This window comes from Aotus nancymaae, unplaced genomic scaffold (genome assembly GCF_030222135.1).
Source record: "Aotus nancymaae isolate 86718 unplaced genomic scaffold, 86718_ANA_hifiasm-v0.15.2.pri h1tg000022l_1, whole genome shotgun sequence".
Classification (NCBI taxonomy): Eukaryota; Metazoa; Chordata; class Mammalia; order Primates; family Aotidae; genus Aotus; species Aotus nancymaae.
In genome coordinates, this window is record NW_026988435.1 from 42,053,563 (window position 1) to 42,301,898 (window position 248,336).

The window sequence follows — 248,336 nt, forward strand, 5'->3', positions numbered from 1 at the left end:
TTTTTAGTAGAGACGGGGTTTCTCCATGTTAATCAGGCTGGTCTCAAACCCCCAATCTCAGATGATCCACCCACCTTGGCCTCCCAAAGTGCTGGGATTACAGGCATGAGCCACCATGCCCATCCAAGCCATATTATTTATGATCTGTGCTCTTTTCTGTGGGACTTGGGAAGGGTGGGACACTCTGGAGATTCCCACCTCAAGCCACATTCTTCTCTGCAAGATGGCTAAAAGATTTTGTGCTTTGTGAAAGAGCAGAATCTGTTTTGTACCTAAGGCCTCCGGTCTCTAAATCCTAAACTCTCTCCGCTAGGGTCCCTGGAAGTGCCTGGTACTTACTGCTCTTCTGGCTATGCCTAATTAAGATGATCTATCTCATAAAAGCACCAGAAATTGAAAATAGACTTTTCTAGTAAAGTTAGAATTAAAATCTGATTTTTTAAAGTCTTTTTAAAAAGATATACAGTAAAAGTTCTAGCAAGAATGTATACACTGACTGAAATGCAGAATGACTTCGCATGTAATCTGCACATCAGGCCACTGCACGACCTACTTCTATTCCCACTTTATGAGCAGGAAACCTGAGGTTTAAAAAAAAAAAAGAAAAAAAAAACAGGATTTGAATGCTACTTGCAAGTCACTGGCATCAAAGCCTCCCATGCATACCCACAATCAGATGTCACCACAGCGTGTGGCCACCAGCTGCAGAACCCCGTATCATTTGTGAGCCCAAGTCACACAGCAGGTGGCCCCAGGTAGAGGGGCACAGCCCTTCATCTAGAGGACCTGCAATACCACGGGGCTGGGTGAGCTGGTTTACAGTTTTCTGCTTGCAACGTGGCTGTATGCTATGATGCTATAGGTGACTTTGTCTTTCTACCTGCCTGGAGATACAGAAAAATGCTCATGCTTCACATCCAGAACCTTCAGGAAAGCAGCATGCACGCCTCAGAGCCTCCAGGTTTCCAAGCAGGTAGGGGGAGATTCAAGCATCTTTTGGGAATGTGCGTGCCCGAGGGAGGGGAGTGAAGCCTGGAGAGGGCAATCATCTTCCTCATCCTCGGTTTTCTGCCGGAACCTGGGGACACAGGAAGCTGGGAAAACTCGGGACTATCTAAATCCAAGTTCAAATCCTGACTCAGTTACTCGATAGCTGGTAATGGGTAAATTACTTCCCCGATCTGCAGTTTTCTCCAACATGAAAAGGAGGTAATACCTAGCTCGGAGAATTGCTATGAGTATTAAATGTATCTGAAATGCCTAGAGCTTGGCCCAAGGTAGAGATTCAATTAAAGCAGAGCTTTTCCCGACTTGCTGATGACAAAGTGAGCAGACACCCAACCAGCATTGGGTGAGAGTGAGAACATCTCTTACAGACTCTTTCCAAGCCCACGTCACTTCCCTCCCAACACGTTCTATATGCCTGAAGTGGTTTCTGCCAGCCCTGCCTGCTGTCTGTCTGACAATGAATAGAACTTTCTGAAATCCTGGAAATGTTCTATACCTGCACTGTCCAATAGCCACGTGGGGCTACTAAGCACTTGTACCATTAATATGGCGAGAGCCTGGAGGAACTAACTTTTTCATTTAATTCTAAGTAATTTGAGTATAACTGCCACATAAAACCAGTGGCTACTACACTGCACAGCTCAGTCTTATAGACCACAAGATTCATCCCAAGCAAAGACGGCCCAGCGCTAACGAAATTAAGCAGATCAAGAGCTGCTGGCCAGATCACACGGGTAGTATCCAGAGTGATCTCCATATGAGATGCCAACACCTTGCCGGGATTATGGAGTTAAGACAAATACTTGTTTTTACACCTTTATAAAGCAAACAGCCCTGATTGGACATCAACCCACCTTACAGCTGAGCCCTTTTCTATTTATTAGGTAATTGTGTCTAAATTATGTGTTTGTTTCACTCTTCATTGTTCCATATGTCACATGCCCACCCCACACACACACACAAACACACTCCCATGAGTCGAACCCTACAAGCTCAGTGCTTTGATGTTCCAGCCTCTGCCGTCTGCTCCGCAGCTGGCTATCACAAGGGCTGCAGTTTGGAGTTGCTGGAAGATAGAAACTTGCTTATGGATGAAGAGTTTGGGAACAGTCTGGCTGCATGGCATCCTTCCTCAGAGCCATCACCTGTGTGATCTTCCTAGGCTGGCCCAGGGCAGGATCTGCTTCTCAGGGACTAGAGTAATGGCAAGACTTTACTTTCTTTAAAAACAACTGGTTATCAGCTATGAAGCAGAAGGGTCTTCTCTTTGCATTTAGTAAAGAGTTGTCGATGCAGTCAGCATGTCTTGTGTGCTGAGCATGCGCAGGCGCTGTTCCAGGCAGTGGCATAGTCACTCTTCCAGGTAGGACAAGCAGCACAGACTGGGTGTCCACTTTTGTGAACCTTTGTCCTGGGGTAAGGGGAGGGACTGACAACAAGCAAGCAAACAAGGAATGAACTCAAGGCAGTGATTACAATGAGAGAGAAAGTGGGGCAGTGTGATCGAGAATAACTTGGTCAGGTGGGAAGATCAAGGTGCTGGAAAGACTGGTGTCCTCTGAGGCTTCTGTCCTTATGATAGGGTTGGAATTCATGTCCCTGCACAAATCTCATGTTGGATTGGAGGAGGGGCCTGGTGGGAGGTGACTGGATTAAGGGACAGATTTCCCCCTTGCTGGTCTCATGACAGTGAGTTCTCACAATATGCGAGTGGCACCTCCCCATTCTCTCTCTCTCCCCCTCCGACCCCCCACACACTTCACCATGGTAAGACGTGCTTGCTTCCCCGTCACTCTCCACCATGATTGTAAGTTTCCTGAGGCCTCCCAGTCATGCTTCCTGTACAGCCTGTGGAACTGTGAGTCAATTAAACCTCTTTTCTTCATAAATTACCTAGTTTTGGCTAATTTTTTTTTTTTTTTTCGAGATGGAGTCTTGCTCTGTCATCAGGGCTGGAGTGCAGTGACACGATCTCGGCTCACTGCAACCTCTGCCCTCTGGGTTCAAGCAATTCTCCTGCCTCAGCCTCCTGAGTAGCTGGGATTATAGGCACCTGCCCCTAGGCCTGGCTAATTTTTTATATCTTTAGTAGAGACGGGGTTTCACCATGTTGGCCAGGCTGGTCTTGAACTCCTGACCTCATGATTCTCCCACCTGAGCCTCCCAAAGTGCTGGGATTATAGGTGTGAGCCACTGCACCAGGCTAGCTAATTCTTTGCAGAAGTGTGAGAATGGACTCATACACCTTGGCTGACAGATGACCACACCCTTGCTGGCTCTTTCCATGATCATCCCTCTGTGTCTCTTCCTCTTCTTACAAGGACCCCAGTCATGTTGGGTGAGGGCCCACCCCAACAGGCTCATTTGAACTTAATCACTCTTTTATAGACGTATCTGCAAATATTGTTACAGTTTCAGCTACTAGGGGTCAAGATTTCAACATAGGAATTTTTTGTGGGGGGAGGGGCACAACTCAGCCCATAGCAAGTTTTTAGATAGCACATGTTTTTGGATAGTAGGGAGGAGGAGAAGAAGATCAGCTTGCTGTGGACCTAGGAATAGAAGAGGTCAAGCTGGCTTCTGATCCTAGCCTCCTGGAGGTAACTTAAGAAGAGATATGTAAAAGCACTAAGCCTTGCTTGTGGTCTGTCAGCCCAGCCCCGCTGAAGGCAATTTGCTTCCTCCTCCCTGTGCCCAGGGACAGAGCACTAAGTCATGCAGAAGCAACAGGGTTCTTCCTCACCATCAGGGAAAGCACACGAAGGGCCTAAAGAAACAGGAGTAGCCCTGAGCAGTGCTTCCCTTTGGTTAGATTTCTTTACAAAATGCTTGCATTTTAGTGGTCAGCGCCAAAAGCTTAAGAAATGGAACTTCCAGATGCACCAGAGAAAGACCAGGAATGTGGCTGTAGGGTTCAGAGAAGCAAGCGAGGTAGCACTGAGAGCTGTTCTTCGTGAATGCAGGGTCATCAAGACGCTGGGAACCAGGTGCTGTCAGCAGACACCACACGTAGTGCCCAAAGGGTCTCCTCAAGCACCAAGAACAGCAGTCCAGAAGAAATGCACTGGTGAAGATTCCCCCAATCAGGAGAAAGGAGAGAGTCAGACGCACTGTTTCCATCATTTGGGGAAGAAGTCTTATATTCAGTTTGCTGGATGGAGAGGATAATAAGCAATCAGATAGAGCTGGGGACTCTAAAATCCTAGGTAGAGCCTAAAATTTCCACTGTGGGATGTGGCAGGAAACAAACAAAAAAACTGTTTAGAATTACCAGTGGGGTAGAAACTGTCAAGTTCATCAGCTCCCACTGCCTTTTCCTCCTGGGCATAGAACAAGCCTGTGTTTCCCATCCTCCTTTGCACTGGGGGAACACGTGTCTATGTTTGGCCAATGGAATGAGGGAGGAAGTGAGATACAATGTTGCCCAGCCTGGGCCACTGGTAGATTGTTTGCAAAAGGGCTTCCATGATTCCTCCTCCCGTTTCCTCCCACACACTTTCTGGTTTAACCGTGTGATTTGTTTTAGCCAATGGGAAAATAGTAACTGTGTTAGAAGCAGAAATTGAAAAAAATTTTCCAGTTTTTTCCTTTGGGCTTGCCCTCTCTTGTGGCTGGAATTCTTCTCCTCCATGTGGGCAAGTGGAGGCTGGCATTCTGGAGGAAGAAGCACAGGGACAGAAGCCCAGCCATCCCTGCTGAAGCCCTGGATAAGTGAGCAGATTCATCCTAGACCAGCCAGCCTCAGTTCAGCCAGCCCGACCAGGGTAATCACCCACGAAGTCCACAGAATTGTGAGAAACATTAAGTATTTATTGTTTTAAGCCACCAAGTTTGGGGTGATTTAATGAACAGCAAAATAGCCATAAAGATTCTTGCACAATCTTCTATGTTTGCTCTCTCCCCATCTGCAGAGAAAAAACTCTGAAGACCTGGGAGAGGCCAGAGCTAAAACATGGAAGAAGCCGAGACCCTGAGTGACTGTGGAACAGAAGTGTTCCTTTTTCTCCCCCAACTCACACAGAAATATACATGAGCAAGGAATAACTTGGATCATGTCAAGGCCCTGAAATTTGAGGATTGTTATAGCAGTCAGTCTAGCTTGGTTAATGTACTACCCACTTCCTAGAAACTGAAATCTGCCAACACACTTATGGAATGGGCCATATTCCCAGACTACGGCCACTGGTAGCTAAGAAGAAGATTCCTTATCCTCTAGACTCCGACTGTGCAGCCTCTGTATAATTCTCATTCACTTTTGCATCCATTCATTCAATAAATGCTAGTTACCAAGAAATGCCAACCATCTGGTGCCAGCAGCCAAGACGAGTGGCCCCTGTCCTTAAGGCACTTGTGGTCTAGCAGCAGGCTAAGGAAGGGAGGGCAGTCACTAAACAAATAATCCCACTGCAGGTTCGGAGGAGCAGGAGGCCATATCCATTTTGCACACAATTGCATCTCTGGCCCTCTGATCAGTGTAAGGCACAAAATAAGGGTTCAATAAGTTGTTCCCGAATTCATAAGCACAAGACAATATTAATGACAAATGGTGATATGAACTGTGAAGGAAAGTTTAAGGAGCCAGGAAAGACTATAAAAAGGGGAACAGAAAAGTTATCTCTGAGGAAGTAACATTTAAGCTGAGAGCTGAAGGAGGGAGAAGAAAAGGAGGGCAGCAGGGAGCTAGTGAAGAGTAAGAGAGGCTTTGAGGCAAGGGAAATAGCTTAGGCGAAGGCCCCGAAGTGTAAAGAGACTGCTGCTGAGTTAGAGCGACCGAAAGACCAGCATGGCCAGATCATGGCAAGTGAAAGAAGTGGGGTAAGATGGCAAGAGCAGTAGACAGGATCTGTGTAATAGATCCTTGTAAGCCAGGTTAGATTTATACTTTACGACTTTGTTGAGGTGTAGTCTACATGCTAAAAACATTTACCCACTCTAAGTGTACAGTTCCACGAGTTTTGATAAATGTATACTCTACTATCATGCAACCACCAACACAATCAAGTTTTAGAACATTTCAATTATCCTCAAAATTTCCTTCCTGCTCCTTTGCATTCAGTCCAGATCCCTACCCAACCCCAGGCAAACGATGGTCTGCTTTCTGCCTCTCTATTCCTCTAGTGCAGGCTTTTCCAGAATTTGATAAAATAGATTCATACAGCTTGTAGTTTTTATGCCTGACTTCTTTTACTCAGCAAAATAACTGTTGGGATTCATCCACGTGGTTATGTGTATCAGCATTTTCCCCCTTCCGTTGCTGAGTAGTGTTCCGTCGTAAGGACATGCGACATTTTGTTTGTTCATCCACCAGTTAATGGACATTTGGGTTGTCTCTGCTTTTTGAAACGCTACTATATGCATTTATGTACAAGTCTGTTTATGAATGTTTTTACTTCTCTTGGATAGATGTCTAGAAGTGGAACTGCTGGGTCATATGGTAAGTTTCTTAACTATGTAAGAAACGACCAAACTGTTTTTCTGACAATTTTGCATCCTGGAAGTAATGTTTAAGGGTTCCAGCTGTCCCATGTTCTTGCCACAACTTGATATTTTAATTCATTTTAATTGTTGCTACCCTACGAGGAGGTCTGTAGCAGTTTCTCATTTGTGGTTGTAATTTGCATTTTCTAAAGACCAATGATGGTGAGCATCTTTTTTCATGTGTTTACTGGACATTCCCATATCTTGTTTTGTGAAGTGCCTCTTCAAATCATTTCTCCATTTCTACTGGGTTATTCTTCTTACTGAGTTATAAAAAGCTTATCTTTTCATTGTTTGCTTTTGAAGTCTAATGTATCCATTGTTTTCCTTTAGAATTCATGTTTTAATTATTATTGCCAATTTTTGAAGAACCATGCAAGGCAATTACGGTGGTTTTTTTCTTCTTGTTGTTGCTTTATTTTACACTATTTTTTTATTTTTATTTTTGATCCAGGAAGTACTACATGTGCAGGTTTGTTACACAGATATATTGCATGCTGCTGAGGCTTGGTCTTCTAATGATACCAATGCCCAGTGAACATAGTATCCAATAGGTAGTTTTTCAAACTTCACCCACTTCCCTCCCTCTCCTCTTCTGGAATCCCCAGTGTTTATTTTTCCCATTTTTGTGTCTGTGTGTACCCAATATTTAGCTCCCACTAATAAGTGAGAACGTACTGTCTCTGTTTTTCTGTTTCTGCATGAACTCACTTAGCATAGCAGCCTCCAGCTGCATCCATGTTGCTGCAAAGACATTATTTTGTTCTTTTTTATGGCTGCATAGTACTTCAGGATTCATACTTTTTATAGCTTATCCAAAAAAAATCTCATCCCCAAAGTCATAGATTTTATCCTGTTTCTTAAAGGCTTATAATTTATCTCTTATGTATAATGTGCTTAGTTGTTTTTATTTTTTTTCTTTTTTTTTTTGGAGATGGGCTCTCTCACTCTGTTGCCCAGGCTGGAGTGCAGTGGTGTGGTCTCAGCTCACTGCAGCCTCTGCCTCCTGGGTTCAAGTGATTCTCCTGCATCAGCCTCCCGAATAGCTGGGACTACAGGCGAGGACCACCACGTACAACTAATTTTTGTATTTTTAGTTGAGACAGGGTTTTACCATGTTGGCCAGGCTGGATTGAAACTCCTGACCTCAGGTGATCCACCTGCCTCAGCTTCCCAAAGTGATGGGATTACAGGCATAAGCCACCACACCTGGCAATTTGTTTAGTTTCATAATCCATTTTGAATTTATTCTTGTGCATGGTGTGAGATATGAGTAAAGGCTTATTCTTCCCATGTGAATATTTCATTATTCCAGAACACTTTATTTAGGTTATCCTTTTCCCATTGAATTACCTCAGCACCTTTGTCAAAAATCAACTGACCATATATGGATCTAGCTTGGACTTTCTATCCTGTTCCTTTCCCCTATACGTTTACCCTTATGCCAATCCCATGCTTTCTTATTTACAGTAAGTTTAGAGTAAATCTTAAAATCAGATAATTTAAGCCCTCCAACTTTGTTTTTCTCTTTCACAATTGTTTTGGCTATTCTTTGCTTCTCCATATAAATCTTAGAATCAGCTTATAATTTCTAAAGAAATTCTTGCTGGGATTTTTGTTGAGATTGTGTTGAATCTATAGACAAGTTTGAGGATGACTGCCATCTTAGTAATACTGAGTATTCCAGTTCATAAATATGATATCTCCCTCATTTTATTTAGCTTTTAAAATTTCTTTCTTCAATGTGTTTTAGATTTCAGAACATAGATCTTGAACTTCCTTTGTTAAATTTATTCCTCAATTTTTTTTTGTTTGGATGTAAATAGAATTGTTTTATTGTATCTTAGGAGTGTTTATTATCAATATATAGAAATACGGTTAATTTGTGTATGTTGAGCTTGTATCCTACAACCTGGCTAAATTCATTCATTTGTCCTGGCAGCTGTTTGGTAGATACATTAGGAATTTCTACGCAGATCATCATGTCATCGACTAATAAGACAATTTTACTTCTTTCTTTCCAATCTGTGTGTCTTTTATTTCTCTTTCTTTATTGCACTGGCTAGGATATCCAGTACAATATTGCGCAGACATGGCAACAGTGGACATCTTTATCTTGTTATCCATCTTAGGGGGAAAGCATTCAAACTCTCACCTTGAAGTTTTGTGTTAGCCACAGCTTTTTTTCAATGCTTTTTATCATCTACAAATCCTCTACTATGAGGGACTTACCTTCTATTGGTTGTTTGCTGAGAGTTTTTGTCATAAATAGATGTTGATTTTATCAAATACATTCTCTGCACCTATTAAGATGATTACATGTTTTTTCTCCTTTATTTTATTAATATGGTGTATTCCATTAATTTTATTTCTGGGATATACTCCACTTGGTGATTGGGCATTATTTTTATATGTTTCTAGATTCAAGTTGCTAATATTTTGTTTAAAAATCTTACATCGTATTTGTCTTAGTCTGTTCAGCTGCTATAACAAAATACCTTAGACTGGGGAATTTATAAACAACAGAATGTATCGCTCACAGTTCTGGAGGCTGGCAAGTTCAAGATTAAGGCACCAGCAGATTCAATGTTTGGAGAGAAGCCATTCCTCATAGATGGCACCTTTTTTATGTTCTCATATGGCAGAAGGGCAAAAGACTCCCTTGAGCCTGTTTTATAAAGACATTAATCTCATGACCTAGTCACCTCCCAAAAGCCCCATCTCTTAATACCAACGCATTGGGGATTAGATGTCAACACAAACTTTGGAGTGATAAAAACATTCAGACTATAGCAATGTTCAAGAGGGACGATGAGTTTTAGTTTTCTTTTATTGTGATGCCTTTGTTTGACTTTGTTGTCAAGATAATACTAACAAAAAATAAGTTGGGAATTTTTCCTTTCTGTTTTTTGAGAGACTCTGGGTGCGATTAGTGTTAGTTGTTCCTTACATGTTTGATATGCTTTATAAGACTCACCAATAAACCCATCTGAATCTGAGCTTTTCTTTGTGGGAAGGTTTTTAAATACAAATTCAATTATTTTAATGTATAGGACTATTCATATTTCTATTTCTTCATGAATTCTATTTTCTCCTTGTTGTTTGCCTTGTTAGGTTTTGGACTTACTTAGGACTTGTTACCCCTTTCTTCTCTCTTTTGGAATGAGAATGTCTGCCCTATGCCGGCCCCGCGATTGTATTTGGGAGCACATAACCTGCTTATTTTCATAGGCTCAGATGTGCTTCAAGATGAATCCTACTGAGTCTCACCCACATCTGATTTAGATGATATGTAGATGAGACTTTGGACTTAGACTTTTGAGTTAAGGCTGGAATTATTTAAGACTTTTGGGGTTACTGGGATGGAATGAATGCATTTTGCCTATGAGAAACACATGAATTTTGGGAGGCCTGGATTTAGTATAGATCCCTTAAGGGCTCTGTCCCACAAGACTGTCCCCATTTCAGGTATCAGTCACAAGTCGGAGCCTCCCAAACTTCTGACCAACCAGCTATCAGTCGTGGGTGACCACAACCCCTTCCTTGGCTCAGACAATTTGCTAAAAACAGTTCACAAAACTCACAAAAAGGAAACATTTGCCTATGTTTACCAGTTTATTATAAAAGATACAAGTCAGGAACAGCCAGATGGGAGAGGTGCAGAAGGCAAGGTGTTGGGGAGCAGTGCAGAGCTCCCGCGCCCTTTATGGGTGCACCACCAACCCAGCGCCTCCATGTGTTCACCAACTGAGATCTCCAAATCCCATCTTTCAGGTATTCTTATGGAAGCTTCACCACACAGGCATGAACAACTATTAACTCAATCTCCAGTCTCTCCCTTCTCCCCAAAGGACGGGGATTGAAGATAAAAGTTCGAATCTTCTCATCATAGCTCGGTCTTTCTGGTGACCACCCCAATCCTAAAGCTATCCAGGAGCCCACCAAGAGTCACCTCATTAGATCAAAAGAGGCTCCTATCACCCAGGCAAATCAAAGGGACTTAGAAGCTCTGTGTCAGGAGCTGGCATCAGAGGCCAAATGCTAGGACAGGAGAGGCTCCTAGCACCCTTACTATTCAGGAAATCATAGAGGTCTTAGTAGGTCTGTGTCAGGAGCCGGGGATGAAGACCACATGTATATTTCTTATGATGTCCAAAATCACAAAATACCTCCAGGCAGGAAACCCACAGATCACCGTTCTTAGCAAATGCTGTAGCAGTTTCACGAGTAAACTCTTCACAAATTTTGCCTTGTCTTTGCAATGCCCTGAAATGACTGTCTTTAATCATTTTGTCCATTTTTTACTTACTTTCTGCCAGGGGCAATCCCTTGATTTCCTCATACTACCAATACCAGAAGTAGACACCCCAGGTTTTCCTCCATCTAGACCAGGAAGCCACTCAAAGGAGTCAAGCTGCAAAGTACCAGGAATCAGCTTTCTATTCCTACAGGCTCACCGTGCCTGCTGTGGGAGCATCCGTTGGTAGCACAGAGTTCCAGTTAGGAGGCTTTCAGCAGCAGGTCCCAGGAAGCAATGAAAGAGATACGTTGTCAAGTAAGTGAAAATTCCTGTGCAGTTTGGGCCAGATATTCATGGCATTCTTCAGAACAGCAGTTCTGGGGGTTGCCACTGGATCTATCTCACTGTGCTGTCTTGGTCCTCAAGCCCTCGTGGTAGTGAGAGGTCTGTCAGTAGCTTCCAGACTCCAGGCTTCCTCACTTACATCCAAAGAGAAGGAACCTCTCTTTTTCAGCCATTAAACAAAAGCCTTGGGCTTCCCTCTGCTTGGACTGATAGGCTCACTCCTGAATTCATCACTGCGGCCCAAGGAATTCAATGTGCACACTGGCTTTTGCTGCTCAGGATTGAGCCCACTCAAACCCCGTAACTAGGAACATCTGAGTCCTGTTGGGAGGTGGGAACGGCTGCATGGAGGCTGAGGAGATGGCCTGGGAGGCCTGCTCCAGGGCACAAGAGTGAAGGAGCCCTGATCTCACTCCTAACTGCAGCAGATGGCTCGGGCTAACCTAACGAAATTCCAAGCACTGGGTGGCTGAAACAACAGATAATTATTTTTTCATAATTCTGGAGGCTGGAATTCTAGAATCAAAGGGCTGGTTTATGGTGAGGCCTCTCTTCTCACTGTGACCTCACGTAGCGTTTTCTCTGGGTGCCTGCAGAGAAAGAGCTCCAGTGTCTCTTCTTCTTCTTCTAAGGATATCAGTCCTGTTGGATTAGGGCCCCACCCACCCTTATGACCTCATGTAACCTCAGTTACCTCTTTACAGGCCTTTCTTTCAAATACAGTCACAGTGGGTGTGGTGGGGGACATAATTCAGCCCACAACACCAGAAAAGGGGCAAAGCTTTGCACCACCGCCTGCCCTCCTCAGTTCTATCCAGCAGAGCTGCAGAAAGATCTGTGACAAGACTGAACTCCAACCCAAAGGTTCTGCATTGGCCCTGGCAGGAAAGCAGAGAAGGGAGAGTCACAGACCCCAGCAGTTCTATTTCATATCCCACCCAGCTGAGATGGAAGACTTGCAAAAATAAATGTCTCACTGGTAATGAAAGGATCAGGAGAGTGGTTGTGTGCTATGACGCAAATGCAGTGGCCACATCCCAAGAACTGTGCTTTTAAGCTCCAAAGCAACCAGAGTCAAGGAAAAATGGTCGTTGAAAATGAAAAATAAAACCATGTCTAAAAAAGTAACCAGACTCAGTGCACTGCCTTACTCCTGTAATCCCAGTGCAGAGGCAGGAGGGTCACATAAGGCCGGGGTTTCCAGACCATCCCGAGTAACATAGTAAGACCCTCTCTCTACAAAACATATTTAAATATTAACCACGTGTGGTGATGTGTGCCTGTAGTTCCAGCTACTTGGGAAGCTGAGGCAGGAGGATTGCTTGAGCTCGGGAGGTTGAGGCTACAGTGAGCCATGATTGTGCCACTGTACTCCAGCCTGGGTGACAGAGGGAGACCCTGTCTATAAAATACAAAAAGTAAAGAATAAAGAATGACCCAATACTGAACCCAGGGAAGAGGAAGTCATAAATATGATTAGATTTTCCCTCCTACAATGCGGTGATGTGTTAGCCCCAAGGACTGCTCTCCACACCATGGAAGCATGGATCCCGAATAGTCCCCACCCCCTCTGTTGGCATCTTCCTCCCCATTCTCCCCAAGTGCCGAATGAAGGATTCATCCTTCCCTGGCTGCAGAAATCTCTCCACACCTCCTTTTCCAGGCCTGCCCTTCAGGACAATAGTTCTTCCTCCTCGACACGTCACCATCCTGCTGTCCACACAGCTCCCGGCCTCCCAGAGGCCGCAGGGAACAGAACTGTCACCCTGACAGATGTCCATCAACAGGAGCCACTGTGGCTGGAGACCTCCAAGCCAAGTAGTGTAGATTCTCACTATTCCTAGTAGTGACCGTGTAGAAGTCGCCATGAACACTGAATTAGGAAACCCTGAACCTCTGCTCCACAGGGGAATATGTGCATTTATTCAGCAACACATATCTCACAGAGTCAATATTAAATCCTAAAGACAACTCACTCAAGTAGATTCTATTTTCTTTATTTTACAAGAGGAAAAAAAATGAGGTTCAGAAGAGTTAAGTGACTTGGCAGAAGCTGCCCCACTAACAGGTGCCAGAGTTAGGATTCAACCCTGTCCAACCCCGTCCACCCACAGGCCTTCTATGTATGAGGCTGAAACAAAGGGGCAGAGTACGGCCTGCTTCAACCACAGGCGGGAACATGCATATTGGGCGTCTCAGAATTTTCACTGTTCTGTGTGTGTCTACTCAAATGACCACAAATTGTCTCACAGTATTGATTTGGAGGTTACAAATAAATTTTAGCAAATAGGCAAATTTGCAAATATGGAACGTGCAACTGTACTTCTCCGCCACCATGTCACAGCCTGGACAAAAATCAGCCTTGTCAGGACGGACAATCTGTAAGGGCGGCTGCCCCAACTTTGCTCATTCAAAGCTAGGACCTGGGTATCAGACCCAGGCATCTATCAGGTTGGTTCCTCACTGCTATAGCTTGAATGTCTGTCCCCTTTAAAACTCTTGTTGAAACTTAACCCCAGTATAACGGTATTAGGAGGTGGGGGCCTTAAGAGGTGACTGTCCTCATCAGTGGATTCATCCATTTATGGATTGATGGATTAATGGGTTATCAGGGAGTGGAGAGGTGGCTGTATAAAAAGAGGAACGGACCTGACCAAGCACTCTCAGCCCCCTTTTCATGGGATAACCTGAGCTGCCTTGGGATCTACAGAGTCCCCACCAGCAAGAAGGCTCTCACAGATGCAGCCCCTCAACCTTGGACTCCCCAGTCTCCAGAACTGTAAAAAATCAATTGTTTTCATAAATTACCCAATCTCAGATATTCTGTTATAGCAACAGAAGATAGACTAAGACACTCACTGACCACAAAATGTAAGGACAGAAACTGTCTCTCTCGCCCATCGCTGCCTCCTGAGCAACTGGAAGTAAGTACATGCCAAAGAGTGGACAGAGGAAAATGAAGTATCCAAGTCTCTAACTCGGAACTTTAATCTTTGTTATAAAGATTAACAGATTTGATGAGCATACCTGACTGCTCATTTTGAACTGAGATCCAAGAATGAAACAAAGTGGGTCTCCTTTTTGTAATTCATTCTTCTGGAGTTTGTATGAGTCTGTTCTCACACTGCTATAAAGAACTACCTAAGACAGGTTAATTTGTGAAGAAGAGAGATTTAATTGACTCATAGTTCCACAGGCTATACAGGAAGGATGGCTGGGAGGCCTCAAGAAACTTACAATCATGGCGGAAGGAGAAGGGGAAGCAAGCACGTCTGACCACAGTGGAGCAGGGGGCAGAAGTGCTGCATACTTTCAACCAACCAGATCTCACGAGAATTCATTTACTATCATCAGAGCAGCAAGAGGAAGTCTGCCCCGTGATCCAATCACCTCCCACCAGGTCCCTCCTTTAACACCTAGAGATTACAATTCCATATGACGTTTGGGTGTGGACAGAGCCAAAGCGTATCAGTCTTTTCCCCCGAACTATGTAAGTAATCCACTCTCAATATTGAAAACTTTTTTTAAAAGTAAGAGCAAAAATCTACCAGAGCTTTTTTAAACTTCTGACTTTTTATAAGATAACCTTTTCCTCCTGTTTAATGAGTTCCCTACCACCTAAAACAATGACTAAAATTTAAGCAAACATTCTTTTTTTTTTTGCCCACAGCATTTGCAGTGGTGACTGAGGCCTGTTTTCCTCATAAACCCCTGAATCCCCATGCCACCCTCTGGCATTCCCTGACCCATGCCACAGAAACAGATGACACCCCAAAGTCTGGAGAACAGGAGTTAAACTCTGGGCACTTAGAGTCCCAATATGTGAGGTCTTGGTCTACACAGAAAGATAAGAAATACATGATCAGTCTGAATCAGTTCTTCCTGTCCCCAGAGATGGGATTAAAGGGTATCTGGACAAAGAATGGGGAGGCAAAGAGCATAGATGTGTTGTTGGGGTCCCTGAGAGCACCCCACTTTGGAAGCCAAGACTAGGCAGAGGGTGAGATCATAGAATCCCATGATCAGAGGAGAGAGCCCTGCAAAGTGTCTGACCCCAGAATTTGCACCAGACATGCTTATAAGTGAACTATACAAGAAATAGCATGGGCTCCCTGCAGTGGGAGCAGAAGAAATACTTTCTTGTGGTGTCAGGAAGCTGAGCCTGAAATGGTCCTCACGGTCCCTGGAGACAGCAAGCCAAGCACCCTGAAGGCATCCCTACGTGGTGGAAACAGCCTCCAGAGGCCCCTGAGGTCAGCACTTGGAGAACATGGATCGGTCACCACACGAGTGGCACGGTCACAAGGCTGTGGCCAGACGCCAGCATGAAAGGTTGAAAACGAGCCCTCCCACTGTGGCTTCCTCAAGGCTATGGCCCTAGGTCAGTCCCTGCCATGGGAACACACCCAGAGAAAGGGGCTATTTCTCAACTGGCAGAATCTATTCCTGTCATGGTGCAACATGAGCCCAATAGAGAAGCTAAAATTCAGTTACAGAAAAAGAAAGCACATGTATAAGCCCTCGGATCTAGGGGCTGGGATCTGTACCCACTACTCACACATCCAGATACATGACCTTTCTTTTCAGAGATGGTGCCCTCCTTAGACACAGTGTGTTCTGATAGTTCTGATTCCTACTTGCTGATAAATTCCTGAAAATCCCCAAGTGCTGGGGCTAAAATTCTGCTTCTAAACTGTGGGAATCCCTGGCCTTGTTTTCTTTTCTCATGTTCTCCCATGAGTCAGCGTTTTGTTTAAGGCCCTTACTCCCAACTGTAGAGAGCCCTTACCTTTGCTTGGGGGCACATGCAAGGCAAAGTCTTCTAAGGCTGAGGGCTTTTTTTGTCTTTGTTTTTAGAGTTGAGGTCTTGTTCTGTCTGCCAGGCTGGAGTACAGTAGCGTGGTCATAGCTCACTGCTTCAAATTCCTGGACTCAAGCCATTCTCCTGCCTCAGTCTCCCGAGTAGCTAGGACTACAGGCACACACCACTACACCCAGCTAATTTTTTTATTTTAAAAGAAAATTTTAGGTGGCTCACACCTGTAATCCCAGCACTTTGGGAGGCCGATGTGGGTGGACCACTTGAGGTCATGAGTTTGAGACCAGCCTGGCCAACATGCCGAAACCCCATCTCTACTAAAAATACAAAAATCAGCTGGGTGTGGTGGCACGAGCCTGTAGTCCCAGCTACTCAGGAGGCTGAGGCAGAAGAATTGCTTGAACCCAGGAGGTAGAGGTTGCAGTGAGCCGAGATTGCACCACTGCACTCCAGCCTGGGTGACAGAGCGAGACTCTGTCTCAAAAAATAAAATAAATAAAATTCTCTATGATGGGGCTGAAAAAAGGTGATTGGCTATTTAGGAGGATCTGGCAGAAGGACAAGAGACAGGACAGCAGCTTCAAGGACTAGCAAGGTAGAAAGAAGGTTGGGGGTTTCTAGAACAGGAAAGAAGAAAGAGCATGTTGGCTGATGAAGGACAGAGTCCCATGGAGAGAAACAGAATGAAGATTCAGTCAAAAATCTAAACAGATCATGAATTAAAAAGCAGAAATGCTTTTGGGGTTATAAACAACATCTACAATTGCTGAAGTAATAAGGATTTCATATCTCAAAAGTCCAACTATTTCTGCGAAGTTGCAATAATAATTGCACGTTTTAATCCTTTAAAGCTCACTGTGGCTATGAGCATTCAGATGTAAATGACTGCATTTCCTTTGGAATAAGTACCCTTTGAGCTATTTTGGTATCAGTCATGTTTCATATGGGTTTCACAATGTATGGACATAAATATATGAACAATCTCCCAGTTCCTATTAAGAGATTGAACAGATGGCCAAGTTATTAATATGTGGCTTAAACCCAGCGCTCAGACGTCTGAGAACACGCATTGGATTCCAGAGACGTCACAGCAATGCTCAGCAGGCTGGCAGCCACATGGCGGCCCAAGAAGCAGGTTGCTTGTTATAAACATCAAAGGCCCACATCTGACCCAATGGAGACACCTCCATTCAGAGTACTTGCAAGGCAAGATCAATGTGTGAGAGCTCAGAGTCCAGCAGTGGCCTCTGGCCGGTCAGAAGGCCCTGGAGGTGCCCAAGCCCAGCCTGGCCTATGGACCCCACCACAGGCCAGCTCTGGCTCAGTCCCCAGAGCTTAAGCCTAACAGACAGGGTGGGCCGTGGTGTCTGCGCCTCCTAGGGCCCCTGCCAGGCCCAGCATCTCCTGAAGTTGGAGGCATTCTGGAGCCAAAGAGAGAAGCCCAACCTCTTCTGGGGTGAGGTAAGAAACCAACCTGGACTGCCAGAACTGCCAGGCCTGCCTGAAGGCAGGGGCTTTTCTTGGCTGGATGGGCTGGCGCTAAGTGTCAGCCAGGCTTAGCAGGTGGAGCTGTCTGGAGTGTAAGGTGAGGCAGCGGGTGGACACTGCATGCCTCAGTCAGAGAAACTGACACTCCCAGAAGACGGGCTTCCAAGTACCGTTTTGCTGTCTAAAGCACAGTTCTGCGGCCAGTTCTCCAACTTTTGGTGTATCTTACTCTTAGCAAAACAACTGCCAAACTCCTTAGTCTGATGTGCTCTGAGCCACAGCCCAAACGACCTTAATTTCCTTTCCAGTACTACGTGAGCATAGAACTTAAAGCCTTGCTCTACCAAGCCTCCCGCCCACAGTTTTGAAATCAACACAGCAGGAAACAAGTTCTGGACAAAGTCTTTTGAATTCAGGTAAGGAGTGTCCAGAGAGCCAGGTACGAAGTCCACAGACCCTGTAATCAGAACACAACCACAGGGCTTGGAAAGATCACAACTCAACAACCTCATCTAACGCCAGGCTGGTTGGCCGGGTGCAAACTGGGCTGGCCGACGTCTGGCCCTCTGTGCTGAACCCATCCACAGTGACTTCAGATGCAGCAATTCGTGATGCCGGTATCTGCTGAGGCAGGGAATCAGGTTCTTTTGGGCCATTTCCCTCCCTGCAAGGTTGATTCCTCCAAGAGCCCTAATGTTTCTGTTCTTTCTGGGTGATTCTAGCTGTGAGGGTCCCAGAACCCTGGCATCCCCTGTGCCATCAGGGCCAGTGGGGACTCCATGTGCCCACAGGTGGTTTTCCAAGCCAACATCTGCTGCCATGATTCCTAGAGGGTCCGACTGGCCTCAGGCAAGGTCAAATCAACCAGCTGGCCCTGCAAACTCTAAACACAGCGCTGAGTCTGAATCCACTTCTTTCTTAACGTCCATGAGACTTGGTGTCCTCGTTTGAACAGGCCTCGCCTCTGGGCCTGTCTCAAGATGACACTGAATGACAGTGGAATGCACCATCACAACATGCCACTTTGGCACAAGGAGTATTCTGACCCAAAGGAACTTAGAAAAACCACAGGTCTCAGAAGGGCACTCTGACCTCAACCCCTCCCACTTACCACTTTTTTTTCCCCTAGAGGAAATAAAACTCCCATGTGAAAGGTACCCTCCAGTTAACAAGAGGAAAGGATCAGTCTTATCACCAGAGATGGGGAGTCAAAGCCCCAGAGAATTCTGTACAAACAGACTTTGTGAAATAACTCTGACCTTTAGTTTCCCCACATATCTTAGTTATTTCTCACAACTGCCTCTCTCTGTTCAACCCAGTAGCTAAGCACTTGGGTCTTGCCACGTCTTTGGGTCTTCATTTTCCTCTGGGGACTCCCATGTATGTGTAAAAATCTGTGTGCTTTCCTCATGTTAATCCTTGTGCCAATCTGATTTCAAGGCCCAGCCAGGGACCCTAAGAGGATAAAAGTAAAGTTTCGCCTCCCCAACAATAAGAAACGGCAAATCTAAAACTGTCTAGACACAGCGTCTAGTGCACTGCAGGGAATTAAAGAGCATCAGTTTCCTTCTCTTCCGGTTCATCACAGCAGCCCCTTTTTAGGATGGTGGCCTCCACCATGGCAATGAAGAGGAAGGAGAGAGAGGTTTTGTTTCTATTGTTTATCCTTTTTCCAAATAAGTAAAACTGACATTTCTGGCTTTTAAAATTATCATTTCCTACAAGTAACTACACTGAATTGGCTCATTGAAAACCTTTCATGTGCCCTTATAGATTTATTATAATGAAACCAAAGACAACACAAATAAATCTGCCGATAACCCTGGATTACTTTTACTGTGTTAACAGTAATCAAAATGATTGCACTTTCATCTCCCCTCGTTTCCTTTTCTAAGGTGTTAATGAGGGGTGACATTGCTCTAGAATTCCACTAAAGATAAAATACAGTTTACAGATTATGCCGAGACAGGCCTTCTATTTGGGGTTAATGGAGTTTATTTGGCAGCACCAGATTGTTCTTGAGTTAAAGAGGTCACCAAATAGGGGCTGGTGATATTTTTATGTTCAAAATTTTTGTGGTAATTGTATTTAATGTGATAGGAGCGGACCACAAATTGCATAACCAGTACTGAGGTATTCTAAAGTCAGATTATTAAATCAAGAAGCTATCCAGAATTAGATGACATGGCATGCAAATTGAGTTCCTTCTGCCACCAAAGGCTCTCAACCCAGTGTCATCTAGCTAAGCTTTTCTTGAAGCTTGATATATCAAGAGTGTTCCAATGCTGGACTCATTTCTCTACCCCAAACCTGGAATTCCAGGCAGTCATCAGTGCTCTCCTTTTCTTTCTCCTTTCATTTTTCTCTACATCCTCCTTCTCTCTGACCCTCTCCCATCCCAAATTAAGACTGCAAGACTTGGCCAAGCCTGGTGGCTCATACCTTGTAATCACAGCACTTTGGGAGGCCGAAGTGAGAAGATCACTTGACGCCAGGAGTTTGAGACCAGCCTGGGCAGCATAGTGAGACCCCATCAGCATGGTGGCATACCTGAAGTCCTAGCTACTCAGGAGGCGAAGGCAGGAGGATCACTGGAGTCCAAGAGTTCAAGGCTGCAATGAGCTACAATGGTGCCATGGCACTCCAGCCTTGGCAACAGAAACTCTGTCTTTAATAATAATAAAATAAAAATTAAAAGACTGCAAGACAAACACAATTCAGATAAGTCTCTATTGGCAAAACAAGAGAGAAATCGGAACATTTGTCTCGGTTCATTTTGTGCTTCTGTAACAGAATACTTGAGACTGGGTAATTTATCATGAATGGAATTCTGCATACATGTCCTGGCTCATATTACAGAACGAAGTTGAAATGTATTAAAATCCCACCGTTACATTTTCATAATAAACAGAAAAATTCACAAGCCAAAAAACAAAAACAGGGAGGGACAGGTGCAGTGATCCCAGCACTTTGGATGGCTGAGGTAGGCGGATCACTTAAGACCAGCCTGGGCAACATAGTGAAACCCTGTGTCTACGAAAAATACAAAAATTAGCTGGGTGTGGCAGCCTGCACCTGTGGTCCCAGCTACTTGGGGGTCTGAGGTGGCCTCTCAGATCGCTTGAGCCTGAGCGATCAAGGCTGCAGTGAGCCATGTTTGCCCACCTGTACTCCAGCCTGGGTAAAAGACCAAGACCCTGTCTCAAAATACAAACAAAAACAACAACAAAAAAAAAACAGGGAGAAGCTTATATTGCTAAATATAATCTCAGCATCAATAGTGGAACAGAAAAGGAATTAAACACCTTAGGATGGACAGGTTGGCGTGGTGGCACACGCCTGTAATCCCAGCACTTGGGAAAGTCGACGTGGGAGGATCGCTTGAGCTCAGGAATTCAAGACTAGCCTGGGCAACAGAGTGAGATTCCACCTCATTTTTTAAAAAATAAAAAATAAAGGAGTGGATGATAGTGTGTAAAAAACAAAAATTTACAAACTATTTAAAACCTGGCTTCACTGCCTGTTCAGAAATTACACAGATGGATGGTGGGTGGTGAACGACAGAAAGGGGTTACCACAGGTGAATCTGCGTTGTTCCAGCTGTTCCCCATGCCACTCATCTCTAAGGAGAACCTGACACTGATTAGCCAATGAGCCAGACAAATACTGGCAGATCCAGTGATGGTAACCTATCAGGAGATCCTTCCACTGGGTTCACAATTTTGATCTATGCTCCAGACATCTGATAGATCTCATTGATTCCGGCGCCTTGATGCCCAATTATGCAGCCGATGATATCATTTGGAATGGTGAATTTATGAGAAGTGGTCTGAGCAGTGCTTCCAAACCTGCACCCATGCATTGTGGGAAAACCAGATTGTTGCACTGTCAACTGATGCAGCCTGGTCAACTCTAGAAGTGGTCCCTCCAGGTCACAGTTAAGGTACATGAACAAAGTGGTATGGTGAAAGCTCACAACGTTGCCGCCTGTGCTATACCTGTCCTGATCACCTGCAAAGATGACAGAATTGGACAGCTTGGGCCAATATGGGATGGCCATACACTTGGGGGAGACTCCAACATGACCACACGGACCTGTCTGACACACTCAATGATGGACTGCAGAATGCCTGCGATAGTGTGATGGCTCACTTAGCAGCACTGGGGAGCAAATCCCCTGCCTTTGGACCTGAGCCGTGTACTTTCTCATATTGGAGCCACTTTTTCCAATGAGCCACACTAACTAGCAGGGACCACCAGCCTCAGGGTGACTGGGGGTGGGGGCCTACTGGCAGCTGTGCTATTGGTCACAGAGCTACTGCTATCCTCTTCCAATCTGGCTTTGAAGACGGCACTAGTGGGTCCAGGAAAGGTGATAATTCTCTCAGGACAACTCCCTTCATGAATCAGTGGTGCTGATACATGCACCCTCTCCTCATGCATCTTAACTGATGCTCCTTTCTGATGATACTGCCAACTTCCTTTCCATCATAAGTAGCCACGTGGTGAAAGTGACATTTAATCCAACTTCAATCACACTGGTGTCCATATCAAGCAGTGCTATGGGGAGCTGGACTTGGGAGTCATTAAGTCTTTCTAATAACTTAGCTAAAACACAAATACATACACTGTACAGCTGTACAGAAATATTTTTTCTTTATATTCTATAAGCTTTTTTCTATTCAAAAGTTTTGTTTTTCGCTTTTTATTTTTGTTAAAAACTAAGATACAGCACACACATTAGCCTAGGCCTATACAGGGTCAGAATCATCAATATCACTGTCTTCCACCTCCACATCTTGCCCCACTGGAGGGTCTTCAGGGACCGTAACATGCAAGGAGCTGTCACCTCCTGCGATGACAATGCCTGCTTCTGGATACCTCCAGGAGGGCCTGCCTGAGGCTGTTTTACAGTTTGTTTTTTATTATAAGGAATACACTCTAAAATAGCAATAGATAGGATGTACATAAACCAGTAGCATAGTCATTATTATAAGTATTATGTACTGTTCATAATTGTATGTGCTGGACCTTTATCTAAGTGGCAGCGCAGTAGGCGTGTTTTCACCAGCAACACCAAACACGAGTAACACGTGAGCTCCGAGCTGAGGATGGCTACCATAGCTAGCCTAGGCGACTGGAATTTTTCAGTTCCATATGATCTGAGACCCCTGTCTACATGTGGTGCATGACTGTACATATCCTACCGGTTCTCTCTGGACAGCTCTAGTACACTGGACACGTACTGCATTATCTATGTCATCTGTTACTTCTCCACTTCTGTCCTGCATCTTAGGACACCATCTCAAGTTAGTCCTCCGCATAATGGCTTTGTATTATATACATACAACTTAGATCACATACTATTTGTTCTGTTATTTTATATAACATTGATTTTAATTTTAAAGTTCAAGTTTTGCTCCTGTTAAAAGCTTTCCTATGAAATTTTTAAATTTTCCTTTCCTGGCTTCGTCATCTTATACATCTCATTATTTAATTTTGGAAAAAGCAGGGGTTCCTGACTTTTAAAAAATGGCTGTTTCCTACAATCATGTTTTTCAACAGAATGCTCTTCTGCATTTTAATGCTGTTTCTATCCTTCGTATTGCTAGTCTTCTTCAGGTACTCTCCTTTGAATGGGAAACCTACCCAGGCCTGATGTCTGCACAGGCTAGACTCGAACTCCCGGGCTCAAGCAATCCTCCTGCCCCCCGCACCCCAGGTAGCTGGGACTCCGGGCATGCACCACTGTGCCTGGCTTGCTATTTGGCCCTAACATGGCTCTGCTGCACTCACGGCCAACCTCCTGCACCTACTGCCTGCTTCTTATCACAAGAAGAGGTTTACTTCCAGTCTGAAGCAATTGTGATTCTTTTGTTATCAAAATTATGGAAAACTACAATGCCCAGAGTTATCTGCTTCCAGGGCTCTCCCAGGATTACTGCTGATGAAAAACCTATCCCTCAACTACTTCCACTCCTAGCCATTTGACACTGCTGAGCTCCATGGTTTGCAAGTTAGCAAGAGGAGGTACAAGAAGGAATGAAGATGAGAGCTCCGGCTACCCCCAAAGCAGCTCCCACTCCTTCCTTACCATCACAGTCAGCGTCTTTGAGGTGGGGCATACAAAGGTGCGTCAACATGGAAATACCACCTTACAGTTCTTCAAAAGCATTCTTTTTTTTTTTTTTGAGACGGAGTTTCGCTCTTGTTACCCAGGCTGGAGTGCAATGGCGCGATCTCGGCTCACCACAACCTCCGCCTCCTGGGTTCAGGCAATTCTCCTGCCTCAGCCTCCTGAGTAGCTGCGATTACAGGCACGCGCCACCATGCCCAGCTAATTTTTTTGTATTAGTAGAGACGGGGTTTCACCATGTTGACGAGGATGGTCTCGATCTCTTGACCTCGTGATCCACCCGCCTTGGCCTCCCAAAGTGCTGGGATTACAGGCTTGAGCCACCGCGCCCGGCCTCGAAAGCATTCTTATATCATTCTTCTCTCAATTCAACAAAGCAAGCAAAGAAAATCTCCTGGACCCCACAATTCAACAAAGCAAGCAGATGAAAACCTGGACCCCAAGGGAAGTACAGGGAAGTTTAATGCATTAAATTTAATGTATTAAAATTTCATAATCACCCAGGGAGTATTGTCACTAGTATTATCTGTAATTTACGGCTGAGAAAACTGGTACTCAGGAAGCTTCAAGACATCTGCCCAAAGTCACCTGGCCTGGAAGGGCTGGCCTAGGATTGAACAGAGTCCACTTTTCCAAGATCACTCTTCCTTACTTACCACACTGACCCTCAGCACAAGAAGAGGCTCTAGCTCCAGCTGGGACCAGATTCCAGGTCATATGATGTCACCTCAGGGCTCTGCAAACACATTTCTGAATGAATGCAAATTTTGCAACAAGGGAAATGCTCAGATTTCTGCCTTCAGGATATATTCGTCAACACACCATGCACAAGACTTCCAAAACTTGATTATGTAAAGGAAACCTACACTACTTCAAATCATTACCAAAAACAGTAAATAAACTGGACCTGGAAAATATAAATGGGCAAGTACTCTAAATCTATAAATGATTCAATAACTTAAAAGGCGAAAAAGAAAGCAGAAGAGATAAAAAGCATTTCTTAACTCCACCATTTTAAAATTTATGTCACCAATGCTGTTCAGTTTGTGGTCCTGTGAAGTTGTATGGCTATTTCGGGTTCAGGATTCCATTCACACTCCTACTGATATCAGTATCGTAAGAGAACTGCTGATACTCAGTAGTACTAACCTTGAAAGAGAGCCCTGGGAAAGTCTGGGTGAAGAGGCTGTCAGATATTACTAAAAAGTGAGGACATACACATTTCTGTTTCATTTTTAGTAAATATATAATTTTGTTACCTTGTCATCAATTTTTATCCACAAGACAAAAAAACGGCAGAAATCCTAAAATATCCAGAAACTTTCCACATATTAAGAATCACCAATAGGTCAATAAATAGTTAGACCTACTTAACTAACTATACCTTGCCATGTGAATACAATCTGTTAATATCTGTAGCTTCGAAAAATTTAACTAAAGTTGTGTACATTGGCTCACACCTGTAATCCCAGCACTTTAAGAGGCCAAGGTGAGGGGATCGCTTGTGCCCGGGAGGTCAAGGATGCAGTGAACCATGATAGCACCACTGCACTTCAGCCTGGGCATCAGAGCAAGACCCAGCCTGAAAAAATAAATACATACATACATAAATAAATATATAAAATAAAAATTTAACTACATTACCTTAACATATTCAAATAAAACAACACTCCCACCTAGTGGATAAAAGAAAAATGTCTGGCTTATTTCGGCTGTGAATACCACCACCATAAAGAAAGAATTAAAACTACAATTAATTTTTTACAATTTTATTCTGTTTCATCATTCTTAAAATATATCCCCCAAAAGTAATCTACAAAAGAGTGCCCGCTGCTCCCCTTAAAGGAATGGACATGTAATCTACATTACAAAACAATGTTTAAGATCATGTATAAATGTTACTCTGAATCTCATTTGTTGTCATCAATTTCTTTAGTATCTCAGTGCTCTGGGGAATATTCTGGAAGTAGAGAAAAAAGTGAATACAGTGAGACCAGGAATTCAGGCAGAGGCAATACACTCCCCTCGACCACCCCCCGCCAATCTCCACACTCTTGAGACTTAAAGTGACAGCAGCCATGGGACAGGTGTGGCCTTTACTCTCCCCTTCTAAACAAAAAGGCCAGTGGGGAGTCAGCTCAGCAGGCCCTTCCTGCCACAGTCACCAATGATCTGGCCTCCAATGGTCTCCTGGCCTCCAGAGGAAGTCCACACTCTGACCCGACCAACCTTCCCCACAAGATGTCTCTCCATCCCCAATACCATTGGGTATTGGGGATGGAGAGACATCTCCATCCATTAACATCCATTGCCTCGGCCTCTCCATCCCCAATACCACATTCCTCACGGCTCTCCTCACACTTCCCCACTCTGCTCACACGGCTTCCCTCTGCACACTTCTACCCTCTAAGATTCATCCATCTTTCAAATCCAACTAAACTGCCACACTGGAAGAACTCAAAATAATTTCACCTTATTGAAAATATCACTTTTAAATGGTTAGAAACAATGAACTGACTGTCTGATGCATTTGGTCATTAAGAAAACAGCCCCTGCAGAATCACCATCTTACCCTCCTGCTAATCATTATCTCCAAAGCAAAAATGAAAATGCTGAAAAAGTTACTTAAATTTCCCTTTGAAAGTATATTCATAAAAGCTGAGCTTCCTTAAGCCCTATAGGACAGATGATTTCCAAGTCTTAGAACAAGTCCAAATGTTTGTGATGCATCTGTGTGCTAAGCACAGTCCCACAGCAGTAAACACAATGGCCCAGCCCCTGTCCAAGGGAACATCTCTAAGTTAAGTGGAATGAGCCAATTGGCTAACTAAGCAAAGGAGACAATTAGCGTATTACTCTGAAAGAGATGCTAGACATAAAATAACTCCATGTGTCAGAAAGATTGCCCCTGATTCTAGCTAATTTGAAAGACAAGCTTGCAGTATACGAAATAGAGAGTTTTACAGCTGTACTCTTCAACAAATGGTTATTGATGGCTTTATTCAACATGCCAGGTATGTGGTAAACTTGGGATACCAAAATTTAAAAACGTGATTTGTTACCACAAGGAGCTGACAATCTAGTAAGAAAATAATTTATGAGACCTGGGAAATGAGCTACTTCCAACAAGTTACCACAAAAGTCTTAACACTAATGGCCATTCCAGAATAAAACCGGGCTGAGGGACAATGTTGTTACAACCTCTCTCCTTTAAAGAAACCCTCCTTAAACTAGGGGCTATGGACTTCCAAAACAATCTCTCAAAGCAATGAAATCCCTAAACTATCTGAAAACAGGCAAACATTTTTATGTACACATTCAAATTTTCTTAGAAAATGGGCCCAGAGATATAAACTAATGGTTAAAAAAAAAAAAAAGGTTTATTATGTAATCCTCTCATCTTCACATATCCAGTTCTCTGTAAAATTGGGTAAATATTATAATTTGATCCATACTATACTTAAAAATAACCTTCTGCAAAATTAAATAAAATTGTTTTTTAAAAACTTCCAAATTAGTTATAGAAACTTCTTGAACAGTAAAACCATCTGTCCACATAGACATTTGCGATTTAATTGCACTGCATTAATCTATCATACAACACAGCATTCATCAAGTTACAGACCTATACAGAAGAGACGATGACAATCAAATTCAAACTGCCAGACTAGGAAGCTTCACTTTAAGAAGAATGGGTCTCCATGCATTGCTTAGGGTTTAAGATGACACCATACAGTTATGTTTGTTACTAAGCTCATTATAACAACTCAGCTATTAATTTAAACAAGTTAAAACCTTACCTTAACCAAACCTTTCAAGCTTCTGGTAGAAAGTATCGGCTTAAAAGCTTCCACAGTAATTAGATCTAATTTCATCACATCAGTATAACACAAGTACAGAATTGCTGGGATTTTCCATACTTGACAGTAACTAAGAACTATGAATATATAAGAAAAAAACACATAAGTTTTCTACTATATTATTTTTAAATTAAACATCTTTAAATAATAAAGGCTGTTTTTAAAAGTAATCTCAGCTGCCTCTTCCAGTCAAGGTATTCACTGCAATTTTGAACCAATGATAATGTAGATTTTCTTTCAAAGTCAACTTATTTTCCTAATAATCTCTTCTTTTGCAAATATTAACTTTATATTTCCTGAAAATGCCGCTGAGATGATTTTAAGTAGCTGAAAGATTAAAATTCTACTGACTATAATAAAGTATATGTAAATAACAAATACAAAATGCATAAGGTAAAATATTTAGCCACTTCTCTTTCTAGTAAACATTGAAAGCAAAATAAAACCCAACCAAACCCAGTTTAATACAGCGCATATAATAAATAACAATTATGTAATATATTATCCACTGAAAAGTAGATGGTAGTCTGTCATATGATGGCAGATGTGAGTGACAGCAATGAACAAAGCAACTAGCAAGATTCAATATTCAAAACTTCTATCTTGATAATTGAAACATACTTTATCAACTTTTCATGCACCAATAATTTATATTTAATGCAGGTTTGCATTCTGAATAATCAAAGACCAAAAAGAAACACAGCAATTCTGAAGCCTAACAGTTAAGAAACCTGAGCTCCTCAAATAAGTGGGTCTGGAAAATTTGAAAACTCAAGCCAGATATGCCGACTACACTTGTAACTACAGACACTGAGGATTAACAGCAATATACTGTATCAATCATTGTTAATAAACTACCTCAAAAAGATCTCTAATAGTGAAAGCAGTATCAATAAAGCAGTAACAAAATATAATATAAATATTACAAATTTTAATACCACCTGCTGCAGGAAGGTCGTGTACTATATTCGGTTGTTCCAGCAATGGACAACACACAGGGTCTTTGAAATTCTGTGTTTTTAGGGCTTTCAGGAAAGGAGAAGGAAGGCTGCCAGTGGATTCTGAGGTTTTATAATCGGTAACATGTCGACATGTTAGAATAGTTATCTGCATGTTCTTCCTTGGACAAGAGCCAAAAACCTAACATAAAATTGATTTCAAATTAAAAAAACATATAATCTTGTTACAGAATGGAAACATTCCTCTAGGTATTCATCTAATACCACAGACAATAAAAGCATGCCTAGCGGGGGTGGGAATGTGCATTGGAGAAACAGAACACACCTGCTGTCTCAACCTGGGTTTGATCTTGGTTCTGTTTACTAGGTGGGCAACTTTTCCAAGTCACTTTCCTCATTGGTGAACTAAGGTGACATAGTTTGGATGTCTGTCCCCACCAGATCTCATGTTAAAATGTGATTCCCAATGTTGGAGGCAGAGCCTGGTGGGAAGTGACTGGATATGGAGGCGGATCCCTCATATATGGCCTAGCACCATCCTGTTGGTGATACACGACTTCTCATTTCTCATTCAGTTCATGCTAGAGCTGGCTGTTCAAAGGAAGCTGGTTCCTCCTTCCTCTCTTGCTCCCTTTCTCGCCATGTGATGTGCCTGCTTCCCCTTCACCTTCCACCATGACTGGAGGCTTCCTGAGGACTCAGCAGAAGCCAAGCAGATGCCAGCACCATGCTTCCTGTATAGCCTGCAGAACTGTGAACCAATTAAACCTCTTTTCTTTTTTTTTTTTTTTTTTTGAGACGGAGTCTTGCTCTGTCGCCAGACTGGAGGTACAGCAGCACTATCTCAGTTCACTGCAATTCACTGCAACCTCCACCTCCCAGATTCATGTGATTCTCCTGCCTCCACCTCCCGAGTAGCTGGAACTACGGGCGCACGCCACCATGCCCAGCTAATTTTTTATATTTCAGTAGAGACGGGGTTTCACCATATTGGCCAGGATGGTTCTGATCTCTAGATCTCATGATCCACCTGCCTCAGCCTCCCAAAGTGCTGGAATTACAGACATGAGCCACCATACCTGGCCTAAACCTCTTTTCTTTATAAATTACCCAGCCTCAGGTATTCCTTTATAGAACACAAGAACAGACAAACCCATAAGGCCAGCACTACCTACTTAACGGGCCTACAATGTGGAGTAAATGAAGTCACAGAATGCCAGAGTAGTGACTACAGGCCTGCTGTCCAGAGGAAAAAAGTCACAAATACACACCTGGCATTCCTTCCCTCACCCACCTACCACTGACACCTGAAAAATAACTCTTACGAAATTCATTTTTGGAATTACTATACTTATAGGTAAGTTTTAATCATTGTGGTTCTCAATGTCCTTTTCTATAACTAGAAGTAGTCTAGATTTGATAGACTTCCAAGAATTCTTTTACCTTTTAATAAGATCTAAAGTGATGTAAACAAAGAAAGATGGGCGGGAGGAATCCAACTGTGTTTTATACTCCTCAATGCTGAGGACAGGTGGTCACAGAAGTATAAAACACGGTTGGTTGGTCATGTTAAATAAGCAAGTTCTTTTATTCTTTGTATTCAAAAACAAATTCCTGTAATATTCTTAAGAAATAAATTCCTTTCCCATATCAGTATCTGACTGCATAAGTTTAAGTGAAAAGACACTGAACCCTTAAAAAAATGAAAACTCCTATAGACTAACCATTCACAGGTTTTCATTTCTCTTACCTTTTCCAGCCACTGATACTGTTGATCTTCTGCAACATAGCAACTGCACTGACAGAGGAAAACCTGAAAAGTCAAGTTCCACGTTTTTTGTCAAGTAAGTTTTATATACACGCCAAACCATCACCATATATGTAACATGTGAGTAACAACACATAGGTAATACTTATTTTCCTGGCTCCACTATCGACCTTATTTCTCTTGAAAATTTAAGAGTCAAACCACTACTAATGATTAGTGTCAGAAAAAGTACACACTGACAGAGCAACTGAAAGACTTGGCATACTAAAGCATACTACCAGTAACCACCATGTAAGTGATACTTAAATAGCTACTTTTCAAACATGCAAGTCCCACCTACCGAGGGATTGGATTTTAGATGATAAAACACACAAAAAGCCTCTGTGGAGGACAGATGTATAGTGTCTGTTGTTCTACACCATTCATTCCAGAGTTTAGCACAACCAACTTCTTCCCAGACTCCTGAATTCATAACAAATGATGATAGAAATGCTGTAAAAAACAATTCAGGTAAGTTAGGGTTTGGCTCTGCAAGCGGTATTTTCTTTTTTTTTTTCTAATCATACTTTAATTTCTGGGGTACATGTGCAGATCCTGCGGCACTATTACACAGGTATACACACGCCATGGTGGTTTGCTGCCTCCATCCCCCTATCACCTACATTAGGTATTTCTCCCAATGTTACCCCTCCCCAATCTCCCCAACCCCACTATTCATCCCCTAACCCCCACCCTGCCAACAGACCCCAGTGTGTGATGTTCCCCTCCCTGTGTCCATGTGTTCTTACTGTTCAACACCCGCCTATGAGTGAGAACATGTGGTGTCTGGTTTTCTGTTCTTGTGTCAGTTTGCTGAGAATGATGGTTTCCAGATTCATTCATGTCCCTGAAAAGCACATGAACTCATCCTTTTTTATGGCTGTATAGTATTCCATGGCATACCTATGCCATATTTTCTTTATCCAGTCTATGATTGATGGGCATTTAGGTTGGTTCCAGGTGTTTGCTATTGTAAACTGTACTGCAATGAACATACGTGTGCATGTGTCTTTATAACAGAACGATTTATAATCCTTTGAGTATATACCTAGTAATGGGATTGCTCAAATAGCATTTCTATTTCTATATCCTTGAGGAATTGCCACACTGTCTTCCACAATGGTTGAACTAATTTACACTCCCACCAACAGTGTAAAAGCGTTCCTATTTCTCCACATCCTCTCCAGCATCCGTTGTCTCCAGATTTTTTAAAGATCATCATTCTAACTGGCGTGAGATATTGACAGTGGAGTGTGAAAGTCTCCCACTATTATTGTGTGGGAGTCTAAGTCTCTTTGTAGGTCGTTAAGAACTTGCTTCATGTATCTGGATGCTCCTGTATTGGGTGCATACAGGTCTGGGATAGTTAGCTCTTCTTGTTTATGTAATGCCCTTCTTTGACTCTTTTGATCTTTGTTGGTTTAAAGTCTGTTTTATCAGAGACTAGGATTGCAACCCTTGCTTTTTTTGCTCTCCATTTGCTTGGTAAATCTTCTCCCATCCCTTTATTTTGAATCTATGTGTGTCGTTGCACATGAGATGGGTCTCCTGAATACAGCACAGTGATAGGTCTTGACTTTTTATCCAATTTGCCAGTCTATGTCTTTTGATTGGGGCATTTGGCAAGTTTACATTTAAGGTTAATACTGTTATGTGTGAATTTGATCCTGCCATTTTGATATTAGCTGGTTGTTTTGCCCGTTAGTTGATACAGTTTCTTCACTGTGTCGATGGTCTTTACCATTTGGTATGGTTTTGCAGTGGCTGGTACTGGTTGTTCCTTTCCATGTTTAGTGCTTCCTTCAGGAGCTCTTGTAAGGCAGGCCTGGTGATGAAATCTCTCAGCAATTGCTTTTCCATAAAGGATTTTATTTCTCCTTCACTTATGAAGCTTAGTTTGGCTGGATATGAAATTCTGAGTTGAAAGTTACCTTCTTTAAGGATGTTGAATATTGGCCCCCACTCTCTTCTGGCTTGTAGGGTTTCTGCTGAGATATCCACTGTGAGTCTGATGGGCTTCCCTTTGTGGGTGACCTGACCTTTCTGGCTGCCCTCAGCATTTTCTCCTTCATTTCAACCCTGGTGAATCTGACAATTATGTGCCTTGGGGTTGCTCTTCTCAAGGAGTATCTTTGTGGTGTTCTCTGTATTTCCTGGATTTGAATGTTGGCCTGCCTTGCTAGATTGGCTCTGTCACCCAAGCTGGCCCACTATCAGTGGGAGGATCACAGCAGCCTCAAAATCCTGGGCTCAAGAAAACCTCCCATCTCAGACTCCTGAGTAGCCAGGGCTACAGGCAAGCACCACCATGCCTGGCTACATTTTTTAATTTTTTGTAGAGATAGAGTCTCACTATTTTGCCTAGGCTGGTCTCAAACTCCTGTCCTCAAGTGATCCTCATGCCTTGGCCTCCCAAACAGCTGGGATTACATATGTGAGCCACTGTGACTGGCCTAAATCTGGCATTTTTCAGTTCATTAAAAAGATGGTGCAGGCCAGGTGCTGTGGCTCACACCTATAATCCCAGCTCTTTGAGAGGCTGAGGCAGGAGGATCACTTGAGGACACAAGTGCAAGACCAGCCTGGGCAACACAGCAAGAACCCATCTCTACCAAAAAAAAAAAAAAAAAAAAGATGATGCAACATGAGCAGGACAGAGATTTTACTCAGAAACACAATCATTCTACTGTGGCTTTTTTTTAAGTACCAGACATTTTAAATCTTTTATGATGGAAGGAAATATGTAACTTTATATTTAAATATTTCAACAAAATGACTAGTCTGCATTTCACTTACCTACTGCATTATTTCCTATGGCGATTATAAACTTGGAGCACGGATATTTTTCTAGCAAAGAAACTTCCAAAGATGTTTTTGTTTGTCTTCGCAGGAGCCGCACCTCCCTAACACAAGAAACAAGATGAAACTAAAGCAACTTCAACATAAACAGTATCATATTACTAAGACAAAAGGGTACTATATGTACGATTTGCAATAAATAAAACACACGTTTGTTTTATAAAGAATTAATATCCTCAGGAAACAATGGACTCAGGTAATGATAACCAACAGATAAAACTATTGCATACAAGTTTACGGAGAACTCTAAAATAGTGATCAGGCTGCCCACCTGACCCAAGGATCAATCTTAGCATCCCTAAAAGTGAGACAACTGGTCAGAGCCTGCAACAAGAAACAGCACCACTTAGTAGAAGCACTCTTGCCGACAAAAACATTGAATCTGACCAAGCCTCCAAATGAACATTCATTTACAGGACATGCAGGTGATACACACGTTAAGTGACATCACAAGGAAGCGATCAGACATATTCAGAGTGTGGGGCACTGAAAGGGGTAAAAGAGGAGGCCGCTCTAAATCAAGCGAGACGTCTAACGGTAACCTGTGGACCTTGTTAGGATTCTCATTCACACAAACCACTGTAAAATGTCCTGTTTGAGAAAACTAGGTAAACGTGAGTGAGCATGGACTGGCTCTGAAATGATACCGACAAATTATTATTAGTGTTGTTAGGGCTGATAAGAGCATATATAAGAAAATCGCTAAAATGTTTGAGATGCATTCTGAAAAATGTAGAGGTGAAAGGCCATAATGACTGGAATACACTTAAGGGTGGTGGGAGGGGAAATAAACATGGCAAAATCTTCCTGTTACATTTACCTGGTTGTGTAGGCATCAGGGCTCACTTGACTATTTTCTCTCACTTTTGTGTGTTTGGAAACAACTCTTTTAAAGAGTGTTCATCTGCTACTGACACATTATGCTAACTGAAGTGTGGGACGGAGGTCTCAAAAGTTTCGAGAGAATCGGTGTGTCCGTGAACAATCCACGACAAACGCGGTGGGGCCGACGGGAGCGCTGCGGCCCAAGACAATGTGACAGGCTGGAAGATCACGAGTCCATAAGACACCAGGCCTCCAGAAATGCTCCAGGAAGCCTTTAAAGAATGGATCTGAAACCAGCCCTCCCACAGCGGCTTCACCCTGGACTCGACGAAACGCCAGCGGATCCATACGAGCACAGCACACACCTGGGGCTGGCACGCCGGGTGCCGCCTTCACGGAGACCCAGAGCCCGGGCAGAGCCACGGAGCCGCGGCAACCGCGGGGGCCACTTGGGCCTCAGGGGAAGACCGCGGAGCCCCGGCCTCAGGCGCCATAGCGGCTTCGGGACCCGCGCACCTTCCCGCGGCGGGGAGCGCGCCGCCCTTATCCAGGTACCTCACCTCTTCCGCGCCAGCTGCTGCCGCACCTCCCTGTCCTCCGACGTCTCCCTCCGCCCCTCGTCCTCCTCCTCCTCGTCCTCTGACCCAGCTCGGCACGGTGCCTTCACCACCTCTCCGAAGAACGTGGCCGCCATGGCCGCCCCAGGACCGGCGGGACACAACTGCGGCGCCGCGGAACTGCGCACGCCAGCTTGCGCCAGACCACGCCCCCTCACCAAGCGGGCGACACATCCCACCCCGCAGAGGCCACGCCCTCCGCGCAGAGCCCGAACTTGCGGCCACACCCCCACCGCGCGGGCAATACGCCCCGCCCCGCGAAGGCCACGCCCCCAGGCACAGCCGAGCTCGCTACCACGCCCTCTGCACCGCCCGCCCGCGCTGCCACGCCCTGGGCTGGGGAGTACCAGCAGCTTTTTGTTTTTCTTGTTTTTCTGAATTACAGATGGTGGTCTCGCTATGTTGTCCAGTCTGGTCTCGAACTCTTGGGCTCAAGTGATCCTCCTGCTTAGGCCTCCCGAAGTGCTTGGAGTGAGCCACTGCGCCCGCCCCCGGCCGCTTTCATTAGCAGCTTGAGCCCCGCGGGCGCCGAGTAGGACTGCGGGCTAGAGGGGCGGGGGGATTGGGGCGGGCGGAGGGCGGGTCCTCCGCTCGCGGAGGTAGCGGAACCAGGGGTGCAGGGGCAGTGCCAGCGCCACCGGCCGTAGCGTTAGGGAATTCTGCCCTCGCAGGTCCTTCCCTCCTCGTCGGTTTCCCTTTTCCTGCTGCGTTAGGAGAGACTGCGGGAGCCTTGGTGTACTGAGCACCCGCTCCAAACTTCGACTACCCAGGTAGGTGGCGGCGCGGTGGCACTGGGGACCCCTGGAGCCAGGCGCGCCGTCAGACAGCGGGCACGGGCGGACCCGAAGGGCAGCAAGAAATACAGCGCTTCGTGGTGGTATAAAAATGAGACCTTTACTCTGGCAATAGGAATTCACATTTCAAAAGCTGATGATTGTCAAGCCGGTTTAAAAAACATTTTTATGAGAATGTAAAAAATAGTGTATTTTTTAAACTTGGCCACTTTCTAATGCAAAATTTTTCTTTTTAAATAGCCATTGATAAGCAAAATGTGTTTAATTGGTTCTCTTTAAAATGTGCTGGAAGGCAAAGTTCGAGGAGCACTGTTCCAAGCCAGAGAAAAAAGGGACGTCATAATTTTAAATGAAAATATGCGGTAATGCAATGAAAAATAACCGTTTCCTATTTAGATTTAGTTCTACTGAACTACATGGCATCGCCTGCATTTTGTGACTTTGTCAGTAGTCACAAAGTAAGTACTACTTTGGGGTCAGAGAGATCATCTTGAGATAAAATCTCAAAGCTGCTAGAAACATTTTAAGATGTGGAAAAATAATGATCAACAAAATCATTTACATAAAATTATTATTTAGCAGATTTACACATCTACTGCAGAAAAAATGTGTGAGTTTTCAAGCAAAATCTGAACATTTCGCAATAAAAATAAGACCAAATTGCTAGCCAGTAAGAGCTTAGGAAACTTTGGGTATCCTTAGTGAGATAGATTAAAGATCACCAAAATGAGGTTTTAAAACATTAGGACTCCTGGGTTAACTGGTCTATTATAATGGTAGAACTGCAGAATAAAAAGGTTTGGGCACTACATTGTCTTAGTCCTTTTGTTAATTTGTCATTTTTACCAGTAAGATCTTCAATTTGATTTCACAATTTCATTAATATTTTCTGCAAAGCAAATTAATGTAAATAGGGTTATGGTAATACATTTGGCCATGATTTAAATTCTGCACACATTTCAGAGAGAACAATTTTACAATACTAAGTTTTAAGCAAATGCTTATTTCATGCAGTTACAATAAATTTAGGCCAAGCACTTTTTAAAAAGGCAATTATGTTCGAATTACTTAGCCAAAAATTATGCAAGACTGATAATACAATCTCAAATATTGACAGAAATTAACCCCACCACAGCAAATTATAAATTCAAAGGTTAAATTATTTCATTACACCGAAATTGCCAAAAAAAAACTTTGCATAAAATAGTCTTCAGTTAAGTACTTCATTTTATAGTTACTTGTTGAGGACATAATCTACTCAAAAAAATATTATAAATTAAGTGTAAGTTTTGAACTGGAAAGAAGTTTAAGCAGTTCATTAGAGCTCGAAAATCAAACCCCATGCATCTAAAGTAATAGCAGTTTATTAGGAATTATCTTCCCTTTCTCACCTGTGCATCAACATACTGGGGATAGTTTAGATGAAAGTATACTACAAAGGGAACAAAGAACAGAGACTTAGTAGGTTAGAATAGTCTGGCTTATGCTAAAAAACAAAAAGCCTTTTTTTAAAAAAACAGACATGCAACCACAAATTTCTGAAGTATTTTAGACACTTGGTACATCTGTATAACAAAAAAAATGCATTTGCCTTAAAAAATAGAAACCTCTAGGTTTCTGTAGTTTACTTTTTCAAATTTACACATGCAAATCATATATTAATATTCAGGTATTTTTAAATGAGAAACAACTTACTTTCAACAACTTAATTTTTCCAATAACACGTTACTATGTTAAAAAGATGTGATGGTACATTTATTTAATCTGGTAATTTTAATTTCAACCAATACATATAAACAACAAATTAAGTCCTATTGCAAATACATTATTTGTTGTACCACGACCAGATTTTCTAATCCTAGCGGAGGCCACAATGAAATAGGCCAAACGTGCAACCATTAAAGTTTGTTGGGATGAGATTGTAATAAATTTACTCAAAGTATTCAAGTTCTAATTTTTAAGGTGCTGTAGAGAAACATAAAAGATTCACCGTATCATCCAAAAATATGACTGTTTTGATCTTGAGCAATACCTTTTATTTTTTTTCTAACTGATTAAAACTTAAGACCTGCCTCTTAATGAGGCACATTTTTGGCATTTCTGTAAATGCTGCTACATAAAAGGAAAAATAAGGAATAGCTGTGATAGTAACATTCATAGCTTTCATAGAAAAATATATATTCCCTGAATTAGTCATATCAAGTGGTCATTCAGTACGAACTCCAATATTATAAACAAAATGACATGAATGGACTTTCTCTAATTGCCTATTTCCAACATTCTACTTCAGAACTCAGTAATCGGCATCTCAAGCTGAAATTCTCACGTCCTCCTAGTTTGTTTTTGACCTTTGGGGATGTGAATTGTAGGGAGTGAATCTGGGTAGAGTTTTTGCTTCACTCAAAAGTCAAATAGGCCCATTAGCACTTCCTTTGGAAAAGTGCCTAATATTTTTTCCTCATGACACCATAGTTGTCATGGTCTGAATCTTTACTCTCTCCTTAAAATTAGCATCAGGTTGAGATTTTGAGATTTGTTCACTCCAAGGTGTTCCTAGCCTGTACACTTCCCATTATATTTTTCCTCTATGGAATCAAGTCTTCAAGGCCTTGCTTTCTGGAAAGAGGAATAGTAGTCTTATAGCAAGCCATTTGTCTTTTCTTTCAACCTCTCCACCTACAGACTCTGCAATCTATTTCCTCTTCAGAAATCCCTAGAGCACATGTCTGTTCAAGAGCTGACTGGGAGGAACTCACTGGATTATGGCCTTTAGAAAATTCCTCCGAAGATGCCAATCAGGGATTAATTTTAGAGCTGGGGGCAGAACGTAACTGCCAGTTTACTTGTGGCCCAATTGTTTTCAGATACCACTTCTACATTCTCATAGTCACTATTGTGCATTTTCTTTCCAGGATCTGAACCCCCTTAAAAAAAGCATTTTGCTATTAGTATCTTCTAGCTCTTTTTCACTTTCAGAATCTATGGTTGTATCATCCTCTTTATAAACATTCAGTAATTTTTTCTTAGCCGCAGCAGAAGCATTTCGATGGGGCAGTTTTCTGCTACTCTTCCTAATCCAGACATTTTCTGGTCCTGAGATCGTTTCTTTTAGATTACTCATTATCTTTATTTTATTTGCAGCAACAGTAGCACATCTGCGGGGAACTTTCTCAGGTACCATTTTTGCTTTCAGAGTTTCACTAGGCATCTGCACTGCATCCTTCTCATTATGCATACATGTTCTCACTTTTGTATTGGGTTCTCTGTCTCTAGGAACAAATTCTGAAAAATGAAAGTTCATGTAAATGCAAAAATCTTGTAACACAAGATTTTACTACTGCTAACATTCCTCAACAACACTCATTCGGAAACAAATTTTAAAAGTCATACTGCTAAACGATAATTTTTAAATGTGATACTAAGGGCTTTTGACATTGATATAACCTTACATTTGCTTATCTATAACTATAAGGATGTCACTTAAAACAGCAGCAGACTTTAAGAATGGGGTTAAAGTTCCTTCAGCATCGGCATCATAAAGCTGCTAATCTAAAAACGTATGTATGAGCATTTTACATAACTTCAATTATTAAATCTTAATTTCATTGTTCCAGTATTTTCTGACCTAGGTATGTGACATACATGAGATTCAGATTGAAATTCAAAAAAAAACACATGTGGAGTTGCTTTAAGGAACTAAAAAGTGCAGAGTGCTATGAGAACACAGACTAGAAACCTAACCTAGCCTAAGGGATCAAGGAAGGATTCCTTCAAGGAAGCATTTAGAAGAGAGCTGAAAATTGTGAAAGGATTTGCCATACAAAAAGCACTTTGCAGAGTTAAGTCCTTCATGCAGACTAAGGCAGTTTTTAGAGGGGGCTTGAAATGACTCTGGAGCTGTGCAGAGCCACATGATGCCAGACCTACTACTCCACGCTGACCAAATTTAGCAGGGCTCAGGTATTTTTATTGTTACTAGTGTCTCAAAGCCAAATTTTCAGATTTCACAAACAAGTCTAATTAGTACTCTTGTAGAATAGAAGTGGCATTTCTTTTACCATACGTATCTGAAGTTCACTGGCCCTTGAATTTTAGGTCTTTCTTGCAGCCATGAACAGTCAGACTATCTAAAATTGCCTTCATGGTACACATCAGTCTTGATGGCAGTTTGTTTTGTAGGACCCTGCCTTAAGTTTCCAGATACTTAGCATTTGAAAAAGTCAGGCTGTAGATCACTGAAATAACCACAATTGATATCCTACACCCACACTAGACTTCTGGAGGACTCCACCATATTCTTTTTACTACTAAGTACTAGAAAATGAGGGCTTTTGGTCAGATACTATCAAGTAACACTATTATTCTGTAGCAATGAAACTACTACTGCCAACCTTCTGAATTTTTTCTTCTATGAAGATGTTTGTCCTTCTGTCACTAAGCTCACTAAAGGACAGATGAGTACAGTTAAAAACTGCTTCTGTGGACTGACATGTTCATACAGCCAGATTAATGAAGCAGGCCTCTGCCCTCACAATGCAAGCACTTCAGATTTTCCCAAGTCTATGAAACTGATTTCACACTTCTCTAATATCAGGTAAGTATTCTCCCCAAAATAGGTTAGGAAATAACTTTATTCAAAGCAACCCTACCACATACACATCAGTTCCTTTTGCCAACTAACTTATGTGATTCACATGCTTTTCCAGTAAAATTCTATTTCTAAGGGTTCTATGTTTTGTTCAGTGTTAAATCTCTAGGCATTGTAAATGGCATCTTGCCAGAGTAAGATGCTCATCACGGCATTACTCCCATGCAGCCTGCCCTTACCTCCTTCAGTTGGGCTCTGTGGGAAGAGAAGTGGCTTCAAGTGCAGTGTGTTTACCACTTCAAAGACACTTTTCTTGGAAATTTTTAAATTATGAACTATTATCTCCAACAAGTCAACCCTATATCCAAAATGAATCTTTAAGACATTAAATCAATGTTAGGTAAATGCTAAAATATAAATATGCTACAAAGGGTAAACAAAAAGTTTAAATTAAGGTGAAATTTGCAATTTATAGTAGGATGATAATATACTATTATCAGCTAACTGCACCATTTGCATTTTGAAAAAAAAATTAGACAACTGGTTAATTCCCAACAACCTACTCCTCAAGTCGAATAGCCTATTTCAACTACAAATTTATTTGTAACAAAATGCTTTAAGTTGCAGAAATGAATTCCATTTTGATGTGTGATCAAAGTAACTATACTGACAATTTTGGAACCCAGTAAACACTAAGACATTTTAATAAATGTTTGTCATCCGGAATAATGGAAAAGTTAAGATTCTGCAGGAAAAAAAAAAAACTCAGGTTTTAAAAAAAAATTTTAAGAAAATTTGAACTTCAATAACTATGCCCAAAGGAGGGAGAATTTGTGGATTATATTGTACACAGCAACTCTAACTTGATAAAGCTGTATCTCCTAAGTCTTAGACAATAAAACAGGAATTTCATAGACTAAGAATAAAAATCAGAGAGAGAAAACTGTGGACAGTTTTTTTAAATACATACTTTTAAGTGTTTATCACTGAAAACTTAGTAAATTGTAAAGTGCTTTATTCTGGAGAAAACTACAAACCATTTTAGAAATATACCTATTTTCAGGGGGAAGTCAAATTGGTGTGTTAGGGTACAAACTTAAGAACTCTGGATGCTGCTGCTCTAATAATACATTTGTGATGATGCCATGTAATACTAAGAAGCAGTAGAACTCCACCAGTCCTACTGTCTCAGATGGTCTTGTGTCAATCACATGTTCACAAAGTCAGTGAGTGCTTGAGGACTATTGTTTTCCTGGAAGTGATTCCCTATTTGGATATGGCAAGAACACAACATCAGTAGTATAAAAATGTACATCTGTAGTAGCACTCCATGATCATTTAACTGGATGACCACTTTAAATTATAACTCACAGATATGTGTGTATTCTAAGATGGTGTCTGTGGTGAATGGAAACCTGGATACAAACATGAACAGTTCTGACACAACACAATCTCTAGTTTCTACATTTTAAGGATAAGTCATATTCCAATTAGACTTTTTTATAATTTTTAAGCTACCCTATTTACAGATTCCACACGAGTATTACTTCAACATACAAAACTTTTCCTGAATTCAAAGTAAACTGCACATTACTACAGAAGCATTAAAAATTTTTAATCAACATTTTTTAAATTGGAGCATTTGAAACAGATTTCATGAGAAAATGTCTGACTCAAAATGAAAACATACTAGCCTCTTTCATGAACTCCTAGGATCTTGACATTATTGGTTGCTGTGGTTGGTGGATAATCAAATCCACATAGTGGGTAAACCCTCTAGGTGCAAGTTATAAGCTCCCTCCAGCAAGCCTTTTATCAGAAAAAGTTTGAGATGTTCTCTCCTCTGTCTGCCCTTCATTGATAAGTAATGAAATCACCCCAAAACTCAGAAAGCAAGTAACATTTATCAATGATCTTCATCACTCCCAAAGCACAGTTTCCAAAAACATTCTTTAAGCCGAAGTACCCCTTTTGGGAATGGCTGTAGAATAAATGGTTGCTGTAACTTGCTGTTCAACAGTTCCACTTTCTAGGGGGAGCTGGTAACACTGCAGTATGGCAGCATCAGGTCAAGAGACTGTCAGAAATAATTCCATAAACTAGTTCACTAGCTTATTCATCTTTAGGGTTCAATTTACTCAATGATGGGCACCATACAACCCTGAATTTTTGTTTTTATTCTGGAACTACAACTAATCTAGCTCATGACAATAGTTTTCTCTCACCCCTAGAAAAATTCTGCAAAAGATTTGTGATGGCTATTGCAATATTTTATAAAAATCTCATAAAAGCATTTTTTTTTTTTTTTTTTGAGACAGAGTTTTGCTGTTCTTACCCAGGCTGGAGTGCAATGGCGCGATCTCGGCTCACCGCAACCTCCGCCCCCTGGGTTCAGGCAATTCTCCTGACTCAGCCTCCTGAATAGCTGGGATTACAGGCACGCGCCACTATGCCCAGCTAATTTTTTGTATTTTTAGTAGAGACGGGGTTTCACCATGTTGACCAGGATAGTCTCGATCTCTTGACCTCGTGATCCACCTGCCTTGGCCTCCAAAGTGCTGGGATTATAGGCTTGAGCCACCGTGCCCGGCCCAAAGCCTTATTTTTAAATATGAACTTAACTGCTTAATTTGCTTTTTAGAAACGGTATCTCAGGGCATCTCACACTAAATGTAGGCAGAATCAGAAGTAAATACTTGTTTTCAATCTACCCTATTACTGTACTACTAATGAAAAGACGCCGGGCCACGATCCAGTGGCAAAACCTTTTCAATCAGGACTACTGACTCGCTTCAGTTCCCCCATCCAGGCTCATCCATAAAATTCGCAGCCCTCGCAGCCCTATGTTCTGCCTGCATGAAAAGAAATTACCAGTGGAAAAGAGGTTGGGGAACCACCTGGGACAAGTCTGGAATTAACCAAATAAATTTATTTTGTTTTTTAATTCTTCTGCTTGTTAAGATGAAAATGCTAAACTTATTATACTGTTTTATTTAGGAATTGACAAAAACTCATCTAAATGAATAGATTAATTTCGAACATTAACGATCTTAGTGGAGTGGAAAACTGAAGATCTGCTTTCTTGACAGGCTCCTGTAATTTTATGATTGGAATTTTGTAGGTGAATATATAGTTGCAGTCCAAGGACTGATTCTCACTTAGAAAATTAACTTGAATATATTAAAATTTAAAGATCTTGAACTTTTAACCACTCATCAAAAAAGGTAATTTTTTTAAATGATTTACCTTGTAAAACAACGGGGGAGAGCTGCTATAGTCCATCCAGGCCCTATATACTGGTCATCTCATTTCAATTAGGTCAACTGGCCTGCCTCTTCTCTTTGGCAGTCCAAACTCATTTAAGGGCTTTAATAAATGAAAACACTTACCTTAAAACTGACATAACTAAAATGTGACCAGAAAATATACCATAGCATTGATAATTAAATTCGAACTACTGGTCTTGCCATACTTGAGAAATAGATGTATAGTCTAGTTATTTACATGCTGCCAAAGATAAAGCCTGCAGATTTGTAGGATCCAAATGATGTGACTCTCCCACTCCCTCCATCAGATCCAGAAAAGCAATCCTTGAGCAGACACCAATTTAAAATCTTGATATTTTTCTACCAATTTAACAATATATTATATTAGGAACCAGCTTTACAGATTATGAAAAAGGTAAAAAATCTCTTACTTTGGAGAATCTCCATGTATCCTTAGGCACCATCTCTGTAATTTAACAGCCTTTGAAACTTTTCTTAAAATCGTTAAGACAACACAGCCCTTAGCATTAAATAGTTTACTTTTCAATCCTTATTATTCACAGTTTGAGCTAGGAATTAACATTTGCTAATCTAGGTGGACTCAATTTTTCCCACAATGCTCTATACTCTCACCTAGTTTTGACAAATTTATTCCTTCTCTTCCCAAATACTAGGATAAGAGACAGTCTCAAACTGTTAAGTTGCAAATTTCTTAGGGTTTCTGCTTTATTATTTCCTTGATATCCATAGCAGAAGTTCAGAGGTATAACTTCAACATTAACAGGTGAAAAGTTCTACAATGACTTGTGGCACTCCATCATATTAGAATAATTGAACTATAATTTCCATACAACATAATAAAACTACAGTATTTGGTGACAACTGCAAGATACCTGATAAATACATCAACTTATTCATGAAAAAGATGGAGCTGGTTATTTCAGCTATAAAAGGGCAAAGCAAAAAGATCATTTTCTAGCCATTTAAAAGTTACTCAAAAAATTGATACAATGGAGTGGAAAGGAAAACAAAAGATTGTAAGCACCTTTAACAATGTTCTTATGTTCCACTGATATACAAACCTCTAAGGTTTCAGTTGGCACAATCAAGTTCAACTTGTACTGACAGAAAATATTAAAATTTTTCCTATTTAGTTTTTAGTATCAAACAAGGAGGTTAATAAATTGTTTTCTGATTCTTCCACAGAAAAAAAGTCTAGAAGAGAGATAGGGAATGTAGTGTACACCCCATATTAAGTAATAATTTTTACTTATGAGGTCATAATGAGTACAAAGAGCTTAGTGATGCATCTTATTCTTACTGCTGGGACAGTAACACCCTCAGATGGTATTTTTATTGGTTTGTTTTATATCCCCCTTTTCCATTTGCCCTTTTGAAGTGCTTTCTTAAAACTTAAGTTATTTGCCTTCATTTTCTTATAAACCCAATTCCTCTTTAGGTGCAACTCTAGAAAGGAACCTTTCTGTTGTAATTTACAAGCTATGAATAACTGCTATATCATTATTTCCAAGAATAAACTGTGAAATGATTTAATCAGATATTTTCCACTTAAAAAAAGGGAGGCTGACCCTAGGAAGTATTTGAATATGGGATAAACTTATCCTTTTATTAAATTACTTGACATTTTAAGTATACCTTTTTAAATGAGGACATGAAAAAAAAATGCTTGTTAACACTCATCTATCTTGTGAATGTCTGAAATCTTTTTTCCTTTATATGCTTGGTAAAGTGAGTATTTCCGAGAAAGCAAAGATCAAATCTGAATACTTCAAAGCCTTTAAAACCATACATGAATAAAACCACAGGACTTTGGACACAACCAGAGTAGTTTTTTGCTTTTTTTTTTTTTCAAATACACCATTAAGTTAAACTTCAAGTGCAGTGGAAAGCTACAGCACTTATTTCTGGATCAGTTCACATTCAAACTGTAACCCTTTATCTTTTTCTCGAGAATAATACAAACTGACCCTAAACATTAAAGTACACCTGTGCATTAAATCCCTGGACATTTCCTATAATGTAGAAAAAAAGCCAAACAAGTTCTAGTGCTCGATGTAAACATTTTTAACTATTAATGATTTACTAATTTTCCTTAAAGGTACTTAGGAGTGTGTGTGTCATGCATTCAAAGTTAACCTTAGGAATAGCACCATAACCAAAAAAACCCATAAAAATTATTTTCTCCATTATCTCTTAGTTTTATTTTGTAACTGAGAAGCTACCATTGTCAGCTATGCTTTTAAAGATGTCAGGCCCATTCTTGCTGCTTCTGATGAAACCAAATCTGATTAAAAACCAAAATACCACTTCTATATACAAGGGTCTAACTATTTTGGACTGAAAGAAAACACAGTAATTGGATGACCATGCAATGACCAATTAATATGGTCCAAAGAATGAGAACAGTTCTATTAATGAAGCCTAAACTGTCAAAATATCGTTTTACCAAAAGAATGTATGTACTTATGAATGTATTCCGTATTTATTTATGGATTTTTTTGGTACCTTTTTGCAGATGATGGTAAACATGGAGTTATAAACCTGAGAACAGATTATAAAACAGAGAAGGTTAAGAAGAGTTTAAATAAATTAATGGATTTGACATCTATCGCCAATTCTTAAAATTAGGGAAGTAAAAGGCGTCCCATTAGTCTTTTCATGTCAATAGTCAAGGACAATTATCATGAATCAATCTGTTTACTATATACTTAACACAAGCTCTGAGAAGAAAAGCATCATAGTTCTGAAATGGTGATAGCTCTCTAAGCCACAAATGAGAGGTAGGTTTCCCACCTATCGCAGTTGATAATGTCCAAAAACATCCTTCCCCATGCATCAGAGTAGAAAGAAAAGGTATCTCCTACTATGTCAAATGGAATCGGTAACTACAAAATAGGAACACGTAAGAACATTGTCTAACATTGATACCAGTCTGATGCTTCCCCTTATCTGCCACTTCAAAGATAACACAGGAGAAAAGGGTTAATTTTGTCTAAAACCAAACACAATTAGGGCTAATAAATAACTTAAAGGTGGGGTACTGTAACGTATCCCTTACCTACTAAATATGTAAACCATTTGAATCAAGTCCATCTTCAGGCACAAACAAGTTAGGAATGGCCACCTACACTGGAGTAGCATAACCTATCAAGTATTTGGTTAGAAAATAAGTGTACTATTTGTGTGATAAAGTTTCACTTTAAATGGATTATAAAATTATTTTCCCATGAAACATGACAGTTTCTTATATTTGGACTAGAGGTCACTAATAAAGATACATTTAGTTGCCCCAGCAAAGAATGCTTAGGATTGCACATGGAAGCAGTAAACTAAAAGAAAGAGATGGAGAATGACATTTAGTTCTTTTCCTGTATAGATAAGATTTGCAATTGCACTCTCAACAAAACTCAACTCTACAATTTCAATACAGATGGGGGAAACCTACATATTAACTTAAATATTCTTTTAGCCCTGTACACTCCATTAAAGAACATACTTCTAAATCTAAGGCACACAAATTCCTCTATTTCACAGGGTAAGATTATGGAAGAACAAGATTTTGGTTAAATCCCTTACAATGGAAACCAGGAGATCTTGGACAGAAGACAAATTATATAGCATTCTGTTAGTGCACAATTTAAAAGAAAAATGCTATGACTATGCTCTGGTCTTAAGAGGCTTAAAACATGCACTCAAATCATTAAAAATAGTTTACCAGCACTTTATAAATTCAAGTGTATAACATAAAAGTGATCACGTTTTCCTCAAAAAGAAAAGGAGAAAAACCCAACAGCACTTGGAAAGAAAATTAGAAACCATTTCAATGAAAATGACCAGATCTGGTATAATGCATTCTACTCAAGTAGCCAGGGAAAGAAAACAAAAGTGGTAGGTACCTTGCCTACAAATCATGGTTACACCTCCCATGATTATAGTGTCAGTATGCATGTATTTATGAAGAATCTGTAAACATGGGTTGTGAAATTGTTATACTACTATACAACGGGTTACAAACTACTGCCTCTTTGACAAATTCAGAAAATAACTGCATGACACTTGCTACCATGAAAGTAATGCTCATTGGTTTTGGTAACCAGGATGTCTAGTGTTTAACCTATTTTAAACTCTTGCTATATGTAGTCAAATACTGTCAAAATAGATCTGCCCCCAAAATGAAGCATATTTTGGCACCTGTGCTGAATGCTGCTACAAAGACCAGCAAGTGCAAATAAAAATAACAGTCATGATTTAGTCACATTCATAACTTTTCATAGAAAAATATAAATATATTCCCTGAATTGTAAGACAAAAAAATAATTTTAACAGCCAGTTTTCACCATAAATTCCAGTCCATTTCCTCTTAAATGAACTGGCTTTCCCTCAAGGTCATAAGGTGCAATCATTGAAATCTAACACATTTTCTAAGCTTCTATCATCATCCCCATCATGGTATCTCACAGTTCTTCTACCCTGATTTCTCGTTTTTATTTTTGAACGTCGAAGAACTCTTTTAGATTTTGCATAGTCCACATCCTCCCAGTCATTATCATCCACACTTAACCTAGGGCGTTTGCTTTGTCTTTGACGTCTCACAGTTTTAGATATGTTAGCTGTAAAAGTTTTACCTTTTCTAACTACTTTTGCTTTTCCTTTCGTTTTCCTCCTTTTGGTTTTTGTATTATCAGTACAGTCAATATCTGATTCGGTTACGGACCCCAAATCTGATGATTTGGAACTAGTATCAGGTCTCAACTTTGAATTCCCAGTTGTTTCAGAGATTTTCAAATTTTCCAAATCAGGATGCAATCTCTTCCTTTTTACTTCCTTCTCTGCTGCTTCCTGTGAATCATGAATCACTTTTGTCTTACTGAAAGGAGCCTTTCCATAGGTCCTGAGTCTTCTGCCATTCCACCTGCGTAGCCCATAATTCAGTTCCACTTCAAAATTATTCTCTGCAGTAGCTTTTTGTGCCAAAGTTGACTCAGAAGAAAATGTCCTATCAATCTCACTCCCTGGAATATGACTTTTTGAATCTTCTTCTGAAGATGCAACAGAGGAACTTTTCCTTTTAGAAGGTGCATCTATTTTGTGAATATTGGTATCCCTGTGCTTGTGTTTGGAATTCAACATACCTTCAGAGTCTGAGTCTCCATTTACAGCCTGACTAAGCACTTTTGTACTACCCTCGGAGACAGGATCAGGTGGCTTGTCGTCAGAGGCACACTGTTCACTCGGCATTTCGCAATGTACACTTCCCTCACAATCACCCAATTTCTTCTTAGCTGTAGTACAAGCAAGATGGAGAGGCTTTTTCCTTCCATTTTTGCTTCTAGTGCGTACATTTTCTAAACTGACATCTTCAACATCACTCATGAGCTTGATCTTATTGGCAGCCGTGGCTGCACATCTTCGAGTAATCCTTAGGAGACCTGTTCTGGCTTTTGATGATTTCTTAACCACCTGTAAACTGCTGTCTGAGTCACTGGAACAGACCCTTTTCTTGGAAATTTTTCTGCTTTGTCCATTGTCTTGTGATGTAGAATCTAAAAGTTAAAGAGTGGTTTTCTATTAATCTTTAATAAGTAACTAAGTCTAAAGGAATTATATGTTCAACATTAAAAACAAGTCCAGAATTCATATTAATTTGAAGGGGTTACGGCAATGAATGGAATGGTCCACACCTCTTAGTACAGTCATATGTTGCCCAATAATAAGGACATGTTCTGAGAAATGCATTGTTAGGCAATTTCGTCTTAAGCAAACATCATAGAGTGTGCTTACACACACCTCACGGTGTGTGCCTATTTACACACCTAGGTTATATGTATAGCCTATTACTCCTAGGCTGCAAACCTGTAGGACATGCTACTGTTCCGAATGCTGCAGGCAGTTGTTACACAATGGTCAGTATGTGTCTGTGTATCCAAACAGAAAAGGTAATGCAATGCACTAGGACTTTACGACAGCTATGACTTCACTAAGCAATAGAAATTTCTCACCTTCATTATAATCTTATGAGACCACCACTGTTCTGCAGCACATAACTGTACTTTAAAGGAATGACTTTTACATGCTCAACACCCTTCACAAATTCAACACATTCTCCTCAATAACATCCCATATCTTGACACTGTCATATTAACATGAATACAAGTAAACTGTTTACCATAGCACTAGCATATGCAAATGAATCACAACTCAGCCTCTCTGAAACACCCCATAATTCCCCAAGCTCCTATTACACAATTACTTTTCATCTTAGTTTTAGCTGCCTTTTGCTCCATAGTATTTTATCAATCCTCACATACCAAGAGTACAATCTTAATTCAGTAAGTTATTTCACCACTCTGTGCTCCAGTTATTATCTGTAAAATGAACAATAATACCAGTACCTACTTCATAAAAGAAATGAAGACTCAACTGGTTATTAATAGAAAGCATTTAGAAAAAATTCCTAATAGAAACAGCTCAGTAACTGTTTTGTTTGCTGCTAGTAACATCCTTTTAAAATAGTCCTACTCTTTTTGTCTGCTACTTAAGCTATCAACAACACAGCTTATAAATGTACCCCTCTCTGCTTTATTCAAGCCCATCTCTTAATATAATATACCCCCATCATCAATACAAGAAGTGAAATCTTCAATAGACATAGTTCTTAAGGCCAAGATTGCCTGTTAGGTGAATAAAACTAAAGTATACTCAATAAAAAGTTATGTATACACATAAAAATATAAAGGATGAACACAAAAGGCTAACACAGAATGCATGGGAGGGAGAGAAACAATAAAGAGAAAAAAGTTTCAAGGGAAAAAATAGTTTTCAGGGGGGAAAAAAAAAGTTACATTGAGGAGTAAAAGGATGGTGAGATTAAATCAGTGAACAAAGATAAATGTTCTGAATTACCTTTCATAAAATTGTTTAGTTTTTCTTTTTTGTCATCATCTGAATCTAAATCGGTTTCAGATACATGATCTGAGAAACACTGGGACATAGCAATGGAGTCACAGTTCAGATTTCCTGAAATTGGGTTCATTTCCATTTTATGACACTTCCCATCTTCTCTATCCTGCTCCTGCTCTTCAGATTCCGAGTCTTCTGAATCACTCAAAATCTTTGCTTTTTTAAAGAAACTCACATTCTTGTGAAATGTATTGTATTTCCTACCACCAGATTTTCCTGGTTCGGAATCTGCTTCCTCTGAGATGCTCTCTGCCTTAATTTTCTGCACAGATGTCGATGGGCCAGCAGTTCTGTTACATTCATCATCTGAATCATGACTTTTAGAGTCTTCTTCAGAAGACTCTATTTTAAGAAATTTTGTTTTAGAAGGTGCTGGTGTATGACACTTGTAACCATTAGCATGCCAATTTTTCCGGGCTACCCGCAAATCACTTTCTGACTCTGAATCTCTGTTTTGAGATTCATCAACATTACTCTGGGCAGCATCAGAATTAGACACTGGTAATAGATGATTTTGATCTTTTAGCTCCTCTTCTTCTATTTCTGACTTTAAGCTCTGATCATCTTCAGAATTATGTAATAACTTTTTTCTAGCTACAGCAGAAGCATTGCGGTGAGGCAGCTTCCGACCAGAGCAGACACTTTCAGAGCTAGAATTCTCTTCTACATCACTCATTAGCTTTATCTTATTGGCAGCCACAGCAGCACACTTCCGTAAGACTTTTCGGTTATTTCCAGCTCTGGCTTTTAGAATTTCACCAGTCTCCAATGAATTGTTATCAGAATCACTTAAATAGACTCTCTTTCGAGTAGCTTTTCTGCCACATCCATTTTCTAATGAAACAGGACCTAGAAATAAAGTTAACAATAAGATTAAAAAGTGTTTCCTTATTTCAACATTCTTAAATGACTATTATTCTAATGATTTTCTTCACCTTTTTGGGGGCAGGGGAGAAGGAGTTTTGCTCCTGCTGCATAGGCTGGAGTGCAATGGCACAATCTCGGCTCACTACAACCTCCACCTCCTGGCTGCAAGCTATTCTCCTGCCTCAGCCTCCTGAGTGGCTGAGATTACAGGCACCCGTCACCATGCCTAGATAATTTTTGTATTTTTAGTAGAGTCGGGGTTTCGCCACGTTGGCCAGGCTGGTCTCAAACCCCTGACCTCAGGTGATCCACCCACCTCGGCCTCCCAAAGTGCTGGGATTACAGGCGTGAGCCACTGCACCCAGCCTTTTCTTCACTTGTTAATGCCAAAATTCATTTCCTTCCTAAATCTAAAGAACCTACAAGACATTAACTTAATCTTGTGTAGCTACATTAAATCAAGTTCAATTCTTTTGATATGCTTTCCACAAAAGTACCACTGAGTCTCTTACCAGTTTTTCTTTGAGCAGCTCTAGTTCTGGTTACCCTGAGATTGCTGCTTCTGGACAGCCCACTACGTAAGGAGAATTCACGAGCTCTTGAATTCTCTTTGCTTTCCTCGGAACTACTGGAAGCTGACGATGATAAAGAGGTAGCTAAAGAATCTTCCATTTCACTTTCTGGGAAAAATAAAGTGTAAATAGTTACATATATTCTTTTGTCTTTACACATATAAGCAAGCAGTTAGTTCATAACATTACTCTGAACATTACATAACATTACTACAAAAGCAGATTCTTGAAATGCTTAGAATATATTTTCAAAAAACCATTCCCCAAAAAAAGGCTGATGAAATTTGGAGTATTAGAAGGTACATAATTAGCATTCCAAATAAAGATTTTGCTTCTATTTCTAAAAATAACAGATTAATCCTAGCACAGATTTATGAAATATTTATAAACAGACTTCCAATTAAAAATTAGCTCCAGGCCAGGTGCGACTGCTCACTCCTTATAATCCTAGCACTTTCGGAGGCCGAGATGGGTGGATCACTTGAAGCCCAGAATTCAAGACTAGCCTGGCCAAATGGTGAAATCCCATCTCTACAAAAATACAAAATTAGCTAAGTATGGTGGCGGAAGCCTGAAATCCCAGCTACTAGGGAAGGTGAGGCGGGAAAATCGCTTGAACCCTGGAGGCAGAGGTTGCAGTGAGCCGAGATCGTGCCACTGCACTCCAGCATGGGCAACAGAGAGAGAGACTGTCTCAAAAACAAATTAATTAATTAGCTCCATATCTACTTCCTTCTGTGATATCAGTGAGGCATTTCATATAAAAAAGACACCATCATTTCAAGTCCAGCATTTCAGAAAACATAGTTTTCATGTCTCAACATCCTTTTACCACTTCCTAATAGCATAGTAAGCTCATTTCTTACCGGTGAGGGGGGACAGACAAAGTGGCTGTTAGAGAAAAATATCAGACACCTAATTGTATTTCATCCTTTGAACTTGTTCTGTTTGCCCACCTCAGCTACTCCTGTCAGTCAACTCCACTATCTACCACCTTGACTCTCTGTTTCCAGGCTCTTCCCCTTCCCACTGCCAAACTGATTATACTTCCTGAAACATAATTCATTATGTGACTCTCTCACTCAACAAGGAACCCAATCCATTAATCCAAACTCTTCTGAAAGGCTTTAACGTCGCTAAACTGTAGCGGCAGTTACACACTTGGGTGCTCAGTAACGAAATAACATAATATTCCACTTCTCACCAGATAATGTAGAACCATTTGTTATTGGTCTGTTTCTTCTCCTTCTTTCTGATGATTCTACTGAATCTGAAGAGTCACCAGAAGTAACACCTGAAGAGATACCAGTACTTGTCTTGTGGGTTCCAGGATAAGCTGTCCTACTCGAGGTAGACTGGGTAGGAGAACCTACCAACTCAGGAATTATTTTTGTCTGAGATTTTAACCTCTTCTGCTTGAGATTTCTGGCCAAATACATGAACAAAGGAAATAGTATTTAACAAAACAAAGATAACTAGTTCACAGACAATGACTAAATAAAAGTATATCATATTTCTTAAACTAGCAGTAGTTTTATGATCAAAACATTAAAATATTCACCATTAACATTTTATTCTGGCATTGATTACTAGTAGCATGTGCTAACTCTAAATCTGACATACTGTTATTCAAATTTGGAGTAATGAACAAATGTTCCAAGTAAGAGTTACAGAAAATCATGTGAATACCTTACATTCCTTATGTAATATAGGTATTTGTTCATACTACAAATTTAAGCCTCAGTAGGACCCAACTTTCTCCTCTCTTATTTTTACATCCCTGAAGACAGTATAAGGTTAAGAGGAGAAATCAACAAAACCTAAACAGAGAGGAAAAGTTTAAAAAAAAAAAGGCATCACAAAAAATTGAATTTTGTCCCCCAAGACCAGACTATTTACATCTAACTTCACCCATTTACCATGGTTGGCCCCTAGGTCAGGAATTATGGGAAAACTGAATGGAAGCTTAAGGCATGTGAGAAATCTGGGTAATACTCATACTGAGATAATCCTATTTTCCTTTAAAACAGTAAGAAATGGCTGAGCACACCCATAATCCCAGCACTTTAGGATGCCAAACCAGATTGATCAATTGAAGCCAGAAGTTCAAACACTAGCCTGGGCAACATAGCATGACCCCATACCTACAAAAAATTTAAAAATCAGCTGGGCGTAGTGGTGTACACCTATGATCCTAGCTACTCAGGAGATTTGTTTGAACCTAGGAGCTTGACATTATGATGAACTATGACCACACCATGCACTCCAGCCTGGGTAACAAGAGCGAGACTCCGTCTCAAAAAAAAAAAAAAAAAAAAAAAAAGATAACTAGTTCACAGAGAATGACTAAATAAAAGTATATCATATTTCTTAAACTGGGAGTAGTTTTATGATCAAAACATTAAAATATTCACTATTAACATTTTATTCTGGCATTGATTACTAGTAGTATGTGCTAACTCTAAATCTGATATACTGTTACTCAAATTTGGAGTAATGAACAAATGTTCCAAGTAAAAGTTACAGAAAATCATTTGATACCACCACCACCTGGGGGAAGATGGAAGGAAGCTACACTAGAGCCAAGTTCCTATATGTACTCAAATAAAAATAGTATTAATATGAAGTTGATTGTTTGCAATAGATTGAGATGCATAGTGTAGTCCCTACAGCAACCATAAAGAAACCCCGCAAGGTGTATACTGCATGTTGAAAATACAAATGGAAACAAACTAAACACTGCACGATTCAATTTTTATACTGTAACAATGTAAACTACCTATAAATGTGACATTAAACTACATAGTCAAAGATTATAGAATGTAAATTAATATACAATTACTGAGAAAGTGAATAAATCCTTCCTTTTATATTTCTTTACAAATAATCCTCAGTAATACTGAGGTGTATTAATATCAGGGGTACATTTTCCCTTAAACAATCAAACACTCTAAAGACTGTACATAAAAATCACATTGTTCTCTACATCAGCAGCCCCCAACCTTTTTGGCACCAGGGACCGGTTTTGTAGAAGACAAATTTTCCATGGACTGGGACTGGGGCCAGGGGGTGGAAGGAGTTTGAGATGAAAGTGTTCCACCTCAGATAATCAGGCATTAGATTCTTATAAGGAGCACACAACGTGGATCCTCCGCATGCAGTTACAACAGGGTTCATGCTCCAATGAAAATTTAATGCCCCCACGGATCTGACAGCAGGCAGAGCTCAGGTGGTAATGCTTTGCAGGCCAATCACCTCCTACTGTGTGGCCCAATCTATGCAGGGAGCTGTTGTTGGGCACCCCTGCTCGACATTAAAAAGCCAATTCTTATGCAAAATACAAATGATACTTTATATAATCCTTAAGATTAGAAAAAAAAAACTATAATTTTACATATTTATAGAATTACAACCCAATAAACTCCTGCCTAAGCTCAGGAGTTTAAGACCAGCTTGGGCAACACAGTGAAACCCCGTCTCTAGTAAAATATGAAAAATCAGCCAGGCATGGTGGCATGCACCTGTAGTCCCAGCTACTCGGGAGGCTGAGGCAGGAGAACTGCTAGAACCTGGGAGGTGGAGGATGCAGTGAGCCAAGATTGCGCCACTGTACTCCAGGCCAGGTGACAGAGCGAGACTCCGTCTCCTAAATAAATCAATAAATAATAAGCCAGGCGTGGTAACTCATGCCTGTAATCCCAGCACTTTGGGAGGCCCGAGGTGGGTAGATCATAATGAGGTCAGCAGTTCGAGACTAGCCTGGCCAACATGGTGAAACCCTATCTCTATTAAAAATACAAAAATTAGCCAGGAGTGGTACTCCCAGATACTTGGGAGGCTGAGGCAGGAAAATCACTTGAACTCAGAAGACAGAGGTTGTGGTAAGCCAATATCATGCATCTGCACTCCAGCCTAGGCAACAGAGTGATTCTCTGTCTCCAAAATTAAATAAATAAATACATTAAGCAAGCAAGCAAGTTAGCAAGCTTGCCATAACCAATTTACCTGATACTTTTGTTAGGCTGACTGTCACCTTTACAATTTTGCCGTTGCTTGAATCTCTGGCTTCTTCGAAGTTTTTCATTGAATTTTTGACCAATTTTAAAATCAGAAGAGATTTTCTTCATTTTTTCTTCAAATAAGGCAGATAATCTCAAGGTCATACTATAAATCTGTGAGAATATAAAAACGAAGTAGAATTACAAAATAGCCTTAAAAGTATTTAAGAAATAATTGTAATCATTGAGATCACTTGCAATGTATTGTATCACTGTTTATAGACAGTGGTTGCCACCTATTTTTTCTATGTCCAACCCTCTTCCCTCAATGATATCTGGAAAAAAACAACAAGTATCACATACGTACCTCTCTGATGTTAAGAAAGTAGTCTGAAGTCAAACATCCAGATTTAGAACTTGTGTCTATATGTCAGTGAATCTTAACTGTTTTTGCCCATTCTGACATCTGTATGTACAAACCAAAACTATACCCTTCTCCTAAAGTTAGATGGGAAGTTGACTGGTTTTAAAGCTGCTACTTGGGCTAAAGAAGTGCTGTGTCTCTTTGGGGCAAGGGAACAAAAGCACTTTTATATACCAATCTCTATCTGCCATCTGTTTTCAATGCCACCTAACTCTAAAAAGGAAACAGAAGAATACCTTGCATCCAGTAGTAGAAAAGTATAACCTGGAACTTTAATGCATATGAAAGATTTCTGTTTTAACAATGTTTATAATTAAATAACATCAAATCTTAAATAATTTTGGATACAGCTATGTATGTACAGAAATACTCTATACTCCTCCATGACCATTCAGAAAATAAGTGTAAAAGCCTATTGCTCAAAAGATAAATATAAGCCTTGGGCATGGCAGTGGATGGCCAAGACACTCCAATACTAGAAAACTTTTTTTAAAAGTATGTGAGATAGGGAATTTCTTACATGTGTCTCATATATACATAAATACATATATACACACACACACACACACACACACACACACACACACACGAATGAATGTGAAATTTGTTATACTTAATGTGAAATAATCTTTGACAATTATTTTCAGTATTTCATATACATAAATTTTATTCTGCCAGATGCAGTGGCTCATGCCTATAATCCCAGGACTTTGAGAGGCTGAGCAGGCAGATTACTTGAGGTGAGGGGTTCAAGACTAGCCTGGCCAACATGTGAAACCCTGTCTCTACTAAAAATACAGTAATTAGCCGGACACAGGGGAGCATGCCTGTAGTCCCAGCTACTTGGGAGGCGGAAGCAGGAGAATTGCTTGAACCTGGGAGGCAGAGGTTGCAGTGAGCCAAGATCTCACCATTGCTCTCTAGGCTGGGCAACAATGAGACAGTCTCAAAAAAAAAAAAAAAAAAAAAAACACTTTAAAAATGCCAGTGGAAATGTAAAATGGTACAGCCAACATGGAAAACAGTGTAGTGGTTCCTAGAAAAGGTAAACATAAATTATCCTATGACCCAGCAATTCTACTCTTAGGATATACCCAAGGGAATTGAGCAAGGTTTCTGACAGGTATGTGTATTCCAAAATTTACTACAGCATTATTTGCAATGGTCAAGAAACAGAAACAGCCCAGCTGGCCATCGACAGATGAATGAATATGATTTAGTATAACCACACCCTTTAATACTATTCTGCCATAAAAAGGAATAAATTTCTGATACATGCTACAACATGCATAAGCCTTTAAGGCATTACACTAAGTGAAATAAATAAGCTGGACACAAAAGGACAAATATGGTAAGATCTCGACTTTTATATGAAATTATCTAGAACAGACAAATTCAGACACAGAAGTTAGAGGTTTCCAAGGACTGGGGGTAAGGGGAAATTATTGCTCGATGGTTACAGAGCTTCTGTCGGGAATGATGAAAAAGTTTTAGAAAATTATAAATATAAATGATGCCACTGAATTATATTCATAAAAATGGCTAAAATGGCAAATGTTATGTTATATATAGTTAACAATAGTTTTGAACAATTGATAATGTACTATACCAAAAACCACTGATCTGTAAGCTTTCAATGGTGAATTGTATGGTATGTGTCCTCAAACACGTATTTGGTGCAAGGAAGACCTGAATGAAATTTATTTTGTCTCTGAAAAGAAACAGTCTTACAAATGGTGACTTGGACAAAAACCAAAGCTTGGAAAAATGGTAGCCTTGAATGTTAAACTAATCCAGTAAGCAGTGTGGATCCTGAATCCAACGAAGAGTTCTCAAATTAAGACTAGAGGCAGTAATGCAGGAGGAGTCTAATATTAGGTAATGATAGGGAAATGCAGTTAAAGCCAAACAGTTAACGTCACTGATGTAGACACCAAAAAATGTTGTAAGATTAAACAAGTGTTTTACTTTAAATATGAATTTTAAAAATTACTCAACACACTGGCTACATGGAGTCTCACTCTGTTGCCCAGGTTGAGTGCAGTGGTGTGATCTCAGCTCACTGCAACCTCTGCATCCCAGGTTCAAGCAGCTCTCATACCTCAGTTCAAACAGTTCTCATGCCTCACACCTGTAGTTGAGATTATAGGCAAGCATCAGCACACCCAGCCTATTTTTGTATCTTTAGGGGAGGAGGAGTTTCACCATGTTGGCTAGGCTGGTCTCGAATTCCTGGCCTCAAGTAGTCTGCCTGCCTTGGCCTCCCAAAGTGCTGGGATTACAGGACTCATTAAGTTTTGAAAAGTTACCCAATGTAGAACATGTTAACAACAATGTAGTCATGTTCTACTGGAAACTGTATGTCCCTATATAGTTAAAGAAACCAGTAACTAAAAAAATTCTTACGTTTACAAGATGGCAGAAAAGAAAAGAAACCCAACCTACTAAAATACTGAAACTCCCTCTGCTTATGAGATAAAAGAGCTGGCTAAAATTGGTTAAAACCAGTATGGCCAAGTGAAGTCTGCACAGAATGAGCCTGCTGACATCACAGCGTGAATTTCCAGCCTGTTTCACACTAACTTCCCCCAAATACGCACACACAACCCATGAGGTAACATAAAGAAATAAATACACATGCCCAAAGACTTTCCAGATGACCTCTCCTTTCCTTCCACTAATCACCTACTAATCTCAGAATCCACACCCTGAACCTTTTCTTTAAAAAAAAAAAAAAAAAAATACTACTTTAAAGCCAGCACAGGGAGTTACTGTCTCCTTGGGAGTCAACTTTCAGTATATATTCTCAAAAACCTAGTGTCACACTTCACTTGAGTAAGCTAGAAGAAAAAAAGAAAAATCCAATGTCATAATATTAGCTTCTAACATATCAAGCAAAGAGCCTCCAATGTCTCTGTACCATTTTTTGTGGTCTTAATCAGATAGTTCACGTGTTGCTTCTTCAAATCCAAATGTTATTATGAGGTCAAGTCTCACAACACTTCAGAGTTTCCTTTCCACTTTTAATATTCTTACATCTCTATCTCTGTTTCCAATCCACTTAAGATCCTTATACATACAAAACACAGAGGCTCTTACTCCGTGTATCAAATTTGTTCACTTTCTATTGATGCCTACTCCCATTAATCCCCACTTGCTTATAAAACTTAAGGAGATTATGATAAACATCAACTGATGTAAGGCAAAAACTGAAATATTTGGGCAGTAGCAGAAGCTCTTTTCTTTATAAGAGTCTTGCCTTATATTATCTTTAATGTTCTAACCTCTACTATACAGTGGAAAATTATCTACACAGATCAGGCACACTTTTTTTCAATAAACCACTTAAAAAATTACCTTTGATCTTTTGTTTGGTGTATATGCTTTTGCATTGCTAAATATCAACCGGATGTCTTTGCAAAACTCCAAAGGGCTGTCATAATTTCCCGCATCTAGAGTTTCCCTTACTGTTCCAAAATCCATTGGGGTATCTATAATATCTCTGTAGTCCTAGGTTTTAAAAACAGTAATTAATACATATATTCATTTCTTGATTTTAGAAAAGTAAATGCATCAGATCTCTAAAAAATTTGAAGTGATAGAAGGAAGAGAGGAAAAGGTTAGAGGACTCTTAAAATTCATTAATAATGTCTAAAAACAGGTATAAAACAAAGACAAGACAGAAAGAAATATACCAAAATGTTAATGATTTATTGCTAGTGACACATGGAATAGTTTTTATTTATTTCTTGCTGTACACTCCAAGCATCCTACAGTAACTCTGTGCTGTTATAATCTAACTTTATTTAAAAAAGTTATCTTCCAATTTCCCTTTTTAAAAACTGAAAACACACTTTTATCCAATTTATAGTTTTCCTAGTGCTGGGCCTACTTAGAGATCTAAGTAGATCCATCCCATTGTTATATAATACTGATTACCTAAATCTAAATTCTTAAATGAGTTACAAGGGTGTCTATAAATTGAAGAAAACTGTAAAACAACACTTCTACCACTAACTTAGTGATAAGAGCAGAAAAGTTAACATAAAGCCTAGGTATGTTTCTCTTTAAAGTTTAATACCTCTACCCCAATTTCCTCACTGCAAAACAAGAAAAGCCCCAAACATTTAAACAATGGAAACTTACTGGATATTCAACCAAATCAACAGGTTGTCTAAATGGTTCAGAATCTTCACACTGAAAAATTAAGTTCACTAGTTCCTTACACTGTTTCTTCCAGTTGCTTTCAACACAGTTGGTAGCTCTGATACATTTTTTCCCATCATGCACCTAAAAATACATTCATGGTCTTAAGAAAAATCACACTATTGGTGTAAGACTTTGGTAAAAATGTAATTGATCTACTCTGTTCTATAAAAACACAATAATGTCATATACGTTGCTGTCAACATATTAAACTAGGCATAACACATTTGTTATAACTTAACCAATTTCAGAAATATTACAAAGTTAGCTATGAAAAGCATACTCTAACAAGAGCACATTATCTAGTGAAAGGTTATTCCATGACCTCTCACCTCCCAGGTTTATAATATTTGTTTTCCCAGAATATGAAGCATATCTGATAATGTGATAGGCAGAATAATGGTCCCACCAAAAATGTCCACATCATAATCTTCACATCCTATGACTACGTTACCTTACATGAGTAAAAGTATTTTGCAATAAGGGTATAGACCGTGAAATGAAAGATTATCTTGAATTAATTGCTTGGACCCAATATAATCACAAAAGTTATTGTAAGAGGGAGGCAGAAAGGTCAGAGTCAGAGACAGACTGAAAAATGCTATGTTGCTGGCTTGAAGATGAAAGAAGGGGCCCTGGAGCCAAGGTGAGGACACCCACTAGAAGATGGAAAATGCAAATAGCTCTTCCCTAGAGCTTGTAGCCATACGAAGACCATGATTCTGACCTAGTGAGACCCATGAAAACTTCTTTTATTATTTAAGCAACTAAACTTGTCAATTGCTGAAACAGCAAACAAATACAAATACTAAACACTTGGGAGTCTATTTAAAAATAAAATTATATGAAAATGACTACTCGGACTATTTCAGGTCTAACTTCTCAGTGTTTGGGGGGCAAGAATATGGTATAAATTAATATTTCATAAAAAGCTTAAATTTAAGGAGCATTTGGAGGAAATTTAAAATGATCTGGGCTAAAATGTCTTAAGCATTTTCATATTAATAACCTTTAATTTTAATTATATTTGAATTTCAAAGCCTCATGATACCCCATTATGATTACCCAATTTCATAAACTTATTTCCATATACCCTTCTCTTTACCCCTCAACCTCATCTTCCCTACATATCTCCATTTTTTTAAAAAATTCAATCACCAGATCCTAGTTAGTTTTCCCTAAAAAGGTCTCATAATTTTCCCTTCCTCTCCATTACAAGCAAATATCCTTGACTAGGTACCCATTCTTCACCCTGTATTCTTGCAATGAATTCCTAATTCATCTCCTTTAATACACATCTTCTTATCCTTCAATTTGTATTATCTATTTTGGCTGTTCAATTGATTCTCTACTTCAAATGAAATCCTTGGATTTCAATATCACCATAATCTACCCCAAACATAACAGCTAGACACAGCCAGACACAGCCACTCTGGTCACTCCAACATCCAACCTCTACACCAGGTCAGGTGTAGTGCCCTTAATCATCTATGGACATGCCTTTTCAGCTTTTTTTATCTTTCCTGTGGTATCCTCTATTTTTTCCAATGGCCTCTTCTTACTCTATCTCGCTCTGAGAATATAGTACAAATCCCAACTCTTCTATTAAACCTTTCTGGGTTCTGCATCAACATAACTTTTCAAAGACAAAGACTAAATCCTGAATTGATTTTAAAACAAAGAAAAAGCAAACTACAAAAGTCAACCATGCAGAGTAACTTACTCTCCTTCTTCTAGAAGATGTTTTAGGAAGATCGCTATCATCCTAGGAATAAAATCAGAGCATCTTTTAGAGTCTCATTAGAAAATAATAACATAATCTTAATATATAACATATCAAAGACATTTGGTCTTACTAGAGTTGTAACATGTTATTAACAAAATCTCCAAAGAAAGACTACCAGATGATCTTTGTGGCACCCAGGCTTGAAAAAAAACCAATCATTCTTAATAATCCTTTTTCATTCCCTAAGAACATGAACTAACTCTAAAATTCAAAAGTATAGCTATAAAAAGACGCTTTATGCATTTCCTAAATAGAAAACTTGCATCTTACCTCTATCCACAAATCCCGAGAAACTTGCAGATTCCTACAGTTTCTGAATTTTGTGTTCTATAGTACAGGCATGCACTACCACGCGCAGCTAACTTTTTTATTTTTGGTAGAGACAGGGTCTCAAACTCCTGGCTCATTCAATCTTCTCATCTCAGCCTGCTAAAACACTGGAATTACAGGTGTGAGCTACTACACCTAACCTCCAAGGTACTTTATATACCTTTCACTAGCTAAGATATAGAAAGAGGTTCATTGAATGGTCTGGCATTATGTTCTATATATCTGACTTCCCAAACTAACGCAGACAGCCTCCTTCAAAATAATCTCAAGTTATTCACTCATATTTTAATTGATAGTAGCTGAAACAAACTACCTCATAAATCATCTAGAAAATTCAAAATATATTTTTATCAAATGCCCTATTGGTTCACTGGACTACTGCAAGAGCTGGTATTAGAAAGCCAACATTTTTTTCTTTACTTTTTAAAAACATCACTTGAAATTAACAAAAAACATTATAAAATCAACAACTTCATACCAAATCCTCAGCATTTTGCTCATCATTTTCAGATGTGTTAGAAACTTCTGAGATATTTGTAAGCTGTTGATTCCTAAAAAAACAAATTTTCACTTTAATAATATGCAGATGTAGTGACTTCTTGGCAAAGATTCAAACTATACATTAAAATGTAAACACTTCCCCAACCTATACATGCCTATTTTCAAACAGAGGAATATCAGGCTTTGACCCAACCCTCTAGCCATCTTAAATGCTAATTTAGAATCTTGAAGGTTTTTCTTGTTCTCCATTAAGTATGTATCAAAATTAAAGCAGGTAATCCAGAAATAATGTATGTATGGCCTCAACTGGATGAATAAATGGATGAGTTTTTCTAAGTATCATCACTAGCAGTATTCAAACAATAAGTACAAGGAAAACAGATGATTTAAGGTAAAAAAAAAAAAAAAAAAAAAAAAACAGAAGGGAAAAGGAATTGAAATTAAAGCAAATAGCATCTTACAGGAGAACAAAGAATGCTAAAATTCAGATATCTAGGCATAAAGGAGACAAAAATGGGTATACAATTTTCCTGAAGTAGAACAGAAGGTGATTCTGGGGAGGAGGTAACTTAAGTATGAGTCCCCAAGACTTAGGACAGAATCAACCCAAGAAAGCTGACAGCAATCAGTTACTCCCCAGTTTGCAACTAGATGCTGAAAATGACAGCACTGTTTTAAATTAAGAATGCTCACTAGAAAAGAGCAGAATAGAACCTGGGTCTCAATTTCCAAGTCGATTTACATTTTTTGATTCCAAATTGACTTTTGAATATAAGAAATTCTATATAATATTCATACATACACAAACATTTTCATAGGACATAATCTGAAACAGATTAAAATTCAATCATGAGAAAATACCAAACTCTAATTAAGTATACTCTATAAAATAAGTAATCAACATTCATAAAAATGATGAGGTGATAAAGACAGAGGAAAAAATTGAAGGAGACTAAGAAAACAAAATGGTAAATTTGATGAGGATTCTAGATTAGATTCTCAAATATAAAAGGGTATAAAAACTAGTGAAATCTAAATAAATTCTACACTTTTGTCAATTGCATAATACCAAGATTTTTTTTTAACGTAAGTATGCCGTAGTTATGTAAAATGTTAACCTAAGGGGAGACTAGATGAAGTGCATATGGCAACTTCCTGGAGTATAAAATTATTTCAAAATTTTAAAGAGTTGAAAAATTGAATTATTCAGTTTCTCAGTCTTTTACTGAAATTATATATGTAAAGAAATGTTATCTAAGGTAAAGCATTAAGAGTATAGTTCTGAGTAAAAAAATAAAACTAGATGATTTCTTTTTTTTTTTTGAGACAGAGTTTCGCTCTTGTCACTCAGGCTCCCGGGTTCAAGAGATTCTCCTGCCTCAGCCTCTAGAGTAGCTGGGATTATAGGTACCCACCACCAGGCCCAGCTAATTTTTGTATTTTTTTCTTAGTAGAAACAGGGTTTTACCATATTGGCTAGGCTGGTCTCAAACACCTGACCTCAAGTGATCTGTCCGCCTTGGCCTCCCAAAGTGCTGGGATTACAGGCGTGAGCCACCACGTCCAGCAAAACGAGATGATTGTTAATAGCACAATATGTAGTCACTTTTATGCAACATCTCTGAGATTACTTACTTGATAAATTTTAAAAGTTGGTCAGTTATCTTTTTAGCTGATCTTGCAATTACACTCTCAGGTTCGTTAAATGTTCTGGCATTATGTTCTATATATCTGACTTCCCAAACTAACGCAGACAGCCTCCTTCAAAATAAAGTAGATAATTTAGGCTTAGAAAATATGAAGATAGGAACCAAGTGAAAAAAATGCAGCATGTGAATTAAACAACTGTGAAATATTTATTAAACCGTAAGTGCAAAGTTATAATGAATAACATTCCAATGCTCTCAACTTAAGCATAGTCATAAGTAATTATGTTGGACACCAAAGCAATTATACTGAACTGAAGAAGGTAATCTGGGGACAAAAATGTTAACAAATTACTTAATCACATACAGAAAACCAACAGAACTATCTTCCCTTCTCACATTGCATATAGGTACCTTTTAAAACTGTTCAATCTCAATAAAGACAATATGCTAAATATCATCAACACTAAAAGCTGGCCCAGCAAGGTAGCTCACACCTGTAATCCCAACACTTTGGTGGGCCAAAGCAGTAGGACAGCATGAGCCCAGGGGTTCAAGACCAGCCTGGACAACACGGCAAAACCCCATCTTTACCAAAAATAAAAATAAATTAGCTAGGTACACTGGTGTGCACCTGTAGTCCCAGCTACTCAAGAGGCTGAAGTGGGAGGACTGCTTGAGCCTGGCAGATCGAGGCTACAATGAGCTATCATCACACCACTATACTCCAGCCTGGGTGATACAGCAAGACCCTATCTCAAAAACAAACAAAAGCTTCAGTCTCACTGTAAACTGATCAAGTGGTTTCTGATTTCAATGCACATTCCGGTATTAGATTAGAGATAAATTATATCAATAATGTGGACTCAAGATGACTTTTCATAATCTCTTAAAGTAGCTGAATTATAAAAAAATAAAATACCATCAACTGCTATAAAAATCATTAAGAATAGGAAATTTACTTACCAGTGCTCTAGAAGCCAAAGATAAAAAGTCAGTGCCTCTTGGAAATTAATCTTCCAAAGGCCAAAGAGACCAAGTATAAACTATGTAAATATTATTTTTAAATGTAGTTAAATAGAAATTTAAACATACAAAGAAAAAACAACACAGTATCTAACAACTTAACAAAATTTCTAAGAAAAACAGATTACTAAAGATTGAGGGTTGAGGCCCTGATTCTGACCCTCCCTTCTCCAGGACTCACCAGTCCCACAACCCTCAGCCTCCTACTGATGTCGAATGTGACAGCCTGTGCTTAAATAAGAAATCAGACCTTACTTGAGACACTCAAGCAAAGGCTGAACTAGTACGTTCCAGAGCAGAAAGGAAACTCATGCATCAGCAAGGCCAGAAGTATATGGCTGTATAAGTAACAGAATCTAGACAAAACAGTTTAAGGAATTTCTTGGGCCTACAGAAACCTGCTTTTTGGACCGTGTTAAAGACTTCACAACTAAAGCCTGGAGAGACCACTTGTTCAGAACTTTGCTTATAGAAATATATTTTTTTGAACTTTTAGGTTCAGGGGTACAGGTACAGGTTTGTTACACAGGTAAACTTGTGTCACAGGGTTGGTTGTAGATTATTTCATCACTGAAGTATTAAGCCTAGTACCCATTAGTTGTTTTTCTTGATCTTCTCCTTTCTCTCATCCTCCAAAAGGTCCCAGTATGTGTTGTTCCCCTCTGTGTGTCCATGTATTATCATTTAGCGCCCACAAAAATATTTATTTATTTTATTGCTTAGACAGCGTCTTACTCCACCACCCAGGCTGGAGTGTAGTGGCGTGATCTTAACTTACTGCAACCTCCACCTCCCAGGTTCAAGTGATTCTCCTGCCTTAGCCTCCCAAGTATCTAGGGGTACAGGCGTGTGCCACCACCCCTGGCTAATTTTTGTATTTTTAGTAGAGACAGGGTTTCACCCACATGTAGGCAAGGCTGGTCTCAAACTCCTGGCTTCAGGTGATCCACCTGCCTGGGCCTCACAATGTGCTGGGATTACAGGCATAAGCCATGAGCCTGGCCTCCCACAAAAAAGTTTTAAAATGACACAAAAAATATCCAGGAGATTTCAGGAATATCATATTCAGCAGAATGAAGCCCTGGCAGCCAAAGCAAAACTCCTTGGCCAATCACAATAGCTAACTCCTGATGGACAGACTTTTGATGAAAAGACTGCCAACAGCTGCTACACTGGAAATGAGGATTCATCTGACAGAGTTCCCTGGGAGCAGCAGTCACCCTGTTAAACCATCTGTCATTAGTTTGGCAAATGAAAACCGCTAGAGAAAACCACTATTTACCAAATATAATCAAAATAGAAGGTCTTACTGTTCAATGAAACAAGACACAACATTTATTAAGGCCTTAAGTTTCTGCAGCTTGTTTACTTGATTAGAAAAACAAACAACTGTTTCTTCAATTGTGGCTGTTAATTTTAAAACAAATTATGTATTCAATCATGTATGAGGATAGAAAAATTCTTATTACTAAAGTATCAGTGAAATTTTATGGAAATAAGTAAAATTTCAGTGATATGGAAATATCGAGGGTGAAATATGGCAGTCAATCTTCTGCCTGGCCCTAGTCACACCTACCCAAAGGCATCTAACACTATCTGACAATGAAAGAGGATAATGAAACAGAAAATGTTAGCCCCCAATTCCACCACTGTCTCTTCCTTTGTTTACTCTAGTTGATATGGCCAAATACAGCTTTTTAAACCATTCTGAAAGGTTTCTACTAACCTGTAAAATCGATTAACAAGTCTCATTCGAATTGTGTAAAGATCAGTTGGATAAGCTACTACAGTACAGTACTTCGGATATGTACACAGATCAACAGGGCCTGCAAAAGCTGCTGCTATATCTGTTAGGAAAGACAGGAGAGTTTTTAGTCAATAAATCCATTGCCTCTAAGTGGTACTTCTCTACAAACCATTCATAAGATATGGCTGCATTTAACATTACAGGCTAAAAAGATGAATAGAAAGTGTAGAAAAAAACAAAATCTTAATTATGCTACTATTTTTAAATACCTCTATGAAAAAAATTGAAACAAAAATTTTCATCCTAAAAAAAAAAAAAACTTACCGAGATTCAAAAGTTGATCTATACCACTGATAATTCTATCACATTCTTCATCTCGTGATTTCTGACCCCATTCACCAGCTTGTGGTTTATAGAGCAATTTTTCTAGCTCATCTGATGTGACAGAAATACTAGCCCCCAATTCTTCAGGTGGGTCAACTATGAACACCATAAAAAACAAAGTGAGGAGGGAAAAAACAACACAAAAAACAAACATATACTGTATGAAAATTCAATTTTCAAAGCTTATAAACTAGGTTATCTCCACAGTCAAAAATAGAGTTCAAATGTGCAACTCTTTTATAATTACTCATTGAGATTAACAAATTACTTAAATTCAGGTACAAACACAATCTACCTACCCTAATAAATTAAAACTAAGAGGGCTGGTATTGCAGTTTTCAGTCTGTTTCTTCAAGGAGGCAAACTTAACCCCAAAGCCTCTGAAAACAGAAATTAAACCTGACAATATTCAAAATTTTAAGCTTATATACAGTTAAAATTAATTTTTTAAAAATCAAGTCAAAATGGATTAGCACACAACAAATGGCTAATTTTCTTAAATTTTAAGGGAGCTCAAATGAAAGAAAATTGTATTTTTTTAAAAAATAAGGAGAAGCCAGACATGGTGGCTCACACCTGTAATCCCAGCATTTTGGGAGGCCGAGGTGGGTGGATCACCTGAGGTCAGGAGTTTGAGACCAGCCTGACCAACATGGCAAAACCCTGTCTCTACTAAAAATACAAAAATTAGCCAGGCATGGTGGTGCACCCCTGTAATCCCAGCTACTCAAGAGACTGAGGCAGGAGAATCACTTGAACCCAGGAAGTGGAGGTTGCAGTGAGCTGAGATTGTACCACTGCACTCCAGCCTGGGTGACAGAGTAAGACGCCATCTCCCTCCCCCACCCCCCCAAAAAAAAAGAAAGAAAGGAAGGAAGAAGGAGAAAATCTGTGAAAGCTCAATATATGATAGCTTATTGAAATTGAATACTGGTTCTAACATACAGATAAGAAATGTCATCTACTGTGTACTGGCTATTAAGTTAACTCAAAGCACATCCACAATGAGGGAACAAGGGCATTGGGAAGGTCATCATTTTAACAGCTGCTAAAATAGTAGAGAGAATGTTCATGGGAGCACTTCCTCTAGAAACATCAGTTAAGATTCCTGCAAACATACACACAAGTTTTATATAGCGCATTCTTTGTGAATGCTCTTAACTTTGAGTTGATCTATTAGAATTAAGTCATATGATATAGTCTTCTAGCTGAGAGATGCAAATTTCTTAAACATGGATGATAAATAATTCCTATAAGCTTATAATTCATGTTCTTGGAAAAAGAAAAAGGATTTCCATTTTATTTTCTGCATTAACATGAAAGAAATGGGGGCAGGGGAGACATCCCACTGCCCAATAAGCCAAAATGTATATTTTTATACTCCAATTCAGAGTTATGCTTTCAATATTTTATCTTATCAAAAGGAAGAGGAAAGATGCTGTGTAAGCAGGCAACATAAAGTGCTTTAAAAAAAACACTGGTTTATCAAAGCCAGGATATGAGTTCAAATCACATCAATATCACCTAAAAACTATGATTTTGGACAAGAAGGCTGGGGTGGAGGGGGTGTTTTAATGGGGAGAAAGGGGGTCTCACTATGTTGCCTGGGCTGGTCTCAAATTCCTGCCCTCAAGCTTTGCACCCCGCCTTGGCCTCCCAAAATGCTGGGATTAAAAACATGAGCCACCATGGACACTGAGCAAGTTTTTAACCTATATCTCAACTTACCTACCAGCAAAGCAGTGATAGTGATAAGTTTCTATCTCACAGGGTTGTTGAAAGAATTTCATTACAGGTAGAGCACTCAGAAGAGTGCCTAGTACAGAGCAAGTCACCAACAGTTAACTAGAATTTTTTTGTTTCTGTACCAGAAGATAATAGGGACTATATATATCATCCAGGCTGAAATAACAACAACAAACTAGATAGAGAAAACAATGGCTTTTCAGACATTGATCATTTGGCAAAGAACAAGAATCCCAGGGAGACTGAAACCAAATGAGGTGAGCCCTATGATTACAGCACCTTACATTGAAAGAGCAGGCAGGCCATAACATACAGGGGAGAAACTCAGGTGGGGCTGGACAAATTAACTGAGGTCAAGAGACAAAACTTAAGAGTCCAGGGAGAACAAGAAAGCTAGAGTTCCCAGAACAGAACACAATAGACAAGAGAGCTACAAAGGGGTCTCCTCAAATATTCTGGTGAACACCAATCAACCCACATGTGTGAAGAAATGACAGGAAGGCAGGAAAAGAACCAAACAAAAGATTTGTAATAACAAAGGCCTGGTGCACAAAAGGGCCAACGACCATGCCTGTTCCCCTGAGCCAGATCGGAAAGCTTCATGATTCATAGAACAGTGGGCAGACTACATAAAAGGGTCTTGCCTCAGAAGTCAGAAGAAAATCAGCTCTAGACTGAGCACTGCTCCAAACTCATCTACCATATCTTAAAAAGATAAAATTGTTTCCGACTAACTTAACTGTGTGACAGAACAAAGTGTAATACTTACAGGAATACAAAAATATATAGCACCCAACAAGGTAAAATTCACAATGTATGACATAAAATTTAAAATTGTAAGGGAAGGAAATACCCATAATGAACAGATTAATCAACCAACCAGAACTGGCACATATGTTAGAATTAGCAAAGACATGAATGTAATTATATTCCACATGTTCACTGAAAACATATATAAATGGAAGACATGAAACACACACCCAAATCCAAGTTTTAGAGATGAAAACAACAAGCAATACGGTGAAAAGTATAATACGCTGGCTGGTGCTAAAAGTAAACAAGACATTCCAAAAGAAAATATAAATATATGATATAAAAAGATTTAAGGCCAAGCATGGTGGCTTACACCTGTAATCCCAGCACTTTAGAAGACTGATACAGGTGGATCACTTGAGGTCAGGAGTTCAAGACCAGCCTGGCCAGCATGGCGAAATCCTGTCTCTACTAAAGATACAAAAATTACCCAGGTGTGGTAGCGGACACCTGTAGTCCCAGCTACTAGAGAAGCTGAGGAAGGAGAATTGCTTGAACCTGGGAGGCAGAAGTGCAGTGAGCAAAGATTGTGCCACTGCACTCCATCCTGAGTAACACTATGTCTAACACTATGACTTAAAAAAAAAAAAAAAGCAAAAATGAACATATGTATTATATAAATTTCTGAATTTATATAATCACTGAGGGAAAAAACCAAATCTCTTTTTCTCATAATATCTATTTAGCCTAACCTGATGCCCCCCAAACAATGGGCATTCAGGAAATGTGCATGAAATCAATATGTGATGTGATGTTTTATTATTTATTCTACAAGAGTAGCTAATATTTCACAAAATGAAGCAATACTATTTTCCAAACATAAAACTAAAAAGATGCCTATGGAACAAATTCTACACTATGACATAGTGTAGACACAGCAATAAAAACTGAAGATACAGCAATAAAAACTATCCTAATGAAACAGTAGAAGACAATAAAGCAAAAAAACAAAAACAAAACAGAAAAGCCCATAAATAGAGAGACTGCTAAGGGAACAGAAGAAAGTTATGATATCCAGAACTAATGGATAACACAATTAAAAATGAGGAAAGAATCTGAATGTTTCTCAGCCAGGTGCAGTGGCTCGTACCTATAATTTCACACCACTCTGGGAGGCCAATGCAGGCAAATCACTTGAGGCCAGGAGTTCAGGACTAGTCTGGCCAACATAGCAAAATGCCGTCTCTACTAAAAAAATACAAAAACTAGCTGGCTGTGGTGGTACATGCTTATAGTCCCAGATACTCAGCAGGCTGAGTCATGAGAACCAGTTGAACCTGGGAGGTGGAGGCTGCAGTGAGCCAAGATTGCACCACTGCACTGCACTCCAACCTGGGCAACAGAGCAAGACTCTGTCTCAAAAAAAAAAAAAAAAAAAAAAAAAAAAAAAAAAGGCAGGAGGCGGGGGGTGAGGGGAGGGGAGACTGAACATTTCTCCAAAGACATTTTTTTTTTTTTTTTTTTTTTTTGAGACGGAGTTTCGCTCTTGTTACCCAGGCTGGAGTGCAATGGCATGATCTCGGCTCACCGCAACCTCCGCCTCCTGGGTTCAGGCAATTCTCCTGCCTCAGCCTCCTGAGTAGCTGCGATTACAGGCATGCGCCACCATGCCCAGCTAATTTTTTGTATTTTTAGTAGAGACGGGGTTTCACCATGTTGACCGGGATGGTCTCGATCTCTTGACCTCGTGATCCACCCGCCTCGGCCTCCCAAAGTGCTGGGATTACAGGCTTGAGCCACCGCGCCCGGCCCTCCAAAGACATTTTAAATGACCGATAAGCAAAGGAAAAAATGCTGAGTATCATTAGGCATTAGAGAAAGGCAAATCACAACAATAATACTTCCTATTACACTAGGAAGGTATAAGTTAAAAAAACAAAAGTGTCCAGGATGTGAAAAAATTGGAACCCACATATAATGCTGCTGGAAATGTATACCTGCTCTGAAAATCATTTGTCAGCCCTCAAAAGGTTGAACAGAGTTACCATGTAACCCAGCAATGCCACTCCTAAATACCTACCCAAAAGAAATAAAAACTTCCACATGATATTCACAGGAGCACTATTCATAGCCAAATAATGAAAGCAACCCAAATGTCCATCAGCTGATGAATGGATAAATAAAATGTGCTATATCCATACAATGGAATATTATTCATCAATAACAAGAAATATCTTGGTTTCTAAATACCATTCTCCAATGAAACAGGTCATGGCCACTGAAAAACTGCCTGATTCCACAGCTGAGGTAGGGAAAGTACAAGGTGAGCCTTGAACACTGCACAGTGCCAGAAACTATGAAAAAGCTCAAAGGTGGTTAAAAGAAAATGTCAAATGGACACAGGAGCCAACTTGAAGGGGTTCTCAGTGGCCAAAACTATAATAAGGTAGCAACAAAATGATAACAATTAAGCATTGATTTTATTTTACAAAAATCTGAGTACATACTAATATAAATAGATGGGAAAGGAAAAGATGTATCTTATAGTAGAATTCTAACTAATACATGTCAGACAATGAAAACAAAAAATCGTTATTTGAGACAAGAATCATCAACGGATGCTACGATTAGTGAGTAGGAGCAGGATAAGAAACAGGATTATTTGCAACATATAAATGTATCCTTATGAGACACCAATTACAAAGGAAAAAGTACTTACTTTACACTGGAGAAACCTGACACATACCCCCCTAAATCAAAGTATTAAAGTTAACACCCAATAAAAAGACAAATTGATCTTGTGTGTCTCCTAAAATGATGCACTGAGAAAGACACGTTTACTTTTCTGACATTCTTGCCAAAAATGCAAAACCTGGATTTAATCAAGAAAAACATCAGACAAACCCAAACTAATGGAAATTCTATAAAATAACTGCCCAGTAATCTTCAAAAGCCTTAAAGTCATGAAAGACAGTGAAAAACTGAGGGATCCCAGATTAAAGGAGACTAAAACAACATGATAATTAAATCCAAAATGTGAAAGAACATTAGTCAAACAGACAAAATCTGAAACAACTCTATAGACAATATCACATTAGTAATAATTTCCTGATTTTGATCGTTGCACTGTGCTAACTGTATAAGAAGGGAAATGTAGGTATTCAGAAAATCCTTATACTATTTTTGTAACATTTTTAAGTCAGAAATTGTCTCAAAATGAAGTTTTTAAAAGTACTATAAAAATAATAATGGAGAGTACAACTGAAGAAAAATGTCAAAATGCAGATATTCAGAGATTTTCTTGAAAATTATAAATAAAAAGAAAAACATCAAAGGATGTTACAAATCAGTAAAAACACTAACATAAAGAAAGCTTGGTGGTGAAAAAAAATGGAAGCAAGAGATATAGAGTACCCTTTCAAAAAGTTTTGCAGCTGGGCGTGGTGGCTCATACCTGTAATCTCAGCACTTTGGGAGGCTGAGTTGGACAGATCATTTGAGGTCAGGAGGTGAGACCAGCTTGACGTACACAGTGAGATCCCGTCTCTACTAAAATACAAAAATTAGCCAGGCATGGTGGTAGCCACCTGTAATCCCAGCTACTTGGGAGGCTGAGGCAGGAGAATTGCTTGAACCCAGGAGGTGGAGGTTGCAGTGAGCCGAGATTGCACACTGCACTACAGCCTGGGCAACAGAGCAAGACTCTCTCAAAAAAAAAAAAAAAGTATCACAAAAGGGAAATAATTCAGTAACAAAAATGCTCAATGAAGTCAAATGTAAAGTATAAGAGACATATTCAAACCCAACTAGAGAAAGGTAGGTGGAAAATAAAACCATTGGAGGGAATGAGCTAAGTGTAGGTACCAGGCCCTTGGAAGGTAACAGCAGTGGGGCAGTAGCACTGAAGGACAGGCTGGCTTTAAATAGTTGTCTATTTCTCACAGGAAAAGAACTGAAAATCCGTAATAAGAAACCTTGAGGTAAAGCAGAAGACAAACATAAGTCAAGCTCGATCTCCTCCTTGAAGGAAAGCCAAGGATAAAAGATTAAGAATGAGGTGGGAAAAGTAGAGGCTACATGAAGGATCTAAGTTTTTTGTGTTTTGTTTTTGTTTTTGTTTTTCTGAGACAGAGTCTCGCTCTGTTGCCCATGCTGGAGTGCTGTGGCCCCGATCTTGGCTCACTGCAACCTCCACCTCCTGGGTTCAAGCAATTCTCCTGCCTCAGGCTCCCAAGTAGCTGGGATTATAGGCACATGCCACCATGCCCAGTTAACTTTTTGTATTTTTAATAGTTTCATCATGTTGGTCAGGCTGGTCTCGAACTCCTGATCTCAGGTGATCAGTCTGCCTCAGCCTCCCAAAGTGCTGGGATTAGAAGTATGAGCCACAATGCCCAGTCAGGAGTTAAAAGTTTAAAGCAGGGTTACATTAGACAGCAGGCTACTTAAAGTACAGCCAAAATCAAGCTGGAATCTAAGGTCAAGAATTAACAAAGCAGATAAACACAATGCTGTTGTCTTTTCAGTGAAGTTCAGTTGCTGTAATAATTTGAATACACTGATCACAGAATACAGATGCGTTTGTTCTGTGTACACTGGCAAATGCACATATTATAAAAATAAAATGGTTTCATTCTTTAACAAATATATATATATATATATATATATACCATTATCAGGAATTGGTTCCATGTCCCATGGGCTAAGTTTTTCAATTTCAGTATTATCCCACCTGTTTAAAAAAAACAAATCTCTGGTTAGCCTTTCATGAAAACAAAATGTGATTAACAGGTATCCATTATAAAAGTAAACAAAAGATATAAAATGTGAAAATTAACCTCACTGCAGCAGTACAATTTTAAATATTAACAGTAAATTTTTTAAAAAAGGATTATTAAAATAACAGGTTTAGGAACAAAACCAGAAATCCTACTATGTGGCCTGCACCCAAAGTGAACAATAACTCAAAGACAAAGCATGAAGCCTTGAATTCCATCACAGCCACAGTAAATGGTTTTTATTCCATTGCCAATGAAAAGGCATCAAAGGTTTCTTTGAAGAAGATTAATGATATAATATCTGCTTCTGAACTATGACAGTGACAATATGAGGTAAAGGAAATACGAGGTGGCTACAGAAATAGTTCCAGGGCGGCAAACAGAACCTGAACCAATGGGAATACTAGCAAATAGGAAACAAAGAGCAGGTGCATGTCTGAGAGACATTTCAGGTCAGACTGACATGACTGAATGACAGATAAAAACCGTGTTTTTTAAAAAAATCATTCATACAACAACCTGCCACACTGAATTATTTGTAGATGATTAGCTTTCATCTGTATACAAACCTAACAACATAACATTGGAAATGACTATCAGGATACTGTGGTTGATATGGCTCTTGACTTAACACTGTTCCAAACCACCAAGCATCATCAATAATAGAGCGGAATCTGTCACCTATGAGAGAAATAATCAAGTCTGAGGCATTTCTTTGCTAACATTATTAACATTTTTTTAATCTGCAAAATATCATATAACACAGATAAAAAAAGCCAAAAGCACAATACAAAAACAGGCAAGCAGACCTTAGATGGGATTCTTAATAAACCAAGAAAAAATATGGATTGAAAAATTTAACTTTTAGATTAAACGAATTTCCAGATGTATTCTACAGCTCTAACACTTCAACCAGTGAAATAAACTGCACTACATCTATGTTTAACATTCATTACAATAGAAACATGAACTGCTGTAGTAACCTATCTCTTCCTTCGTACCCTTCCTACCATTTACAAAACTAAACCAATTAAAACAAACAATAAAAGTCACCTATCCAGCATTGATGATTCATTGGTATATAGATCAACAGTTCTATATAAGTTTTACAGAAACAAATCAAAATTAAAGCTACAATTTATCCCCAAGAAAGAATATTTGTAACAATATACCTGGCAAATGGTCTTGAATAATTAAAGTATGCTTACAGTGAATTCTTCAAAAGTTTGAAAAAAATGATGCACAACTACTACAACTACATGTTTTACGGTCTTTAGCATATTTTGAAATTTATGTAAACATGAGTTTTACATATATTTTACTTCAAAATCACTTGAAACCATACCCCCGAGAGAAATTTTTTAAAGAGACTATTACAGCTTTAAACTTACAATTTGAGATAAACCACACCATGATTTTGTCCCAATCTCTAATACCCTTATTTAACATAAATATGAATTACAACTGAACATAATAATAAATTATTGTAATAAAATCAACTGCCTCAATTTTGAGAGCCCTAATGTAAAAACATGTTAGAAAAGAGCGAGTCTGATACAAAAACTTAACTGTATATTTTTCCTCCTATTTACCTAATACTAGACGATAATTTCAGTTTAGATGAAAATATTTCTTCATATAAAACCAACCCTTTAAATAAAAAGGAGCCTTTAAAAATTAAGTTTTTTCATAATAAGAGTGTCTCTTCTACGTTTTTGCTAGCTTATGTTAAGATTTTTCAAATAAACCTACTTTAGCCTTTCAAGAGTAGGATAAAAATCCACCGTAAAAATGAAAACAACTTCCTCTTGCCATTCTACTCAAATCCACGCAAAAAGCTACAATTTTATGGGGGAGCAAAAATGAATTATAGTATAATAGATCTGGCTCAATAATTTCTCAACCACAAAAATAAAACAAAAACCACTAAATTACAGGAGGCATCTGGGACTCCATCTCTAGAGTTTAACTCTAGATAATTCAGTTGAAAAAAAAATTAATGGACGTGTTAACAAAATGAGAGCCACTTACACCTCATGGAGTTTGGAAAATCATAATAGCTGGGAAACGTTAAAGTTCTTTGGGACACAACTATACAACCTGTTAATGTTGCTTCATGTTACTTTTGTGGCTGTATGTTTTTCTTCAAGAAAAATTTTCTCTGCATCTACTCCCAAAATAATCCTGATTACTTGTGTAGACGTTACCAGGAGAATAGTCTATAAAGAGGAGCCACACACCCTGATGATCTTTCACGTCAAATGAGGATGATTAGGGAAGATATCTAAAATTTAACTTCTTGTAGTACCCACAGAAAAAGGCAGCAGTGACCAGATATGGTGGCTCATGCCTGTAATTCATACACTTTAGGGAGGCTGAGGCAAGAGGATCGCTTGAGCCCAGGAGATCAAAACCAGCCTGGGCAATACGGCAAGACCACCATGTCCACAAAAAAAAACTTAAAAATCAGCTGCATATGGTGGTGCACACCTGCGGTCCCAGCTACTCAGGAGGCTGAGGTGGGAGGATTGCTTGAGCCCAGGAAGTTGAGGCTACAGTGAGCTCTGATTGTGCCACTGCCCTTCAGCCTGGGCAACAGAGAAAGACCCTGTGTCCAAAAAAAGAAGGAAACAAAGAAACTGCAGTAACCAGGAAGATCAATAAGGTCTTAACATCATTTATGAATGTGTACACTAGATGACACAGCCTGGATAAAAGAATATTTCTAACAAAAATCCAATAACTGATAAAAGAATGAACCATCCTACTTCTAACTCAATACATAAGCTCCCAGGATAGCATTACACACTGAACATATATAGGTACACCTGTGAAACAGGTACTATAGTTATTACTACCCAGCCTAATTATATTCAAATCCTGAGATTAATGACCTATACAACTCTGAATAAGTGAACCCTCCTTAAATGATCATCACAAAAATCACATTGGAGTAATTTAGAACCTACTACCTACATTAAATTACCTACATTGAGGTAATTTAAATTTTTCTGTCCACCTATACATTACATAGTTATAAAGCATAAGTGTATATGAAATTTTTTTTTTTTTTTTTTTTGAGATGGAGTTTCACTCTTGTTACCCAGGCTGGAGTGCAATGGCGCGATCTCGGCTCACCGCAACCTCCGCCTCCTGGGTTCAGGCAATTCTCCTGCCTCAGCCTCCTGAGTAGCTGGGATTACAGGCATGCGCCACCATGCCCAGCTAATTTTTTGTATTTTTAGTAGAGACGGGGTTTCATCATTTTGACCAGGATGGTCTCGATCTCTTGACCTCGTGATCCACCCGCCTCAGCCTCCCAAAGTGCTGGGATTACAGGCTTGAGCCACCGCGCCCAGCCTGAAATTTTTATTTCTTAATGAAATAGTGTCAAGTCTTCCCATTTAACTCTACGTTATTATAATACCAAAGGTAAAATATTTGGGTATATCAGAACATTTTCGGTGTGAAATCTGAAATTACTTTTCAACCTTCTGATCATTTCAGATTCTGGTAAAATTGTGTAAATTATACCAATGTTACATCAAAGATAATTATATACAATATAGTACAGGGAAGTCTGAAAGGAAATAAATCTACTCTAGCCTATAATCAAGGAGTGAAAATAATCTTTTCCAAATGTCATGAACCAGAAGAATAGGAGAAAGTCTACATAACTGGGCCGGGCATGGTGGCTCACGCCTATAATCCCAGCACTTTGAGAGGCAGAAGTGGGTGGATCATGAGGTCAGGAGTTCGACACCAGCCTGGCCAACATGGTGAAACCCTGTCTCTACTAAAAATACAAAAATCAGCTGGGTGTGGTGGCGTGCACCTGTAATTTCAGCTACTCAACAGGCTGAGGTAGGAGAATCACTTGAACCCAGGAGGCGGGGGCTGCAGTGAGCTGAGATCATGCCATTGTACTCCAGCCTGGGCTACATAGCAAGACTCTGTCCCCTTCCCCACCCTCCCCTCAAAAAAATCTGCATAATCAGTAAGTACCAAGCCGTAAGCAAAATACGCTTATAGGTCACTAGATCTCTTCTGGGATTTACATGTTTGTATACACTATAATTAAGAGTCCCACAGCCAAAAAGATCAATAAAACATGAGATTTTTAAGGGTAAATAAAACTTAGTAAGGATAGACTTACAAGACTGCCAATTCCTCTGTCTTGCTTCATCATAAAATTGACGCAATACAAGAAAGTCAATAACATCTGGCATATCATGGTATCTAAACAAAAATTTTAAAAATTATTAAACTCTACATAGCAGGTTATATAGTCTAAAAGCAATAATGTCCAAAAGAAACATAATGAGATCTACAAATATAGTTTTTAATTTTCAACCAGCTATATTTTAAAAAGTAAAAAAACCAGTAAATGTTATGGTATATTTTAAATATATCCTCAATATTTCAACATATAATCAAAACAAAATGAGATGTCTTACATATTTTTTTCATAGCCATTCTTCAAAATGCAGTGCATACATTCACAACACATTCAGTTCATTTTTTTCTTCTTTAAAAAATGTTTATGCCTCATACTCTGCCAAGTCTCAAATAACACATTCAATTCAAATCATCCACATTTCAAGTGAGCAATAGCCACATGTGACTAGTGGTAACCATATTAGACAGCACAGGTACAGGAAATTATTTATTCTGAACTTTTTCAAAAACAAAGGCAGAAACAATTTTGCCTGTATGTCAAAATTCTCCACCCATGTAAGTGGCATGAAAACCATCTAAAACAGACTGCCCACACTTAACTATTGCTGTGACATGCCTACTGTGACTTCAGGGTTGGGGGTGGGTTTCCTAGCCATTAGAAGCTTGAACCACATCCCAGGCTGTCCAGTGCTACCCTGGACCTATATAGGAAGGGCATACTAATCATTAAATCAGCAAAATGGCAAATTTAAATTTACGTAATTCCATTTTTTAAAATAATACATACCTAATAGAGAAAGACTTGTCCATCAGTTTTCCAGTTGCTGGATCTATAAATGCTAGTTTGAGGCAACAGAGTGTAGGGGGCCCAACTTCATATCGTATTCCTACTATTTTAACCAATTCTTGATCCTTTAACAGATTTTTTTAAATGATTAAAATAAAAGCAATTCCTTAATACTGTAATTCTCCACATATTGTTATATTAAAGTAAACACATATTTTAGGCTTCAAACCAGCAGACAAGTTTAATACCATTAATTACATTCAATTTTGCTAAAGTTAATCTCCGCATCTTTAATAGTTTCAAGAACATCATTTAGAAATCATACCATAAAAGAAAAGAATGAAAACACAAATCCCTGATTAGTGCAATATATAAAGACAACCACTGTTAAGAATCTAACACATTTCCTTTTTGGCTTTGTTTTGGAAACAGGGTCTCGCTCTGTTACCTAGGCTGAAGGGCAGTGGTACAATCATAGCTCACTGCAATCCTGAACTCCTGAGACCAATCAATCCTCCCACCTCAGCTTCCCAAGTAGCTGGAACTACAGGTACAACAAGCCACTACACCAAGCTAATTTTTTATTATTTGTACATACAGGATCTCCCTATTTTCCTCAGACTATTCTCAAACTCCTGGGCTCAAGTGATCCTCCCACAACGGCCTCCCAAAGTGCTGAGATTATAGGTGTGACCTGTCACACCAAGCCAATATACATTTTTATTTATATAGTTTTATATTATGCAGTGAAAATGTGTAAACATTTTGCTTATTCATAAGTATACTTCAAAATACTGATATTAAGTTTCTGTCTAACATATTCAGTAAGTAATATTTGTTGAGAATCTACCATATGCTATGACCTCTTCTAGGCAGTAGGGACAGGACGGTAAACAGGTGAAAGTCCCTACCTGGATGGAGTATCCATCAAATGGATTTGCCATAGTCAACCTTCCCCCCATTGTCTGCTTCTCTGATACTAGGAATACAACAGATCATTCGTCCACTTATTCACTGAACAAATATTATTATAATGTACCAAACAAAGTGCTAGGCATAGTTCTCATTATTCACAGGAGTTATGTTCTATAAAGTCACCTAGAACACTGAAATAAAATACTAAATCATTGCTAGAGAGGAAATATAGGAATAGGTTCCTGCAAGATTCTGGTCACAACACTGTAGTAAACCAATGCATGCATAACCTATTAAATGTGTTTCTGTTTAAAGGTACCTTATTTAATATATTGTCGATCTGCAAACATTTACCTGAATGAAGCTTGTCTAACATACTTTCTCATTAAGGCACATCACAGCCTTCTAGCACTTAAGAACACTAGACAGCACATCAGCACTATGCTCAGGGGCCATTTTAAACAGCAAAGTCACCAACAAAAATGGAAAACGTGGCACTGAACAGACTATGAAAAGGACACTTGTTTGCAGTGCAAGAGCTAAAAAAAGAAGGCAGAGCAACACCTTGTTCAACCTCAACTAGAAACATGTTCATCAGGCAAGTCAAACTCTTTGCCACCCTGAGCATGTCCAGAAATGACCGGAAGGCTCTGAGAGTACTGTTTTGGGGATTAAAAATAACTTACAGCAAATATGCAGTCACAAATCAGAATCCAAGAATAATGAGGATTGACTGTACTTAGGTACACAGTCATAAGTTAAACAGACATAAATAAAACTGCAAATGTATATAAAGCCTAACTCATAGAAGCAAAGCCATTAAGTTGAATATAAGTGTTAAAAACAGCTATCTTTGTTAAAATAACTAGTATTTTTTTTCATTTTCTAAGTTTTAAAAACTATCAAAAATGTGTAGAAAAAATATAAAAAATAAAATTAAAGTCATGTGTAATACTACTCCACAGATCACCACCACTGACATTTTGATATTGTTCTTTTGATTGGTTGCAAATGTTTTTAAAATTTTGCTAACATAACCAGAAATAGCATTTCACATCCCTTTTTCCTATTAGTAATACACCTGTGAAAATGTAGCCTTCATTCATTCAATAAACATTTTTCAATCTTCAAGAACAAGATGTGTTGTACATAGTAGCTGATTGTGTGAATGTACCATGATTTGATTCATTCACTGTGGAATAACTGAATTTTTTTTTCCAATTTTGTTTCTACAAACAGTGAGTGAACTACTGTACTCATATATTTACAAGCATTTCTGCTTGTTTTCCAAATTACCATAGAAGTAAAATCACAGACTTAGAAGTTCCAAATATTTTTCAGGTTCAACTCTCATTGCCAAAATAGCCCCTAGAAAGCCTGGACCACTTCACACACCCCACCAGCAATCTGAATAACTGTTAATCAACATCTTTGCCACTTGCTAAAATGTGGTATTTTCTTTCTTGAGCTAAAACAAACAAAATCATAAAATTGGCTAAGAACTGATAAAGCAAAATTATTATTTCCTTATTTTATTATCCATGAGGTTATATCCTTCTTCCAACTTTTATTTCTTCTTTTGGAAACTTGTATTTCTTCCTTTGAAAATCTCTCTTGGGTATATAAATATTTTTAAGATTGATAATATATACTGCTAAGCTGCCTTCCTGAGACTCTGGGTTGTTGCATTTAACATTTCACATACCAATCAGCAACATACAAATTTTGCCCACTGACTGACAAGCCATCCCCACAGGATCTTAAGGTTTGGTTATAGCAGAAACGTTATCAAGTAGGAAAGAATGTAATAAAATATGTTTCCAACAGGTTTTTATATAGATTTGTAAATAACTTAACTATATATGTGCTAAAATGTTTAATGATTTAATAATGTCATCATCCTACCCTAAGATCCATTTTTCTCCATGGCTCCTTATTAGGGTTCAGTTCATAAATGTTATTTCTTCTCACAGCCTCAATATAAGCTTCGTGACCCTGTCGAAAATATATTACCTACAAAAGGGAAATACTCATTTAAAAATTAAGAGCAATATAAATTTTATGTTCCATATTCATGTTCTTAAATTTTTATTACTCTCACCTCATCACCCATTTGAGGAACAAAAGGAGATTTTCTAAGTGTGGTGTCAGTTATCCAAACTGGAGGATGAAATTCATATAAATGTTGCATATTGGCAAGCTCTGCTGGAGTCATCCTCCGCAAATTCTACCAAGGGGAAGAAAACAAAGTTTCTTAGATTAGAAAGGGGCAGCAGGCACTGTTGGAATGAAAAAAAAAAGAAACATCACCATTCAGAATGACTATTTTTGCCATGTCCATCTAATGATAACTTTCCACACAGCATGTATATTTAGTTCCTTGACATACACAGGAATATATCACTTATTAAAAGCATTGTAAATCTACCTAACATTTTCCTAGCATCATCTCCTAAATTTCTGATAGATTCTTCATGCTATTTTGCATCCAATTGTAGAGGGCTAACACCCAACCTAAATCCTCTTTTACGCATAGCCTGTTCTGCCAAGACTGCACTCGAGTTTGGCCACAGGTTAATCATCACAAACAGTCTCCTCTTGATTTTAGGTTGTAAGACTGGTGATTTCAAAATATGCCCACAAATTCCCCAATAGTTCTCCCCTCTTCAAGAAGTGGAAGTCTTCTCCTCTTAAGTGTGGACTACACTTAATGACTCACTTCTGCCAAATATAATAAAGCAGATGAGACTATGTACAACTTCTAAGACTAGGTCATAAATGGCACTGGGGCTTATCCCTTGCTATTGCTAAGATCATCCATTGAGGAAAATCATAATGACACTCAAGCAGCCAGCTAAGGAGAGGCCTGTGTGGCAAAGAACTGAGGCCAACAACCATAGGATAAGCTCGGAAGAATATCAGCCAACCTCCATCAAGTCCTCAGATGACTGCAACCCCAGTCAACATATTGTAACCTCATGAGCCAAAATCACCCAACTCGTCGCCCTTCCAATTCCTGATCCACTAATACATGAAATATTCAATGTCTGCCATGTAAACACCTAAATTTTAGGGTGATTTGTTATACACAGCAATAGATAAATACAAAGACTTAACATCTTTAAACAATGAACACCTGCTTGAGACCAGCACAGTATATACAAATCAACAGGAATGATATTACAAGGAAGAGACAAGCGTGCAGACAGACATGTAAAATGAAAATGGTAAATGTAGCAATAACACACACACACAGAAAAGCAACGTAAAATTCCTTTTTTTAAAAAAAAAAAGTTTACGTGTGACTTCATTCATAAAGTGTATCAAAGGCAATCATAAAACAATATAACAATCATTTAAACCAACAATCAAAAGCCTCTAACTGGAATGTATCTTTTTCATTATTTGGTTATACATATTAATACTAGATCCTGGGGAAACAACAATGAAAGATGCAGAAGCATTACTGGTCCTCATGAAGCTTATGCAAGGACAACACAGAAGGAGCTTATTTTTGGGAAGCTAACCTCTTAATGGAGGGATGAAACTTGTTATCCTATGTATTATTAAGGAGGCATAGAAAGCTTAGGAAACAAATACATTAAAGCAACATTTGACACAGGGTAAAGCTGAAGGGGAGAACCACAGCTTTTGATTGATAAAGATAACATAACCTATATTCTACTCCAAGACTTTAGGTACTCTCAAAAAGTAAGTAAAACTTTATTTTTACTTATCCCTTTGTTGAGACACTTAAACCTGAAATTGAGCCAAAAAGCATGAGACTCCAGAAAACTCACACCCACTCAATCAACCAAGAGTATCTACAATCTAAATGGGGCAAAAGATTTCAATAGCACATTCTTGATCTAAAAGTCTTAGAGACAAGAAAGAAGAAAAAAAAAGATTTCAATAGCACTAACAGCTCAGGGAACAAGTTAAACCTCTTCTTTTACATTCAGAAAAACAGAAAATTGGGCTAAACACAATATATTCCAGAAGGTGTCTAAAATTATTTGTGTAATTTAAGCTTGCCAGTTTAAAGATGCCTTTACACCAACACTTCATATCATCAGCGAAAACTGTTTATCAAGAGGGAGCAGTATGGGCTATAGAAACAACAAACCAAAATCTCACACTTAATCTTTTAACATTACTGGAATTTCAGAGTGAGTAAATACGACTAAAAATTACAGCAACGGCCAGGCACAGTGGGTCTACACCTGTAATCCAAGCACTTTGGGATGCTAAGGCAGGCAGATCCTCTGAGGTCAGGAGTTCGAGACCACCCTGGCCAACATGACAAAACCATATCTCTACTAAAAATACAAAACTTGCCGGGCACGGTGGCTCATGCCTGTAATCGCAGCACTTTGGGAGGCCGAGGTGGGCGGATCGCAAAGTCAAGAGATCGAGACCACCCTGGCCAACATGGTGAAACCCTGTCTCTACTAAAAATACAAAAAAATTAGCTGGGCGTGGTGGTGCATGCCTGTAGTCCCAGCTACTTGGGAGGCTGAGGCAGGAGAATTGCTTGAACTCGGGAGGTGGAGGTTGCAGTGAGCCGAGGTCACGCCACTGAATTCCAGCCTGGTGCCTGGTTACAGAGTGAGACTCTGTCTCAAAAAAATAAAAATAAAAAACTTAGCCAGGGTTGGTTGTGTGAGCCTGTAGTCCCAGCTACTTGGGTGGCTGAGGCAGGAGAATCACTTGAACCCAGAAGGCAGAAGCTGCAGTGAGCAGAGATTGTACCACTGCACTCCAGTCTGGGCGACAGAGACTTCTCTCAAAAAAATAAATAAATCACAATGATGGATCAAAGTACTGCTTTGTTTTAAAACTGCAATGTGTTTTGTCTCCAAGACCTTAATCCACATCCTCAATGACAGCATTCTTATAAATGATAGCTAACTGTAGGTCCTTGCTGTGGTTTCTCTTGTGTAAGTATGTGCATCTTTCTCAGTATCATAGTGAACCTTACTCACAGTAAACTGCCTCTCCAGCATTGCTAAAAAGTTGTTATTCCATCCATAGGGAATTCAGCAAGCTAAAAGAATCATGGAGTGATTGCTACAGAGATGGCTCAGTGTTTGAAGAAGATCTTTGAATCTTATATTTAGCTGATATCATATCTTCTTATATGATATCAGCTCCAAGTATCAGGTCAAATTCTCTAGGAGAAAAACTCCCCAAATTCTTTCCCCAAGTCAACTCCTTAACAAAACCTTTGTGTTGGATATAAGGAGGTAAATTGCCTTGAACATTTGACTTAGGAAATTCTAATGCTACTTTTTGATCTGTGATAGTCACATGAGTACCAAGCACAGCAGCCACTATATCCATCAGCCCTGTGTCGGCACCCAGCTTCACTGCAGGGCAGCCGAAGAGCCCACAGCTCCCATCTCCAATGTGGAGAGAACCATGGCCACATCACAAACCACTGCTGCAATTCCCAGTTGTCTCCAGTCCTGCTGAATCTATGTCATGTGGTTCACAAAGGTGGCAAGAGGCTTGTGGAATTTCTGCAATCCCAAACCCTCAGTCTCCTCATAGGGCACCAGGGCCATTCTGCCCGACCCAGGCCTCTAATCAGACCTCCACTTAGACTAGATAAGTTTGAGATTATCCTGCCTTTTGACACAGCTAGAAACATACAGTCATGGCAGTTCCATCTCCTCAAGACTAGAAGTGAACAATACTGGTGGACTCCAAGTCTCTCACAGGGAGACCAGGGCCCTGGTCCTGCAAAGGATCAAAGGCCTCCCCTATAAGTCTCACTATACCTGCCCTTACCCATCCCTCCAAAGGGGCTGACAGATGCTCCCTTCCCTCCCACAGGCCCCAGAGCTCCTGCTATCCATGAGGGTTGAGAGTAGGAGACAGGGGAGTCCACAGTGCCCTTCAAGATCCCCAGGACACACAGGGCACCTGCTGTACCCTGGGAGTGCAGTGAGCTTCCCAATGGAGGGCTGACGGCTTACCCAGCCCAGCCCCAAAGTGGGGCATAAGGTACCACCATGGCAGTATCAGGATAAATGTTAAAGCAACATTTGAAAAAGAATAAAGCTGAAGCATCACAATACATGCTATTTTTAAAGATACATTTTTCTTACCTCTTTCGTAGGCTTATTTTCTTTCTTTCTCTTTCGTCTTCTTTTTGGAGGAGATATATTTTCAGTAGATACTTCATCTTCTGAACTACTACAAAATCGGGTAATTCGTCGACGACATGATGTTCTTAAAGGAGGCTGCAAATTGATGCCTGCATCAGCTGTCCAATCGGAATATCTAGATGAAGAATCACTAGGAAAGGGGAGTGCTTTAAGTTGAACGAAACCAGAATATAAGCACTGATAGCAAGTCAATCATGTAAAATTGAGGGAACGAAGAAATGAGAAATTAAGGGAAGGGAAGATATTAGAAAGATTTAACTCGAGCATTCTCTTCTCACTACCAACAACTACTGAAGTGACTGAAGATCATGACAAAGACAGAGAAAAAGAGAAATCTCCACTAACACTAGAAATTAGGAAAGAATATAAGCCTGAAAAAAAAAATTTAGGTATACTGTGGATAAAATATGATGGAAGACAACTGACAATTACCCCTTCAGGAAACAAAACACAGACTTATAAAAACAGTAAGAATCATACAAAACCCCAAAACTAAGACCCACCACTGCCCCCATGTTGGAGGAAGCCAAGGTACAGACCAGGAATTTCAACTGGAATCATAAGCCATCAGTGAATACACTGAGAAGCCCAAGGGAAGCACAGCAACACCAAACTGAAAGCCCTAAGTAGTCAGTTTCTTCCCAAGAGGAATCTCCCTGATATGACAGAAATCTAAGAAAGAGACTAGTCCTAGCTACACCTTAGCAAAAGCAGAGTCAAAGAGGAAACTAGTTATAGAAAACTAGTCCCTGGACCACTACTAACTTCACCAAACAGAAAAAATAATAGTAATAAAGGTCTCTATTTGGGCCATTCTTGGCCCAACTTCAACCACATACCTTTTCATCTCTATCAAATACACACATAAACACATTACAAAACGGTATTTATTATTTAAAAAATAAATAAATAAAGCTTGCTTATAAAAATTATAAAAGCATCTGTTTTGGATAAATAAAATTCAAGAAAAGTTGAATTAAAAGACAGTGAAGACACAGAAGGTAGAATAGTAATTGCCAGGGATATGGGGAAGAGCAAAGTGAAGAATTGTTTTTTAATTGGTATAGAGTTTCTGTTTTGCAAGATAAACAAGATTCTGGAGATTGGCTGCACAACTATGTCAATGTACGTAACAGTACTGAACTGCACACTTTAAATGGTTATGCTATTTCTATTAGACATATATTTTACCACAATTAAATTTGTTTGAAAAAAGACAATACACTTATGTTCTTAAAAAAAAAATCATTCTAGCTCATCATAATAAAGTAAAAGAAGACAATAAAGGAAGCAGAGAGTATGTGATAATGGTTTGGACCAATGTAGTAACAATAAAAAAAAAAGAAAGACGATCTGAGTGATATTCAGGAAGGAGAATTTTCTAGCCATGTTATGGATAAGTAGACAAGAGAGGTTATAGTCCAGTTTTCTGGGTTGAACATCTGTTGAGATGAAGGTGACATGCACCAATAGGAGAATCTGAGGCTGACATTTTGGCCCCAGGAAATTTGGATCTCAAAAGTAACAAAAAAGCAACATATGCAATAATAATGAATATACTTGTGGTTTCACCACACATACTTTAGATACTAGTCTTTTTGAGTGCAGCCAAGATTGAATTTATATTTTCAGTATGCATGTTGAACAATGCTGGGTCAACTGATTAAAGTCAACAAAAAACTCCTGAAATATTCCCATAGTAAGAGCTGTTAATCTAGTTTTTGTCTCCTTTCAAAAAAAAAACCCCACAGTTGCAAATTCTTGCTTCTTGAATAAAATTCAAGTATGATTCCATCCATGGCTATGACTAAAATGCTTTAAAAATCATAACAATTTTAAAAACAGATACCTTGAACTTTCGCTGTAACTTTCACTTTTTCTATCACTTCTCCATTCATCTTCTTCTGAAGAACAAGAACCTTCACTTTGATCACAGGAAGTCTCCTAATTTGTGAAGGGGGGGGAAAAAAAATCTTGATCCCTGAAGTTAAATAATACATGTCCAGAAAAAAAGCTGTACAGAATCCTCCCCAGTAAGATTAAATCATCTAAGAAAAATGAACAGTAATCAGTTAGTAAAAATACAATTAGATAAACTTAAAAAGCAAACTTCTTCACTATATCCTTTACTTTTCAAAGCATAAGACAGCTGGATGTGGTGGCTCACACCTGTAATCCCAGTACTTTGGGAGACCGAGGCAGGCGGATCATGAGGTCAGGAGTTCAAGACCAGCCTGGCCAACATGGTGAAACCCAATCTATACTAAAAATACGAAAATTAGCCAGGCATGGTAGTACATGCCTGTAATCCCAGATACTCAGGAGGCTGAGGCAGGAGAATTGCTTGAACCTGGGAGGTGAAGGTTACAATGAGCCAAGATCACGCCACTGCACTCAAGCCTGGGCTACAGAGCAAGACTCCATCTCAAAAAAAGAGCCTAAGACAAAAAGAGAACATCTGTAAGATTTAACACTACCATCCTCAGCAAAAAAAGGGATACAATAGGCCATTCTGAGTAAAGTTAATAAATCAATGCAAATGTTCTCCGTTTTAAATAGGTATATCTAACTGTTTTAGTTTTCAACTCTCTATGACGTATTTTGGTAGTTTTTCATATGGTTATTTGTCATCTGTGTATCAAAATGGTACAACCACTTTGGAAGACAGTTTGGCAGTTTCTTATAAAACTAAACATAATAAGATCCAGCAATCTGCCTCTTTACATACTGAGAGTTTAAAAATAAATAAATAAATAATTAAATAAATAAATAATAAGATTCAGCAATCATGCTTGATGTTTACCCAAATGAGGGAAGGGGACAGACCAAAGGCACAAGAGAAATGGCTAAAAGACATGAATAGACTATTCATAAAGATTTTCTTAAAGACTCTAAACATACAAAAAGTTGTTCAACTTCATGCATAATCAGAGAAATGCAAAACTACACTGTGAAATAAGCCAAAGACAAAAAGACAAATATTGTATAATTTCATTTATATGAAGAATCTAGAATAGACAAATTCATACAGACAGAAGGTAGAAGAAAAGTTAACGGCTGGGATGAGAGGTATGGAGTTTGTTTTGAATGATGAGAAAGTTATAGCACTGTATAGTGGTGATGATTGCACAATACTGTGAACATAGTTAATGCCAACACTTCTGCACATCTAAAAATGATGAAAGTGGGCCAGGTGTGGTAGCTCACGCCCATGATCCCAGTACTTTGGGAGGCCAAGGCGGGTGGATCACCTGAGCTCAGGAGTTTGAGACCAACCCGGCTGGCAAAACCCCATCTCTACTAAAAATACAAAAATTAGCCAGGCCTGGTGGTGGACGCCTGTAATCACAGCTACTTGGAAGGCTGAGGCAGGAGAATCGCTTGAACCCAGGAGGCAGAGGTTGCAGTGAGCCAAGATTGCGCCACTGCACTCCAGCTGGGTGACAGAGCAAGACTCTGTCTCAAAAAAACAAAATGATAAGAGTGGTAAATTTTACATTATATATTTTATGACTAAAAAAGATTATCTCCCTGACCAAACTTGAGCCAGGCACCTTCTCAATTAGGCCTCATCCTTGGTCTATAAAGACCTGAACAACACTAACATCGCTCCTATCAGCTCAAGACCACATCTCTATGATGACCCTGTCTGCACCTTAAGTGCAGGCCTAAGAAAACTCAATGCTGTCTAAAGAATTTACTGTTTGTTCCAGTCAGTATCTGGGATAATGCCTCTGTCTCCCAGTCTCCATGAGCGGATAAAATCCTAACATTAAAAACTGGCAGCTAGCAGACAGGTGGTCTAACTGTATTTACACTCTTTTTTCACTTCCCAGACACTACTCAGTCCCTGGTGACTACCCTCATCAACTTCCTCATTCTCTCTATAAAACATCCTCTGTGTAACTAAAAGTTGAGCTCAGTTCATGCTGGACTCCTTTACCTACTAAAATAGTTATTATTCATTTAAAATGTGTTCTTATAACCTGAACGAGAACTGAACGAAATCTTTTAAATATCTGTCCATACCACTTTGTGTTCAATTTTATTCACCTTTGACACATTTTTTAAACAGCAAAAAAATTAAAAATAAAATTACAATAAGATACTATCTCTCAACATTCAGATTTATAAAAATTAGTAAGTACTCAGAAAGTAAACACAGTCTGTTGGCAAAGGGGTCAGGAAACTCTCATACACCACAGGTAAGAATGCAAGTTAGAATTCTCTTTTAGAAGGAAAACTTATCAATATCTTATAAAACAGTATTTGTCTTTTGACCCAGCAATTCCATTTCAAGAAATGTAGCCCCGGCCAGCACAGTGGCTCATGCCTATAACCCCAGTGCTTTGGGAGGCTGGGGCAGGAGGGTCACTTGAGGCCAAGAGTATGAAACCAGCCTAGGCAACATAGCAAGACCTCATCTCTGCAAAAAAAATTGTTTTAATTTTTAATAACTTGAACCCAAAGGGGGAAGATGCAGTGAGCCAAGATCGCACCACTGCACTCTAGCCCAGTTGACAGAGCAAGACTCCATTTCCAAAAAAAAAAAATTTAAGCAGGTATGGTGGCACACGCCTGTAGTCCTAGCTACTCAAGAGTCAGAGGCTGAGAAATCACTTGAGCCTAGGAGTTCTAAGTTGCAGTGAGCTATGATTGCACCACTGCATTCCAGTCTGGGCCATAGAGTAAGATCCTGTCCCTAAAGGGAGGGGGGAAAAAAAAATATATATATATACACACACACACATATACACACACATATACACACACACACACACAAAATTACACCTGCAACAGTACAAAAACACACATATAAAATGTTATTTACTGTAGCATTATTTATAATGTAATCATTGGAAACAACCTAAATGCCCATAACCAGGAGAATAACTAAATTGTCTCAATTATGCAACAGGGTTACCACATAACTCATAAAACAAATGAGGAAAGTACCAATTCGTGTGGAGTGATCTCCAAGATATTTTAAGTGAAAAATGTCAAGTGTGGGACTACCTGTAGTATGCCGTATTTTGTATAAGAAGGATAAATGTCAACTTTTGAACTATTTGTATTAAATACAATTTGGTTAATGACAAAAAAAGAACTGTAAGTAAATAACTAAATACTAGGGTTTTTACCATAGGGTAAGTAAATCTTTTTCTTTTTTTTTCTTTTGACACAGAGTTTCACTCTGTCACCCAGGCTGGAGGCCAGTGGCACTGTCTCAGCTCACTGCAACCTCCGCCTCACAGGTTCAAGCAATTCTCCTGCCTCAGCCTCCCAAGTAGCTAGATTACAGGGACCCACTACCATGCCCAGCTAATTTTTTTTTTTCCAGTAGAGACAGGGTTTCACCACGTTGGCCAGGCTGGTCTCAAATTCCTGACCTCAAGTGACCCACCCACCCTGGCCTCCCAAAGTGCTGGGATTACTGGCATGAGCCACTGTACCCAGCCTTGAGCCACCCAGTCTAGTAAATCTTAAACTACTTTCTGTATATATAAAATTAAACAAGTTTACCATAAATAACAGGGCTAGGCATGGTGGTTCACACCTGTAATACCAGCACTTTGAGAGGCTGAGGTGCACATTACCTGAGGTCAGAAGTTCGAGACCAGCAAGGCCAACATGGTAAAACCCCGTCTCTACCAAAAATATAAAAGATTAGCTGGGTGTGGTGACGCACACCTGTAATCCCAGCTACTCAGGGGGCTGAGGTAGGAGAATCGCTTGAACCCAGGAGGCGGAGGATGCAGTGAGCCGAGACTGCACCACTACATTCCAACCTGGGTGACAGGGTGAGATTCCGTCTCCAAAGGAAAAAAAATTAAAAAAACAAAATAACAGGAGTCAGGTTTCTCTCTACAGAGGGGAAGTACAAAGGGATGCCATTAAAATTGGGATAATGTGAAGTAGTACTTAACAATGACAGATATACAGACAGAAAGAAATACATGTGTCTGCATATAGTAGGTATATACAGGCATACTTTGTTTTATGGTGCTTTACTTTATTGTGTTTCACAGTTAAATTTTTTACAAATTGAAGTTTTGTGACAACCCTGAATCCAGCAAGTTTACTGGTGCCATTTTTAAACAGCATGTGCTTGCTCCTGTCTCTATGTCACATTTTAGTAATTATCATATTTCAAACTTTTTCATTATTACTATATCTGTTACTGTGATTTGTGATTAATGACCTTTGATGTAACTATTCCAACTGTTTTGGGGGCACCAGGAACCATATACATATAAGATAGCACATTTAATGAATATCATGTGTGTTCTGACTGCTCCAGTCTATTCCCTGAGATACAGTAATATTGCAACTAGACCTATTAATAACCATAAATAGCTTCTAAGTGTTCGAATATGAAAGAGTCACACATCTCTTACTTTAAATCAAAATGTAGAAATGATTAAGTTTAGTAAGAAAGGCATGGCAAAAGTCAATACAGGCTAAAAGCTAGGCCTTTTGCACCAAATAGCTAAGTTCTGAATGCAAAAGAAAAGTTCTTCCAAGAAATTTAAAGTGCTATTCCAGTCAACGTACAAATTGTAAGAAAGCAAAATAGCCATACAGCTGATATGGAGAAAATTTTGATGGCCTGGATAGAGGGTCAAACCAGCAATAACACTTAAGCCAAAGCTTAACCCAGAACAAGGCCCTAACTCTCTTTAATTCTATGAAGGCTGAGAGGTGACAAACCTGCAGAAGAAAAGATGGAAACTTGCAGAGGTTGGTTCACGAGGTTTAAAAAAGCATGTCCATACCATAAAAGTATAAGGTGAAGCAGCAAGTGATCGAGAAGACCTAGCTAAGCTAATCAATGAAGGTGACTACAATAACAGATTTTAAATGCAGATGAGGCAAGGCACGGAGGCTCACACCTATAATCCCAGCACTGTGGGAGGCCAAGGTGAGTGGACCACGAGGTCAGGAGTTCGAGATCAGCCTAGCCAAGATGGTGAAACCCCATCTCTACTAAAAATACAAAAATTAGCCGGGCACGTTGGTGGCTCACGCCTGTAATCCCAGCTACTCAGGAGGCTGAGGTAAAAGAATCGCTCAAACCTGGGAGGCAGGTAATTTTGATGAGTAGAGTTATGCAGCTGGTGACTTTCAATTGAAGCCAGTGCTCCTTTTAACCTTTTCAAAAATCACAGGCCCCTTAAGAACTATGCTAAATACGCTCTGCCTATGTGTAAGAAATAGAACAACAAAGCCTAGATGACGGCACATCTATTTACAGCATGGTTTACTGGATATTGTCAGCCCACTGTTGAGACCTACTGAGCAGGAAAACAACAAAGACTCCTTTCTAAATATTACTGCTCATGGACAATATACCTAGTCACCAAAGAGCTCTGATGGGGAGTCAAAGGAGATTAATGTCATTTTCATGCCTGCTAACACCACATCCATTCTTCAGCACATGAATCAAGGAGTAAATCCAACAGTCAAGACTGCAATCTTACCACAGAGAAATCTGCAAACACCACCACCTTAGGAAATGATCAAAGCATATATCAACAGTAGTGGGACAAAACAAATCATCTGCTTTCTGATGTGATGCACTGAGAACAACAGTGTATTTTCTGTAGTATTACTGCCAAAAATGCATTACCCTACTCATCAAAATTACCAGTGATAAATCATCAAAAAATATCAACATTAAAACAAAAATTGAGAAACTAGACTAAATTTCAGGTTACTAAACAGACACAACAAAATGTAACACATGACCTAAGATTTTCTTTTGCTATGAAAATTATCAGGTCCACTCACTGGTAAAATCGGAGTAAGATCTGCAGATCTGATCACAACATTACATTGTTTATTGCCTCGTTTTTTTTTTTTCTTCTTTTTTTTTTTTTGGAGACAGTGTCTCACTCTGTCACCCAGGCTAGAGTATAGTGGTGCAACCACAGCTCACTGCAGCCTAGCCCTCCCAGGCTCAAGCAATCAACCCGCCTCAGCCTCCAGAAAAGCTGGAACTACAGGTGTGTCACGACACCTCCAACTAATTTTTTTATTCTTATTTTTTTGCAGAGGAGGTAGTCTCCTATATTGCCCAGACTGGTCTCAAACTCCTGGGCCCAAGCAATCCTCCCATGTTCATCTCCCAAAGTGCTGAGAATTACAGGCATGAGCCACTGCACCCAGCCTGATTTTGATAATTATATCACTTGATATCAAGAGGCATATGTACAACTCACTGTCAAAAGGATTAAAACATATTCATACATACAGGAGAGTGATAATATTCAGAGTGGTGAACACAAAGGAATTTTTTATTATTCTTAGAACTTTATGTCTGAAATTATATTAAAATAAAAAATTTACACCTGGCAAATAGGAGGCACTCAATAATTTTTTTTAAGTTTAATTTCCCCAATTCCTCAAATGAATTGATGCTTCCAGAAGGCAGAGTTTCTGCTCTGAGATCATGCTGCTAACTTTTTATATAAACATGGGAAAGTTACTGAAGCCTCATATCTATACCTCAATTTCCTCATTTTTAAAAGAGATTATAGGAGTGCCTTAATTCCTACTTGTTGAAATGATGAAATTAGATAACATGTAAAACATTTAGAACAGTGCCCCCCAGGCATTAAAATGCATTAATGTTTAGTCCTTTTTATGGCACTTCCTATGTACTGATTCTTTGATTTTGTATATCCTTGATAATAACTCATGTATTTCCACAACAATAATGATAATGCCACCACATACCATCCTAGCCTTTCTAGAATGACTGTATGTATAACAGTTTCCCCAAAGGAAGCCATCCAATGTCTACTGTGTTAGGCAAATTCAAGGTACTTGAGGGGGAGAGGTTGGAAAAGAGCTGCATAGTAAAATAGTTATTTCCAGACTAGGGTACTAAATCTTCCTCCCAAAGGCAAAGTCTATAACCCTTTATTCCAAACCATGATATAACCTGACTATCCAATTGCTTAAGTCATACAACGGAAGTTACACACAGAACGTTTGGAATAAATATATATGCAGAAAAAGAAAAAAGAAAAAGGTCAGCCAGCATAAAAATGACTGATAATAAAAGAACTACTTCCGATTTATATTTATATCCTGGGTGACAGAGCCAGAACCCCCATCTCAAAAAAAACGAATGTTAAAACATTCTGATTACATAATAGTTTAGCCAAACAGGCTGGCTTGTTCCTGCTAATTCCAGCTACTTGGGAGGCTGAAGCAGGTGGATAGCTGGAGCCCAGGAGTTTGAGGCTACAGTGAGCCCTGACTGCACCATGCACTACAGCCTAGGCAACAGAGCAAGACCCAATCTCAAAAAAATAAAAATAGTTTACACTGATGGTTTTAATCATAATCGTAGCTAACATTATTATTAGGCACTATTTTAAACACTTTACATTATTAATTAATTCTCACACCTCTGAGGTACATATTACATAGGCAGAGGTACAGAAAAGCTAAGCAACATGCCAAAGTAAAAGATTCTGGATTTAAAGTCAAACCCCATGCTTGACTATTAACCTACTGCATCATAAGGCAATTAAATGAACTTTTCAGTCTTACATAACACCTCATTCCTCAAAACATTACTAAATCAGGAAATGTTAATGCCATAATATTAAATACTCCTTTTTTTTTTGAGACACAGTCTTGCTCTGTCGCCCAGGCTGGAGTGCAGGGCACAATCTCGGCTCATTGCAACCTCTGCCTTCCAGGTTCAAGTGATTCTCCTGCCTCAGCCTCCCGAGTAGCTGGGATCACTGGCACTCACTACCATGCCTGGCTAATTTTTGTGTTTTAGTAGAGATGGGGTTTCACCATGTTGGCCAGGCTGGTCTCAAACTCCTGACCTCAGGCGATCTGTCCATCTCGGCCTCAAAGTGCTAGAATTATAGGCGTGAGTCACTGCACCTGGCCTATTAAACACTCTTTATGAAAAAAATTGGTTTCTCCCTTAAATCAAAACGAAGACCAATAGCTTACATATAATTCTTAAAAATCAATCAAAGGTATTAAACAAAGACTTAGGCACAACAGCAAAAGAGCAAGCTACTAAGGAAAAAATAAAATAAATTTCATCAATATTTAAAACTTTTATCCTTCAAAAGACATCTCCAAAGAAGAGAAAAGACAACCCACAGAATGAGAGAAAATTTCTACAAGTCATATATCTAATAAAAAACTGTATCCAGAATAAAGAATTCTTTCAGTAATAAAAAGACCGGAAAAAAGTGAAAAATAAGCAAAGATCTGAATAAGCATTTCTCCAAAGATATATACAAATGTTAAATAAGCACATGAAAACATGTTCAACATTACTAGTCATTAGGGAAATGCAAACTGAAACCAAGAGATAGTACTTCACACCCATTAAGATAGCTTAAATAAAATGGAAAGATAATAATCATTGGTAAGGATGTAGAGAAACTGGAAATCTCATATTGCTGGTGGGAATATAAAGTGGTAGAGCCAGTCTGAAGAAGTCTGGTGGGTCCTCAAAAAGTTAAACATACAAGTTGCCATATGACCCAGCATATCATCTCCTAGCGTGACCCAAAAGAAATGAAAACATATATCTAAACAAAAACCTGTGATGAATATTGATAAGCAGCACTATTCACGACAGCCAAAAAGTGGAAACAATACAAATGTCCACCAACTGATAAATGGATAAACAAAATGTAGTACATCCCATGAAGTATTACTAGGCAATAAAAAAAAAAAAAGAATTAAGTATTGATATATGCTACACACCACCAGCCTTGAAAACATTAAGCAATGTCAAACAAGCCAGTCACAAAAACGTATTTTGAGAGCCCATCTGGCCAGGCGCAGTGACTCACGCCTGTAATCCCAGTACTTTGGGAGGCTGGATCACAAGATCATCATGAGGTCAAGAGATCGAGACCATCCTGGCCAACATGGTGAAACCCCGTCTCTACTAAAAATACAAAAAGTAGCTGGGCATGCTGGCACGTGCCCATAGTCCCAGCTACTGGGGAGGCTGAGGCAGGAGAATCGCTCGAACCTGTGAAGCGGAGGTTGCAGTGAGCCAAGATCGCGCCACTGCACTCCAGCATGGCGACAGAGGGACACTCCACCTCAAAAAAAAAAAAAAAAAAAAAAAAGAGCCCATTCATATAAAATGGCCAGAACAGGCAAATGGAGAAAAAGAAAGAATATTAGTGATAGTGAGAGGCTGGAGGAGAGGGAAGGAATAGCAAGTGACTGCAAATGGGAATAGCATTTCTTTTAGGGATGATGAAATGTTTTAAACTTTAATAGGGGTGAAGATGGCCCAATTCTGTCAATACACTACAGGTTATATACCAGTTACCCAAAACACTTGGGATTAGAATTGTTTCAGATTTCATATTTTTTCATATTTGGGGAAATTTGCATTTGTACTTACAGGTTGAGCATACCAAATCCAAAAACCCAAAATCTGAAATCTGATGCACACTAGAGCATCATGTTTGTACTCAGAAAGTTTCAGATTTTGGTGCATTTCAAATTTCTGAGTTGGGATGCTCAACGTGTAAAACCGCTGGATTGCACAAGTGTACAATGTGTGACTAAATTAGCCATTAAACGTTTTTGTTAACATTCAAAATGTGAAATTTCATATTAATCTCTGCAGAATGCTGTATTGTCATATAAAATTGGGGTATATTCACACAAAGTAAAGAATTAAGACAAAATCATATAAGATTATCTTATAATATTTTAAAGTTTTACTACTCACATGTCTTACAGAGCTTGAAGACTCATTTCCAGAAGATAACTGGCGCCAGCTAAGATTTCTTCTACCATAATTTGGATATTTACGCCTACATGTCCTTTGTCTAGACTGTGATGCCAAAACCACTGAATCTGACTGAAACATAGAGAAACATGCAAATGAAAATCAACACCTAAATAAGGACATTATCAACAAAATGGGCATTCTGTCAAGTTTTCGAAAGGATTTAAGGCAAAAAGAAAAAATAAAGGCTTAAAAAGAAGGTAATATTTTTGCCATACAGTTTTAACTCAAGCTTAGTAATTTTACTTTTAAGGTCCTTGGAAAACATGAGAAAATGCACATTAGATGGGCATTTTTCAAACTATGTTGTAAGTCAACTGGTTTACCACAAATGAGGGAAAATAACAATAACCTGAAAAGGATGTCACCTTAAAGGTATAAATCTCAAATAAAAAATATATATTAATTTATTATGATGTAGTAACCAACGTCTCAAGGAATGTCTGAATATCTATACACATAGGTATAGAGAAAAAAATGCTCAACATACTACTCATCAGAGAAATGCAAATCAAAACCACAATGAGATACCACCTCACTCTAGTCACAATGGCTATTATTAAAAAGCCAAGGCCAGACGTCGTGGCTCACACCTGTAATCCTAGCACTTTGGGAGGACAAGGCAGGTAGATTGCTTGAGCCCAGGAGTTTGAGAACAACCCAGACAACATGGAGAAACCCTGCCTCTACAAAAACAACAAAAATAAAAATAAGATCAAACAAAAAATTAGCTGGGCATGGTGGTACAAACCTTTAGTTCCAGCTACTAGGGAAGATCACTCGAGCCCAGGAGGTTGAGGCTGCAGTGAGTGAGCCATGCACCACTGCACACTAGCCTGGACAAGAGTAAGACCCTATCTCCAAAAAAAAAAGATGGGGGAGGCATCCAAAAATAGCATATGCTAGCAAAGTTGCAGAGAAAAGAGAATGGTTATACACTGCTAATAGGGCTGTAACTTAATTCAACCACTGTGGAAAGCAGTTTGACAATCTCTCAAAAAATTTAAAAGAGAATTACCATTCGACCAAACAATCCCATTACTGGGTATTTAGCCAAAGGAATGTAACTCATTCTACCATAACAACATATACACACCTACGGTCACTGCAGCACTATTCACAATAGCATACAACATGGAATCAGCCTAAATGCCCATCAATAGTAGACTGGATAAAGAAAATGTGGTACATATAAATCACAGAATACTACCCAGCCAAAAAAAGAAAGAGATAATGTCCTTTGCAGCAACATGGGTAGAGCTGGAGGCCATTATCTCAAGTGAACTAACACCAGAATAGAAAACCAAGTACCACATATTCTCACTTACAAGTGAGACCCAAGCATTGAGTACACATGGACAAAAAGAAGGGAACAACAGACATCAGAACCTACCTGAGGGTAGAGGGCAGGAAAAGGGTAAGGACCAGGAAACTACATATCAAGTATGATGCTTATTATCTGGTTAACAAAATAATCTGTACACTAAACCCATGACTCACAATTTACCTATATAACAAACTTGCACATATATCCCTGAAGCTAAAAGTGTTTTTTTAATGTTCAAATACTAATCATAAGTATTTTCAGGTTTTAAATTTTTAGATCATTTGTTGTCTGTACTTTTCAGTTCTGTCTGAATTTTTAAAACATATTCTCATTAAAACAGAATAATCTTTCAAAACTAGCCAAATAATTATATGGGTTTTTTTTTTAAGGCATGCAATTCCCCAACCTCCAAAGGCAGATGAGATTACCCAATGAGCGCATGTTCCTTAAATTGATGGACAAACCAATTTTCACATGAGTGGCCATCTGTCTAATGAGCATTGGTCAGTTTTAGAATTTCAACATTATCACTGGCTGATCTCAAAATGAACTGAATTCTCCTTGTCAGTACTGATTTCGACAAAAACTCATATTAATGAGTTTCATGAGTGATAATAGGTTAACACAGAAATGGACCAAACTTTCACTAAGAAAAGCTAGAAAATCTGGCCGGGCATGGTGGCTCACACCTGTAATCCCAGCACTTTGGGAGGCCGAGGCGGGCGGATCACCTGAGGTCAGGAGTTAGAGACCAATCTGGCCAACATGGAGAAACTCCTTCTCTACTGAAAATACAAAAATTAGCCAGGCATAATGGCACGTGCCTGTAATCCCAGATACCCAGGAGGTTGAGGCAGAAGAACTGCTGGAATCCGGAGGCAGAGGCTGTAGTGAGCTGAGGTCACGCCACTGCACTCCAGCCTGGGCAACAAAGCAAGACTCCTCCTCAAAAATAAAAAAGAAAAACTAGAAAATCTGGCAAAACGTATTTTTTAACATATCTGTTTAAAGGCACTATATGCCTACAAAGGTTATGATGAACTACAGAACCAAGATCAAAAAGAGAAGATATATGTGTATATATTTTTATTTTTATTATTTTTGCCCACAATGAACATCATAATGTATACATATTTTTTTAATCCCAGAATTTCATTCTGGAAGAGGAAGCTGAAAAGTTTAGCAAGTAAGCAAAAAACATAGACTAAATTATGAGTTAGATAAATAAAAATTGCAATTCATAGCCTAAGTGTAGGGGAATCCCCCAGGCTTTGGCTGTTAGCCCAAAGGGCTACAGCCTAGACCTGTAAGTAAACTCCAGATAGAACAGTAATCCCACAGAACTAAAGCCCATTCTTGTTTGGATAAGGCAACAGAGGCTTGAGAGTGGTTCTAGCAAGCTGCCAGAAGCAAATGTAAATCTCCTCTGGGGACATAGCCATCCTGTGCTTCAAATCTTTTCTAACAAATATTTAACAATCAAAAAAGAAACAAAAATATTATAAAAAAGGACAAAAATCAACAAGCAATAGAAAATGGCCCGCAGGGAAATATAACATTGAAAAAATGAAATTATCCAACCTCAGTTTTTAAAATAGCTATGGTTCATTTCCAAGTAATTAAAAAAATGAGAACTTTAGTAGAAAACTGAAAGCAGAAAAAAAAGAAAGAACCACATAAAAACTCAGAATCAAATAATGTAGTAAAACTAAAATTAAGAACTGAATATCATTGTTAGGCACTAGGCTATTTTTCAAAAGTTTTCAAACTGCTCCTTTCTAACAGCTATATAACCTTAAGTCTACTATTTTAAATCACAAACAGAAAACCTTAAGCAATAAGTACTCCACTTCAGATGAAAGGTATTGATAGTTTTATAAATCAAAAACTCAAAATTTCAGTTTCTTTTTCTTTTATTTCCATCTCGAGTTATCAGTTTGATTTCTAATTTGCTAAGAAAACAAAATTTAGCTTACCTTATGTGAGAGCTGGAGAGTCTTTCTTTTTCTTCCTATTATATAAAGATTTCTTTCCTCTTCACCTTTCTCTAATCGGAAGTCTTCCAGCTTCCTACAAATGTAAATACCCAGTTATATTAACTACTGAACTGTTGGATAACTAAAGGATATAAAGAATAAAAACCAGTTTGATTCTACGAATAAGTTTATATACTTTTAAAATTAATACACAAAATCTCTAAGGCAAAGCTTGTTAAAAAATTCTATAAATATAAATAAAATCTCAGACAGAAGAACCTATTTTTCATATGTGGTGCAAAAATATTCATTCATTTGTTTTCTGATTGGTCCTATTAGAACCAATTCAAACAGGATATCCCATAATAGCTTTTTAAAATGTCCTCACGATTTTCTAGTTTGCAATTCCTTTCTCTAATTAAAGAAAAAATAAGCACAGAGTCTGCCTTCTCCACTTTTATTCAAACTACGTTTGATAATTTATAGAAACAAGAATAGCAATGTTACTGGTTTTTTTTACCACCTGTATTTCACTCATTTGATACAACAAAAAGATTGTTATTGTGATCAATTTCAAAGCAAAGGACCTGCCACCATGAAGAAGGCACTAAAAATCATTTTGTTTCTCTGGAAAAGACTTCCTTTACTCCAACAGGAACATTATTAAAAACACATGGCTTTTATGTTTTTGTTTACTTTAACATCTCAATGGAAAAAGTTTTAATACTGACATCTTGACCATGCTCCAAGTTATAACTGTACACTCAACTGAGTGTAAATATTGTAAGGACAAAAACTGATTTTTAAGAAAATTGCATTTTTCTCTTAAGTATGCCTGACAGCCCGCACTCAAGATTATAGTGACACATTATTTTATCCAATGGGTTTCTAAAGTAGACTCAAACTTTGAGAAGCTGTCAGCTTCACCACTTTATATGTTTAGGGAACTATGTAACAAGATTTTCAACTTGCAGCCAAATGAAAGTCCCACTTAATATCTGTATGTTTCCCTTTGTTTTGACAATGAACCACTACATACAATTGATTCTCAATCAATAAAACAAAGGAACACTTGACATAACTATCATTTTCAGCTGTGTGTGCAATTTCACTCCAAATGAGATGATCAGCTAAGAAAAGTGGTATTATCAAAGATCATACAATGAATATAAAATAATGTTTATATAGCCAGGCATGGTGGCTCAGGCCTGTAATCCCAGTACTTTGGGAGGCCGAGGCGGGTGGATCACCTTAGGTCAGGAGTTCGCAACCAGCCTGGCCAACATAGTGAAACCTCATCTCTCCTGAAAATACAAAAAATTAGCCGGGCATGGTGACGGGCGCCTGTAGTCCCAGCTACTCGGGAGGCTGAAGCAGGAGAATCACTTGAACAGGAGGCGGAAGCTGGAGTGAGCTGAGATTGCGCCACTGCACTCCAGCCTGGGCAACAAGAGTGAAAATTTCATCTTGAAAAAAAAAAAATTTATAATGAATCCAGTTTCTACCATTATTGGATCAAGACAAACTATGTGCCTAAATCCTAGGTACAAAAAGAATTACTTCTACTGGTAAGCAACATTATATGCTTATAGCTCTGCACAGCCATCATCTACCTTTATGTTTTTATCTATTACCTAAATTTTTCACAATGGACACAAACTTTTATAGTCAGAAAACAAATTTTTAAATACTACTCTTGATCCTTATCAAATGATATCCTAGCACAGTTATGCAAAATTCACCCTTGTTTCCACTACTGGAATTGTTTCCATGGACACTGATCACCACATCTCAATCAAGTATCGCCTTTATAAAATCTCACATGAGCTTTATTCTAGAATACAATGCTAGAAAGGGCTATGTTTTTTTTGTGAAAATCATGGCAGATAGCTAGCTGACTCACAAAACCCATTCCTCCTTTTCTTCCTTAGAAACACAATCAAAATTTTTATCCAGGCTCTTTGCTACTCTAAATAGACACTGTGTTACCTACTCTACTCCTTAGCTTAGTATGATCAAATGACAACATTCTGGTCAGTGAGTTATAAGCAGAAATGCTACATGGCTACTTAAAGAAAGTTCCCTTGACTAGAAATGGTCTTTTTGACATCTGAACATCTTTCTTCTCTTCTAAATCTCAACCTACATCACAGATACAGGTATGGAATGGCTACAGCTTCAGCAGCAATCTTGGACTATGCAGTGACTTTAAGACTAGAAGCCAAGGCTGCATGCAGTGGCTCACACCGATAATCCCAGCACTTTGGAAGGCCGAGGCAGGTGGATCACCTGAGGTCAGGAGTTCGATACCAGCCTGGCCAACAGGGTGAAACCCCATCTCTACCAAAAATATAAAATTAGCTGGGTATGATGCACATGCCTGTAATCGCAGCTACTCAGGAGGCTGAGGCAGGAGAATCGCTTGAGCCCGGGAGGCAGAGGTTGCAGTGAGCTGAGACTGCACCATTGCACTCTAGCCTGGATGACAAGAGCGAAACACTGGTCCCCCGTCATCCCAAAGAAAACAAAAGACTAGAACCTAAGCTCCATGATGGAGGTGAGAAACACAGGAGTTCCAGAATAACTGTGGGACCACTATTCCAGCCTTAGATTATTTCTAGTCTTCCTTTAGATAAGAAAATAAATGCCTGTGTGTTTAAGAAACTAATTTTTGGCCGGGCACGGTGGCTCCCGCCTGTAATCCCAGCACTTTGGGAGGCCGAGGCGGGTGGATCACGAGGTCAAGAGATCGAGACTATCCTGGTCAACATGGTGAAACCCCGTCTCTACTAAAAATACAAAAAATTAGCTGGGCATGGTGGCGCGCGCCTGTAGTCCCAGCTACTCGGGAGGCTGAGGCAGGAGAATTGCATGAACCCAGGAGGCGGAGGTTGCAGTGAGCAGAGATCGCGCCATTGCACTCCAGCCTGGGTAACAAGAGCGAAACTCGGTCTCAAAAAAAAAAAAAAAAAGAAACTAATTTTTGAGGTCTTTCTCTCCTGATACGTGTTTACTTCCCTTGGTTTTGATGATGAAAAGTATCCCAAAATGACACTTTTGGGTCTGATGACCATAAGACTTAGACATCAATTTAAAACTTAATTATAGCATACTATATACATAATGATTTTCTGTATCTCTCATCACAATTCCAGATTTGGCTTTTCACAATTTTCTAGTGTACCTAGAAAACCTTCCCAAATTCACAGAACAATACATAAGTACTCTCTAATACCACTCCAGCATTCATTGAAACTCTTCTGGTTAAACATAAAAAAACACGAAGATAAATTTACAAAATTAGCTTCAAGATATTAGTTATTATGAGACACAAACATGAGAAAATACTGAAACATTTTAGATATCACTGAAAAAAGAATTTGCTGCTTCCAATAACTCAAATCAATACATTACAACTCAGCACCAAAGACCCTACTGCCCATATTATAATGAAATATCATTTCTTACTAAAAGAAAATAGGGCTTGCTTAAAAGACTAATTTCAGATATAAGTCAAAAAATTTTAAGTGTATTAGGTGAATGGGTAAAAGAAAAAAAAATTACAAGATGAACTATAACATCTTCCCCTCAAAGTGTACTATGAAAAACTACTAGTCATTCTGAAAGGGCAGGGAACCTTGAAGAGAGGCTCCTCAAGAGGTAGAGAAGAGATGATTTTAAAAAATCACTAAAGAATATCAGAAATAAGTTAAACCCCAGCTATATGATTTATACATTAAAAACACACACAAATTGGTCACTGTTGAACATTGAAAAGGAATAAATCTTTATTTTGAGGGGAAATAAAGCAAAATAATCAAGCACCTACTCTGCCTTTCCTATACAAACTTTGCTACTGGATAATTAAGTATAGTTGGATAGCTTTCTTTTTTAGAAGTGTCCAAGATAATAAATGAAGGAGCTTTCATAGAGTTAAAAATCACAATTTTATAACAGGTAATAAATTAATGAATCTAGACATTAAGCATTGATAGCTACTAACATCACAAAAAGCGAGGCTACTTATGTGTGCCTTCTCACAGAATTATACCACTTATGAAGCAGTCTTGCAAAAAACTGAAAACATTTATGACATCTGAAACAATTGGAAATTTAAACACAGTCTGAATATTTGGTTATACTGAAAAATTATTTTCTTAAGGTATGATAACGGCATCATGGTTATATTTTAATTTCTTATCTTTTAGAAATACACCCTAATATGCATATGGACAAAAATAATATGTTTAGGATTTCTTTCAAAATATTACTGAAAGGACAGAAGTGGGTATGTGCGTATAGATGAAACAAGACTGAGTCTGAAAACCTTTACCATAGTAAAAAAAGTTAGAGAATAATTTTGCCATTTTCCTACAACAATTAAGATAGTAAGATTCCCACTCATTACTAATATATTTATACAATTATTTACACAATTAATGGAATGCAGAATGTGTAAATAACCATATGAATATATTTTCATAGATAGAAACATTATAAATAGATATCCTAAAACAAACCTAAATATGCCTAGTGGTACCTCTGGCACAACCACTCTTCGTTTCCATGCCTGCAGATCACGTTCTGTAGCAATCTGACTGCGCGGAGCATTTTGATGCATCTGACGAACACCTTCAACTTGTCCACTACGACGCAGACCAATATTTGGAGGAGACTGAATGTCTAAGCTTAGTCTTCTAAAACCTAGGAAAAAATGATCAGGAGGTCATTCCAATACACACTTAAACTAAAATACGTTTAGTATGTAACAAGCATATGTTTGCCTAAGACACACACCAAAAATAAAGAAATAAAATAGTATCTTCTGAAAAAACTTTATGAGAAAAATCTTCTTCTAATTTTTTATTATTTTATTTTTTGTACAGACAAAGTCTCACTATGTTGACCGGGCTAGTCTCAAACTTCTGGCCTCAAGCAATCCTCCCACCAAGGCTTCCCAAAATGCTGGGATTACAGGCAAGAGCCACTGCACCCAGCCAGACAGAACCTTAATATGCCTAAGATCAAAATGTAGAATACTGAATAAACATTAACTATTAAACCTCAATTTCAATTTTTACTAGACTTTCTGAAATTATAAAATGTACAAACATTTTACATTACATTATATATGCATTCCTAAAAACTGTGCCTTCTTCAAAATTGCACACTAAAAAAAGTCTTTTGGAAAAATTTGTACTGAAGACAGATACCTGAAATCAAGGTGGTTTTACAACAAGAGCTCTTACAATAGTAATCATGATTCTCAAGAGATAATCTAAGCCACTAAGGCAAGTAGCTGTCAAGGTGGTTATTAAAAAGTCAAACAAGTAAAATGTTGTGGGTAAATACCAGCGGTGCTAAAAATAGAGCTCGGCAAGTGGGTGATGAGGCAATGAAGACAACAGTGAAGCTCTGAGCCTGAGGGGCTGCTGTTAAGGTGGGTACGACAGACTGAGCAACCTCCCATGAGCTAGAAGCCAGAGACTAGCCTCTGAGGAGGAAGTCCTAGGCAAAGTGCTCATTTTCTTACAATATAGGGTGAAAGGGCTCCTGCTACTAACGCAACAGAAAAACCAAGGGTTATATCAATTGTTGTGGGAGGCTATCAAGCACTACTCCAGCTATGACAGCTCTTCTTGCCTAGGGAAAAACCCACGAGTGAACACAACTTCTGCACTCTTCTATGTACCACACTCTATTTACCAATCACATGTGTACCAATGTGCATTAGAGAACACACTATGTATGCTTCACCAACTTCAAATGACATTAAATGCCCCGCTAGTAAACCAAACATCTATATTAAAATACCATATATTGAAGAAACATTTTTGAATTGGGAAATAAATATGAATTCTAAATTTAACTGCCCAAGTCATAGCATTATTCTCTAACAATTTGAAAAAACGTGCATAAAGTTATTTATCACATCACTTATAACAGCAAAGTATAAGAAACAACCTAAATTCCCACAAACAGATTACGAAGATTAGTTACTCCACACAGAGGAGGAGTATGAAACTATAAAAAGAGGATGAAAAATTCTATGAACTGATAGATTCCAAGAATATACTGTTATGGAATACAGTAGGTGCAGAAGAATGCATTTACATATCTTGTGCCTCTTGCCATGACAGACTGAGGACATAGCATCTACTATTCAGCATTCCTGTCTAAACGTTTAACCTGAGTCCAGGAGGAAATATCAGAAAAATCCAAATTAAGGGAAATCTTGTGAAAATAACAGGCCTGAACCTTTCCAAAGTACCAGTGCTCTGAGGAAACTTTCCTGGATTAAAAGAAATAATCATTAAATGCAATGAGTAAGGCTTGATTAAATCTTAAATTTAAAAAAAAGCCATGAGGAAGGACAATTATGGGGACAACTGGGGAAGTGTAAGTAAGGACTCAAAACTAAATAACAGTGCTATATATCAACATTATCACATTCAGCTTGTTGAATGTGATAACTGTATTATGGTTATGTAAGAGAATATCTCTAGTTCTTGGATGATACAGGATGAAGCATTAAGGTATCAAGTGTCACAAGTCTTATTCTCAAATGCTTCAGAAAAAAACATACAGGAATGTGTGTGTGTGCACATACACAAAAAAAAGCTAAAGCAAGTATAGTAATATAAGGAATCTAGTTAAAGAATATATGGGTGTTCACTGTATCCTCCTGCCAACCTTTCTTTCCAAAATAAAAAAAATAAAGTCTTATGCTATAAGTTTAAGAGAAAAAAATACTATTTTAAATGAATGAAACTTGTAAATCACATTGGACTAGAAACAAAGAGGAAACTGAATTAGAAATTATAATTAGAACTTGTGGCAGTCTGACAAACTTGCCCAAATAAGTTAACACAAAGGCTTGAGGGTTTTTGTTTTTTTGTTTTTTTTTTCTTTTGAGACAGTCTCACTCTGTCACCCAGGCTGGAGTGCAGTGGCACGCTCTCAGCTCACTGCAACCTCCGTCTCCTGGGTTCAAGTGATTCTCTGCCTCAGCCTCCCGAGTAGCTGGGATTACAAGCACCTGCCACCACACCTGGCAAATTTTTGTATTTTTAGTAGAGATGCGGTTTCACCATCTTGACCAGGCTGGTCTTGAACTCCTGACCTTGTGATCCAACCCACCTCAGCCTCCCAAAGTGCTGGGATTACAGAAATGAGCCACCGCACCCAGCCAAGGCTTGAGTTTTAAAGTCCACACAGAAATACCTTGGGTTTGTCAGGTGTAAATAAGAAATAGCACCCAGTCCCTATCCTAAAAACAAATCCAAATCCTTGCAAGTGTTATATCTTAAATGAAATTCTAATCCACTTACTGGGAAAAAAAGATGGCTAGACAACTTTTCTATCTCAGCCTGAATTCAGATAACAGGATGTGAAAAATGTTGCCTAGGAATTGATAGGCCTACACCGCTCATCTAGATTGTGGGGTTTTAATTTATATTACCCATGTAATTCAAAAAATACAAAGATAGTAAGATAAAGAAAGAATTGGATCTTGAAGGGCCTGCATATCATAATGCTGTCTTTCACCGAGGGTAGCCTGTGTATAGTGACGACATCTTTGGAGCGGCCTGATCTTTATACGATTCTGTTATTTTCAAGAAAGGCAATCTGTCACATATTTAATTCACTGTTTTATAAAACTTCTTAATAAATAAGATCAAATTTAACAAATATTTTACTATAAAAAGGACTCAGCTTGGTAATATCCTACCAGCCATTCTAGAAAGATAAGCCCTCAACTTTGGCTGCACATCATTCCCACAAATTTCCTCCTAAAGATGAGCTCGTAATTGAAAATACCACAGTGATAAGTAACAATATAGATACATAACCATATTAAGAGAAGCATTCCCAAAGAATCTCAAAATGTGATAATACTGTAAAATAAATAACTTAGAAGGAAAAAAAGAAAGTATGACCAAAAATACAGATATTCAGTCTCAGTAGTGATAAAGAAAAATTCCAAGTCCAAATTGCATTACCATTTGACAATCATTTAAATGGCAAAAATCTAAAAACCTAAAACTGCTAATTATTTGAGAAGTAAATCAACAGCATCTTTTATACATTGCTGATGGGAATATAAACTGTACACCCACTACGGACAAGTTTGGTAAAATCTTATAAAACTGACAACTCATATAGCTATACCTAGCATTTCCACACCTAGATTAACACTCTAGAGAAATTCTTTCAAATATATGTGAGACACACAAGACTATTACAGAAAATTCTCTGTTCATGATTAACAAAACCTCAAAATTACCCAAATGCACCTCAAAAAAGTGAATAGAAGTGGATATATTGATGTAATTGAATAATACATACAAATTAAAATGAATCTGATACAACTGTGGAGCAATCTTAGAAGCCTAACAATATGCAGTGGGACACGGTGGCTCATGTCTGTAATCCCAGCACTTTGGGAGTCCGAGGCGGGTGATCACTCCTGAGGCAGGAGTTAGAGACCAGCCTGATCAACATGGAGAAGCCCCGTCTCTACTAAAAATACAAAAAATTAGACAGGCGTGGTAGCACACATCTGTAATCCCAGCTACTCAGGAGGCTGAGGCAGGAGAATCACTTCTACCCAGGAGGCAGAGGTTGCGGTGAGCTGAGATCACACCACTAAACTCCAGCTGGGTGACAAAGCAAGACTCCGTCCTAAAAAAAAAAAAGAAAAAGAAATATAATACTATGTGAAAAAAGTCCCTAATCAATACTTACAACAAATGCCTTTTAGCAACACATACAGGAAAGTCAAAATTATATTTTTAGGCCAGGCGTGGTGGCTCATGCCTATAATCCCAGCCATTTGGGAGGCCCAGGCGGGTGGATCACGAGGTCAGGAGTTCGAGACCAGCCTGGCCAAGATGTTGAAACCCCGTCTCTACTAAAAATACAAAAATTAGCTGGGCGCAGTGGCACGCACCTGTAATCCCAGCTACTCAGGAGGCTGAGGCAAGAGAATCGCTTAAACCTGGGAGGCAGAAGTTGCAGTGAGCCGAGATCATGCCTTTGCACTCCAGCCTGGGTGAGAGTGAGACTCTGTCTCAAAAAAATAAAAATTATATTTTTAAAAAGCCAAAGAAAGGATCTACATTAAGATTCAGAATAACTGTTACCTTGGGAGAGACAAACTCAGAAGACCACTAAATACAAATGTAGGTTACTATCATGATTTGAAACAAATAAAAGAGGACCATATGTAAACCAATGATGAATATGTCCTAAATAAAGGGTTGCCTGACCTAATTCTGTGCATCTGTCTAAAATAATTCAATATATAAAAGACGTAAAACAAAGCATTAGGTACTAATTTTAAAGTGAGATTTAGAAGACAACCAATATAATTTCTAGACATAACAGTTACTACAAATAAAAATACAAAGACCAGTGAAGTGGGTAACTGGGTGAAACAGAGATCAAGAGTGGTAGGGCAGACCGGGCATGGTGGCTTGCACCTATTATTAATCCCAGCACTGTGGGAGGCTAAAGAAGGTGGATCACTTGAGGTCAGGAGTTGGAGACCAGACAGGTCAACGTGGTGAAACCCCATCATCTCTACTAAAAAATACAAGAACTAGCCAGGCATAGTGGCACACACTTGTAATCCCAGCTACTTGGGAGGCAGAGGCAGGAGAATCACTTGAACCCAGGAGGCAGAGGTTGCAGTGAGCCAAGATCGCACTGCACTCCAGCCTGTGTGACAGAGTCGGACTGTCTCAAAACAGGGAGAAAAAAAAACAGTGACAGGGTCAACAGGGATCTGAACAAACCATCTAGAGAACAGCACTGAGTGACAGAGAGCTAGGAAATAAATTTGAGCAAATATATTTTAAATAGTTTCCTTCTCCAAATAAAGGCATACTTCCCTGACTATAAATTTACTTGTTCAAAGTAGATTTCTGTAAATTATTTTCCCATTAGTTTCCATTACAAAATAAGATTAAGAGTACATAACAGAAAAGGCAAATTCTACAACAGGCAAGTAGAAACATTTGGCCAAAATAAAAAAATCTTAAGCAGATATTTAAGTTGGTGGCTAAGTGCCCCAGGCAGGCATGAGATGGCAAGGATTGCTTCTGTGGAACTACTAGCATTTTAAAGCAGTGCCTCTAATCATGAGCAAATATTTACCTTTCCCAGGGTTAGTTTTCATTTACATAACAATCACATCTCCTCTAAATTATTTCTACTATCTACTTCTATTATTAAGGATTCAACACTGAAAACTCACTAAGTTTTCAAACTTTCTGATTAAATAAGAAAAATCATACTCTACCCCAATTCAGTTTTTCAAAATTATAAATGTTAAAGCAAAGAAAAGCTAGAATTATGGTTTTCTTTTAAAAACCAATTTGTTATTCGCTCTTACTTAACACAATTTTGTAAATACTATATTTTTAGAGCACAAAAGGCTTCAGCAGTACTTGAAATTAATCCCCATTTGTGACTACATCATCTTACACCTAATAAAGCTACCTTCAAACTACTAATTAAGTTGTAAAAATACATTGTTTACTTAAGTTTCTCACATTACATGTACCTGACAAAGACTTCATTTACTCTTTAATTTCAATGCAGCCATATTCAAGTAAAATATTTCCCATTATTTATTACCTCTCCGGGGTGTTTCTTCACCATTTGAAAGTCCACTTGGAATAGTATCCTGATCTGCTCCCATTCTCTGATCTTGCTGCTGCTGCAACTGTCTTATCATTCCATCAAGAATACTCGATTCTGGGCTGCGTTCATCATTATCATTGGTTTGCAGACTTATAATTTGTTCAATTACCTCTCCATCACCTACAAATTCAGTTAATAAATACATCATCATATAAAAGCAGAAAACAAAAACAATTCAGTATGATACAAATTAAAATACATTAACAATGGTCAGAATTCCCATTTTTGAAAAATAACCAGTTTAAAAAGATACTCTACACATTTGCCAAGAAGTCAGAGAAAAAAGATTCAAAACCAACAAAAGTCTTCCTGTAGAGGACTAAATACCACAAAAACTTCAAAGCAGCCTCTGAAATTCCTGCAAGTGAAAACATGAAAACATATTTCTGTAAAACTTTATTATGCTGTTTCACACTAATGCCCCTCACTATACTCGATATCATTTCACTAAAATCTTATTCCTGAGTCTCTAACTGAAAGAGAGCAACTATGGGTGACTTCCAATGTAGAGAAAAATCACTGACATTTAATTTCTTCTCTACTGTCTTAAGAGAGGAAAAAAAGGGAGGTAAGCGTAAGACCTTTTTAAGCCTTCAACAAGACAACTTTAGCTCTCCTCCTGCCCCAAGAGTCCTCCGAGAACAGTGCAATTGATGGTGGTAATTACACAGCCCTCTCCCACTAATCTCAAATTACTCTTAGATATGTTTTCAGCACAGCCAGTACCCATATCTTATTTCAAGTAATTTATTTTTATTTTTAAAATAAAATAATTTAATTTTAAGTATCTTTGCTTCTTTATTTTTCAAATAATGCATTTTCAGAGATATTTAACAGATTCATCCACTAGTGTTGCTGGAAAAAAAGGTTGTGGAATCTGGAACTATATCTAAATATTAACATTTTCATGCAAATAACTCTTAAGTCCTCTCACCATAAGACACTTATGTACACAAACTCAATATATAAGAGAGAACTCCAGCCTGACCAACATGGAGAAACCCCGTCTCTACTAAAAATACAAAACTAGCCAGGCATGGTGGTACACACCTGGAATCCAGCTACTTGGGAGGATGAGGCAGGAGAATAGCTTGAACCCAGGAGGCGGAGGTTGCAGTGAGCCAAGATCATGCCATTGCACTCCAGCCTGGGCAACAAGAGCAAAACCTCATCACAAAAAAAAAAAAAAAGGCCAGGCGCAGTGGCTCACACCTGTAATCCCAACACTTCGAGAGGCCAAGGTGGGCAAGATCACAAGAGGCTGGGAGTTCGACACCAGCCTGACCAACATGGAGAAACCCCGTCTCTACTAAAAATACAAAATTAGCCAGGCTTGGTGGTGCATGCCTGTAATCCCAGCTACTTGGGAGGCTGAGGCAGGAGAATCGCTTGAACCCAGGAGTGGAGGTTGCGGTGAGACAAGATCGTGGCATTGCACTCCAGCCTGGGCAACAAAAGCGAAACTCTGTCTTAAAAAAAAAAACCCAGTGAACTCCCCACTCTTTCTTTAACCCATTTATAAAGAGAACTCTTTTAAAAAGAAAAAAAAAAAAAGGAACCTGGGGAATGGTGGCTCACACCTGTAATCCCAGCACTTTTGGAGGCCAAGGCAGGTGGATCACTTGAGGTCAAGAGTTTGAGACCAGTCTCTACCAAAAATACAAAAAAAATTAGCTGGGTCAAGAGTTTGAGACCAGTCTCTACCAAAAGTACAAAAAAAATTAGCTGGGTCAAGAGTTTGAGACCAGTCTCTACCAAAAATACAAAAAAAATTAGCTGGGCCTGGTGGCACACACTAATTCCATCTACTTGGGAAGCTGAGGTAAGAGAATTGCTTGAACCCAGGAGCCAAAGGTTACAGTGACCCAAGATCGCACCACTGCACTCCAGCCTGGGCGACAGTGAAACTGTATCTCAAAAAAAATACATTAAATTAAAAATAAAGGAGATTAATAAGGTAATTATCAAAAGGAATGCAAAGATATAACCTGCCACCATAAAAACAGATAGAGAAACTGCAACCCTCATATAGTATTATGGGGTGAAGGAGGGGGTTTCCATCCTGCTACCCGAGCAAGACTCCCTTGCATATCACTGTTAATGCCTTTGTTTTACTATGGAAACCAATGAAGAACTTAAAAAAGCTAAATGTCGTATCTCTTAACTCTGTCTTTAAAAATCAGTAATTTTTATCACTCTCAAAAATTTGAGCCTTAATCTAAAAAGTTAAGATTTTAATCAGAATTGCTAATAACATAAAATTTCTAAGATTACAACATGATACCAAAGGGAAAATGGTAAAGATTTCTAATCGTCACAAGCCAAAATAACCTAAGTCTATACAATTTTTCTTTTTTTTTGGTGGGGAGGGTAGAGACAAGTTCTTGCTATATTGCCCAGGCTGGTCTAGAACTCCTGAGCTCAAGCAGTCTGCCTGCCTCAGCCTCCCAAAGTGCTAGAATTACAGGCATGAGCCACCGCACTTGGCCATAACTTTTCTTTCATAGCACAGAGCACTTAACTGTTAACTTCTCAAATATCAGAATGTTAATTGTTTCTACTGAAATACTGAAGGAGGGTTCTACCCATGAAAGCTTAACTGCTACAGCAAGTGTCCTTCTGCCATAAACAACTAAAATACTGGAAAAGATATTGCAAAACAAGGGCTTTCAGACATTGGACAACAGGCAGCACAAGACTGTGATCCCTGAGAGAAGAGGAACAACGGAGGCAAACCCTTTGACTGCTCCAGGTTACTGTCTGGAGGTAATTTCCAGGTTACAGAACAAAATAGAGAACCCAAACAGCATCCAGAGGTCTGAGTTGAGAAGACAGAGGTCAGAGTTTGCTGGAAGTGGAATGTTAAAATACGCAGGGCTGAATATCAGAGGAGAGTGAATTACACACAAAGCTCCAGAGATCTGTATGAGGTCCAATCAATTATTTGACTAAATACTGATATGTGGCCAGGCACGGTGGCTCACATCTACAATCCCTGCACTTTGGGAGGTGGGCAGATCAGTTCAAGACCAGACTAGCCAGCATGGTGAAACCGCAACTCTACTAAAAATATAAAAGTTAACCTGGTGTGGTGGCACACACCTGTAGTCTCAGCTACTTGGGAGGCTGAGGCGGGGGAATTGCTTGAAACCTGGAGGCAAAGGTTGCAGTGAGCAGAGATCACACCACTGCACTCCAGCCTGGGCAACAGAGCAAGACTTTGTCTCAAAAAAATATAAATAAATAAAAACAAACAAAGACTGATACATGTTCACATGGGGTAGAACTCCATTACTGAGGGAAAAATATTAAAAAGCAGTATGCAAAAAAATTTGCAGGGCTCTCACAGGACAGAAATAGCTCAAGTTCCCAGCAGCCAGAATAGACACCTCATAATACACAGAAGTGCTTTATGCACACTTCCAGTTTTAATATCTAGAATATTAAAAAGACATATACTCAAGTGCAAAGCAGTAAAGAATATAATAACTGCTGGTGTTTTGGTGCCACAGCCAAGATTTGTGGTACAGTGCCAGAATTTTATTTCTACCCACCTGTGATCCATGAGTACAAATATCAACACTGTAAAAAAAGTTGTTATATTTTTAAAGTATTCTTTTGAATATGGCTGTGATCTTGCAGACTCCATAAAAGGATGCAGATATACCTATGGGTCTGCAAACCACACACTGACAATCTGCCCTAAAGCAACCATTACATACAAATAAACAGGTATTGCTAATAAGACAGTAGTAGAGGTCATATGGAAAACACAAAAAAATCCTCAATTCCAAAGAAGAAAAAGGAAAAAGACACAAAGAACAAAAAGAATAAAGAGGAAACAAATAGGAATACTCTATGTTTGAACTCATACCATATGAACATTTAAGTGTAAATACTCTATATTTAAGACTATTTTTACTTAAATTCTAATTAAAAGTTATCAGATTTGATATATTGCCTCCAAGAAATCTATTTTAAATATAAAGACACAGATCAGTTAGAAGAATTGACAAAGATATACCATGACAATACTAATCCAAAACAAGTTGAACTGGCTATATTAATATGGAACAAGATGCTTCAAAACAAAAAATATTTCCTGAGATACAGAGATAAATTTCATGAGAAAAGAATTATTTCATCCAGAAGACAAACAATCCAAACTGTGTAGGGATGAGATTTAAAATATATCAAGTAAAACTGAGTAAAGTGAAGAGAGAAAAAAGGTAAATTTCACATGACAGTTGGATATTTCAATCTGGATGACAGCCCCAAACTGTAAACAAGCCTTTAACCATCAGTGAATGCATAAACAAATGATGATATATCCATCTATTCCATGGGGCACTATCAGTCTCAATCAATAAATAGGAACAAACTACTGATACATGGAACAACACCAATGAATCTTAAAAGCACCATACTAAATCAAAGAAGTCAGACACAAAAGATTATACTTTATGGCCTGGTGCGGTGGCTCACACCAGTAGTTCCAATACTTTGGGAGGCCAAGGTGGGCGGATCACGAGGTCAAGGGATCGAGACTATCCTGGCCAACAGGGTAAAACTCTGTCTCTACTAAAAATACAAAAATTAGCTCGGTGTGGTGGTGCACATCTGTAGTCCCAGCTATAGGCGTGGCAGGAGAATCGCTTGAACGCAGGAGGCAGAGGTTGCAGTGAGCCAAGATTGCACCACTGCACTCCAGCCTGGTGACAGAGTGAGACTCCATCTCGAAAAAAAAAATTACTTTGTATATAAAATCTTAAAAGACAAAATTAAAGTGACAGAAAATATAACACTGGTTACAAGGGATGGGGAGAAAGAAGAAGACTGACTTTAAACAGTTCCTGGGGACTTTTGAGGGCAGTATAAATGTTTTATATCTTAACTGTGGTGGTGGTTACTTGATTATTTAACATCTGTCTCAACATATTTGACAGTCTGGGCAACATGGCAAAACCATGTCTCTACTAAAAATATAATAATCAGCCAGGTATGTTGGCACGTGCCTACAGTCCCAGCTACTCAGGAGGCTGAGGTAGGAGGATCACTTCTCCCTGGGAGGCAGAGGCTGCAGTCAGCCAAGATTGCACCCAGCCTGGGCAAACAAGTGAGACTCTGTGTCAAACACACACACACACACACACACAGAGACACACACACTTGAATTGTACACTTAAAATTGGTGAATTCTGTATATAAAGTATACTTCAATAAAAGTCATAAAAATAATATTTGAAATAGCAAGCATATAGTAATTTACATTAGGCTTTACCCTTACATATAACTGGTGATTTAGTTTCAGTAAATCTTCATCCAAACAAAACACTATTTCTCTTTAATATATGTAAAGAGAAACACTGTCCTACTATTAACACAAACAAAAAACAATTTTGCACTTGGCTAGGACAGAGAAAAGTACAAGACAAACCTAGAAAATCCTACATTCAAAAAAAGAAAGAAGTGACTGAAAAAGTATAAGGACTTGGGAAAGGACAACTTCAAAAGGCTCTGAGAGTCAAACCTAAGGATTATGTGAGTAACATATTATAACTCACTAATCACCCAGAAGCCCATTCAAAAACTTAATGAACCACATAAATAAAGGAGTGAACAACAGACAGTCATATGCAATGATACATATGATGCAATGATGGAACAATGATGAAATTAGAAAATAACCATTTTGCAATATTCACAGTAACAAATGATTCAGGCAAAACTTATCAATGGATCCTCAAACTTGAGGGTAAAATCTGACAATCAATAGGGTATTGACATGTCTCACCACAAATTACTATTAATTACAAAGAGAAAAATACTAAGTTTATAGTGAAGAAACTTGGTAAACACCACACTAACCAAGTGTTCAAAATCATTATTACCAGTAATTAGACAAACTAAAATCATAAGCATCCTGACAAGATGCTCTATTAAGACTGGAACATCATTTATGTTGTATTCTGTCAAAAATGCATAACTGGAACCTAAACAAGAGGAAGCAGACAAACCTAGATGGAGACCTTCTACAAAATTCCTGACCTATAATCTGCAAATACACCAATGTCATGAAAGTCAAAAACTAACAACCTGCTCCAGATTAAAGGAAATAAAGGAAATATGACAACTAAATTTTGTACTTCGTATGTGGTCCCAATTAAAAATTGGAAGAATTTTAAAAGCTATAGCAGACATTATGAGAATAACTGGAAATTTTTGGTTACACACTATAGATTTGATAACAGTATTATTTGAGTGTAAAATGTCCTAATTGTCTTAAGTGTCTATGGTTATGTAAGAGAATATTGTTCTTATTTAAGGGTAAATGATGCATGAGGTCCAGAACTTAAATGATTCAAAACAATATACAGAGGAAAACAATGATAAAACAAATACTGCAAAATATTAATAACTGGGGGAATCTAAAGGTAACGAAATTATACTATAAAGTATTTGAGTAAAACGTTTTTAAAAAAAAAAAAAAAAAAAAAGACTGCACTTACTTGTTGCCACATAGCCCAGCTGTGGAACCAAATGTTCATCTGCAGAATTTTCTCGGCCTGGTACTAATCTCTGATACTTAGTTGGATGAGGATTTCCATCTACATCTACCAAGAATGGTGGAGGCATAAGATGAGGAGCCTGCTGAGTTTGTTCATCTAAGACATAATTATTAGAATCTCTAATAAGTGGTCTATAGTCAGTATGGAAGAACATCTGATCAGGAATCTAGAAAAATGAAGTTCACAGGATGACATTCAGAGGTTTATACATATTAAAGGAAACAAATATTAAATAATTAAAACTAGAAAAACAAGAAAATCCAATCAGTCAGCTAAACTATTTCCAAAACACAGCTCATAACTACTTATTTCCAAAGCACAGCTCTTAACTACTACTTGCATGCTCCAACAAAGTGTTAAAAATGACCTTTTCATATGGTTTGCTGCATCCAAAACCAAATATCAGAAGGTGTCCATGAGAATCTGTACAAGCAAAATGCTGTCCATCCTGTGAAAACTTACAGTCAAACACAGCTCCATGTCCTTGTCCTTCAATCTAGGAAACCCAAAGGGAAAAAAGTTAGGACCAATTCCATGCAAGTGAACCGCTATATAAACTTTTTAACATGGATAACCTGTGACAACATATGCCTTCTGGGAAAAAAAAAATTTAAAACAAATGTTTCAGCCGGACATGGTGGCTCACACCAGTAAACCCAGCACTTTATGAGGCCAAGGCAGGCAGACTGCCTAAGCACAGGAGTTCAAGACCACCCTGGGCAACATGGTGAAACCCTGTCTCTACTAAAGATACAAAAAATTGACCAGGCATGGTGGTGCGTATCTGTAGTCACAGCTACTCGGGAGGCTGAGACATGAGAATCGCTTGAACCTGGGAGGCAGGGATTGCAGTGAGTCGAGATAGTGCCACTGTACTCCACTGCACTCCAGCCGAGGTTACAGAGTGAGACTCTTTAAAACAAAATAAAAACAGATGTTTCATTAAGGATATCCATCAATCACTATTCCCAAAAAATAAAATTCATTTTAGAAACAACTAGCCTAGAAAAAAGTCTTCAAAGTTCTTGTAAGCATTAGTTCTCCAAGTGCTCAAATGAAGGCTAACACAAACCAAACCAAAGTGAAGGCTTCTTTTACTTCTTATAAAGAATTTTAGCCAGGCACGGTGGCTCACACCTGTAATACTAATACTTTGGGAGGCTGAAGTGAGCAGATCACTTGAGGTTGGAGTTCAAGACCAGCCTGGCCAGCATGGTGAAACCCCTTCTCTACTTAAAAAAAAAAAAATACAAAAATTAGCTGGGCATGGTGACAGGCGCCTGTAATTTCACCTACTTGGGAGGCTGAGTCCGGAGAATCACTTGAACCCTGGCGGTGGAGGTTGCAGTGAGCCGACACTTCGGCCATTGCATGCCAGCCTAGGCAACAGAGAGAAACTCCATCTCAAGAAAAAAAAAACAATTTCAGAAATTTTTGTCTTAATATGTAATAAAAGGGTAAGAAGCTGGCCAGGCACGGTGGCTCACATCTGTAATCCCAGAACTTTCGGAGGCCGAGGCAGGTGGATCAAGAGGTCAAGAGACCGAGACCATCCTGGTCAACATGGTGAAATCCCGTCTCTACTAAAAATACAAAAATTAGCTGGACGTGGTGGCACGTGCCTGTAGTCCCAGCTACTCGGGAGGCTGAGGCAGGAGAATTGCCTGAACCCAGGAGGCGGAGGTTGCGATGAGCCAAGATCGCGCCATTGCACTCCAGCCTGGGTAACGAGCGAAACTCCGTCTCCAAAAAAAAAAAAAAAATACAAAAATTAGCTGGGCATGGTGACACGCACCTGTAGTCCCAGCTACTTGGGAGGCTGAGGCAAGAGAATTGCTTGAACCTGGGAGGCGGAGGTTGCAGTGAGCCGAAATTGCGCCACCGCACTCCAGCCTGGCGACGGAACGAGACTCCATCTCAAAAAAAAAAAGGATAATAAGCTACAAGGTAAATGATTAAACATTAACAAAGTTTGGTATTCATGAACTAAAACGAATGCTTTTCTAGATTTTAAGGAGGGCTCTACTTCAGCTCACTGCTAAGATGACTAAGCACCATGGAAAACTTGGCAATGCTGCCAAGATCAAGCATACATATGAAAAAGCCTACAGCCACAAGTACCTTAACTTCAAACCACCAGAGATTTCAGAAAGGATGCTGCTCTAAGTTTATTATGAGTATAACCTAAAATAGATGACTTTTTTTTTACTAATTCTTCCTTTTAAACTGTAAACTATTATTAGTTTAATATCATCAATTTATAGTTATTTATTTGGTTAACTCTACAGTGTAGAGCTATGCATATTTGTTGTCTGCACCATTAACTTGCCAGTAACTAAACGTTACATGTGTTTAGTGTTTGAAAAATGAGACATCTCCTCGTAATTGCCAACACAAACTCACATCCATGCCCAAATAAGTCACTGCTTGAATAGTGACACTTCACTATTGCTATACTGCACATGAATGGATGCCAATCAGCAAACATGGAAAAAACAAAGTTACTCAGATATTCAGAGGACTGCTAAATAAGATGTGCATATTAAATAACATTCTCTTAACATAAAAAGGAAAAAACTACACACACACACACACACACACACACACACACACACCCTGGGTAACATGATGAAACCCTGTCTCTATTAATTATTAAACATGGGAACATGGGGTCACCCACATGGTCCTTCTATGAGCCACCTGTGCCACAGCACAACCTGCATCTATGTACCACTTTGCATCCCTGACCTGGGACCTCCAGTCATAGTAAAGCAGAGGCTAGTAGGGAGGGAGTAGCAAAATTTCAAAGCTGGAAAGCTCAAGATGGTGGTAGCAACTCTTCCCATCATATATGTGAACTTAAATGTACCAAAAGCTTTTCTATAAATACCAGCCGAGATGAAAGTTTTTTTCAATTGGGCAAACCTATCTAAGCAGATCAAGGAAGACTTGGGGTTTCACCTGTAATTTGAAGTGTCCTATACAATGATTCCTAACAAAATGTAACCTGCAACTGTGTCTGGCGAACAATGTCACATTAAAGTTTACTAGATAGTCATGAAATATTGTTGCTATTAGTAACTGACAAACCTGTTTAGTTTATCTAGAATTAGGAAATATGAGCCTATCTGCTGAGCAGTAAGGAAAACTCAGTAAACAAGGCCAATTTTTGCCGTGCAACTGGAAATAAGATTATTGTCGCCCATGTGAAACGCTTTTAAGATTATTCTTTGGCAAAGAGTTTTTCCACTTATAGTATGCCTAAAGCCTAAATTAATGTAGTTTTTTTGTTTTGAAGAGTTAAATTCAGGATGTATTATTATTACTGAATTTGAAAGGATAGTTCAGGTAACTGATGTATCCTATGGATTTTAAAACAATAGAAAAATTGTCCAAGACTGTTTAGTTCTCTTTCCAGTAATTTGAATACACAGAATCACAGCTTTCAGAGATGCCTAGATGTGTATTTGTGCTTCAGTCATACTATTTGAAATGTTTTAGAAAGCATTTAATCAAATATCTAAGAATGTGACAAAGGTGTAAGAATGCATCAATAAGTTGCTACTACACTACCTCTAAAATCCATTACAATTTGAATTATTTCTTCTGTAGAAAGAAAGAAGACAACCAAAAACATTTTGAATTGTAACTCAGTATAAACTGAAGAGTAATTTCACAAAATGTCACACACATATAAAGCCGTAACAATGTTGAAACCCTTTTACACAGTAATTCCTTCAGAATTTATTCTAGGGAAATAATCACGTACAAGGCTGTTCAAAGTATTATTGCCACACAAATTTTGGAAACCACTTAACTACTCAACAATAGGAAAGTAATTGTGTAAGTTAACTTTCTTCTGAGACAGGGTGAATTTAAACTCAAAAATATAACTGTAAATTCTTTAAAAACAAAAATTTCAAACAGAGGTTTTTTACATGAAATAAAAAAAGATTACAAAACTACGTACAAGCACATTTATCTATGTAACAAACCTGCACATCCTGCACAAAAATGTAACCCCTGAACTTAAAAGCTGAAGGAGGGGGGAAAAAAACCACTGTGGAAGGATGTCAACTAATAAATATGGAGAGAATGACGCCATTGGAAAATCTTCAATGGAGATTTTCAATATTTGTGGTGAATAATGAGAAACAGGATATTTAATCACAAAAGAGCTACTAGAAAAAAATTTAATAATTATATTGAGAGGCTGAGGTGGGTAGATCACCTGAGGTCAGGAGTTCAAGACCAGCCTGGTCAACATGGTGAAAACCCGTCTCTACTAAAAATATAAAAAATTAGCCGGTCCTTTTGATTTGGGTTGCCAACAACAACAAAAAAAATTAGCCGGGAGTGGTGGTAGGCACCTGTAATCCCAGCTACTCAGGAGGCTGAGGCAGGAGAATCGCCTGAACCCAGAAGGCGGAGGTTGCAGTGAGCCGAGATCACACCATTGCACTTCAGCGTGGGCCACAAGAGTAAAACTCCAAATCAAAAATAATAATTATTATTACAAAAAGAGAAGATAATTATTTTATAGTGAAAAAATGTGAGAAATACTACCTTAACCAAATATTTAAAATTATCACCATGGTTGGGCACAGTGGCTCATGCCGGTAATTCCAGCACTCTGGTAGGCCAAGGCAGGTGGATCACCTGAAGTCAGGAGTTTGAAACCAGCCTGGCCAACATAGTGAAACCCTGTCTCTACTAAAAGTACAAAAAACTAGTTGGCCATGGTGGCGGACGTCTGTAATCCTAGCTACTCAGGAGGCTGAGGCAGGAGAATCGCTTAAACCGGAGAAGTGGAGGTTGAAATGAGCTGAAATCACACCACTGTACACCAGCCTGGGCAACAAGAGCAAAACTCCACCTCCAGAAAAAAAATTATCACCATTAATAGGGGGAGAAATAAATATCATGTGCTTACTAATACGATTCATGAAGGACACAGTATCATTTATGTTTTATTTCATTTTAAAAAGTGTAACAATCTAATCATGAAAAAACATCAGACAAAACTGAGGACACTGTAACAGTACTTGCTAATATTCAACAAAAGTTAAAGGTCAATAAAGAGTAAAAAGAAGAAAGGTTGAGAGGGGCTGGTGAGAGTGAAAGAAAACTAAAAAGATACAACCACTTAAACACAATGCATGAGCTTGAACAGGATTCTGGTCCACGGAGCAAAATATAGCTATAAGATGTTACTGGGACATACCTAATTAGGTAACACTATTTTATCATATTAAATTTGCTGATTAATAACTATAATTATGATTATGTGGAGAAATTCTTGTTTGAGTCTCGCTCTGTCACCAAGACTGGAGTTCAGTGTTGCCATCTCAGCTCACTGCAACATCCACCTCCCAGGTTCAAGCGATTCTCCTGCCTCAGCTTCCCAAGTAGCTGGGACTACAGGCCTGTGCCACCACACCCGGCTAATTTTTTGTATTTTTAGTAGATACAGGGTTTCACCATGTTAGTCAGGATGGTCTCCATCTTCTGACCTCGTAATCTGCCCACCTCAGTCTCCTAAAGTGCTGGGATTACAGGCGTGAGCCACTGCACCTGGCCTATGTGCAGAAATTCTAAAAAGATACAATAGGATCCTCATTTGGTTCTACAATATACACATGAAAAAAAAAATTTTTTTTAAAGAATATACCTATGCCAAAAGAAAAACAGCTGATCAAAGGCTGATCAGTAGATAAATCATCTAAGGATTTTTTTTATTTTTATTTTTGAGATAGTGTCTCGCTATGTTGCCCAGGCTAGTCTCAAACTCCTGTGCTCAAGCAATCCTCCCACCTCAGCCTCCCAAAGTGTTGGGAGTTCAGAGCCACCACACTCAGCCTAGGGTTACTAAATATCTGGAAACCAAATATTAGTAATATTTGGTGAATACTAATGTCATTTCATTATGTCACTATTTTTACATTTCTATTTGTTATCAAATATTTCAATAAATTCAAGTAGTGAAAAGGTTTTTATAATTGCCAGAATTTTACCAATTTAAACACACAGGCACACAAAAAGCTAAACTGATAACTTAAAAATGTCTCCCTCAGGCTGGGCATGGTAGCTCATGCCTGTAATTCCAGCACTCTGGGAGGCCAAGGTGGGCGGATCACAAGATTGGGAGATGCGAGGCCAACCTGGTGAAACCCCGTCTCTACTAAAAATACAAAAATTAGCTGGGTGTGGTGGTGCATGACTGTAATCCCAGCTACTCCGGAGGCTGAGGCAGGAGAATCACATGAACCCGGGAGGTGGAGGTTGCAGTGAGCCGAGATCGCGCCACTGCACTCCAGCATGGCAACAGAGCAAGACTCCATCTCAAAAAACAAAAAAGTCTCCCTCATATAAATCAGTCATACAAAGAATTTCATCTATGTATGTAATCAAATCAAAGATGAAATTCTTGGTATGACTGATAAATATAGCATACATACAGATATATATATATATAGCATGTATACATCTATATTTAGTAGGCTTTGAAATATTTAGTAGGCTTTGAAAACGCCGATTTGTAAAAACAGAAACTGCCAAAACAAGCAGATCAATTTGGCTAAGCCTTATAATCCAAATACTCTAAACAAATTCAAGCATTTATAAAGGTATACCTCACTTCACTTACCATATTAAAATAATGTTTCATCTTGGTACCTTTTGTAATATCCCATATAAATATGCTGCCATCATGTCCTGCAGATAACATAATTCTGGAATCAAAGGGATGTGTCTCCAAAACAAATACTTCATCAGCATGTCCCTTTATTTAACAAAGTCATAACATTAAGGAGAGTTTACAAGTTACAAATTGAAAATTTAAAAATACATACTGTTACAACATATAAAGCCTTTTAAAAATATATTAATGTCAATAATTTATATAATTATAAAATTTCAAATCATTTGATGGTTTAAATGAACAAAACAACTTGTTCAGTATATTATTTTTATAGCTTCAAAATTACAAACATAGTTCAAAAAATCTCATTTGTTATATTGTACCAGAAAGTACCTACCAGTAAGTTATGAAGTAACTGTCCAGTGTAAGAATTCCACACTTTGAGGACATGATCATTCACAGCTGTGACAACAATGCTATCATTTTGATTCCAAGCTATCATTGTTACTTTAGGCTTCATAAACCTTTCCTCTTCCGAAGATAAGTCCCTAACAAAAAAATACCCAACATGTAAACTTATTTAGATGGTTGGCTATACAATGTATACAATCCTTCGTCAACACAAAAATAAGGAAATCCAACCCATTTGCCAATCTCATCAACCCTATAGTGAGTTCATCACAATTGACCCAGAACAGATTATCTAGAAACAGTTTAGGGCAAAACCTGAAGGAAGGAAGGAATAATTTAGAAACAGTACAGACACCGAATAAGGGCAGATTTTAAGACACCATTACTGCTTAGGAAAGCAAAGTTTTTTCTCTCTACTTGTTTTCTATTATTTCCTTCCTCTGACTACAAACCTATTGCTAACACTTACTTTCAACTGTTTCTCTCCATAGAAAACAAAAAAAATTTTAGGAACATGAAAATAAGGTAATTCATATTCATATCCCCAATGTTTAGAAAAATAACTGACACACAGACATTCAATCTGAACTGTAAATGGGCCTATTCTCATTTCTTTTTATAACTTTCCTACAGTCTACTCCTTTGGCAAGAATGGTGTTGGATACACATGCCTGGAGTATTTTGCATCCTTTATAAAACTGATAGGCAGGGCCGGGCGTCGTGGCTCATGCCTGTAATCCCAACACTTTGAGAGGCCAACGTGGGCAGATCACGAGGTCACGAGTTGGAGACCAACCTGGCCAATACCGTGAAACACCATCTCTATTAAAAATACAAAAGTTAACGGGGTGTGGTGGCACACACCTGTATTCCCAGATACTCAGGAGGCTGAGGCAGGAGAATCATTTGAACCCGGGAGGCAGAGGCTGCAGTGATCTGAGACTGCACCATTGCACTCCAGCGTGGGTGACAGAGCAAGACTCCGTCTCAAAAAAAAAAAGTGATATGTAAAGTGTCTCTGTATTATAGTGGTCAATAATGGGGTAGGGAAGGCCTAAGGGTTCTGAAATAATAGAATATATTTTAAGAAATTACAAGTATATACCATGTTTTAATTAAAGAATACAGGCCAGGCCGGGCGCGGTGGCTCAAGCCTGTAATCCCAGCACTTTGGGAGGCCGAGGCGGGTGGATCACGAGGTCAAGAGATCGAGACCATCCTGGTCAACATAGTGAAACCCCGTCTCTACCAATACAAAAAATTAGCTGGGCACGGTGGCACGTGCCTGTAATCCCAGCTACTCAGGAGGCTGAGGCAGGAGAATTGCCTGAACCCAGGAGGCGGAGGTTGCGGTGAGCCGAGATCGCGCCATTGCACTCCAGCCTGGGTAACGAGCGAAACTCCGTCTCAAAAAAAAAAAAAAGAAAAAAGAAAAAAAAGAATACAGGCCAGGCATGGTGGCTAATGCCAGGAATCTCAGCACTTCTGAGGGGCCAAGGTAGGCAGATCACTTGAGGTCAGGAGCGCCAGACCAACCTGGCCATCAGGGTGAAATCGTCTCTCTACTAAAAATATAAAAATTAGCTGGGAGTAGTGACAAGTGCCTGTAATCCCAGCTACTTAAGAAGCTGAAGCAGGAGAATCGCTTGAACCTGAGAGGCGGAGGTTGCAGTGAGCTGAGATAGTGCCACTCCATCTCAAAAAACAAAAAATAAACAAACAAACAAAAAAAAAAGAATACAGCTATAAGAATATAGAATGAGTGCTATAAAACAGCTATCTAAGTGACCTCAAAAAAGCACAGAAGAGAGACTAATTCTAACTAGATTGAATGGTGGTTGGGAGTAGAATAATATTAAGAAATAAAATGGAACAAAGGCAAAGACTCCACTCTTCATTTTAAAAGGCTCTGAAATTAATAGCTTTCCTTTTTTTTTTTTTTTCTTGAGGCAGAGTCTTGCTCTGTCACCCAGGCTGGGGTGCAGTGGCTCCATCTTGGTTCACTGCAAACTCTGTCTATCGGGTTCAAGTGATTCTCCTGCCTTAGTCTCCCGAGTAGCTGGGATTACAGGCGCATGCCACCATGGCTTGCTAATTTTTGTATTTTTTTTTTAGTAGAAGCGGGGTTTCACCATGTTGGGCCAGGCTGGTCTCAATCTCTTGACCTCAAGTGATCCGCCTGCCCTGGCCTCCCAAAATGCTGGGATTACAGGTGTGAGCCACCATGCCAGGCCTATTTTCTCATGAAAGAAACTATAGGAAAAGTCCCCTCCATGGATGGAGTATGGCAGCAAGAAAACTAAACAGTTTTCAGTCTCATTTAAAAATTTTCATTCAAGGTTTAACACTGATGTTTCTATTTTGCTTAATAAAACAATAATCCATAGGTGAATCTGATTTTAAATTATCTTCACCCCCCACTTCTTGTGGGATCAAGTAAATGATGTTCCAAAGAAATGATGTTGCCATATTATCAGAGATCAGTTACAGACCAATATTGCATACTACCTATGAATTTCCTGTGGTTTGCTTTGTGAAGAGGGTTAAATTCCCATCTGTGATACATTTTGGAATGAATGGGTTTGATGACACCTTAAAAGATATCCCTCAAAAAACAAAAGGACAAGAGTCACCAGCTCCCACACAAAGTAAAACATGGGAACCTAATTTTAACAGTGTTAATAAGGAGCAACTACCAATGGGTCACTGAATCAATAAGGCCTGTGTTATAACAGTCTCTTCTCCCTAAAGAATGGAAGCAAGTGGCACATACTTGTCTGAGAACTAGTTTCATCAATACTGTTGTTGTTTTATCTGTCCAAAGATGAGTAGCAATGTGTTACCAGTTTCACTACCTTTTGGAGTTTTGGATAACATTTCTATACCATTATTATTTATACTTTTGAATGAGTTAATTTTATGTGAAACGGCCATTCTAACTCTGTAAAATCAAGTTCATACATAATAAAGCTTGCCCATAAAACTTTTTTAAATTCCCTTTAATTATTTCAACTTATCAAGGACTGACAGTATTCACTTTCATACTGAGACGTAACATTTTTATATGTAATGAAGATTTCTTAATTTGTTTATGAACAAGGTTTATCAAATTTCTAGTATACATACTTTTCATTCTCTATCACGGGTAATTCCACAAAAATAGTAAGATCAAATTTATCTTGAAAGTGCAATACAATTCTTTGAGCTACAGCAGAGAATGTAAGTCAATTTCTGCTACTAAAAACAAAGCATTTGGGAGGCAGAGCCAAGAGGATCACTTGAGCCCAGGAGTTTGAGGAGAGCCTGAACATAGGCTCTATAAAAAATAAACATAAAAATTAGCCAGACTTGGTGGCACACGCTCATAGTCCTAGCTACTTGGAAGGCTGAGGTAAGGAGACTGCTCAAACCTGGGAGGTCAGGGCTGAAGTAAGCCATGATGACACCACTGCACTCCAGCCTGGGGGACACAGTAAGACCCTGTCTCAAAAAGAAAAAAAAAATAAAAATAAAGCAGACATGATTTCTAAAAGACAAAATGTGGAAACATTTCTCAGAAAAACTGATATGAAAAAGTACAAAGTTAAACTCAGGAAACAAATTCTAAAGTAAAATTTACAACTTTTTTTTTTAGATGGAGTCTTGCTCTGTCGCCCAGGCTGGAGCTCAATTTTCTTTTTTAACCTAAACAATAAAGTATGTTTGCTTACCCTATTCCCCAGCCTTAGCTCCAAGCTTACTCTAACATTTTTTCAAAAATCCTATCCACAGAAAAGTACAATTTCCACATTTAACGTGCTTCAGTTAATTTTATATTTTTTATTTGTAGCAGCTTTTAAATGCAACACCTAAGGAGGTCAATGCTTTGAGCAATAGAAAAAGCACATGTTATTCTTTGCTACATAAATGTAAGGATAAATTAATCTGGATATCTGTTCACCAGATACGAAGTAGGCAGTTACTCACTTAAACCACAGCTCTTCATAATAGAAGGCAGCTATAATTCCCTCAACAAAATAACCACTGAGAGACAGAAACGCAGTTCAAACACTTACGATGCACCTACTTCTAACAATCCCAACTTACCCTGAGATTCTAGTAGACATATCCAATAAAATGCTCCTCCATTCTAACTGCTCAAATCTCCAAATCCGTGCTGTTCCATCTCTGCTACCACTTAGGAACCTTAAAACATTTAGAACAGGATCTTATTATATTCACACACTTTCCAGCAAGGGCTATAATAAAAATCACATGGAAAAAAGTCTGTAATGTAGCTGTCCTGACAACAGGACAATCCAGTTAATTCAAAAGACAGGTATAGTGTTAATTCAAATTTAGAGCTTATCTGGATAGGGAAAAAATCTGATTTGCTATGATTTGCCTGGCCCTATGAAATAAAACATCTCAAACTCAATTGATAGCTTTTCAAACAGATTAAGTTTTGAGAATACAATGTGCTAGGGAAAAAATCTGATTTGCTATGATTTGCCTGGCCCTGTGAAATAAAACACATCTCAAACTCAATCAATAGCTCTTCAAACAGATTAAGTTTTGAGAATACAATGTGCAAGAATGTAGAGAAGAAAAAAAACAAAAGCTTTCAAGTATAGGAAAATAAACTCAATAGCTCCATTTTAAACATCTTAGTTATTAATTCAAATTAATTCATGCTGGACACTGTGTAAAAATAAATCAATCTATTAACAAATTAAGGTGTCAACAATTAGCTTAGCAAAGGTACCTGACACACAATGGAGACAAAGGAGGAGGATATCATTTAAGTAATAATTTCTTTGCAGGATATATCACAGTGGTTTCTTAGAAAAAATTTTTAACTACCCAAACAGACAAGGCTGACCAACATGGAGAAACGCTGTCTCTACTAAAAATACAAAAATTAGCCAGGCCTGGTGGCACATGACTATAATCCCAGGTACTTGGGAGGCTGAGGTAGGAGAATCACTTGAACCCAAGAGGTAGAGGTTGCAGTGAGCCAAGATCGCGCCATTCATTGCACTCCAGTCCGGGCAACGAGCGAAACTCCATCTCAAAAAAATAAATAAATAAATAAATAATAATAATATACAGGTAATAAATATACAAAAAATGACAGGTTAGCTATACTAATACATAGCACATTATATTTGCCTAATAGCACACACACACACAATTACACACACTTACCGATCACCATTGTTACAAAATTGGATACTATCTACTTTATCCTAAAGTAGAAAAGGGGGAAAAGGACAAATACAAAAATGATTATCTACATGGTCTCTGAATCGGAAAAAAACCGAAGTTTTAATGCTAGAAGTCTATTTGCCTTAACAAGCAAAATTTGCACTTGCGTTGCTTAGCCCCATCATTCAACATGTTTTATTGGACTAACTACAAACCTAACAAGACCACTAAAATACAGCTTTGATTTAAAAGAAAGGCACATCCAACAGGAAAAAAAAACCTTGCTTATAAAATTAAAGCCGTATTTATAGTTACATCTGTTTAAAATGACTTATATAAAAGTGAAATGCGTGGCAAGTGGTCAAAATATAGACTTTAAAGCACCTAAAAACAAGGCATTTTACACAAAAATTGCTTTTTTAAGTTACTTAAATCTGTATGTATCAAATAACCCCTGGGTGTGGCACAGCTTCCCAAAAGCTTCAAACAGAAGAAAAGATGACCTGATCCCTGACCAGTACTTCAGAACACTGACAGTTTTCTATCTTACTGTACGTTAATAAAACTGCATTCTTATTTCACGGGCTTCGGTAGATAAGCAGGCCCACTTAAAATCAACCCACCCAGATCAACTATCATAATCTAGATTTTGAACATAAAGCTAAAATAACTGCGGTAAAATATTAGGCCTCTCAAGTGCTAATCTGAGATGTCAATTGCATCCCTCCCTTTTAAATATAATTCCTCACATGCTTAAAGTTAGAATGAAATTAACAAAAACTGTATTATACCCAGATACTTTCATTGTTATAAATATACAAACAGGCCGGGCGCGGTGGCTCATGCCTGTAATCCCAGCACTTTGGGAGGCCGAGGCGGGTGGATCACGAGGTCAAGAGATCGAGACCATCCTGGTCAACATGGTGAAACCCCGTCTCTACTAAAAATACAAAAAATTAGCTGGGCACGGTGGCACGTGCCTGTAATCCCAGCTACTCAGGAGGCTGAGGCAGGAGAATTGCCTGAACCCAGGAGGCGGAGGTTGCGGTGAGCCGAGATCACGCCATTGCACTCCACCCTGGGTAACAAGAGCAAAACTCCGTCTCAAAATAAATAAATAAATAAATAAACAAGCAAACAAACAAACAAACATCTCTAGCAAAAGTTTAACTGTCAAATATAATTCGGCAAAAATTTAAAAGACATCATGCACAAGAATAACTTATCTCAGAAATGCAACTATGATTTAATATTTTAAAACTTAGTCCCATCAAAAAGTTGTAAATGACGATTCATATGTTCAACAGAAAAAAAATTAAAAATAAAATTAGAGCCAATAACAATGCCCCTTAGCAATAATAGGAACAGCATTAACAATCTAAAGGATTCTAAAACGTGGATGCTTACAGTGTGGCTTTCAAGTTCCGCGATTTTTTCAGGTGCTTCAAAACCCAAAAAATACATTCTGATTACATGATCAGTACTACCTGTGGCTAAAAACATACCACCTGAAAGGAAAATGTTAAGGTTTAAATGTCCAATTTACAACAAATACCTGAACAAATCAAATTTCTATATTAAAATATAAAAAAAGATCCTTTAAAACTAAGTTTACCTCAACAGTTCCATTTTTTAACTCACTATATAAAGCTTACAAAACTGTATTTGCAGCTTTAATAAACAAAATTAATTCAATCTGGATATGTTCACAATCTCCTTTTTTCTTTTTTTTGAGATGAAATCTCGTTCTGTCACCCAGGCTGGAGCCCCCAGTGGTGTGATCTCAGCTCACTGCAACCAGGTTCAAGTCATTCTACTGCCTCAGCCTCCTAAGTAGCTGGGACTACAGGCGCATGCCACAACGCCCAGCTAATTTTTTGTATTTTTAGTAGAGACAATGTCTCATCATGTTAGTCAGGATGGTCTTCAACTGCTGACCTCAGGTGATCCACCCACCTCAGCCTCTCAGTGTTGGGATTACAGCCCCAAGCCACCTGGTGGACCGGGAACATGGTCTCACTCTGTCACCCAGGCTGGAGTGCAGTGGTGCAATCACAACTCACTGTACCCTCAACCACCTGGACCCAAGCAATACTCCCACCTAGTCTCCTGAGTAGCTGGGACCACAGGTGTGCACAATGCCCAGGTAATTTTTGTCTTTTTTTTTTTAAAGATGGGGTCTCCCTATGTTGCCCGGGCTGGGCTTGAATTCCTGGGCTGAAGCAATCCTCCCACCTTAGCCTACCAAAGTACTGAGACTACAGGCGTGAGTCACTGTGCCTGGCCTCCGGCTCTGTATTATTAAGGGTGGCAATATGCCAATTAAGCACCAGTGTTCTAAAAATATATTTAAGAAAAGGGGTTCTGAGGCCCGGGCACAGTGTCTGGCACCTGTAATCCTGCACTTTAGGAGGTCAAGGTGGGTGGATGACCTGAGGTTGGAAGTTCAAGACCAGCCTGACCAACATGGTGAAACCCCGTCTCTACTAAAAATACAAAAAATTAGCTGGGCATGGTGGCGCGTGCCTGTAATCCCAGCTACTCAGGAGGCTGAGGCAGGAGAATTGCCTGAACCCAGGAGACGGAGGTTGCGGTGAGCCGAGATCGTGCCATTGCACTCCAGCCTGGGTAACAAGAGCGAAACTCCATCTCAAAAAAAAAAAAAAAAAAAAAAAATACAAAAAAAATTAGCTAGGCATGGTGGCACATGCCTGTAATCCAAGCTACTCGGGAGACTGAGGTGGGAGGATTGAACCCAGGAGGCTGAGGTCGCGGTGAGCCGATATCGCACCATTGCACTCCAGCCTGGGCAACAAGAGTAAAACTCTGTCTCAAAAGAAAAGTTGGGGGGGGGGGGCGGGGCTCTGCTTTCTAAACAACATTACATACCTCATTGTATGAGGGAAAAGTCTTTGATCTAGCCTAAAAACAGAAAGGTTACCACACAAGTTCACTGTACAAAAAATGAAAAAGAGTAATTTCACCAAGATATTATGTGTGAGAAATAAATTTAAACTATGAAACATACAGTTTAGCCTAGTCAAAGAAAATCACAATTTTAGATTATCATACACATAGGATTGGCATAGGAATCACTTGTGTGGACACCTCAAGCCTCCCTTTTACCAGCCATCTCTTACATCACTGACTGATTACTACCAGAAATCAGAGAAAGGCAGAATGGAGGACTAGAAGACAAGAACAAGGCTAACAAAATGATCATCATAAATTCAACCTAATGAAATAAACATCAGAAGTCATTTAACATGTATCTAATAAAGGTTCTTAGCAATAAGGTGGTCATTTAATAAATGCTTTAAAAAAAAGAAAAACTAAGAAAAAATGTGAAAAAGTTCTTACCAACACTAAAAGAAGAACAAAGCATTTGAACGCCTGGCCTAGGCTTTTCAGTGAACTTCAGGGGACGGGGGCTTTAAAAGAAGAAGATGTTGCTTTAAAATATTTTATTTTACCACATTAACACAGTTTAAAATATTGGTTTTAATATGGCATATTTAAATATTATAATTTTTTTAAGAGACAGGGTCTCGCTATGCTGCCCAGACTGGACACAAACTCTTGGGCTCAAGGGAGCCTGCAGCCTCAGCCTCCCTAGTGGCTGGGGAACAAAGGCACAGGACACCCAGCTATAATCTTATTTCTTTAATACCTTATTGCATATTAAATATTTCCACATATTTCCAGGTACATTTTACAAAATATAAAAAGATCAAATTAATCATATTTCCTTTAACCCAATACACTCAAAATATCAATATGTAATACATATTAATAAAATTATAAGATACTTTAGATTATTTCATATTAAGTCTTTGCATTTTCCAGTGTGTATCTGACACTCAAAATACATCTCAATTTGACAATTCAGTTTTCATCAAAAATATTTTATTTATATTTGGATTTCCCAAAATTTGTTGAAAATTTCACATACTCAAGTTGTTAAAGACATATTTAAGACTTTTCTAATAGGCAGGCACAGTAGCTCATGCCTGTAATCCCAACACTTTGGGAGGCCAAGGTGGATGGATCACCTGAGGTCAAGAGTTCGAGACCAGCCTGGCCAACCTGCTGAAACCTCCATCTCTACTAAAAATACAAAAATTAACTGGGCGTGGTGTCGTGCACCTGTAGTCCCAGCTACTCAGGAGGCTGAGATAGTATAAGCACTTGAACCTGGAAGGCAGAGGTTGCAGTGAGCTGAAATCATGCCATTGAACTCCAGCCTAGGCGACAGAGCAAGACTCCAGCTCAAAAAAAATAATAATAATAATAAGGAAAAATGGCCGGGCGTGGTGGCTCACGCCTGTAATCCAAGCACTTTGGAAGCCAAGGCGGGTGGATCACCTGAGGTCAGGAGTTCAAGACCAGCCTGACCAACATGGTAAAACTCCATCTTTTTAAAAAAAAAAAAAAAAAAAGGAAAAAGGAATTTCTAAAAACTGGATCAACTATAAGTTTTTAAATTTAAATTATCAATTCAGTTCCTCAATTGCACTAGCCTCATTTAAAGTGCTCAATGATCATGTGTGGCTAGTAACTACTTACTATATTAGACAGCATAGGTCTACAAGACAGGTCTTAAGACTCTCAAATGTTCACACCTGAATTTCCAATTATACACCTATTTTTTTCAATGCCTTACTTTGTCTTTACAAAAATGTGCTAAGATAGAAAAGCTATGCTTCTTTTACAAATTAAACTATCTAAATAAATTCTAAACAGGAAATAGTCAATATGGTACATATGCTACATATAATAAAAATTAAGTTCAAAGGTAAAAAAGCAACCACAATATATAATTTCTCTTAATAATCAAACTTCATTTCATTAGACTAAACTGTAACTACATTAAAGAAGAAAACGTGTTACATACTTAAAGCCGCTTACCTAAATTTCAAGGATTCTAAATCCCATTGCCAAAAGCAAACTGTCCCATCAGCACCAGTGGAAACCATGTATCTCTGAGAGCCTTTGGCCATCGGGCTAAACTAAAAAGTAAAACATATACAATTCAGTTTCCAGAACTTCTGCTTAAGTTACAGTTTAATAGTCTTCCAAAGTTAACTTCAATTGACACTCTAAAGAAATAAAACATAAGAAATCCAAAATATAGGTAATACTATTGTAGTCAAAAAGTCATAACCTCCCCACATTATACATAACATGTTCTCAATAAGCTATTTTCAGAACTAATAAACAAGATTGCCCAGAAAAACTTAAGCAAGGTGAAGATCTAGTCCTACTAGATATTAAAGCATATCACAGAGCCTCAATAATTAAAACAATCAGACATAATAGGGTACATTGACAGAATGACCAATGGAAAAAATGTCAAGGCCAAAACTAGACCCTATTCAACTTTGGAAAACTAACTGGTAGACTGAAAGACCAGCTTGGGCAACACAGCAAGACCCTGTCTCTACAAAAAATTACGAATTAACTGGGTGAGGTGGCACGCACCTATAGTCCCAGCTACTCAGAAGGCTAAAGCAGGAGGATGACTTGAGCCCACAAGTTTGAGGCCAAATGAGCTATGATTACACCACTGCACTCCAGCCTGAGCAACAGAGAGACCCTGCCTATGGGAGAGGTGAGAGAACCTCCATACTGTTTTCCATAATAGTTGTACTAATTTACATTCCCACCAACAATGCCTAAGAGTTCCCCTTTCTCCACATCCTTGCCAACATTTGTTATCCTTTGTCTTTTTGAGAACCGCCATTCCAACTAGGGTGAGGTAGTATCTCACTGTGGTTTTGATTTCCATTTTCCTGATATTAGTGATGTTAAGCATATTTTCATATATCTGTTGGCCATTTGTATGTTTTAAGAAATGTCTATTCAGGTCTTTTGCCCATTTTTTAATTGAATTTTTTTTCTACTGAGTTGAGTTTCTTACGTGTTCTGGATATTAACCCTCTGTCAGATGCATATAGTTTACAAATACTTTCTCCTCTCCTCAGGTTGTCTCTTCAATCTATACTGACTGTTTCCTTTGCCATAGAGAAGCTTTGCAGTTTGATAATATAATCCCATTTGTCTGTTTTTGCTTTTGTTGCCTAAACTTCTGGGTATATATCCAAAGGGAAATGCAATCAGTATGTTGAAGAGATAACTGCACTCCCATGTTTACTGCAGTGCTATTCATAATAGTCAAGATTAATCAACCTAAACACCCATCTACAGATGAATGAACAAAGAAAATGCAGAATGCAGTGTACACACACACACACACACACACACACACACACACAATGGAACATTATTCAGCCGTGAAACAGAATACTATTCTGTCATTTGCGGTAATATGGATGAACCTAAACCCCATTATGTTAAGAGAAACAGCCAGGCACAAAAAGGCAAACACTGTGTAATCTCACTCATGAATTTTAAAAGTTACTTTCACAGAAGCAGAGAATAGAATAGTGGTTACCTACAACTGGGGAGTATGGGGGAAGGGGGACCACAAGAAGCTGTTTCAATGGGTATTAAGTTACAATCAGACAGGAAGAGTAAGTTCTGGTGTTCTATTACACAGTAAGGTGAGTACAGCAAATAACAATGTGATGGACATTTCAAGATAGCTAGAAGAGAAAATTTTGAATATTACCACAACAAATAAATAGTAAATGCTTAAAGTGATGGATATGATAATTACCCTCATTTGATCCTTATACAATGTATACATGTACTGAAACATCACACTGTATTCTGTCTTTCTTTACAATTATTATAAGTCAACTAAAAACAAAAAACTTAAAAAGAATGTAGGTTGGGTGTGGTGGCTCACACCTATAATCGCAGCACTTTGGAAGACAAGGCAAAACCCCATCTCTACCAAAAAAAAACCACACACAAAAAAGAAACTTAGCCAGTTATACTGGCATGCACCTATAGTAGCAGATACTCAGGCGGCCGAGGCCGGAGGATCGCTTGAGCCCAGCAGACAAAGGTTGCAGTGAGCCATGATCATACCACTGCACTCCAGCCTCAGCAACAGAGTAAGAGTCTGTCTTAAAAAAAAAAAAAGGTGGGGGGGCGGGGGCTGGGTGGGCAGGTGCCAAGAATCTCCCAGCCCACCCTGTAGCCCACCTGCCAGTTAAAATTATTAAAAAAATTTTAAAAAGAAAAAAGGGGAAAAAAAAGAATGTATTCATCAAGGTCAAATGTAGTTAGCTGTCCTGTTAACTGTTAAAATGCAAATCTTTTCCTGTATGCTCATTCATGCATTCATACAACATAAAACTCACCATATTAACCATTTTAAAGTGCACAATTCAGTGGCATCTAGTGCAAGCACAATGCTGTGCAGCCATCACCACTATCTAAGGTGAAGCTATTACTTCACAAGATAAACTGCAACTTGTCAAGGCATTTTTCAATTCTCTTGGATTTTAAGTAGGCAACCAAACTATTAGAAAATAAAAATTCTCTTTCCACTATTTGTACATTTTTGTTCTTTCTTGACTAGCAACACTAAAAAAATGAACAACTGCAGTAATAGAATAGTGTTTATTTTCTGCAAATATTTAATTTTGTAATATTTTTAATCTAGATAAAAGTCATAATAGTACGATGAGCACCTATATACTGGTCATCAAGATTCACCAATGGTTAACAGGGTGCCACACTTGCTTCTTGATGTAGATATCATACTGACATGAACCATCCAAATCTACCTTGCAGACATCACATCACTTCAGCCCTAAAACCCTCACTGTGTATCTCCTAACAATAACATTTTCCTACATTACTACAATATGGTTATCAATACTTAAGAAATTTAATATTGATAAAGTATGTAATCCATTCAAATTTCCCAAATTTCTGAAACATCCTTTACAGCTTTTTTCTCCTGTAAAGCCAGAACCTAAATCAAGGCTCACACATTAACCCTTTTCCTGAGGTTCTTTATGAAAAAGCTCTCCACCTTTCTTAAAATCAGACTTTTGAGGAATCAGATTTGTTTCACAGACTATTTCTCAATTTGGATTTGTCTGATTGCTTCCTTGGGAGATTAGGGCCAAAGAATTTTTACCTAAATAATAAGTAGGTAGAGAAAATGTTTAACTACACATACAATGCATTTCATAGTTAGAAGTCAATTCAGATTTTCTTTTTGGGTCAGTCTTGGTGTTTTTCTCTGTATTTACCTTCAAAATTTTCCTTTATAAAGCGGCTTAAAATACCCTATTTTTATTATCTGAAGGACCTGTAGTGATATTCCTTTTTCAAATCTGGTTTTTGTCACGTTTCTTTTTTGCTCCCTGATTAATCTTTTACAAATATTTTTAGTCTTTCAAAGAACTTTTGGCTTTGTTGATCCTTGCTACTGTTTTGCACATTTTCTATCCTTAATTTCTGTACTTATCTTCATAATTTATTTCTTGTTTGTTCTTTCCCTAACTTCTTAAGAAATACACTTCAGCTTTTTAATACATGAATTGGGTGTATTATTTCCCCTTCAGTACAACTTCAACTGAGTATATATTGCTGTGAAACAACTTAACTCAAAAAGTTAGCTGCTTTAAACAACGATAAATATTCATTATCTCACAGTATCTACGGGTCAAGAACTCAACAGCAGCTTAGCTAGGTAGGTCTGGCTCAGTGTCGAGGCTGCAACACGCAGTCAAGGTGTTGACCTGGGCCACAGTCACATAAAGCCTTAACTGGGAATGGGGGATCTGCTTCCAAAATGGCTTACTCACATGGCTACAGCAGAAGACATCAGTTACTACCATGAAGACCTTTCCATAGGGCAGTTTGACTGTACAATCCACCTGACAACTGGCTTCCCCCAAGACCAGTGATTAAAGAAGAGTAAGACAAAAGCTATCTTATTGTTGTGTAGAGTAATTTCAGAAACATGAAAAGTCACACTACACTATTTTCTCAGTATCTTTAAGTTCACAGGTCAACCCTATTCAGCAAGGAGACTACAGTGGCCTGAGTGCCAGGAGGTAAGAATCACTGGGCACCACCTTGAAGGCTGGCTCCCAAAGAGTACCTCCCACAAGTTTTAATATGTAATGTTTTCATTTGTAATTTTTTCATTATTAATCAGTTTGAAATATTCTTAAATGTCTATTGTGATTTTTTTTTATGTATGGATTTATTTAGAAGTAGAGCTGACCCTTGAACAACACAGGGGTTAGGGTGTCAACCCCCCACGCAGTTGAAAATCTACATGTAATTTTTGACTCCCGAAAAACGTAACTATTAGTTAAGCCTTACCAATAGCATGAACAGTCTATTAGCACATATTTTTGTATATGTATTATATATTGTATTCTTATAAAAAGTAAGCTAGAGAAAAGAAAATGTTATCAAGAAAATTGTAAGGAAGAGAAAGCGTATTTACTATTAAGTAGAAGTGGATCATCTTAAAGGTCTTCATCCTCATTTTCTTCATGTTGAATAGGCTGAAGAGGAGGAGGAGGAATAAGAGGAGGGGTTGGTCTTGCTATCTCAGGGGTGACAGAGGTGGAAGGAAATCTACATATAAGTAGATCCATCCAATTCAAACCCATATTGTTGAAGGGTCAACTATACATTACTTATTTTACAAAAAGTGAGAATTATCTGTTATTAATTCTGGCTGTTAGTAATTTCTGGATTAATTACACTGTTGTCAGAGAACATACTTAGAATTATTTGAGACTTGCTTTAGACAAGTTATGTATTTGCAAGTAATATGTTTATATTGATATTTAATATCCTAGTACCATCTCAGTACTATTTCTTTTTCTCCTCCTTGTTTTACTTTCTTTATTAGTACATATTTCCCACCTCTACTAAGCCTAGTAGTTATGCAGTCTCTTGCTATTCTTTTGGCTGTTATTCTAGAGATTTCAAAATGCATCTTCATCTTAAAGTCTAACGCAAATTTGTATTTTTTTATTTCCCACTTCTTGAACAATGCAAAGATCTTAGAATACTGAAGTTACCTTCTGCTGATATGCACACTATTAAATCTTTAATTCCATATGTATTTTGAAGCCCAGAAGTTACTTATCTTATACAGCCAAGGTTTATTTCCATTTACCCACACATTTCTTTTTTCTCTCTTAACAATTCATTCCTTCTTGCATCTCCAAGTTTCTACCTAGCTACCTTCTACCGACCTTCTCCACCTAAAGAATATTACTTAGAATTACCTTTAATGTTGTTCCATGGCTAAGAAATTCTCAACTTGTCTAAGTATGCATTTAATATACTTTCATTCTTCAATGATATATTTTTAATAGGTTCGAAATTATTGACTGGCATTTTCTATTAGCAATTTAAAAATATTACTTCTTTGTCTATCGAATTCCATTACTTCTATTAAGAAACTAGCAAGCAGTCTTATTATTCCTCTGTTTTGTCCTAGGGTTGCAAAGATTACTCATTGTATTTGATTCTTCCAGTTCACTAATTCTCTCTTCAGTTTCATCAGTTGTGTCCAGATGCTGTTAAAATCACCCACTGAGTTCTTAAATTCAATTATATATTTCAATTTCTTCTAATTTTTACTTCTCTGCTGAAATCTTTATATTGCTTTTTATTTCATTTTTGTGTATATTCTCAGCCCAAAATGTCATTTATATTGCTTTTAATTAGTTAAACTTATTAAGTATGGGTATTTCCGATAATATCTTGAACATCCATTGTCTGGATCCTCCAAGTCTATTTCCTAGACATAGAGTCATATTCTGTCTCCCAGGCTGGAGTGCAGTGGTACAATCTTGGTTCACTACACCCTCCGCCTCCTGGGCTCAAGCGATTCGCGTACCTCAGCGTCCTGAGTAGCTGGGACTACAGGCGTGTGCCACCAAACCCAGCTAATTTTTGTATTTTTAGTAGAGATGGGGTTTTGCCATGTTGGCTTGGCTGGTTTCAAACTCCTGACCTCAAGTAATCTGCCTATCTCAGCCTTCCAAAGTGCTGGGATTACAGGCATGAGCCACCATACCTGGCCTCCTCTGAGTCTATTTCTATCATGTGTTGTTTCTCCTGGTTCTGATCATGTTTGTCTCCTTTTGTATAATATATTTGAATGTTAATCATATGTAGAGAATTAAAAAGAATGAGGCTATAGATGTTATCTTCCTCTAAAGTAACTTCTACCTTTAGACTGCAGCAAGATCAAAGGCACCAGCAATCCCAGATTATCTTACCTACAAGCATTAAAATGACTTGAAGCTGGGATTCAGTTTCTATGAAGGTAGATTTATTCTGATTCATCCTTACTCCTAGGATTAAACTCCTGTGGTTCCCAACCTCAAGGCAGGGGCTCTTACCAAGACCTCTTTCTCCCTAACAGGCTCCGAACCCCAATTTTTATCCACCCCTAACCCGACGAATTTCTGCAAGAATCCTGTTAAGCATCTCAGCTCTCTCTTCTGAAATTGGAAAATGCCTCTAAACTAAAGATTGCTCCCTCTCTAAGCTTTCCTCATCTATAAGATGTTGAGAATCTCAATTTCTCATTATATAGGTACTTCAGATATCTTTTCACCTCTGTCCAGCTTTTCTAGTTATTCATAAAATGGAAATCTAAGTCAAAACTACCTATGCATTATGTCTTTCACTACTGAGGAATGTTCATTTTCTAATCTTTTAGACAAAAAAGAGATTCTATACCTCTGGTTATAACGTGTCTATGCTTTATTATTCAAATTGTTTAGAATGTATATTATATTAAGTGACCTTTTAAAATGCTATCCTGGCAGAGCATGATGACCCATGTCTATAATTCCAGCACTTGAAGAGGCCACAGCAAGAGGATCGCCTGAGCTCAGAAGTTCAAGACCAGCTTGAGCAACAAAGTGAGATCCCCATTTCTAGAAAAAATAAAATAATTAGCTGGGTGTGGTGACACCTGCCTGTAGTCCCAGCTACTTGAGAGGCTAAGGTGGAATGATTGTTTTGAAACCCAGGAAGTTGAGCCTATAGTGAGCTATGATTGTGTCACTGCACTCCAGCCTGTGTGACAGAGTGAGAACTTGTCTCACAAGATAAACAAAATAAAATGCTATCCTTGAGAAAGGTGCATAATAAAGTATTACCAGTGATTACTTCTAGATGGTAAGAATGCTAGGTTTTTTTCTTTTTGAGATAGGATCTCACTCTGTCACCCAGGCTGAGTGCAGTAGCACAATCATGGCTTACTGCAACCTCCACCTCCCAGGCTCAAGCAATCGCCTCACCTCAGCTTCCCGAGTAGCTGGGACTAGAGGCACACGCAACCACATCTGGCTAATATTTTTTGTATTTTTTTTTTTTTTGTAGAGATGGGGTTTCACCATGTTGCCTAGTCTGGTCTTGAACTCCTGGGCTCAAGCAATCCACCTACCTCAGCTTCCCAGAGTGGTAGGACTACGGGCATGAGCCACTGCACCCAGCATGAATTTTTCTATAAATATTTTACAGCCAGGCGGGGTGGATCATGCCTGTAAACCCAACACTTTGAGAGGCCTAGGTGAGTGGATCACTTGAGGTTGGGAGTTTGAGACCAGCCTGACCAACATGGTGAAACCCCATCTCTTCTAAAAATAAAAAATTAGCTGGGCATGGTGGTGCAAGCCTGTAATCCTAGCTACTCAGGAGGCTGAGGCAGGAGAATCACTTGAACCCAGGAGGTGGAGGCTGCAATGAGCTGAGATCATGACATTGCACTCTAGCATGGGTACAGAGAAAGACTCTATCTCAAAACATTAAAACACACACACACACACACAAATTGGCCAGCCACAGTGGCTCACACCTGTAATCCCAGCACTTTGGGAGGCCAAGGCAGGCGGATCACCTGAAGTCGGGAGTTCAAGACCAGCCTGACCAACATGGAAAAACACCGTCTCTACTAAAAATACAAAATTAGTTGAGCATGTTGGCGCATGCCTGTAATCCTAGCTACTTGGGAGGCTGAGGCAAGAGAATCATTTGAACCTAGGAGGCAGAGGTTGTAGTTAGCCAAGATAGTGCCATTGCACTCCAGGCTGGGCAACAAGAGCAAAACTCCGTCTCGAAAAAAAAAAAAAGAATTTTTGTACTTGTACCCATTCTTTATAAACAGAAAAAAAATTACTATTATTAAAAAATAGTTTTTGTAGACCACTAACAGCAAGGAAGAGTACATAAAAAAGATTAAGACCTAAAATCATGTGTTTGACTTTGAACTTCAAAGTAACCACTAACAAGCAAAGCTGAATCTTCTGATGGTATAAAAATGTACTACTATCCGAGTAATTTTTCAGAAACATTCAGTAGGTGATAAACGCATGTGAGCCCCCGTTACAAGAAGAATCATTTCAGAGAGGACCAGAATTCCACTTTCACTCTCAAGAATTCAAGACAGGCACCCTCTCAAAGTATAAATTTTCTTATTTACTACTATATTGTCAATACATTCATACAAGCTATAAAATGTTAACAGTGAAACCTTGCTAGAATTTGAATTAATTTTCAAACTATAAAATCTTCCAGAGAACAGTATACTTCTTAACTAAAACTAAGTGGACAAACCAAAAATCTTGCTTAAACTTCCAAAATAAAATACTACCTCAGTGTGGGGTGGTGGCTCAGGCTTGTGATTCCAGCACTTTGGTAGGTCGAGGCTGGAGGATTGCTTGATCCCAGGAAATCAAGAATAGCCTGGGCAACATGGCTAGATTCCATCCCTATAAAAAATTTAAACAGGCTGGGCACGGTGGCTCACATCTGTAATCCCAGCACTTTGGAAGGCCAAGGCAGGCGGATCACCTGAGATCAGGAGTTTGAGACCACCCTGGCCAACATGGTGAAACCCTACCTCTACTAAAAATACAAAAATCAGCTGGGTGTGGTGGCATGTGCCTGTAATCCCCAGCTACTTGGGAGGCTAAGGCAGGAGAATCAGCTTGAACTTGGAAGTCAGGGGTTGCAGTGAGCCAAGATCGCACCACTGCACTCCAGGCTGGGCAACAAAGTGAGACTCCGTCTCTAAAAAACAAAGATTTAAACAGCCAGGGTTGGTGGCACACACCTGTGGTCCTAGCTACTTGAGAGATTGAGTTGGGCAGACCTTGACCCCCGGCTGAGGTTACAGTTAGCCATGATCGCGCCACCACACTCCGGCATGGGCCAAAAAAAAAAACCACAAAAAAGAAAACCACTATCTCAATTACAACTATCTTCATCTCAAGATAGCTAGAGCCAAGAACCTCGCACTAGTAAGAGCAGCATTCTCTGTCCCTAGTAACTAATGGATATAAGCCAATGATCACCAGTGTGTAACACAGAAAAACACTAAACATTTTGTGCCTTCTGATGGAAGAACTTACACTGAATGTGATCAATTCTCTATTGGCGATCCTGAAAGCACTGTCCATGGAAAAAGCAGCATCAGCATCTGAAGACTTCTTAAAAATAAAATTCTCACACCCCACCCCAGATGTTTTGAATCAGAATCTTTAAGGGAAGTCCCTAACAATGTTTTAATCAAGTCCTCTAGGTGATTCTCATGCACATTAAAGAGAACCACTGCTCTAAATCCAAAAACCAACTTAATAGAAACACAGAGAAATATATTTAACTACTCCAACAGGATATAGTTTAACAATTGGCAACATCCAAACTGTGGGGAAACTACAGATAACCTAGGTCCTTCAACAAAGAAACTGCAAGATAATGTTTTTTGACTGCATAGATACATAGGTGAAATTTATATTTTAAGTTTCTTTTAGTCCATATCAATCAATTGTAACATGCAGGCTTTGTTCTGCTCCTAATTAAAACGACCTAAATAAAATACCACTTATGAGACAACTGGAAATCAGAACATCAATAAATATTGTGATAACAGTGTTGTAGTTGTTTTAAAAAAGAATCTTTTCCTGCCGTAACAGCTGCTATGGAAAAAAAAGGGGGAAGAGAATCTTTATCTTTTAGAAACACATAAAGAAATACTTGCAAAAGACATGATATAAAATCTAGGATTTGCTTTAAGTATAAGATGAAGCAGTTAGGAAAGAACTGGCCATGGGTTGACAGGTACATAGGGGTTCATTATACTATTCTGCCTACTCCGTGTATGTTCAGAATTATCCTCTGCTTATTGTGAAAAAAACTTTAAATATTTTGCCAAATTAAATCAATTCAGTGGCAGAGAGCAGTGGCTCACGCCTGTATAATCCCAACACTTTAGGAGGCTGAGGCAGGCAAATCACTTGAGGTCAGGAGTTCAAGACCAGCCTGGCCAACATGGTGAAACCCTATCTCTACTAAAGATACACAAAAATTAGCCAGGCATGGTGGTGGACAACCTGCTACTCAGGAAGCAGAGGCACAAGAATCACTTATATCGTAAAGGCGGAGGTTGCAGTGAACCGAGATCATACCATTGCACTCCAGCTCGGGCAATAGAGCAAGACTCAATCTCAAAAAAAAAAAAAAAAAAAAAGAAAAAGAAAAAAAGAGAATCAACTTAGCAAAATCCACAAGTTTTACAGTTGAAAAATAATATATCACCAGTTTGTAACTGACACACATCCAGTTCAACCATAAACCCCCAAAAATCAATAAGCCTTCATGTAAATACGCATTAGATCTTTATTTCATCAGCCTTCCATGATTTGTGGAAGGATGAATATCATTTCTGTTACTTAAAATATATAGTTACTAAAAAACATCTTACTACTTCTCAATTCCAAAGAAACTATTTTAAAGAAAAAGGTAAAAACATATATAGGAATGTGCCCCCTAAGCTAAAAGTTTACCTGTAAAGATGTAATTGATCCTGTGTGTCCTTGGAGCACAGCAACTGGGGCACAAGTCCTCAAGCACCACACTCTAATAATTTTATCACAGCTCCCCGCAGCAATCATTGTATTCTCATAGTTTACTGCCATATCTGATATTTCTGCAGAATGGCCTCTTAATGTAGATAACAAGCGGCCATTATGTGTTGACCAAATCTTTACCAAACAATCATCTGAACCCTAAGGAAAAATATACCCAAAAATTCATGTTAGTACAGCAAATCTTTTAAATAATATTAGAAGAATACCTTTTATATGCCATCCAAATTAACTATCTTTAACTTCTCTCTTTCCAACTATAGAATACTCTGTTATTTATGTAATAAATTATGACTTATAGTCAGAACACTTATGGAAAAATAGCATTTTTCTTTAAAGCAAAGAAAGTCTACATAAAGATACCATCAAGTTATCATTTCTATGGGTCGGACTCCATTATCAACACTATTTTCCCCCCAAGTTTTCTGCAAAGTAGTAAGTCCAACTCAAAGTTCTTGGCTCTCTTATGTCAACTAACAATGGTTAAATGTTAGTCTATTCACATCAAGCTAAAAAATTTGATGAATGTTAGAACAGATCTATATTTCATAATGTGAGAATCAGGACTAAGTTGCAATCCCAAAGACAAAAATGGTGGGAATAGCCTCCTCACAAACAACACAGTCTGAAGTTTACAGTACTAGCCAGCACCCATTCATTCAAGAAACATTTGATTAGCTATTCTGAATTGCACACCTGCAAAATTAAAGTTAGACTTCTCACCTATTCTAATTTACCCTTAAAACATTAAAATGATAAATTCCAAATGTTTTCAGATCGTTTTTTAATACTTACTTGAACACTAATGGGTTATTTTATAATCAATTCATTTTCCTGAACCAGTGATTGGTTAATGTGAACAGGAATCACTTATAGAGGTCTGAGGAGCTTTCTATTTTGGGGGATTTACAGTTAATACATATATTTATTATATGTATTTATATGTATTTAATATAATGTTAATACATTATATTACATATAATACATATATTAATTACAATGTAATACAATTCAGTAAGTCTAGAACATGCTAGAGGGATAGTATTAGGTATGTCTATTTTTAAGCATCCTTAAATATCCCACTTAAGAACCACTACTCTAAATCATTATCTTTCAAACAGCACACAGTCTTGACTATCTTCAGCTGAATCACTTGAAGCACTTATTTGAAAATACAAATTCATGGAAACCACACCATACCTACTGAGTCAAAATCTGTGAGGATGGGAAACAGAATCTACATATTTTGTAAGACTTCCTAGATGATTCTGAAGCACACTAAAGTACTCTAGATTATGAAATCAAGTTTAAAATGTTAACTCACTGTAAAGATTCTATGTCCTGTCCTATCAAATGCTACACAGTAAACAGCAGACAGATGTCCGAGAATCCTTCTGTGCATTTTTATATGTTGATACATAGTTCCCGGAAATGCTGTACTAAAAGTAGAACACCCTGTGAGTTGTTTTCCTCGATGTATCTCCACTAGGAAATAAAAACAATGAAAATGGTTAAGGGAGAGCCAATATGGAAAAATCTAAAACTTGAATAACTACTTCTAGAGGGTTACAAAAATCCATGTTCAAGAAACCCTAAGGACACAATTTCTTCCCAATTCTATTCTTCTATATTCACTGATAGAGACTTCTTACTACAATAAGATTCTTTTTCATTAACTTTATTTTTAGTAATTTAAATTATTTGAAATTTGATACATATTACTATTAAAACAACATTTCAACAAGTATTTCCTTTTAAATTTTAATATAACATTTATAAAGGTTGTTGAGAAATTTAAAAAAGAATGATTTCAGGCATCTTAAAGGCCAACCTTACTTACCAAGATTTGGTGGGGAACCATAATTCACTGGCATTTCAGGAGGTCTTCCTCTATGAAGAGCAGCAAAGGCAGAGCCCTTCCAAACTGTGTGCCTGCAGTCTTTAAAACGAATTTTAGATACACATAAAATCTTGAAAGTTAACCCCAAAAAAGATTTTATAGAATACTTACGTATATTGTAATAAACTGTTTATTCAACATTTACCAACTAATATACTTTAACAGAAAAGCCCTGGAGGTTTATTAGACTATTTCTGAAGGAAAAGAAAATTAAGACATCTCAGATACAGCAGCAACAACAACTAACATTTGTGTAGCACTTTACAATTCACAAAGTGCTTTCAACATACATTATCTCATTGAATCCTCACAACAACCCTGTGAGGTAGGTATTTTTGCCAATTTACAAGTGAGGTAACTGAGGCTCAAAGGTTTCAGGACCTTTAAAGAGATCCACAGAAAATGACTGGTAAAGATGGACCATGAAACCAGATCTTTCAACTCCAAGTCTCATTTGATGCCAAGTAAATGTTTATTTTTCAATGCAGAATTGTATCATACAATATTAAAGATAAGGTCTTACAACTGATCCAACTTTTCAAAAATGGAAGCTTTTATGAGGAAAAATTTGAGTTATATGAAAATTCATGACTTGTTCAGTTTTAAAATTAATTTGGCCAATACTGCCATGACTTTAGTCTCTCTCTTTAGGAAGTACTGATAAATTATATAGCTTTCCCTTCGTTTTAGGATCATAGAAAATCCTCTACTGAAGAACACATATGTAAGATCTGTGAGTCTAAACACTAATTCAAAGTCCATCCCTCCCTGACCTACCAGCAAATGCACTAAGAAAAAAAAGTCTGCTCTCCTCTACAGGAGATGGCAGCAGAATATAGGTTTTAAGCAGTCACACTGTGCCATAAATTAGTTTCTTCACAATTCAGAAAAGAGAAGGAAGGCATCATACTAAACCTCTACTGAGCCTCGGGTGCCCCAAACTAACAGCCATATTGCATTTTACATGAATGGATTCATTGCCACTATCATGACCAAAGAGCAGTTACAAGGCATCCTCCTGTGGTACCAGTACAAAACAAATAGAGAACATGGCCCCTACCCTAGGGCAGCTTGCTAAAGTCTCTTCTAAGGTCTGCCAGTTCTAAATTACTGCTCATCACAAAACAACGACATGGAGCTTGACACAAGTAAAGAAAACAAAGGAAAACAGGCTACTCATTAACTACCATATAACCAGCTAAAATAGAATAATTACAAAGTGAATAGGGACACAGAAGAGGAAGAATATAAACAGTTTCCTGATTAGTGCCACAGGGTGGCATGGCTAGAGCACTAAGAAACAACTAAAGCTAACAAACCAGTCTGGCATGGAACTAAGAGGGAGGGGTGTTCTTTCTCAGTTAAGCTTTATACTGGTGGTGCATCCAAGATGTAGCAGCACATCAGCAATAGCTCATAATAAAAACTAATCATGGGATGAACTTGATGTATGCTTAGGATCAGAAGAAACAACAATCTTTGCCCATTAGCAGTTTGGCCACATGTACACATAGATTATATCACATACATATACTTAGTCTAAGTCATATATACCAAGCTAACAGAAAAAGAATAGCAATTTCAAACATTTTGCTAGCACATAACTTTGTAAAAAAAATTAAACTAGTAAAAAAAGAACCATGCAATTTTACATTTTTGGTGCTTGTTTTCAAGCTGCTACCAAATTTAGAAAATCACTTCCCTTTATAACAAAGGGCTTTCAGAAGCTAAATATCAAATGAAATACTTCTAGCATTTAAAGAGTTTATTAGACACATACAATTACATTCCATGAAGTTATGAGTGAGCTACAAAATGGAAAATTAAGAACTCACATTGATAAAACCTCAAACACATCTCAGAATAAATTCAAGCTTTTTAGCTTAACATCTGTATCTTTATCAACTTTTTAATGCAGAAGGACCCATTAAACACTTATGTAATAAAATTCAATGTTCTATGCTAAATGCAGAGAATTTTATAGTCCACAGCATGATTTATAGATACATTATCACCTTTCTTCTACAATGCTTACATTACTTCACAATTATAATAATTATTAGGCTATTAATACAAAGCAGAACACTTCTTCAAATTAAGGTACCTTTTGCTGTACGTAGCAAAGACTGCCTTCCTGCACCAAGTAAAGAAGTGACTCTTGAAATACTGGGTGGAATTTCTTTATCCAACATAGGACCGATGCGTTGGCAGATTTGCAACAGATGATCAGGAGCCACATGCTTATTGGACAAGACCTAGTTGGAGAGCAAGTTTTAATGACAGCAGTTTAATAATACCAAATACTATTGAATACTTAGGGACAAGTCTGACAAAACATAAAAAACATATACTGAAAACTACAAAACATGCTGAGAGAAATTAAAGACAATCTAAATTTAAAAATTTATTTTCTAAAATAAATCTGTTTAAATCTATAGATTCAAACCTGTAACACTCAAAACTTTAGCAGAAATTTTGTAGAAATTGACAATTTTGTTCTAAAATTTATATGCAAATGACCTAGTAAAGCACCTTTGAAAAAGAACAAAGGTTGGAGCGCTAACAAAACCTAATTTCAAGACTTGAAATCAAGACTTCACTCAAAATTATGCTAACTGGGCCAGGCACACTGGCTCAAACCTGTAATCCCAGCACTTTGGAAGGCCAAGGCGGGTAGATCACTTGAGGTCAGGAATTCGAGACTACCCTGACCAACATAGTGAAACCCTGTCTCTACTAAAAATACAAAATTAGCCAGTCATGGTGGCACAATCCTTTAGTCCCTGCTACTTGGGAGGTTGAGGCAAGAGAATCACTTGAACATGAGAGGAGGAGGTTGCAATGAGCCAAGATCGTGCCATTGCGCCCCAGCCTGGGCAACAAGAATGAAACTCCGTCTCAAAAAAAATAAATTGGCCAGGCGCAGTGGCTCACGCCTGCAATCCCAGCACTTTGGGAAGCCAAGGCAGGTGAATCACAAGGTCAGAAGATCGAGACCATCCTTGTCAACATGGTGAAACCCCGTCTCTACTAAAAATACAAAAATTAGCTGGGCATAGTGGCGCATGCCTGTAATCCCAGCTACTCAGGAGGCTGAGGCAGGAGAATTGCCTGAACCCAGGAGGCGGAGGTTGCGGTGAGCCGAGATTGCGCCATTGCACTCCAGCCTGGGTGACAAGAGCAAAACTCTGTCTCAAAAAAAAAAAAAATAGCCAGGTGTGGTAGCGCGCACCGGTAGTTTCAGCTACTCAGGAGGCTGAGGCAGGGGAACTGCTTGAACCTGGGCAGAGGTTGTAGTGAGCTGAGGTAGCGCCACTGCATTCCACCTTGGTGACAGAGCAAGATTCCGTCTCAAAAAAAAAAAAAAACCCTAACTGGCCTGTAAGTGAAACACACATCTTTGAGAGATGTTAAGATATCAAAGATCATACAAGACATTATCTAGTATCCAAATCATGGATAACTGGTTCTCAACAATATACTAGGCAGTAAAAAACATTAATTCTTTCAGTAAGTATTGAAAGACTACTAGGTGCCAGGAACCGAAAATAGATATACCTACGAATAACTACAGACAATTATATGTCTCTCATAATTTTAAACTAAAAATAATCATTTGGATGGGTGCAGTGGCTCATACCTGTAATCCCAGCACTTTAGGAGGCCCAGGCAGGTGGATCACCTGAGGTCAGGAGTTCAAGATCAGCCTGGCCAACAGGGCAAAACCCTGTCTCTACTAAAAATGCAAAAATTAGCTAGGCATGGTGGCACAGGCCTGTAATCCTAGCTACTAGGGGGGCTGAGGCAGAAGAATCGCTTAAACCTGGGAGGCAGAGGTTGCAGGGAGCCAAGATCATGCCACTGCCCTCCAGCCTGGGCAACAGAGCGAGACTCATCTCAAAAAATAAATATATAAAATAAAAATAATTGTTTATTTACTCCAACGTAAAAGATAAAGTGAGAAACTATTGCTCTCATCTCTACAATAAGAACAAGCTAGATAAACTTTTAAAAAATGTTTTAACCAATCACAGCTGAAGAAACAAAAATCTACATTAACTAATCCCAGAAAGTACGAGCTTTTCTGTGAACAGAAAAGGGACTCAGGGCAGGCGCTGTGGCTCAACCTGTAATCCCAGCACTCTGGGAGGCTGAGGCAGATGAATCACCTGAGGTCAGGAGTTTGAGACCAGCCTGGCCAAAATGGTGAAACCACATCTCTACTAAAAAAAAATAAATAAAAAATTACCTGGGCTTGGTGGTGGGCACGCACCTGTAATACCAGCTACTTGGGAGGCTGAGGTACAAAAATCGCTCAAACCTGGGAGGCTGAGGCAGAAGAATCACTTAAACCCAGGAGGCAGAGGTTGCAGTAAGCCAAGATCATGCCATTGCACTCCAGCCTGGGGAATGAGTGAAATTCCATCTCAAAAATAAGTAAAGAAAAGGGACTCATAGCTGCTTTCATCCCTAGCAGAGAGGCAGGAAGAACTGACCTCAGACAAGAACAAGAAAAAGCCATTCAAACCTCTAACCAACTTGTGGCTGGCATGACTGACCAGAAACCTAAGGAGCCTCAGTTACAGTAAGTCTGCACATCTACCACAATTTTCTTCCACAAGCCTTCACCAACTGCATAGGGCCCAAACACTAAAGTCAGGCAGCCCTGGAAAAAACCTTACATTCCAAGTGTACCACAGAGGCCCTCCTAAGGCTACAGATAGAACAACACAGTGGAGAATCTCTTCTGACATGGAAAGCCCAGAGCAGGACTGCAAGGCAGAGAGAACTCTGTAGTAACCTAAAAAGTTGGCAGTTAGTTACAAAGTAGAACAAGATCTCACAAAGTTTGGAAAGGTGGAAACTTCACTATAAAAAATAAGACATCTCAGGAATTTCAAGAGTGCCCAAATGCCAAACTCTGCTGGAAGGGAAAGTCTTGATGCCACCTCTAAGTATACAAAGCCAGTGATTAACTGAATGTAACAAAGATCAGAGATGATAATTACAAATTAGATTGACCCTGTTTCATGCACTAAGTGCATGAAGGAGAAAAGAGCATAATCTTTACCAGGGGTAAATACATTACTGCAGCCTCTACTCTTTTTACACAAAAAGTGACAGCAGACGTCAAAAAATGATGATACACAAAAAGCCAGATATGTGACCCATGGTTAAGAGAGGAAATGGTCAATAGAAGCAGACCTAGAGATGGCCCAGATGTTCAACAACGCTTAGTCATTATTTCTTCAAACTATTTCTGCCCTTTATCCTTTCCACTTGGGACTTTAATTACACATTAAACTATTTGATATCATGCCACTTATTCAGAAAGTTCAGAGAACCCAAGCAAAACAAATGCAAAGAAAACCACCTAGGTGTGCATGTGAAAGGCAGCTTCTGACATGCCCTCTAATAGTGCCCAAACTTCTTAGTCACAGATTTGTGAAATCCCCTCCTCAGTTACTTCAGAATACAGTAACATTGAGAGGACACTACTTCTGTGATTAGGTTATAATTGTGACGTTTGTCTCACTAAGGCTCTACTGCCTTATCAGTTCTCATCTTGATAACTCAAGCTATCAGACTGGAAAGACCAAGGGGAAGGAACGGACGGTGGCCAATAGTCAGGTAGGAACTAAGGCCCTTGGTCAAACAACCCTCCAGGAACTAAATCCTGCAAAAACTACATAAGTTTGGGCGCATATTCCTTCCCCATCAAGCCTTCAGCTAAAACCCCAGCTCTGCAAACATTTTGAATGCATCTTCAGAGAAAAGGAAACAAAGAGCCCACCTGAGCTGTGCCTGAACTTACAGAACTGGCAGATAATAATAAATCAGTACAGTTTTAAGCTGCTAAATTTTGGGGTGATTTGCTATACAGCAATAGATCATGACTACAGGACAACAGAGTAAAACTGCTGAAAATCAAAGACAAAATAAAAATCTTAAAAGCCACCAGACCAAAAAACCATTATTTTCTTTCTTTTTTTTTTTTTTGAGACGGAGTTTTCCTCTTGTTACCCAGGCTGGAGTGCAATGGCACGATCTCGGCTCACCGCAACCTCCGCCTCCTGGGTTTTCAGGCAATTCTCCTGCCTCAGCCTCCTGAGTAGCTGGGATTATAGGTACGCGCCACCATGCCCAGCTAATTTTTTGTATCTTTAGTAGAGACAGGGTTTCACTATGTTGACCAGGATGGTCTCGATCTCTTGACCTCATGATCCACCCGCCTTGGCCTCCCAAAGTGCTGGGATTACAGGCGTGAGCCACCGCGCCTGGCAAAAAACCATTATTTTCAAAGGAGCAATAGGACTGCTAAATTTTCAACACTGAGGAAGGCACAAAGCAGTAGGACATCCTTAATGTGCTGGGGGGAAAAAAAAAACTCTTGAACCAGAATTCCACAGCTAGTGAAGTCATTGTCAACAAACCTTTGTTAAGACTTTGTGCTTGGCTGGGCGCGGTGGCTCACGCCTGTAATCCCAGCACTTTGGGAGGCCGAGGCGGGTGGATCATGAGGTCAAGAGATCGAGACCATCCTGGTCAACATGGTGAAACCCCATCTCTACTAAAGATACAAAAAATTAGCTGGGCATGGTGGCGCATGCCTGTAATCCCAGCTACTCAGGAGGCTGAGGCAGGAGAATTGCCTGAACCCAGGAGACGGAGGTTGCGGTGAGCCAAGTTCACGCCATTGCACTCCAGCCTGGGTAACAAGAATGGAACTCCATCTCAAAAAAAGAAAAAAAAAAAAAGACTGTGCTCTTTGTTCTTAGAGACAGAATCTTGCTCCATTGCACAGGCTGGAGTGCAGTGGCACAATCCTGGATCACTGCAACCTATGCCTCCTAGGTTGAAGCGATTCTCCTGCCTCAGCCTCCCAAATAGCTGCAATTACAAGCGCACACCACCACATCCAGCTAACTTTTGTACTTTTAGTAGAGAAAGGGTTTCACCATGTTGGCCAGGCTGGTCTCGAACTCCTGACCTCAGGTGATCCACCCACCTCGGCCTGCCAAAGTGCTGGGATTACAGGTGTAAGCCACCACACCCGGCCAAATCTTCATTTAAAGAAATACCAAAATAAGTTGCACGGACTGAAGAAAAATTACCACAAATAGGTCCCACAAAACCGGAGGAAGAAGTTAAAATACCAGAAAAGATATATAGGTAGGTACCCGGGCACGGTGGCTCACGACTGTAATCCCAGCACTTTGGGAGGCTGAGGCGGGTGGATCACTCAAGGTCAGGAGTTCGAGACCAGCCTGACCAACATGGAGAAACCTCGTCTCTACTAAAAATACAAAAGTAGCAGGGCCCGGTGGCGCAGGCCTATAATCCCAACTACTTCGGAGGCCGAGGCAGAAATGCTTGAACCTAGGAGGCAGAGTCTGCAGTGAGTCGAGATCACCCCACTGCACTCCAGCCTGGACAAGAGTGAAACTCCCTCTCAAAAAAAAAAAAAAGATATATAGGTAGGTAAAGTGAATATTGACTTTAGAACAACAGTAATAATGTCTTGAAATTTTTATAATATATGTGATAAGGCAGGGCTGAGCATGGTGGCTCATACTTGTAATCCCAGCACTTTGGAAGGTGGAGGCAGGTGGATCACCTAATGTCAGGAGTTCAAGACCAGCCGGGGCAAGACAGCAAAACTCCATCTCCACTAAAAATAGAGAAAATAGCTGGGTGTGGTGATATGCTCCTGCAATTCCAACTACTTGGGAGGCTGAGGCAGGAGAATTGCTTGAACCTAGGAGACAAAGGTTGCAGTGAACTGAGATCACACCACTGCACTCCAGCCTGCACAACAGAGTGAGATTCCATCTCGAAAAAAAAAAAAAACGATTAATATGACAGGATGGTGACAAGAGTTATAACTTCATTTATTTGGGAAGTGGTAAAAGAACTAATTTAAAGTAATGTATATTGGTAATGTATAGTGAAACCTCTAGGGAAACCACCAAAATAACAAAAGGATATATAACTACAAAGAAATAAAGAGGCTAGATGTCGTGGCTCACACCTGTAATCCCAGCACTTTGAGAGGCCAAGATGGATGGAACACTAAAGGTCAGAAGTTTGAGAACAGCCTGGTCAACATGGTGAAACCCTGTTTCTACTAAAAATACAAAGATGAGCTGGGCATGGTAGCAGGCGCCTATAATCTTGGCTACTCAGAAGGCTGAGGCAGGAGAATGGCTTGAACCTGGGAGGCAGAGGTTACAGTGAGCCAAGATCGTGCCACTGTGCCCCAGCCTGGGTGACACAGCGAGTCTTAGTCGGGGAGAGGTGGCGGGGGTGGAGTTATTAAAATAAAGAAAGAATAAATAGTCCAGGCAAGGTCCACTTTGGGAGGCTGAGGCAGGCAGATCACTTGAGCTCAGGAGTGCCAGACCAGCCTGGGCAACAAGGCAAAACTCTATCTCTATAAAAAAATAGCCAGGTGTAGTAGTACATGCCTGTAGTTCCAGCTACTCAGGAGACTAAGGCTGGAAGACTGCTGGAGCCCAAGAGGTTGAGGTTGCAGTGAGCCATGTCATGCCACTGTACTCCAGCCTGGGTGACAGAGTGAGACCCTGTCTCAAGAAAAAAAAAAAGAAAGAAATACAGAATAAGTAGAATACTTGTTACCTTTTTGAAATCTTGCTGTCATCTTAAAATACTTGATTAATCAAAAAAAAAAGTGAGAGAAGGAATAAAGAAGAAATGAGACAAAGAACAGGTAGACTTAAACCCAATGATGTTTAAGTAATTATACAAAAAAAGAAAGAAATACAGAATAAGTAGAATACTTTTGAAATCTTGCTGTCATCTTAAAATAATACTTGATTAATCAAAGAAAAGTGAGAGTAAGCCAGGCGTGGTGGCTCATGCCTGCAATCCCAGCACTTTGGGAGGCTGAGGCAGGCTGATTACCTGAGGTCAGGAGTTTGAGACCAGCCTGGCCAACATGGTAAAACCCTATCTCCAAAAAAAGTTAAAAATGAAAATAAAGTGAGAGAAGGAATAAAAAAGAAATGAGATAAAGAACAGGCAGACTTAAACCCAATTATGTTTAAGTAATTATATTAAATGCTAACAGGCAAGGTACAGTGGCTCACACCTATAATCCCAGCACTTTGGGAGGCCAAAGAGGAAAGACAGCTTGAGCCCAAGAGTTCAAGATGAGTCTAGGCCATATAGTGAGACCCTGTCTCTACAAAAAAAATTTTTTTAATGAGCCGGCCATGATGGCACACATCTAGTCATGATGGCACACACCTATAGGCTCAGCTACTCAGGTGGCTGAGGCAGGAGGATCTCAAGCCCAGGAGGTCAAAGCTGCAATGTGCCATGATAATGTCACCGTATTCCAGCCCAGGCAACAAAGTGAGATCTTGTCTGGAAAAAAAAATGGCCAAAACATCACTAAAAGAACACACATAAAATTACGCGCTGTTTACAGGAGACAACTTTAAATATGAGAACACAGAAAGGTTGAAAGGAAAAGGACAGAAAAAAATACTGTGCCATCGCTAACAAAAAGAAAGTTGAAGTGGCTATACAATGTAAGGCAAAGTGTATGAGAAGGCAAGATGATTATAATAAATAAAACATTTTCTAACGTTTTAAGGTCAATTCAATAGGAAAACAAAAATCTTAAATTTGAATGTACCTAATAAGAGTTTCAAAAAGGAAAGAAAGAGAGATAGATCCACAATCACAGCTGGAAATTTTTTTTTTTTTTTTGAGATGGCGTCCTGCTCTTTTACCCAGGCTGGAGAGCAGTGGTGCAATCTCTGCTCACTGCAACCTCTGCCCCCCAGGTTCAAGCAATTCTCCTGCCTCAGCCTCCCAAGGTGGTAGACTACAGGCACGCACTACCACACCTGGTTAGTTTTTGTATTTTTAGTAGAGCCGGGGTTTCACCATGTTGGTCAGGCTGGTCTTGAACTCCTGACCTCAAGTGATCTGCCTGCCTCAGCCTCCCAAAGTGCTGGGATTACAAGCATGAGCCACCAAGCCCAGCCATAGTTGGAGACTTTAACAAATTTTTCTCAGGAATCAAAAAAACAAATAAGCTGGCAAGAATCCATAAGGATACATATTATCTGAAAATAAACAAGTCGCTCAACTTTTATTCCTTAGATACAAATAACTTGTCGTTGGGTGAGCCTATGGAAACTAATAAGTACTCTCTCTTTTTTTTTTTTTTTTTTTTGAGATGGAGTTTTGCTCTTGTTGCCCAGGCTGCAGTGCAATGGCTCGATCTCGGCTCACCGCAACCTCCGCCTCCTGGGTTCAGGCAATTCTCCTGCCTCAGTCTCCTGAGTAGCTGGGATTATAGGCATGCGCCACCATGCCCAGCTAATTTTTTGTATTTTTAGTAGAGACGGGGTTTCACCATGTTGACCATGATGGTCTCGATCTCTTGACCTCATGATCCACCCGCCTCAGCCTCCCAAAGTGCTGGGATTACAGGCCTGAGCGACCACGCCCGGCTACTCTCTTTTAAAGTAGCACAGCCAGCCAGGCACAGTAGTTCACATCTGTAATCCCAGAAGCTCAGGAGGCTGAGGTGAAAGATAACCTGAGGCCAAGAATTAGAAGTAGGCAACAAAGTGAGACCCTGTCTCTAAATCAATCAATAAATAAAAATTTAAATAAATCAAGTTGCACAGGCAAGACCAACAGATTCACAGAGAGCAATACCCAACATTATTCAGCACTGAGCTATAAAGACTTTTACCCATCCTACATTGTAGTAATCTGTAAATGGGTAAATACTAAGCATCATTCATTCAAGTATGAGCATTCATAAGGAGGCTTTCTCATTTTATCATAAAACCCTACAAACAGAAAACTAGCTGAAGGAGAAATCTATACAATTATGTCTTAAACAATTTTACTAATAAATACTACTCATCATTAATGTGTACCAGGCACTGTTAAGCCATTTTTTCCATGTTTACAACAACCCTTTGATAGTTTTTTTTTGTCACCTAGACTGAAGTGCGGTGGCATGACCTTGGCTCACTGCAACTTCCACCTCCCAAGTTCAAGCAATTCTTCTGCCTCAGCCTCCCAAGTAGCTGGGATATACAGGCAAGCGCCATCACATCTGGCTAATTTTTCTATTTTCATCAGAGCCAGAAATGTTGGCCAGGCTGGTCTCGAACTCCTGACCACAAGTAATCTGCACACCTAGGCCTCCTAAAATGCTGGGATTACAGGCGTGAGCCACCACGCCCAGCCACATACAGTTATTATTATTATGCAGATTAAAAAACTGGGATAGAGATTAAGTAATTTGCCTCAGAACATCTGATAAACAGGACAAGAAAAGGAGGATTACAGTTCAACCACCTGGCACCAAAATCCAAACTTCTTTTTTTTTTTTTTTTTTTTAAGACACTAGGCTCTGTCACCTAGGCTAGAGTACAGGGACAAGATCGTATCTCACTACAGCCTCAAACTCCCTGGCGATACTCTCATTTCAGCCTCCCAAATTGCTGAGACTAAAGGCACAGCACCAGGCCTGGCAAATTATTTTATTTGGAAATAGGGTCTCACTATGTTGCCCAAGGTGGTCTTGAACTCCTGCACTCAAATGATCCTCCCACCTCAGCCTCCCAAGCAGCTGGGATTACAGGTGTGAGCCTCCATGTCCAGCTCACAAGTTCTAGTCTTTACTGCACTGCTGTATTGCTAGACTGTAACTCATCGATCACACATGATCATTAAGTGTCCCCAAGTTGCCGGGCGCGGTGGTTCACGCCTGTAATCCCAGCACTTTGGGAGGCTGAGGCAGGTGGATCACGAGGTCAAGAGATCGAGACCATCCTGGTCAGCATGGTGAAACCCCGTCTCTACTAAAAATACAAAAAATTAGCTGGGCATGGTGGTGCGTGCCTGTAATCCCAACTACTCAGGAGGCTGAGGCAGGAGAATTGCCTGAACCCAGGAGGCGGAGGTTGCGGTGAGCCGAGATCGCGCCATTGCACTCCATCCTGGGTAACAAGAGTGAAACTCCGTCTCAAAAAAAAAAAAAAAGGGTCCTCAAGTTACAAATAAAATGCTTATAGAATGATAGATCTCTATAGTCAACTACAACACAGAATCCATAGAGGAAAAAAATTAGCTACCCTCAGGATGAAGGGTCTTTAGGGTTCCACTGTGAAAATTAAATAATGGGATTAGTTCCAAGACTTGTGAGAAACACAAAGTTGTAAAAGTGCTTTTGTTTTAAAGGGGTAAGTAGCCCTACTATAAAAAAAAAAAAAAACAAACCTCAGCCTAAGACTTAAAGTCGTATCTTGCAGTGCACCCAAGTTCCAAGTCATGGCCTATAATCTTCTATCATAACCTGATTCCTTAATCCTGTAGAATACTTAAAATGGTAATACCAATCTCTTCTTGGTTTGGGCAATTAAGTCATAATCCAGGAAGGTTAACAAACAAAGATGAAGAAAGTACAAATATATTCACACAAGTATACATGCATACAATATATACATACAAGCATATGTATATTATACAAGTATATATTGATATAGTAACAAGTTTTATAATTACTAAGCTACATTTATTTGATAGAGAAAAATTACAAAATAAATTTGAAATATATTTACAAGTTTAGGCTTTAGAAAATTCATGGTTAGGTTTGTCTAAATTAACCTTGCTGAGGTGACTAAAATAACCATACACTTGTGGCTAGGCACGGTGGCTCCTGCCTGTAATCCCAGCATTTTGGGAGGCCAAGGCAGGTGGATGATGAGGTCAAGAGATTGAGACCATCCTGGCCAACATGGTGAAACCCCATCTCTACTAAAAATACAAAAATTAGCAGGGCATTATGGCACATGCCTGTAATCCCAGCTACTTGGGAAGCTGACGCAGGAGAATCACTTGAACTCAGGAAGCAGGGGTTGCAGTGAGCCGAGATCACGCCATTACACTCCAGCCTGAGTAACAGAGAAAGACTATCTCCCAAAAAAAAAAAAAGCAGCAAAACTAGGCAGGGCAGGGTGACTCAACGCCTGTAATCACAGCACTTTGGGAGGTTGAGGCAGGCGGATCACTCAAGGTCAGGAGTTTGAGACTAGCCCGGCCAACATGGTAAAACCCCATCTCTACTAAAAATACAAAAAAGTAGCCAGGCATAATGACACGTCTGTAATCCTAGCTACTCAGGAGGCTGAGGCAGGAGAATTGCTTGAACCTGGAAGGCAGAGGTTGCAATGAGCTGAGATCACACCACTACACCCCAGCCTGAGCAACAGAGTGAGAGTCTCAAAAAAATAAAGAAGCAAAAGTACCAAAATACTCTTGCCCCCAAATGCGGGTTGGAATAACAGCATGGTCACAAGTCTAAGATAAATTGTGGCTTTATAAACACAAATACTAGAATCATCTAAAAAGCTTTTTAAAATACTGATGTCCAGTACCACCACAAAGATTCCAATTTAACTGGTTTGGGGCATACTCTGGGCATCCAGATTTTATAAAGCTCTCCAGATGATTCTAATTCAAAGATGAAAACCACTGAGAAAAAGGAACATGTTAACATGAGGAACAATCTGACAAATACAGAATGTAAAACATTATACAGGATAAATGATTTGGTCTCCAGTAAATCAAGTGCACAGAAATGACTATTCAAGATAAAGAGAGATTTAAGATAATCAGGGCAGGTGTCATGGCTCACATCTGTAATTCCAACTTTGGGAGAAGCAACTGAAAGTAGGAGTCTGAGACCAGCCTGGAAAACATAGCAAGTCTTCTCTAGGAAAAATTAAAAGAAAAAATTAGCCAGGTGTGGTGGCACTTGTCTGTGGTCCCAGCTATTCAGGAGGTGAAGGGCTGAGGTAAGAAAACTGCTTAAGCCTGGGAAATGGAGGCTTCAGTGAGCTGTGATCCTGCCACTGCACTCTAGCCTGGGAAATGGAGGCTTCAGTGAGCTGTGATCCTGCCACTGCACTCTAGCTAGGGGAAATGGAGGCTTCAGTGAGCTGTGATCCTGCCACTGCACTCCAGCCCGGGTAAGACCCAGTGTGTGTGGGGTTGAGGGGGAGAGAAAGGAATCAATCAATCAATGCGTGTACGGACCTTGTCTGAAGACCAATTTCAAACAATGTAAAAAGACACCCAGGGAATAAAAAGAAAATCTGGATATGGACTCTGTGATACTGGTAGTTCTTATTTTTTAGAGATGGACTCTAACAAATTTAGAGATGAAATGTAATGTCTGGAATTTGCCTTAAAATATTCCAACATATTAACCAATAAAATGAATGGCTTTCTGGAATTTGCTTAAAAATAAGGGTGCAGATAATATGCAACATTCTCTGATAATCACTGGAGTTGGAAAATGGGTACCTAGTGGGTGGATTATTATTTCCACTGATAATTTATTAAAATGTATATATACCCCAAAAAGAAACGAAAGTAAATATAGCAAGTTAGTAACATTCAAAATTCTAATTTCTTGGCCAGGCATGGTGGCTCACACCTGTAATCCCAGGACTTTGGGACACCGAGGTGGACAGATCACCTGAGGTCAGGAGTTCAAGATCAGCCTGGCCAACATAGTGAAACCCCATCTCTACTAAAAACACAAAAATACAAAAATTAGCCAGTGACTTGCTTGAACCCGGACAGCGAAGGTTGCAGTGAGCCAAGTTTGCTCCTCAAAAGAGAACGTCTCAAAAAATAATTCAAATTTGTTGATGGCATACAGGGGCGCATTATATTATTCTCATTTGTGTACATTTGGAATACTTCTTTTTTGTTGTTGCTTATGTTTTGAGTCAGGGTCTCGCTCACCCAGGCTGGAGCACAGTGGCTTGATCACAGCTCACTGCAGCCTCGACCTCACTTCAGGCGGGTCTGGAACTCCTGGCCTCAAGCGTCCTGCCAAAGTGCTGGCATTATAGGTGTAAGCATGGCAGCTGGCCTGTAATACTTCTTAAGATATTTTTTAAAGACTCTGAAAGTTTAGAAGCTATACGTATATGATAAATGAAAGAATAATTCTTCTTTACACACAGGAGGTTCATCATCACTCAGTCCTGGGGGACTAGAGGGCAAAGAGGAAAATAAAGAAGAAAGTATACCCACCAGACAGACCAAATCAGAAAGGCAATAAGAGATGCCAAATCACAGCCATATCATCACAGACTTTAAATGATTTTAAACAATAGTAAGTAGGGTTTTAAGCAATTCTAGCAACAAAAGCCAAGAAAATTATATGAACTTTTTTTACTTTTATCTTAAAAGAAACTAGGCCTTGCTCCATCTCTCAGGCTGGAGTACAGTGGCAGGAGGACAGTTCAATGCAGCCTCAAACTCCCAAGGTCAAGTGATCCTTCTGCCTCAGCCTCCCAAGTAGCTGGGACTACAGGCACACACCACCACATCTGCCTAATTCTCTGTTATTTATTGTGGAGACAGAGTCTCGCTTTATGCGCAGGCTGGTCTGGAACTCCTGGCTTCAAGCCATCCTCCCACCTAGGCTTCCTAATGTGCTGGGATTACAGCTGTGAGCCACTGCACCCAGCCCCTATAAATATATTTTAAAAGTAACTTTTCCAGTAGTTACAGCACTACCCTTCTTTCAAGTTATTTTCTCTCAGGCAGCATGACTACACTATCATAACCAATAATGCTTTTCTGCTTCACTGATAAGGCTATATTATCAAAGCTATATTATCCGCGGAGAAAACTAAGAGAAGGCAAGAAAAAAAAATGTCTCAAAATGTCAAATTCAAGAAAACGAATTGCCGTCATCAGAATTTTTGGAACTCATTCTCTTGAAAGCATCCACTTTTAAGTGTTTACTTCAAAATCTAAGAAGGCAAATACTAAGATTCTCTTACTTGCACCAGGTTTCAAGTGTTAATACTTAACTAAAAATACTTTTTAGCAGAAAGAGGGTTTTCCCACGTTAACTGTTCATAGAAATAACACATCCTCTGGTTTCCTTTGTTGTCTAATTCAAAATTACCACTTTTTTCTTCTTTTTTTCACTTGCCATACCATACTCTACCACTTAATAGCTATAGATCTTCAAACTGTGCTAAAAGTTCACTCAGAAGCTCTTTTCCCTCTCAATTGTTTTCCTTACACAAGATACGGAATATGGCCTGACAACCAAATTCTTTATCCTAATAACGAAATGGTAAAAATATATTCATGAAAAAATGTCTTATTCCACTAAAATCAAACGAATCCCTGCAACTGCTCTAACTGTAGATAAAACCAAGTTATAAAAATAGTGAGAGCAACTAACCAGGTTCACAAAGTATAAATGAGACTGCAATGCACGATTAACAGAGCTCAAAAGAAAAAAGTACCTATTTAAAGCGCTTCAAAGTATTTTATTAAGTTATCTAGTTATCACAGCAACATCAGTGTGAAACTCTTCGAAGTAAATCAACTTTTTACGGCATTCAACAAATATTGTACAGTACAGAGGAGCAAAAACTAGCGGCATATTCACACAGCAGCAAGATTTTATGACGCTGCTGCAGACAAAAACAAGAAATAAAAAGCTCAACGCGAGAACATTTCTCCACCTTCAGAGACCAATGATTCTATTCCTAGGGAACAAGTGGCGGACAGACCTGGGCAGGGCAAGATCGGGAAAGCCAATCAGAGCGCAAGTTACAAGCGCGGAGGCGGGGAGAGCGAATGAAACCGCCCCGTTGACTGGCTGGCTGAGTACGCCACACCCCGCAGAGGCGGCCGCACCTGGACCCCCACCCCTGCCGCAGGACCTCCGCGAGTCGCCCCCCTCCCCTGCGCCCCGCGCCGCCCCCCAAGACTGTTTCCTGCCAAGACAAACCTGGCCGCCTCAAAAACAAAACAAAATCTTCAGCAGGGAGCGCAGCTGTCCGAGGGCCACCCCCCAGTGCGGCTCACACTTTGCACCCCACGGGCCGGGGTCCCCGCGAGGGAAAGGGGCAGGGGCGGGGGGCGGGGGGCGGTGCACGGAGACCCCGGGGAGCAAACGTGCCCAATGCTCACCAATTCCTCGTAGCTCCTGTTGTGCTCGTTGCCCTCCCAGTCCAACCTCTTCGGCAACAACTGGAAAGACACGAAACGTACACGAGTGACCACCGCTCCGGCGCGGGCGCGGAGCGGGCGGGGGTCGGGGGCGAGCACCCCTCAGGGCAAGGTCGGGAGGAGGGACGCGAGGGAGCGCGGGGCTGGGCGCGCGGGGAACGGGCGGGCACAGACCTGGTACTGCTCCAGCTCCTGCACCAGCACCTGCGGCCGAGAGACGCGCGGTCAGGGGTGGGGTCGGGCCCAGACGCGGGGCGCGCCCGCTTCACCGCCGCCCTCCACCCGCGACCCCGGCGGCGGCGGCGGCGGGGACACCAAGGACGCCAAGGCCGCCGCCGCCGCCGCCCGCGGGCCCGCACTCACCTGGGCCGCTCTCCGACACGGGCCCGCCGATAGGTACCGGGCGATGAGGAAGTACAGCTCTGCGGGAAGACGGGGAGTTGGGTCAAGCCGGGGCGGGGAGGGGACGGGAAGCGGCCAGGGGAGCCAAAGCAGCCGGGGGCGCCGGGGAGGGGGTGGCAAGGCCCTGCGTCTTACCCGACTCGATGAGAGGCACCGGGCGTCGGGCGGACGAGGGCTCCGCCATGGCGGGGCGCGGGGCAGGAGGCGGGAGCGAGAGAGCGAGAGAGCGAGCGAGTGAGCAAAGCGTGTAGGCCGCGCCGAGGCCTGACCGGGCCGGCGTCCCCTCTTCTCAGGCGCGCGCCGCCGCCGCCGCCATGCCGTGCGCGCCGCCAGACCCGACGCCTCCGCGGGGGAGGAAGTAGTCCCGCCGCGGGAGACGGCAAGTAGTCCCTCCGCGGGGGGCGGGGGCTTTGGCGCCCAAGGAGGACCGGAGTTCGCTCCCCGCTCGGGAAAGCGAGCCTCGCTGGACGCTCTGTCTCCGGGGACTCGAGGAGGAGAATGTGACAGGGAGGCAAAGACCTGGCCCCGGGGCAGCGGCGACGAGCGGGGGAGGGGAGCGTGCGAGGGGAGCGCGCGTGGCCCAGATCCCTGCGCGCGATGAGGTGGCCTCTAGGGGTTTGTGAGGTGGTGGCGCGTTGCCGGGCTACCCAGTTGCGGGCGGGTGCCGGGGGCGGAGGTCTGGTTCTCCGCGGGTCGGGAGCGGGGCCGCAGGAAGCGGCAAGTCACCGCCGCCTCCCACGGGACCTGGGTCTTCAACCCAGGACCGCAGGGGCGGCGGGTTCTGCAGGGTCGCCCGCTCCCGGTTGCTCAGAAGGGACATTTCATGGACCAGTTATCTGGGACCAGCGTGTTTTGCCTTCCACGAAAGACCTCTCGCTTCGAGGACGCGAAAGCCTTCCAAGTGAGGATCGGTCCGCCGCGCCTCCCGCTGAGGGGACTCCGCCCGGACCCGCGCTCCTGGGCGTATGTTGGCGTTGCCAGCGCGTCTGCGGCGCCTCGCGGAAAGAGTTAAATAAAATGCTGCGCCGTGCGGAAGGTGTGCGAGTTGGGGGGAGCAGCGCGCAGCTGCGGGTGACGGCTGGGCCGGACACGTCCAAGCATGGACAGGAAAACGGAATTGCGGGGAGAGGGCGACGCAGACGGGCCGCAGACCCTCCCTAGGAAGAGAAGCCGGAAACTCGGGAGCCATGTGCAGTTAGAATCCTTGGAAGACTAGTAGGATGTGAGGTTGGAGTGGTGGACGAGGACCAGAAAATTCCCTTGTCATGCCAGGCTTCTGACCTAACCGGATGAATTTCCTGAGCACATCCAGCCTGCCGTGCTCTGACCCCTAAAGTACAGCAGTAACCCTAAATGGTGTCCCTGCCTTCCTGGAATGCACATTCACATTGATTCCTACGCACAGCAATAACCTACACAGCACAGAGAGGTTCAGATCAGACTCCAGGCAGGAATCTGCCTGCACCTTGTCCTGGCTCCACCAGCTTGACCTTGAGCAAGTCAAAACCTGTGGGTCTCAGTTTTCCATACCAGTAAACCGTAGATAATTCCTCACTAGTAAACTGCAGGTAATATTTGGGCCTGCCTCATAAAGTTGTGAGGATTTAATGAATTAATGTGTTCCTGGCATATAGGAAGCACTGTGTACAAGTTGGCTCTTATTTACACCAAATAGCAAAAGCTTTCTATTTTTTAACTAATTTATTTATTTTTTTTTTTTGAGACAGTCTTGCTCTGTCGTTCAGGCTGGAGTGCAATGGCGCCATCTCGGCTTACTGCAACCTCCGCCTCCTGGGTTCAAGATTCTCATGCCTCAGCCCCTGGAGTAGCTGGTATCATAGGCACGCGACACCACGCCCAGCTAATTTTTATATTTTTAGTAGAGACAGGGTTTCCCCATGTTGGCCAGGCCGATCTCGAACTCCTGACCTCAGGTGATCCATCCCCTCCCTCGGCCTCCCAAAGTGCTGGGATTACAGGCGTGAGCCACCGCGCCTAGCCAAAAGGTTTTATATAGATGTATCGATGGATATAGATATCTGCGAGGTAACAATCTAAACATGTTTGGGCTAGTGCCTCGGTAAGTTAACTCCTTACATCTGTTAATTCAGCATGCACTAGTAAGTGATGGTGATTTAAAAAAAGGAATGAGGCCGGGCGCGGTGGCTCACGCCTATAATCCCAGCACTTTCGGAGGCCAAGGCGGGTGAATCACGAGGTCAAGAGATCGAGACCGTCCTGGTCAACAAGGTGAAACTCCGTCTGTACTAAAAATACAAAAATTAGCTGGGCATGGTGGTGCGTGCCTGTAGTCCCAGCTACTCAGGAGGTTGAGGCAGGAGAATTGCTTGAACCCAGGAGGCGGAGGTTGCGGTGAGCCGGGATCGCGCCATTGCACTCCAGCCTGGGTAACAAGAGGGAAACTCCGTCTCAAAAAAAAAAAAAAGGAATGAGCCACAGCTTTGCCATCAAAGACTTCAGCATCATTTAGAGGAAACAGATGTAAGCAAATAATGACATGATTTACGGCAGAGATAGGCGGAAGATCAAATTGCCTGTGCGTGGGGGAAATGTTAGGGAGGTTTGGGTTATCCAGGCTACAATGTGTAGAAAGGGATTTCAGACGTATGAACAACAGAGGGCCAAGACATGAATATAATTTCTAGTTTAAGGAACCCCAAGTTTAGTATGACTACTTGGAGTGACTTTGGAGAGGATGGGACCATGACGTCAGAAGTTGAAATTAGGAGCAATTGAAGGGTTCTAGGCCAGGAAGCAATCATTTTCTATTTTAGGACGGATTTGAGGTTAAGACCAAGAGGCACTTAACAGACCCCTGAAATAGAAAAGAAGTGATACATGAGGGCAGTGGTCATAAGGATGGAGAAGAGACAAGTTCAGAAATATGTAGGACATTAAATCTGCAAGATGAAGTTGGGTGGAATAAGAAAAATCACAAAAATCTTGTTTGAGGCTTGTCAAAGTTGTGACAACAAATGAGGTAGGGTGTACAGACTGTAGCTAAATTAACTGCTTGCAACAACTTGATTATTCGAAGTTACATTCTATAGATTACTGTGGGACAGGGTGATCTGATGCTGCAAGATTACCAAAGTTACCAAATGACAGAGACATCAAGTTGGGAGAGTTTTAACTTTCAAAGATTGAGCAAGGAGTTGTGTATTTCGTTTTGTAACAAGGTCAGAAGATAAAAACCCCAAAAGATAATTACAAGAATTTATATCCCAAGCTCTGGTCATTGTCTAAAATTATAATTCTGGTATTGGCAGCATGGTAACCATTACAAGAAATCAGAAACGATGGCACAAGGCCAGACACAGTGGCTCACACCTGTAATCCCAGAGCTTTGGGAGGCCAAGGCCAGAGGATTGCTTGAGCCCAGAAGTTCAAGACCAGCCTGAGCAACATAGTGAGACCCTACCTCTACAAAAAAATAAAAAAATTTAAAAATTGCCAGGCATGGTAGGTGCATACCTGTAGCCCCACCTACTTAGGCTGAGGCAAGAGAATGGCTAGAGCCTGGGAGATTGTCTTCAGTGACATGATCACAGCACTGCTCTCCAGCCTGGGCAGCAGAGCAAGACCCTGCCTCAAAAAACAAAAGACATGATGACATGAGTTTTTCTTTGCAAGAGCCCTGGGAGTCTTTCTACAACTTACTGTCACATTCATGACAAATATTCTTTCTAGATTTTGAATAGGAACAAATAGTTCTATCAAGAGGGAGAATGTCTTCCCCATTCAATTCCCAGATGTCAAGAGAGCAAGATGTGACTCTCACGTTTGCCTACCAGAAGGAGGAAAAGGGAATACCTTGTCCAGCAGCAGCTCCTTAGTGGATACCCGCCAGAAGTGGTCTCCAAACAAGGCAGGAATCTGTGTATTCCTCACACAGTTAAAGCCATTCCAAATGTACACACTGAGGTTTGCTTTTGGGTAAATGAAAATAACTTTTTTTTGAGACAGAGTCTCTATCGCCCAGGCTGGAGTGTAGTGGCGCGATCTTGGCTCACTGCAACTTCTGCTCCCAGGTTCAAGCAATTCTCTGCCTCAGCCTCCTGAGTAGCTGGGATTACAGGCACTAGCCATCAAGCCCAGCTAATTTTTGTATTTTTAGTAGAGATGGGGGTTTCATCATCTTGGCCAGGCTGGTCTTGTACTCCTGACCTCGTGATCCACCCGCCTTGGCCTCCCAAAGTGTTAGGATTACAAGGGTGAGCCACTGCACTCAGCCATAACTTTTGAATTTCACCACAAGAAAGCTATATGGTAAGCAAGTGTTGGAAAATCTTAACAGCAGGTGACATTAAGCTGTAGGGTTGCATTTTCAAGGAAACCAATATCTTAGCCCATGGCAAGCAACTCTTGACTGGATAAACACTCTTAGATGTCATTAATTGGCTCCTTGCACAAGGAAAAAGCTGAGGCACGGAGAGATTTGAGTATGGCCCAAGGACACGGATTTGGTAAGTGGCAGCTGGACTGCAAGCTCAAGTAGACAGTATTACCTTAGACTGAAATGCAAACACTGCAAAGTCCTTTCTCCCTTGGTCACATTTCACAAAAGAGGAAAATGGGACCTGAAAAGTAGAAGACTTACACAAGATTGCACAGCTAGTGCATCAGAGAGCTGACAGTTGAACGCTCACATGATAAGTACATGCGTAAACTCATTTACTGCAGGCAACTCTTAGATTCTGTTATTCCCATTTTAAGAATGAGGAAACTAGGTTAGGCGTAGTGGCTCTTCTCTGTACTATCAGCACTTTGGAAGACCAAGGCAGAAGGATCGATTGAGTCCAGGAGTTCAAGGCTGGTTTTGAACACAGTGAGACCCTCTCTCTACGAAAAATAAAAATAAAAGTTAGCCCATGCATGGTGTCGGGTGCCTATAGTTCAAGCTATTGGGGAAGCTGAGGCAGGAGATCACTTGAGCCCAGGAGTTCTAGTCTGTCATGAGCTAAGACAGCACCACTGCACTCCAGCCTGGGCAACAGAGCGAGACCCTGTCTCAAAAAAGAATGAGGAACTAAGGCTAATAAAGTTTAAGAATTTGCCTAAGGATGGAAAACCTTTTTTTTTTTCTTTTTTCTGAGACGGAGTCTCGCTCTGTTACCCAAGCTGGAATGCAGTGGTGCAATCTCGGCTTGCTGCAACCTCTGCCTCCCGGGTTCAAGCAATTCTACCTCAGCCTCCCAAGTAGCGGGGATTGCAGGTGCATGTCAGCATGCCCAGCTAAATTTTTTTTTTTTTTTGACGGAGTCTCACTTTGTTACCCAGGCTGGAGTGCAGTGGCGCCATCTCTGCTCACTGCAACCTCCGCCTCCTGGGTTCATGTGATTCTCCTGTCTCAGCCTCCTGAGTAGCTGGGACTACAGGTGTGTGCCACCACGCCCGCCTAATTTTTTGCATTTTTAATAGATACAGGGTTTCACTGAGTTAGTCAGGATGTTCTAGATCTGACCTTGTAATCCGCCCACCTCAGCCTCCCGAAGTGCTGGGATTGCAGGTGTAAGCTACCACACCCGGCCTAATTTGTTTGTATTTTTAGCAGAGATGCAGTTTCACCATGGTGGTCTGGAACTCCTGACCTCAGGTGATCCACCCGCCCTGTCCTCCCAAAGTGCTGGGATTACAGGCATGAGCCATAGCGCCCAGCTTTATTTTTTTTTAATCTGTCTGTGAATGAGAGGAAAATAAAATTCAGTAGACCCTTCCAAGTCACCACGTAGGAGGCCCAACAGCGTTAAAGGTGAATGCATATCTAGAAAATGGTGACCAAACAAGTCTCATCCCAACAATTCACATCAGAGAGTGGTCAGGATGGGGTTAGAGAGTAGAGTCCATTTCAAAAGACTGAAAAATGAGATAAGGAAATCTGTGAGCAATGTAGATCATGCAGAACAACTTAGATATGTAGTCCAAACCCTAATATTAGTTTTTTTGTTTTTTGGTTTTTGGTTTTTTTTGAGACGGAGTTTCGCTCTTGTTACCCAGGCTGGAGTGCAATGGCACGATCTCAGCTCACCGCAACCTCCGCCTCCTGGGTTCAGGCAATTCTCCTGCCTCAGCCTCCTGAGTACCTGGGATTACAGGCGCGTACCACCATGCCCAGCTAATTTTTTGTATTTTTAGTAGAGACAGGGTTTCACCATGTTGACCAGGATGGTCTTGATCTCTTGACCTTGTGATCCACCCACCTTGGCCTCCCAAAGTGCTGGGATTACAGGCGTGAGCCACCGCGCCCGGCTCCTAATATTAGTTTTAATGCAAATTTATGTTAACTGAATTTAGGTTCATTCAGGAGGCATGTTGATGCATACACAACATCAGCATAGCTCTGAGGGGCAGGAAGTAGATAATGTTGGACTTCCAGAACACTATACCACAAACTAGAGGTGAAATTAAATGCACACAAAAACCTGGATCACTTCATTCATTCAACAAAATATGTGTTGAAAATCTCTTCTCCAGTGGGTCATGGCAGTATCTAAAAAGAAAGAAAGAAAGAAAGTCTTCTCTAGCTTCTGGGCTTTGTTTTTACCTCCTTAGAGAGAGCATGTGGTTCTGTCACACAGGCAGGAGTGCAGTGGCACAGTCGTAGCTCACTGCAGCCTCAAAGTCCTGGGCTGAAGCAATCCTCCCACTGAGTACGTGGGACTGCAGATGTGCACCACCATGCCTGGCTAGTTTCTTTTTAATTTTTTGTAGAGATGGGGGTCTTGCTCTGTTGCTCAGGCTGGTCCCAAACTCCTGGCCTCAAGTGATCCTCTTGCCTTAGTCTTCCTGGACTTCTGTTGGATAAATTCCCTAGGAAGAGGAGAGTTAACATATTGATTGATTTGATTTGATTTGATTTTAGAGACAGGGTCTCACTGCATTGCCTGGCCTCAAGTGATCCTCTTATCTTGGCCTCCCAAAGTGCTGGGATTACAGGTGTGAGCCACCACACCCGGACTTTAATTTTTTTGAGGACTTTCAAAGTAAAAATGAAGAAGGTATCTGATCTCTTGATAAGCCCTTAGTCACTAGTAGATATTATATTGCATTTAATTCCTGAGGCCCTTCCTCCACATATTGGTGGTGTCATCCTTCCCACAGGACCTTTTCTTCCCTTTAAATCTAACCCAACCAGCTGTCCCCCTTAATGTTACTTGTCCCTGCCTTCCCCAGCAAAGTGTTTCCACATTTATCTCTTCCCTCTCCAGCTTCTGCCTCTCGCTTGCCATTGGCTCCTGTCCTGTTCGTTCCCAGCTTGCAGGCACTGGCCCTTGTCTGTCTCCAAGTCTTCCTCATTGTTACTTTGAAACATTTCTGACAGCACTGGAGAAAACACAGTGTGGTTGGAAAAGACCTTGGGACCATGGGAGCTGGAATCAGAACGTGTCTGTGTTTGGATGTTGGAGTTGGGCAACCTCTCTGGCTCAGATGTTTTTCTGTTTGTTTGTTGTGTTTAATAATCTTTAAAATGAGGATGACAACTAATAACATTTATTGGATGTGTTTATATCCTGGACGCTAAACCATTTCCATGCATTATTTAGGGCTCATGAGACAGCTAGAGGTGTTTGTGAGCATTTCCAGCGTGCATGCCTGTGAAGCTCTCTGAACAATGCCTAGCTCTCAACATGACCCTGTTATATAAGAATGATTCTTTTTCTCTTCATTCCCACTTAGTTCGGGCCCTCAGTCATCAGAGTATCCTCCTCAAAGTTCTCCTTGACTCCCCACCTAAATAATCCTGTCATTACTTTTATTTTCTTTTTATTTATTTTTCTTTGCCACTTCTGTATCTTCTTTGGCAATAATCCTGTTACTACTTTTAAAATCCTTAAGTACAACTGAACATACTGCTTCTCTGTTCAGGTCTTTCTCACTCACTGTCACCTCAAATCCAAATTCGTAGGCTTGCTTTTGACACTGTGGAGGACGTTCTACTCTCCTCCCTCCCTGCTCCGCACCCAGGAAAGATGACTGTGCAGTAAAGCCACGGCTCGCTTGCCCTCGAGTTTCCAAGAGAATTCATCCAGTGAGAGGCCTCAGCCAGAGATGGAAGGGTGGGAGGACAGTGAGCTTGGAGTTTCCGTTTTCCCAGCTCCCTTCCTGCCAAGCCACAGGTTGTAGTAGTTGCTGTTTTTGTGGGACAGCCCTCTTTGCACATAGAGACCCTCTCAGGGCTTTAATTCCCCTGCCTCCCTTGTCCCTTAAGGAGTAGGACTTCTCTTTTTTTTTTTCATTGAGACAGAGTCTCACCCTGTCATCCAAGCTGGAGTGCAGTACAGTGATCACGTCTCACTGCAGCCTTTTTCTTTTTCTTTCAGGCACAATTGATCCTCCCACCTCTGCCTTCCAAGTAGCTGGGACTACAGGCACCCACCACCACACCTGGCTAGTTTTTGCATTTTTTCTACAAACAGGGATTTACCATGTTGCCCACGTTGGTCTCAAACTCCTGGGCTCAAGCAATCTTCCAGCTCAGCTTCCTAAAGTGCTAGGATTATAGGTGTGACTACCACACCCAAGTGTTAATCTCTTTTCAAAAACCTTAGTGTGGTATTTTTTTTTTTAAGATGGAATCTCACTCTGTTGCCCAGGTTGGAGTGCAATGATGCAGTCTCGGCTCACTGCAACCTCTGCCTCCCAGGTTCAAGCAATTCTCCTGACTCAGCCTCCCCAGTAGCTGGGACTACAGGCATGCACCACCATGCCCGGCTAATTTTTGTATTTTTAGTAGATGGTGGAGTTTCACCATGTTGACCAGACAGGTCTTGAACTCCTGCCCTCAGGTGATCCATCCACCTCGGGCTCCCAAAGTGCTGGAATTACAGGCGTGACCCACCACGCCTGGCCAGAGTCATAAATTTTTTATATCACACATGCAACTCATCAGTAAACCATCTGATTAGCTTACCTTCAGAATGTGTCTAGAATCTAAGCATTTCTCACCCAGATAAGCAACGCAGCCTCTTATGTCTTCCTGCTGCTACCTTCATCCTGTTTCTGTCTGTTCTCAGCAGGCAGCTGGAGGGATCCTGCTAAAACTAAAGACAGAGCTGGGCGGGGCGGCTCACACCGGTAATCCCGGCACTTTGGGAGGCCAAGGCAGGAGGATCACGAGGTCAGGAGATTGAGACCATCCTGGCCAACGTGGGGAAACCCCGTCTCTACTAAAAATACAAAAATTAGCCAGGTGTGGTGGCACACGCCTGTAATCCCAGCTACTCAGGAGGCTGAGGCAGGAGAATCACTGCTGAGGCAGAGGTTGCAGTGAGCCAAGATCGTGCCACTGCACTCCAGCCTGGATGACAGAGTAAGACTTTATCTCAAAAAACAAAGCAAAACTAAAACTAAAGACAGACCTGTCCTTCCTCTCTTAAAATCCTGCAAAGGCTCCCATCATACCCAGAGGAAAAGCCCAAATCCACAGGATCTGGCCTCTCTCTGGCTTCTCTGGCCTCTCCTCCGAGTGCTCCCCTTCTCACACTGCTCCAGCCTCCCCACAGCGTGAAGTCCCGCCACAGGCCTGGCCTGCAGCTGCCTCAGGGCATTTGTACTTGCTGTTTGTTCTGCAGGAATGCTCTTCCCCTAGAAAAACTGCTGGCTGAGTCCCTCCCCTCCTTCAAGTCTTGGCTCACATGTCACGTTTTCAGTGAGACCTTCCCTAAGTACAATTTAAACTTATCCTCACTCCGTGCCCATTTCTCTTTCACTCCTCCTGTGTTCTTTTCCTCCATAGCACTGTTGATCTTCTAACCTACTCTACCATGTCCCGTCTCTTTTGTTTATTGTCTGTCTCCTGCCGTTCTATGAAGGCAGGCAGAGATCTGTGTCTGTTTTGCTCTCTGATACATCTGCAGGGCTATGATGAATCCTGACATATGGTAGGCATGCAATAAACATTTGTGGGATGTTTAATGAAAAATTGCTCAACTAGATAATCCCTCAAATATGAGATAGTTATGGTCTCAACATTTACTCAAATCTTTCAGCCACTCTGGTGGTTAGATCTGAAGACAAGGTTGGGTGCAGTGGCTCACGCCTATAATCCCAACACTTTGGGAGGTGGAGGCAGGCAGTCACCTGAGGTCAGGAGTTCGAGACCAGCCTGACCAACATGGTAAAACCTTGTCTCCACAAAAAATATAAAAAAATTATCCAGGAGTGGTAGCAGGCACCTGTAATCCCAGCTACCTAGGAGACTGAGGCAGGAGAAACACTTGAACCCAGGAGGCAGAGGTTGCAGTGAGCCAAGATTGCACACTCACCACTACACTCCAGCCATGACAGAGCGAGACTCTGTCTAAAAAAAAAAAAAAAAAAAAAAAATTTGAAGACAATCTGCAAAAACTTGTTGCCCCATAACATACCTGGAGATAAAGCCTCCTTGGCTCAAGGCTTCCCTCAAAGGCATCAGGATAGTCAAAATATCTGGAGTGGAAGGGTGAGTGGAAGGAGGAGCGATGGAGGCTACTTTAGGAGAGGGTCCCCTGGCTACAGGATGGGGCATCCTGTCCGTACATTTCCCAGGCGACCTGTGCCCTCCGTGGCCAGCCTGCAACACTGGCAACAGCCTGTTTCACAGGCATCCATCTCCCTGAGCCACCGCAGAACCCAGCACTCACCCCTGGCTTCCCCCAGCCCCCTCTAAAACAGCTCAGTATTCTCTGGTTTCCTCAGGTCTCACTGATCCCAAAGATGAGGAGACAAAACCCCCCTTGCTTGCCCCCAGGGTGAGCCCTTGGAGCTGTGGTGAGGGAGGGAAAGATCCCAGCAGACCCAAGAGGAAGGCTACAGCTCAAAGGACAGAGGCATGGAGAGAAATTCCAAGCAGGAGGCTGGGGAAGAAGGGAGAGCTCCAAGTCACTAGGTCACCCCACTGGGGATAGTCCCCTTGTGGCCTTGTGACTTACGCAATGGGCAAATGCAGTCTGGGTACCTAAGGCAAGGACTGCCCTTATTCTGGCAATGACATTTAATACCTCATTGCAGTAATAACCCCTCTTTACCACCTGGAGAAAGCTTCCTGGTCACTCTTTTTCACTTGTGGGCAAGTCTGGCCAAGAGCAGGGTTAAGAAACCAATGGTCTAACACAAAACCATCTTTTTTGATTTTTGTTTTTTTAATTGTAGAGACAGGGTCTCACTATGTTGCCCACACTGGTTTCAAATGCCGAGCCTCAAGCAATCCTCCCACTTAGGCCTCCCATAGTGCTGTGATTACAGCACGAAACCACCTTAAACATTAAAAAATTAGGGTCAGGAGGCCGGGCGCGGTGGCTCACGCCTATAATCCCAGCACTTTGGGAGGCCGAGGCGGGTGGATCACGAGGTCAAGAGATCGAGACCATCCTGGTCAACATGGTGAAACCCCATCTCTAATAAAAATACAAAAATTAGCTGGGCATGGTGGCACATGCCTGTAGTCCCAGCTACTCGGGAGGCTGAGGCAGGAGAATTGCTTGAACCCAGGAGGCGGAGGTTGTGGTGAGCTGAGATCAAGCCATTGCACTCCAGCCTGGGTAACAAGAGCAAAACTCTTGTCTCAAAAAAAAAAAAAAAAATTAGGGTCAGGAACGGTGGCTCAAACCTGTAATCCTAACACTCTGGGAGGCCAAGGTGGGAGGATCACTTGAGCCCAGAAGTTCGAGACCAGCCTGGGAAACATACCAAAACCCCACCTTTACAAAAAAATACAAAAATTAGGCTGGGCGTGGTGGCTCACTCCTGTAATCCAAGCACTTTGGAGGCCAAGGCGGGCAGATCACCTGAGGTCGGGAGTTCAAGACCAGCCTAACCAACATGGTGAAACCCCGTCTTTAAAAATAATAAATAAAATAAAATAAAAAATACAAAAATTAATGGTGGCACATGCCTATAGTCCCAGCCACTCAGGAAGCCAAGGTGGGGAGGACAGCTTGAGCCCAGGAGACAGAGGTTACAGTGAACCGAGATTGTGCCATTGCACCCCAGCCTGGGCGACAGAGAGAGACCCTGTCTCAAAAAATAAAAATTAAAAAAGCTTTTAAAGAGTTAAAGAATTGGCCAGCCACGGTGGCTCATGCCTATAATCCCAACACTTTGGGAGGCCAAGGTGGGTGGATCACCTGAGGTCAAGAGTTCGAGACCAGCCTGGTCAACATGAAGAAACCCTGTCTCTACTAAAAATACCAAATTAGCCAGGCATAGTGGTGTGTGCCTGTAATCCCAGCTACTCAGGAGCTGAGGGAGGAGAATCGCTTGAACCTGGGAGGTGGAGGTTGCAGTGAGCTGAGATCGCGCCATTGCACTCCAGCCTGGGCAACAAGAGTGAAACTCTGTCTCAAAAAAAAAAAAAAAAAAAAAAAAAACAGTTAAAAAATTAAAGCCGCCAAAGGTTTAAGATATGAATATTGGAGAGAGATCCAAGATGGCTGATCACTAGCAGCTCGGGCTCGTAGTTCCCAGTGAAAGCACAGAGAACGAGAGGACACCACACTTTCAGACGAATACTTGTTGCTCAAGGACCAAGAGATTCCCAGCAGAGGAGCCCCACGTGTCGCCAGGGCGACTCTTTTGGCCAGCACGGCAGTTTTGCTGGTGCCTTAGCGTGCCAGTTTTTGGTGCAGAGTCCGGAGATTCCCGGGCAGAAAAGCACCATCAATCTTAACACCGCTGTTCTGGCTGGCGCAGTGGATTGCTCAGATTTCGGAGCTGGGAATCAACAATTTGGACGTCTGCTCAGAGACCTAGACAGATAAATATATAATGAAGGGAAGAAATCAGCGTAAAAAGACAGAGAATACTCAAAGTCAGAATGCCTCTCCCTCTACAGGGGATCGCAATTCCTCATCAGTAACGGAACAAGGCTTAATAGATTACGAGTGTGTTCCAATAACAGAAGCAGGTTTCAAAACGAGGGTGATAAGAAACTTCTGTGAATTAAAAGAACTTGTTCTAACCCAATGCAAAGAAACTAAGAACCTTGAAAAAAGGTTTGATGAAATGTTAATGAGAATGGACAATTTAGAGAGGAATATAAGTGAATTGATGGCACTGAAAAACACAACACGAGAACTTCGCGAAGCATGCACAAGTTTAAACAGTCGAATTGATCAAGTAGAAGAAAGGATATCCGAAGTCGAGAACCAGCTCAGTGAAATGAAACGAGAAGACAAGATTGGAGAAGAAAGGATGAAAAGGAATGAGCAAAGTCTCCAGGAAATATGGGACTATGTGAAAAGACCTAATTTACGTTTGATAGGTGTACCTGAATGTGATGAAGAGAATGAATCCAAGTTGGAAAATACTCTTCAGGATATCATTCAGGAAAACTTTCCCAACCTGGCAAGGCAGGGTAATATTCAACTCCAGGTAATACAGAGAACACCACAAAGATATTCTTCAAGAAGACCAACCCAAAGGCACATAATCGCCAGATTTATTAGGGTTGAAATGAAGGAGAAAATACTAAGGGCAGCCAGAGAGAAAGGTCAGGTTACCCATAAAGGGAAACCTATCAGACTTACAGCAGATCTCTCAGCAGAAACCCTACAAGCCAGAAAAGAGTGGGGACCAATATTTAACATCCTTAAAGAAAAGAACTTTCAACCCAGAATTTCCTATCCAGCCAAACTAAGCTTTATAATCGAAGGAAAAATTAAATCCTTTGCGAACAAACAAGTACTTAGAGAGTTCACCACCACCAGGCCTGCTTTACAAGAGCTTCTGAAAGAAACACTATACATATAAAGGAACGACCAATATCAGCCTTTCCAAAAATATATCAAAAAGCAAAGAACATTAACACAACGAAAAATTTACACTAACTAATGGGCAAAACAGCCAGCTAGCATCAAATGGCAGTATTAAAGTTATATATATTCTAATCGGATAAAAACCCAAAACCCATTGGTATGCTGCATCCAGACCCATCTCACATGCAACGATACACAAAGACTCAAAACAAAGAGAAGGAGGAAGATTTACCAACCAATCAGAGAGTAAAAATAAACAAATAAATAAAAAGCAGGAGATGCAATTCTCGCCTCTGATAAAGTAGACTTTAAAGCAACAAAGAGCAAAAGAGGCAAAGAAGGACATTACATAATGGCAAAAGGATCAATGTAAAAAGAAGAGCTAACGATTTTATAGATCAACGAGACAGAAAATTAACAAGGACATTCAGGACTTGAACTCAGACCCGGAACAAGTAAACTTAATAAACATTTATAGAACTCTCCACTTCAAATACATAAAACATACATTACCACCTCACACCTATTCCATAAGTGACTACATAATTGGAAGTAAATCACTCCTCAGTAATCACATAGCATTTCATAGGTTTAAATGAAATATTGGTTGGCTGCTCGTTTGTTATTTTCTTCCCTTATTCCTTCCTGTTTACATCAAGTATAATTATTGGTATAAAAGAGGTTTTCAATACCCATTACTAAACTGCATTCTAGCCTGGGCAACAAAGCAATACTCCCATTCTCTCTCTCTCTTTCTCTTCCTTTTTCCTCCTCTTCTTTATTCTTTTTCTTTCTTTCTTTTTTGGTAATTAGATGAGATTAAGATGATTTTGGGCTTGAGAATCCAGATTTGCTTATCTTCTTTTGTTATTTTTATTTTTTTTCTTTCTCTTTTTCTTTCTTTTTTTTTTTTTTTCTTTGAGACAGAGTCTTGCTCTGTAGCCCATGCTGGAGTGCAGTGGCACAATCTCGGCTCACTGCAACCTCTGCCTCTCAGGTCCGGTTCAAGCAATTCTCCTGCCTCACCCTCCGGAGTAGGATTACAGGCACACTCCACCATGCCCAGCTAACTTTTAAAAATATTTTTAGTAGAGATGAGGTTTCACCATGTTGGCCAGGCTGGTCTTGAACTCCTGACCTCATGATCCACCCACCTTGACCTCCCAAAGTGCCAGAATTACAACTGTGAGCCACCACACCTGGCCTTTCCTGCAGCTTTGAATTGCTGGTGTCGAGCATTCTTCTGCCTCAACCTCCCAAGTAGTTGGGACTGAAGGTGCACACCACTTTGCCTGGCTCCTGGAGTTTTTTAGCCTTCCAGATCCTCTTTCCCACCTAACACTGCGAGAGGCTCTATCATCTTACTATCCAGTACAAAACACCCTGTTTCTCTGAGTACTTCCAGCGATGAAACCACTTTGGTGTAGCCACTTTAACATGCTGTTTTGACCCAGGGGATGTTATGTCACAGCCTAAAACAAAGTAGACCTGAAGCAGATATGTTCATTCATCCCTAAGACTCATCCCAGTACTGAACTTCACCCATTGCCAATTCCTAGGGCATGGGGCAGGCAGGGAATAGGAGGCGATGGTATAACAAGGAGGCTGGGGACAAGGACAGGGCAGGCTCAGGAATGGGAGGGATAAGGATGGAGCAGGATAGTGGTTGCCCTTGGGATGGGGAGGAGACTGGAATGGGGCTTCTGGAGTTCTGGTTATGTTCTGATTCTTTTCTTTCTTTTTTTTTTTTTTTGAGATGGAGTTTCACTCTTATTACCCAGGCTGGAGTGCAATGGCGCGATCTCAGCTCACCGCAACCTCCGCCTCCCGGGTTCAGGCAATTCTCTTCCCTCAGCCTCCTGAGTAGCTGGGATTACAGGCACACACCACCGTGCCCAGCTAATTTTTTGTATTTTTAGTAGAGATGGGGTTTCACCATGTTGACCAGGATGGTCTCGATCTCTTGACCTCGTGATCCGCCCACCTCAGCCTCCCAAAGTGCTGGGATTACAGGCGTGAGCCACCGCGCCCGGCTATGTTCTGATTCTTAATCTAAGATGTATTCACATGGCAGACAAGACTTGCATAACAGGACACACATTTGTCAGTTTGTACAAAAATGGTATACATCATTCTAAGCAAAGTGACTGCTCTTTTTCTGAGAAACCCTATATAGTTTGAATGGTCTATGTCACAAAGTCTCTGCTTTGTCTCTTAAACTTATAACCATTATACTGCCTTTTTTTAACTTTTAATTTTTTTTCTTTTTTTTGTTTTTTGTTTTTTGAAAATACTGTTAGGGCAGCAACTTTTAATTTTTTTTTTTTTTTTTTAAAGATGGGGTTTCACCGTGATGGCCAGGCTGGTCTTGAACTCCTGACCTCAGGTGATCCACCCACCTTGGCCTCTCAAAGTGCTAGGATTACAGGCGTGAGCCACCGCGCCCGGCCTGACTTTTAATTTTTAAATAAGCCAGGTGCGGTGGCTCATACCTATAATCCCAGCACTTTGGGAGGCCAAGATGGGTGGGTTATGAGGTCAGAAGTATGAGACCAGACTGACCAACATGGTGAAACCTGGTCTCTACTAAAAATACTAAATTAGCTGAGTGTGATGGCAAGTCCCTGTAATCCCAGCTACTCAGGAGGCTGAGGGAGGAGAATAGCTTGAACCTGGGAGGTGGAGGTTGCAGTGAGCCAAGATTGCACCACTGCACTCCAGCCTGGGCAACAAGAGCAAAACTCCATCTCAAAAAAAAAAAAAATTGGACAGGCATGGTGGCTTACACCTGTAATCCCAACACTTTGGGAGGCCAAGGCAGGCAGATCACAAGGTCAGGAGTTCGAGACCAGCCTGGCCAACATGATGAAACCCCATCTCTACTAAAAATACAAAAATTAGCTGGGCGTAGTGGTGGGTGCCTGTAATCCCAGCTACTCAGGAGGCTGAGGCAGGAGAATTGTTTGAACTTGGGAGGCAGAGGTGGAAGTGAGCCCAGATCCGCCGCTGCACTCCAGCTTAGGCAACAGAGTGAGACTCCGTCTCAAAAAAAAAAAAAAAAAAAAAGAATAGCAGAACAAACCCTTCTGTTCCTTGTTGCCCAGGCTGGAGTACAGTGGTGTGATTTCAGCTCACTGCAACCTATGCCTCCCGTGGTCAAGTGATTCTCCTGCCTCAGCCTCCCGAGTAACTGCATTACAGGCATGTGCCACCATGCTCGGCTAATTTTTGTTTGTTTGTTTGTTTGTTTTAGTAGAGACAAGGTTTCTCCATGTTGGTCAGGCTGGTCTCGAACTTCTGACCTCAGGTGATCCACCCACCTCAGCCTCCCAAAGTGCTGGGATTACAGACGTGAGCCACCCCACCCAGCCCTGTCAGACATTCTACTACATTTGCATATTGGGGTATGTGTGTGTGTACACATACGTCATTTCTTCTGTAAGACTTTCACTTCTCCCCCCTTGATTTGTTTGCTTGCTTCTGTGGGTGCAGATTCATGGGTTCCTGTTTTTTCATGGGGTCATAATCCATGACAGAATGACAGACACTGTGTAAAGCTGTCAGGCAATGTACACTAAAGCAGAGCATATGCACACTCTGTGACCCAGCAACCTGCTTCTTGGGTATAAACACATCACAGCCCATACATGTGCTCATCAAAAGACAGGTGCAAGTATATTTTTATGAGAGCTACTTATTTTGAGGTCTTCTGTGGTTCCATGTTAATTTTAGGATTGTTTTTTCTATTTCTGTGGAAAAACGCCTTTGGAATTTCTATATATGAGTTTTGTGATCTTTTCTACATATATGAGGGTTTTCTATAAATAAGATGGTGTCATCTGCATACACAGACAATTTAACTTCTTCCTTTCTGATTTGGGTGACTTTTATTTCTTTTTCTTAACTAATTGCAGAGCTACTTACTCCAAACTAGAAATAACCAAATGCCCACCAACCACAGAATGGATAAGTAAATTGGAGTTTATTTGCAGTAATGGTAAACTATAAGGAAGCAGGAGTGAATGTCCAACTTGAATGACTCTTACAAATAGAAGGAATGAGCCAAAGAAGCCAGACAACGAAGAGTGCATACCATGTGATTTCACTTATCTCCAGTTCAAAATGCAGGCAAAATTAGTCTATGGTATTAGAAGTCAGGATAGTGGGGCTGGGTGCAATGACTCATGCCCGTAAGCACTTTAGGAGGAAGGTGGGCAGATCGCTTGAGTCCAGGAGTTCGAGACCAGCCTGGACAACATGGCAAAACTCTGTCTATACCAAAAAGAGTTATTTTTTTCTTTGAGATAGAGTCCCCCTCTGTCACTAAGTGCAGTGATACCATCTCGACTCACTGCAGCCTCCACCTCCTGGGTTCAAGTGATTCTCCTGCCTCAGTTTCCCTAGTAGCTGGGACTACAGACATGCATCACCATGCCTGGCTAATTTTTTCTTTCTTTTTTTGGTAGGGGTGGAGTTTTGCCACGTTGGCCAGGCTAGTCTCAAACTCCTGACCTCTGGTGATCCGCCCACCTTGGCCTCCCAAAGTGCTGGGATTACAGGTGTGAGTCACTGTGCCCAGCCCATACAAAATATTAACCAGGTGTGGTGGTGTGCACCTGTAGTTCCAGCTACTCTGGAGGCTGAAGTGGGAGAATCAACTGAGCTGGGAATTTGAGGCTGCAGCGAGCCTTGATCATGCCACTGCATTTGAGCTTGCATGACAGAGTAAGACCCTGTTTGAAAAAAAAAAAAGATAGTGGTTATCTCTGGAATGTGGATGATGACCAGAAGGTTCTGGTTATATTCAGTTTCTTTTTATTTTATTTTATTTTATTTTTAGAGATGGGGTTTCACCATTTTTCAGATTAGTCTTGAACTCCTGACCTCAGGTGATCCACCCACCTTGGCCTCCCAAAGTGCTGGGATTACAGGCATAAGCCACCATGCCCAGCCTGGTTTTAGTTTTTGCGCCCGGCCTGATTTTAGTTTTTGAGACAGCCTCGCTCTGTCACTCAAGCTAGAGCGCAGTGGTACACTGTCAGCTCACTGCAACCTCCGCCTTCCTGCTTCAAGCAATTCTCCTGCCTCAGCCTCTCAAACTAGGATTACAGGTGCCCACCACCATACCTGGCTAGTTTTTGTATTTTTAGTAGAGACGGGGTTTTACCATGTTGGCCAGGTTATTCTCAAACTCCTGACCCCAAATGATCTACCCGCCTTGGCCTCCCAAAGTGCAGGGATTACAGGCATGAGCTACCATGCCCAGCCATGTTCAGTTTCTTAATCTAAGATATATTCACTTGGTGAATAAGTCATTTAGCCACATGCATATGATGTGTGTGTGTGTGTGTGTGTATGTGTTATATTTCAATAAAAAGTTTATATTAAAAGAGATGAAAGGAAAAATTCCATGGTATCTGAATAATTCCATGGTAGTCAGAATAATGGTTCTCCAAAGATGTTCACACCCTATGTCCTGGAATTGGTGAATATATTATGTTATATAGCAAAAGAGACTTCACAGTTGTCATTTATTTATTTTCAATTTTTTCCTGATCACTGGGACTACCATGGAGCAAGTATGATTTAGTTAAGGATCTCAAGGTGGACAGCTTGCTCTGGATCATCTGGGTGGCCCCAATGCAATCACTAGGATCCTTCTAAGAGGGAGGCTAGAAAGTCAGAGTCAAGGTGGGGCACAGTGGCTCATGCCTGTAATCCCAGCACTTTGGGAGGCCGAGGCAGGTGGATCACCTGAAGTCAGGAGTTCAAGACCAGCCTGGCCAACATGGAAACTCGTCTCTTCTAAAAATACAGAAATTAGCTGAGCGTAGTGGCACACACCTGTAATCTTAGCTACTGGGGAGGCTGAGGTAGGAAAATTGCTTGAACCCAGGAGGCAGAGGTTGTAGTGAGCCGAGATTGTGCCACTGCACTCCAGCCTGGCTGACAGAATGAGACTCCATCTCAAAAAAAATGTCAGAGTCAGAGAGGAGATGTGACAAAGGGAGCAGAGGTCAGAGTGGTGTCCTCTGAAGTTGTAGGAAGATAGTATGAGCTAACGAATGCAGGCAGCCCCTGGAAGCTGGAAAAGACCAGGAAACAGAGTCTTCTCTGCAGCTCAGGGGAAGCACAGCCCTGCCAGAGCCTTAATTTTGGCCCCTGAAACCCAGTTTGGACTTCTGATAGCCACGACAATAAAATAAATTCATACTGCTTTAATATCTTTGAGTTTGTGGCAGCTTCTTACAGCAGCAATAGGAAACTAATGCATTGCCAAAAGCAACTTTGAAGGGCATGATAATCTACTCCAGGAATTTAATTAATAATTTTCCAAGTTATATGAAACAATTTAATTCACAGTTCAAAAATTCCAGACTCTGGCCAGTCACAGTGGCTCACACCTGTAATCCCAGCACTTTGGGAGGCCCAGGCAGGTAGATCACTTGAGGTCAGGAATTCAAGACCAGCCTGGCCAACCTGGTGAAACTCTGTCTCTACTAAAAAGTTAGCCAGGTGTGGTGGTGCATGCCTGTAATCCCAGCTACTTGGGAGGCTAAGGTAGGAGAATCGCTGGAGGAGAATGAGATATCAAGTATCTTCTCATACCACAATGGAATAAAACTAGGAATCAACTCCAAAAGAAATCCTCAAAACTCTACCAAAACAACAACAACACAAATATAGAAATTAAACAATCTGCTCTTGATTTTTGTTTAATGATGAAATCAAGATGGAAAAGTCTTCACAGTGAATGATAATAGTGATACAAGTTATCAAACCCCTGGGATACAGAAAAAGCACATGTCATAAAATGCTACATCAAAAAGTCTGAAAGATTACAAATTGACAACCTAATGTCACACCTCAAGGAACTAGAGAAACAATAACAGACCAAAGCCAAAGTTAGCAGAAGAAAATAAGTAACGAAGATAAATGCAAAACTAAATGAAATTGAAACATAAAAATACAGAAGGTTAATGAAAGAAAAACTTGTTTCATTGGAAAGGTAAACAAAATTGATAGACTATTCGCTAGATTAATCAACAAAAGAAGAGAGAAGATTCAAATAAGCTCAATTGGAAGTGAAAATGGAGACATTACAACCACCAGCACAGAAATACAAAAGATAATTCAAGACTACTGTGAACACGTCTATGCAGACAAACTAGAAAACCTAGAAGAAATGGACAAATTCCTGGAAACATACAACCCTCCTAGCTTGAATCAGGAAGAAATAGTAATCTTGAACAGACCAATAGTGAGATTGAATCCGTAATTTTTAAACTTCCAAAAAAAAGCCCAGGGCCAATGGATTCACAGCAAATTCTACCAGACCTTCACAGTAGAATTGGTATTAATTCTACTGAAACTATTCAAAAAGATGAAGAAAGAGGCTGGGCGAGGTGGCTCACGCCTGTAATCCCAGCACTTTGGGAGGCCTAGGCGGGCGGATCACGAGGTCAAGAGATTGAGACCATCCTGGCCAACATGGTGAAACCCCGTCTCTACTAAAAATACAAAAAAAAATTAGCCGGGTGTGGTGGCACGTGCCTGTGGTTCCAGCTACTGGGGAGGCTGAGGCGGAAGAATCACTTGAAGCCAGGAGGCGGAGGTTGCAGTGAGCCGAGATTGCACCACTGCCCTCCAGCCTGGGCAACACAGCAAGACTCCATCTCTAAAAAAAAAAAAAAAAAAAAAGAAAAGAAAAAAAAAGACTAAGAAAGAATGAATCTTCCCTAACTCATATTTTGAAGCTAGTAAAGAAAAGTGCAGGCCAATATCCTTGATGACCATAGATGTAAAAATCCTCAACAAAATACTAGCAAACTGAATCCAACAGCACATCAAAAAGTAATTCACCATGAGCAAGTCGGTTTCATTCCAGGGATGCAGGGATGGTTCAACATACACAAGTCAATAAATGTGATTCACAACATAAACAGAATTAAAAACAAAAACAATATGATTATATCAATAGATACAGAAAAAGCATTCTATACAATCCAGCATCCCTTTATGATAAAAACCCTCACTAAACTAGGCATAGAAGAAACATACCTAAGAATAATAAAAGCCATATATAACAAACCCACAGTCAACATCATACTGAATGGGGAAAAGTCAAAAGGTTTCCCCCTAAGAATTGGAACAAGACAAGGATGCTCATGTTCATTCACTTCTGTTCAACACAGAACTAGAAGTCCGAGTCAGAGCAATCAGGCAAGACAAAGGAATCCAAATTGGAAAATAGAGCAGTCAAACTGTCTGTTTGCCAGTGATATGATCATATACCTAGAAAACCCTAGAAACTCCAAAAGACTCCCAGATTTGATAAATGAATTCAGTAATGTCTTAGGTTACAAAATCAATGCACACTACTTGGTGCAGTGGATCATGCCTGTAATCCCAGCACTTTGGGAGGCAAGATGGGTGGATCATTTGAGCCCAGGAGTTTGATGGAGAACTTGTCTCCATCAAAAAAAATTTAAAACTGGCTGGGCACGTGGCTCATGCCTGTAATCCCAGCACATTGGAAGGCCAAGGCAGGTGGATCACCTGAGGTCAGGAGTTCAAGACCAGCCTGGCCAACATGGTGAGACTCTGTCTCTACTAAAAATGCAAAATTGGCCAGGCGCAATGGCTCACACCTGTAATCCCGGCACTTTGGGAGGCCGAGGCAGGTGGATCATGAGGTTAAGAGATCAAGACCATCCTGGCCAACATGGTGAAACCTCGTATCTACTAAAAATATAAAAATTAGCTGCGCAAGATGGCGCATGCCTGTAGTCCCAGGTACTCAGGAGGCTGAGGCAGGAGAATCACTTGAACCTGGGAGGCAGAGGTTGCAGTGAGCTGAGATCATGTGCCACTGCACTCCAGCTAGCCAAGTGTGGTGGTACATGCCTGTAATTCCAACTACTTGGGAGGCTGAGGCAGGAGAATCACTTGAACCTGGGAGATGTAGGTTGCAGTGAGCCAACATTGCACCACTGCACTCCAGCCTGGTCAACCAGAGCAAAACTCCATCTCAAATAAATAAATAAATAAATAAAATTAAAATTAGCTACTTGTGGTGGCATGTGCCTATTGTCCCAGCTACTTGGGAGGCTGAGGTTGGAGAATCACTTGAGCCCAGGAGGTGGAGGTTGCAGTGAGCTGAGATCAGGCCACTGCACTCCAGCCTGGGTGACAGAGCAAGACTCTGTCTCAAAAAAAAAAAAAAAATCAATGTACACAAATTAGTAGCACTGCTACATACCAATGACTTAATCCCTTTTACAATAGCTGCTTAAAAATACCTACGAATATGCCTAGCCAAGGAGGTAAAAGATCTCTATAAGGAGAACTATAAAGCACCAGTGAAATAAATCATAGATGACACAAACAAATAGAAATACATCCCATGCTCATGGATTGAAAGAATCAATTTTGGGAAAATGACCATACTGCCCAAGCAATCTATAGGTTCAATGGCAATTCCTTTCAAAATACCAACATCATTTTTTGCAGAATTAGGAAAAACATTCCCAAAATTAATAAGGAATCAAAAGAGACCAAATAGCCAAAGCAATCCTAAGCAACAGGAACAAATCTGGAGGCATCACATTACCTGACTTCAAATTATACTACAAGAGTATAGCAGCCAAAACAGCATGGTACTGGTACAAAAGCAGATACATAGACCAGTGGAGCAGAATAGAAAACCCAGAAATAAAGCCAAATACTTACAACTAACTGATCTTTGACAAAGCAAACAGAAACATAAACTGGGGAAAGGACAACCTATTCAATAAATGGTATTGGGAAAACTGGATGGCCACACGTAGAAGAATGAAATCGGATCCCTATCTCTCACTATATACAAAAATCAACTCAAGATGGATTATTAAAGACTTAAATCTAAGACATAAAATCATAAAAATTCTAGAAGAAAACCCAGGAAAAACTCTTCTGGACATTGGCCTAGGCAAAAAATGTAGGACTAAAACCCCAAAAGCAAATGCAATAAAAACAAAAATAAATGGGACCTAATTTAAAAAGTTTCTGCACAGCAAAAGAAATAATTATCAGAACAAACAGACAACTGAGAGAATGGGATCAAGTATTTGCAAACTATGCATCTGACACAGGACTAATATCCAGAATCTATAAGGAACTGAAACAAATCAGCAAGAAAAAAACAAATAATCCCATCAGAAAGTGGGCCAATGACATGAATAGACATTTCCCAAAATAAGATATACAACTGGTAACAAATATATGAAAAAACATTCGGTATCACTAATTATCAAGGAAATACAAATGAAAACCACAATGAGATACCACCTTACCCCTGCTAGAATGGCCACTATTAAAAAGTAAAAAACAATAGATGTTGGCATGGATGTGGTGAAAAGGCACTGTTGGTGGGAATGTTAATTAGTACAACCTCTATGGAAACCAGTACGAAAATATCTCAAAGAACTAAAAGCAGATCTACCGTTCAATCCAGCAATCCCACTACTGGGTACCTACCAAAAGGAAAGGAAGTCATTATGCCAAAAAGATACCTCCATACATACGGTTATGCAGCACAATTCACATTTGTAAAAATATGGAACCAACCTAAACGCTCATCATCTGATGAGTGGATAAAGAAAATGTGGTATATAGGCTGGGCGTGGTGGCTCACGCCTGTAATCCAAACACTTTGGAGGCCAAGGCCAGCGGATCACCTGAGGTCAGGAGTTCAAGACCAGCCTGACCAACATGGTGAAACCCCATCTTTAAAAAAAAAAAAAGAAAGAAAATGTGGTATATATACATATACACCATGGAATACTACTCAGTCATTAAAAAATAAAATAAAATAATATCTTTTTCAGCAACTTGGATCGAGCTAGAGGCCATTATTGTAGGTGAAGTAACTCAGGAAAGGAAAACCAAATATTGCATATTCTCTGTTACAAGTGGGAGCTAAACTATGGGTATGCAAAGGCATACAGAGTGGTATAATGGATGCTGGAGACTCAGGGAGGGGGAGGATGGGGGGAACAAGGGATGCCTATCAAGTACAATTTATACTACTTGGGTGATGGGTGCACTAAAATCTCAGACTCCACGACTATACAATTCATCTGTGTAACCAAAAACAACTTGTATCCCAAAAGCGACTGAAATAAAAATTCCAGACTCTGGAAAAGCTACCTGTCTCTTTCCTCTTAATTAAATAATTCTCAAAATAGGTTCAGATATAACTCTGAGCCATTTAAATATGAATGATTAAAATATTTCCATCTGGCCACCTAAAATTTTATTTAGGTCATGGCTTATATCAATAATCAGAGTTTAAACACAGAAAGTGGGCCACTAGGTATATGGCAGGGATTTGGCCTCTTGTAATTGCAGAAGCTGGTTAAACAGTCTCTGTTAGGCTTCTTTCTTTCTGATGCTGGAGCCTGAAGCCACAGGCAAAAGGGAAAGGAGGAAGGACATAAAGCTGGGGAGAGTGAAGACAAACTGGAACCTACAGAGATATACTGGAACTTGAGACAGTCTCTCACGTTCTCCAGCTTTGAGGATGTGAATGTTTTGCTGGAGAAGCTGGTACCTTTCAACCAAGAACTAAGTCACGCCTGGCCCAGGAGTCAGAGAAGCTTCAGGAGAATCCAGGAAAGGGCAGAGTAGCTCTGGAGAGGCTTCAGGGTCAGTTGCAACTGATGGTCAACAACTGAGCCTGAAGCCAGCAGATAAACAGTAATACAGGTGAACTCCGCCAGCACCTGGACCCCTGCACTAGATTGCAGACTGTAAAAAATGATACAGTTCTCAATCCACTTCTGCCTTCCCAATCTAGTGCAAAATGTATTTTGTAGCCCACTCTGAGCAAAACGTACAGAGAAAAGAGTTCTAGGACATGCAGTTCGGCTTACCAAGTCAACACATTACAAAGCACAATATGACTGTATCCTTATTGGCTGTGTACTTTCCTTCATCTGAAAAATATAAATGATAATACCCATGGATTTTTAGAAGAATTAAATGAAATAATATTTCTTCTAGCCACTGTGCCTAGAATATATGACACTCAAATTTTTGTCCAATCAGTTAGTTGATCTCTTTACTGAATTAGATGCCCCACCTCTACTACAGGTGCACGTCACCAAGCCCAGCTAATTTTTGTATTTGTAGTAGAGACAGGGTTTTGCCATGTTGGTCAGGCTGGTCTCGAACTCCTGGCCTCAAGTGATCCACCCACTTGGACTTTCCAAAGTGCTGGGATTACAGGCATGAGCGACCATGCCAGACCAGTTTACACATTATTTTTCAAACAATTTCCCATTCCAATAAAACCCTTCATCTTTTTCACAAGCCCTTTCTTTTGACTCCATTTATACGGTCCTTCTTCAGCCTACTGCTCCTCCACATGTAAATAAACAGAACTAAGAATTACATCCTGTCTTACCAAAACTAAACAAGCATCTCATCCTCTCTATATGGTTTTCTTCATTATCCAACATTTTTGGCCTCTTCTTGCTCCTCCCTTCCAGAACAGTAACAACATCTGTCCCTAACTAAAAACTGGTAGGTAAACAGCAAATGTGTCTTCTGAATAAAAGCCAAATTTGATTAGCATAGGGAGAACATTTTCTTCTAGCCAGTAGATAAGGTAGACCCTGCCAAAACACACTCCACCTTTTCAACATCTGATTCAAGAAGCAAATGTGTCTCCATGGCTACCCTGTACTCTAAATTTAGATACCTCAGCAAAAGTATCAACTTTTTAAAGATAATTATTTCAAGATTTCAAATAAATGCAATGCTGAGTTTAGCAATATCAAAGCACAAGCATAGCAGGTTTTATCATGACGGTGTTTTTATTTTTTATTTTATTGTATTTTTCAGACAGAGTCACTGTGTCACCAAGGCTGGAGTGCACTGGCACAATCTTGGCTCATTGCAACCTGCACCTCCTGGATTCAAAAGATTCTCCTGCCTCAGCCTCCAGAGTAGCTGGAGATTACAGGCACGCACCACCACACCCGGCTATTTTTTTGTATTTTTAGTAGAGGTGGGGTGTCACCATGTTGGCAAGGCTGGTCTCAAACTCCTGACCTCAAGTGATCTGCCCACCTTGGCCTCCCAAAGTGCTGGGACTATAGGCGTGAGCCACCATGCCCAGCCAACAGTGTTTTCATTAACCAAGAGATCTTTTTTATTTTTGTTGTTGTTTTTTTTCCTCCTTAACTTTTTATTTTGAATGTTTTCAAACCTATAGAAAAGTTAAAAGAATGTACAAAGTGGTGAGGCACAGTGCTCACGCCTGTAATCCCAGCACTTTGGGAGGCTGAGGCAGGCGGATCATCTGAGGTAAGTAGTTCGAGATCAGCCTGACCAACATGGCGAAACCCCGTCTCTACTAAAAATACAAAAATTAGTCGGGCATGTTGGCAGACGCCTATAACCCAGCTACTCAGGAGGCTGAGGCAGGAGAATCCCTTGAACCCAGGAGGCAGAGGTTGCAGTGAGCCGAGATTGCACAACTGTGTCCCAGCCTGGGTGACACAGCAAGACTCGGTCTCAAAAAAAAAAATGCACAAAGAAATATTATATAACCTTCATGTAGTCCACAGATTTTTAGTTTTTTGCCATATTTGCTTATATATGTGTGTGTGTATACACACACACACACACACACACACACACAAAGTTGACCCCTAATCAACACAAGTTTGAATTGTGTGGGTCCACTTAGACGTGGATTTTCTTCTGCCTCTGCCATCCCTAAGACAGCAAGACCAACCCCTCTTCTCCCTCCTCCTCCTCAGTGAAGATATGAAGATGACAAGGATAAAGATCTTTATGATGATCCACTTCCACTTGAGAAATAATCAGTGTATTTTGTCTTAGCCTGGGCAACATGGCAAAACCCAAAAAATTAGCTAGGCATGGTGGCACACACCTATAGTACCAGCTACTCAGGAGGTTGAGGTGGGAGAATTGCTTGAGGCGAGGGGAGGTTGAGGCTGCAATGAGCTATGATTGTGCAGCTGTACTCCAGCCTGGGAAGCAAAGTAGACTAAAATATATATGTGTATATATATATATTTTATCTCATGATTTTCTTTTTCTTTTTCTTTTTCTTTTTTTTTTTTTTTTTGAGACGGAGTTTCGCTCGTTACCCAGGCTGGAGTGCAATGGCGCGATCTCGGCTCACCGCAACCTCCGCCTCCTGGGTTCAGGCAATTCTCCTGCCTCAGCCTCCTGAGTAGCTGCGATTACAGGCACGCGCCACCATGCCCAGCTAATTTTTTGTATTAGTAGAGACGGGGTTTCACCATGTTGACCAGGATGGTCTCGATCTCTTGACCTCGTGATCCACCCGCCTCGGCCTCCCAAAGTGCTGGGATTACAGGCTTGAGCCACCGCGCCCGGCTGATTTTCTTAATAAAAATTTTTTCTCTAGGTTACTTCATCGTAAGAATACAGTGTATAATATATATAATATGCAAAATACGTTAATTGACTGTTTACATTATCAGTAAAGCTTTGGGTCCATAGTGGGCTATTTGTATTAGATAAGTTTTGAGGGAGTCAACAGTTATACATAGATTTTTTTCAACTATGTAGGGGGTCAGCACCCACAATCTTCATGTTATTCAAGGGCTAACTGTACATACATAATACTTTTAATTTCATTGAACCACTTGAAATTAAGTTGTACATTCAGTAGCATGGTGAAAAAAAGAAATTAAATTGTACATATCATGACATTTCACTTCAAATACTTTAATATGTATCTACTAAGAATGAAGACATTGCGGTATATGAGTACATTACATAACCACACCCAAGAAAATGAACAATTACTGTTCATTTTCTTGGGTGTGGTTATTATAGGCAGGGTGACTCATGCCTATAATCCCAGCATTTTGGGAAGCTGAGGCAGGTGGATCACTTGAGCCCAGGAATTCAAGAGCAGATTGGGCAATAAAGTGAGAACTCATTGCTACAAAAAAAAAATTTTTTTGTAGCAAAAAAAAATTTTTTTTTCCGGGATTATGCCTGTAATCCCGGAACTCTGGGAGACTGAGGTGGATGGATCACTTGAGGTCAGGAGTTTGAGACCAGTCTGGCCAACATGGTGAAACCCCACCTCTACTAAAAATACAAAAAAATAGGCATGGTGGTATACGCCTGTAATCCCAGCTACTCCGGAGGCTGAGACAGGAGAATCATTTGAACCCAAGAGGCAGAGGTTGCAGTGACACTAGATTGCGCCACTGCACTCCAGCCTGAGCGACAGAGCAAGACTTCATCACCTCCCCTCTGAAAAAAATTAGCAGGGCATGGTAGCACACGCCTGTAGTCTCAGCTACTCAGGAGACTCAGGTGGGAGGATTGCTTGAGCTTGGGAAGTGGAGGTTGCAGTTAGCCAAGATTGCAACACTGCACTCCCACCTGGGCAAAAGAGTAAGACCTTGTCTCAAAATAAAATAAAGTAAAACAAACTACACAAATACAGTTATTATCTCACAGTGTCTGTGGATCAGAAATCCAGATATGGCCCAACTGAGTCCTCTGCCTCAGAATCTTTCTCAAGCCTGCTCAAAGTGTGGGCCAGGGCTAGCATTTTATCTGAAGGTACAACTGAGGAAGAATCCAGGCCAGGCTCATGTGGTCTTCAGCAGAATTGAATTCCTGAAGCGCTTTTGGCCTGAGGGCCTCTGTTCCTGGCTGACTGTTGGCTAGAGGCTATTCAGAGTTTCCTTTTTTTTTTGAGACAGAGTCTTGCTCTGTCATGCAGACTGGAGTGTAATCGCGTGATCTCAGCTCACTGCAACCTCCCCCTTGCAGTTTCAAGTGATTCTCCCCGCCTCTGCCTCCCAATTAGCTGGGATTACAGGCACCTGCCATCACGCTGGGCTAATTTTTGTATTTTTAGTAGAGACGGGGTTTCACCATGTTGGCCAGGGTGGTCTCAAACGTCTGACCTCAAGTAATCCACCCGCCTCCCAAAGTGCTGGGATTACAGGCGTGAGCCACTGTGCCTGGCCTAAAAATGTTTCTTAAAACCACAACAACAACAACCAAGTATATGTGTAGATTAAAGCAACTCCATCTTAGAAGCTAATTTGCTACGTCGACTTTTTTAATTTTTTTTTTTTTTTTTTTTTTTTTTTGAGACGGAGTTTCGCTCTTGATACCCAGGCTGGAGCGCAATGGCGCGATCTCGGCTCACCGCAATCTCCGCCTCCTGGATTCAGGCAATTCTCCTGCCTCAGCCTCCTGAGTAGCTGGGATTACAGGCACGCGCCACCGTGCCCAGCTAATTTTTTGTATTAGTAGAGACGGGGTTTCACCATGTTGACCAGGATGGTCTCGATCTCTTGACCTCGTGATCCACCCGCCTCGGCCTCCCAAAGTGCTGGGATTACAGGCTTGAGCCACCGCGCCCGGCCTAATTTTTTTTTTTAGATGAAGTCTCACTCTTGTCGCCCAGGCTGGAGTGCAATGGCACAATCTTGGCTCACTGCAACCTCTGCCTCCTGGGTTCAAGCCATTCTCCGGCCTCAGCCTCCTGAGTAGCTGGAATTACAGGTATGTGCCACCACACCAGACTAATTTTTGCATTTTTAGTGGAGACGGGGTTTCACCATGTTGGCCAGGCTAGTCTCCAACTCCTAATTTCAGGTGATCCACCTGCCTCAGCCTCCCAGAGTGCTGGCATTACAGGCATGAACCACAGCACTCGGCTGACTAAGTTTTAGAGGCAGGTCTCACTCTGTTGCCCTGGTTGGAGTGCAGTGGTACAATTATAGCTCACTGTAACTTTGAACTCCTGGGATCAAGGGATTCTCCTACCTCAGCCTTCTGAGTAGCTAAGACTACAAGAATGCTCGAGTAGATAAAGTAGAAATCTTAGAAACATTCCCAGAACTGAGGTAAATCGAGTCAGTATGAGGTCTGGCTGTGCCTGTAATCCCAGTATTTTAGGAGGTCAAGGTGGAAGGGTTGCTTGAGCCCAAGAGTTTGAAATCAACCAGCCTGGGCAACATAATGAGACCCTGTCTCTACAAAACATTTTAAAATTAGCCATGCCGTGGTCATGCCACTGCATTCCAGCCTGGGCAACAGAGTGAGATTTTGTCTTAAAAAAAAAAAAAAAATTATTCTGATTTACTCTTCCACTCAGCAAATGTATAGGGGTGCCCTTTAACCCACATCCTCACCAATATAAAATATTATCATTCTCTTTTACCAATTCAATAGGCAAAATTGGCTTTGTTTTTTTATTTTACACTCATCACTAAAGCAGTTAAAACAATTTTTTTCCCCACAAAACACAGTAAGTGTTAATGAAGGCATGAAGAAATTGGAATCTTAGTGCATTGCTGGTGTGAATGCAAAATGGAAAACAGTATGGCGATTCCTCAAAAATTAAACATAGATTTACCATTTGATTCATCAATTCCACTTCTGGGCACATGCCCCAAAGAATTTGTATGCTTGTGTTATAGCAGCATTAGTTTTAGTAGACAAAAACAACTCAAATTTCCGTCGACAAATCAATGGATAAACCAAATGTCATATATACCTACATGAAGTATTATTTAATCTTAAAAAGAAAGGAAATTTGACACATGCTACAACATGGATGAACCTGGAAGACATGATAAATAAAATAAGCCAGACATAAAAAGACATATTCTGTATGCTTCTACTTACATGAAGTGCCTAGAATCGTAAAATTCATAGAGACCGGAAGTAGCATGGTGCTTGCCAGGGGCTGTGGAAGGCTGAAATGCAGAGTTGGTGTTTAATGCGTACGAAGTTATAGTTGGGGAAGACAAAAAGATTCTGGAGATGGATGGGGGTGATGGTTGTGCAAAATGTAAATGTCCTTAATGCTGATGAACTGCACACTTGAAAACTGTTAAATGGTACTTAAAAAATTTTTTTTGAGACAGAGTCTCACTCTGTCGCCTAGGCTTGAGTGCAGACGTATGATCTCAGCTCACTGCAACCTCTGCCTCTCATGTTCAAGCGATTCTTGTGCCTCAGCCTCCAGAGTAGCTGAGATTACAGGTGCAAGCCACCACACCCAGCTAATTGTTTTTATTTTTAGTAAAGATAGGGTTTTGCCATGTTAGCCAGGCTGCTCTCAAACTCCTGGCCTGGAGTGATCCTCCTGCCTCAGCCTCCCAAGATGCTGGAATCATAGGCATGAGCCACCGTGCCCAGCCAAATGGTACAATTTATTTTCTGTATATTTTACCACAATAGAAACATTTTTTTTTATTTAAATTTTTCAAAATAGAGATGGGGGGTTCTCACTATGTTGTCCAGGCTGTTCTCAAACTCTTGGGCTCAAGCAATTCTCTCGTCTTGGCCTCCAAAAATATTGGGACTTATATTTATATTTCTTTTTTTTTTTTTTTGAGACGGAGTTTCGCTCTTGTTACCCAGGCTGGAGTGCAATGGTGCGATCTCGGCTCACTGCAACCTCCGCCTCCTGGGTTCAGGCAATTCTCCTGCCTCAGCCTCCTGAGTAGCTGGGATTACAGGCACGCGCCACCATGCCCAGCTAATTTTTTGAATTTTTAGTAGAGACGGGGTTTCACCATGTTGACCAGGATGGTCTCGATTTCTTGACCTCGTGATCCACCCGCCTTGGCCTCCCAAAGTGCTGGGATTACAGGCGTGAGCCACCGCACCCAGCCTATTTATATGTCTTTTGCAAATTATCTTTTCACATCATTTGCTAATATTTCCATTGGATTTTTTTCATGTTGACGATATTTCTATTGGATTTTTTCATTTTCATATTGACAATAAGAATTCTTTCTATAGTTTGACATCTAGCCCTTTGTTATATGTGTTGCAAAAATTTTCTCTAACATTTCTCAGGTATTTGCTTACCTAAAACCAGATCAAGCCAGGTGAGCACCATTAGTCTTAGCTACTGGAGACTAATGAGGCTGAGGCAGAATGATCCCTTGAGCCCAGGAGTTCGGTTCGAGACTGTATTGAGCTATGTGGTTGCCCCACCATACTTCAGTCTGGGTAACAGTGAGATCCCACTCTCTAAAAAACAAACAAACAAGTGTTACAGCTCTTTTAGAATTTGTCTAGCAGGCTTTCCGGTTTTTGCCGGAAAGCCCTTTAAAAAATTTTATAAAAAAAACCCAACCATATATACAAGTTTAAATTGTTATGAGATCAAATACTCCTACTTTTTCTTTATGGCTTCTGAATTTATTATCTGGCGGAGGAAGAAAGGACTTCTTCACTTCATAATCATAAAACTATTCTATGCCTTCCTCTGGTGCTTTTATAGTTTTTCTACATTTGGATATTTTTTGTTTTTTTTGTTTTTTTTTTACTTTTTTTGAGACAGTTTCACTGTGTTGCCCAGGCTGGAGTACAATCTTTGCTCACTGCATCCTCTGCCTCCAGGGTTCAAGCGATTCTCCTGTCTCAGCTGCCCGAGTATCTGGGATTACAGGCACCTGCCACCACACCTGGCTAATTTTTTATATTTTTAGTGGAGACGGGGTTTCATTATGTTGGCCAGACTGGTCACGAACTCCTGACCTCATGATCTGCCCGCCTTGGCCTCCCAAAGTGCTGAGATTACAGTCGTGAGCCACCGCACCCAGCCCATTTTGATTGTTAAATCTGTCTGGAATTTATTCCTCTGTGTAGTGTGAAGTAGAGAACTAATTTATATTTTCCTAAATGAATATCCAATTCAACTGAACTTTTTTTTTTCCAGACGGAGTTCACTCTTGTTGCCCAGGCTAGAGTGCAAATGGGCATGATCTCAGCTCACTGCAACCTCTGCTCCCAGATTCAAGCAATTCACCTGCCTCAGTCTCCCATGTAGCTGGGATTACAGGTGCATACCACCACACCTCGCTAATTTTTTTTTTTTTTTCTTTTTTTGAGACGGAGTTTCGCTCTTATTACCCAGGCTGGAGTGCAATGGCGCGATCTTGGCTCACCGCAACCTCCGCCTCCTGGGTTCAGGCAATTCTCCTGCCTCAGCCTCCTGAGTAGCTGGGATTACAGGCACGCACCACCATGCCCAGCTAATTTTTTGTATTTTTAATAGAGACGGGGTTTCACCATGTTGACCAGGATGGTCTCGATCTCTTGACTTCGTGATCCACCCACCTCGGCCTCCCAAAGTGCTGGGATTACAGGCGTGAGCCACCGCGCCCGGCCTAATTTTTGTATTTTTAGTAGAGATGGGGTTTCACCATGTTGGTCAGGCTGGTCTTGAACTCATGACCTCAGGTGATCCACCCGTCCCAACCTCCCAAAGTGCTGGAATTACAGGCATGAGCCACCACACCCAGCCTGAAACTCTTTTTTGAGTGGTCTTTTCCTCAACAATTTGAAATGCTACCTTTATTGTATATTAAATTTTTGGCTAGTCTCACAATTTTTCCTATTTCCAGTGGAAAGTCTACTGGGATTGATTGGTACTGCATTACATTTTACGTAGAAAAAGACTGATACGCTCAAATTGTTACTCCTTTCCCAATAGGAGAGTCATGGAATTAACCTAAGTGCTCATCAGCAGGTTCTGGATAAAGAAAATGTGATACACATACATTGTAGAATATTGTACAGCCATAAAAAAGGACAAAATCATGTCTTTTGCCGCAACATGGACGGAGGCTGGAGTCCATTATCCTAAGTGAAATAACTCAGAAACAGAAAATCAAATAATGCATGCTCTTACTTATAAGTGGGAGCCAGACTTGGGTACATATGGACACTGGAGACACCAAAAGAGGAGAAGGTACAGCAGGTGCAGCATTCACTGTTCGGGTGATGGGCACACTAGAGGCCTAAACTCACCATTACCCAATACATTCATGTAGCAAAACTGCACATATACTCTCTGAATTTATAAAGATAAAAATATACATTGGGCCAAGTGAGGTGGCTTATGCCTGTAATCCCAGCACTTTGGGAGACCAAGGGAGGGAGATATCAAGGTCAGGAGTTTGAGACCAGCCTGACCAACATGGCAAAACCCCATCTCTACTAAAAATACAAAAAGTAGCCAGGCATGGTGGCAGGTACGTGTAATCCCAGCTACTTGGGAGACTGAGGCAGGAGAATTGCTTGAACCCGGGAGGTAGAGGTTGCAGTGAGCCAAGATCACGCCACTGCACTCCAGCCTGGCAACAGAGTGAGTGAGACTCCATCGAAAAAAAAAAAAAGACTAAAAAAAATTAACTTTTTTTTAGGAACATTGTGTGTTTCTCATTTGTTCTAATCTTTTTTTTATGTCAAAGACTTTAGTCAAAAATGCTTATTTTTTTATGCCTAACAAGAACCACACAGAGACCTGAAAATGTGAGAGAGCAGCACACCTCTCTACCAAAGCACCTAGGCTCTGCTCATCCCGGTGTCTAGGAGACTGCTTTATACATATTACCTCAATTAAGTCCATTGAATTTAATATTTCATTCATATTGTCTTTAAAGATAGATGAAATAAGGAGAACTGAAGCAGGAAGTGAGAAATCATGTGATGACCGTTAAGGTTATCTTCACTGTATTTCTCTTGAAAATCTAAATCCGCACTGCTGGAAACGACAATCTTGCACATTTTAATATGCAGCCACATCCTTGCATAGAAACAGCCAAGCATGCAAGACTCTTTCTTCTCTATGAGTCATGCATAACAGATTACTGTATTTCAAAATTCTCATAAATAACTTGAATGTCTTATCGTTAGTATTCATATTTTTTAAATTAGAATTTCCTAAGGAGTAACATTAAGTGCTTTCCAGAGATATAATTTATATAAAATTTTATATACATTTTTAATATAATTCACAGTTATAGATTAAATCTAAAACACAAAAGTAATCTTTACAGTTAACGATGTAGGAGGCACTGAAGGACTTAACAAAAGCCACACTCTAACAGGAGAGCACAGACAGACCTTATGAGTACGAGTTCCCATTATCATGCTCAACTTAAGGTTAAATTAAGTGTAGTTTCAAAAGCTTTCCTCAACACTATATATTGTCGTCAGGTGGGTGGGGGGCCAGCAGGAATCTGCCAGGAATCTAGTAATGGTAGGTTCTGAAACTCACTCAGGAAGAGAAGCAAACGTGTATTGTGCACCAACTGCCAGGCCCCGCATCATCCACTATGACCCTCTGAGTAAGGTATTATCGTATCCTCGGTTAAGCCCATTACCTATATCCTTAGCCCCTTCTGCTAATGAGGTCATGTTCATTTGCAGCCGAGAGGTGGTGGAATGTAGCCACAGATGATGTGCCTTGCCCCAGTGCCGATCTGTGTTCACCCCAGCAAGGGTCTCCCATCCTCCTGCCGTTTCCCCTCACGTCCATCACTAACCATGGCACTATCCATTTCCATGCCCTCAAAAAAAATCTCAAACATCTACTTACTGTTTTCCACTGGAAAAGATTTTGTGGAATCAGCATCTGGAAGCTAATATGTACTTATAAAGGTGGAACTAGCCATGCTGGATTCTTTTTTTTTAGACGGAGTCTAACTCTGTCGCCCATGACAGAATACAGTGCTGTGATCTCGGCTCACTGCAACCTCTGCCTCCTAGGTTCAAGCGATTTTTTCTCCCTAAGCCTCCAGTAGCTGGGATTTCAAGAACATGCCACCCCCGGCTAATTTTTTATTTTTATTTTTATTTTTAGTAGAGACAGGGTTTCACTATGTTGGCCAGGCTGGTTTTGAACTCCTGACCTCAAGTGATCTGCCTGCCTCAGCCTCCCAAATTGCTAGGATTACAGGCATGAACCACTGTGCCCTGCTTTTTTTTTATTTTAATAGCAGTTTCTTTTAAAATTGAATTTGTATCCAATTGTGAGAAAATGTGCAATACTCCAAAGATAAATGAGCTTTTATTCCTAAATATTTGTTCTTATGCATTTTGTTCCCTTTCAGTTTCATATTTGTAGAGATTATCTAAATAATATTCATTCTTATTTGCTTCCCAAAACGCTGATGGCTACTGGGACTGCTTACCTGGTTACAGGGGCTTTTGTGTACTGTGGGCATGAGTAGTATTATTCCTAATAGAGGAATTATAAAAAACTGTAATGGCCAAATTATGGTTTCTACCACACGATGAAATATTAAGCAAGTATCAAAACACTTTACAGTTAAGGAAAAACCCAAACATATGAGGAAAATTCACCATGTCTAAAATAATTGCTCGTAGCTTCCGGGATTAAACAGTTTTGTTTGTTTTTTGAGGCAGAGTCTTGCTCTGTTACCCAGGCTGGAGTGCAGTGGTAGATCTCAGCTCACTGGGTTTAAGTGATTCTCCAGCCTCAGCCTCCCGAGGAGCTGGGACTACAGGCGCCCACCCCCAGCTGATTTTTCTATTTTAGTAGAGACGGGATTGCACCTTGTGAAACTCCTGACCTCAAGCTCAAGTGATCTGCCCGCCAGCTGGGATTACAGGGGTGAGCCACCACACAGGGACCCTAAATGGTTTCTTTATATTTTTGGAAGTTTTAAAAGATGTAATCTAACTTTCACAATCTTGAAATAAAAGCAATTGTTACCAATTGATGAGCTACTTCCCATCATCTACTTAAGCCTAATTGCTTAGAAATTCTCAATTCTAATTCTCAAAATTACTTGGTGTTTTAACCAAGTATTTCTATTGCAAACTCATGGAGCAAATGGGGATTGTGATAAGCAGATACATCTTTAGGTCTATCTGTGTGGGTTAGTAGAGATTAGTTTTTAGTTTGCCAATGCTTGTTTTAATGCAGAAAAGTCTAAATGTCTGACAAATTACATATTCTTGAAATAAACTATGCAGTGCTTACAAATGCTGTTTAAGCATACTCATTGACATAGGAGAAAGGTCACAGTATGCTCAAGACTACAAAATAGGATGTGCAACACCGCTTTGTATAATCATATAAGCATAGAATAGGATCTGAGAAAAATGCATTTTTAAATAGCTACTTAAATAGTTGTCTAAGTAAGCGAATTATGGGTGTTTTTAGCTTGTCTGCAGTTCCTAAGTTTTTTTTAATGAGTATTAATTGCTCCGCTATGATCACACACATATTTCTCACCCCTGCATCTGTCCATCGTCCTAACCTCATCCCTACCCCCCACAAGACTTTAACACACATTTCCCAAACTGCTACAACAGAACAGAACCTCCCCCTGGGGCCTCCATGATTACCATGAATCCAAGCTAAGTACTAAGATCTGTGCCTTAAATCCTGATTAACCCACATTTGACGCACAACAAGCTCAATCTCTGAGAAGCCAAGAGAATGCAGGGTTCTTGTTCACTAGTTTTTCTAATCAACCAATTGCTATCTGATAAGAAGTTCTCTTCCTTATACTTTTTAAAATTTTTATTTAAAAAAAAATTTGCGCAGGGGCGATGCTAATCTTCTCTTTATCGTTCCAATTTTAGTATATGTGCTGCCGAAGCGCAAGCACTGCTTATACTTTTAAATGTTTGATATTGGTACATCCAGTCAACCATTCTCACCACTCAAAAGTACTGTCAACTGTTTGAAGGGTAAGAGATTAACTTCCCGTACTGATCCCAGAAAACATGCCTCAAAAGTGGCTTTTGAGACAAGATCTTCGTCCCCAGGCTAGAGTGCAGTAACACAATCTTAGCTCACTGCAGCCTCAAAATCTTGGGCTTGTAATCCTCCTGCCTCAGCCTCCTGAGTAGCTGGGACCACAATGCTCAGCTAATTTTAAAAATTTTCTGTAAAGATGGGGTCTCGCTGCTGCCCATGATGATTCTGAACTCGGACTCAAGCAATCCTCCTACCTTGGCCTCCCAAAGCGCTGGTGTGACTGCCACATCCAGTCCCCATGGTGGCTTTAAAAAACTTTTTTTCCTTTGACAGTTGAAGTCGGTTTATCACAAAAATGTGTTCCTTCCTGTGGGTAGGATAAAAAAAAAAAAAAAGGAAAATGAGCAGCCTTAGGGCTAGCAAACGCCCGAGTAACTGGTCAGATAAAACAAAGCAAGCTTTGCCCCCAAAAACCTGTAGAAAAGCCTAACAGAGTAGTTCCAGGTAGGAACTTAAAGTACTTCTGTTATTCTTTTCTACAATTTTTTTTTTGTATCAATCTATAAACCAAAACCCTTTCCCTGTTTTATTTTCTAAGAAAAACTAGTGATTTCTTTAAATATGTCATTACAACTAGTATAGAATGACTGAGAATATCTGTGATTTGAAAACATCTATCACCACTCTCAGGGGTGGGAAGGTTGGGGAGTTTAATTAACTAAACACTGGCAGATGGGCTCTATGGTTAAAATTCTTACAAAAAACTTACCTAGTCTCCTATACTTGGGAATTAAAGGCAAATCTGTTCATCACTTTTTCAGGCCTCCATAGTGCAATGACCACAGCACTCAGCTGGCCCTAGTCCCTTCCCATCCCCCAGGGGTTATCAGAACTTCTTTGCTGTCAGGTTATCCCATGTCACTGTCCTTTGCATTTGCTTTTACTGTATCACTATTCCCTATCAACTCTGCTCAGGCAGTCCGTGCAGAGACCTATGACCCCATAGGGCTTGTTTTTAAAGGATTCTTGCCTACTAATCAGCCCACAGGCAAAACACACCAAATGTACAGAGGTTTGAATTGTTCCAAGGACCCCTCTTTAGTGATAACCTCAGCAAGGTCCATCTCTGGCCATTTTCGCTTTTGCCAAATCAACAGTTGCCCTGCACCACCTCTAAAGACTACTTAGAGGGCAAAATGAGAATACAATGTATGCGAAAGCAAATCAGGAAAATACATACCACACTAGATTTAGTCATAGCTTACTCTGTATTTTTTTTTGAGACTGAGTTTCACTCATCACCCAGGCTGGAGTGCAACAGTGTGAACTCGGCTTGCTGCAACCTCTACCTCCTAGGTTCAAGTAATTCTCCTGCCTCAGCCTCCTGAGCAGCTGGGATTACAGGCGCCAGCCACCAAGCCCAGCTTATTTTTATGTTCTTAGTAGAGACCAGGTTTCACCATGTTGGCCGGGCTAGTCTCCCAATTCCTGACCGCAGGTGATGTACCTGCTTTGGCCTCCCAAAGTGCTGGGATTATAGGTGTAAGCCACCATGCCTGGCCTACTCTGTACTTTTAACATATGAAGAGCTAGTAATTATGTATTTGCTTTAATTCAAAAGACACTGGATTGTTCTTCCATTAAACCAATATAGTCAAGCACTTCAAAGGACATAGCAGATACCTCAAGCAGTTATGTCACACATATCAATGAACCACATAATGATCCCATATTATGTAACGCTGTACTTTTACTATACTCACCTAAGTTTACATGGACAAATACTTACCATTGTATTACAACTCCCTATAGTATTCACATAACAATATGCTGTGTTAAGTCTGTTGCCTAGGAGCAATAGGTTCAACCATACAGCCTACTTATGTAATAGGCTATGCCACTGAGGTTTGTGTAAGACACACTATGTTGTTCACACAAGAAAACTGCCTCACAATGTTTCTTAGACAGTATCCACTGACTCATGACTGCATCATACAAAAACTAAACATTTCACTCTTTAAAATAAAAGAATTTTGGAAGACCAAATGTGTAACTTTTTTTGAGACAGGGTCTCACTGTTTGCAGTGGTGTCATCTGGGCACGCTACAATCTCGACCTCCCAGGTTCAAGTGATTCTCCTGGCTCAGCCTCCCAAGTAGCTGGGACTACAGGTGGAAGCCACCATGCCCGGCGAATTCTTGTATTTTTAGTAGAAAAGGGGGTTTCACCATGTTGGCCAGGCTCAAATGTGAAAATTCTGTAAATAAAATTTAAACCAGAACTTAATCCACATGCTTCAAAATATTGTTTCATAATTGAGATTTTATTGGTTGAGGATCAGTACAGACATTTCAATTTGTACACAATTCTTAACATACGTAACAAAAATCTAAAAAGCACTGTATTGTAATTCTTTTTTAAAGTTATTCCAGTGACTTTCCAGCTTAAAATTTAAGATGCAAATTTTCCTTAAGAGGCTATCAAGTACCTGTATCTTCACATGTTGATAAGCTGTTACATACGTCCCAACAATTCACAACTGAATAGCATGTACACGACATATTCAAATTTTTAATCGTTCACAGCACAGTAACAAAGTTATTAGGAAAACAGGACTACCACACCAAAGATGTTACAGAGTGCACACAATTCTGACAGGGAGAGCCACGATCAGAATGGTTTTCTTTAGGAAACAATTCTACTAAAAAACAACATGGGAATAGAATTTCAAATGTTCAAGACATTAAATGCAGGACTGACTCCATATTGCCATTTAATATGCTTTGTATTAAAGGATATAAAAACTAACCCCCCATCTATGGAATGTTAAGCTGACACCCGAGACAGTCAAAGCCTCCCATAATTCAATATCCCACACTATTTTCTGGTTGTACCAAAAAATAAACAACCAGAAAATGATTTCACCTCTTAAAAAAAAGCATTTACACTTAAAAAATGGGATGAGGTGGGATTCCCTCCTTCTTAAAAATGTTTCTAGAGCTACTAAAAAACTTGCATTTACAAAATAGTTGATAAAAATATTCCTCTGGATTGTACAAGAAGGGAGACAGGGACCACTGATAAGACATGGTATATGCTATTAATCAGACTTGGCTTCTTTCTCTCCTGCTTCATCAGAGGCTGGACTCTGCAAAACGAAGGAAATTGAGATCTTTAGGAATACGTTGTCATTTTATTTATATGCAACTATCAGATCTTTTAAAAAGTCAATAATCTTTGTTATTTGTAAAGTCACCTACTCTTGCTTAAAAAAACTTTTGCAACCACCCTCCCAACCCCAAATCAATACTTTTAGCACTTCCACAGTAATGTGCACATCAGAGAAGCAAAAAATGTGAGTTGCACTATATGTACATTCCAGGCTGAGGTCACTCTGTCTTGTTTCAGCTCTAACGCCCTAACCAACTGTCTTTACTCTGGTCTACTTAGCGCCACTATTTTACATCTTTGTGCTTTTTACTGTTTAAAATGGTCCCCAAGCATCTTGTCCAAGTGCTATCTAATGTTGCTAAATCCAAGGCTGTGATGTGCCACACAAAGAACATGTATTGGAGAGCTTTGTTCAGGCACCAATTACAGTGCGCTACTGGTAGCGAGTTCAACGTGAAATTACAAACATTAAACAAGGCATGTGTAACAGAAACACACATGTAATAAGGCCACGTATTTATCAGTTGATGAAAATATTGTGATCAGGTTTGCAGGAACCTAATCCTGTATTTCCCCTATGTGAAATGGTTTCATACTTGTGGCAGCCTTATATTAATAGAATACAGGTATAAACAAGGGAGAACCAACTATAATTTGATAATGTGTATTAGAAGGTCAAGTTCTTCCTTAAAATCAGAAGTAGATTAGCAATGTGATCTTATGATCACACAATATTTGATGTATGGTTAGAATTAGGAAGTACAGGCTGGGTGAGGTGGCTCACGCCTGTAATTTGAGCACTTTGGGAGGCCGAGGCAGGCAGATCATCCTAGGTCAGGAGTTTAAGACCAGCCTCGCTAACATGGTGAAATCCCATTTCTACTAAAAACACAAAAAATCAGCCGGGCATGGTGGTGGGTGCCTGTAATCCCAGCTACCCAGGAGCCTGAGGCTGGACAATCACTTAAAGCCAGCAGGTGGAGACTGTAGGGAGCCAAGACTGCACCACTGCACTCCAGCTTGGGCAAAAGAGTGAAACTCCGTCTCAAAAAACTACGAAGTACAAGTTAAAAAACAAAGTGGGATTGTAAATTTCTAAATTTAGGAGTAAGCAGTTTATTACTTAAGAATTTGATGTATAAACATCAAAATTTAAAAATTACTACCCTAGGCCGGGCGCGGTGGCTCAAGCCTGTAATCCCAGCACTTTGGGAGGCCGAGGCGGGTGGATCACGAGGTCAAGAGATCGAGACCATCCTGGTCAACATGGTGAAACCCCGTCTCTACTAAAAATACAAAAAATTAGCTGGGCATAGTGGTGCGTGCCTGTAATCACAGCTATTCAGGAGGCTGAGGCAGAAGAATTGCCTGAACCCAGGAGGCGGAGGTTGCAGTGAACCGAGATGGCGCCATTGCACTCCAGCCTGGGTAACAAGAGTGAAACTCTGTCTCAAAAAAAAAAAAAAAAAAAATTATTACCCTAAAGTACTTATCGTTTCTAACTTAGCTAACAAACATAAAATGAAGGCCTGGCTTAACTGAACCTTGCTTCGGTTACTTTTCAAGAAACACCTTCCCAGCTACAGGAGTGCGGTAGTGTTCACAACAAATCAACCAAAACCTGTTACAGATTTCTTTGTGCTGTCTGTACTCCTACTGCTTCATTTGGTTAATAAAAAGAAAAAATATCTTTTCCTTGTAGCTTAAAACAATAAAGATTCAGCCTGGGTAACAAACACTGTCTCTAAAAACAAAGATTAATGACACTCATCTTTTATTTGCTTGATCTAGGTTATTACTTAGACCTTCATTCACTTTGAGATACTGTACAAAACTTTGTTCAGTATTATAATGAATAAAGACTTAACCTGCTACAAAAAACATACCATTTAGTATCTACTGTTCAGAGTCAAAAGCAATCAAACAACACACATACACACACACTTCTGACCTCCTCAGTTTTCGTTTCCCCGTTTTCTGCAGGTAAATCTTTAGTTTCTTGGTTAGCCACTTCAGCCTGTTTTCCCTTTGCTCCCCTTTTCCCTTTTGTTTGCACTTTTTTGTCTGAAGATTTATCCTATGATAGAATAAGAATATATTTTAAGTACAAACTTTACCCCTTACATTTTGTTTTACTTTTTTTCCCTCATGTCAGACAAGTAATGTGCCCAATGGTGCTGACTTTACAGCAAGGTTTGAGAGAGGGACATCTCACATGAGAGTGAAAACCCAATATTCAAGCTTATGAAAGATCTCATTTTGCATGACTATATCTGCAATAGCTGTCATATTAATGTCTATCACACATCAGTTGATATACCTATTATATTAGACAACTTAGGACCCACCCAGTAATCAGGAAAACAGCAGATGCTAAGGAGATTTTAATAGTACTTGCATGTCAAGCCTCATTAGATGTTCGACAAATCCTAAAGCCTGAGCCATACTTCACCCCTGTTGCCATTATCCAAACTATTCCCTACAGTTCCACATGACAGGACAAATGAGGTAGAATATTGGAGGAGTCTCGTTGACAGTATCCCCACCCATCCCCAAATTTGTTTTGAACATGAACAATAATCAATCACTGTCCTCACAAGACCTCAACTCACATTAAGACCATTCACCTGAAAAAAAGCACATGCCGCACAGTCATGTTGACTACCCTGCATCCCTTGATATCACATGAGAAACTGAAAGTATCAATTTTGAATTTATCATTTTCATTTAGGTGTTTGAAAAATCTGAAAAGCAACGGTATTAATATGACCATACCAACCTGACACATTTAAGTTCAAAATTTAAGCCATGTTAAAACAACATAAAAATACCTTTGGATACCATCCATCAATGCTGAGAAAAACTTAGCATTTATTCCTTGTAATTAAGTCTGCAGCGGGTGGTATAAGAGACCCATACAGGTACTGACCAATTACTTGAGTTAAAGGGCCATAAAACATGGATGTACAGCTCACAACTTCAATGCTAAGATGGGCGGAAAAATCGCTGCAGGGTATTCTGTACTACGGGATTCCACACAGCATAATGACTTTCAATATTTCAACATCCTTTGAATAACAAATTAGAAACAAATATATTTGAGATAACACTGCTCCTACAACACACTGCTATCACAAATTTTCGCAACTACTTCTGTATTTAAGAATTACTCCTTTGGGCGGGGCGTGGTGGCTCACGCCTGTAATCCAAGCACTTTGGAGGCCAAGGCAGGCGGATCACCTGAGGTCGGGAGTTCAAGACCAGCCTGACCAACATGGTGAAACGTCTTAATAAAAAAAAAAAAAAAAACAAAAAAAAAAACGAACTACTCTTTTGTAATCTGATTTCTGATTAATTTCATAATCACCATTCCAATACCAAAAATACAAAACTGGGAAACAGTTAAAATAGAATACATAATAATGCCAGGGACTCGAAATAATACCACTTGTAACCATCATGAGCTGATAAGCTAGATAAAACAAAATCAATCACGTTTTCTGAGTATGTTTGGACCTTCAAAATATTTAGTTCTAGGTAAATGATACAAGTCAGAAGTACACACTGTGACAGATATGCTTTGAAAACATGTCTACTGTGTAGTATTAATGTGTAGTATATCAATACACCAAGTGCTTACCTTCTGTTTAAAGTCTCATCAACTATGAAGTCAAAGGTGTATTACAGAAACTAGATATAAAAACGAACAAATCCCTTCTGTCCTTTTTCCTTTGGGAAAGCTGACCTCATAGACTAGTTCCTCAAGAAGCGCTGACATGAGTACTTACCTGTTGGCCTCTCAATTAAATCTGATGTCCCAAACCCACCGGGGTAAAACTTGCAACTGTTTTCATTAAAAATTCACTTTACAGTAGATCTCAAGATGAACAAAGATAAATAAGGAAAGAAAAATGTAGAGGGAAACAGGCAGATATTTCAGCCAGTTAGTTAAAAACAAAACACGGAATCAAAAAAGATGGGTGATAATATACCGCTCACACAGACATTTTTAACAAAGTCAGCTAATTTTTTAGGCCTTCATCAAGTTTCCCTGCTGTTCTAACTGTATACAGAGAATTATCGCATCGTCTTCTGGTATGAGAAATTGCAAAGTTGAAAAATACCTTCCTTGAAGCTTTATTTTTAAGATCATAAAAACAGAACTTTCTGTTAAAACATAGTTAAGATTTTTACTGAGCTCTGTACAAATCTTAAAAAAGAAAAAAATCTTTGTTTTATACCTTTATTTAACAAGGACAAATTTAACAATTATCCAAGAACTCTTCAATGTCAAAGAAATTAATCGTGCCTCTTCTGATGATTGCGCAGTGCTTACCTTCTACCTACACTTTCAGGAAAGAGATGACGGCATTAAAAAATTTTTTTTCGAGACTTCAAATAGCAAACTCTCCTAAGTTTTGAGTAGAAAACACACGTGAAGAACATGTAGAGCTTTACAGATGGTACTGTCAATGCTATCTCTGAACACAAAGTTTATTCATGTTTTACACGTTCTGCTTTTCCATCCTGAAAGTTATCAAACACACGTATACCCAAAACTAACTTCGTTCTACAGACCTACAATCCGAATCATGCAATCATGAATTTATTAGGGAGCAACCAAAACACGGTTTTGTTTAACTGCTGAAGCACTCCTAGAGTAGTGGCGGTTATGTTCTCAAAGAACACAACTTTTGATCTCTCCTCCCCTACCCCGTAAAAAAGTCAACACTCCCCCATGTTGGCTTGGAAACTATATATAAAAATTTATATGTTCCCTTTTTCCTGACCTTAGTCCTAACTTGGCTCTTTTATTGTCAAAAGAGGAAGTACAAGCACACAATTAAAGGTCAAGCACCAGCCACAATGTACGCAACGCTAAAAATAAATTTCCTTTGTAGACTTAAGTTAGTATTTAATATTTTTTGTGGTCCCAAGTCTCCTAAAATCTGCAGCAGCATTGGTGTGATTCGGTCCCATAAACCAGGATGAATACATGCATTACATTTTGCCCCGACCAGAAAAAAAATATTTACCGTAGTTATTAAAATATAAAGAAATCTCAAACAGCTCGTCAGAATGTAAAGTCCCACATTAAGGAGCAGTGTGCAGCGTAAGACTCTGCTGCATCCCAATGCGCGTTTCGAAGCCTACCTTCGCTGCTGCCTTTTTCGGCTTCGCTTCCACTTTTGCAGGAGGTTTCTGAAAGGCAAAAGTAGCACTGAGCGTCCTCACCGGGGACGACCCGCGGAAAACAAACGGTTACGGACTGGCTTTACTTACGGCCGACAACCGCGCGGATCTCCTCTTGGGCTTGGAGAGAGAAAAAGGAAGAGTCAGCGCGAAGAGAAGGCAGGCCAGCAGCTCACGGGACACCCACCCCCACAGAAGGCCCCGCGCTCACCTCTTCCTTGGCGGCCCCTTCGGCGGAGCTGACCTGCGAGAAGAAAACGCGCGGATGGACGCGGGCCGCAGTCCCAGGACCTGCGCGCCCGCCCGGCCCCGAGAACAATGCCCGGCTGCGTGACGTCACGGCTTCCCGCCGCCCCGTTCGAATCGCCCCCTCGGCTGCTCAGACCGCCGAACGTTCCAGAACACCCGCCCCTGAGGCCGCCGAGCGCCCGCCCGCCCGCGGGTCTCCGAGCGCCTCCCGGGCCCGGCGCCACCGTAAGGGCAGCGAAGACTGGGCCTCGCGGGGCCCGGCGGGGCGGCCAGCGGCAGCCCCAGGGGGCGTGTGCGGGCCGCGGCCGCGGCTCACCTTCCTTTTGGGCATCCTGGCGACGGGGAGGCGCGTGCCGGGTGCCTGCGAGCCGCGGCGCGCCGAAAGCCTTTGCGAAGCTGGGCTGCCTGGCCGCTGCCACTCCTCCCGCCGCCCGAGCTGCCGAGACCCACAGCGGGGGCGGTGGGAGAACCGGATGGAACCGGATTGGGAGCCCGCCTCCTCCTCCCCCTGCGTCCCCGGCCCCGGGCTCCCCCTCCCCGCCGGCCGGGCCGCCCCCCTACCCCCGCCCATTGGCTGCGGGGCTCAGCCCGCGCCCGGAATAGGTGAGGCGGGCCGTCACTCGGCCCCGCGTCCCGCCCCCTCCTGGGCGCCCCCACCCCTTCCCGCCGTCTCGCGGGGCCCCAGACCCAGGCGAGGGGGGCGGGGCCCCAGTGGCGCTCCGGCCTTACGGTAGTTTGTTTGAAGCCGAGCCGCAAAGTGCGGTCTGCACGCTGATTGGTGGAAGCATGCCACGTGACTGCGGCTCTCCACCCACGATCCTTCTGGATACCTGGGCGCCCTCAGGCCACTGGCATCTGGCCCCTCCCCTCTAGGGTGAATTGTGTTCGAATATTTATAGTTCGTATCCTAGACTGGGAAGAGAGAGGGACAAGGGATACAGGAGCTAGCAAATTCCTCCCGCCTTAGTCGGCAAGAAAGGCTATCCAGGGTCCCCAGCTTCGCTGGCCTGCATGAAGCGGGCCCTGGTGCGCAGGCTCCGGAAGGGAGGGCGTGGGAAGGAACACCGACGCTGGATCGCCGTGGGCCAGTGCGCAGGCGCGGGGCATTCGCTTGGCTTCCACTCGTGCTGGTCTGCAACTGAGGTTCCGACGCGAGGTTATTGCGGGCGGCGTTTCTGTGTAACTTGTTTCCTTCCTTCCCTTCTTTTATTTGAGACAGGGTCTCGTTCTGTCCTCCATCCTGGAGTATAGTGGTGCAATCACAGCTCACTGCAGCCTCGACATCCTGGACTCCAGTTATCCTCCCTCCCCAGCCTCTGGAGTAGTTCAGACACAGGCGCGCACCGCTCTGCCTGGCTAATTTTTATAGAGACGGGGTTTCACTGTGTTGCTCAGCTTGGTCTTCAACTCCTGGGCTTAAGCGATCCTCCCGCCTCGGCCTCCCAAAGTGCTGAGAATCCAAGCTGTGGAACTCTCTTCAGATTTCCCTGGAGGACTGCAGGTGCACGAGAGTCGTTTCTGGTCCCAGAGTAGGGCAACTCTCAGATTCCAGCTCCTGAGAACCGTTTGCTACCGTCTCTAGCACTCCCGGACCCCCGGAGGGCTGTTTTATTTTCTCCACAGCATTGACTGAATATATATCCTTACACATTCCATATTTATCTCAGGAAGAATATACAAGGAAGTAGTATCAGCTGTTGCCTCTGGCACAACTGGGGAGGTTGAAGGTAAAAATTTCCTTTTTCTCATGTGTAATGTTTTTTCTTTTTTCTATCTGTATGTATTACCTTAAAAAAAATTCAACATCAGGGAGTACCCAAGTTTGTGGCACAAGCATGTACTGGGCATCTGCCCTGTGGCAGGCAACATGAAGTTCCTGGGGTAGAGAGAATCCAGTTTTGTATCCCAAGCACTGGGTCTAGTAATTTAGTGGGGAGAGAAAGTACTGAATTGGCCTAGTAAAGAAAGGGGAAGCCATCGGCAGGGGGGACAGCATATTTCAAGGCATGCTGACTTACTAGAGTCTGGCAGCCCACCAAGACCTTCAAAGTGGCAGGGATGGAGATATGAAAAATGGATGCAAACATCAGGGAAAAGAGGGAAAAAAAAAAAAAAGAAGAAGAGCAGCCTGTCATGGAGTTCAGTCATTCAAAGATTGGGGGATACTGCAAGGTCTTAAGCAAGGGAAAGATATGCTTTTGGACTTACCCCATAAAGATCTTTCTCCTATAAGAACTGAAGCAGCGCTAGGCCAGAGGTGACAACTTTTTGGTCCACAGATGATTTATTTGGCTTAGTTTTTTGTTTTTTTTGTTTTTTTGAGACGGAGTTTCGCTCTTGTTACCCAGGCTGGAGTGCAATGGCGCGATCTCGGCTCACCGCAACCTCCGCCTCCTGGGTTCAGGCAATTCTCCTGCCTCAGCCTCCTGAGTAGCTGGGATTACAGGCACGCGCCACCATGCCCAGCTAATTTTTTGTATTTTTAGTAGAGACGGGGTTTCACCATGTTGACCAGGATGGTCTCGATCTCTTGACCTCGTGATCCACCCGCCTCGGCCTCCCAAAGTGCTGGGATTACAGGCGTGAGCCACCGCGCCCGACTGGCCTAGTTTTTTTAAGTTGCCAGCACAAACAAATGAAGCAACCAGAACTCAAATGAAAAACTATTTGGCAGTATTTTTTGTTTTTTAAAGAAACAGGGTCTCACTTTGTTGCCCAGGCTGGAGTGCAGTGCTGTTTACAGGTGTGATCCCACTACTGATCAGCATGACAGTTTTGACCTGCTCCGTTTCTGACCTGGGCCGGTTCACCCTTCATAGGCAAACGTGTGGGTCTTTTGCTCCCTGGGAGGTCACCATAATGATACTAATCACAGTGTAGACACCTGATCGGCATAACACACTACAGCCCAGAACTGGATCCTCCTGCCTCAGACTCCCAAGTAGTTGGGACTACAGGCATGTGCCACCATGTCCAGCTGGCAGTATCTTTTAAACCTAAACAGACACTTTCAGGACTCAAGAAAGATACACAACAAAAATGCTTATATATTTTCACCAGAAGACATGAAATAGAATATTTATAGGTGAACAATGTGTTATAAGCCCAAACAGAGAGCAGCCTAAATGCCAATCAACAGAAGACTAGATGAATAAATGGAAGACCGTCGGCAATGAAAATGACCCATATGCAACTACATAAAACAATACGATTAATTTCACTAGCATAATATGGAGAGAAAGATGCCAGACCCAAAAGTGAATATACTGTGTGATTCTATTTATATAAGGTACAGAAGCAGGCAAAACTAATCCAGTCTGTTAGAAGTCAGGATAGTGGTTCCTGGTTGGGGTTGAGGTGGGGAGCTAGTGACTGGAGGAGAGAGCAATGGAAAAATTTGGGTGGGCTGGCTATTCTCTCTTTCTTGATCTGGATGTTGGTTGCACTGTGTTCACTTCAATGAATACTAATTGAGCTGTGAACTTATGTATACGTTTCTGGATATATATAATCAATAAAGTATTTTTTCAACATGTCAGAGTCAGAAATTTTCACATACAAATTTCACTCTTCAACTTCTCTTGGCATCCTTTGTGCCAAGACTGCACTTGACCTTGTATCCTGTAAAGAGGTGTTCTTTCTCCAGTTGCCAAGGTTCCAAAGATGCTGATTTCACTCCTTTGTATTTCCTACCGGGCTTCTGGTGGAATTTTAGTTTGTGATACCAACATAAAAGTGTGAGCAGTGTATAGACACCATGTTTTATATTTTAATTTATTTTTGTAAAATAGTTTCTGTGGTTCAAAATTCCAAAGGTTCCATCCTGGGCAACAATGCAATACCCCGGCTCTACAAAATAAAATAAAATAAAAAAAATTAGCTGGGTGTGGTGGCACACACCTGTAGTTCCAGCTACTCAGAATGCTGCAGTGGGAGGATCACTTGAGCCCAGGAAGTCAAGGTTGCAGTGAGCTATGATTGATTGTACACTCCACTGCACTCCAGCCTGGGCGACAGAGTGAAACCCTGTCTTGAACAAAAATTCCAAAGTACCAAAAAGATTTCCGGAGAAGTCTCCCTTCTGCTTCTGTTCCCCTTGACTATCTACTTCTAAGAAGAAACCAATGTTGCCACTTCTTACGTATCCCTCTTGAGATATTTTGTACAAGCAAATTAATATGTATTTTCCTCCTCCTCAGTTTTTACACTGTTTGGTGCCCAGGCATTTTCACTCAACAGTAGATACTGTTTTTTATCAATCCTTTAAAAATTATTTCTTTTTATTACTGCATTGTATTCCACTGTATAGATGTAACAAACATTTTTTTTTAAATGGTGATAAAGTACATATAACATTTATCATCTCAACCATTTTCAGTGTAAAGAAAAAAGAATGAAAATGAGTGAGGAAAGTTTATGAAACTTATGGGACACCATCAATCCAGCCAATATATGCATTATGGGAATCCAAGGAGGAGCACAGAAAGAAAGGGATGGAAAACTTACTTGAGGAAATAATGACAGAAAAATTCCCAAATCTAGAGAGGAAAACAAACATCCATCCCCATGAAGCCTATAATACTCGAAATACTTGAGCATAATGAGGTTCTTGAGACATATTTGTCAAAAGTCAAATATAAAGGATCTCAGGCTGAGAGCAGTGGCTTATGCCTGTAATCCCAGCACTTTTGGAGTCTGAGGCGGGTGGATCACTTGAGGCCAGGAGTTCAAGACCAGCATGGCCAAAAATGGTGAAATCCTGCCTCTACTAAAAGTACAAAAATTAGCTGGGTGTGGTGGTACACGTCTGGAATCACACCTACTCAGGAGGCTGGGGCTCTAGCATCGCTTGAACCCAGGAGGTGAAGGCTGCAGTGAGCTGAGATTGTGCCACTGCACTCCAGCCTGGACAATAGAGTGACTTGAACAACCATTATAGCCAACAGATAGAGCAGACATATACAGAACATTTCATATAACAGCAGTAGAGTATACATTCTTCTCAAATGCATGTAGAACATTTCCCAGGATAGATCATATATTGGGCCACAAAACAAAACTTTCCTTTTATAAAGGTTTAATGGATTTAAGAAGATTGAAATTATTAGTATTTTTTGAGGTGGAGTCTCGCTCTGTTGCCCATGCTGGACTGCAGTGGCACCATCTCAGCTCACTGCAACCTCTGCCTCCTGGGTTCAAGCGATTCTCCTTCCGAGTAGCTGAGATTACAGGCATGCACCACCATGTCTGGCTAATTTTTGTATTTTTAGTAGAGAGGGTTTCACTGTGTTGGCCAGGCTGGTCTCCAACTCCTGACATCAAGTGATCTGCTCACTTTGGCCTCTCAAAGTGCTGAGATTACACGCATGAGCCACTGCACCCAGCCCAGAAGACTGAAATTATATCAGACATCTTTTTTCTCACTACAATACTATGAAACTAGAAATCAATAAAGGAGGAAAATAGGAAAACTCACAAATATGTGGAAATTAAATAGCACACTCCTCAACAACCACTAGATCAAAGAAATCAAATGAGAAAAAAATATCTTCAGACAAATTAAAATGGAAACACCACATACCAAAACTTATGGGATGCAGTAAAAGCTGTTCAAAGAGGGACATTTATAGCAGTAAATGCCTACATTAAGAAAAAAGAGATCTCAAACATCTTAATATTAACCTCAAGGAACTAGAAAAGGAAAAACAAAGCCTAAAGTTAGCAGAATGAAGGAAATAATAAAGATTGGAGCTGAAATAAATGAAATAAGAATACAATACAAAAGATCAATGATACTAATAGTTGAATTTTTAAAAAGATAGACAAGATTGGCAAACCTTTAGCTAGCCTAAGGATAAAAGAACACTCAAATACATAAAATTATAAAAGAAAGAAGAGACATTACAGCAGATACCACAGAAATACAAAAGATCATAAGAGATTATTATGAATAATTACATGCCAACAATTTGCATAACCTAGAAGAAATGGACAGATTCTTAGAAATGTACGTCCTACCAAGACTGAACCATAAAGAAAGAGAAAATTTAAACAGATCAATATGGGTAAGGAGATTGAATCAGTAATTAAAAGCTCTCAATGAAGAAAAGCCCATGATCAGATTCTTCTCTGGTCAATTTTACCAGACATTTAATGAAGAATTAATGCCAATCCTCAAATTCTTCCAAAAAATTGAAAAGCAAGGAACGTTTCTAAACTCATTTTATGAGTCCATCATTGCCTTAATACGAAAGCCAGCCACGGACACTATAAGAAAAGAATGTTACAGGACAATATCCCTGATAATTTAATTTAATAAATGCAAATAGAATCTAGGCTGGTAGAAAAGTAATTGCGGTTTCAAACTATGAATTTTAAATAATTATAACTAGGCTCAAACACATCTTTATTAATCAAAATAGGAATGATTACAATCAACACATTTTTGCCAATGAGAAATGTTTGTTTATTCCTGTAGTGTAAACATAAATGCTTCGGGATTTGATGAGCTCTTGGAAAGCATTTTCTGCACCCTTGCTGTTTGTGGAAGTGTTTTCCATGCAAAAAGTTGTCGAGATGCTTAAAGAAGTGGCAGTCATTTGGCTAGAGGTCAGGTGACTATGGGGGATGAGGCAAAACTTTGTAGCCCAATTCGTTCAACTTTTGGAGAATTGGCCTACCATGTGTGATAGGGTGTTGTATTAGTCTGTTTTCACGCTGGTGATAAAGACATACCCAAGACTGGGTAGAAAAAGAGGTTTAATTGGACTTACAGCTCTGCATGCGTGGGGAGTTCTCAGAATCATGGTGGGAAGCAAAAGGCACTTCTTATTTTTATTTATTTTTAAGATAGCATCTCTCTCTGTCACTCAGGCTGCAATGCAGTGGCATGACCTCAGTTCACCGCAACCTCCACCTCCCGGGTTCTGCTCCATTCTCCTCCCTCAGCCATTGGAGTAGCTGGGATTACAGGAGCCTGTCACCATGCCTGGCTTATTTTGTCTTTTTTTTTTTTTTTTAGTAGACTCAGGTTTTGCCATGTTAGCCAGGCTGGTCTTGAACTCCTGATATCAAGTGATTTGCCTGCCTTGGCTTCCCAAAGTGCTAGGATTACAGGCATGAGCCACAGCACCTGGCCGACACCTTTTTAATCTAATTAGGAAGCAGCCAAACTCCACCCCAACTTTAGATTATGCTGTACACGTGGACTTAGGGAGAAGACAGCTGTTCAAATACAAGTATCAGGCAAAGCACCTCTATGTTTTGAAAGGCACAGTAATAACCACCAGACTGGAGTGCAATGGCCCAATCTTGGCTCACTGCAACATCTGCCTCCCAAGTTCAAGCAATTCTCCTGCCTCAGCCTCCTGAGTAGCTGGGACTACAGGCACACACCACCACACCCGGCTAATTTTTGTATTTTTAGTAGAGATGGGTGTTCACCATATAGGTCAAGCTGTCTCAAACTCCTGAACTCAGGTGATCCACACACCTTGGCCTTCCAAAGTTCTGGGATTACAGGCATGAGCCACCATGCCCAGCCAACAACTAATTTTTGACAAGGACACCGTGAATACTCAATGGGCAGAGGCTGATGGGGGAGGATTACTTGAGTTCAGGACTTTGAGAAAACCAGCCTGAGCAACATAGTGAGACACCTGTCTCTTTAAAAAAGTATTGTATACTAAAAGTTTGCTAAGAGAGTAGATCTTAATGTGTTAAGACTTTTTGCCACAAAATTAGCAGCAATCATAATAAAGGAAGTGCAGTGAAACTGCGAGGGGATGAGTATGTTTATGGCCTTGATGGTGGTAATGGTTTCACAAGTGTATATTTACTTATCCCTAATCTCATCCAGATGTTTACATTCCATATGTACGGTTTTTATATGTCAATCATACCTAAATAAAGTGGTTTGAAAAGAAGAGATGATAGGGTGCAGTGGCTCATGCCTGTAGTCCTAGCACTTTGGGAAGCCAAGGCAGGAGGATTGGTTGAGCCCAAGAGCCCAGACCAGCCTGAGCAACACAGGGAGAGGTGCGTGCCTGTAATCACAGCTGCTCTGGATCTGGCAGCTGAGTCTGGAGAATCACTTGAACCTGAATGGCGGAGGCTGCAGTGAGCTGAGATTGTGCCACTGCACTCCAGCCTGGGCGACAGAGAGAGATCCTGTCCCCACCCTAAAAAGAGTCAAGCTGACTGTCCTCATGACTTGTGCTCTAGCATAAGAAGACAACGATAAATAAGTAAACAGGATACTTTGACATAGTTGTAAGTGCCTTGAAGGAAGAAAACACAGAGTTTAGCCTGAGAGGTTGAGATGTAGGGTTGGATTGTCTTGAGGCAGAGGAGATCGGCGGACATATTGAAGTCATTTAGGCAATGAATGACTAGGATATTGGTTGTAGGGATGGTAATCAGTGGTGGTGGGGGGGAACTGGGGATTTACTTTGGTGGGGACTGACAGGACTCTTCGGTGCATCTGATGTGTGAAACAGAGGACAGATACTTTTGGCCGTGAGCAATAGCAACCCAAATTGGCATCAACAACGAGAAAGGAGATCATCTCCAACAATAGAAGATGGATGGGTGATTCATAATAGGCTTGTCCTGGGCCATGGATTTGGCAGCTTAATGGGTTATCACAATCACAGGTTCTTTTTCTTTTTTTTCTTTGAGATGAAGTTTCACTCTTGTTGCCCAGGCTGGAGTGCAGAGGCACAATCTTGGCTCACTGCAACTTCTGCCTCGTGGGTTCAAGCAATTCTCCTGCCTCAGCCTCCCAAGTAGTTGGGATTATAGGCAGCCACCACTACGCCTGGCTAATTTTTGTATTCTCAGTAGAGGCAGGGTTTCACGATGTTGGCCAGGCTGGTCTCGAACTCCTGACCTCAGATGATCCACCCGCCTCGGCCTCCCAAAGTGCTGGGATTACAGGAGTGAGCCACCACAGCTGGCCCCATTTTCTTTTTTTCCCTCTTTTGTTGTGCCTCTTTCTAAGTTGGCTTCTTTCTCTGTCTGAAATTGAAATTCCAGATGTCATATTCAGATTACAGCATCTAGACAAAAAATGTCTCTTTTCTTGAGTGTCAGTCGATTGGCTTTTCTTACTGCTTAGAATTTAGTCACAGTCAGGGGGACTAGGATACCCTTTAGACCAAATCAGGCCCACCCCTGGAGTTGGGCCAGGAATGGAGACAGTGGATGCCTGAACAAAACGTAGGCTTTGTCAGCAAGGACAAGGAGAAGAGTCGATGTGGCCTGGCACTCAGCAGTATTCACCAGGCTGTGTGGATGGGGAGCCATTTGCCCTGCCAGGGATGCAGAGAGTTTGAGAGGAAGCTAGTGGGTTTGTTGTTGATGCACTAAGTTTTGGGAAACATCCAGGTCCAGCAGGCAGTTGCATCTACAGGTCTGGAGCACAGGAGGAAGGAAACATTTGAAAGAAAAGAAAAGAAATGTTTGGGTGAGAGCTGAAACCTCAGGCATGTGGATGGATCAAATAGGGAACGTGAAGTGCCTGCAGCGTTGGCAACTAGGGATGTCACCCATTGACCTGATGAAGCAGTTTCAGTGAGTGGCAGGGCAGAAACCAAGCTGATGGTAGAGAGTGGAAGGGAAGGAATGGAAAGAGCTCCAGATCCTACGCTGCTGTGCTGGACCACACTGTTTCCCAGGAAGCCTGGGGCCTGAGCCGGTTTGTCCACGTGATGAAGATGGAAGATAAATGGGGGTAGGTGCGACCTAAGCCTGTGAGCCACTAAGAAGGTATGAAAAGAGGTGATGGTCAGAACATGTGAAGGCTTAGCGCTCACTATGAGCTGGCTGAAGACACCTAAACACAAATACAGACATAGAGCATATGTTTCTAGCCGGCTTACAACATTATAGATACATGACTGTGTAATGAATTGTCATTACACACATGATGACTGAAATTTCTGTTATTACATGAATCCCTGTAGCAGTCCACAGTACCGATTTTTTTTTTTTTTTTTTTGAGATGGAGTTTTGCTCTTGCTTTCCAGACTGGAGTGCAATGGCTTGATCTCAGCTCACCGCAACCTCCGCCTCCCAGGTTCAAGCAATTCTCCTGCCTCAGCCTCCCGGGTAGCTGGGATTACAGGCTGCCACCATCACACCTGGCTAATTTTATATTTTTAGTAGAGAGGGGATTTCTCCATGTTGGTCAGGTTGGTCTCCAACTCCTAGCCTCAGGTGACCTGCCGGCCTTGTCCTTCCAAAGTGCTGGGATTACAGGCGTGAGCCACTGTGCCCGGCTCTGATTGTTATTTTAAAAAGAACACTGTGGGGGGTGGCAAAAAAAAAACCAAAACACTAAGCCAGCCATAAATTGGTCACATTATTCTCTCTTGCTCACAAATGAAGCCTGGTTTCCAAATATGGAAAGGAAAGGCCCCTTGCTTCTCTCCCATATGGCTCAGCTTTTGCAGCTTCTGAGGAGAATCACTCCCTCTAAGGGGCAGCTATTTAATATTCAAGACATGAACAGAAGAAAAAAAAAAACCCAAACCTACTCTATATTAAGGGGCACTTGTTCTGCCTGACTCTTGAAATCACATAAACAAGTTAAAGCTTTCCCTGGCTCACATGAGCTATAAAAGCAGAGGCAGCGGTATAGCCATGTTTATCTTCCATGGTCTGAGGAGCGCTCCATTCATAAGCCTGCAGGAGGAAGCTGCCTTCAGTTTGGTTAGATGTTGCCCTACATCTGTGGTTTGGAGTGTTGGCCAGGATAATAACTAAAAGCAGAAAAAAATGTCGTCTAAATGCTACTTTTACATTTTTTTTTTTTTTTTGAGACAAGTTCTTACTCTATCACTCAGCCTGAAATGCTGTGGTCCGATCATAGGTCACTGTAATTTCAAACTCTTGGGCTCAAGAGATCCTCCTGCCTTGGCCTCCCAAAGCACTGGGATTACAGGCATGAGCTCCCTCCCCCAGCCAAGGCATTTATTATCACACGATTTTGCATTATCTTCCTGTTGCTTGTATTGATCATATTTGCATGCTGCAAAATGCTTTTTCCATGGCACTATCCCAAGTGATCAGCTTACCACCCAGAACCATAAATTTACGTTTGCTCTAAAAAAGACTTCCTCTTTATCAAAATGTGCCTGTTATGTTGCCTGGACCAGGGAAGTTATTCTTTCCATTAATAGCTCTAAATGGAATGAGACATCTTAGACTTGTCGGTTAGTCTATTTTACTTGTGTGTTTATTTTGAATATTTTCAAGATGTTTGGTGAAACTTAATTTAGAACATTACAGGGCTCTCTCATCTCTGAGCCAACACATAAAGAAAAGAGGAGAATTGTCTCCTCAGTGTATCTCATGGGGCTGTAGGGGAGGCAAGGAGATCAGAGGTTGGGAACACAGACCTATTAATCAGTCTAGCGTATTTTTCCATGGGAGTGAGATGAAAAGAATGAAGCATATGAAATCCCTTATTAACCCTTGCATGATCAGTCTCCACATTAGATCAGGCCCTTCTGTATTTAATAGCATCCCATACTACCTTTTTATTTTGTTTTTCAGATGGAGTCTTGCTCTGTCGTCCAGGCTGGAGCGCAGTCGTGCAATCTTGGCGCACTGCAACCTCTGCCTCCTGGGTTCAAGCGATTTTCCTGCCTCAGCCTCTTGAGTACTGAGATTACAGGCACATACCACCATGCCTGGCGAAGTTTTGTATTTTTAGTAGACACAGGGTTTCATCATGTTGGCCAGGCTGGTCTTGAACTCCCAACCTCAGGCGATCCTCCCACCTTGGCCTCCCAAAGTGCTGGGATTACAGGCATGAGCTGCTGCGCCTGGCCTACTTTTTAGAAAAAGTCTTAGATAATGCACATACCCCATTTTTATTTTATGCATATCCTTCCTCTATTTTATATTATTTACAAACACTCTAATTCTAATGTGCATCTGTAATACTGTCATCCAATTTGGAGCTAGGATGTGGAGAGTTACCAAGATAAACTTATGTGTCCCTTCAAAATGCTTTGCATGCTTATAATTATTCACAGTACTCACAGTTGTTTGTTTCATTAAGCCATAAGAGAACAAGGTCTGGGATATTTGGTTTATCTTCATATTTTAACCTGCAATGAGTGAAGTTATCTGATACCTAAAAGGCTTTAATATCTTTTAAAAACTATGTTTTTTAAAGAAAAACGTAATTCTTGTAAAAACACATATCATAACATTTACCATCTTAATGATTTTTAATTGTACAGTTCAGTAGTGTTACATAAATTCATATTATGGTGCAACCGGTCTTCAAAACCCTGTACCCATTAAACAACTTCCCATGTCCACACCCCGCAGTTCCTGGTAACCACTATTCTACTTTCTGTTTCTCAGTTTAACTACTTTAGATACCTCATACAAGTGGAGTCGTACAACATTTTGGGTTTTTTTTGCGACTGGTTTATTTCACTTAGCATAATGTTGCCAGCATTCATCCATGTTGTAGCATGTCAGAATTTCCTTCCTTTTTTTTTTTTTGAGGTGGGGTCTCTGTTGCCCAGGCTCACTGCAACCTCCACCTCCCGGGTTCAGTGGCACGATCATCACTCACTGCAGGCTGCATCTCCTGGGCTCAAGTAATCCTCCCATTTCATTCAGCTTTCAGAGTAGCTGGGACTACAGGTATGTGCCACCATGCCCACTGATTTTTTTTTTTTGGAGAGGCAAGGTCTCTGTCTCTATGTTGCTCAGCCTGGTCTCGAACTCCTGGGCTCAAGTGATTCTTTTGCCTTCACCTCCCAAGGTTCTGGGATTGCAGACATGAGCCACTGTGCCTGGCCACAACTTTTCTACAAGTTTGAAATTATTTTTAAGTACAAACTTTTAATATTTTAGTTATTTTTAAAACTGAGCTGGCATGGCATAAAATAAAAACAAATTTAAAACGCAAGCGTAAGTTTGTTTAGATTTCTGGGCATAGTGCTAAGTCTGTGAAAACTTATGGTCTAAATAAAGTTGGCTGCACTAATAACAAGAAAATTAGTTTTTAACCTATTGAACTTTACCTAATCAGAAGGGCTTGGTGTAAAATAAGGACCAAAATAAAAACATTTTAAAGGTTATCTGGGGTCAGGTGTGATGGCTCATGCCTGTAATTCCAGCACTTTGGAAGGCTGTGGAAGGTAGATGACTTGAGGTCAGGAGTTTGAGGCTGACTAACATGGTAAAATGCCATCTCTACTAAAAATACAAAAATTAACAGGGCATGGAGGTGTGAGCCCGTAATCCCAGCTAATTGGGAGGTTGGAGCAGGGGAATCACTGGAACCCAGGAGGCGGAGGTTGCAGTGAGCTGAGATCAGGCCACTGAACTCCAGTCTGGGCAACAGCACAAGACTCCATAAAAAAATAAATAAACAAATACATAAAAATAAAAAAATTAAGGTTATCTGGGCTAGGCGCAGTGGCTCATCCCTGTAATCCCAGCACTTTGGGAGGCCAAGGCAGGTGGATCACCTGAGGTCAGGAGTTTGAGACCAGCCTGACCAACATGGTGAAACTCCATCTCTACTAAAAATACAAAAATTAGCTGGGAATGGTGGTGAACGTCTGTAATCCCAGCTACTACGGAGGCTGAGGCAGGAGAATCACTCGAACCCGGGAGGCGAAGGTTGCAGTGAGCTGATATCACACCACTGCACTCCAGCCTGGGCAACAGAGTGAGACTCCATCCCAAAACATAAAAAATAAAAATTAAAAAATAAATAAAGTGTATCTGGCTTTAGCAATATTTTCAAATTGAGGTGAAATTCATAGAAGATACAATTAGCCACTTTAAAGCATACAATTCAATGTTGCACACAACCATGTAGCAATATAAATAGTGCTGCCCTTTAGGATAATTTAACATTTGCATTTTAAAATGTTGCATAAATGCTTGTTTTTACACCTCATTTTAAAAAAATTTTACTTTGTGGCCGGGCGTGGTGCCTCACGCCTGTAATCCAAGCACTTTGGGGGCCAAGGCGGGCGAATCACCTGAGGTTGGGAGTTCAGGACCAGCCTGACCAACATGGTGAAACCTCATCTTTATTCTAAAATAATTAAAAAAAATTTTTTTTACTTTGTTGGGCGGGGTGGGGGCTTCAAAAAAATTTTTACTTTATTTAAAGATTTAGATTCTTGTTCTTTCAAGGAACACTTCTACATGTATAATTTAATTTATTTCTTGGACCCTTTTTATTTTATATAATAATTCTAGCACTATTTTCTCCAAATATATGCTTCTCTAAATGGTTTTCCTCCTTTTGCCTGAATTTGCTGCTATCTGATTGGCTTGTATGACCCCTAAATATATGAGCATGTGGAACAATGGGTCTAGAACTTGCCTATTGATCCCAAATTTTATTTTTAATCTTCCCTATGTTGTAAGTAGACATTCTTCTACTGATTTTTTTTTTTTTCCAGTTCGTGTAACCAATGATTTGTGCTTTATTGAACCACCTTTAAATCTAGTCCTTGGAATGTTAGAACTATTGTTAGTAAAATTCACTGAGGTTTGGTTGTTTGGTTCACGTAGCCACAGGACTATTTTGTCTTTGACGTCTCTAAGGAAACAGCCTGTTGCATGGCAAGAGTGATGCCATCTTGAAGTGAAACTGCCACAGTGACCTGTGCTTGAACCCCCACATACCAAGGTGCTCCGCAGTAAGGTCTTTAACCACTTCCTGTAGCATAGATAACTCCTCATGTCACTCATTTTAACAAGAACGTCTGAGAGACCAGGTGCACATGTTTTGTCCTAAAAGCCTGTATATAAAGAATACCTTCTGGCCAGGCATGGTGGCATGTACCTGCAGTCCCATCACTTTGGGAGGCTGAGGCAGGAGGATTGCTTGAGGCCAGGAGCTGGAGACTGGCCTGGGTGACATAGTGAGAATCCAGTTCTACAAAAAATAAAAATAAAAATAAATTAGCCAGGTGTGATCGTGTGTACCTGTAATCCCTGCTACTTGTGGGGCTGAGGCAGTAGGACTGCTTGAGCTCAGGAGTTTGAGACCAGCCTGGGCAACATAATGAGACCCCCATCTACACACACATACTGATATGGTTAGGCTCTGTGTGCCCACTCAAATACGATCTTGAATTGTAATCCCCACGTATTGCGGGACGGACCTGGCAGGAGGTGATTGGATCGTGAGGGCGGTTTCTTTCATGCTGTTCTCATGATAGTGTGAGTGAGTTCCCACGAGATCTGAGAGAGATCTTGTGAGATCTCTTGTGATGGCGATGTTAACTGCCCCCGCCTCGCCGCCTTGTGAAGACGTTTACTTCTCCTTGGCCTTCTGCCATCATTGTAAATTTTCTTTCTTTCTTTTTTTTTCGAGACGGAGTTTCGCTCTTGTTACCCAGGCTGGAGTGCAATGGCGCGATCTTGGCTCACCGCAACCTCCGCCTCCTGGGCTCAGGCAATTCTCCTGCCTCAGCCTCCTGAGTAGCTGGGATTACAGGCACGCGCCACCATGCCCAGCTAATTTTTTGTATTTTTAGTAGAGACGGGGTTTCACCGTGTTGACCAGGATGGTCTCGACCTCTCGACCTCGTGATCCACCCGCCTCGGCCTCCCAAAGTGCTGGGATTACAGGCGTGAGCCACCGCGCCTGGCCATTGTAAATTTTCTAAGGCTTTCCGGCCATGTGGAACTGTGAGTCAATTAAACTTAAACTTCTTTCCATTATAAATTACCCAGTCTTGGGTAGTTTTTTTTTTTTTTTTGAGATGGAGTCTCCCTCTGTCGCCCAGGTTGGAGTGCAGTGGCGCGATCTCGGCTCACTGCAACCTCTGCCTCCCAAGTTCAAGCGATTTTCCTGCCTCAGCCTCCTGAGTAGCTGGGATTACAGGCACCTGCTGCCACGCCCGGCTAATATTCGTGTTTTTAGTAGAGACAGAGTTTTGCCATGTTGGTCAGGCTGGTCTTGAACCCCTGACCTAAGGTGATCCACCCATCTTGGCTTCCCAAAGTGCTGGGATTACAGGCGTGAGCCACCAAGCCCGGCCGCATAATTTTTTTCACTGATTCATAATAATAAGCCAGAGTTGTACTCCGTCGTCTAGGCTGGAGCACAGTGGTGTGATCACAGCTCACTGCAACCTTGACTTCCCGGGCTCAGGCAATCCTTTCACCTCAGCCTTCCTAGTAGCAGGGCCACAGTCACGTGCCACAGTGCCCGGCTAATTTTTATATTTTATTGTAGAGATGCGGTCTCACTGTTACCCAGAGTGGTTTCAAACTCCTGGGCCCGTAATCTACCTGCTTGGATCTCCCAAAGTGTTGGGATTACAGGCTTGAGCCAACGCACCCCGTAATCTTGCATCATTTTGATTAGGAATTAGTCCTCAAAAACCAGTCATGGCAGAAGAGACAGCTAAACATCTCTTGCTTTATCCACCATGCATACATTTCAGTTGGGATTCCTTTGCTGCAAAACTTATCTTCAGCTAGATTCAGGTAACTTTATTATTACTCATGATTGTCAACAGTGCATGCTAATAAACTTATTTTTCAGGTATGCAGTTATGTAAATTGGTTAGATTTACTACAGTGTTTAGTTCTGGAACGAAAACGTAAGGCATTTTCCACATAACTGCTTAGAACACGTATTTCATTTTCAGTTCCCTGCTACTATACTTACGGTAGTTTTCTATTTAAGGAAGAGTTTATCTTAAACTTACCTAGAATTAAAAGTTAATTTAAAGGAAGTACTAATTATGACAAAGGCAGGGAGCCGTTAGCACTTGAAACCAGAATTTGCTACTATGGGAAAGTTTTTAATTTCAAAAAGAAGGAAAGAAAGAATCACTGACTTCGAAAAACTGGTTCAGTAGGCGGGGCGGGCGAGGAGCGGGTGCGAGATGGCTATGGAAGCCCTGAAGGCCCAGGAGGAGCCTGGAACACGTTAACTGCTCCAGAGGGAGCGGGAGGAAAACACGCCTCCCGGGAGGGCGTCGGAATGCGTAGGCGCGTCGGCGCAGGCGCGTCGGCGCAATTGTGCTGCGGCGCCGGGCTTCACCGCGCAGGCGCAGGCGCCGCCGCCGGCGTGGTCCCCATGGAGCAGCCGTAGCGGACCCAGCGCAGCCAGGAGCGTTCGGGATGAGCTCAGCTGCGGCGGACCACTGGGCGTGGTTGTTGGTGCTCAGTTTTGTGTTTGGGTGCAATGTTCTTAGGATCCTCCTCCCGTCCTTCTCATCCTTCGTAAGTGGTTGCCAGGCCTCCCAGTCCTCCGACTGGTCTGGCGTAGGTACAGGGTTCTCAAATGGGAGACTGAAAGCCAGATTCAGCCCGTAGCAGCGGCTTGGTTGGTCTGTAAGCTTTTTTGAGATAGTTGTTAGCGTCTAAAAGGGGTGAAAATTTACCCCTAGTCTATTTACTAATTCCTAATCTTCAGACTGTCTGGGTTCTAGGGGGTTGGCAGGAGAAACACCCGGCAACCCTGGGCCACGCTTTCACGTGGGAGGAATCTTCTGGCTGTGGGTGGCGGCGGCGAATCTCACACTGGGAGTGCCCAGTGCCCCGCTGCCAGCCTCACTTGTTTCCGTTAACCCCGGTCCCTAGAGGCGTTCGAGCAGTCCCCGGCGAGGATTTCCCAGAAGCCTGGCGGGCGATGTCAGCTGTTCCAGGTCCCGGAGAGATGAATCCTCGCGTCCAGAAGGCCACATTCTTGGGGTGGGTAGGGTGGGAGACAGGTGCAGAGAGAATCTCAGCACAGCGTGATGCTTTCAATATCCAAGGGAGCAACCAGCCTGGGGAGCACCCTCTTTCTGTCAGGCGTTTTGCCCAGGCAGTGAATACATTTTCTCCGTGTCACGGCTGCTGGGAGAGGCGAGTATTATCATTGCATCCTCCTTTACCTCCTGGAGGAGTCTGGCCCAGAGAATTTAGTAGTTGCACTAAATCATCCACCTGGTGGCTGGTGGTGGAGATTAGATTGCCTGTTGGAGCAGGGAGAGGGATTTGGTGGCACATTGGACGGGGCGTGGTGGGGTGTTGGCATGGGAGGTGTGGGGACATTGGGAACTGTCCCTGGGAATGAGCGCCCTGTGTAGCCCACAGCAGGAATGAGGAGTCGTTGGGCAAAGACTGAGACCTCAAAGATTGGGCTTATGCGTTGTAGCATTGTCTTGGAACACAGTTCTTGCTTTTCTCTCCTAAGATAAATCGGTAGTAGTTGAGTATGTTTTATTCCACCAGTATTCACTGAGTGCTTGTTTTGTGCAAAACTATTCTTACTGTCCCCATTGTCTTACTGTCTGCACTGTTCTGAGATATAGGGAATTCTCTTTTACCCCCTGAGCCTCCTTCAGAATCTTTCCTCGTGCTATCCAGTCTTTAACATTGATGTTCCAGGTCCTTAGCATTGCATAAAAGACTTTTGACAAGCTGGCCCATGCTCATGTTTCTTCTTATTTATTTATTTATTTATTTTTTTTTTTTTGAGACGGAGTTTCGCTCTTGTTACCCAGGCTGGAGTGCAATGGCGCGATCTCGGCTCACCGCAACCTCCGCCTCCTGGGTTCAGGCAATTCTCCTGCCTCAGCCTCCTGAGTAGCTGGGATTACAGGCACGCGCCACCATGCCCAGCTAATTTTTTTGTATTAGTAGAGACGGGGTTTCACAATGTTGACCAGGATGGTCTCGATCTCTTGACCTCGTGATCCACCCGCCTCGGCCTCCCAAAGTGCTGGGATTACAGGCTTGAGCCACCGCGCCCGGCCGCCTTCTTATTTTTAACTGTAAGATACACATAATATGAAACTTATCTTTATCATTTTTAGGTGTACAGTTCAGTGGCATTAAGTACATTCACATTTTTGTGTAACCATTATCCCAGAACTTTATTATTATTATTTTTTTAAGACAGTGTGGCTTTGTGCAGCGGTACAATCTCGGCTCATTGCAACCTCTGCCTCCCAGGTTCAAGTGATCCTCCCACCCCAGCCTCCCAAGTAGCTGAGACCATAGGCATGCACCACCATGCCTGGCTATTTTTTGTATTTTTGATAGAAATGGAGCCTTGCTGTGTTGGCCAGGCTGGTTTCAAACTCCTGAGTCAAGCCATCTGCCCACCTTTGTCTCTCAAAATGCTGGGATTACAGATGTGAACCACTGTGCCTGGCCCGCCTCCTAGAACTTTTTCTTTTTTTTTTTTATGAGACAGAGTCTCACTCTGTTGCCCATGCTAGAGTACAGTGGCCTGATCTTAGATCACTGCAGCCTCTGCCTTCCAGGTTCAAGCGATTTTCCTGCCTCAGCCTCCCAAGTAGCTTTGATTACAGGCACCTGCCACCAAGCCTAAATTTTGTATTTTTAGTAGAGATGGTGAGGGTCTCACTATGTTGCCCAGGCTGGTCTCGAACCCCTGACCTCATGTGATCCACCCTCCTCTGTCACCTAAAGTGCTAGGATTACAGGTATGAGTCACCACGCCCAGCCCCATCCCAGAACTTTTTCATCTCTTCTAACTGAAACTCTTGTACCCATTAAACAACCACTTTCCATTCCTACCTCCTCCTGACAGCCACCATTGTACTTTCTGTCTCTATGAATTTGACTACTCTTGGGACCTCATATATGGGGAATCAGACAGTATTTTTCCTCTTGTGTCTGGCCTCTTTCAGTCCACATAATAGTCTTAAGGTTCATCTGTGTTGTAGTATGGGTCATGATTTCCTTCCCTTTTAAGGCTGAATAGGATCTCATTGTGTGTATAAGCCACATTTTGTTTATTCATTCATCCGTCTGTGGACACTCAGGTTTTTTTCTACCTTTTGACTATTGTAGATAATGCTAAAATATTTACAAATATCTCTTTGAGTCTCTGCTTTCAGTTTTTCTGGACATACACCCAGAAGTGTAATTGCTGGATCTGTGGTGAGTCTGTGTTTAATTTTTTGAGAAGCCATCGCCACACCGTTCGACATTCCCACCAGCAGTGCAGAAGGCTTCCAGTTGCTCCACATCCTTCAACATGTATTTTGTTTTCTTATTTGTTTATTTTTTTAAAATAAATTTTTTATTTTTATTTTGAGATGGAATCTCATTCTGTCACCCAGGCTGGAGTGCAGTGGCTCAATCTTGGCTTACTACAACCTCTGCCTCTCAAGTTCAAGCAGTTCTCCTGTCTCAGCCTCCCAAGTAGCTGGGATTACTGGTGCGCGCCACCACACCCAGCTAATTTTTTGTATTTTTAGTAGACATGGGGTTTAGTAGAGATGAGAGCCATATTGGCCAGGCTAGTCTCGAACTCCGTGACCTCAGGTGATCTGCCCATCTCAGCCTCCCAGAGTGCTGGGATTGCGGGCATGAGCCGCCACACCCAGCCTTTTTGTTGTTGTTGTTGCTGTTAAATACTAATCATCCTAATGGATGGAAGGTGGTATCTCATTTTAGTTTTGATTTGCATTTCCCTAATAATTAGTGATGTTGAGTATCTTTTCAGATGCTTATGGCCATCTGTTTATCTTTGGAGATATGTCTAGTCACATCTTTTGCCCCCTTTTAAAATCCAGTTGTTTGGTTTTTTTTTTGTTGTTGAGTTAGTTCCTTTTATTATTATTAGATATATATATATATTTTTTTTTGAGACAGAGTTTCTCTCTGTTGCCCAGGCTAGAATGCAATGGTGTGATTGTGGCTCACTGCAGTCCCTGCCTCCTGGGTTCAAGCGATTCTTCTGCCTGCATGTGCCACCATGCCCAGCTAATTTCTGTTTTTTTTTTTTAATTTTTATTTTTTGGAGACAGAGTTTCGCTCTTGTTACCTAGGCTGGAGTGCAATGGCACGATCTCGGTTCACCGCAACCTCTGCCTCCTGGGTTCAGACAATTCTCCTGCCTCAGCCTCTTGAGTAGCTGGGATTACAGGCACGCGCCACCATGCCCAGCTAATTTTTTTGTAGTTTTAGTAGAGACGGGGTTTCACCATGTTGACCAGGATGGTCTCGATCTCTTGACCTCGTGATCCACCCGCCTTGGCCTCCCAAAGTGTTGGGATTACAGGTGTAAGCCACTGTGCCTGGCTGTGTTTTTTTTTTAGTAGAGAGGGGATTTCATCATGTTGACCAGGCTAGTCTTGAATTTCTGACCTCAGGTGATCCACTGGCTTCGGGCTCCCAAAGTACTGGGATTACAGGCATGAGCCACTGTGCCTGGCCAACAGTTTTTTTTTTTGTTTTGTTTTAAGTTCAGGTGTACATGTGCAGGTTTGTTACATAGTTAAACTTGTGTCATGGGAGTTCTTTGTACAGATTATTTTGTCACCCAGTTATTAAGCCTAGTACTCATTAGTTATTTTTCCTGATCCTCTCCCTCCACCACCCTCCATCCTCTGAAATAGAAAAATTTGTTTTTAGAGGCAGGGTCTTGCTCTGTGACTCAGGACCTGTGTCCACATCCTGTGCTGCCTCCTACAAGCTTATGGCCTCTAATCTCAACGCAGTTAGCTTTCTTAAACCCATTTCCCTTTGGGTGTAACACTTGTCAGCCAGGTTCAGAAGGACAACATAATATTTTCCTAGCAGAGTACACCCTGCCCCCCCATAATTGGTAACAGATGTTTGGCCTGGTCACTGGGTTTGTGGTGAGGTCTGTAAAAAGCTTTAAGGAGCTCGCTGGTCTTGAGTAGGGTCAAATGTTGCTCCTTCACCATCATCAGCCACGGATTTGAGGATTCAAGTGGGAAAGACTCATGACAAGCAGCAAAAAGTCGAATTGGGAAAACAGTGCCCTCAGGGATGGGTCCATGCTCAGGTACTTACATTATAACCTCCCTTGGGATTGTTTCTGAAGCTTTTGTCTTGGCAGAAGTTAGGGAGGGAGCGTGCTCATCTCATCAGCAAGTTTAGGCCGCACTGATCCTCCCCGTGTGAGGCCCTTTAGGAGGTCTGAAGTATCAGAAGTCCTTGGTCCAGTTAAGCCTCGCAAGGTCCTGGGAAGTGATCTCAGCTGCCCACTGCAGTGGGGGCGGGACGCCTAGTGTTGGCGTGGTTCAAATTTTCCTGGGGATCTCTCCCTCCTCTTCAAGCTAGGCACAGGACGCATGGTTGAGAGAGCCCAGTTCATTAGGTACGTGGTCCGGGACTTTCTTTAGCTATAGGAGGGGAACAAAGACGCCTTTGGTGAGCATCGGCTCTGCAGGTGCAGGGGAGGTGCAGTGCGCAGGCGTCCCAGGACTGGCTTGGGCTCAGAGTTCTTGCAAACCGGACGACTGCGCAGGCGCCGCAGTACTGGCGCGGGCTCAAGGTCCACGCAAACAGCATGCACTGCGCAGACGTCCCAGGACTCGAGCCAGCTCTAGGTCCATGCAAACAGCATGCACTGCGCAGGCGTCCCAGGACTGGCGCGGGCTCAGAGTCCATGCAAACCACACGCACTGCGCAGGTGCCCCAGGACTGGGGCAGGCTAAGGGTTCTTGCAAGCCGTATGCACTGCGCAGGCGCCAGGAGGCCCTTTCTTGCAGCCCTAGCTTTGCAGAAAAAGGACGTTTCGCAGGTTGCCGTCTAGGCTTATGGGGCCGAGCACTGTTTCAGATGTAACATTTTCTAAATTATCCTTCACTTTCTGCTATAAAGAGTGGCCACTCCTTTTCCCTCTAGGGGGCTGAAGCAAGAGGAGGATGTTGCAGGGTTTGCCTCTGTGGTCGTCTTCGTTAGAGCAACCCGCCCCCATACCCGTTTCCTCAGAGCAGTTGCTTAGTGAGTGCCAGGGACCAGGCTTGGGGATGGTCTCAAGTATTAGTTTAGGCGGACGACGCTCTGCGTCACAGGACCTGCCCCAGAGCCCTCCGACTGAGAAGCATGCTGGTGAAATGCGCATGTGCAGGCACGGCTTCCTGTGGGGCGCTCGCGGGGGCACCAGCCAAGGACAGGGGCCCTGGCATCTTGGAGAGCTGCCCCGTTCTCGGCCCTGGCTGGCGGGGGTCCTGGCTGAGAGTGGCATCTAGGGGTGTTTAGGGTCTGGAGCTGCTTGGGTTGGAGGTCTCTGTCCCCTGTGGTCGGGGACCTCAGGGTGACCTGAGTTGGTGATTCCTGGGTTTGCCTACTCTACTGCTGGCAGGGACAAGCAGGGGCTGTGCACGTTGTCATGCCATCAGTTAGTTCCCAGCAAGAGAGTGAGAGAGGTGGAGTGGGAGTTTGAATCTCCCCAGGGTGACCTCGGCATTTTGCCTGTTGGCAAAGAGGACATTGAACCTGGACTGGATCTGCGGCTGACAGTGGCAGGAGGACATTATGAGCTGAGACAGATGGGCTGCCAGGATCTTTCTGAGGTGAACGGGAGAATTGCTTCTCCCCTTTTTTCCTCCATGCCTGAGTCATCTTGCTAAGAATTTTATAAACTCATTTTCTGCTTCAGAATATCTTGTGGCCTATCTACAGGTCCTTGAAAGGCTGTGCCCTGTACAGCTTGTTTTTGCCAACTGTGAGTTTTAATGGTCTGGAAGGTGGGTTTTGAGTACATAAAAAGACTCCAGAGATTTACTTTTGTTGTAAAAATTAATATTTGCATTATTACATTTAGATTCATATCTTATTAAATCTTACACTGCGCAATTCTAGAACATTTTAACACTTGTATGTGGCTCTTGGATTAACATTGATACATATTTGCAAATTTATACTTTAAAACTTTTTTTTTTTACACACAGGGTCTCTGTTGCCCTGGTTGTAGTGCAGTGGTGCCATCATAACTCACAGCAGTCTCAACTTCCCAGGCTCAAGCGATTCCCCCCTCCCCACCTCAGCCTCCCAAGTAGCTGGGGCCACAGGTACCACAGGCATGCGCTAGCATGCTTGACTAATTTTTAATTTTTTTGTAGAGATAGGGTCTTGCCATGTTGCCCAGACTGGCCGCGAACTCCTGAGCTCAAATGATCCTCCTGCCTCAGTCTCCCAAAGTGCTGGGATTACAGAAGTGAACCACCGCGCCTGGCTCAGACTTTTATTGTGCTTATACATGTAATAGATGTAATTACTTTTTTCAAGCACCGGTTTTTTTGCTAACCTTAAAAAAAGCTGCCTTCAGTTTTCCTCAAGTTCACCCTTCCGCCTTCACTCACCTCGCATTCCTGAGTTTTGTGTATACCCTATAATGGCAAATAATGTCTTGAAACCTCTTTTTCTCTTTAAAATATGGTTTTAAAAGTCAGATTTATTGAAGTGTAATTTGTATAAGGTGATATTATCAAAAAGTCCTTAGCAGTGTCTGTGGATTTTCCTTGCTTTTGAAAAATTTTGTGATTCATTTAAGAATTTGGCCCATTCCTATTTCTTTCTCCAGAGTGGATCAGGCTGGAGTATATATAGCTCATTTAGTTAGAGTGTTGGGTAGTGGCCAGGGCAGAGGGACCACAAAGAGAGCTGGATTTGAAGACCCCCTACTCCCTGCACAAGGCCTGCCAGAAACTGCGCGGCAGCGGACACACTGCACAGGCGCTGTCAGGAGGCTTCAGTGGGCGTCCCAGGAACATGCGCATGCGCAGACACCCTCAGGTGACCGGATTCAGCTTTACAGCTCTAACTGGAGAGTTGCCCCTACTTTGCGGCAGGTGGAGGGGAGCTGTGAGCTGGAAGGTGGGGGAACTCATGTATTGTGCGCTTGCTGTGTGCCAGGCACACTTTAGAAACGCTATAACATTTCATCTTTTTAAAAATTTTTTAAAAATTTCAAAACAAATACAAATGTGCAGAAAAGTTACGCATACAATCAATACAAAGAACTGGTTTTGTTTCCTGACCCATTTGGGAGTCGTCAGCTGGAACCCCCTCATTTCCAGATAGTTGGGTATGCAAAAGAATCTTGGGGGCCAGGCGCGGTGGCTCACGCCTGTAATCCCAGCACTTTGGGAGGCCGAAGCGTGCGGATCGCTTGAGCTCAGGAGTTCATGGGCAGTATAGTGAGACCCTGTGTCTACTAAAAATTAAAAAAAAATTAGCCACGTGTAGTGGTGCACGCCTATGGTCCCAGCTACTCAGGGGACTGAGATGGGAGGATCGCTTGAGCCCAGGAAGTCGAGGTTGCAGTGAGCCAAAATCTAGTACAGGCATCAAGTACGTTACTACGATCTGATCCTCAGGCCCTATGCAGGTTCCCCACGTGTTGCAGTAACGTCCTTAACAGGGAAAAGACCTAGTTTGGAATCACGCGTTGCATTTCCTTCCCTGTAGTCTCCTTCTGTCTGGGGGAGTTTCTCGGTCTTCCCTCGACTTTCATGGCTGTCATTTCTGAGTATTAGAGGACATTGATTTCCCAGAACGGACGCCTACTGCCATGTCTGATACTTGGCAGGGATATCGGAGAGATGGTGCTGTATTCTCATTGTGTCTCATTCGCTTGTGTGGGACTGGGATTTGGGGATGTTCGCTGACCCCTTGGGGCAGGTGGCAGAGGCGCCTCCGAGGGTTTTTAGACCTGGTTCTGGGATGCCACGCAGTTCCTGGACTAGGCCTTCCCTGCAGGTCGGTGGGCGCCACCTGGCGGCCACTGCCGACTCGTTGCACTCCAGTCGCCCCTTCCCTCCGGTGACCTTGGCCTGGGGCGGTTCGCTGTAGAGTGAAAGGCTGGGACTGGTGCGGGGAACAGGGGACTTCGGGGGCGGCGCAGGCGGGTCCCCAGGTCATGCGGGGCCCCTCTGCTCACAGGGAGCAGCCAGGGGAGGGTGCCTGGGGAGGGTACCTCTTTGTTTACTTCTGTATTTCTCTGCCTATATGTGGAAACCACAGATTTTCATCACCACAAGATGCATTCTGGTCCTCTCCGAGACTGACAGACTTTCTTTTCTGTTTCTTTTTTTCTTTTCTTTTTTCCTTCCTTTCTCTCTCTCTCTTTCTTTTGTTTTTTAAAATCTATTTATTTAGAGACTGGATTATGAAACTGGCTAATTTTTGTATTTTTTGTAGAGGCAGGGTTTCACCATGTTGCCAAAGCTGCTCTCAAACTCCTGGGCTCAAGTGATTTCCCTGCCTTGGCCTCCCAAAGTGCTGGGATTATAGGTGTGAGCCACCGCACCTGGCCTTTTTTTCTTTTGTCTTTTTTTTTTTTTTTTTTTTTTGAGACAAGGTCTCACTCTGTTGCCCAGGCTGAAGTCCAGTGGCATGATCTCAGCTCACTGCATCCTTGAACTTCTGTCCTCAAGAGATCCTCCCATCCCGGCCTCCCAGAGTGTTAGAGTTGCAGGCTGAGTCACCATGCCGGGCTGAGGCATCTTTCTAAGTGTTTTTGCTGAAAGTGAGAAGACTGGCTTCCATTACCCTCTATGTTTTTATTTCCGTGATCACCCCTTTGTAATTAAGTTCTGGTGTTACCTGTGTGAATGCACACCTCGTCCCAACTGGGCTCTGACACTGGCAGGGTTCCTTCTCGTCTTATATGTCCACCCCCTCACCCTACAGACCCTGACTCCTGAGTCAGGCTGCCCTTTATTGGGGACCCCTGTATCACCATGCTTGGCCCTGATGCCTCTTGCCAGGGTGCCACTCTATGGGAAGGCCCTCTGCACTGCGCTTGGGTGCTGACACTCTGCCCTGGGCCCCGCCTCACCACTGTTACCCTGCACCTGCATCTTGCTCTGCCCTGTCTAATCTAGGTCTGAATTCTTCAGGGAGAGGAGAGGATACATGTTCCCTGTCACTGGAATAACAGCTCTGATGATGGAATTGATTTTCATTTCATAATTGCAATTTTAGTTATAGTGAAAGAGACATACATTTATATTGGAGCAATTCATGTGCTTATCTGCAAAATGAAAAATATAGTTTGAATAGCAATTTGAATATGAGTTTTTTTTTTTTTTTTGTGGTGGTTATAGGGACCCGTAAAAGGCAGCAGAGGCTGGCTGTGTAGGTAGAGGGCAGCTTGCTCAGTTCGCAGAGGTGGGAGTAGGATGTTGGAGGAAGGTCTATCAGTTCTGTCTGGCCAAACCCATGCTGGAGTCCCCTCAAAAGCAGTGGCAGGGGAGTTCCCTCAAGGGGCTGCTCCAGGCTGTCCGGAGATGGGGCCGGCTGGGATTCCAAAGAAAGAAGCACTAAACACCAGGGTGATCAGTCCACAGCATTTGAAGGGAACTTACAAGGAGCTGCAGCAGTCCTAGGACGGCCAGTGAGAGTAAGGGACGTTTAGCTAGGGATGTTTGCCACCAGGCCGGGTTATGGAGTGGATGTGGGAGTTTAAGGACTTCGTCATGCCGGGTGAGTTTGTAGGTGTTTCTCAGCAGGGTGAATCTCCCAGTGTTCTCCAGCAACAGCCTTCACTCTTTATCTCTTTATCGGTCCTGGGAACATTCACGGCCCCAGTGTGGGTTCAAGCCTGCAGGGAAACACACAACTGGCTGGGTCACAGAGTGGTCAGGGTGTAGAAATAAGGTCGGGTGAGGGGGACGGGGGTACCCTCCTGTGGGCCACGTTGGAAGGCGCTGATCCCGCTGTCCACCCTGCCAGATGTCCAGGGTGCTGCAGAAGGACGCGGAGCAGGAGTCACAGATGAGAGCAGAGATCCAGGACATGAAGCAGGAGCTCTCCACAGTCAACATGATGGACGAGTTTGCCAGATATGCCAGGCTGGAAAGAAAGATCAACAAGATGACGGATAAGCTCAAAACCCACGGTACTGCATCCGTCGCAGCCTGAAGGCTTCACGAGAACTGATTATAGAGAAGTCTTTATGTAAAGATTCCTAGAATATATGCTTTGCTTCTTGATGTTCTGAATGTTGATGGAAACTTTCAAGTTATCTGGTGGAAACTCAGTAATAATTACTACTTTCTCCTTATTTGCTGGTGAACCTTTGCTTTTTAAGCACAGAAACATCTAAGATCCTCTCAGATTTTCCTCAGAGCCAACTTGTTATTGTAGGTTTTCATTTTCTTTTTATTTATTTGTTTATTTTAAAGATGGGGTTTCACCATGTTGGTCAGGCTGGTCTTGAACTCCCGACCTCAGGTGATCCGCCCGCCTTGGCCTCCAAAGTGCTTGGATTACAGACGTGAGCCACCACGCCTGGCCCGGGTTTTCATTTTCAAATTCATCACTTTTCTGAGAGAAGCCCAGAAAAAAGTCTCACAGTGGATTCCCAGAGGCTTTTGTTCCACTTTCTAGAAAAATGCCCAGCAGTGTTCTCTTCCTAGGGTAGCCTTCAGGTACAGTCTCCTGTGATGAAGAGCGCTTTCTCAGGGCAGCCCGTGTGCTGAGGGACCCTGTTGGTGTGTGCACAGTCGGAGAGCTGTCTCTGTGGCCAGGAAAACAGACAGGGGCCTGTCCAGGCACAGGACAAGCTGGACTCCCACCAGGGATTCATGTACTATGCAGACTGGGAAACGGGGGGAAATTTACTCCTGTTGATAAGGGGTAACTGCATTATACAAAGAACCTTTCATTCCATGAGCCATTTTAAGAGTTTTCAAAATTAAAGGTATTCAAATCTCACAATCTGAGTGTGATTCTATTTTAAATAATGGCATAATGAGATGGTAGGTGACTTAAAAAATTCTATTTTATATTTTCTAAATATATTGAGTGATCATTCCATCAATATATTGAGTGATTGTTCCCTTATAAAACTATTTTATAAGGGAAAATAACATTTCTGTGTATTTGAATATTTCATTAATTCTTCAGGACTGACCTAATTATTTATCCCATTTTTCCTTTCAGTGAAAGCTCGGACAGCTCAATTAGCTAAGATAAAATGGGTGATAAGTGTGGCTTTCTACGTATTGCAGGTAAGTGTGCTAGAGCGTCACCCGGGTCGTTGGGAGTTGGGGACCCCGGGCCTCGAGCGGTGCCTGCAGATCCAGGCCGGGAGTTGGGGCTGTTCCACGTTCAGCTGTCGTGTTGTGTGGTCCTGCCCACACGGAGCTCTGAACACTCTCTGAGTCAGAAAGCCTTTCTCTTGAGGAGAGTTGTTAAAGTCTGGGACTTTTTGGCAGGTGAACTGTGAAGTAACTTCTTGGAGAGCTTTCGCCACACCTTTATCCCAGTGCGGTTTGAACGGCCTGGCAGGATGCAGTGAGAAGCTTAGAGATGACTTCGTTTTTTTCTGAGATTTTCAATCATTTTGGCCCTTACTCGGTAACTGGTCTACTTCATGGGCACTCTCCACTCTCCTGGTAGAGAACCAGGTTTTCTGACTGGAATTGGCTTCTAGCTTCCCGTCTGAGGCTTAACCCACGTGGCCTCTCCTGGAGCTGTTGCTGGGCTCTGCTTTGGCCCAAGAATGCATTTGTCCTGCCCAGACACCTTCAGCAGCTGCCGTAAACATGAGTTGCAGTGCTGTGTGATCTAGTACTGAGTCAGAGGATTCCAGCCCACGCCCAGAAAACTTAGTTTGGGAGCTTATATTTGAGGAAATTGATCCTGAGGCACTGTCGCTTGCTAAGAGATAGGTTTCCTGCAGACAGAGGAGTCAGGCCAGCAGCCCTCTTTCATGTCTCTCCTTCTTCTGTTTTTTTTTTTTTCTTCCCTCCCTCCTCCATGTCTCCTCTTCTGAGTGGCCTATTCAAGCCAGAAAGGGGACAGATGACAGTTGAAGGAATGCTGCTGGGGGAAGGAGGGAAATAAAGCATCCCCTAGCATTGAAACTTACATGCTCACCCCTGCGTGCCTTGCTAACCCTGGTGTATGTGGGAAATTCGCTATTTATTTCAAGGATGGCTTTTGTCATTAATAAGGTATATTTTACATACAGTCCAGCTACTCAAAGGAGATACTCAGTGAGAAAAACACACCCGTGTTATGGGAGACTTTGGTTAGTTTATGAGCTAATTTAAAGTATGTGTAGATTATATTCATCCTAAAACAGTGAAATGGCAGTTCCCCTATGAAGGCTCGCCTACTTGCTGGCAGTGTTCCAGACATGCTGCTGCGCTCGTCTTTAATTGCACTTCCTACTTCAAGGTTTCCAGGGGACATTAGTGGCTGTGCGTGCTCATCTGTCCTCTGTGGGGGCTGGGTTCACAGGCTTGAGGTGGTTCAGTCTGGAGGGTTTCCTGGTTTTGCTTTTGCATTTTCCTGTCTTCCTGTTGTGTTGTGGGTTGTGTGATTGGCAGGCTGCTTCACTCACCAGAGGTGTCTTCCCAGGCTGCCCTGATGATCTCACTCATTTGGAAGTACTATTCTGTTCCTGTGGCTGTCGTGCCGAGTAAATGGATAACCCCTCTAGACCGCCTGGTAGCCTTTCCTACTAGAGTAGCAGGTAAGAATTTTCTGGAAGATACAGTGGAAGAGTGTGGTAGAAGATTAAGTTAGCCTGACATCCTCCTCACCATCTATTTAGTGAGCGAGGTTTTGTGTCTCAGCCTCACACGAGGCTTGCCGTGAAGAAACTGAGGTCTAGGAAAGTTACTTCAGCTGTCCGGTGTCACCAGAATGTTAAGGAGCAAAGCTGGAATTCAGTCCGACATCTTTTTCCAGGATTCATGCCCAATATGGCAAGTCTGATACCCCTTTGAAACACTACCTGTTGTTCCAGAATTCTGTGTCTTTTCAGTCCCTATTATGGTTGGCCTCTCTGTAGCACTTGCTGCTCTTGGCTATTTTCTTTTCTTTTTGTTTTTGTTTTTGTTTTTTTTTTGAGCTACAGTTTGACTCCGTCACCCAGGCTGGAGTGCAGTGGTGTGATCTCGGCCCACTGCAACCTCCGCCTCCCAGGTTCAAGCAATTCTTGTGCCTCAGCCTCCGAACTAGCTGAAATTGCAGGTGTGCACCACCATGCCCAGCTAATTTTTGTAGTTTTAGTAGAGATGGGGTTTCACCATGTTGGCCAGGCTGGCTCTCAAACTCCTGACCTCAAGTGATCCTCATGCCTCGGCCTCCCGAAGTGCTGGGATTACAGGTATGAACCACCATGCCTGGCCACATTCCTTTATTTTTGGAGATAATTTTTTTGGATATCAAAAGTAGTATATGTCACTCTAGAATGATTAGGAATATAGCTATTATTTAAAAGTCCCAGCCGGGCGCAGTGGCTCATGCCTGTAGAGCTAGCACTTTGGGAGGCCAAGGTGGGCGGATTGCCTGAGCTCAGGAGTTTGAGACCAACCTGGGCAACATGGTGAAACCCTGTTTCTACTAAAGTACAAAAAATAAGCCGTGAGCGGTGGTGGGCACCTGTAATCCTGGCTACTAGGGAGGCTGAGGCAGGAGAATTGCTTCAAACCAGGAGGTAGAGGTTGCAGTGAGCTGAGATCATGCCACTGCACTCTAGCTTGGGTGACACAGTGAGACTCTGTCTCGAAAAAATAAAAAAATAAAAAATAAGATTCCCATTAGCTTTTAATGCTATGATAGTTTTTCTTTGTCTTTTTCCCCCCATTAATTTTGATGTAGTTAAGGTCATCTAACGCGTAACATTTTCTACCTGCTTTCTACTTTGTAGTGTAAGCCTGTTCCCGCATGACTTAGTTTGTTTGGGCTAAGTGAAGTACTATAAACTGGGTGGCTCATAAACAACAGAAATTTATTTCTCACTGTTCTGGAGACTGGCGAGTCCAGCAGATTTGATGTCTGACGACGGCCCATTTTCCAGTTCCCAGATGGTGTCTTCTCGCTGTATCCTTGCATGGTGGAAGGACGAGCTCCTTTAGGCCTCTTTTATAAGAGCACTAATCCCATTCACAAGGACTCTGCCCTTAATCACCTCCCTGAAGGCCCCAACTCTTAATACCATCACTGGGGGCGGGTAGCATATTAACATAGGAATTGTAGGGGCATACAGACATTCATTCCATAGCACCATATCAGTACATTTCTTTATTTTCTTTTTCTTTTTTTTTTTTTTGAGACAGGGTCTTGCTCTGTTGCCCAGGCTGGCAGTGGCACCCTCACAGCTCACTACAGCCTCGAACTCCTGGGCTCAAGTGATCCTCCCACCTAAGTCTCCTGAGTAGTTAGGATCATAGTTGCACACCACCATGCCCAACTAATTTAAAAAAATGTTTTTTATAGAGATGGGGTCTTGCTTTGTTGCCTAGGTTGGTCTCAAACTCCTGTCTTTAAGCAATCCTCCCTCCTCAGCCTCTCAGAGTGCTGGGATTATAGGCATGAGTCAGTCACCTTGCCCAGCAGATTTCTTTATTAAGGAATTTTCAATAGCTAGTCTTCATTTAGTAGGTCATAATTTGCAAGTTTTCCTGATGAAGGGTATTTATTTGGGTCCTAATTTTTTACTTTTAAAGATAATGCTGCAGCACACATCCTTGCTTGTCTTGGCTGTGATTTGTGGTTACGCTAGAGGTGAATACTGTATATATAAAAAATGACTATTTCTTTTTCTTTTTTGTTTTTGAGACAGAGTCTCCCTTTGTCACCCAGGCTGGAGTGCAGTGGTGCAATTGGCTCACTGCAACCTCTGCCTCCTGGGTTCAAGCAGTTCTCCTGCCTCAGCTTCTTGAGCAGCTGGGACTACAGGCACATGCCACCATGCCCAGCTAATGTTTTGTATTTTTAGCAGAGATGGGGTTTCACCATGTTGGCCAGGCTGGTCTTGAACTCCTGACCTCAGGTAATCCACCCGCTTTGGCCTCCCAAAGTGCTGGGATTACAGGCGTGAGCCACTGAGCCTGACCAGGAATGACTATTTTGAAGACTCCCAATGTAGCTACCACGCCTATCCCCTTTCCCACCCTTTCCTTCCCCTCTCGTTTGTTTGACACAGCTGGGCCCAGGCCAGGAGCTCTGCGCTGCTGGCCAGAGAAGCATCCAGCCACCCTTCCATGCATCCAGCAGGGCCATGGGCCACTCTTGCAGCCTGTCTTCCTGGACAGGAGAATGTGTGTGCCTCTCCATTATTGGTGGGGCAAGAACGGCATAGGTAGACATTGCTTTGTTTAGAATGCTTTTTGAGAAAGGGAAAATAAATAATCTTACAGGTTTGGTTTTGGAATCTATTAATATCATAAATAGTAATGCACATCTCTCTGGCAGGAAAGGGAAATTCAACCCAGTTTTCACTGTTGAGTGCAATTCCTGCTTAGTAAGGAATGCAGCCCTGTGATTCTATAGAAAGTGACTAATTTGAACCTATGAAACATATAAACTTTGCCTGAGCACAGCACTGCTCAAAAAGAATGGCAATACTCTCTTTGCTGTGAGTTAATGACAGCAGAGGCAGATGTGGACAGCAGTGTGGGCACACTCGCTCATAGCAAATTTCTTTATTTTCAGGTGGTGTTGGAATTACCTGTTGGATTTTAGTCTGTAACAAAGTTGTGGCTATTGTGCTTCATCCGTTCAGCTGAACAGGAAGATGGATACAGCTATGAGGCTTTTAAAAATGGATTTTCTCTTTTTAGGTTAAAAATCTGATTTATACTTTTTTTTTTTTTCAAGAAACAAAAGTACACAGTTTAGATTTTTCTTTGTTGAATATGTTTGTTCTTGGACTTTATGAGAGATTCTTGTAAGAATCATGATTTTCTACACTTGTCATTGAGCCAAGAAAGTCCAGTTTATGACACGTGTATACCAACGAACACCGTCCTAGATCCGTATGAAATGTGAAACGTTCAGGGGCGTCCCCGTGCCGCCGCTCGTGATTTGCACTCTCGTGTATTTTGGTCATATTGCCAGCCGGAAAGTCAAAATTTTCTAACAACTTAAGTTCTGTGAAGACTTAGTGTGGCTTTTAATCCAGTTTAGAAAGTAATTTAATTTTAATACCACTACTAAGAATTTGAGAATTTCTTCTTTAATCACATTCAATACAACTAAAAGAACAACACTAATTGACATTGCTTGGGCTTTTTCTCCCTTTGTTTAAAATGTCATTTGAGCAAGAGCTGTATAGTATTATCTACTTACTTGAGGCTAATTTTTCAATACAGTGTTTTGTAAATGTATCCATGAGACCATAATGCATTATTTTGTGCTCAAATTGTGTTTTGTATTTAAAGCATTTTGAATGAAGTGTATTTTGTAAGCATTTAATATTTATGCTCTTTAGAATGGAACATAGGAAACAAACCTTCTAAGGCCTGATTAAATTATTCTGAACCAATAACCTGTGTGGCCCACAAAGTATAATTCTGCTAAATGTTTTTTAAAACACTTTTTTCTAATTAAAATCTTGGCAAATGCTTGTGACTTCCTGCCTTACAGCCACTGTTTGCTGTGAGCCATCCGCAACTGACAAGTGGCTGTTAACTGAGTAACCATATCACAGTAGAGCTGAATTCTGTCACGAGTTTTTGCAGGTTCATATTTGTATTCTTTTCCCTAATCTAATAAGTAGCTTGTCATTATTTTAGCTGATTGGACTGTGAAAAGACAAAGTGCTGTGGTGCTTTAGTTTTTTGTCATACCGAAGACCACCAGAGCGGCTTTTGGGTTCCACTTATTCAAACTCACATGCACTGCAGGCTTACCCAGCACCATGTTTACTTAGCTTTAAGAAAGGACTGAGAGCAGGGAACACAGCCGCAGCCTGGTGGAGGACCTGGACACCAGCTTCCAGTGTCCTTCACCACCCGGGATACATTTTGCCCACAAAGGATGAGAAGCCAACCTGAGGAGCAGACGAGAGCGGCACACGGAAGCTACAGGGACTATTCCCTCAGACGAAATGTAGCACCAAGGGGCCATGTGCCTAACTTCCATTTGAGTGAGCTGCAGGCAGAAATGATGGTGGGACAGTCAACAATGCACCGGCCAGGTAGAGCGTGCCC

General features: G+C 40.9%; 4 protein-coding genes, 1 long non-coding RNA gene, 3 other non-coding genes and 3 pseudogenes across 13 annotated transcripts; 3 read left to right on the top strand and 8 right to left on the bottom strand.

Moving 5' to 3' along the window:
• Positions 1 to 10,087: 10,087 nt before the first annotated feature.
• Positions 10,088 to 25,177, bottom strand: LOC105712363 (poly(rC)-binding protein 2-like; annotated as a pseudogene).
• A 90-nt stretch (positions 25,178 to 25,267) lies between these two features.
• PSMG1 (proteasome assembly chaperone 1) lies at positions 25,268 to 34,586 on the bottom strand. The gene is made up of 7 exons (XM_012445346.3): positions 34,385 to 34,586; positions 32,937 to 33,043; positions 30,442 to 30,593; positions 30,084 to 30,146; positions 28,316 to 28,514; positions 27,315 to 27,451; positions 25,268 to 25,474 (listed from the first exon to the last, which is right to left on the bottom strand). The coding sequence occupies exons 1-7, from the start codon at positions 34,516 to 34,518 to the stop codon at positions 25,400 to 25,402; spliced, it is 867 nt and encodes a 288-aa protein (XP_012300769.1). The 5' UTR covers positions 34,519 to 34,586; the 3' UTR covers positions 25,268 to 25,399.
• A 727-nt stretch (positions 34,587 to 35,313) lies between these two features.
• BRWD1 (bromodomain and WD repeat domain containing 1) lies at positions 35,314 to 167,044 on the bottom strand. Of its 2 annotated transcripts, none has more exons than XM_012445341.2 (42): positions 166,849 to 167,044; positions 166,675 to 166,733; positions 166,486 to 166,515; positions 166,273 to 166,332; positions 151,361 to 151,511; positions 149,197 to 149,295; positions 148,681 to 148,841; positions 147,276 to 147,497; positions 136,423 to 136,523; positions 134,875 to 134,945; positions 132,922 to 133,022; positions 131,515 to 131,555; positions 130,414 to 130,512; positions 126,314 to 126,464; positions 125,923 to 126,057; positions 119,644 to 119,772; positions 119,217 to 119,442; positions 112,642 to 112,827; positions 106,518 to 106,701; positions 101,998 to 102,091; positions 98,635 to 98,766; positions 88,738 to 88,832; positions 86,829 to 87,018; positions 82,817 to 82,942; positions 82,621 to 82,728; positions 79,801 to 79,925; positions 78,991 to 79,073; positions 75,404 to 75,515; positions 74,727 to 74,788; positions 67,498 to 67,653; positions 67,153 to 67,273; positions 64,390 to 64,515; positions 62,732 to 62,804; positions 61,861 to 61,902; positions 60,078 to 60,221; positions 59,289 to 59,441; positions 55,515 to 55,681; positions 52,714 to 52,934; positions 51,450 to 51,617; positions 50,014 to 50,919; positions 47,736 to 48,653; positions 35,314 to 38,517 (listed from the first exon to the last, which is right to left on the bottom strand). In XM_012445341.2, the coding sequence occupies exons 1-42, from the start codon at positions 166,895 to 166,897 to the stop codon at positions 38,126 to 38,128; spliced, it is 6,969 nt and encodes a 2,322-aa protein (XP_012300764.1). In that variant the 5' UTR covers positions 166,898 to 167,044; the 3' UTR covers positions 35,314 to 38,125. The 2 variants fall into 2 exon arrangements, with proteins under 2 accessions (XP_012300764.1, XP_012300759.2); XM_012445336.2 differs by having other exon boundaries at positions 86,829 to 87,003; positions 166,849 to 166,915.
• Positions 85,271 to 86,497, bottom strand: LOC105712347 (protein N-lysine methyltransferase METTL21A-like; annotated as a pseudogene).
• LOC135276326 (oocyte-secreted protein 4B-like) lies at positions 126,516 to 129,037 on the top strand (annotated as a pseudogene).
• Positions 167,045 to 173,472: 6,428 nt separating the features above from the next.
• LOC135276398 (uncharacterized) lies at positions 173,473 to 200,485 on the bottom strand. The gene is made up of 2 exons (XR_010343940.1): positions 198,180 to 200,485; positions 173,473 to 173,544 (listed from the first exon to the last, which is right to left on the bottom strand). It is a non-coding gene; the product is annotated as an uncharacterized LOC135276398 (long non-coding RNA).
• LOC135276420 (U7 small nuclear RNA) lies at positions 199,556 to 199,617 on the top strand. Its single transcript, XR_010343963.1, has one exon. It is a non-coding gene; the product is annotated as a U7 small nuclear RNA (small nuclear RNA).
• Positions 200,486 to 204,836: 4,351 nt separating the features above from the next.
• LOC135276413 (U6 spliceosomal RNA) lies at positions 204,837 to 204,940 on the bottom strand. The gene has a single exon (XR_010343956.1). It is a non-coding gene; the product is annotated as a U6 spliceosomal RNA (small nuclear RNA).
• Positions 204,941 to 208,028: 3,088 nt separating this feature from the next.
• On the bottom strand, positions 208,029 to 213,991 carry HMGN1 (high mobility group nucleosome binding domain 1). Its single transcript, XM_021669396.2, has 6 exons — positions 213,962 to 213,991; positions 213,608 to 213,640; positions 213,487 to 213,516; positions 213,358 to 213,405; positions 210,155 to 210,280; positions 208,029 to 208,180 (listed from the first exon to the last, which is right to left on the bottom strand). The coding sequence occupies exons 1-6, from the start codon at positions 213,974 to 213,976 to the stop codon at positions 208,133 to 208,135; spliced, it is 300 nt and encodes a 99-aa protein (XP_021525071.1). The 5' UTR covers positions 213,977 to 213,991; the 3' UTR covers positions 208,029 to 208,132.
• LOC135276436 (small nucleolar RNA U13) lies at positions 210,353 to 210,456 on the bottom strand. The gene has a single exon (XR_010343977.1). It is a non-coding gene; the product is annotated as a small nucleolar RNA U13 (small nucleolar RNA).
• Positions 213,992 to 230,728: 16,737 nt separating the features above from the next.
• On the top strand, positions 230,729 to 247,755 carry GET1 (guided entry of tail-anchored proteins factor 1). Of its 5 annotated transcripts, XM_012445291.3 has the most exons (6): positions 230,737 to 230,883; positions 231,244 to 231,354; positions 241,117 to 241,282; positions 242,329 to 242,396; positions 243,754 to 243,868; positions 246,838 to 247,755. In XM_012445291.3, the coding sequence occupies exons 1-6, from the start codon at positions 230,782 to 230,784 to the stop codon at positions 246,909 to 246,911; spliced, it is 636 nt and encodes a 211-aa protein (XP_012300714.1). In that variant the 5' UTR covers positions 230,737 to 230,781; the 3' UTR covers positions 246,912 to 247,755. The 5 variants fall into 5 exon arrangements, with proteins under 5 accessions (XP_012300718.1, XP_012300714.1, XP_064236234.1 ...); XM_012445295.2 differs by lacking the exon at positions 231,244 to 231,354 and having other exon boundaries at positions 230,729 to 230,883; XM_064380164.1 differs by lacking the exons at positions 243,754 to 243,868; positions 246,838 to 247,755 and adding an exon at positions 242,604 to 243,747.
• The last annotated feature ends 581 nt before the right edge of the window (positions 247,756 to 248,336 follow it).

Coding starts and splice junctions, on each gene's coding strand:
- PSMG1 (XM_012445346.3), bottom strand. CDS start 34,518: ATGGCGGCCACGTTCTTCGGAGAGGTGGTGAAGGCACCGTGCCGAGCT. Junction 30,594..32,936: donor CATAGGAAATAATGCAGTAG/GTAAGTGAAATG, acceptor TGTTTTTTACAG/CATTTCTATCATCATTTGTT. Junction 27,452..28,315: donor ACACGACCTTCCTGCAGCAG/GTGGTATTAAAA, acceptor ATATATTCATAG/TTCTTAGTTACTGTCAAGTA.
- BRWD1 (XM_012445341.2), bottom strand. CDS start 166,897: ATGGCGGAGCCCTCGTCCGCCCGACGCCCGGTGCCTCTCATCGAGTCG. Junction 130,513..131,514: donor TTTTGTAACAATGGTGATCG/GTAAGTGTGTGT, acceptor AAATGTTTTAAG/GTTCCTAAGTGGTAGCAGAG. Junction 61,903..62,731: donor AGCAAAATGCTGAGGATTTG/GTATGAAGTTGT, acceptor TTTTATTCCTAG/GATGATAGCGATCTTCCTAA.
- HMGN1 (XM_021669396.2), bottom strand. Junction 213,517..213,607: donor AAGGGGCCGCCAAGGAAGAG/GTGAGCGCGGGG, acceptor TCTCTCTCCAAG/CCCAAGAGGAGATCCGCGCG. Junction 213,406..213,486: donor GATCCGCGCGGTTGTCGGCC/GTAAGTAAAGCC, acceptor TTTGCCTTTCAG/AAACCTCCTGCAAAAGTGGA.
- GET1 (XM_012445291.3), top strand. CDS start 230,782: ATGAGCTCAGCTGCGGCGGACCACTGGGCGTGGTTGTTGGTGCTCAGT. Junction 242,397..243,753: donor TGGCTTTCTACGTATTGCAG/GTAAGTGTGCTA, acceptor GTGTCTTCCCAG/GCTGCCCTGATGATCTCACT. Junction 243,869..246,837: donor CTTTCCTACTAGAGTAGCAG/GTAAGAATTTTC, acceptor CTTTATTTTCAG/GTGGTGTTGGAATTACCTGT.